Consider the following 245,624-nt stretch of genomic DNA (forward strand, 5'->3'; position numbering starts at 1 on the left):
TTGTTGTTTGGTTACATGTGTTCTAGTAAGCAGCATCGTTGTTGTTTGGTTACATGTGTTCTCGTAAGCAGCATTGTTGTTGTTTGGTTACATGTGTTCTCGTAAGCAGCATTGTTGTTGTTTGGTTACATGTGTTCTAGTAAGCAGCATTGTTGTTGTTTGGTTACATGTGTTCTAGTAAGCAGCATTGTTGTTGTTTGGTTACATGTGTTCTAGTAAGGCAGCATTGTTGTTGTTTGGTTACATGTGTTCTAGTAAGCAGCATTGTTGTTGTTTGGTTACATGTGTTCTAGTAAGCAGCATTGTTGTTGTTTGGTTACATGTGTTCTCGTAAGCAGCATTGTTGTTGTTTGGTTACATGTGTTCTAGTAAGCAGCATTGTTGTTGTTTGGTTACATGTGTTCTAGTAAGCAGCATTGTTGTTGTTTGGTTAAATGTGTTCTAGTAAGCAGCATCGTTGTTGTTTGGTTACATGTGTTCTAGTAAGCAGCATCGTTGTTGTTTGGTTACATGTGTTCTAGTAAGCAGCATTGTTGTTGTTTGGTTACATGTGTTCTAGTAAGCAGCATCGTTGTTGTTTGGTTACATGTGTTCTAGTAAGCAGCATTGTTGTTGTTTGGTTACATGTGTTCTAGTAAGCAGCATTGTTGTTGTTTGGTTACATGTGTTCTAGTAAGCAGCATTGTTGTTGTTTGGTTACATGTGTTCTAGTAAGCAGCATTGTTGTTGTTTGGTTACATGTGTTCTAGTAAGCAGCATGTTGTTGTTTGGTTACATGTGTTCTAGTAAGCAGCATTGTTGTTGTTTGGTTACATGTGTTCTAGTAAAGCAGCATCGTTGTTGTTTGATTACATGTGTTCTCGTAAGCAGCATCGTTGTTGTTTGGTTACATGTGTTCTAGTAAGCAGCATTGTTGTTGTTTGGTTACATGTGTTCTAGTAAGCAGCATTGTTGTTGTTTGGTTACATGTGTTCTCGTAAGCAGCATCGTTGTTGTTTGGTTACATGTGTTCTAGTAAGCAGCATCGTTGTTGTTTGGTTACATGTGTTCTCGTATGCAAGCATCGTTGTTGTTTGGTTACATGTGTTCTAGTATGCAGCATCGTTGTTGTTTGGTTACATGTGTTCTAGTAAGGCAGCATTGTTGTTGTTTGGTTACATGTGTTCTCGTAAGCAGCATCGTTGTTGTTTGGTTACATGTGTTCTAGTAAGCAGCATTGTTGTTGTTTGGTTACATGTGTTCTAGTAAGCAGCATCGTTGTTGTTTGGTTACATGTGTTCTCGTAAGCAGCATTGTTGTTGTTTGGTTACATGTGTTCTAGTAGGCAGCATTGTTGTTGTTTGGTTACATGTGTTCTAGTAAGCAGCATTGTTGTTGTTTGGTTACATGTGTTCTCGTAAGCAGCATCGTTGTTGTTTGGTTACATGTGTTCTAGTAAGCAGCATCGTTGTTGTTTGGTTACATGTGTTTCTAGTAAGCAGCATCGTTGTTGTTTGGTTACATGTGTTCTCGTATGCAGCATCGTTGTTGTTTGGTTACATGTGTTGTCTAATAGGCAGCATTGTTGTTGTTTGGTTACATGTGTTCTAGTAAGCAGCATCGTTGTTGTTTGGTTACATGTGTTCTCGTATGCAGCATCGTTGTTGTTTGGTTACATGTGTTCTCGTAAGCAGCATCGTTGTTGTTTGGTTACATGTGTTCTAGTAAGCAGCATCGTTGTTGTTTGGTTACATGTGTTCTAGTAGGCAGCATTGTTGTTGTTTGGTTACATGTGTTCTCGTAAGCAGCATCGTTGTTGTTTGGTTACATGTGTTCTCGTAAGCAGCATCGTTGTTGTTTGGTTACATGTGTTCTAGTAAGCAGCATTGTTGTTGTTTGGTTACATGTGTTCTAGTAAAGCAGCATTGTTGTTGTTTGGTTACATGTGTTCTCGTAAGCAGCATCGTTGTTGTTTGGTTACATGTGTTCTAGTATGCAGCATCGTTTGTTGTTTGGTTACATGTGTTCTCGTATGCAGCATCGTTGTTGTTTGGTTACATGTGTTCTAGTAGTAGCAGCATTGTTGTTGTTTGGTTACATGTGTTCTCGTAAGCAGCATCGTTGTTGTTTGGTTACATGTGTTCTAGTAAGCAGCATTGTTGTTGTTTGGTTACATGTGTTCTCGTAAGCATCGTTGTTGTTTGGTTACATGTGTTGTAAGCAGCATTATTGTTGTTTGGTTACATGTGTTCTAGTGTTTTGTTTGGTTACATGTGTTCTAGTAAGCAGCATTGTTGTTGTTTGGTTACATGTGTTCTAGTAAGCAGCATCGTTGTTGTTTGGTTACATGTGTTCTAGTAAGCAGCATTGTTGTTGTTTGGTTACATGTGTTCTAGTAAGCAGCATCGTTGTTGTTTGGTTACATGTGTTCTAGTAGGCAGCATTGTTGTTGTTTGGTTACATGTGTTCTAGTAAGCAGCATTGTTGTTGTTTGGTTACATGTGTTCTAGTAAGCATTGTTGTTGTTTGGTTACATATGTGTTCTCGTAAGCAGCATCGTTGTTGTTTGGTTACATGTGTTCTAGTAAGCAGCATTGTTGTTGTTTGGTTACATGTGTTCTAGTAAGCAGCATTGTTGTTGTTTGGTTACATGTGTTCTCGTAAGCAGCATCGTTGTTGTTTGGTTACATGTGTTCTAGTAAGCAGCATCGTTGTTGTTTGGTTACATGTGTTCTAGTAAGCAGCATTGTTGTTGTTTGGTTACATGTGTTCTAGTAGGCAGCATTGTTGTTGTTTGGTTAATGTGTTCTCGTAAGCAGCATTGTTGTTGTTTGGTTACATGTGTTCTAGTAAGCAGCATTGTTGTTGTTTGGTTACATGTTCTAGTAAGCAGCATGTTCAGCATAGTAAGCAGCATTGTTGTTGTTTGGTTACATGTGTTCTAGTAAGCAGCATTGTTGTTGTTTGGTTACATGTGTTCTAGTAAGCAGCATTGTTGTTGTTTGGTTACATGTGTTCTAGTAAGCAGCATTGTTGTTGTTTGGTTACATGTGTTCTAGTAAGCAGCATTGTTGTTGTTTGGTTACATGTGTTCTCGTAGGCAGCATTGTTGTTGTTTGGTTACATGTGTTCTAGTAAGCAGCATTGTTGTTGTTTGGTTACATGTGTTCTAGTAGGCAGCATTGTTGTTGTTTGGTTACATGTGTTCTAGTAAGCAGCATTGTTGTTGTTTGGTTACATGTGTTCTAGTAGGCAGCATTGTTGTTGTTTGGTTACATGTGTTCTCGTAAGCAGCATTGTTGTTGTTTGGTTACATGTGTTCTAGTAAGCAGCATTGTTGTTGTTTGGTTACATGTGTTCTAGTAAGCAGCATTGTTGTTGTTTGGTTACATGTGTTCTAGTAAGCAGCATTGTTGTTGTTTGGTTACATGTGTTCTAGTAAGCAGCATTGTTGTTGTTTGGTTACATGTGTTCTAGTAAGGCAGCATTGTTGTTGTTTGGTTACATGTGTTCTAGTAAGCAGCATTGTTGTTGTTTGGTTACATGTGTTCTCGTAAGCAGCATTGTTGTTGTTTGGTTACATGTGTTCTAGTAAGCAGCATTGTTGTTGTTTGGTTACATGTGTTCTAGTAAGCAGCATTGTTGTTGTTTGGTTACATGTGTTCTTGTAAGCAGCATTGTTGTTGTTTGGTTACATGTGTTCTAGTAGGCAGCATTGTTGTTGTTTGGTTACATGTGTTCTAGTAAGCAGCATTGTTGTTGTTTGGTTACATGTGTTCTAGTAAGCAGCATTGTTGTTGTTTGGTTACATGTGTTCTAGTAAGCAGCATCGTTGTTGTTTGGTTACATGTGTTCTAGTAAGCAGCATCGTTGTTGTTTGGTTACATGTGTTCTCGTAAGCAGCATCGTTGTTGTTTGGTTACATGTGTTCTAATAGGCAGCATTGTTGTTGTTTGGTTACATGTGTTCTAGTAAGCAGCATCGTTGTTGTTTGGTTACATGTGTTCTAGTAAGCAGCATCGTTGTTGTTTGGTTACATGTGTTCTAGTAAGCAGCATCGTTGTTGTTTGGTTACATGTGTTCTAGTAAGCAGCATTGTTGTTGTTTGGTTACATGTGTTCTAGTAAGCAGCATTGTTGTTGTTTGGTTACATGTGTTCTAGTAAGCAGCATCGTTGTTGTTTGGTTACATGTGTTCTAGTAAGCAGCATTGTTGTTGTTTGGTTACATGTGTTCTAGTAAGCAGCATTGTTGTTGTTTGGTTACATGTGTTCTAGTAAGCAGCATCGTTGTTGTTTGGTTACATGTGTTCTAGTAAGCAGCATCGTTGTTGTTTGGTTACATGTGTTCTAGTAAGCAGCATTGTTGTTGTTTGGTTACATGTGTTCTAGTAGGCCGTAAGCAGCATCGTTGTTGTTTGGTTACATGTGTTCTAGTAAGCAGCATCGTTGTTGTTTGGTTACATGTGTTCTCGTAAGCAGCATCGTTGTTGTTTGGTTACATGTGTTCTAGTAAGCAGCATTGTTGTTGTTTGGTTACATGTGTTCTAGTAAGCAGCATCGTTGTTGTTTGGTTACATGTGTTCTAGTAAGCAGCATTGTTGTTGTTTGGTTACATGTGTTCTAGTAAGCAGCATCGTTGTTGTTTGGTTACATGTGTTCTAGTAAGCAGCATCGTTGTTGTTTGGTTACATGTGTTCTAGTAGGCAGCATTGTTGTTGTTTGATTACATGTGTTCCCGTAAGCAGCATCGTTGTTGTTTGGTTACATGTGTTCTAGTAAGCAGCATTGTTGTTGTTTGGTTACATGTGTTCTAGTAAGCAGCATTGTTGTTGTTTGGTTACATGTGTTCTAGTAAGCAGCATTGTTGTTGTTTGGTTACATGTGTTCTCGTAAGCAGCATCGTTGTTGTTTGGTTACATGTGTTCTAGTAAGCAGCATCGTTGTTGTTTGGTTACATGTGTTCTAGTATGCAGCATCGTTGTTGTTTGGTTACATGTGTTCTAGTAAGCAGCATCGTTGTTGTTTGGTTACATGTGTTCTAGTAAGCAGCATTGTTGTTGTTTGGTTACATGTGTTCTCGTAAGCAGCATCGTTGTTGTTTGGTTACATGTGTTCTAGTAGGCAGCATTGTTGTTGTTTGGTTACATGTGTTCTAGTAAGCAGCATCGTTGTTGTTTGGTTACATGTGTTCTCGTAAGCAGCATTGTTGTTGTTTGGTTACATGTGTTCTAGTAGGCAGCATTGTTGTTGTTTGGTTACATGTGTTCTAGTAAGCAGCATTGTTGTTGTTTGGTTACATGTGTTCTCGTAAGCAGCATCGTTGTTGTTTGGTTACATGTGTTCTAGTAAGCAGCATTGTTGTTGTTTGGTTACATGTGTTCTAGTAAGCAGCATCGTTGTTGTTTGGTTACATGTGTTCTCGTAAGCAGCATCGTTGTTGTTTGGTTACATGTGTTGTCTAATAGGCAGCATTGTTGTTGTTTGGTTACATGTGTTCTAGTAAGCAGCATCGTTGTTGTTTGGTTACATGTGTTCTAGTATACAGCATCGTTGTTGTTTGGTTACATGTGTTCTCGTAAGCAGCATCGTTGTTGTTTGGTTACATGTGTTCTAGTAAGCAGCATCGTTGTTGTTTGGTTACATGTGTTCTAGTAGGCAGCATTGTTGTTGTTTGGTTACATGTGTTCTCGTAAGCAGCATCGTTGTTGTTTGGTTACATGTGTTCTCGTAAGCAGCATCGTTGTTGTTTGGTTACATGTGTTCTAGTAAGCAGCATTGTTGTTGTTTGGTTACATGTGTTCTAGTAAAGCAGCATTGTTGTTGTTTGGTTACATGTGTTCTCGTAAGCAGCATCGTTGTTGTTTGGTTACATGTGTTCTAGTATGCAGCATCGTTGTTGTTTGGTTACATGTGTTCTCGTATGCAGCATCGTTGTTGTTTGGTTACATGTGTTCTAGTAGGCAGCATTGTTGTTGTTTGGTTACATGTGTTCTCGTAAGCAGCATCGTTGTTGTTTGGTTACATGTGTTCTAGTAGGCAGCATTGTTGTTGTTTGGTTACATGTGTTCTAGTAAGCAGCATCGTTGTTGTTTGGTTACATGTGTTCTAGTAAGCAGCATCGTTGTTGTTTGGTTACATGTGTTCTCGTAAGCAGCATTGTTGTTGTTTGGTTACAAGTGTTCTAGAAGGCAGCATTGTTGTTGTTGGGTTACATGTGTTCTAGTAAGCAGCATCGTTGTTGTTTGGTTACATGTGTTCTAGTAAGCAGCATTGTTGTTGTTTGGTTACATGTGTTCTCGTAAGCAGCATCGTTGTTGTTTGGTTACATGTGTTCTAGTAAGCAGCATCGTTGTTGTTTGGTTACATGTGTTCTAGTAGGCAGCATTGTTGTTGTTTGGTTACATGTGTTCTCGTAAGCAGCATCGTTGTTGTTTGGTTACATGTGTTCTAGTAAGCAGCATTGTTGTTGTTTGGTTACATGTGTTCTAGTAAGCAGCATTGTTGTTGTTTGGTTACATGTGTTCTCGTAAGCAGCATCGTTGTTGTTTGGTTACATGTGTTCTAGTAAGCAGCATCGTTGTTGTTTGGTTACATGTGTTCTCGTATGCAGCATCGTTGTTGTTTGGTTACATGTGTTCTCGTATGCAGCATCGTTGTTGTTTGGTTACATGTGTTCTAGTAGGCAGCATTGTTGTTGTTTGGTTACATGTGTTCTCGTAAGCAGCATCGTTGTTGTTTGGTTACATGTGTTCTAGTAGGCAGCATTGTTGTTGTTTGGTTACATGTGTTCTAGTAAGCAGCATCGTTGTTGTTTGGTTACATGTGTTCTCGTAAGCAGCATTGTTGTTGTTTGGTTACAAGTGTTCTAGTAGGCAGCATTGTTGTTGTTTGGTTACATGTGTTCTAGTAAGCAGCATTGTTGTTGTTTGGTTACATGTGTTCTCGTAAGCAGCATCGTTGTTGTTTGGTTACATGTGTTCTAGTAAGCAGCATTGTTGTTGTTTGGTTACATGTGTTCTAGTAAGCAGCATCGTTGTTGTTTGGTTACATGTGTTCTAGTAAGCAGCATTGTTGTTGTTTGGTTACATGTGTTCTAGTAAGCAGCATCGTTGTTGTTTGGTTACATGTGTTCTAGTAAGCAGCATCGTTGTTGTTTGGTTACATGTGTTGTCTAATAGGCAGCATTGTTGTTGTTTGGTTACATGTGTTCTAGTAAGCAGCATCGTTGTTGTTTGGTTACATGTGTTCTCGTAAGCAGCATCGTTGTTGTTTGGTTACATGTGTTCTCGTAAGCAGCATCGTTGTTGTTTGGTTACATGTGTTCTAGTAAGCAGCATCGTTGTTGTTTGGTTACATGTGTTCTAGTAGGCAGCATTGTTGTTGTTTGGTTACATGTGTTCTCGTAAGCAGCATCGTTGTTGTTTGGTTACATGTGTTCTAGTAAGCAGCATCGTTGTTGTTTGGTTACATGTGTTCTAGTAAGCAGCATTGTTGTTGTTTGGTTACATGTGTTCTAGTAAGCAGCATTGTTGTTGTTTGGTTACATGTGTTCTCGTAAGCAGCATCGTTGTTGTTTGGTTACATGTGTTCTAGTAAGCAGCATCGTTGTTGTTTGGTTACATGTGTTCTCGTAAGCAGCATCGTTGTTGTTTGGTTACATGTGTTCTAGTAGGCAGCATTGTTGTTGTTTGGTTACATGTGTTCTCGTAAGCAGCATCGTTGTTGTTTGGTTACATGTGTTCTAGTAAGCAGCATTGTTGTTGTTTGGTTACATGTGTTCTAGTAAGCAGCATCGTTGTTGTTTGGTTACATGTGTTCTAGTAAGCAGCATTGTTGTTGTTTGGTTACATGTGTTCTAGTAAGCAGCATTGTTGTTGTTTGGTTACATGTGTTCTAGTAAGCAGCATTGTTGTTGTTTGGTTACATGTGTTCTAGTAGGCAGCATTGTTGTTGTTTGGTTACATGTGTTCTCGTAAGCAGCATCGTTGTTGTTTGGTTACATGTGTTCTAGTAAGCAGCATTGTTGTTGTTTGGTTACATGTGTTCTAGTAAGCAGCATTGTTGTTGTTTGGTTACATGTGTTCTAGTAAGCAGCATCGTTGTTGTTTGGTTACATGTGTTCTAGTAAGCAGCATTGTTGTTGTTTGGTTACATGTGTTCTAGTAAGCAGCATCGTTGTTGTTTGGTTACATGTGTTCTAGTAAGCAGCATTGTTGTTGTTTGGTTACATGTGTTCTAGTAAGCAGCATCGTTGTTGTTTGGTTACATGTGTTCTAGTAAGCAGCATTGTTGTTGTTTGGTTACATGTGTTCTAGTAAGCAGCATTGTTGTTGTTTGGTTACATGTGTTCTAGTAAGCAGCATTGTTGTTGTTTGGTTACATGTGTTCTAGTAAGCAGCATCGTTGTTGTTTGGTTACATGTGTTCTAGTAAGCAGCATCGTTGTTGTTTGGTTACATGTGTTCTAGTAAGCAGCATTGTTGTTGTTTGGTTACATGTGTTCTAGTAAGCAGCATTGTTGTTGTTTGGTTACATGTGTTCTAGTAGGCAGCATTGTTGTTGTTTGGTTACATGTGTTCTAGTAAGCAGCATTGTTGTTGTTTGGTTACATGTGTTCTAGTAAGCAGCATTGTTGTTGTTTGGTTACATGTGTTCTAGTAAGCAGCATTGTTGTTGTTTGGTTACATGTGTTCTCGTAAGCAGCATCGTTGTTGTTTGGTTACATGTGTTCTAGTAAGCAGCATTGTTGTTGTTTGGTTACATGTGTTCTCGTAAGCAGCATCGTTGTTGTTTGGTTACATGTGTTCTAGTAAGCAGCATCGTTGTTGTTTGGTTACATGTGTTCTAGTAAGCAGCATTGTTGTTGTTTGGTTACATGTGTTCTAGTAAGCAGCATTGTTGTTGTTTGGTTACATGTGTTCTAGTAGGCAGCATTGTTGTTGTTTGGTTACATGTGTTACCGTAGGCAGCATTGTTGTTGTTTGGTTACATGTGTTCTAGTAAGCAGCATTGTTGTTGTTTGGTTACATGTGTTCTAGTAGGCAGCATTGTTGTTGTTTGGTTACATGTGTTCTAGTAAGCAGCATTGTTGTTGTTTGGTTACATGTGTTCTAGTAGGCAGCATTGTTGTTGTTTGGTTACATGTGTTCTAGTAAGCAGCATTGTTGTTGTTTGGTTACAAGTGTTCTGGTAGGCAGCATTGTTGTTGTTTGGTTACATGTGTTCTCGTAAGCAGCATTGTTGTTGTTTGGTTACATGTGTTCTAGTAGGCAGCATTGTTGTTGTTTGGTTACATGTGTTCTAGTAGGCAGCATTGTTGTTGTTTGGTTACATGTGTTCTAGTAAGCAGCATCGTTGTTGTTTGGTTACATGTGTTCTCGTATGCAGCATCGTTGTTGTTTGGTTACATGTGTTGTCTAATAGGCAGCATTGTTGTTGTTTGGTTACATGTGTTCTAGTAAGCAGCATCGTTGTTGTTTGGTTACATGTGTTCTAGTAAGCAGCATCGTTGTTGTTTGGTTACATGTGTTCTAGTAAGCAGCATCGTTGTTGTTTGGTTACATGTGTTCTAGTAAGCAGCATCGTTGTTGTTTGGTTACATGTGTTCTAGTAAGCAGCATTGTTGTTGTTTGGTTACATGTGTTCTAGTAAGCAGCATCGTTGTTGTTTGGTTACATGTGTTCTAGTAAGCAGCATTGTTGTTGTTTGGTTACATGTGTTCTAGTAAGCAGCATTGTTGTTGTTTGGTTACATGTGTTCTCGTAAGCAGCATCGTTGTTGTTTGGTTACATGTGTTCTAGTAAGCAGCATCGTTGTTGTTTGGTTACATGTGTTCTAGTAGGCAGCATTGTTGTTGTTTGGTTACATGTGTTCTCGTAAGCAGCATCGTTGTTGTTTGGTTACATGTGTTCTAGTAAGCAGCATTGTTGTTGTTTGGTTACATGTGTTCTAGTAAGCAGCATCGTTGTTGTTTGGTTACATGTGTTCTAGTAAGCAGCATCGTTGTTGTTTGGTTACATGTGTTCTCGTAAGCAGCATTGTTGTTGTTTGGTTACATGTGTTCTAGTAAGCAGCATTGTTGTTGTTTGGTTACATGTGTTCTAGTAAGCAGCATCGTTGTTGTTTGGTTACATGTGTTCTAGTAAGCAGCATTGTTGTTGTTTGGTTACATGTGTTCTCGTAAGCAGCATCGTTGTTGTTTGGTTACATGTGTTCTAGTAAGCAGCATCGTTGTTGTTTGGTTACATGTGTTCTAGTAGGCAGCATTGTTGTTGTTTGGTTACATGTGTTCTAGTAAGCAGCATTGTTGTTGTTTGGTTACATGTGTTCTAGTAAGCAGCATTGTTGTTGTTTGGTTACATGTGTTCTAGTAAGCAGCATTGTTGTTGTTTGGTTACATGTGTTCTCGTAAGCAGCATCGTTGTTGTTTGGTTACATGTGTTCTAGTAAGCAGCATCGTTGTTGTTTGGTTACATGTGTTCTCTATGTAAGCAGCATCGTTGTTGTTTGGTTACATGTGTTCTCGTATGCAGCATCGTTGTTGTTTGGTTACATGTGTTCTAGTAGGCAGCATTGTTGTTGTTTGGTTACATGTGTTCTCGTAAGCAGCATCGTTGTTGTTTGGTTACATGTGTTCTAGTAGGCAGCATTGTTGTTGTTTGGTTACATGTGTTCTAGTAAGCAGCATCGTTGTTGTTTGGTTACATGTGTTCTCGTAAGCAGCATTGTTGTTGTTTGGTTACAAGTGTTCTAGTAGGCAGCATTGTTGTTGTTTGGTTACATGTGTTCTAGTAAGCAGCATTGTTGTTGTTTGGTTACATGTGTTCTCGTAAGCAGCATCGTTGTTGTTTGGTTACATGTGTTCTAGTAAGCAGCATTGTTGTTGTTTGGTTACATGTGTTCTAGTAAGCAGCATCGTTGTTGTTTGGTTACATGTGTTCTCGTATGCAGCATCGTTGTTGTTTGGTTACATGTGTTGTCTAATAGGCAGCATTGTTGTTGTTTGGTTACATGTGTTCTAGTAAGCAGCATCGTTGTTGTTTGGTTACATGTGTTCTCGTATGCAGCATCGTTGTTGTTTGGTTACATGTGTTCTCGTAAGCAGCATCGTTGTTGTTTGGTTACATGTGTTCTAGTAAGCAGCATCGTTGTTGTTTGGTTACATGTGTTCTAGTAAGCAGCATTGTTGTTGTTTGGTTACATGTGTTCTCGTAAGCAGCATCGTTGTTGTTTGGTTACATGTGTTCTCGTAAGCAGCATCGTTGTTGTTTGGTTACATGTGTTCTAGTAAGCAGCATTGTTGTTGTTTGGTTACATGTGTTCTAGTAAGCAGCATTGTTGTTGTTTGGTTACATGTGTTCTCGTAAGCAGCATCGTTGTTGTTTGGTTACATGTGTTCTAGTATGCAGCATCGTTGTTGTTTGGTTACATGTGTTCTCGTATGCAGCATCGTTGTTGTTTGGTTACATGTGTTCTAGTAGGCAGCATTGTTGTTGTTTGGTTACATGTGTTCTCGTAAGCAGCATCGTTGTTGTTTGGTTACATGTGTTCTAGTAGGCAGCATTGTTGTTGTTTGGTTACATGTGTTCTAGTAAGCAGCATCGTTGTTGTTTGGTTACATGTGTTCTAGTAAGCAGCATCGTTGTTGTTTGGTTACATGTGTTCTCGTAAGCAGCATTGTTGTTGTTTGGTTACAAGTGTTCTAGAAGGCAGCATTGTTGTTGTTTGGTTACAAGTGTTCTAGTAAGCAGCATCGTTGTTGTTTGGTTACATGTGTTCTAGTAAGCAGCATTGTTGTTGTTTGGTTACATGTGTTCTCGTAAGCAGCATCGTTGTTGTTTGGTTACATGTGTTCTAGTAAGCAGCATCGTTGTTGTTTGGTTACATGTGTTCTAGTAGGCAGCATTGTTGTTGTTTGGTTACATGTGTTCTCGTAAGCAGCATCGTTGTTGTTTGGTTACATGTGTTCTAGTAAGCAGCATTGTTGTTGTTTGGTTACATGTGTTCTAGTAAGCAGCATTGTTGTTGTTTGGTTACATGTGTTCTCGTAAGCAGCATCGTTGTTGTTTGGTTACATGTGTTCTAGTAAGCAGCATCGTTGTTGTTTGGTTACATGTGTTCTCGTAAGCAGCATCGTTGTTGTTTGGTTACATGTGTTCTCGTAAGCAGCATCGTTGTTGTTTGGTTACATGTGTTCTAGTAGGCAGCATTGTTGTTGTTTGGTTACATGTGTTCTCGTAAGCAGCATCGTTGTTGTTTGGTTACATGTGTTCTAGTAGGCAGCATTGTTGTTGTTTGGTTACATGTGTTCTAGTAAGCAGCATCGTTGTTGTTTGGTTACATGTGTTCTCGTAAGCAGCATTGTTGTTGTTTGGTTACAAGTGTTCTAGTAGGCAGCATTGTTGTTGTTTGGTTACATGTGTTCTAGTAAGCAGCATTGTTGTTGTTTGGTTACATGTGTTCTCGTAAGCAGCATCGTTGTTGTTTGGTTACATGTGTTCTAGTAAGCAGCATTGTTGTTGTTTGGTTACATGTGTTCTAGTAAGCAGCATCGTTGTTGTTTGGTTACATGTGTTCTAGTAGGCAGCATTGTTGTTGTTTGGTTACATGTGTTCTAGTAAGCAGCATCGTTGTTGTTTGGTTACATGTGTTCTAGTAAGCAGCATTGTTGTTGTTTGGTTACATGTGTTCTAGTAAGCAGCATCGTTGTTGTTTGGTTACATGTGTTCTAGTAAGCAGCATTGTTGTTGTTTGGTTACATGTGTTCTAGTAAGCAGCATTGTTGTTGTTTGGTTACATGTGTTCTAGTAGGCAGCATTGTTGTTGTTTGGTTACATGTGTTCTAGTAAGCAGCATTGTTGTTGTTTGGTTACATGTGTTCTCGTAAGCAGCATCGTTGTTGTTTGGTTACATGTGTTCTCGTAAGCAGCATCGTTGTTGTTTGGTTACATGTGTTCTAGTAAGCAGCATTGTTGTTGTTTGGTTACATGTGTTCTAGTAAGCAGCATCGTTGTTGTTTGGTTACATGTGTTCTAGTAAGCAGCATTGTTGTTGTTTGGTTACATGTGTTCTAGTAAGCAGCATTGTTGTTGTTTGGTTACATGTGTTCTAGTAGGCAGCATTGTTGTTGTTTGGTTACATGTGTTCTCGTAAGCAGCATCGTTGTTGTTTGGTTACATGTGTTCTAGTAGGCAGCATTGTTGTTGTTTGGTTACATGTGTTCTAGTAAGCAGCATTGTTGTTGTTTGGTTACATGTGTTCTCGTAAGCAGCATCGTTGTTGTTTGGTTACATGTGTTCTAGTAAGCAGCATTGTTGTTGTTTGGTTACATGTGTTCTAGTAAGCAGCATCGTTGTTGTTTGGTTACATGTGTTCTAGTAGGCAGCATTGTTGTTGTTTGGTTACATGTGTTCTAGTAAGCAGCATCGTTGTTGTTTGGTTACATGTGTTCTAGTAAGCAGCATTGTTGTTGTTTGGTTACATGTGTTCTAGTAAGCAGCATTGTTGTTGTTTGGTTACATGTGTTCTAGTAAGCAGCATTGTTGTTGTTTGGTTACATGTGTTCTAGTAAGCAGCATTGTTGTTGTTTGGTTACATGTGTTCTAGTAAGCAGCATCGTTGTTGTTTGGTTACATGTGTTCTAGTAAGCAGCATCGTTGTTGTTTGGTTACATGTGTTCTAGTAAGCAGCATTGTTGTTGTTTGGTTACATGTGTTCTAGTAAGCAGCATTGTTGTTGTTTGGTTACATGTGTTCTAGTAGGCAGCATTGTTGTTGTTTGGTTACATGTGTTCTAGTAAGCAGCATTGTTGTTGTTTGGTTACATGTGTTCTAGTAAGCAGCATTGTTGTTGTTTGGTTACATGTGTTCTAGTAAGCAGCATTGTTGTTGTTTGGTTACATGTGTTCTCGTAAGCAGCATCGTTGTTGTTTGGTTACATGTGTTCTAGTAAGCAGCATTGTTGTTGTTTGGTTACATGTGTTCTCGTAAGCAGCATCGTTGTTGTTTGGTTACATGTGTTCTAGTAAGCAGCATTGTTGTTGTTTGGTTACATGTGTTCTAGTAGGCAGCATTGTTGTTGTTTGGTTACATGTGTTCTAGTAAGCAGCATTGTTGTTGTTTGGTTACATGTGTTCTAGTAAGGCAGCATTGTTGTTGTTTGGTTACATGTGTTCTAGTAAGCAGCATTGTTGTTGTTTGGTTACATGTGTTCTAGTAGGCAGCATTGTTGTTGTTTGGTTACATGTGTTCTCGTAAGCAGCATCGTTGTTGTTTGGTTACATGTGTTCTAGTAAGCAGCATTGTTGTTGTTTGGTTACATGTGTTCTAGTAAGCAGCATCGTTGTTGTTTGGTTACATGTGTTCTAGTAAGCAGCATTGTTGTTGTTTGGTTACATGTGTTCTAGTAAGCAGCATTGTTGTTGTTTGGTTACATGTGTTCTAGTAGGCAGCATTGTTGTTGTTTGGTTACATGTGTTCTAGTAAGCAGCATTGTTGTTGTTTGGTTACATGTGTTCTCGTAAGCAGCATCGTTGTTGTTTGGTTACATGTGTTCTAGTAAGCAGCATTGTTGTTGTTTGGTTACATGTGTTCTAGTAAGCAGCATTGTTGTTGTTTGGTTACATGTGTTCTCGTAAGCAGCATCGTTGTTGTTTGGTTACATGTGTTCTAGTAAGCAGCATTGTTGTTGTTTGGTTACATGTGTTCTAGTAAGCAGCATCGTTGTTGTTTGGTTACATGTGTTCTAGTAGGCAGCATTGTTGTTGTTTGGTTACATGTGTTCTAGTAAGCAGCATCGTTGTTGTTTGGTTACATGTGTTCTAGTAAGCAGCATTGTTGTTGTTTGGTTACATGTGTTCTAGTAAGCAGCATTGTTGTTGTTTGGTTACATGTGTTCTAGTAAGCAGCATTGTTGTTGTTTGGTTACATGTGTTCTAGTAAGCAGCATCGTTGTTGTTTGGTTACATGTGTTCTAGTAGGCAGCATTGTTGTTGTTTGGTTACATGTGTTCTAGTAAGCAGCATTGTTGTTGTTTGGTTACATGTGTTCTAGTAAGCAGCATTGTTGTTGTTTGGTTACATGTGTTCTAGTAAGCAGCATTGTTGTTGTTTGGTTACATGTGTTCTCGTAAGCAGCATCGTTGTTGTTTGGTTACATGTGTTCTCGTAAGCAGCATCGTTGTTGTTTGGTTACATGTGTTCTAGTAAGCAGCATTGTTGTTGTTTGGTTACATGTGTTCTAGTAAGCAGCATCGTTGTTGTTTGGTTACATGTGTTCTAGTAAGCAGCATTGTTGTTGTTTGGTTACATGTGTTCTAGTAAGCAGCATTGTTGTTGTTTGGTTACATGTGTTCTAGTAGGCAGCATTGTTGTTGTTTGGTTACATGTGTTCTCGTAAGCAGCATCGTTGTTGTTTGGTTACATGTGTTCTAGTAAGCAGCATTGTTGTTGTTTGGTTACATGTGTTCTAGTAAGCAGCATTGTTGTTGTTTGGTTACATGTGTTCTCGTAAGCAGCATCGTTGTTGTTTGGTTACATGTGTTCTAGTAAGCAGCATTGTTGTTGTTTGGTTACATGTGTTCTAGTAAGCAGCATCGTTGTTGTTTGGTTACATGTGTTCTAGTAAGCAGCATTGTTGTTGTTTGGTTACATGTGTTCTAGTAAGCAGCATCGTTGTTGTTTGGTTACATGTGTTCTAGTAAGCAGCATTGTTGTTGTTTGGTTACATGTGTTCTAGTAAGCAGCATTGTTGTTGTTTGGTTACATGTGTTCTAGTAAGCAGCATTGTTGTTGTTTGGTTACATGTGTTCTAGTAAGCAGCATTGTTGTTGTTTGGTTACATGTGTTCTAGTAAGCAGCATCGTTGTTGTTTGGTTACATGTGTTCTAGTAAGCAGCATCGTTGTTGTTTGGTTACATGTGTTCTAGTAAGCAGCATTGTTGTTGTTTGGTTACATGTGTTCTAGTAAGCAGCATTGTTGTTGTTTGGTTACATGTGTTCTAGTAAGCAGCATTGTTGTTGTTTGGTTACATGTGTTCTAGTAAGCAGCATTGTTGTTGTTTGGTTACATGTGTTCTAGTAAGCAGCATTGTTGTTTGTTTGGTTACATGTGTTCTAGTAAGCAGCATTGTTGTTGTTTGGTTACATGTGTTCTCGTAAGCAGCATCGTTGTTGTTTGGTTACATGTGTTCTAGTAAGCAGCATTGTTGTTGTTTGGTTACATGTGTTCTCGTAAGCAGCATCGTTGTTGTTTGGTTACATGTGTTCTAGTAAGCAGCATTGTTGTTGTTTGGTTACATGTGTTCTAGTAAGCAGCATTGTTGTTGTTTGGTTACATGTGTTCTAGTAAGCAGCATTGTTGTTGTTTGGTTACATTTGTTCTAGTAGGCAGCATTGTTGTTGTTTGGTTACATGTGTTCTAGTAAGCAGCATTGTTGTTGTTTGGTTACATGTGTTCTAGTAGGCAGCATTGTTGTTGTTTGGTTACATGTGTTCTCGTAAGCAGCATCGTTGTTGTTTGGTTACATGTGTTCTAGTAAGCAGCATTGTTGTTGTTTGGTTACATGTGTTCTAGTAAGCAGCATCGTTGTTGTTTGGTTACATGTGTTCTAGTAAGCAGCATTGTTGTTGTTTGGTTACATGTGTTCTAGTAAGCAGCATTGTTGTTGTTTGGTTACATGTGTTCTAGTAGGCAGCATTGTTGTTGTTTGGTTACATGTGTTCTAGTAAGGCAGCATTGTTGTTGTTTGGTTACATGTGTTCTCGTAAGCAGCATCGTTGTTGTTTGGTTACATGTGTTCTAGTAGGCAGCATTGTTGTTGTTTGGTTACATGTGTTCTAGTAAGCAGCATTGTTGTTGTTTGGTTACATGTGTTCTCGTAAGCAGCATCGTTGTTGTTTGGTTACATGTGTTCTAGTAAGCAGCATTGTTGTTGTTTGGTTACATGTGTTCTAGTAAGCAGCATCGTTGTTGTTTGGTTACATGTGTTCTAGTAGGCAGCATTGTTGTTGTTTGGTTACATGTGTTCTAGTAAGCAGCATCGTTGTTGTTTGGTTACATGTGTTCTAGTAAGCAGCATTGTTGTTGTTTGGTTACATGTGTTCTAGTAAGCAGCATTGTTGTTGTTTGGTTACATGTGTTCTAGTAAGCAGCATTGTTGTTGTTTGGTTACATGTGTTCTAGTAAGCAGCATCGTTGTTGTTTGGTTACATGTGTTCTAGTAAGCAGCATCGTTGTTGTTTGGTTACATGTGTTCTAGTAAGCAGCATTGTTGTTGTTTGGTTACATGTGTTCTAGTAAGCAGCATTGTTGTTGTTTGGTTACATGTGTTCTAGTAGGCAGCATTGTTTTTGTTTGGTTACATGTGTTCTAGTAAGCAGCATTGTTGTTGTTTGGTTAAATGTGTTCTAGTAAGCAGCATTGTTTTTGTTTGGTTACATGTGTTCTAGTAAGCAGCATTGTTGTTGTTTGGTTACATGTGTTCTCGTAAGCAGCATCGTTGTTGTTTGGTTACATGTGTTCTAGTAAGCAGCATTGTTGTTGTTTGGTTACATGTGTTCTAGTAAGCAGCATCGTTGTTGTTTGGTTACATGTGTTCTGGTAAGCAGCATCGTTGTTGTTTGTTTACATGTGTTCTAGTAAGCAGCATTGTTGTTGTTTGGTTACATGTGTTCTAGTAAGCAGCATTGTTGTTGTTTGGTTACAAGTGTTCTTGTAGGCAGCATTGTTGTTGTTTGGTTACAAGTGTTCCGTAGGCAGCATTGTTGTTGTTTGGTTACATGTGTTCTAGTAAGCAGCATTGTTGTTGTTTGGTTACAAGTGTTACCGTAGGCAGCATTGTTGTTGTTTGGTTACATGTGTTCTAGTAAGCAGCATTGTTGTTGTTTGGTTACATGTGTTCTTGTAGGCAGCATTGTTGTTGTTTGGTTACATGTGTTCTAGTAAGCAGCATTGTTGTTGTTTGGTTACATGTGTTCTAGTAGGCAGCATTGTTGTTGTTTGGTTACGTGTGTTCTCGTAAGCAGCATTGTTGTTGTTTGGTTACATGTGTTCTAGTAGGCAGCATTGTTGTTGTTTGGTTACATGTGTTCTAGTAGGCAGCATTGTTGTTGTTTGGTTACATGTGTTCTAGTAAGCAGCATCGTTGTTGTTTGGTTACATGTGTTCTCGTATGCAGCATCGTTGTTGTTTGGTTACATGTGTTGTCTAATAGGCAGCATTGTTGTTGTTTGGTTACATGTGTTCTAGTAAGCAGCATCGTTGTTGTTTGGTTACATGTGTTCTCGTATGCAGCATCGTTGTTGTTTGGTTACATGTGTTCTCGTAAGCAGCATCGTTGTTGTTTGGTTACATGTGTTCTAGTAAGCAGCATCGTTGTTGTTTGGTTACATGTGTTCTAGTAGGCAGCATTGTTGTTGTTTGGTTACATGTGTTCTCGTAAGCAGCATCGTTGTTGTTTGGTTACATGTGTTCTAGTAAGCAGCATTGTTGTTGTTTGGTTACATGTGTTCTAGTAAGCAGCATTGTTGTTGTTTGGTTACATGTGTTCTAGTAAGCAGCATTGTTGTTGTTTGGTTACATGTGTTCTAGTAAGCAGCATCGTTGTTGTTTGGTTACATGTGTTCTAGTAGGCAGCATTGTTGTTGTTTGGTTACATGTGTTCTAGTAAGCAGCATTGTTGTTGTTTGGTTACATGTGTTCTAGTAAGCAGCATTGTTGTTGTTTGGTTACATGTGTTCTAGTAAGCAGCATTGTTGTTGTTTGGTTACATGTGTTCTCGTAAGCAGCATCGTTGTTGTTTGGTTACATGTGTTCTAGTAAGCAGCATCGTTGTTGTTTGGTTACATGTGTTCTAGTAAGCAGCATTGTTGTTGTTTGGTTACATGTGTTCTAGTAAGCAGCATCGTTGTTGTTTGGTTACATGTGTTCTAGTAAGCAGCATTGTTGTTGTTTGGTTACATGTGTTCTAGTAGGCAGCATTGTTGTTGTTTGGTTACATGTGTTCTAGTAAGCAGCATTGTTGTTGTTTGGTTACATGTGTTCTCGTAAGCAGCATCGTTGTTGTTTGGTTACATGTGTTCTAGTAGGCAGCATTGTTGTTGTTTGGTTACATGTGTTCTAGTAAGCAGCATTGTTGTTGTTTGGTTACATGTGTTCTCGTAAGCAGCATCGTTGTTGTTTGGTTACATGTGTTCTAGTAAGCAGCATTGTTGTTGTTTGGTTACATGTGTTCTAGTAAGCAGCATCGTTGTTGTTTGGTTACATGTGTTCTAGTAGGCAGCATTGTTGTTGTTTGGTTACATGTGTTCTAGTAAGCAGCATCGTTGTTGTTTGGTTACATGTGTTCTAGTAAGCAGCATTGTTGTTGTTTGGTTACATGTGTTCTAGTAAGCAGCATTGTTGTTGTTTGGTTACATGTGTTCTAGTAAGCAGCATTGTTGTTGTTTGGTTACATGTGTTCTAGTAAGCAGCATTGTTGTTGTTTGGTTAAATGTGTTCTAGTAAGCAGCATCGTTGTTGTTTGGTTACATGTGTTCTAGTAAGCAGCATCGTTGTTGTTTGGTTACATGTGTTCTAGTAAGCAGCATTGTTGTTGTTTGGTTACATGTGTTCTAGTAAGCAGCATTGTTGTTGTTTGGTTACATGTGTTCTAGTAGGCAGCATTGTTGTTGTTTGGTTACATGTGTTCTAGTAAGCAGCATTGTTGTTGTTTGGTTAAATGTGTTCTAGTAAGCAGCATTGTTGTTGTTTGGTTACATGTGTTCTAGTAAGCAGCATTGTTGTTGTTTGGTTACATGTGTTCTCGTAAGCAGCATCGTTGTTGTTTGGTTACATGTGTTCTAGTAAGCAGCATTGTTGTTGTTTGGTTACATGTGTTCTCGTAAGCAGCATCGTTGTTGTTTGGTTACATGTGTTCTGGTAAGCAGCATTGTTGTTGTTTGTTTACATGTGTTCTAGTAGGCAGCATTGTTGTTGTTTGGTTACATGTGTTCTAGTAAGCAGCATTGTTGTTGTTTGGTTACATGTGTTCTAGTAGGCAGCATTGTTGTTGTTTGGTTACATGTGTTCTAGTAAGCAGCATTGTTGTTGTTTGGTTACATGTGTTCTAGTAAGCAGCATTGTTGTTGTTTGGTTACATGTGTTCTCGAAAGCAGCATCGTTGTTGTTTGGTTACATGTGTTCTAGTAAGCAGCATTGTTGTTGTTTGGTTACATGTGTTCTAGTAAGCAGCATCGTTATTGTTTGGTTACATGTGTTCTAGTAAGCAGCATTGTTGTTGTTTGGTTACATGTGTTCTAGTAAGCAGCATTGTTGTTGTTTGGTTACATGTGTTCTAGTAGGCAGCATTGTTGTTGTTTGGTTACATGTGTTCTAGTAGGCAGCATTGTTGTTGTTTGGTTACATGTGTTCTCGTAAGCAGCATCGTTGTTGTTTGGTTACATGTGTTCTAGTAGGCAGCATTGTTGTTGTTTGGTTACATGTGTTCTAGTAAGCAGCATTGTTGTTGTTTGGTTACATGTGTTCTCGTAAGCAGCATCGTTGTTGTTTGGTTACATGTGTTCTAGTAAGCAGCATTGTTGTTGTTTGGTTACATGTGTTCTAGTAAGCAGCATCGTTGTTGTTTGGTTACATGTGTTCTAGTAGGCAGCATTGTTGTTGTTTGGTTACATGTGTTCTAGTAAGCAGCATCGTTGTTGTTTGGTTACATGTGTTCTAGTAAGCAGCATTGTTGTTGTTTGGTTACATGTGTTCTAGTAAGCAGCATTGTTGTTGTTTGGTTACATGTGTTCTAGTAAGCAGCATTGTTGTTGTTTGGTTACATGTGTTCTAGTAAGCAGCATCGTTGTTGTTTGGTTACATGTGTTCTAGTAAGCAGCATCGTTGTTGTTTGGTTACATGTGTTCTAGTAAGCAGCATTGTTGTTGTTTGGTTAAATGTGTTCTAGTAAGCAGCATTGTTGTTGTTTGGTTACATGTGTTCTAGTAAGCAGCATTGTTTTTGTTTGGTTACATGTGTTCTAGTAAGCAGCATTGTTGTTGTTTGGTTACATGTGTTCTAGTAAGCAGCATTGTTGTTGTTTGGTTACATGTGTTCTAGTAAGCAGCATTGTTGTTGTTTGGTTACATGTGTTCTCGTAAGCAGCATCGTTGTTGTTTGGTTACATGTGTTCTAGTAAGCAGCATTGTTGTTGTTTGGTTACATGTGTTCTCGTAAGCAGCATCGTTGTTGTTTGGTTACATGTGTTCTGGTAAGCAGCATCGTTGTTGTTTGGTTACATGTGTTCTAGTAAGCAGCATTGTTGTTGTTTGGTTACATGTGTTCTAGTAAGCAGCATTGTTGTTGTTTGGTTACAAGTGTTCTTGTAGGCAGCATTGTTGTTGTTTGGTTACAAGTGTTACCGTAGGCAGCATTGTTGTTGTTTGGTTACATGTGTTCTAGTAAGCAGCATTGTTGTTGTTTGGTTACAAGTGTTACCGTAGGCAGCATTGTTGTTGTTTGGTTACATGTGTTCTAGTAAGCAGCATTGTTGTTGTTTGGTTACAAGTGTTCTTGTAGGCAGCATTGTTGTTGTTTGGTTACATGTGTTCTAGTAAGCAGCATTGTTGTTGTTTGGTTACAAGTGTTCTGGTAGGCAGCATTGTTGTTGTTTGGTTACGTGTGTTCTCGTAAGCAGCATTGTTGTTGTTTGGTTACGTGTGTTCTAGTAGGCAGCATTGTTGTTGTTTGGTTACATGTGTTCTAGTAGGCAGCATTGTTGTTGTTTGGTTACATGTGTTCTAGTAAGCAGCATCGTTGTTGTTTGGTTACATGTGTTCTCGTATGCAGCATCGTTGTTGTTTGGTTACATGTGTTGTCTAATAGGCAGCATTGTTGTTGTTTGGTTACATGTGTTCTAGTAAGCAGCATCGTTGTTGTTTGGTTACATGTGTTCTCGTATGCAGCATCGTTGTTGTTTGGTTACATGTGTTCTAGTAAGCAGCATCGTTGTTGTTTGGTTACATGTGTTCTAGTAAGCAGCATCGTTGTTGTTTGGTTACATGTGTTCTAGTAGGCAGCATTGTTGTTGTTTGGTTACATGTGTTCTCGTAAGCAGCATCGTTGTTGTTTGGTTACATGTGTTCTAGTAAGCAGCATTGTTGTTGTTTGGTTACATGTGTTCTAGTAAGCAGCATTGTTGTTGTTTGGTTACATGTGTTCTCGTAAGCAGCATCGTTGTTGTTTGGTTACATGTGTTCTAGTATGCAGCATCGTTGTTGTTTGGTTACATGTGTTCTAGTAGGCAGCATTGTTGTTGTTTGGTTACATGTGTTCTCGTAAGCAGCATCGTTGTTGTTTGGTTACATGTGTTCTAGTAAGCAGCATTGTTGTTGTTTGGTTACATGTGTTCTAGTAAGCAGCATCGTTGTTGTTTGGTTACATGTGTTCTAGTAAGCAGCATCGTTGTTGTTTGGTTACATGTGTTCTCGTAAGCAGCATTGTTGTTGTTTGGTTACATGTGTTCTAGAAGGCAGCATTGTTGTTGTTTGGTTACATGTGTTCTAGTAAGCAGCATCGTTGTTGTTTGGTTACATGTGTTCTAGTAAGCAGCATTGTTGTTGTTTGGTTACATGTGTTCTAGTAAGCAGCATCGTTGTTGTTTGGTTACATGTGTTCTAGTAAGCAGCATCGTTGTTGTTTGGTTACATGTGTTCTAGTAGGCAGCATTGTTGTTGTTTGATTACATGTGTTCCCGTAAGCAGCATCGTTGTTGTTTGGTTACATGTGTTCTAGTAAGCAGCATTGTTGTTGTTTGGTTACATGTGTTCTAGTAAGCAGCATTGTTGTTGTTTGGTTACATGTGTTCTAGTAAGCAGCATCGTTGTTGTTTGGTTACATGTGTTCTAGTAAGCAGCATCGTTGTTGTTTGGTTACATGTGTTCTCGTATGCAGCATCGTTGTTGTTTGGTTACATGTGTTCTCGTATGCAGCATCGTTGTTGTTTGGTTACATGTGTTCTAGTAGGCAGCATTGTTGTTGTTTGGTTACATGTGTTCTCGTAAGCAGCATCGTTGTTGTTTGGTTACATGTGTTCTAGTAGGCAGCATTGTTGTTGTTTGGTTACATGTGTTCTAGTAAGCAGCATCGTTGTTGTTTGGTTACATGTGTTCTCGTAAGCAGCATTGTTGTTGTTTGGTTACAAGTGTTCTAGTAGGCAGCATTGTTGTTGTTTGGTTACATGTGTTCTAGTAAGCAGCATTGTTGTTGTTTGGTTACATGTGTTCTCGTAAGCAGCATCGTTGTTGTTTGGTTACATGTGTTCTAGTAAGCAGCATTGTTGTTGTTTGGTTACATGTGTTCTAGTAAGCAGCATCGTTGTTGTTTGGTTACATGTGTTCTCGTATGCAGCATCGTTGTTGTTTGGTTACATGTGTTGTCTAATAGGCAGCATTGTTGTTGTTTGGTTACATGTGTTCTAGTAAGCAGCATCGTTGTTGTTTGGTTACATGTGTTCTCGTATGCAGCATCGTTGTTGTTTGGTTACATGTGTTCTCGTAAGCAGCATCGTTGTTGTTTGGTTACATGTGTTCTAGTAAGCAGCATCGTTGTTGTTTGGTTACATGTGTTCTAGTAAGGCAGCATTGTTGTTGTTTGGTTACATGTGTTCTCGTAAGCAGCATCGTTGTTGTTTGGTTACATGTGTTCTCGTAAGCAGCATCGTTGTTGTTTGGTTACATGTGTTCTAGTAAGCAGCATTGTTGTTGTTTGGTTACATGTGTTCTAGTAAGCAGCATTGTTGTTGTTTGGTTACATGTGTTCTCGTAAGCAGCATCGTTGTTGTTTGGTTACATGTGTTCTAGTATGCAGCATCGTTGTTGTTTGGTTACATGTGTTCTCGTATGCAGCATCGTTGTTGTTTGGTTACATGTGTTCTAGTAGGCAGCATTGTTGTTGTTTGGTTACATGTGTTCTCGTAAGCAGCATCGTTGTTGTTTGGTTACATGTGTTCTAGTAGGCAGCATTGTTGTTGTTTGGTTACATGTGTTCTAGTAAGCAGCATCGTTGTTGTTTGGTTACATGTGTTCTAGTAAGCAGCATCGTTGTTGTTTGGTTACATGTGTTCTCGTATGCAGCATTGTTGTTGTTTGGTTACATGTGTTCTAGAAGGCAGCATTGTTGTTGTTGGGTTACAAGTGTTCTAGTAAGCAGCATCGTTGTTGTTTGGTTACATGTGTTCTAGTAAGCAGCATTGTTGTTGTTTGGTTACATGTGTTCTCGTAAGCAGCATCGTTGTTGTTTGGTTACATGTGTTCTAGTAAGCAGCATCGTTGTTGTTTGGTTACATGTGTTCTAGTAGGCAGCATTGTTGTTGTTTGGTTACATGTGTTCTCGTAAGCAGCATCGTTGTTGTTTGGTTACATGTGTTCTAGTAAGCAGCATTGTTGTTGTTTGGTTACATGTGTTCTAGTAAGCAGCATTGTTGTTGTTTGGTTACATGTGTTCTCGTAAGCAGCATCGTTGTTGTTTGGTTACATGTGTTCTCGTATGCAGCATCGTTGTTGTTTGGTTACATGTGTTCTCGTATGCAGCATCGTTGTTGTTTGGTTACATGTGTTCTAGTAGGCAGCATTGTTGTTGTTTGGTTACATGTGTTCTCGTAAGCAGCATCGTTGTTGTTTGGTTACATGTGTTCTAGTAGGCAGCATTGTTGTTGTTTGGTTACATGTGTTCTAGTAAGCAGCATCGTTGTTGTTTGGTTACATGTGTTCTCGTAAGCAGCATTGTTGTTGTTTGGTTACATGTGTTCTAGTAGGCAGCATTGTTGTTGTTTGGTTACATGTGTTCTAGTAAGCAGCATTGTTGTTGTTTGGTTACATGTGTTCTCGTAAGCAGCATCATTGTTGTTTGGTTACATGTGTTCTAGTAAGCAGCATTGTTGTTGTTTGGTTACATGTGTTCTAGTAAGCAGCATCGTTGTTGTTTGGTTACATGTGTTCTAGTAAGGCAGCATTGTTGTTGTTTGGTTACATGTGTTCTAGTAAGCAGCATCGTTGTTGTTTGGTTACATGTGTTCTAGTAAGCAGCATTGTTGTTGTTTGGTTACATGTGTTCTAGTAAGCAGCATTGTTGTTGTTTGGTTACATGTGTTCTAGTAAGCAGCATTGTTGTTGTTTGGTTACATGTGTTCTAGTAAGCAGCATCGTTGTTGTTTGGTTACATGTGTTCTAGTAGGCAGCATTGTTGTTGTTTGGTTACATGTGTTCTAGTAAGCAGCATTGTTGTTGTTTGGTTACATGTGTTCTAGTAAGCAGCATTGTTGTTGTTTGGTTACATGTGTTCTAGTAAGCAGCATTGTTGTTGTTTGGTTACATGTGTTCTCGTAAGCAGCATCGTTGTTGTTTGGTTACATGTGTTCTCGTAAGCAGCATCGTTGTTGTTTGGTTACATGTGTTCTAGTAAGCAGCATCGTTGTTGTTTGGTTACATGTGTTCTAGTAAGCAGCATTGTTGTTGTTTGGTTACATGTGTTCTAGTAAGCAGCATTGTTGTTGTTTGGTTACATGTGTTCTAGTAGGCAGCATTGTTGTTGTTTGGTTACATGTGTTCTCGTAAGCAGCATCGTTGTTGTTTGGTTACATGTGTTCTAGTAGGCAGCATTGTTGTTGTTTGGTTACATGTGTTCTAGTAAGCAGCATTGTTGTTGTTTGGTTACATGTGTTCTCGTAAGCAGCATCGTTGTTGTTTGGTTACATGTGTTCTAGTAAGCAGCATTGTTGTTGTTTGGTTACATGTGTTCTAGTAAGCAGCATCGTTGTTGTTTGGTTGCATGTGTTCTAGTAGGCAGCATTGTTGTTGTTTGGTTACATGTGTTCTAGTAAGCAGCATCGTTGTTGTTTGGTTACATGTGTTCTAGTAAGCAGCATTGTTGTTGTTTGGTTAAATGTGTTCTAGTAAGCAGCATCGTTGTTGTTTGGTTACATGTGTTCTAGTAAGCAGCATCGTTGTTGTTTGGTTACATGTGTTCTAGTAAGCAGCATTGTTGTTGTTTGGTTAAATGTGTTCTAGTAAGCAGCATTGTTGTTGTTTGGTTACATGTGTTCTAGTAGGCAGCATTGTTTTTGTTTGGTTACATGTGTTCTAGTAAGCAGCATTGTTGTTGTTTGGTTAAATGTGTTCTAGTAAGCAGCATTGTTTTTGTTTGGTTACATGTGTTCTAGTAAGCAGCATTGTTGTTGTTTGGTTACATGTGTTCTCGTAAGCAGCATCGTTGTTGTTTGGTTACATGTGTTCTAGTAAGCAGCATTGTTGTTGTTTGGTTACATGTGTTCTCGTAAGCAGCATCGTTGTTGTTTGGTTACATGTGTTCTGGTAAGCAGCATTGTTGTTGTTTGTTTACATGTGTTCTAGTAGGCAGCATTGTTGTTGTTTGGTTACATGTGTTCTAGTAAGCAGCATTGTTGTTGTTTGGTTTCATGTGTTCTAGTAAGCAGCATTGTTGTTGTTTGGTTACATGTGTTCTAGTAAGCAGCATCGTTGTTGTTTGGTTACATGTGTTCTCGTAAGCAGCATTGTTGTTGTTTGGTTACATGTGTTCTAGTAGGCAGCATTGTTGTTGTTTGGTTACATGTGTTCTAGTAGGCAGCATTGTTGTTGTTTGGTTACATGTGTACGTATAATTATTGTTGTCGGGTTATATATGTCCCAGCAGCTATTTATGAAAACATGTTATATATTAGAGCGAGTGTGACGCCAGAACATTTGATTTGCCCAATTCTCTTATAAAACATTACTGATTCGTACAACACTATTTAAATCTGCTATGACACATTAAAAAATGTTTCTATGGTTTTATACACGAATACCAACATTGTTACCGAAACACAGGCTTGGGCATATCTAACTCAACGACAGTAAAACCTTTTGAAGTTTATTATAAACTTTATCAAATAAAGAAAACTACTCTGCAGGAAGTTCAGTGTCTGCAGTGTGCGTTGATCCATCAGGCCGACTTCTTGTCACCGGTCACGAGGACTCCACGTGCATGTTGTATGACATAACGGGCTGCAAGATAATTCAGTGCTTCCAGCCTCATAATGCTGAACTTCGAACTATTCGCTTCTCTCCCAAGGCTCGCTATCTGCTAACTGGATCTTACGATCATAAAGTAATTTTATCAGACTTACAGGGTAAGATTTATCTGACGTTTCCTTACGATCAAAGAGTAATTTTATCAGACTTACAGGGTAAGATTTATCTGACGTTTCCTTACGATCAAAGAGTAATTTTATCAGACTTACAGGGTAAGATTTATCTAACGTTTCCTTACTGGATCTTATGATAACAAAGTAATTTTATCAGACTTACAGGTAAGATTTATCTAGCGTTTCCTTACTGGATCTTATGATCATAAAGTAATTTTATCAGACTTACAGGTAAGATTTATCTAACGTTTCCTTACTGGATCTTATGATAATAAAGTAATTTTATCAGACTTACAGGGTAAGATTTATCTGACGTTTCCTTACGATCAAAGAGTAATTTTATCAGACTTACAGGGTAAGATTTATCTGACGTTTCCTTACGATCAAAGAGTAATTTTATCAGACTTACAGGGTAAGATTTATCTAACGTTTCCTTACTGGATCTTATGATAACAAAGTAATTTTATCAGACTTACAGGTAAGATTTATCTAGCGTTTCCTTACTGGATCTTATGATCATAAAGTAATTTTATCAGACTTACAGGTAAGATTTATCTAACGTTTCCTTACTGGATCTTATGATAATAAAGTAATTTTATCAGACTTACAGGTAAGATTTATCTGACGTTTCCTTACGATCAAAGAGTAATTTTATCAGACTTACAGGGTAAGATTTATCTGACGTTTCCTTACGATCAAAGAGTAATTTTATCAGACTTACAGGGTAAGATTTATCTGACGTTTCCTTACGATCAAAGAGTAATTTTATCAGACTTACAGGGTAAGATTTATCTAACGTTTCCTTACTGGATCTTATGATAACAAAGTAATTTTATCGGACTTACAGGTAAGATTTATCTAGCGTTTCCTTACTGGATCTTATGATCATAAAGTAATTTTATCAGACTTACAGGTAAGATTTTATTCACTACGTGTTTATTAAACTTACGATCAAATTGTGAGTGGTGTTTTTAGATTGATTAAGTCATCTAATTACAAATAAAACTAGTCAGGTGTACAGATTACTGTGTTCCAGATCGGAACGTAACTGTTAGGTTGCTAACCCCTGTCCGGTTCGTTAGGATGAAGTTAGTTTGACAACAGATCCCAGAGATCCAAGTTCTATTACTGACATAAAGTAAGATAATAAATTCCAGTATGATTCGAAACAACGTCAACAGCCGATGTTCCCAGATATCAAATGTTGTTCAGACTGAAGCCATTCAAGAATCAGAAACCGTGAAACTCGCGTGCTCTTTTGTTCTTTAACGTGTAGTTCAAACCAGCTGGGTTTATTATGTTAAATATACATGCACCGTTTGACGTTCAACCTGGGGACTGACAGAAACAACAGCTGTAATAATACTGACAGAAATAACAGCTTTAGTAATACCGACAGAAATAACAGCTTTAGTAATACCGACAGAAATAACAGCTGTAGTAACACTGATAAAAATAACAGCTGTAGTAATACCGACAGAAATAACAGCTTTAGTAATACCGACAGAAATAACAGCTGTAGTAACACTGATAAAAATAACAGCTGTAGTAATACCGACAGAAATAGCAGCTGTAGTAACACCGACAGAAATAACAGCTGTAGTAATACTGACAGAAATAACAGCTTTAGTAATACCGACAGAAATAACAGCTGTAGTAACACTGATAAAAATAACAGCTGTAGTAATACCGACAGAAATAACAGCTGTAGTAATACCGACAAAAATAACAGCTGTAGTAACACTCATAGAAATAAATTTAGTAACACTGACAGAAATAATCGCTTTAGTAATACCGACAGAAATAACAGCTGTAGTAATACCGACGGAAATAACAGCTGTAGTAATAGCGACAGAAATAACAGCTGTAGTAATACCGACAGAAATAACAGCTGTAGTAATGCCGTCAGAAATAACAGCTTTAATAGTAACTATACTGATACTATATTGATATATGTACATGTCTGTTAGCTGGCACTGTAATGGTAACTGTACTGATACTGTAATGGTAACCGTATTGATATATGTACACGTCTGTTAGCTGGTACTGTAATGGTAACTGTACTAATACTGTAATGGTAACCATATTGATATATGTACACGTCTGTTAGCTGGCACTGTAATGGTAACCATATTGATATATGTACACGTCTGTTAGCTGGTACTGTAATGGTAACTGTACTAATACTGTAATGGTAACCATATTGATATATGTACACGTCTGTTAGCTGGTACTGTAATGGTAACTATACTAATACTGTAATGGTAACCATATTGATATATGTACACGTCTGTTAGCTGGCACTGTAATGGTAACCATATTGATATATGTACACGTCTGTTAGCTGGTACTGTAATGGTAACTGTACTAATACTGTAATGGTAACCGTATTGATATATGTACATGTCTGTTCATTATTGTCTCTTCTTTTATGATTTTTATTTTTCCTCGAAATCCGTTCTTAAGAGAAAGTTTAATATATCAGTTCTTCTCTGATCACCAGGTGACCTTTCCCAGCCAATCCCAGGGATCGTGGTAGCAGAACACAAAGACAAGGTAATCCAAGCACGGTGGCATCCAACAGACTTTTCAATCCTGACCACCAGTGCGGACAAGAACGTCATCTTATGGGGATTTCCTACAAACTGATCATTTCAGATGTTAAGGTTTATGGGAATTATAATGATATATATCTTTTTTATTGGTTTGTTATGTAGTTTAATAATTAAAATACGAATATTTTTCTTACAAATGTAAATGACAAATAAACAACCCAGATGACAGATTACATCAACTTAACCTTAACTTAAGGCCCCGGCATGGCCAGGTGGTTAAGAAACTCGTAATCTGGAGGTCGTAGGTTCGAACCCCCGTCGCACCAAACACTCTCGCCCTTTCAGCCGTGGGGCGTTATAATGTGACTGTCAATCCTACTATTTGTTGGTAAAAGTGTAGCCCAAGAGTTGGCGGTAGGTGATAATGACTAGCTGCCTTCCCTGCTAAATTAGGGACAGTTAGCCCTCGTGTAGCTTTGCGCGAAATTCAAAACCAAACCATTTAAAGTGACGTTGTGTGTAACTCACGGTCACCGATGTCTCACAAGTCTAAAGTTTCTGTAGATAAAATGAAAATATTCTGTAAATAATAGTTTCTAACTCGGGGAAATATAAGAAAAAAAACCAACTAAAACATTGTTTATAATGACTGTGTGTATGTTTAATTACCAGACTGTTTTTTTGATGGAGAGTTTCTCTAACGGCAGCAGAAAGAACTATATTATATCACAGTTTGATAGATAATGGATCCAAGTACAGAATGTTACTAGCTAATACTGTATACTTCGCCGAGTGTACAGGGAGAGAATTCTTAACTCGTACCACTTTGTACAAGTATCTGTGTCACCCCTTGAGTTAAACATTGACATATGTTAACATCGCCTTAGTAAAAGGAGTATCACCTCTTTTCGACCTTTCGACATCCACTTGTTGACAAGAATTTCATAATTGCAGAACCCCTGCACAAAAATACAGAATAATTATATCTGACTGCGAACTTATTCTGAACTAGCTGCGGAATGGTTAAATACGATAGGTTGTTCCGGGGGGGGGGGGGGTTAGGTCCTCCTGCCTTACTACAGTTCAAACAATGATATAAATATTTTTAGTGGATCAAACTACACTAACAGAAATAGACATGTATATAGCTAGACTGCGCATGTTCCCTTACTCTCAATTAATAGTTGTTTCTACTTGTTTTCTGTAGGATATGATGTGTGTTTTTTTCACACATAGGATATTACTTCTTTTATGGTAACCATCATCGTTAACTGCCTGAGTAAACAGACTTCACCTGTTAAGATCTTGTATCAGTATCCTGGGATTGCAGTGATGATATGTGAAAAGGACCGCGTATCGTTAAGCATGTGTATTCAAAAATGATTGTATGTTTTGAATTTCGTGAAAAGCGACACCGAGGGCTTCCTCCGTCTCTAGTTTTTGAGTGACAGATGGAAGACAGTTACTCAACAACACCTACCGCCAACTCTTGAACAACTTTTTATTGTCAAATAAAACCATTGACTGTCAAATTATCGTTCCCCCACAGTTAAGAGGGTGAGCTTGTTCGGACACGGGATCCAAACCGTCGGCCCTTAGATTGTAGTTCGAGTGTCTTAACCATCAGGCCGTGCCAGGGCTCTAAGTAAAAAATAATATTAATAAACAGCAAAAATCTATCGAATAAACAACTGAGAGTATAACAAAAAAACCTCCTGAGCTGTTTAACTAAAACCTGTACGAAGATCTACTACGTACACGTGTATATACAAGTGGACTTCCACATATCAGTGTGTATGTGTGTACATAGATAGGACGATCCATACGTTGTTTCAGATAAATCATTAGACCTTTAATCAACGAAACGCATGAACGAGGTAAGATTTACCTCTAAGAGAAATCTCTGTGTACAATAATCGCATCAGTTCCTTCTATCGCTCAGAGTCAGCCATGTGTCAACTTAATTCTACGTCTCACATCGAAAACAGCTTGTTTAGCCAAAACTAGCTCTCAGACTCAGGCCTGTAAGTGACAAGTTGGATATAATCTATTTGCCGCCATTTTTGCAATCCAATCGCAGTACCGACTATGTTTTCCAAACCAAACTGATCTAAGCAGATGGTCCAGAAATGATGCTTTAGAACTGGGCTCACATGACGTTTCAGCTTTAGAAATGAACTTATGTGATGGTTTATCTATAGAAGTGAATTTATATTTTATCTATAACTGTATTTATGTCACGTTTCATTTATAAAACTGAATTTATATGAAGTGTAGAACTAGCTTCAACTTTGAGAACTGGGTGTACCAGTTTGTTCGGACTTGCTTGTTATTTCACGTTACAGGTTTGTTTATTCTGTGTTTTGTTACTTCACGCTATAGGTTGGTTTAGTGCATGTTTTGAAAGTTCAGGTATAAACGTAGCGATGTTAAACATATGTATGAACATGTTACACAAACATTCAGCCTGGTAGTCAAAGAACTTGACTCGCAGTCTGTGGATCGCGGGTTTGAATCCTCTTATCGACTATGCTAAGCCTTTCAACCATTATAAAATGATGAACAACCCAACTTTCATACGTCAGTTTAAAGTGAAGAAATGCTATCGTAGGGGGTCCATGGGTACGCTAGTAGTAAAACCATCTACTACAACAGTTCCTTTTAACATCACGTGTTGTTGTGTAGAATAACAGTTGATGTAACAAGTTGTAAACAGTTGACTGGTTTTAAAAGTCTCATCCTTGAAACTGGAAACTTGAACACCAGCTTGTGACAACTGCCAAACACTCGAGATATTGATTAGGTTTTCAGTTAACTTGAGTTTAACAAAGAACCGCAGTAACAAGCCTGACGAACCTGTTTACAATTTACATTTCAGGAATCCGATTTTTTTTTTTTTTTATAATACAAAACTTCTACACATTAGAGGTTTGATGGTTTCTCATATCGATTTTATTTATTGTTTTAAAATACAGAATATATTTTTATTATAAAACTGGTCTTTTACAACTTTCATTTTTAACCTTGTGACCTTTAACCTTGTGATATGTGCTGTTTGACCTGAATGAAGCTTTAATATGAGTCAAAGCATCATCACACTCTAAAAGCAGGCAGGAGCTCTCCAGTAGACCCAAATCTCCAGTAAACCCAGAACTCTAATATTTCTACTCCATCGCTGTCCAGTAAACCCAGAACTCTAATATTTCAACTCCGTCGCTGTCCGGTAAACCCAGAACTCTAATATTTCAACTCCGTCGCTGCCCGGTAAACCCAGAACTCTAATATTTCAACTCCGTCGCTGTCCAGTAAACCCAGAACTCTAATATTTCTACTCCGTCGCTGTCCGGTAAACCCAGAACTCTAATATTTCAACTCCGTCGCTGTCCAGTAAACCCAGAACTCTAATATTTCAACTCCGTCGCTGTCCGGTAAACCCAGAACTCTAATATTTCAACTCCGTCGCTGCCCGGTAAACCCAGAACTCTAATATTTCAACTCCGTCGCTGTCCAGTAAACCCAGAACTCTAATATTTCTACTCCGTCGCTGTCCGGTAAACCCAGAACTCTAATATTTCAACTCCGTCGCTGTCCAGTAAACCCAGAACTCTAATATTTCTACCCGTCGCTGCCCAGTAACACAGAGCTCTAATATTTCAACTCCGTCGCTGCCCGGTAAACCCAGAACTCTAATATTTCAACTCCGTCGCTGTCCAGTAAACCCAGAACTCTAATATTTCTACTCCGTCGCTGCCCAGTAAACCCAGAACTCCAATATTTCAACTACGTCGCTGTCCGGTAAACCCAGAACTCTAATATTTCAACTCCGTCGCTGTCCAGTAAACCCAGAACTCTAATATTTCTACTCCGTCGTTGCCCAGTAAATCCAGACTCTAATATTTCTACTCCGTCGCTGTCCGGTAAACCCAGAACTCTAATATTTCTACTCCGTCGCTGTCCGGTAAACCCAGAACTCTAATATTTCAACTCCGTCGCTGTCCAGTAAACCCAGAACTCTAATATTTCAACTCCGTCGCTGCCCGGTAAACCCAGAACTCTAATATTTCAACTCCGTCGCTGTCCAGTAAACCCAGAACTCTAATATTTCTACTCCGTCGCTGTCCGGTAAACCCAGAACTCTAATATTTCAACTCCGTCGCTGTCCAGTAAACCCAGAACTCTAATATTTCTACTCCGTCGCTGCCCAGTAACACAGAGCTCTAATATTTCAACTCCGTCGCTGCCCGGTAAACCCAGAACTCTAATATTTCAACTCCGTCGCTGTCCAGTAAACCCAGAACTCTAATATTTCTACTCCGTCGCTGCCCAGTAAACCCAGAACTCCAATATTTCAACTACGTCGCTGTCCGGTAAACCCAGAACTCTAATATTTCAACTCCGTCGCTGTCCAGTAAACCCAGAACTCTAATATTTCTACTCCGTCGTTGCCCAGTAAATCCAGACTCTAATATTTCTACTCCGTCGCTGTCCGGTAAACCCAGAACTCTAATATTTCTACTCCGTCGCTGTCCGGTAAACCCAGAACTCTAATATTTCAACTCCGTCGCTGTCCAGTAAACCCAGAACTCTAATATTTCAACTCCGTCGCTGTCCAGTAAATCCAGACTCTAATATTTCTACTCCGTCGCTGCCCAGTAAACCCAGAACTCTAATATTTCAACTCCGTCGCTGCCCAGTAAACCCAGAACTCTAATATTTCAACTCCGTCGCTGTCCGGTAAACCCAGAACTCTAATATTTCTACTCCGTCGCTGTCCGGTAAACCCAAAACTCTAATATTTCTACTCCGTCGCTGTCCGGTAAACCCAGAACTCTAATATTTCAACTCCGTCGCTGCCCAGTAAACCCAGAACTCTAATATTTCTACTCCGTCGCTGCCCAGTAAATCCAGACTCTAATATTTCTACTCCGTCGCTGTCCGGTAAACCCAGAACACTAATATTTCAACTCCGTCGCTGTCCGGTAAACCCAGACTCTAATATTTCTACTCCGTCGCTGTCCAGTAAACCCAGAACTCTAATATTTCTACTCCGTCGCTGTCCGGCAAACCCAGAACTCTAATATTTCTACTCCGTCGCTGTCCGGTAAACCCAGAACTCTAATATTTCAACTCCGTCGCTGCCCAGTAAACCCAAAACTCTAATATTTCTACTCCGTCGCTGTCCGGTAAACCCAGAACTCTAATATTTCAACTCCGTCGCTGCCCAGTAAACCCAGAACTCTAATATTTCTACTCCGTCGCTGCCCAGTAAATCCAGACTCTAATATTTCTACTCCGTCGCTGTCCGGTAAACCCAGAACACTAATATTTCAACTCCGTCGCTGTCCGGTAAACCCAGACTCTAATATTTCTACTCCGTCGCTGTCCAGTAAACCCAGAACTCTAATATTTCTACTCCGTCGCTGTCCGGCAAACCCAGAACTCTAATATTTCTACTCCGTCGCTGTCCGGTAAACCCAGAACTCTAATATTTCAACTCCGTCGCTGCCCAGTAAACCCAGAACTCTAATATTTCTACTCCGTCGCTGTCCAGTAAACCCAGAACTCTAATATTTCTACTCCGTCGCTGTCCGGTAAACCCAGAACTCTAATATTTCTACTCCGTCGCTGTCCGGTAAACCCAGAACTCTAATATTTCAACTCCGTCGCTGCCCAGTAAACCCAGAACTCATCGCCAACTCTTGGGCTACTCTTTTACCAACGAATAGTGCGATTGACCGTCACATTATAACGCCCCCACGGCTGAAATGGAGAGCATTTTTGGTGCGACCGGGATTCGAACCCGCGACCCTCAGATTACGAGTCGAGTACATTAATCACCTGGCCATGCCGGGCCGGAAAGAGACAGCGACAGAGTTGAAATATTAGAGTTCTGGATTTACTGGACAGCGACGGAGTTGAAATATTAGAGTTCTGGGTTTACTGGACAGCGACGGATGGTGATGACTAGCTGCCTTCCCTCTAGTCTTATACTGCTAAATTAGAGACGGCTAGTGCAGATAGCCCTCGAGTAGCTTTGCGCGAAATTCAAAACCAAACAAAACAGAAATTGTCTCTGTCCAGTAAACTCAAAACTCTTAATTTTTATACGCTGTGTAAAATATTGTTGAGACAAATTTCTGCTAGCTTTTATTAAAGTACATTTCTAATCACTAGTTATTATCTAAGTTCACGATGTCCAGAATCAAGTCTAAAGAAATCTGAACAAAAGTTGTTTTTTTTTGTTCTAATTTCCAGACACCCTGTATAGTTGTTTTTTTATATAACACGTCACACGAACGGATGGTGTATCACTGAGTGGCTAACAGGTTATGCTAGTAGACTTATCTTGAAATGTTTTGCTTGTTCCATGCGAGTTTTTAAAAAGTTAGAAAAAAATGACTTCGACAATTCTACATTTAAAAAAATGACCATTGCACTGCCATGTTTGCTTTTTGTTGTACAACGGTCTAAGTAAGCACTTCATTGTTTGTTTCTAATTAAGCACAGAGCTACACATTGAGTTACTGGTGTTCTGCTCACCACGGGTATAAACGCGGTTTCTAACGCGTTTTAAGTCCGCAGAAAATGCCACTGGGCGGTGACGACTTGACGCAGACATGCCACTGGGCGGTGACCACTTAACGCAGACATGCCACTGGGCGGTGACGACTTGACGCAGACATACCACTGGGCGGTGACTACTTAACGCAGACATGTCACTGGGCAGTGACCACTTTATGTCTTTACGTTATTGTTTTTTTAAAGTTGTTGGTCAAATTGGGGGTGAATGTATTTTTATTATGACCTTGACCTTTAGTTATAACAACATTAAACTTTGATATATGGCGGTGAAATTTAACCTCGCGGTTAATACTGCCATACGTCTCCCATCGTGTTCACAATAATACAGTGCTAACGATGTTACAGGTGCGAGATCTTAATGGATCAGTACTTGACCAGTCTGTAAGTTCGTCAGTATAGCTTCTCTACTGTTTGGTATAAATTGACCAGTCTGTAAGTCCGTCAGTATAGACTCTCTACTGTTTGGTAAAAATTGACCAGTCTCTAAGTCCGTCAGTATAGACTCTCTACTGTTTGGTATAAATTGACCAGTCTGTAAGTCCGTCAGTATAGACTCTTTACTGTTTGGTATAAACTGACCAGTCTGTAAATCCCTCAGTATCTACTGTTTGGTATAAATTCAGTTTCTTGTTATCATTGTTATTCTTACTGCTTTGTTTTGTTACTTTGTTATCGCGTCTGGTATAAACTCTCGATTACTTTGTTGTTGTTGTTCGGTATTAATTATCTGTTACTTTGTTGTTGTTGTTCGGTATTAATTATCTGTTTCATTGTTGTTGTTCGGTATTAATTATCTGTTTCATTGTTGTTGTTCGGTATTAATTATCTGTTTCATTGTTGTTGTTCGGTATTAATTATCTGTTTCATTGTTGTTGTTCGGTATTGATTATCTGTTTCTTTGTTGTTGTTGTTCGGTATTAATTATCTGTTTCATTGTTGTTGTTTGGTATTGATTATCTGTTTCATTGTTGTTGTTCGGTATTAATTATCTGTTTCATTGTTGTTGTTTGGTATTGATTATCTGTTTCATTGTTGTTGTTCGGTATTAATTATCTGTTTCATTGTTGTTGTTCGGTATTAATTATCTGTTTCATTGTTGTTGTTCGGTATTAATTATCTGTTTCATTGTTGTTGTTCGGTATTAATTATCTGTTTCATTGTTGTTGTTTGGTATTGATTATCTGTTTCATTGTTGTTGTTGTTCGGTATTAATTATCTGTTTCATTGTTGTTGTTTGGTATTGATTATCTGTTTCATTGTTGTTGTTCGGTATTAATTATCTGTTTCATTGTTGTTGTTCGGTATTAATTATCTGTTTCATTGTTGTTGTTCGGTATTAATTATCTGTTTCATTGTTGTTGTTTGGTATTGATTATCTGTTTCTTTGTTGTTGTTGTTCGGTATTAATTATCTGTTTCATTGTTGTTGTTTGGTATTGATTATCTGTTTCATTGTTGTTGTTCGGTATTAATTATCTGTTTCATTGTTGTTGTTCGGTATTAATTATCTGTTACTTTGTTGTTGTTGTTCGGTATTAATTATCTGTTTCATTGTTGTTGTTTGGTATTAATTATCTGTTACTTTGTTGTTGTTGTTCGGTATTAATTATCTGTTTCATTGTTGTTGTTTGGTATTGATTATCTGTTTCATTGTTGTTGTTCGGTATTAATTATCTGTTTCATTGTTGTTGTTCGGTATTAATTATCTGTTTCATTGTTGTTGTTCGGTATTAATTATCTGTTTCATTGTTGTTGTTCGGTATTAATTATCTGTTTCATTGTTGTTGTTTGGTATTGATTATCTGTTTCATTGTTGTTGTTCGGTATTGATTATCTGTTTCATTGTTGTTGTTCGGTATTGATTATCTGTTTCATTGTTGTTGTTCGGTATTGATTATCTGTTTCATTGTTGTTGTTCGGTATTAATTATCTGTTACTTTGTTGTTGTTCGGTATTAATTATCTGTTTCATTGTTGTTGTTCGGTATTAATTATCTGTTTCATTGTTGTTGTTCGGTATTAATTATCTGTTTCATTGTTGTTGTTCGGTATTAATTATCTGTTTCTTTGTTGTTGTTCGGTATTGATTATCTGTTTCATTGTTGTTGTTCGGTATTGATTATCTGTTTCATTGTTGTTGTTCGGTATTGATTATCTGTTTCTTTGTTGTTGTTCGGTATTAATTATCTGTTTCATTGTTGTTGTTCGGTATTAATTATCTGTTACTTTGTTGTTGTTCGGTATTAATTATCTGTTTCATTGTTGTTGTTCGGTATTAATTATCTGTTTCATTGTTGTTGTTCGGTATTAATTATCTGTTACTTTGTTGTTGTTCGGTATTAATTATCTGTTTCATTGTTGTTGTTCGGTATTGATTATCTGTTTCATTGTTGTTGTTCGGTATTAATTATCTGTTTCATTGTTGTTGTTCGGTATTAATTATCTGTTTCATTGTTGTTGTCTGGTATTAATTATCTGTTTCTTTGTTGTTGTTTGGTATTAATTATCTGTTTCTTTGTTGTTGTTCGGTATTAATTATCTGTTTCTTTGTTGTTGTTCGGTATTAATTATCTGTTTCATTGTTGTTGTTCGGTATTAATTATCTGTTTCATTGTTGTTGTTCGGTATTAATTATCTGTTTCTTTGTTGTTGTTCGGTATTGATTATCTGTTTCATTGTTGTTGTTCGGTATTGATTATCTGTTTCTTTGTTGTTGTTCGGTATTGATTATCTGTTTCATTGTTGTTGTTCGGTATTGATTATCTGTTTCATTGTTGTTGTTCGGTATTAATTATCTGTTTCATTGTTGTTGTTCGGTATTGATTATCTGTTTCTTTGTTGTTGTTCGGTATTGATTATCTGTTTCTTTGTTGTTGTTCGGTATTAATTATCTGTTTCATTGTTGTTGTTCGGTATTAATTATCTGTTTCATTGTTGTTGTTCGGTATTAATTATCTGTTACTTTGTTGTTGTTCGGTATTAATTATCTGTTTCATTGTTGTTGTTCGGTATTAATTATCTGTTTCATTGTTGTTGTTCGGTATTAATTATCTGTTTCTTTGTTGTTGTTCGGTATTGATTATCTGTTTCATTGTTGTTGTTCGGTATTGATTATCTGTTTCTTTGTTGTTGTTGTTCGGTATTGATTATCTGTTTCTTTGTTGTTGTTCGGTATTAATTATCTGTTACTTTGTTGTTGTTCGGTATTAATTATCTGTTTCATTGTTGTTGTTCGGTATTAATTATCTGTTTCATTGTTGTTGTTCGGTATTAATTATCTGTTTCTTTGTTGTTGTTCGGTATTGATTATCTGTTTCATTGTTGTTGTTCGGTATTGATTATCTGTTTCTTTGTTGTTGTTGTTCGGTATTGATTATCTGTTTCTTTGTTGTTGTTCGGTATTAATTATCTGTTACTTTGTTGTTGTTCGGTATTAATTATCTGTTTCATTGTTGTTGTTCGGTATTAATTATCTGTTTCATTGTTGTTGTTTGGTATTAATTATCTGTTTCATTGTTGTTGTCTGGTATTAATTATCTGTTTCTTTGTTGTTTTTCTTTAATTTTATTTTCGCTATAATCCATCTGCTTTCTCTACCCATACCAGCCGCTTTTTACATATATAATTTTCCCTACAAGTGGGTTTTCTCGTCATCACGGATTATCTGCTTCTTTGTTCAAGGTTTGTCTGGTTAAAATCTCCATTTCTTTGTTGTTGCAGGGCTTATAGCTCTAAAAATTGGGTTTCGATTTCCGCAGAAGACAGAGCCCACGTATAAGAGTACAAGTTCAGGGTTTCCACCAGAACGTTGGGTTCGTCACGTTGGCAACCACTTCCTTCTAACTGGTCAGTAATATTCTGTTTCAACTGTGGAACAGTGTATGTCTATCTGTACTCCTTGTCTATTGTTACACAGTTACTTATCCGTTCTTGCCAAGGGTATGTCCGTACTACCTGTCTGTATTGAAACTTTACAGGGATATGTCCGTACTGTCTGTCCGTATTGAAACTTTACAGGGTATGTCCGTACTGTCTGTCCGTATTGAAACTATACTGAATATTTCTATACTATACGTCTGTATCAACACTTCACAGCGTATCACCGTAGAGACTAATGATGTGATGTTGAGATATTCCATTCTTACAGACTAATAATGTGAAGTTTGAGATTCCTGGTACATAATAGATCCTGTAACTTATTCAGATGAACTCCACCAATAGGTGTCGCCATCTTAGTTCCAGACAACAGGTTTAACATCGTATTTCTTCACTCTGAAATCGAGAACAGCCAAAACAAAACAAAAACTAGTTTTGGTTTCGTTTTCTGTTTATTAGTTGTGTGTATCACAACTTACAAATTATTAGTTGTGTGTATCACAACTTGCAATATTAGTTGTGTGTATCACAACTTACAAATTATTAGTTGTGTGTATCACAACTTACAAATTATTAGTTGTGTGTATCACAACTTACAATATTAGTTGTGTGTATCACAACTTACAAATTATTAGTTGTGTGTATCACAACTTACAAATTATTAGTTGTGTGTATCACAACTTCCAATATTAGTTGTGTGTATCACAACTTACAAATTATTAGTTGTGTGTATCACAACTTACAAATTATTAGTTGTGTGTATCACAACTTACAATATTAGTTGTGTGTATCACAACTTACAAATTATTAGTTGTGTGTATCACAACTTACAAATTATTAGTTGTGTGTATCACAACTTCCAATATTAGTTGTGTGTATCACAACTTACAAATTATTAGTTGTGTGTATCACAACTTCCAATATTAGTTGTGTGTATCACAACTTACAAATTATTAGTTGTGTGTATCACAACTTCCAATATTAGTTGTGTGTATCACAACTTACAATATTAGTTGTGTGTATCACAACTTACAAATTATTAGTTGTGTGTATCACAACTTACAAATTATTAGTTGTGTGTATCACAACTTACAAATTATTAGTTGTGTGTATCACAACTTCCAATATTAGTTGTGTGTATCACAACTTACAAATTATTAGTTGTGTGTATCACAACTTACAATATTAGTTGTGTGTATCACAACTTACAAATTATTAGTTGTGTGTATCACAACTTACAAATTATTAGTTGTGTGTATCACAACTTACAAATTATTAGTTGTGTGTATCACAACTTCCAATATTAGTTGTGTGTATCACAACTTACAAATTATTAGTTGTGTGTATCACAACTTACAATATTAGTTGTGTGTATCACAACTTACAAATTATTAGTTGTGTGTATCACAACTTACAATATTAGTTGTGTGTATCACAACTTACAATATTAGTTGTGTGTATCACAACTTACAAATTATTAGTTGTGTGTATCACAACTTACAAACACGAAAACTTCGGTTCCTCATTTGTAAGACGAACGAAATCATAATTAGATTTTTTATATAGTTTTCGACTCCTGGTGGGACAACATTAAATTTACAACGGTAAAATCTCTGGTTCGATTCTCCGAAGTGAGCACATCAGATATCCCAGTGCGACTTTACTCTAAAAACAAATACAAAGCCAACAAAAATAAAAGTTCAGTTTTTGAGCGTGGCCAATAATTATCGTGCCCGGACTGTGAATCTAAGAATTCAGAACTCGACTCCAACTGCTGCAAGAACACGTTTCACACTAGGAGTAGAGGTTGAAGTCAAAGACAAACATAGTCCAGTTTGCCATGTTGGGTGTGGATGCTGTTGATTAAAGCCCCATCCAGTCAAACTTTCAGAAAGTAAAAGTCTGGTATGAACAAACAGTTCTTGCATCTTTTTTGCGAAAATTGTGCGTGTTCGCGAATTAATCTGCGACGGTGCAAATACTTTATACGTTGCTTTGACTCGTTGTTCCGGCAGACTAGAAACTAAAGAAGGAACTGATAGCACAATTAACTTTCGCTGTATTTGGAAGTTGTTATTTCAACCATGACTCCGTAATACCCACACGAGTTGACCTCTTCAATACTTTGTTCCGGTCCCACCGAGTCAAAATCTACCGATAAGACATAAACCACGTGGACTATTTATCTAATTACAAGTATAATTTGATGTGCTATTATTGTTGTTCGAGCTAGACCTGAGAGGTGACGTTTTAAAGTGCAATATGGCCTTGGTTACTTGTATTTTAAATTAACAACCGTCACCAGCACGTTGTTCCTTAACTGGCTGGAGAATAGATGTTGTAGCACATTTAACTACAACATGTACGTTTCTTGTGTTCAAACGTACACTATAGTTTCGTAATTTAACCTTCTATTTTTACCAAAGTACGGAGAGTTTTTTTTTCTTTTACGGCAACGGGTCGCGAGCCATGAATTTCTATCTACTAAGCCTCGCCCGGCTGCTTCTTACATTGTGATATTTTGTTACGTGTTTAGCAGTTAACCGCATGTCGGATGTTAAAATGTATTTTTTTAGTGTTCGTTTCTGTAATTAAAATTAACTTCCTATCTAGGATTGATTTCAAAATAATGACCCGGCATGATCAGATGGTTAGGGCACACGACTCGCAATATGAAGGTCGCGGGCTAGAATTCCCGTCACACCAAGCATGCTCGCCCTTTCAGCCGTGAGGGCTTTATAATGTACTGTCAGTCCCACTATTCGTTGGTAAAAGAGTAGCTCAAGAGTTGGCGGTGGGTGGTGATGACTAGCTGCCTTCCCTCTTGTCTTACGCTGCTAAATTAGGGAAGGCTAGCGCAGATAGCCCTCGAGTAACTTAGCGCGAAATTCAAAAACAAACAAAAAGATTTCAAAATAGATAATTGTTAGAAATTCACAAAGATGTGTTTGCGTAACCAAGGGAAGTTCCTCGAAATAAACCTGAGCCATTCTGTGCATCAAATTTGTTATTTAAAAAAAACCCTATTAAAGTTTACAAACAGAAGCGCCCTCGTGTAGCTCTACGCGAAATTAAACCAAACCAATCAGTTCCTAGTGGGAATTATATGAAGGGATAAAGGACCTGAATGTATTAGGTTATGACACAAGTACTATTTAAACACGCTAGGGTAACTTATTCTTACCGTTGGGGTGTGTTTTTCTTATAGTCGGGCTATCTGCTGTGTCTGCGAAGGAGAATCGAACTCCTGGTTTTAGCGTTGGAAATCCGAAGACTTTCCGCTGTTCCAGCGGGGGACTCACCGCTAGGATTTCTGTTTCAGTAGTATAACAAAAAGGGTAATAGTTGTTTTCAAAGCTCCACTTGAAAATAAAAGTTCACCAGCTAATGGCTAGTTTTAATACATACCATCAGGTGTCGCCCAAATAAACTTACTGTGGCTTATCGTAAATAACACACAGGATCTGAATTCTTGTCATTACATGGTATTGACTGTTGAAGCAACAGAAACACTGCACAAACAAAAATAAAATCTACACCTTCACTGTTGAAGCAATACGAACATTGCACAAACAAAAATAAAATCTACACCTTCACTGTTGAAGTAATACAAACATTGCACAAACGAAAATAAAATACACCTTTACTGCTGAAGCAACACAAACAAAAATAAAATCTACACCTGAAGCAACACAACATTGCACAAATAAAAAATAAAATGCACCTTTACTGTTGAAGCAATATGAACATTGCACAAACAAAAATAAAGTTACACTTTCATAGCTATGAGGTTTTTTCTTTCTTTAATTAAATACACGAATTACATCAAAGATATGATGATATCTTTAGAGGGTGAAGGAAAAATGATTGTACATTAAGATGACGTCAGAGAAGTAATGCATTGTCTTAAATGAGACAAGATATAATCTTATGTTTAGGTTGATCTTTCTATCCTTTCATTCTTTCTTTTTAATCCGGGAAAACAAGAATAATGATACGTCACCGAACGGTGTTTACAAACCTTGTCTCCAATTAACGACAATTTCAAACGTATTAAAAAAACCTTTTAAAGGATGGTGATTATATACTTGAAGAGTCTTATAAAAATAATACGTTAATTAATAGCTTCAAGTGAAACAAAGTGTATTCATATTGTTTGACTGGCCTTCATTCATGTTCTGAAAGGAAGACGAGGTCATGCCATCTAGTGGTATTAAAAAAAAAACGATTGTTATTAACGACGACCTTAAACGTGTGCACACAACATTTCGTGTAAATGCTTGGGGACGACTTAGGTTCTTTAAAAACAGAATTTAGGATCACTTACAAGAAGTATAGAAAATAAAGGTTTTATACACTTAAACTATAAGTGAGATAACTGATCCATCTTAGCGCTTAAAGCTACAAGCTTAACAAATTTAGTCAAATATTGAATAGCTACCATAAACAGCTCGAGACTGAGGTCACCGATAAGCTTATGCATATAAACAGCTTCACTAATTCACGCACAATCTATTCGTGGTATGTACCATATCTGTTTCCTAATTCAACTACAGTCACGTGTATGTTCATTCACCAGTAGGTGGCGGTAAAGGCGTACGAAACAGGAAATAGCTCTATGATTGAAATATGTCAGACAAAAAGAAGGAAAAAAAACAGTAAACTGAGTAAGAGGAAGTGAATAGCAGATGAAAGAAACGTTAATTAAAAATAAAACAAGCTTTAACTCAATATAACACGCTATAGAGTATACAACAATGAAACTGAGTTATGTACTCAATATTACACCACGTACAGTATACAACAATGAAACTGAGTTGTGTACTCAATATTACACCATGTAGAGTATACAACAATGAAACTGAGCTATGTACTCAATATTACACCGTGTAGAGTATACAACAATGAAACTGAGTTATGTACTCACTATTACACCACGTACAGTATACAACAATGAAACTGAGCTGTGTACTCAATATTACACCGTATAGAGTATACAACAATAAAACTGAGTTGTGTACTCAATATTACACCATGTAAAGTATACAAGAATGAAACTGAGTTATGTACTCACTATTACACCGTGTAAAGTATACAAGAATGAAACTGAGTTATGTACTCACTATTACACAACGTACAGTATACAACAATGAAACTGAGCTGTGTACTCAATATTACACCGTGTAGAGTATACAACAATAAAACTGAGTTATGTACTCAATATTACACCGTGTAGAGTATACAATAATAAAACTGAGTTATGTACTCACTATTACACCATGTAGAGTACACAACAATGAAACTGAGTTATATACTCAATATTACACCACGTACAGTATACAACAATGAAACTGAGTTGTGTACTCAATATTACACCATGTAAAGTATACAAGAATGAAACTGAGTTATGTACTCAATATTACACCACGTACAGTATACAACAATGAAACTGAGTTGTGTACTCACTATTACACCACGTACTGTATACAACAATGAAACTGAGCTGTGTACTCAATATTACACCGTGTAGAGTATACAACAATAAAACTGAGTTATGTACTCAATATTACACCGTGTAGAGTATACAACAATAAAACTGAGTTATGTACTCACTATTACACCATGTAGAGTATACAACAATGAAACTGAGTTATATACTCAATATTACACCACGTACAGTATACAACAATGAAACTGAGTTGTGTACTCAATATTACACCATGTAAAGTATACAAGAATGAAACTGAGTTATGTACTCAATATTACACCACGTACAGTATACAACAATGAAACTGAGTTGTGTACTCACTATTACACCACGTACAGTATACAACAATGAAACTGAGCTGTGTACTCAATATTACACCGTGTAGAGTATACAACAATAAAACTGAGTTATGTACTCAATATTACACCGTGTAGAGTATACAACAATAAAACTGAGTTATGTACTCACTATTACACCATGTAGAGTACACAACAATGAAACTGAGTTATATACTCAATATTACACCACGTACAGTATACAACAATTAAACTGAGTTGTGTACTCAATATTACACCATATAAAGTATACAAGAATGAAACTGAGTTATGTACTCAATATTACACCACGTACAGTATACAACAATGAAACTGAGTTGTGTACTCAATATTACACCATGTAGAGTATACAACAATGAAACTGAGTTATGTACTCAATATTACACCGTGTAGAGTATACAACAATGAAACTGAGTTATGTACTCAATATTACACCATGTAGAGTATACAACAATGAAACTGAGTTATGTACTCAATATTACACCGTGTAGAATATACAACAATAAAATTCGGTTATGCACTCAAATAACGCCATGTACAGTATACAACAATGAAACTGAGCTACGTACTCAGTAATACGTCATATAGAATATATACAACAATGAAACTGAGTTATGTACTCACTATTACACCACGTACAGTATACAACAATGAAACTGAGTTGTGTACTCACTATAACACCACGTACAGTATACAACAATGAAACTGAGTTATGTACTCAATATTACACCACGTACAGTATACAACAATGAAACTGAGTTATGCACTCAATATAACGCCATGTACAGTATACAACAATGAAACTGAGCTACGTACTCAGTAATACGTCATATAGAATATATACAACAATGAAAATGTACTGTGTATTCCATATTCTATCATACAAGCCTCAACTCTCCAAACTGAAAACTTGCAAAGTCCAAACAGAACTGTGTTTATTAGATAATCGACTGAACCTGATTCAACTGCGAACTCATTTTAAACACTGTAGTAGCGAAAATCTTCCAATTGTTTTAAGTCACTGCATTATTTGACCCTGGTCTTTCTACAGTGGTTCAAAAGTTCTCCAAAGTGATTGTTTGTTTGTTTTCGGATTTCGCGCAAAGCTACTCGAGGGCTATCTGCGCTATCCGTCCCTAATTTAACAGTGTAAGACTAGAGGGAGGGCAGCTAGTCATCATCAACTCTTGGACTACTCTTTTACCAACGAATAGTGGGATTGACCGTCACATTATAACGGCCCCACGGCTGAAAGGGCGAGCATGGTTGGTGCGACCAGGATTTGAACCCGCAATCTTCAGTTTACGAGTCGAACGTCTTAACTCACCTGGCCAGGCCGGGCCTTCAAAGTGGACTTAATGTTCTAAGTTAAAATTGTCACCTTTTTCACAAAACGTAATATATTCAAGTCTCAAAATGTAACAGGAACACTTAAAGAAAGCTAGGCATCGGGGATTGTTCGCCATCAAGGGAATATACCTTCTAGAAAGATCTGGGGAGGACAAAAGGACTCTGAAAGCTAGGTGAGGAAGAGTGTAGCATATTGTTTTACTTAGTTCGCAATTATGACTCTAGATGGAGCTTACACGAATCATTGAACGAAAGATCGATTGGTATATATTTTTTCACCTTTCACGCAAACGAACACAGACGGCTATCTGAACATATAGGATGTGAGGAAAGCAAGAAGATAGAGAACAGCACCCACTATCTAACTCTAGGTAAGGGAAAGTTGGGGTCACCATTTAGGAAAATGTTTTTCGTGTTGTCATTAATTACTAAAGTTCACAGTGACCAGCAAAGAAAGACTTTTAACAGTTTGTTCAGTAATCTTAACAGCTATCATTTGATTAGATCTCACCGTCTACAAAACTATATTTATATATTGGGGATATACATCAAAGGTCTTTAAATTGTAAATGAGGTGGTATAGATGTACCATTCTCACTACTAAAGATTCAATGAACGTATTCCACCCGGCCTACTTCATGGTGGGCACAGATACGTAGCCAACGTATAGCTGTGGGCTTAACAACAGAAACAAAGTTGGGCCCAACATGGCCAAGCGTGTTAAGGAGTGCGACTCGTAATCTGAGGGTCTCGGGTTTGCGTCCCGGTCGCGCCAAACATGCTCGCCCTTTCAGCCGTGGGGACGTTATAATGTTACGGTCAATCCCACTATTCGTTGGTAAAAGAGTAGCCCAAGAGTTGGCGGTGGGTGGTGATGACTAGCTGCCTTCCCTCTTGTCTTACAGTGCTAAATTAGGGACGGCTAGCACAGATAACCCTCGAGTAGCTTTGTGCGAAATTTTAAAAAACAAACAAACAAACAGAAACAAAGTTTCTCAGTGATAAGTTAAAGGTTTATAACGCTAAAATACCAAATTTTGTATCTCAGGACAATTAACATTATTGTATTAACAATAGAAGTGTTAATACCCATACCAGCCGTTCTGAGATACATTTTTATTTCAAGTTGGGTTTCTCGTCATCAAGGGAAACCAGGTTTTGATACCTGTTCAGGGCACAGCACATATTAGTCTATCGTGTAGATTTGTACTTAACAAAATACAACCTTTATCAACGGTAAGTCTGAAGGTTTATAACGCTAAAAACGGGGTTTGGATACCCGTAGTAGGGACACAAACTTTGGGTGAAATCACTTACTAATTAAAATACATAAAGTACTCACTTGTCTTATTGATTATACGTCTGGTTACCATTTTTGCGCGAGACTTCTCTGTTTATAGAGTCATAGACTCAAAAGTAATTTGTTGTGTAAATTGTTTGGACTGTTTCTTGTTAAACGTAGAGTCATGCAGTTTAGATAAACATGTTTAAAAAATCCCTCCGATAATCCTATAGCTAACTCTAAACGATTTCTAATCTCGTCTAATTTAACTTTTCCATCTGTATATTTCGAGCTCACCACTTGACTGAAAGTAAAATCCGAGAGAATGTGTACACGTCAGGTCAACCTTTATACGAGTTCATTCAAAGTCACCCACACACGTACTTCCGGTGCACGAGAGTCACGTAATCGAGATGTCGCAGTTCTGTTTATTAAAGGATGACAAAAGTCATTCGATCCTACAAAATTATTTATTTCGACCAAGTGATACCGTCTCTCAGACGGTCAACAATAAATGTCTTTGTTGAATTTTAGCGCAAAGCTATTCAACGGCCGGCCACGATAGTCACCTCCAATTTGAAAGCGACAAACTAAAGGGAAGACAGTCAAGTCAATACCCAAGCCCCCCCTCGCCCCCAGCTTACTCTGAGGCTAGTCTATATAATCAGTGGCGGGATTCCAACCAACGACCCACAGATTGCAAGACGAGTGCCATAGAAACCCAACCATCAAGAACAGTATTTGTACTTACAGCATCAATATCCGTGATTCGATTTCTCCTGATGGACCTAACACAGATAGATCATTTTGTAGCTTTGTGATATATATACATACACACACATATACAACTATATAGCACTCGAAGATGGTGATTTAAAAATACGGAAACATGTAGTCATTTTAGGGATGGTCTCTATTTTTAATAAATTATTAATTGTGTAATCAAATTAATGTTTCACTTCTCTTTATTGTGTGTATTTATATACAGGGTGACCCCTAAGTCCATACCCATCCATATATCTTATGTATCCAGTGTCACCAGTATTCTTGTGCTCATGTACCCACGTACTTGTCACAATACGCTCTTCAAGTGTAACAGTGCTCACATCGGCCATATTTCTCTGACAAAAAAGAAACCAATTTATAATACATGCGTAATTGAATATAACATAATAACATATGGATGGGTAGGGACTTACGAGCCACCCTGTATTTAGTACAAGTGTCGTTTTCTAAATTATTTACAATTGATATTATTCACTGTTTATTTTCTAGAATTTTTTACCCTACAGTTAATAAAAAAACATCCATTAACAAGCTGCCATTTACCAAACCAACACTATTCTACAGCTAAGCCTGCATTCTATACCAGTTACTCTCTATGTCTTGAAAGGTGAACGGTATTTATATTTATGGTAAAGCTGTTAAGGTTATCTTCCACCATCCATTAGTTTGAACTATTGACCAAGAAAGACAGTCTGCATCGCCGTATCATCCGTTCTAAGAGACTGGCTGTCACTGTATAACGCACTCACAGCTTTGTTTTGTGGCATTGTATGGATTCGAACTGCACTCTTCGGATCCGAATTTCGAAGCTCTACCACAGGACCAGCACGCCCCATAAAAGTAAAGGTAACAACGCTGAAGATCAGACATCTTCATTTGCTAATTTAAATACTCAAATATATTGCCCATCTATTTTAAAGCACTAACATCGCTTAATATAGAGACGCATCGATATTTGCACGTGCAAAAGTAATGTTTATTATTAGTATTAACAGTCCCTATAGACGTTATTAACGCGTTATTCCAACTGGACTGTGTCCTTCCACACCTGAACCTAAGCGACCCCAACACACTTGATGAAACATCACCCAGCCAGTGATGTGGGCTGGAAGGCCCAAGCAGCTGACACACGCGTTCTCTGGACATCATGATTATGGATTATATTTGTATGAGGCGCTATAAAGGACATTATTTAAGTTAGTAAGGTCTCGAATGATGATGAATTGTATCAATGTATCCACGAAATCTTCAAATATTACTCCACTGGTTACATGTTGCCCGTTTTGCTCGTAATTGGTGGTGTGCATATTGAAGTACGTGGCGAAAGTACGCCCTTAAAAAAAATTAAATATTATTTTTGCACGCACATTAAACTTTGTGTTTCTTTGTGAAACAACTTGTATTATTTTATAAGAGTGTTTTCTTCTTTTTTTTGGAAATCCAGTGTCATTTTTAGATTTTCATCTGTCTCTTCCTCGGCGGCCAGGCTCAAAGGACTCAAAACACTAACATGGGACTAGCTAGCTTTAGGCGGGCTCTGTTTTATTATTTAGTAAAAAATGATGGCAAGTTCATGTAATTATAACGAATTTATCTATTTTTTTCTTTTACTGTATTGCTTGTAAGTATAATACTCAACACGCAACCTTTTCAATATAAACTAAACGAAAGCAAGCCTAATTCGCTCATATAATTCCATAGCTACAATCTGTCCACAAACTGATAGAATACACGCAAGTTAACATAGATTATTTATCCGACACTAAATTAGCTGATTATCAGTGGATTGAATCACTCATTGAGCACTCAGTTACTAACTGATTCACTTCACTCTTATTTATACTGCACTCGTCTCTTACTCACTTCGCGATCATGACATCTCTCGCCTTCCAGCAAAAACCCAAATTATACACTAAAAACGTATGACGCAGGGAAGACAGCACTCCCTCACTGTGGAGTTAACAACAAGTAAACAAACCATCTGTCCGTATGATGTATTAAAGTTATAAAGACAGAAAGAATGGGTTGTATGTAAAAGTTTGTTCAAACTGTTCCGAAAGGTAAGCATATTCAACCTGTGTAATAACTAGGACTTGGGGCTTTTGCACCCATCTGAAATGATCAGAAGTACTCGTTTCTTTCTCCACATTCCAGTGAGGGGGGAAACCTTACACTCGATAACATAAACAGAACACGACTTAAAGGAAATAATACGCTAACCAGATAACTCTGGACAGACTTATCCACCCACACTGTTACGGTGGGCAAATAATTCTGCAAGGCCTACAGGGCAGGGCAAATTTTATCTCATGGCTTGGTGACTGATCGGGTCGGTGTAGACCACTCACTTCCTGTGTGTTAGAAAATAAAATAAACATAATCCATGCTGTGAGCGAGTCACAAGAGACGGTTCCATCCTCCTCCATAATTAACTGTTATTAACATCTACTCGCTCAATCCGTTACAAACAGTACGGGAAACCAGGAACATTGGCGTTTTTATTTTACGCGAATAAACGTCTTTGGATTTTACGAATTTGCGTATGTAATAGTTAAGCTATTTTACACACACACACATATATATAGAGAGAGAGACCTTAACAATAAATAATCAAACCACTAAAGTGTTTCTTATTTATAAACGTAAGGTGCGTACAGATAAATAGTTCGACAGGATATATACACAATGTTTGTGTTCCTTGTCTTTTAACTTGTTTTACAAATAATTAAGTTTTAAGAGAAGAATCAACTGGTTATTCTGTTAACCACAACCTGTTCAGATATCAAGGAACCCACCACTTCGCTGGATGACAGCTCACAAAAAAAAAAAAAAAACTTTCGCAAGTCGCTGAATAATGAGGAAATCAAGACATACAAGTCAATAAATCTGTCAGTATTAAAATACAATATGAATACAGAGAGATACTGTGGAAGTCATGGTACTGAACACAAAATGATTAAAGATGTATCTGAATACAGAGAGATACTGTGGAAGTTATGGTACTGAACACAAAATGATTAAAGATGTATCTGAATACAGAGAGGTACTGTTGAAGTCATGGTACTGAACACAAACTGATCAAAGATGTATCTTAATACAGAGAGGTACTGTTGAAGTCATGGACAAACTGGTGAAAGATGTATCTGAATACAGAGAGATACTGTGGAAGTCATGGTACTTAAGACAAACTGGTGAAAGATGTACCTGAATACACAGAGATGCTGTGGAAGTCATGGTACTGAACACAAACTGGTCAAAGATGTATCTGAATACACAGATACTGTGGAAGTCATGGTACTGAACACAAACTGATCAAAGATGTATCTTAATACAGAGAGGTACTGTGGAAGTCATGGTATGATAATGTGCGTCCCCCTGAAATTTTGTTGTCCCACCTCTTGAGACAACGGCGCCAATTAATCTAATTTTAGACTTATTGCACATTTGGCCTCGTTATATGTCATCTTACTTTCCCTTTAGCACTGGATGTGGTAGATGTAGGGTATTGATATATTTTATTACTTCTTAGTTTTGACTCATAAGTTTTCGATATTATGTATCTGATGTCTGGTGTTTTATACGTTAGTTTTTTTATTATCTTTCCTTTCACGCTATCTGGGTCCCCCGGTGTTAGAACGATATGGTTATAGTTTTATAATGCTAAAAATCCTGGGGTGGATTCCTTGCTGTGAAGAAGAAAGACGACCCAATGTGGCTTTGTTCTACATATCGAATAGTGGGAGTGACTGTCACATTATAACGCCCCCACGGCTGAAAGGGCGAGCGTATTTGGCGCGACGGGGATGTGAACCCGCTACCCTCAGATTACGAGTTGCACGCCTTAACACGCTTGGCCATGCCGGTCCGATAAAAAGAGACATGGCGTCTTTTGTAAACCATATCTTAAGATGGCAAAAATAGATAGAGTATATGAACATGTCCACGTAGTGGCATACATCATTACATTTTATTAAACAAAACATTAAAATAAATAGGTTTTAAAAATTTTATTTGTAAAAGTTAACTTTTTTAAAGAACGAGGAACAAGGGGGCGTTAGTTTCCAAACAGATATAAAGTTGTTTGTTTCTCTCGCCTTTGTTGTATGTATGGAAATGGTGAAAATCAGTTAACTTACAGACAGTACCTAACATATCCGAACAAAAGTAAAGTCATTACTTTGTAGCTAATGAAAGAAAATCCGATGATGTAATTACTGTCCACTAGAGAACGCAGAATCTTTGATTATATTTACATTTAACTTGCAGTGCATTAAATCAACAAAAACAAAATATGCAAATAACACAACAAAGATTTCTTCAGAGTGATGCTGTCCACATCCACGTGTGACATATAAAACGGGTAGGTCTACAACAAAAACAAAATCCACAAGTAACATGACAATCCTTTCTTCACAAGTTTCTTGACCAGTGTAACACTACAAGCGTTCAAAATGTCCTGAACTGTTCACAACGCACGAGTGACATAAATGTCCTTGTACAAACAATAAGTGTTGCATAAACTACAACAGAATCTACATTCCTCTTGGAAAGGAGTTCACTGGCCAGTCCTTAATGCTGTCCTTCACAGTGGTTTTATGTCAACTTGTTTAAATTTGCAGTCTTAATAATTTTGTTTTACCCAAAATTTAATAAAATATTCCCGAGATAAAATGTCAAATAAGTCGCAAAGAAACAACATATATAACGGAGGTAGTCAGTTGGACGCCCTGTTCGATTCTACATGAACAGCCATGCATACAATTGTCCAGGTTTCATTTCATGTAAATAGTTGGATAACGAAGAACCTTCAGCTGATACACGAAAGTAAATAAAATAAAAACAGACTGAATCTTAACTGAAATTCTTAAATATAAAGTGAGTTAATTTCTTGAGCACAGAGAAAACCTGAAACGCAGAACGTGAAGGCCACGTAATTGAAGAAACGCGTTTACCGACATAGAATGCCGTTGTAGCAGATCGCCTCGAGTTTCTAACGTACATGATTACCAGAACTTGAGTAGCAGCTAGGTACCTACCTTATCGATTACACAGCTTCCGGTTCTGAACGTGTATTCCTTGTGCAAAAGTGAATGTTGTTCGAGGAAACCATTAAACAAGGTGGCAAAGAAACAAACTTGGCTCTAAATGTACTTAAAACGATGAGGCTAGCTTTACAGAACGTTATTTCAAAAGTACAGTTGTTGTTGTTTTCAGAAATACGATTTTAGTAAGACGGGTGAGAAATTATAAAAAAATAGTTCTGATAGATTAGTTAATTTATTATATAATGTTTGTACAAGCTACGTCCACTTTGCCCCTGATTGGAGCCCGCACAAACAATGTATCAACATTAACTCTAAACCTAAATGTAGGCCTAAACTCAAGCACAACGTTCATGCATAAACTGTAAAACCTATGCCTAACTTGACTAGTTTTGTTATGTGATCAAACGCGTAACTCACCATGTACCCGAATTACAGACCAGAAGCGATGGCTTTCACTCATTACTCAATCACTTCTGATTAAATACTTCACTCTGATATTCAATACTCTTTCACTATTCGTATTACTGACTGTCACTCTACGGACTGCACGCGTATAACTAATTCATCCATCTTGATCTTAGCCAAATTTGCTAGGCTCATGCGCCCTCTATCTAACATCTAAATTAAATCACTGAAATATAGTTAACAACATATATATATATATATATATATATATATATATATATGAGTTTTGTAAAGTCGCACGAACAGTCCAATGAAGTAACAGTAATTACTCAATCTGTCAGATCAGAGGATTGGGTTTGTGATGTATTTGTCTAGGCCTTAAGTTCTAGTAGCTACTTGTTTAATTGGTTAGCACACTGCATGTATCCTTGACATTTAAAGTACTTAAATTTATTTGAGATTCTTGGCCATGAACGAAAAGCACGGTCGATCTCTCTCCATCCCGTTGCTATGGAAACTCTTGATCACGAGCCAAAGCATGCAGAAAAGTTGTTTTCTCAGACGCTTCTCAGACACTGATGAAATTAAGTAAGAAACCGCAACGTAAGTATTGGAGAACCATTTACAACAATAAAGACAGAAATGTCTTGTTCCGAAAACTGTTATTTTTGTAAAAAACGTTTTACTTGTAACGGGGATATTAATGAACAAAGTAAAAGTTTACTGCCAGTTCTGGCTAATGAAAGTCATAATCTACACTCTGATGGCAAACTGTTTCAGTTAAAAGCCACGTGACCTGTACTGGTTAATCTGATGAAACCACAACATAATTCAGTTTCTCTCGAATGCGTGTTTTACTCGCAAACGGTCTGAATTGTTTATTTGTTTCTTAAATTTCGCGCAAAGCTACACGAGACCTATCTGCGCTAGCTGTCCCTAATTTAGCAGTGTAAGACTAGAGGGAAGGCAGCTAGTCATCACCACCCACCGCCAACTCTTGGGCTACTCTTTTTACCAACGAATAGTGGGATTGATCGTCACAATATAACGCCCCACGGCTTAAAGGGCGAGCATGTTTGGTGCCACGGGGATTCGAACCCGCGACCCTCAGATTACGAACGTCTTAACGTACCTGGCCATGCCGAGCCAACCCTAAAAAGGACTTGCTTCACTCAAGCTAGATCTCTCTCAGTCGTCAAGGGAGACAGCTTATTTATAACTGTTAATTACACTCGCTAACGTTTTGAACAAGCTTGTCGTAACTGAAAGCGTTTGTGAAAATATATTAAACACTCGACCATAAAAAAATCTAACCCTTCATCCTTATTTTCGATTAAATTATTTTACTGTTTTATTATTTTTATGTAATCTAGTGGTGAGATGAAAATCTATATTTTTGTATTTACATGTGATACAACGTATTTTTTCACACGTCTAAGGATGGCGTTGAAACGTACAGGGTTGATCAATTTTTAAATACAACCTTTAATTATGTATCTCAACAACGTTGATGTCTTGAGTATCTTTACACAAGTTTCTTGAATTTTAACCTAGGTGACGCTTCACATAAAGATTAATCCAACACCAAAAATGACCAGAACGGCTGGGTAATGGTGTGTCGTATTACGCCTACACTGCACAGCTAATCATGGTTTATAAATCCGTCGCTTGGACGATATTAGATTATAATGCATCTGGTTATTTTTTTATCACATCTTTATTGACCGTATTCATTACATGTTATACGCTGCTTTTGACGATATATTCTTTCTTTTTGTTTTTCTATTAGAACCCGTCAGGTCGATAGACGTTCGTTATAGATCGTCAAGAGATAGAGAGAGAAAAAAAATGAATATCGTCAAGAGAAACGGTACTCAGTTGACAGAAAAATATATTTTGGTTTTTATAAGAATGTAAATAGTCAGTTACCCGGCGTATCTTTGTTTTCACTCCACGTACGTGGTAGCTTGTTCCGACCGGAAGTGAAAATTGACTTATGATAGATTATGACGTGATTTAACAGACTGAAACATACACAGAAATGTCTTCTATTGTGATACTAATTAAAAGTACGAACCTGGAATAAACGGAGTTTTACTTTGAATGGGCTGCTCCTGCCCATATCTGAAGTGGGATGTTGTTTTTTTTAACTTCAATACTGAGACCTTCGACTGGAAGACCAGAGATAAAGAGGGAGCGTTAATATATCTAACAAAAAGAATAATGTGTCAGTGAATCACGAAGATTGCAATTTAAATACAGATCTTGGGTTGTCGACATCCGTACTTAATTCGTTAAATTATGCGAAACAGTAAAATAATAAAACGGAGAATTAGTTGCAGCATGTACGTTTTTTTTTTTTTTCATAGCAGAGCCACAGAGGGTTACCTGCTGTGTTCACTGAGAATAATCTATTGTTTGTTTGTTGTTAATTTCGCACAAAGCTACTCGAGGGCTATCTGCGCTAGCCGTCCCTAATTTAGCAATGTAAGACAAGAGGGAAGGCAGCTAGTCATCACCACCCACCGGCAATTCTTGAGCTACTCTTTTACCAACGAATAGTGGGATTGGTTGTAACTTGGCAACGTCCCCACGGCTGAAGGGACGAGCATTTTTGGTGTGACGGTGATTCGAACCCGCGACCCTAAGATTAGGAGTCAAGCGCTCTAACCAGCTAGCTAGACCGGGCTAAGAGAAGAATCGAACGCCCTGATTTTAGTGTTGTGAATCCGAACACCTTCTACTGTCCCATCAGGGGTCAGCACGTAACAAGTTGATTAACACGTATTGACAAGATATTTCTTAATTAAATTGTGAACGTAACTGTAAAGAGGTTGTGACGTGCGACCCATCCTTATCCAGAACGTGACCGTAAAGAGGTGGTGACGTGCGACCCATCCTTATCCAGAACGTGACCGTAAAGAGGTGGTGACGTGCGACCTTTAACCCATCCTTATTCAGAAGGTTACAGCCCATATCTTTACTATGTCTTCACTGCCTAAAATAATCTAAAAGGTGAAAGACATCTTTCATGTTGTTTTCCCCACAATGCCGATCTCACAAGTCAGTATCTTACATTCCAGTAAAATAGATTTCAAAGATACACGCACGTACATCCACAATTTGTTTTAATTAGTAAGTGTTTTATGTAGAGCTTCGTAAGACATGATAATTCACTGATAAACATCTTAACTGAAGAGGTTTAACTTCAGAACAGGTCCAACGTAAGATGAAGTGTCGAAGAGGTTTTAACTTCACAGCAGGTCCAACGTAAGATGAAGTGTCGAAGAGGTTTTAACTTCACAGCAGGTCCAACGTAAGATGAAGTGTCGAAGAGGTTTTAACTTCACAGCAGGTCCAACGTAAGATGAAGTGTCGAAGAGGTTTTAACTTCACAGCAGGTCCAACGTAAGATGAAGTGTCGAAGAGGTTTTAACTTCACAGCAGGTCCAACGTAAGATGAAGTGTCGAAGAGGTTTTAACTTCACAGCAGGTCCAACGTAAGATGAAGTGTCGAAGAGGTTTTAACTTCACAGCAGGTCCAACGTAAGATGAAGTGTCGAAGAGGTTTTAACTTCACAGCAGGTCCAACGTAAGATGAAGTGTCGAAGAGGTTTTAACTTCACAGCAGGTCCAACGTAAGATGAAGTGTCGAAGAGGTTTTAACTTCACAGCAGGTCCAACGTAAGATGAAGTGTCGAAGAGGTTTTAACTTCACAGCAGGTCCAACGTAAGATGAAGTGTCGAAGAGGTTTTAACTTCACAGCAGGTCCAACGTAAGATGAAGTGTCGAAGAGGTTTTAACTTCACAGCAGGTCCAACGTAAGATGAAGTGTCGAAGAGGTTTTAACTTCACAGCAGGTCCAACGTAAGATGAAGTGTCGAAGAGGTTTTAACTTCACAGCAGGTCCAACGTAAGATGAAGTGTCGAAGAGGTTTTAACTTCACAGCAGGTCCAACGTAAGATGAAGTGTCGAAGAGGTTTTAACTTCACAGCAGGTCCAACGTAAGATGAAGTGTCGAAGAGGTTTTAACTTCACAGCAGGTCCAACGTAAGATGAAGTGTCGAAGAGGTTTTAACTTCACAGCAGGTCCAACGTAAGATGAAGTGTCGAAGAGGTTTTAACTTCACAGCAGGTCCAACGTAAGATGAAGTGTCGAAGAGGTTTTAACTTCACAGCAGGTCCAACGTAAGATGAAGTGTCGAAGAGGTTTTAACTTCACAGCAGGTCCAACGTAAGATGAAGTGTCGAAGAGGTTTTAACTTCACAGCAGGTCCAACGTAAGATGAAGTGTCGAAGAGGTTTTAACTTCACAGCAGGTCCAACGTAAGATGAAGTGTCGAAGAGGTTTTAACTTCACAGCAGGTCCAACGTAAGATGAAGTGTCGAAGAGGTTTTAACTTCACAGCAGGTCCAACGTAAGATGAAGTGTCGAAGAGGTTTAACTACACAGCAGGTCCAACGTAAGATGAAGTGTCGAAGAGGTTTTAACTTCACAGCAGGTCCAACGTAAGATGAAGTGTCGAAGAGGTTTTAACTTCACAGCAGGTCCAACGTAAGATGAAGTGTCGAAGAGGTTTTAACTTCACAGCAGGTCCAACGTAAGATGAAGTGTCGAAGAGGTTTTAACTTCACAGCAGGTCCAACGTAAGATGAAGTGTCGAAGAGGTTTAACTTCACAGCAGGTCCAACATAAGATGAAGTGTCGAAGAGGTTTAACTTCACAGCAGGTCCAACGTAAGATATTTAACGTGGATATTAAGCCTAAGAGTATAAACTACAATGAATTTAGAATGTTCTTGTGCCGTTTTACAACTGTGAGTTAGCACTGTTTCGCAGTTCTGGTTTGATTCCGGAAGCTGAAACTTCTGGTTGTTGCCAGCCTTGGCTGTCTTCTTACAGTTGCAGTGATGAGCTGTGATAATAACTGCCCGTGGGAGGTGAACGACCCGCAATCCTCGTGGGAGGACAGATGCTATCCGAACAGTCACGTGAGCAGACAGATTTCTTGAGTCCATGTGACTGCCAAGCTATCTCAATAACTACGTGGGAAAACAGATATTACACGACATTTTAGTTGCAAGGTATCAGACATCAACATTCCTTTACTATTACGTTGACAAACAGCGATTTACAATCGCAATACAAGTTGTTTTATGTACACAACGTGCGTCTAAACAGCAATGTTCTTAGCATTGTAATTCCATAAGCTTAACGCTGTCCCACCAGAAGGCAAAAAAACAAAACAAAAGCATATATAATTCTGATACTGCTTCCTTATAAATTAGGAGGTTTAGGACCTGAAGATGACGGAAAAAAAAGGTTCTGTTGAAATGTATAGCATGTTTACTAGATAATATAATTTTTAACATGTTTATAAATCGCTATTTATCAGTTTATTACTGAACTAAACACAATGCGTGCCTTCGTACACGAGTAATCTTGTTTTCACCGTATGCTTCTAGTTCCGTTTTCTCCCTAAAGGTTATCTGGAGGACTTGTAAAGACCGTTTTTGTCCATTGTGAAACATAAGACCTCACGTGTCACACACAGAATTTTTCAAAGCTGCTATTTCGCTTTCAGGCCACGTGTGTAATAATTACTCTGCAAACTTGGAACTGTACACATCACGTAATGCTAGGCCTAATTATAAAACATAAAAGATATATAATTGGTTTCTATAGTATTTGCATAACATTTCCTCTACTTCTCAGAAAGCCTAACAATAGGTTTAACAGTCAATTAATTCAAACTTCAATAAAGTATTTACAAATACTTTAAAATTCAAATTAGTGCAGTAATTTGAAATTACGACAATAAATAGTCCTAACTTCGTTTTGTTTTTTTTTCAAAATTCAAAAATGTTAGCCTCGAAATAACAGAATTGAAAATATTATGGACTAGTGAAAGTTTTGCGACAATAGGCGCCCTCTCATCTCCTTATTTGAAGTTTCGAGTTTGGTGGACTGATTTCGCACACACAATCTACTTTCTCTGGCCGTCCCTAATTCTGAAATTATGGATTATAGGGAAGTCAATTCTTGTTGGATTTCAGTCATTATTATAATCCAACAAAAGCTTCTGTTTACGGGCATGTTTTTTTCCTTATGATAACTAGACGCGAACTTTGGAGTCAAGAGTTCTATAGACTGGCATGTTTACCACTGGGAGGCGCTCGACAACCGGAGTTACCAGTTCTTATTGCTCATTATACAATTTGGTGATTACGAAGCTACACGACCAGACTTAACAACAAAGTCATCAGTTTCACCAAAACCATCAACAACTTTTGTCAGTATCTGTCAGTAAACTCGTGGCCTTAACTTTGGAGATTGATCAGAGGTCTGGCATCATTGTCATGGTCAGTAAATCCGTGGTTAATAACTATACCTACACCCTCATCAGATCTGAAAGTCTCCGATGGTAGTAAATCCGTGGATGATTACTATACCTACACCCTCATCAGATCTGAAAGTCTCCGATGACAATAAATCCGTGGTTCATAACTATACCTACACCCTCATCAGATCTGAAAGTCTCCGATGGCAATAAATCTTGGCCGAAGTTACAAATGTTTGTAGTTTCAAATTCTACATTTATGATGTATAGTATAAATCTAGACCGATACACAATGTTTAAAATCTACCTATGCTGTAGTGGGTCCCCCTTTTAACACAAATGTTCCAATACTTAGCGTACACAACGGGAAATGTAAAAAAGGAACTCGTATTTTTCGTAGCTTGATGTCAACCAAATTGTGGATTTCACTTGTTTCTTCGTCTTTGTTTTTAAATTTATAATAAAAGTATAAACATCAAGAAGATATGCTGGAGAGGGGTAGACCCCACCTTCGTGTAAGCTACAAGTGTACGAAACTACGGTTAAAACCTAACGTTCCTATTCCAACATTAGAAAATAAATACACCAATAAAATAAAAAGTCCAGACTGTTAGGCCTAACATCTGGTATGGGCAAACAAAACTCAACCTCAACACAGATGAATCAGTCTGTGAGAAATGTAACTCCGTTGAAGTTCAATGCCCTATGTTCTTTGTCTGAGTAACATAGAACTGCGGGAAAGCGGTTCCATTTGGGTTAACCGCATCATTCCGAAACCGGTTAGGGATACGAATCTTAGTAGAAAAATACAGTTCTGCGCCATTTCCACGACTTTAATGTTCGTGAACGTATTCAGACGTTATGGGTGAGGCGCAAACAATGTTTTTCAAATTACTGAGACCAGTGTACGAGTCAGGTTGGTCTTTAAGCATTAATAGCAATAGATGATGTTTATTTCTCGTATTCAATTTTTCCGACAGGTTTACCTCCATTTTGACACCAGGTTAACAAATCCTTATAAATAAATTCCAGTAATATATAGTATTGAAGAAATTATATCAAACTGTAAAAATATTTGTTGAAAAAAATAAAATCAGTAAATTGTTGAAAAACCGGACACTGCAGAGCTCGAAAGGTGGTCAACATCAGTACAACAGAAAGCAACCTCCCATACGTTTCGACAACAGTCAAGTATCTTACCCAGTGATTACAAATGATGAACGTAGCTTCACGTGATTAAACAAGTGGTGTTCTGCTGTATGGTTGTACCAGTTTTTATAACAACGTGATTTTGTTGTACACAAAAAAAATGTATCATTTTTCGGTTGTAATTACGATTTTAGAATGATTCATCTTTTATATTGGAGGTGAAAAACGCTGTCACTGACCTCGCACTAGTTCAAGCACGACTGAAAACAAAGGCCGATGTTTATAGAAAGTGTTATACCGCCCTCTCCCCCGTCTGAAAGAAGATAACTTTGGTTAGATATAAAGAAACACCAAAAATACATTTTACAATCAACAGTTTAATGACAAATACTGCAGGCTACAAAGTAAGCCTATGTGGTACATTTATATAATAAGAATATATCAATGCAATCAGGGAACACGGAGTCGTTTTACAAAAACCACAGGACAAAATACCGGCGTAAAAAGACGTCTTAAAAGAACGAATTCGCTATAAAACGAAAACGTATGTTACACGTTGTATAAGAGATGCTAAAATACACGATTTCTCAACGTCCAGACAAAACCATCGATGGTTAAATCCGAAATTTAAAATGGAAGCTTTTGTGTGTGTGTGTGTGTGTGTGTGTGTGTGTGTGTGTTTACAACCTACAAGTAAAAAAAAGTATTAGCCACTTTTACAAGTATACATACAAATTGTACCCAGAAATTTCAATGTGCGAATATGTAATAAAGAGGATATATTGGAGTCCCTCTAGGTAAGATAAAACACGATGAGCACCTTGGTGCAACACAATAAGCTGAGCATTTTGTGAAACATTGAGCAAACACACGTTAAACAATCAACACAGCTGCCACTTAAAAAGGTGTCCTTACAAGCTACACGTGTAAGAGAAGCTACTTTAATTCATATTCAAACGGGAAGGGCAGGGATCGGACATGCATACAAACAGCAATTAATACTGACCCGACATTTTGGAATGAAAACGAAATCCAGATAATGCCTACATATCTTTCCACGTGAACAAGTGACCCAGCGTATAAAGGAGAGGGTGGGGGCCACAAGCAACATCAAAACAATTCGATATCAAAGTCACTCTAGAGTCGGTATTTGTGACCTCACTATGAGTACTTATTTAAGTCTGTCCTGATCACAAAAAACGACCAATAATTTCGAGTCTATTCTTTCTTCTCACTTTCGTCTTTGGTCTTCTCTTCGGAGATCTCACCCTTGTCATCTTTCAGTTTCTCGTCTTCTTTCCCTTCCAAATCCTTCTTTCCTTCCTTCTCTTCTGAAGCAACTTCTTTGTTTCCCTTTTCGTCTTCCTTCTTCGGGAGATGAGTGTTTAGATCCAAAGACTTCGACATCTCTTCCCAGTCTTGCCAATAACGGTCCTTCATCCTCTCTAGGAAATTGACCAAATTGGTACAGTTGGTGTCCATATATTCCTTTATGTCCCCAAAGCTTACGTAGTAAAACTGGCACAAGTGAGAGAAAGCCACGCAGTCCAGCTAATTGTAAATAAGTATTCCACCATTAAACTGACAGTTCAAGTAAAAGGCATGCGTTACGTAGCATTTCACAATTTAAAAAACAACAACAAAAACTATATATGCATTTCAAATGCATACATTTTTTAAAAAATAATCAACTTATAAAGATGGCAAATGATTCCACAAATATATATACATTTTTTATTATTATTAGTTTTTTTTTAAAGGAGTCAACTTACAAGATGAGGTTCATCTCCAAAGAAAAATAGTTTGTTCTGCAAGTATTCTGACAAAGCCTTCAAATCATCTTTACCAAACTGCAAAATTTCTTCGTTACTATGACGTCCCAGACCGTGTCCAATGGCCTTTTTGACGTTCTGCGTATATAAATTTAAAAATGATACTATTTCCCTGGAAACTTAATACAAAGAATTTGTGAAAGTCATTTAACTCGATCCAAAATTTTAGCATCTAGTTTCAATGAAGAACAGGACTTACACTTCTGAAACTCATCTTGAAAAAAAACTGAAGAATTCCTTTAGGAAGCTTAGAGTTTAGTGCTCGTTTCACATCCAGTTGGGCAACTTTTAAAAACTGGGCTGGGTGATTGTAGCGCCACCAACGCATCACCCTGAAAGTAAAAATAATATTAAAAAAAAGGTTTACAAATTAAAGTATTTATTTGATATCCATCTTTCAGAAGCAGTAATGAAATATAAAAAACAGACGACAATCCATCATGAAGACGGATATCACGTCATGGAATTATTTAAAGTTTTTAAAACAATCACACAAAAACAGTCGCTAAGCACGATCCATACAAGTAACATCTGCAATATTATACATATAACACTACAATACAATGTTACTCAGAGCCACTAAACACATTCCAACGATATATACATATAAAACACGATGATAACTTAGAGGACTAGGCCTAAGTGGTGACTCCTTCCCCAGTCATTACATGTAGAAACGATGCACAGAGAAGACAGCGGTTCTCAAGCTAGAGGGGTTTAGATCCTCACAATGACCTCTCCACTTATGTCACTCCCCAGGAGGTTCAAAGATTTACTGACACTCAGTCCAGAGGTTCGCCAGTTATAAATAGGCACACAAGTGTCAAGTAATGGTTTGGATATATGGAGGGTATTCAAAATTCTGTAAACGCCCATATAGGACACGTGCCAACTAACAGCCAATCGCGAGTGATCTTTAAACGAAAAACTAATTTATGTATGAGGATACACACACAAATTAAGTGTAACAAAACCAATTTAAGAGAGGGCTGAAACAAAAACTCACCCCATGTACGTCTTATTAATTCTACTGCAATATGAAATTCTTCTTTTAGGCTTAGCTTTAAATGTCGTCTGCCTAAAATGTTCACCCAAAATGGCAACGTAAAAATATATTATTAATAATCCATTTAATTTTTTTTATAACAAAATGTAATATTTTACAATTACTGTAAAACACATAAAACATTACCTCGAAGAAGTCAGAAAAATAATACAACCAAACAATGTGTTCCTAACGCCACTGTAGTTAACAGTGTCAAACCTTGGTGTCAGTGTTAAAATTAGTTTAATTACTAGTAGAAGTTGGGATCACGTCTCCCCCTCACACAACAAATGGAAGTTTCCCAAGAGTTGCTTACGCCCATCAGAAATATCGATTGTGTCTGTTGGCACGTACCAGACTGTTACGGATGATTTGTCTGTTAGCAATACGTAAATACTGAGAGTTCGTTTACAAAATTTCTGCCGTATCCTTAAACTTTAGACTACAGACGGGCCCATAAAAAGAGGGGGAGGTAACACTATACTTCTCCCTTACAAAATACCTTGAGTTCTTAAGTGAAGTAACATAAATAAAAATTAATTGGAAATATTAGCTGTACTGTATGCACATAAGGAACTCATTACCTTTGTACGAGGGTATTGGTTAGGCTTTAAAATACCACAGATACGTAGCGTTGTTCGAAATTCTCTCCCATTTATAGGGAGATATGAAGAGGGTTTGAATTTCGCACAAAGCTAGACGAGGGCTATCTGTGCTAACAGTCCCTAATTTAGCAGTATAAAACTAGATGGAAGGCAACTAGTTATCACCACCTACCGCCAACTCTTGGGCTACTCTTTTATCAACGAATAATAATAATGGGATTGATCGATTATTATAACGCCCTCATGGCTGAAAGGACGAGCATGTTTGGTGTGACGGGGGATTCGAACCCGCGACCCTCAGATTACGAGTCGAGTATGAGAGGGAGATAGGGAACGGTTGTATTAAGAATGTTAAATAATGATGAAAACTGGAACAAAAGTTCGGCTTCATCGCATCATGTTTTCTCGAGCACTATACACCTGTTGGATACAACATACCCAGAGTTCCATGTTAAGCACTTTGCGTTAAGCGTTGAAAACATCAAAATAACAATTATCAATAAACTTTCGTTTTCTTCTTCTTACAGGTCACGCAAACATTTCCAGTAAACTAGCGAACCCCAAACGAACTTATTTTGGTGCATGCTCGAATCCCGATACAACTCACGAGATCCGACGACCTTAAAAAGTATCTGATCTAACTATTTTAAGGCTTACCAAGATGTGTGGTTGTTGAGCATCGAATTGAAAGCATGACTAACGTTTTTCTGATCGACAGAGAGATCAACATCGAGATCTTTATCGAACTTCTTGCTCAGTTCACTAATAATGATGTCTGAATCTGCTATTTCAGTTCCATTCAGCTCCACAAACGGTAACTGGCCTTTCTTTGACTTGTACTTCAGTCGGTGATCCACATTCTGAGGAGAAAAGTACAGTAATTTGTAAATAGAGATGTTTATAACTTACACTATTGGAACAACTAAAACAGTCAATAAGTACATCAAATAGGAACATTCTAGCCTAGTTAATCTTTCTAGGCTTGTCTGTGCCACTCTGCTTTTAAGTTACCATCAAAATACCTGAAACTAAAACGAGAAGCATTTTAGTGAAATATAAAGTCTACAAATCGTGTGAATGGAACCACAGTAAACGTTTAACAACAGAGTGAAGGTTTGTTTGATTGACTGTTTGCTGCTAAGCACAGCGTTACACAATGCCCACCGTGATTATCAGAGACCCTGTTTCGAGCGTTATAAGCCTTCAGACTTGCGGTCGCAGGGGAAGTAAAGACGGTCTATTTGAGAAGGTCCTTACGAGAAAGGACGGAGTAGTTTAAATTTTACAATAAGATCTATCTTACGTCGAAACTTCGAAAACTCAAGGGCATCACACGGTGTTTAGACACAAAAAACCTGGTTAGCAAACAAGTGAAAAATAAAATACGCCAATACGGAATACTGTTAAATCCACGTTAATGTTATTATTTGTAGTTACGTACACAGCTACACTGTAGGCTGTGCTCTGCTCACCACGGGTATCGAAACCCGTCTTTTCTTAAGTTAGTGTCAGAATAATGTTTTGACACGTACGTAAGAAACTTTTTTTTAAAAACAAAGACGATGCTTCTCACGTGACTTACCTGAATGAAGTATAACAAGATGATTCACCACGTGCTGACTCCCTCTGTATGTGACGTGATCACTTCCATTTTCAGATTTTGCCTAAAATCGAGGACAGTTTCGAAAATGATTTCCTTCTCCGACATCGGGAAGGTCGCGAGTACGAATCTCCGTCACAAACATACTCGCCCCTTTCAGTAGTTATAATGTTATGATCAATCTCATCATTCGTTGGTAAAATAGTCGCCCAGGGCTGTCGGTGGGTGGCGATGACTAAACGTCTTCCCTCTAGCCTTACACTGCTAAATTAGGGACGAATGGCGCAGATAGCCCTCGTGTAGTTTTGTGCGAAATATAAAAAACAGAAAAACAAAAACGAGCCGCGAGAAAATGAGCGCCATCTAATGTTTTTTTAAATTATTATCAACGTTACCGAAACTAAAATAAAATACTTGCAAAACAACCCCACATATTAAACTCCGACAAACTTTCTGACTAATTTATAAACTAAAGCATCCCCACATAATCACTCAACCGATTTTTTTCCCTTCAAACCCCCCCCCTTACTACAACACTAAAAAAGTTGTCCTTTAAACCCAGAAGGTCGTGTTCCTCGCTCAAGGAACGCGACTGATTTTAGCTATAAATATATAACGTGTTTACATGGTTTAGCTCAATCGCCCTTCGTTACAGATAAAAAGTATTTATGGTCATGAAACAATACAACGATAGTTTACATTTTTGTGAAACTGTTTTTCAAATTTTTTTTTAGTACCGGTTGTTTCTGTCCACTGTCAAAAATCGTGTTTTTTATTGATACACCATTGTGCTGAACCCGAACGTGAGGGCGCTGTTAACATTTAAGTCGGAGTTTTTGCATACGTCTTTCTAGTCGTCTTTTTTAATTTGCTAACGCTAATCGCTTGAACGAGTTGCACGTGACATACTCCACGTCACTTTAGAACTACGTGGTTCGGCATCACATACGATAACGAATGCAGTCTCCGAGGTTTTATTCTTACCAAACACACGTGAACTTCTACGAGCAGTTCACTTTTAAAACTAATTTAAAAAAAAAAAATGACAAATTTATCTATTTTCAAGTCCCAGTTTCATCGCAAGCTTCTCCTGGAATTAAAATTAGCAAAGCACTATAAATTACACAATTAAATATACAATCTAACTAACCATTTGAGCTACAATGATTGGTGCAAGGTTTCTTTACAATAAAACTGAAAATAACTTGTGACGTGAAGGTCTAATGGTATCATAAATAGTTAAAGAAAAATAAAAATACAACAAATATTTGAGCCACAGCTCAAATTGAATCAAATAGATTTAAAGGCTCACCGAACCGTTACAAATCTTTGTATACGAGTACAATAAATAACGTAACGCGCGAGTACAACAGTATTTGTGGCGCCGACACAGACAGCTCACTTTAGCATGCTATAATATAAACAAGAGTACGGAAACTATAAAAAACAAACAGGCATCCATGTGAAACGCCACACACAACCAATTCCTCGATTTTCTCAAAGCAACCACGCGCTGTGTCCCCCCCCCCATCTCTGCAGCGTCTGTATTTACCCCCTCATTGTTAGTAGACTACAGGGTTAATGACAACTGGATCAAAACTTTCACACTCTCACAAGAGAGAATCTACATGCCCAATAAACATTCCAATCATAATCACATGGCTTGAGAATAACATCACCATAAGACACTTAACAGCTTATTTACGACACTCGTAGAAACAACAGTGCGATTAGGAAGGACCTAAAACCACTTCGCTTTCTATATTAAGCCTAAACTTGCAAGTACTAACTTCATAACCAAAAGATATTTAGAATATAATAATAATAACATTTGCAGCAAGGGGTGAGGACAGAAGTGTTTAAATCCTACGTATACGAATCTGTGGTTTCGATTGGTTGGTTGGTTGCTGTGAAAACACCAGATTTCATTACACTTTAACCATATTAACGTTTCTTCTCGCGAGATTTTGTAAGACCAAACGATTCGACGACGAAGATTCATCTTGTCTTGGCCGAAGTTCTTATAGTCCACCAAATAATAATACATTTCTTTCTATCATGGATTTAAGGCGTGGGATGACGGCTGGTCTGACTAATAGCAACCTATCTTGAAACCGATACCCTAGAGTCATCAAGTAAGTTTTCAGTCGGTAAAATAACCATGCCCCTACTAACCCAGTCTTCATTTTTATTGTAGTCTCCTTTAAGGCATAAGCAAGAGATCCTGTGATAAAATATCGATGTTCGCAGGTTTCTGATAAACAGATCTCCGAGACAAAAACAAAAAAAATTCCCAATTTTGTGAAACTGAAGCACGTGCGGGTTAGTCAGCCCTCGTCGCTACTTTAGTTCAAAGTACAAAGTTGACAAATATCCGGTCACCCACAAGATCAGTAACTAGCTTCTAGACCTCATTATCACATTAACGGAATTGCACGTGCCCAACTGTTGCATTCGGACGGTTCGAAACAAGGTTTCTAAAAGGTAAACACGAGGTACTGGATGAATGATACATTAACTTTTCGTCAAGTTTTAACAGCTAAATTAAAACAAGGTATGCTATATAAATATTTCACTTTACTGACAAAGTCATATTTAAATCGGTCTTAGCTGTATACTTCGATAATTAATTAGTCAATTTATTTAGATTTTGGGAATTTATACGAGTTAACACTTTAAAAAGATATCTTTCTTTCCTCACGTAACTTCATATCTCTCCCATCTAACCTTATGATGTAAACACCTGCTAGGTTTTAATTTTGTACTATGTTCGTACACACTAATATAGACACACGCTACGAAAGACCATCTATTCTGGTGTACAAAGTGGCAAGTTTCAATATTTTCATGTAGCTTTCTTAATCGTAAGAGGGCGTTATTACTGGCCGTTCTCACTTTAACTTTTAATTTTACTTGTAAAAAGTTTACATCGAGTCTAAGATTACAGACGAATCTTAGTTCCAATACTAACTATAAGAGGTGGAATTTTAAGTAGTTAAAACAATATTTAAAAAAATTAAATAAGCAATAACTGGTCAACTACACTAACCTCATATTTCACACCCGTCATTCGCAGCCAAGTTTCAACTTTCAGACAAAACGGAGACGGTGAAGGAACCACGGGACACCGCACAAACTGATACAAATAAACCGTGTCATTCTCGTAATCGGTTTTGTGAACAGAAGGCCTGGTTCTTGCTGGCTGTGTGGGGGCTTTATTCTCCGCTTTAGATTCCGTTGGAGTAGCACTATTTTTTGATGCCTCCGTATTTTCCGCGGCGGATTCGGCGTTTGTCATATCGTGAGCGATATATGGACTAAACTTTCTTCAAAATGGCGTGCGGGAATCTAAAACAACAGCGGTAATACGGATCTCAGGCGTTCTCACTACCCTATCTGCTTCTTGTCGATATTGTATCTGTCGGCGTGAGTTAGTAGGCGCGCATGTAGTTCTTTATTCTCATAGGCTGAAAGCGTCACGATACCTTTAGTGCGCATGTGTCAAAAATATGATGCTCCGAATGAAATGTCACCTACCGTGGATTTAAATGTAGACAGTGAGGACGGAATGCGCCTGTCACGGTACAGCTGAATATTTACACCATCTGACATGAGTCACATGTTTTGTGCTCGTAACATGAAATAATGTAATAATTTAAACAGCTTTTCTAAACACTAGTGCTCGTGAAAAAAGTAAAATAAATGTATCACTGACACACGAAGATTCAACTGAATACCGTATACCACATGTTGATAACGCCTTCCGATTATATATATGTAAAAACAGCGAGTGTTGGTAGAGAAAGCGTTATGTAGAAGAGCGAACAACGTTTCGAACTTCGATCATAGCGAACCTGACGATGACCGTAGAAGGTCGAAACGTTGTTCGCTCTTCTACACCGTGTTTTCTCTATCCATACCAGCCATTTTTACATATATATAATTTTCTCTACAAGTGGGTTTTCTTGTCATCACGAATTATAACGCCTTCAAATATTGCGAGGTGAAACGAATTGTTCAGAACTGAAGGGTTTTTGTTTTTATTATTATAAAGGCCTCTACTTAGTGGGACTGGGTTTCATTATTGGGTCTATGAAACAGGGATAATAAATATTTTCAACAAATTGATCAAAATATTTACTGCGCTAAACGTATTTGTTTGTAAATAAATACAAGGCTACACAATGGGCCATCTGTGCTCTGCCCATCACGGGTATCAAACCTGGTTTCTGGCATATTAAGTCCAAAGAAATACCGTTGTGTCAGTGATGACTAACGTGTTTGTACTCTGTTATCTAGTATACTTAAAGTTTGCACAGTGAGTTTGTTTTAAGGTTCTTTATAGATGCTATTACATTTTAATTATAAAAATATTCAATCTCCTATTAGAAATATGTTATTAGATTTGTTTTTTTAAAGATTGCACGTCTTTTTTCTTATCTTTAAAAACTAAACTTTATTCAGTCAGTGGTTTTTGTGCTCAGCTTAGAAAGTCTTTAAAAGTTTGACTTTTAAAGGATTTAACTATGGTGTACATGAACTCTGAAACATTGTCGTTCAAAGTTACTCAATACAGTGGGCATTTAGTACACAGTACCTTGTCATGCAGTTCACACACAAAGTTACTCAATACAGTGGGCATTTAGTACACAGTACCTTGTCATAAAGTTCACACATACAAAGTTACTCAATACAGGGGGCATTTAGTATACAGTACCTTGTCATGCAGTTCACATACAAAGTTACTCAATACAGGGGCATTTAGTATACAGTACCTTGTCATACAGTTCACACACAAAGTTACTCAATACAGGGGGCATTTAGTATACAGTACCTTGTCATACAGTTCACACACAAAGTTACTCAATATAGGGGCATTTAGTATACAGTACCTTGTCATACAGTTCACACACAAAGTTACTCAATACAGGGGGCATTTAGTATACAGTACCTTGTCATACAGTTCACATACAAAGTTACTCAATACAGGGGCATTTAGTATACAGTACCTTGTCATACAGTTCACACACAAAGTTACTCAATACAGGGGGCATTTAGTATACAGTACCTTGTCATACAGTTCACACACAAAGTTACTCAATATAGGGGCATTTAGTATACAGTACCTTGTCATACAGTTCACACACAAAGTTACTCAATACAGGGGGCATTTAGTACACAGTACCTTGTCATACAGTTCACACACAAAGTTACTCAATACAGGGGCATTTAGTATACAGTTCACACACAAAGTTACTCAATACAGGGGGCATTTAGTACACAGTACCTTGTCATACAGTTTACACACAAAGTTACTCAATACAGGGGCATTTAGTACACAGTACCTTGTCATACAGTTCACACACAAAGTTACTCAATACAGGGGGCATTTAGTACACAGTACCTTGTCATACAGTTCACACACAAAGTTACTCAATACAGGGGCATTTAGTACACAGTACCTTGTCATACAGTTCACACACAAAGTTACTCAATACAGGGGCATTTAGTACACAGTACCTTGTCATGCAGTTCACACACAAAGTTACTCAATACAGGGGGCATTTAGTACACAGTACCTTGTCATGCAGTTCACACACAAAGTTACTCAATACAGGGGGCATTTAGTACACAGTACCTTGTCATGCAGTTCACACACAAAGTTACTCAATACAGGGGGTATTTAGTACACAGTACCTTGTTATACAGTTCACACACAAAGTTACTCAATACAGGGGGCATTTAGTACACAGTACCTTGTCATACAGTTCACACACAGAGTTACTCAATACAGGGGGCATTTAGTATACAGTACCTTGTCATACAGTTCACACACAAAGTTACTCAATACAGGGGCATTTAGTACACAGTACCTTGTCATACAGTTCACACACAAAGTTACTCAATACAGGGGCATTTAGTATACAGTACCTTGTCATACAGTTCACACACAAAGTTACTCAATACAGGGGGCATTTAGTACACAGTACCTTGTCATACAGTTCACACACAAAGTTACTCAATACAGGGGACATTTAGTACACAGTACCTTGTCATACAGTTCACACACAAAGTTACTCAATACAAGGGACATTTAGTACACAGTACCTTGTCATAACGTTCACACACAAAGTTATTCAATACAGGGGCATTTAGTATACAGTACCTTGTCATACAGTTCACACACAAAGTTACTCAATACAGGGGCATTTAGTACACAGTACCTTGTCATGCAGTTCACACACAAAGTTACTCAATACAGGGGCATTTAGTACACAGTACCTTGTCATACAGTTCACACACATAGTTACTCAATACAGGGGGCATTTAGTATACAGTACCTTGTCATACAGTTCACACACAAAGTTACTCAATACAGGGGGCATTTAGTACACAGTACCTTGTCATACAGTTCACACACAAAGTTACTCAATACAGGGGCATTTAGTATACAGTACCTTGTCATACAGTTCACACACAAAGTTACTCAATACAGTGGGCATTTAGTACACAGTACCTTGTCATACAGTTCACACACAAAGTTACTCAATACAGTGGGCATTTAGTACACAGTACCTTGTCATACAGTTCACACACAAAGTTACTCAATACAGTGGGCATTTAGTACACAGTACCTTGTCATACAGTTCACACACAAAGTTACTCAATACAGGGGCATTTAGTAGACAGTACCTTGTCATACAGTTCACACACAAAGTTACTCAATACAGGGGGCATTTAGTACACAGTACCTTGTCATACAGTTCACACACAAAGTTACTCAATACAGGGGCATTTAGTACACAGTACCTTGTCATACAGTTCACACACAAAGTTACTCAATACAGGGGGCATTTAGTACACAGTACCTTGTCATACAGTTCACACACAAAGTTACTCAATACAGGGGCATTTAGTACACAGTACCTTGTCATACAGTTCACACACAAAGTTACTCAATACAGGGGGCATTTAGTATACAGTACCTTGTCATACAGTTCACACACAAAGTTACTCAATACAGGGGGCATTTAGTATACAGTACCTTGTCATAGTGTTCACACACAAAGTTACTCAATACAGGGGCATTCAGTACACAGTACCTTGTCATACAGTTCACACACAAAGTTACTCAATACAGGGGGCATTTAGTATACAGTACCTTGTCATACAGTTCACACACAGAGTTACTCAATACAGGGGGCATTCAATACATAGTACCTTGTCATACAGTTCACACACAAAGTTACTCAATACAGGGGGCATTTAGTATACAGTACCTTGTCATAGTGTTCACACACAAAGTTACTCAATACAGGGGCATTCAGTACACAGTACCTTGTCATACAGTTCACACACAAAGTTACTCAATACAGGGGGCATTTAGTATACAGTACCTTGTCATACAGTTCACACACAAAGTTATTCAATACAGGGGCATTTAGTACACAGTACCTTGTCATACAGTTCACACACAAAGTTACTCAATACAGGGGGCATTTAGTATACAGTACCTTGTCATACAGTTCACACACAAAGTTACTCAATACAGGGGGCATTCAATACATAGTACCTTGACTTACAATTCCTATGCATAGTTACTCAGTAACTGTAAGTGACTGTTTATATATTTACGTTATGTTGCCCCGGTTACAATTATTCTGGTGGAAACACTTGTAGATTTTTCACATCGTATCATCATTTACTTTTAAAATGTAATATAGATTGTATGATATTGGCAGGCGCTATGTGAAACATTATAAACGACCGAAAAAGACATTAGGCTTAGCTATATTATTAAAAGCAAAACGTTCTTTATTTCAAACGTTAGAAACTAAAATTCATCTTATTTTACCGTAACTCTAGTTTAACAGTGATTAATAGTCAAAACAACATACGTCAGCGTTCAAAATCTCTATAAAATGGCGTCAGAAAGCTCAGGGAAAAATATTTTCTGACTCAAAACGAACGTTTATTTTGGCTCAGAAAATATTTTTCCCTAAGCATTCTGACGCCATTTTAAAGAGATTTTGAACGCTGACGTATGTTGCTTTATTATTAATCACATGTTTATATGTATATATATAAACATGAACTTCTTAACGAGATAAGAAAACACAACATACATTCGACCATGATTTATTTTCTCGATTGATAATACGTCAAGAAAATTGAACAGGTTTTGATTGTCAATAATGCTTATTTATGTTTCTCATATTCTTGAAACGTGTTAGTTATCTGTTTTATCCGACTTTAACGCTGTTATGTTTTGACATAAAACGAGGGGGTCTGTAGTTTGTTTTAGTAAAAAATAAAATCATCCAGCCTTCCGTCAAATCCAGGAAAACGTTTTCAGTACATGAAACCCAGTTTTTATTTGAACAAACGTTAATTCATCAAAAAATGAACGTTGAAGTTTTAGAACCTCAGTTGGTTAAGTTAGTTTCGCTTACGAAATTGGACGATGGTATAGAGGGCGTTACTGTTAAGAGTTATGTGTTGTTTGTTTGTTTTTGAATTTCGCGCAAAGCTGCACCGTCCCTAATTTAGCAGCGTAAGACTAAAGGTTTGTTTGTTTGTTTGTTTTGGAATTTCGCACAAAGCTACTCGAGGGCTATCTGTGCTAGCCGTCCCTAATTTAGCAGTCTAAGACTAGAGGGAAGGCAGCTAGTCATCACCACCCTCCGCCAACTCTTTTACCAACGAATAGTGGAATTGACCGTCACATTATAACGCCCCCACGGCTGAAAGAGCGAGCAGGTTTGATGCGACTGGGATTCGAACCCGCAACCCTCAGATTACGAGTCGAACGCCTTAACCCACTTGGCCATGTATGTACATAATGTAAACATAAACAAAGTATAACGCCACCTCACGACAGTATGGAACTTTGTAAAAGTTCTTTAAATTATCAGTAAAAAAATAAATTAATAAAATAAACAGGTTTTGAATTTGTGTTAACTTTTTTTAGTCGTCCTTGTAATGAGTTTAACGTTTACTGAGAGCAGTTTCGAATTATTTTCTCTGTTCTTTTATCCTTCGTCACACTAATTATGGCTCAGTTAAGCGAGAATTTATTTTAAAGCAAAGATTAGTGTAGTGTCATGTTTGTTTATACATCAGTCTTGTCGGTTTTTCATTTCGATGGTTGACGCTATCCAGATTTCCAGCTGATCTAACACCCAGATTTTCATGGCCGATATTTTATTTTCTCTTTTATCAATTGTTAGGTTGGCATTCTTTGGAAGAACTTGTATAAATGTGAGGTGGGAAAACTTTCATAAATTTATGTCACGTGTTCAGTTTTTCACCATAAGAAATGCTGTTCACCATTAACACACACACACAAAACACCTCAAACACAGGCAAACTATTTGTTTGTTTGCTTTGAATTCCGCGCAAAGTTACTCGAGGGCTATCTGCGCTAGCCGTCCATAATTTAGCATTGTGAGACTAGAGGGAAGGCAGCTAGTCATCACCACCCACCGCCAACTTTTGGGCTACTCTTTTACCAACGAATAGTGGGATTGACCGTCACATTATAACGCCCCCACGGCTGAATGGGCGAGCATGTTTGGTTCGACCGGGATACGAACCCGCGACCCTCGGATTACGAGTCGAACGCCTTAACACACTTGGCCATGCCGGGCCCCATGCAGACTAAAACATTTCGTTATGACGTCACTAATGGAAAATGTCTGGAAATAATTTACAGATCAGTCCGCCTAGATCTGGAACCTGTTTTCCTTGAAGACTCGAAGTATGTTTCACATTTTTCAAGTCGCTACCGACAAGTGGATTACTTTCGCAAAGAAAGAAACGTGAAAGTGAAAGTCTGTGTACATTACAAAAGATTGGGACAAAAGTAACCCTGAATTCAATTCTCAGTAATCCTCCACAATTTGATGTTTGTTTCAGGAGTTTTTTATGCATTCTGGTTTAGACATTTTGACAATGAAGTTAACATGGATACAAAAACAACAACAACAACAACAAAACTTTTATTATTTAGATAACAATAAAAATCTTAATTTCAACCAACGTTTCGCCGTTGCATCATCGCCAGTACAAGAATTCGGGAAAGTCAAAATGGAGAAGTTCCTCGGTGGGTCAGTGGGAAGTTTACGACGATAATCCGTGGTTCGATCTCTCACAGTGAACACAGCAGACAGCCCAATGTGGCTTTGTTTTAAAAAACAAACGAACGAATGAGCAATGGCGAAACATTGGCTGAAATAGAAAGGTTTTATCATTATCTATTATTTTATGAAATCATAGTTCCCTGCATTGTTAGTATTTTTATTTACACATAACACTTCTGATAAAGAGTGTTATACATTGGTTGGAGCAAGAAATAATTATTGACTTTATTGTTGTTAGAATAACATCAAATTTAGGTCAGCTCACTGTGTTATTGTGTTCATTGTTGTTGCAAAAGATCGACACAGAAATTAATACATAACACAAACCAACGAGTAAAAGTATCGCGGTCGGTGCTGATTTAATTGGATGAACAAGCACCAGGTGACAACGGTACTTTTGTTTGTTTTGAATTTTGTGCAAAGCTACTCGAGTGCTATCTGCACTAGCCGTCCCTAATTTAGCAGTGTAAGTCTAGAGGGAAGGCAGCTAGTCATTATTACCCACCGTCAACTCTTGGGCTACTATTTTACCAACGAATAGTGGGATTAACGGTAGCATTATAACGTTCCCACAGCTGAAAGGGCGAGCGTGTTTGGTGCGACAGGGATTCGAACCCGCAGCCCTCGGATTACGAGTCGAACGCCTTAACCCACCTGACCATACTGGGCCCTTTTGTTAGTTATTACGCACGAAGATACACTATGGGCTGTCTGTATCGAAACCCGATCTTTACCGTTATAAGTCCACAGTTTTACTTTTGCTCTGCACCCATATCATGATAACGAAGCTCAGAAAACGCATCACTTTCAGGTAATGCGTGGCACGTTTGAAATACCAGAATTGCGTTTGTTTTACCAAGCATTAATGGGCTTAGCAGTTTTGTCTTTTTTTATTTTATTATATGTTTAATTGAAGATTAAAGGATTTTCTTGTTGTTATATAGGTTCATTAAATTTATCACGTCTCAACTGAACTAACACTGGACAAAATATTTTTCATGATAATATCGAACCCGTTGTTGTTTGTTTGTTTGTTTTTTTTTCCTCGGTCGTCGTCGCCTAAGACTAATCTCGTGTTCGTCTGCTGATGACAGTCAAACCAACTCTCGATTTTTCGTTTGAAAATCTGAACGATAAATGTGTTTACACATTTCTTATTATAAATTACCGAATCACATTTTTATCCAATAACTAACTGGAATAGGTCGTAAACTGTGGCATTGTCGTAACAACAACAACAAATTTATTGCATTTAATAAACTTTGTGCCAGATGAATAACTGACATCACTGTAGAACCAAAGCCTCGGACGAGTGCAGTGAATGATGTAACCAGAAACACAAGATTGGTTATGTGATTTTAATACCAAGAAATGTTGTTTCGTTTCATTACATTTGGACAGAATGAACAAATAAAGGAAACTGACACGATGAATAGTTATGAATTTGTTAATTGTACATAAAATCACTCAAGATCGAGGAACTTCTTAATCGAGAAGATAAAACATGAAGAAATCTTAAAGAAGTTTCAAGAAATTTCCTTTTATTGACGTATAGTTTTTTTTTTATTGGTTGATTGTTTAGAATTAAGTACAAAGCGACACAATGGGGGCTGTCTGTGCTCTGCCCACTAGAAGTATCGAAACCCGGTTACTATTGGTGTAAGTCAGCAGACCAACCACAACTACTGGGGGGGGGGGCTTGTGTATAGGAGTTATCATGATACTGACGAAGAGTTATGAATTTGTATTGTTTTGAATTTCGCGCAAAGCTACACGAGGGCTATCTGCGCTAGCCGTCCCTAATTTAGCAGTGTAAGACTAGAGGGAAGGTAGCTAGTCAGCACCACCTAACACCAACTCATGGGCTACTCTTTTAACAACAAAGATTAACGAAATTCTGTGAATTCTTATCAAGACAGCGGGTTTCAAGTATAATTTGTCAATATTCGTTTTCTCGTTGTAGGTAAGGTAAACCTCTAGAATTTTTTGGTTCATTTTAAGTCGAAAATCACAATTCTTTTCCCTGTTGTTATTCCTCCAGAATATTCTTTCTGGTTTCTTCATGCCGAAAGTGCAAACGGAGTTTTTAACCTTTTCTTCAATAAGACAACAGTAAATGAAAAAAAAAAAAGTTATTCATGCCAATAATTTACTAACAAAGTAGAATCGTGTGTGATCGAACATCGAACCCTCCGTATTAATTGCTGTATTTTTAGTGACACGATTCCGTGGATAACAAGCAATTTAAGGTTCATTCCTTTGCCGTATTTGGGATTTGGGAAACTCAAACGTGTGCAACTGTACTGGACCCATTCCGACCAACAAACGTCACACCCACGTCTGTAACTGTACTAGACCCCATTTCAGGTGGGGCCGGGATCGACATAAAAAGTGTTGTTTTTTTCTCAATAGAAACATTCGTATAGTAGTTCAGTTTTCAAAATTTAAAGGTTGGTGTTACTTAAACTCGGACAATAATCAGAAGAATGGAAAGCTAACGTTTGTCTAAAGTTACTTCACAAATGAATTGTAAAACTTGTTTATTGTTGGATATATAGAATATAGTATATGTGGTCAAAACGTTTCACTGGGTTAACCAGGCACAACAACATTTTGAAACTTTATAACCGTTGATATTACCAGCCGCAACGTCATGGTTCATAATGTGACTCCGAGTCTTTCGAATACAAACTTTCATCTTGTAGACCCGCCATCTCTTAACCGATTTGATGTATGAATACAGTTTTGGACTTAGGAGGTCAAACCCTTTAGTATGATGTATTTCATCACGCCCAAGGTCTAATAGATTAATTTACCTTAATCTTGCCTTAAAGAATTTCAATTTGAGGTTAGACTAGTAGAGATAGTGATGAATGATGAAATCGAATCGTATAGGCGCGTGCCCCACGCTTGGTACTGTTGGCGCACAAAAATATAGCCAATAGAAAAAATGAAAAAGTTCTCATAAATTAATTTACTCTAATTAATCTCTTAAAATAATTGCAAGTGTCGCAACTATTGAGGATCCCTCTTTTGTATTATATTCATCCAACAAGAAGTAAATTTTAAGTTTTACATAATATGGTACTTTCTGTAATGATTTAAAGTGAATTTTAAGTTTCTTTGTTATTGCTGTATTTTATTAAGCATAAAGTTAAAAAAAAAAGGTACGTTTGTGATATGCCCACCAAAGGTATTCAAACTCGATTTCTAGCACTATAAGTCCGCAGATACACCGCTGTGTCGGTAAGGGGCGTCTCTTTGTTACCGAAATTCTAGTAACAAGAGATTTTACTTGAACGTTGGGGCCTTTCAAATCACCTGGTGTTCATAACAGCAAAATTAAGGTTAAAATAGGCATAATTAATATTTAAAATACGAAGTTGCTAAACTTAATTAACTACTGACATTTTTTCATTGTTTGAATTTCGCGAAGAGATACACGAGGGCTATCTTCGCTACCCGGCCCTAATTTAGCAGTGGAAGACTGGAGGGAAAGAAGCTTGTCACATCACCCGCTGCCAACTCTTGGGCTACCCTTTTACCAACGAATAGTTGAATTGACCGTGACCTTATTACGCCATCACGATTGAAAGAGCAGGCGTGTTTAGTATGATGAGGTTTCGAACCCGCGACCCTCGGGATTACGAGCCGAATGTCACCTAGCCAATAAAATGAAAAATAAAGGCGTAATTTAAATATTAAATATCAAATCTGCTAATGGTTTTTTTTTAAATAACATGTAAAAGTAAGCAAGTTTGTGGCCCGGCATGGCCAAGTGTGTTAAGGCGTTCGACTCGTAATCCGAGGGTCGCGGGTTCGAATCCCGGTCGAACCAAACATGCTCGCCCATTCAGCCGTGGGGGCGTTATAATGTGACGTTCAATCCCACTATTCGTTGGTAAAAGAGTAGCCCAAGAGTTGGCGGTGGGTGGTGATGACTAGCTGCCTTCCCTCTAGTCTTACACTGCTAAATTAGGGACGGCTAGCGCAGATAGCCCTCGCTAATTATGTCGGTGCTGTAACTAGTTAAACCCATATTTTATTTGTTATCCTTCAAGGTTTGGTCAGATAATACAAAGCTACACACTGGTCTATTTGCAGTGAGTTCGTCCAAAAGAGTTTATTATCGGATTTTAGCTTCTTAAGTCTATAAACTCATCGCTGACCCACCAGGGGACAAGATTTATAACTGACAATATTGCTATAGCGAGAGTGTCTACCTGATTAAGCATTTCACCGTAGTGTTTAAAAGTAAGAACAATATATTACTGACATATACTTTATATCTGATCTCTTTAGGTGGACTGCTTTGATCAGAAGCCAATATTAATCAAATATAAAGCATGGTTTTCGCTTCTAGGATGTGTGAAAAATCTTCAATATGATACCGACGTTTAATATTTTAATCTACTTGGTTTGCTTAATGAGTTTTATAGATAGTTACATACCCGATCTTATTCAAAATTAGTCGGGTAGAGAAACAATACATTTTAGGTAAATCTCTTTTTCCGCAAAGCTAACCTTAAATAATTTTGAATAAAAATTACTATTATAATAACTAATTATCTAATCTATGTTTTTTGAATGAATTTTTTTCACATGATTCTTTGAGAGCTTGAAACTTGATATGAAATATTTTTTTAAAACTGCATTAAATACCGAGCAACAAATCGTCTGGTTGTCAAGGCTGTTGCTACAAGTGCTACCGTCGCAAAAGAAAACAATCTGTTTCGCTTAGGCCTAAATACAAATAACTTACTCAAACCTCTACAACAGAAGTGAAAAGATTTAGTTTACTTACAGATGACGAGGTTCAGAATTTTGAAGATTTTTTTTTTTTCTTTCTCAACATAATGAAAACACTTCGATTCATTTCGAAACGATATAGGAGTTCCTGTCAGTGTTCTAGACAAATTTTATGCTGGAGTTAAACAGGTGCGTACGTTATACATTTTAATGTATGAGTTTATGATGATTGGGCAATTATATTTTGAAAGTTACACAATTTATAAATCTTACTGCTTTCCTATTTACTATTAAAATAATGTCTAAATCTTCAATGAAGTGTTACACTTTTGAGATTTACATACATGCCCGGGGATATCAGTATTCTGTGTGACAGCTAATTAATCAGATTTTAGTAAAAGTGAAAATTGAAGAAGTGGATGCAAGAGTAAAACAGTTATTGACTGAAAATTTCGAACAACAAATAATCTGGTGCTCTCAGAATTAGTTAATTTTTCAGTGTAACAAAGTTAACCATAAGTAAATTAGAGACACATAAATAACACTAACAGAAGCGTTACTCCATACGGAAGGCCTACTATATGTTTTTATCATTTAATTAACTTGTTTGTTTAACGCATTTCTCATCCTGAGGTAAGTTTAGTAACACTAACAGAAGCGCTATCGTATGTTGAAAGCCTACTATATGTTGTTAATCATTTAATTAACTTGTTTGTTTTAATTGTAACGCATTTCACTTCCTGTATGTAAGTGTGACAACCATAAGACTTAAACAGAAAACGTGTTTGTGCTGGTCCACACATATGGTTGGTAATATTATTTCAGTTATACGTCCATATAAACGCCATTTTCAGTGGTATAAACAAGGCCTTTGGCACTTGTCACAGAAAATAATATACTGACCTGTGATTAAAGAATTTTTATAAGAAATTTCGCATAAAAAACCAACAAACACACATGTAAGTACTTTACATATAATTATTAACAGACATCTTTAAACCGATGTTTTCTTTTATGTGTGTTTCACAAGGCATAGTTTTGGGAGTTATGAAGAACTGTGTTTATTTTTAAAAGTTAATTCTTTTCTACAAGTATGAACAAAAAATTATAAACTGCTCTTGGCCATGATGTGTATACCAGACAAAAGCAACTCACACCATACTGATGAGATATACGATTTTTAATACGTGATAAATGGCCATTTTCTATGGCATTACGTTCAACTACATTTGTTTATATTCGAAGGACAATTTAAAGCTAAACATGCTGTAATATATATAAGTCAACTTAAAAGTTAAATAATAGCACAGACTTATTTACACTTACTAAGTTTGATGTATGGAGTCTATATATATATATATTTACACACATTTTACTAAGTTTCAAACTATTTCCTAAGGCTATACTATTTCATTGTAAACATCTATTTTATTCAAGTTTTGGGGGGAGAAGGTAAAAAAACAGACTTTACCAGTCCTCACTAGGCCACATAAATAATAAACTTTCTAACTGATTTGATGCTAAAGAATGAATAGGGTCTCAATTTTTGTCACAAACATGTTGAAGTGTAATAAACTGAATACATCAATGTTGACTTTCACTTCATACCACTGATCAACATTGTTACTCCAAGGACAGTGGGTAATAGAGTATGAACAGACTTAAGCCATTAAAATCATTCTTCAAGAAGGAGTTAGTTTAGAAGAAGAGAGGTCAACTAATCATGAATAACAAGTTAATAAGTAGACAGAGATCTGGTATGAAGAACTGAACTGTTAAAATCAATAAAGCATTAAGGAACAGATCATTACGACCACTAGAACTAAGTTAAGTCAACTTGAGGTTATTTTATGAAAATGTAAGGTATAATAAAAATATGAGGTTATGGTAAGTTTGGTACAGCATATGGATAATACATGTTTACAGGCCTTGTGCTACTGGACAATATTTTCAGCAACTTGTAGAAACCTCTCCATTGAACTTAAATATCAAGTTAAGATAATAATGTAAGACCTCATTAAATCACATTTTGATAAAACTACAAAATAAACAATTATTTAACTGTTGTAATAATTTGATTTTTAAATACAACTTAGCCAAGGAAAAGGTGTCAGTATAAGATTAGGTAAAGATTAGTCCAATCTTTTATTATTATTAGAGCTACTCACTGTTAAATTTTTTCTTAGCTTTATTTGTTTTATTACATATTTTTTTAATGGTACCAAGAGCTATAAATTCCAGTCAGTTTTAGTGGAATGTGAGCCATTTTACATGGACATCACAAGACAAATATATTTTTGTTCCGAAGCTGATGTATTCCAAGGCACAATATAGATTATGAATAGTTAACAGCAGTTTGTGACTTCTGATTCAACCGACCCTATCACAGAGAAGACATATCTCATAACGTTACTTCTAGCCAGCTTAAAACAAAACTTAACCCTCATGACAAAACACTTAAAGTCAACTTTTATGACATCAATTTGGATATCGTGGTAATAACACAAGATACCATAATGATCGACTCGATAAAAACTTTCTGTACTGCATAAAAGAAAACTACATCAACTTGTAAATGCATTTGACACAACTATGAAACCACTTCCTTTGTTTTAGTTCTGATCTATTAATGAACAAAAGCTGGAGGCTATTTGATATCAAGTCAGTAGCAAAGAGAGCTGCTCAAAAAAAAGGTAAACATATTGAATACACATTTGACTGCAAACAAAACAGTTGTAAATCCAATTTTATTTTTGAAACCGGCAGTGTTTCATCACTGTATGTTCGTCTTGAATACCCTATGTAACTCATCTCAATGTTCAAGAGAATAGCATCTAACTCAGTGGCATAACTTTGATTTCAAGGGAGAGGGCAGCTTCTCTAACTGGGATACAGGGCAAATTTAGTTCAGAGGGCAACTTGTTCACTAGTCATCTTGTTGACTGCACTGCCATCTTACATGCCACATTTAAAGGTTGCTCTCTGAAGTCAAAGGTATCTACGTACTGTACTCGAAGACATTAGGGTCACCATAAACATTAAGAAGACATGAAAGTTCATGTTTAATGATTAAATGGTACACCATAAAAATTAAGCAAAACACACAGATTCTACCATTTGATCTAAAATAATAATAAAAAAATTCAAAGTGGTGAAGGACATGCATATTTACACACTTGACTTTTAACAAAAGACGTCTTAATGAAAATTATTCTAAAAAAAACAACAAATAAATAATGTTTTTAAACTGTAAGAGACAACACACTTCTGTTGCATGTAAACTATAACCTAACCTATATTAAAGCCAGTGTTTGTCTCCTTAGGTCATGCTTGATTTCTCATAATAGTAGGAGTAACAAAAGTATGTCAGAATGCATTTATCAAGATAGAATAGTTTGATTACTGACTGCACATTACAATGTCATTGACAGGGGGTGTCATGAAACCTTATAAGTGTAGTGAGTGTTTGTACAATAAGCCTAACGACAGTGTGAGATCACCTAGCCTAGAACCAAGTGCATAAAATTTATTAGGAAAGTGAACATACAGTTTGATATTAAACTTAAATCCCTTCTTAATTACGCTATTTTCTGTTATATCACCAGCATTTTAAATAAAATACAAATATATTCAATCAAATAAGACTCCTAAGTTAAGAAATCAACAAATATTTTAGCAGTTTTGTTGTATACACATTTCATTTTATATTATCAGTACACAGAAAGACTAACAACATAATGTAAAAAGACGTTGTTGGAACATAATATTATTAAAACATACTAGTGTTTCTGCATATCATAAGCTGTTAATCTAACTGATTGTTACTCATAAGTATTCTATGAACATGGTCCAAATTCATTTACAAATCATCTTAGTTCGATTGGTTCACAAAGGAATTCACCAACTATCTCAACTGTACTTTTCTGCTTCTTTGTTAGTCAAGCTTGATCATGAAAAATTTATTTATTCCACAGGTATGAAATGCGAGGATACGGTACACTATGGGGTGGGGATGGTAGCATTTGCCTTGCCATTTTTGATGGACTATATGCTAGTTACCATATTAAAGAAGGTTGTTTTTGTCCTGCCCATCCTAAATATTAAGGGTGTAAACTGATTAATATATTACATTCTTGGTTCATATCACCAGCAAAAGGCACTTGTAACCATGAACATTTGTACTGAAGTTATGTGAAAACTGTATGTTACTTACATTTTCCTTCTCCACAAAGATATGTTAAATACTAAGTTAGAAGAAGTTGTACACCTAACTTACACAAGAAGACTGTTTTGACCACTAGTTTCCATTTTTCTGGCAGACACACATAATATCTAACATTATTTCATACAGTAAATGACTAGTAGTTCAACAGGATATTTTACACTGTCACAACCAGAACAAATCAAAGTTAACCCTACAAGTCTCATTGAGAGAAAGGGCACCAGAGAAATTTGTATTTTATAAGCACTTTCTAACATGTTTCCTAATTTTATCCCTGAAGTATTTTGATAGCTCTGATAAAATAAATAACCTTTACGCTTAATTAAATACCGATGTAACATTGCTCTATTTTAACCAGTATTTTACACGTGTAATCACTATTACTTTCCAAATTTCAAGTTTAAAATCATAGTTATGTCCCTTTCATAACATTTCAACAGAAAAACGACTGTTGAACTAAATCACCGAGAAACTTGGATAAAAGTAAGAAAGTCAAAATATGATTATTTTTGAAACAATATACAGAGTATTCCAGCTTATGTAATACACATGAATTAAACCTTACATAAAGTACACATCTCTGGCGTTAAGATCTACTTTATACTGTCAATAACCCTTTGGGCACTAATTACAGCCTAGTGCATCACTCCATTTGTGTATAACATATGTTGTTATATATTCACTCTGCTGTTTATTACACAGAATTTTCTGTAGGAAAAAACTATGGCAACAGAAGATCTGAGACACAACTGTTTCTCCAACATTTATAATTCTATGAGAAACAAAATGCTTCTTTGAGTTCCTTCAATGAGCGTGTTAGACTGACATCCAACAGTTACAAGAGCAACATGTCCAACTGTCTTTAACAGAAAACTCAGTAGAAAATCTGTCACACTCCCATTAACAAGAGCTACTTCTAAAACTCAACTTTGTATTTTCCGTTAACAGATCTTCACAAGAATGAGGACTCCAGATGTTCTGCTTCTGTAGATGTTCCAAGGCAGATGTCAGTTCTAGATTGGCAGCATCTAGAAGCTGAATCCTACGTTCTTGGGCATCTATTACTTTCTGTCTGTTAGCAATGATTCCTTGCATTTCTTGGTATTCCTGACGCAGTTCTTCCTCCACCTTCATTAATCTGTGGAAATAACTCGACTATTAATCATTTGACTGCAATTCCTTTTTTCTTTCCTTGCTAATGCCTGCCCTCTATGTGTTTCTTAAAGATCTAATTTAGATTAGGTTTTAATGCAAAATATATTGTTATTTTTCCCTCCATACAAAATTTGACACAATAAACATATCAAAAGCGTGACAAAATTTCTTTTATGTAGTATCCAAATTAAGATACTTATGATATTATAAACCATGAAGATTTAAACTTATATGTGCCACACAAAAAATAGTAGAACTCATGGCTGCACGAGGACTGTTCCTTAGTTAGCTGGTCTGTAAGCCATGCAAGACTCGCTACTTAAAATAAAGTGCGAATGAAACAACTAAATACATAAACTAATTTTTGCCTTTGACCTGGAACAAATATTACCATAAAAACTGAGTTTTTCTGTTTCGTTATTTCAAACTATGCTGAAACGTACTTAATGTTTCTGACAGAAACTACAACCTGTAAAAAAGTTTTACTTTGGTAGCCACTGGTTTATGAGTGGTTTAAGAATGACAAATAATAGTGAATTACAAAATGAGTTAATACATGAAATAGATGTTTAGGAATAACAATATATGTGAAGAAAGTCATGAATAGCTATAACTGTGATTTTAAACTGTATCAGAGGTTTATTATGCCTACAAGTTTCTAAAGATGGAGTTATAAAATTATGTTATTTCGTGAAGTCATAAAATTTCAAAAGGACAAATTGGAGCTTATTAGCCAATCAAGGATGTCCCTTCCAGCTCCCAGCTATAACCATTCTTTACTATTCATTTATATCCACCCAGTCTATTCTTGAACTCAGTTAAATTTTCTGTCTCTACAACCAATGAATGCAGTTCATTCCAGAAGCCAACCACCCTGTTTGAAAACTAATACAATCTAAACTGTAAGACAACTCCTATGTTGCCAAAACTTAAAGTTGTTCTATATTTTCCACTGCTGAACACAGAAACTTTAAGATTCATTCTAACTATTTCTTGCTACTTGTGTCCTGTATAAAGATACACTGTCATTCTCTTCCTAATGTGGGAACCAAGGTGGGCTCTTTAAAAGAATTGTAGGGGATACACCCCACATTTTGTGGGCATGCATACTGTATTACTTAGGAAGCAAGCAGTCTTTAATAGTAAGAATTGTTTTAGGGTAGGTGAGGGGCACATTTTGGGGTTGCTTTAGCCACAACAAGTCACCCCATACCACTGCACCTGTTTATATAAATAATAAAACTAATCTTTATGAACATTTAACTCTTTGTAATATATATATATATATATATATATATAAGTGAATAAAATGTAAATATTCCTACCTAGTGATAATACTTTGAAACCTTTCATCTTTATGTCTCTGTTGATTGATCTGTTGCATTTTCACTTCACTCAGTCTTGTCTGTCTAGATATCGGGTTTCTGTTAGCACGGGTATCTGGTTTTGAAAGTTTGTTTTCTGCCTCTGTTAGCTTTCTTTGTAGATCTGTCATCAGTTCCTTTAGTGATTCTACTTCAACATGATACTGTTACAGGGAAAAGTACAGGAATTCATATCCACAGGACAGACTTGATGCATTGTTGTACATAAGCCAACAAGACAAGTGGTATTTCAAAGTAGTCAATTCAAATTTCCAAAGTTCGCAAGGTCAGGAACCCAAAACTAGATGTTATTAATTTCTAGGTACGAACATGCAGATATTAAACGTCTTGATTGAACAGGCTGAGTGGAATTTGTGTATCTCGTTGCATTTTAAAATAATTTTTCAAGTGCTTGAAGTCTCATGCACGGGTAAAATTAATGACCAGGTGCCAAAACATTCAGAATAAATTGTGAAGGTGCATTTATCATCAAAGGTTTAACTTATCAACTCATAAGCATGTCATATACATAATCACAGTGTAGCAAGTGTCACTGGAGTACAGCCATTAGAGTGAGATCTGAATACGTTGAATCTATTCTTCATACTAACACTAGATAGGTTATTATTACAATAACTTCAAATTAAAAAAAGAGAGTTTTATATACTAATGGACAATTAACACATTCCAGAGTATACAGAACATACAGTTTTTCTGCAAAACCGACACATAAAAGTCTTTAATTTTCAGTTGTCAAACTGAAACAGTGAGGCAACTGACATGTACATTCCTGGTGATGGCACAGGTTATCGTGATTGGTCAAAAAGGTGTGTATTTATTGGAAAAGAAACATGCAGATGGGTATTACTGTAGAAATAAGATTATGGTAGTCAGAAAAGATAATAGTCATAACACCACTGAAGAAACCTCACAAACTTGGGCTGAGATGGTCACAAAGACATTGGCACAAGCCATGCAGACACTTGGATATTACTGATACAGACTTAGATATAATAACTCAGACCTTGTAAACATTGCTGTATATGTGAATATCTAAACATTATTAAACACGAGCCTTAGTAATTATTATACATACCACTGAACTAGTGAATACAAAATCAGTTACGGAATTTTAGCTTTTAAGAAATTATAACAACAAACTCGGACAAGACAGGTAAAAAACGCAAACACTAAAATATTTTCAATATTAATTCCTCACAAAAGAATAAAACAACAGTACTTATTACAAACCAATTAAAATATATGGATATTTTCCTCAAAAGAGCAACACACTCTAGATGTATTATATACTTTAATTATAACGATGTTTAAAGAAAATATAACTTCTCTCTTCCTGGCAAAGGTTTTCATTTTACTGGGTCTACAGAACAAACACATACTGTTAAACACTGTTTATTACATAACAGTGTGGAATAACCAAAGATAATTATATGAGTTACTGGTAGCTAACTGTATTCATTTTTATATTTTCCCAACACTTAACACTGAAACTGAAATAGAGATTTGTTGTAGATTAATTAAATTTCCAGTCATTACTATAACAGTAAATATTTACAATAATACACCAGATTCTTAATAAAGTAAAGTAATACAGTTGTAATTAATTTCTTTATAATGAAATAATTGGAAGAAAAACTCGTGTAGTAAAAAGTTTAAATCTGAAGTGTTACATTTGAATATTTTTATGACTCATCAAACAAAGATATGGAAAAGAGGTTGGGAAAACCCTCGTAACATGAAATTAAAACATGCAACAGATGTGACTATAGATACAATGTCCTATAGCAAACAATAAACAGAAAACAAGCAAACAGAACAACACACGTTCCCACATTTATAACAACACTTACCTCTTCTAGTGTTCTGTATCTTTTAGTTTCAAAAGAACTTGAATTGTGAAGTGGATTACACACTTGTACACCTTCTCTATGGAAGTCAGTTATATCTTATTAGGATTTCATTTTAAACTATCAAATAGCAGATTTAGAGTCTTTTAAAAATAAGAGGTTCTAATTGTATAACAAAATCAGTTATTGTTTCATTACAAACATAGTTTATTTTATGTGATTGATTTTATTAATATTACAAGTTTCAAAACTAAGCACTTTTTCAGGTTTTCTATTTAAAAATAGAAAGAAACTTGCATGTGTTTCAGAGATTGTTTATTTTGTATTATTTTAATTGAAATTAACATTAACTCAGTTAGTGTCTTATAATAATTATTTACCAACAAGAGAATGTAACAATAATTTTTTTAAATATATCAATGCTTTTAATATTTTATTTATCGAATAACTGATTTAACTCACGTCCAATAAAAGGAGAGTTATGAGAGACATTTAACCAATGAAATATAAAGTTAATCTTTGAATATATTCAAATCTTTGTTTGGATATTTGTGCAAAGCTACTTACACAAGGGCTATATGCACTAACCACCTCTAATTTTGAACTGTTAAACTAAAGGGAAGACAATTATTCCTCCACCAACTCATTGGACACTCTTCTTTTACCTAACAATGAGATTTGACCATTACCCTGATAATGCTTGCAAGGGCCCAAAGCCCAGCAAATGTTTCATGCAATAGAAAATGAACTGTAAACCTTTGGATTCACAGACTGGGAAAGTTTAATTCATTCACTACATGTATTTTTATTGTTTAATATCTAAGTCAATAAACTATAAAAGTAATATACGAACATTTTCAAATATTTGCTTGGATGTTTGTACTGTATAAGGACTATGTGTACTAATTTTGATCTGGCAAAACTAGATGGCATGCAGCTGACCAAAAGTACACACCATCAACACTTGAGTTATTGTAATGAAACAGTGGAATTTGACCATAACTCTTATAATACACCCATGGCTCAGCACATGGTAACCACAAACCCTCACTTTCATTCCAACACACGAGTCACTAGGCTGCATGACCCAATTTATTAAATATATCTAACATATAAGTCACTAGTCTGCATGACCCAATTTATTAAATATATCTAACACATAAGTCACTAGGCTGCATGACCCAATTTATTAAATATATCTAACACACAAGTTACTAGGCTGCATGACCCAATTTATTAAATATATCTAACACATAAGTCACTAGGCTGCATGACCCAATTTATTAAATATATCTAACACATAAGTCACTAGTCTGCATGACCCAATTTATTAAATATATCTAACACATAAGTCACTAGGCTGCATGACCCAATTTATTAAATATATCTAACACATAAGTCACTAGGCTGCATGACCCAATTTATTAAATATATCTAACACACAAGTTACTAGGCTGCATGACCCAATTTATTAAATACATCTAACACATAAGTCACTTTACTACTTACCATTTTAGTACACGTGTTCGTTACTACTTACTGTTTTGGTAAACGTGTACGTTACTACTCATTGTTTTGGTAAACGTGAACGTTACTACTTACTGTTTTGGTAAACGTGTACGTTACTACTCACTGTTTTGGTACATGTGTACGTTACTACTCACTGTTTTGGTACATGTGTATGTTACTACTTACTGTTTTGGTACATGTGTATGTTACTACTTACTGTTTTGGTACATGTGTACGTTACTACTCACTGTTTTGGTACATGTGTATGTTACTACTCACTGTTTTGGTACATGTGTACGTTACTACTCACTGTTTTGGTACATGTGTATGTTACTACTTACTGTTTTGGTACATGTAATGCTACTTACTCACTGTTTTGGTACATGTGTATGTTACTACTCACTGTTTTGGTACATGTGCATTAAGCATACTACTCACTGTTTTGGTACATGTGTATGTTACTACTTACTGTTTTTGGTACGTGTAATGCGTTACTACTCACTGTTTTGGTACATGTGTAATGCGTTACTACTCACTGTTTTGGTACATGTGTATGTTACTACTCACTGTTTTGGTACATGTGTATGTTACTACTCACTGTTTTGGTGCATGCGTACGTTACTACTTACTGTTTTGGTAAACATGTACGTTACTACTCACTGTTTTGGTAAACATGTGTATGTTACTACTCATTGTTTTGGTAAACATGTACGTTACTACTCACTGTTTTGGTAAACATGTACGTTACTACTCACTGTTTTGGTAAACATGTACGTTACTACTCACTGTTTTGGTAAACATGTAATGCTACTACTCATTGTTTTGGTAAACATGTACGTTACTACTCACTGTTTTGGTAAACATGTACGTTACTACTCACTGTTTTGGTACATGTGTACATTACTACTCACTGTTTTGGTAAACATGTACGTTACTACTTACTGTTTTGGTAAACATGTACCTTACTACTCACTGTTTTGGTAAACATGTACGTTACTACTCACTGTTTTGGTAAACATGTACATTACTACTCATTGTTTTGGTAAACATGTACGTTACTACTCATTGTTTTGGTAAACATGTACGTTACTACTCACTGTTTTGGTACATGTGTACATTACTACTCACTGTTTTGGTAAACATGTACGTTACTACTCACTGTTTTGGTACATGTGTACATTACTACTCACTGTTTTGGTAAACATGTACGTTACTACTTACTGTTTTGGTAAACATGTACGCTACTACTCACTGTTTTGGTAAACATGTAATGCTTACTACTCACTGTTTTGGTAAACGGTAATGCGTTACTACTCACTGTTTTGGTAAACGTGTACGTTACTACTCACTGTTTTGGTACACGTGTACGTTACTACTCACTGTTTTGGTAAACATGTACGTTACTACTCACTGTTTTGGTAAACATGTACGTTACTACTCACTGTTTTGGTAAACATGTACGTTACTACTTACTGTTTTGGTAAACATGTACGTTACTACTTACTGTTTTGGTAAACATGTACGTTACTACTCACTGTTTTGGTAAACATGTTCGTTACTACTCACTGTTTTGGTAAACATGAACGTTACTACTTACTGTTTTGGTACATGTGTACGTTACTACTCACTGTTTTGGTAAACATGTTCGTTACTACTCACTGTTTTGGTAAACATGAACGTTACTACTTACTGTTTTGGTACATGTGTACGTTACTACTCACTGTTTTGGTAAACATGAACGTTACTACTTACTGTTTTGGTACATGTGTACGTTACTACTCACTGTTTTGGTAAACATGTTCGTTACTACTCACTGTTTTGGTAAACATGAACGTTACTACTTACTGTTTTGGTACATGTGTACGTTACTACTCACTGTTTTGGTAAACATGTACGTTACTACTTACTGTTTTGGTACATGTGTACGTTACTACTCACTGTTTTGGTAAACATGTACGTTACTACTCACTGTTTTGGTAAACATGAACGTTACTACTTACTGTTTTGGTAAACATGTACGTTACTACTCACTGTTTTGGTAAACATGTAATGCTACTACTCACTGTTTTGGTAAACATGAACGTTACTACTTACTGTTTTGGTAAACATGTACGTTACTACTCACTGTTTTGGTAAACATGTAATGTTACTACTCACTGTTTTGGTAAACATGTACGTTACTACTCACTGTTTTGGTAAACATGTACGTTACTACTCACTGTTTTGGTAAACATGTAATGCTTACTACTTACTGTTTTGGTAAACATGTACGTTACTACTTACTGTTTTGGTAAACATGTACGTTACTACTCACTGTTTTGGTAAACATGTACGTTACTACTTACTGTTTTGGTAAACATGTACGTTACTACTTACTGTTTTGGTAAACATGTACGTTACTACTCACTGTTTTGGTAAACATGTACGTTACTACTCACTGTTTTGGTAAACATGTACGTTACTACTCACTGTTTTGGTAAACATGTACGTTACTACTCACTGTTTTGGTAAACATGTTCGTTACTACTCACTGTTTTGGTAAACATGAACGTTACTACTTACTGTTTTGGTACATGTGTACGTTACTACTCACTGTTTTGGTAAACATGTACGTTACTACTCACTGTTTTGGACTCCGTGAAAGTTGGTCTGCTGATCCTCGTCTTTCAAGCCTGTGAATTTTCCATAGCTGAGGATAACTATGAAAATACGATAACTGAGGAAGTCTTGATGGGGACCCTGATAGAAATGACTGTATTTGTGATGTGGCTGTATCATTTTCAGACGATGGCGATGAAGGACAAACATTTCTGTCACATAGTTTCATGTTGCTGGTTTCTGTTTCAGTGTGGAGAAAAAAAAGTCAATTTTAAGTTATATTGTTTCTCACATACTGATTGATAAGTTGTATTGTTTGTCAGATGTTGAATGATAAGTTGTGTTGTTTGTCAGATGTTGAATGATAAGTTGTGTTGTTTGTCAGATGTTGAATGATAAGTTGTGTTGTTTGTCAGATGTTGAATGATAAGTTGTGTTGTTTGTCAGATGTTGAATGATAAGTTGTGTTGTTTGTCAGATATTGAATGATAAGTTGTGTTGTTTGTCAGATGTTGAATGATAAGTTGTATTGTTTGTCAGATGTTGAATGATAAGTTGTGTTGTTTGTCAGATGTTGAATGATAAGTTGTGTTGTTTGTCAGATGTTGAATGATAAGTTGTGTTGTTTGTCAGATGTTGAATGATAAGTTGTGTTGTTTGTCAGATGTTGAATGATAAGTTGTATTGTTTGTCAGATGTTGAATGATAAGTTGTATTGTTTGTCAGATGTTGAATGATAAGTTGTATTGTTTGTCAGATATTGAATAATAAGTTGTATTGTTTGTCAGATGTTGAATGATAAGTTGTATTGTTTGTCAGATATTGAATAATAAGTTGTATTGTTTGTCAGATGTTGAATGATAAGTTGTATTGTTTGTCAGATGTTAAATGATAAGTTGTGTTGTTTGTCACATACTGATTGATAAGTTGTGTTGTTTGTCAGATGTTGATTGATAAGTTGTGTTATTTGTCAGATATTGAATGATAAGTTGTATTGTTTGTCAGATGTTGAATGATAAGTTGTATTGTTTGTCAGATGTTAAATGATAAGTTGTGTTGTTTGTCAGATGTTGAATGATAAGTTGTATTGTTTGTCAGATGTTAAATGATAAGTTGTGTTGTTTGTCAGATGTTAAATGATAAGTTGTGTTGTTTGTCAGATATTGAATGATAAGTTGTGTTGTTTGTCACATATTGATTGATAAGTTGTGTTGTTTGTCAGATATTGAATGATAAGTTGTATTGTTTGTCAGATATTGAATGATAAGTTGTGTTGTTTGTCAGATGTTGAATGATAAGTTGTGTTGTTTGTCAGATATTGAATGATAAGTTGTGTTGTTTGTCACATACTGATTGATAAGTTGTGTTGTTTGTCAGATATTGAATGATAAGTTGTATTGTTTGTCAGATATTGAATGATAAGTTGTGTTGTTTGTCAGATGTTAAATGATAAGTTGTGTTGTTTGTCAGATGTTGAATGATAAGTTGTATTGTTTGTCAGATGTTGAATGATAAGTTGTATTGTTTGTCAGATGTTGAATAATAAGTTGTATTGTTTGTCAGATGTTGAATGATAAGTTGTGTTGTTTGTCAGATATTTAATGATAAGTTGTATTGTTTGTCAGATATTGAATGATAAGTTGTGTTGTTTGTCAGATGTTGAATGATAAGTTGTATTGTTTGTCAGATATTGAATAATAAGTTGTATTGTTTGTCAGATGTTGAATAATAAGTTGTATTGTTTGTCAGATGTTGAATGATAAGTTGTATTGTTTGTCAGATGTTGAATAATAAGTTGTATTGTTTGTCAGATGTTGAATGATAAGTTGTGTTGTTTGTCAGATATTTAATGATAAGTTGTATTGTTTGTCAGATATTGAATGATAAGTTGTGTTGTTTGTCAGATATTGAATGATAAGTTGTGTTGTTTGTCAGATGTTGAATGATAAGTTGTGTTGTTTGTCAGATGTTGAATGATAAGTTGTATTGTTTGTCAGATATTGAATAATAAGTTGTATTGTTTGTCAGATGTTGAATGATAAGTTGTATTGTTTGTCAGATGTTGAATGATAAGTTGTATTGTTTGTCAGATATTGAATGATAAGTTGTATTGTTTGTCAGATATTGAATGATAAGTGGTATTGTTTGTCAGATATTGAATGATAAGTTGTGTTGTTTGTCAGATATTGAATAATAAGTTGTATTGTTTGTCAGATGTTGAATAATAAGTTGTATTGTTTGTCAGATGTTGAATGATAAGTTGTGTTGTTTGTCAGATATTTAATGATAAGTTGTATTGTTTGTCAGATATTGAATGATAAGTTGTGTTGTTTGTCAGATGTTGAATGATAAGTTGTATTGTTTGTCAGATATTGAATAATAAGTTGTATTGTTTGTCAGATATTGAATAATAAGTTGTATTGTTTGTCAGATGTTGAATGATAAGTTGTATTGTTTGTCAGATGTTGAATGATAAGTTGTATTGTTTGTCAGATGTTGAATAATAAGTTGTATTGTTTGTCAGATGTTGAATGATAAGTTGTGTTGTTTGTCAGATATTTAATGATAAGTTGTATTGTTTGTCAGATGTTGAATGATAAGTTGTGTTGTTTGTCAGATGTTGAATGATAAGTTGTATTGTTTGTCAGATGTTGAATGATAAGTTGTATTGTTTGTCAGATGTTGAATAATAAGTGGTATTGTTTGTCAGATGTTGAATGATAAGTTGTGTTGTTTGTCAGATATTGAATGATAAGTTGTATTGTTTGTCAGATGTTGAATGATAAGTTGTATTGTTTGTCAGATATTGAATAATAAGTGGTATTGTTTGTCAGATGTTGAATGATAAGTTGTATTGTTTGTCAGATGTTGAATAATAAGTTGTATTGTTTGTCAGATGTTGAATGATAAGTTGTATTGTTTGTCAGATGTTGAATGATAAGTTGTGTTGTTTGTCAGATATTGAATAATAAGTGGTATTGTTTGTCAGATGTTGAATGATAAGCTGTATTGTTTGTCAGATGTTGAATAATAAGTTGTATTGTTTGTCAGATGTTGAATGATAAGTTGTATTGTTTGTCAGATGTTGAATGATAAGTTGTATTGTTTGTCAGATATTGAATAATAAGTCGTATTGTTTGTCAGATGTTGAATGATAAGTTGTATTGTTTGTCAGATATTGAATAATAAGTGGTATTGTTTGTCAGATGTTGAATAATAAGTTGTATTGTTTGTCAGATGTTGAATAATAAGTTGTATTGTTTGTCAGATGTTGAATGATAAGTTGTATTGTTTGTCAGATGTTAAATGATAAGTTGTGTTGTTTGTCAGATGTTAAATGATAAGTTGTGTTGTTTGTCAGATATTGAATGATAAGTTGTGTTGTTTGTCACATATTGATTGATAAGTTGTGTTGTTTGTCAGATATTGAATGATAAGTTGTATTGTTTGTCAGATATTGAATGATAAGTTGTATTGTTTGTCAGATGTTGAATGATAAGTTGTGTTGTTTGTCAGATGTTGAATGATAAGTTGTGTTGTTTGTCAGATATTGAATGATAAGTTGTGTTGTTTGTCACATACTGATTGATAAGTTGTGTTGTTTGTCAGATGTTGAATGATAAGTTGTATTGTTTGTCAGATGTTGAATGATAAGTTGTATTGTTTGTCAGATGTTGAATGATAAGTTGTATTGTTTGTCAGATATTGAATGATAAGTTGTGTTGTTTGTCAGATATTGAATGATAAGTTGTGTTGTTTGTCAGATGTTGAATGATAAGTTGTGTTATTTGTCAGATATTGAATAATAAGTTGTGTTGTTTGTCACATACTGATTGATAAGTTGTGTTGTTTGTCAGATGTTGAATGATAAGTTGTATTGTTTGTCAGATATTGAATGATAAGTTGTGTTGTTTGTCAGATATTGAATGATAAGTGGTATTGTTTGTCAGATGTTGAATAATAAGTTGTATTGTTTGTCAGATGTTGAATGATAAGTTGTATTGTTTGTCAGATGTTAAATGATAAGTTGTGTTGTTTGTCAGATGTTAAATGATAAGTTGTGTTGTTTGTCAGATATTGAATGATAAGTTGTGTTGTTTGTCACATATTGATTGATAAGTTGTGTTGTTTGTCAGATATTGAATGATAAGTTGTATTGTTTGTCAGATATTGAATGATAAGTTGTATTGTTTGTCAGATGTTGAATAATAAGTTGTATTGTTTGTCAGATGTTGAATGATAAGTTGTATTGTTTGTCAGATGTTAAATGATAAGTTGTGTTGTTTGTCAGATGTTAAATGATAAGTTGTGTTGTTTGTCAGATATTGAATGATAAGTTGTGTTGTTTGTCACATATTGATTGATAAGTTGTGTTGTTTGTCAGATATTGAATGATAAGTTGTATTGTTTGTCAGATATTGAATGATAAGTTGTATTGTTTGTCAGATGTTGAATGATAAGTTGTGTTGTTTGTCAGATGTTGAATGATAAGTTGTGTTGTTTGTCAGATATTGAATGATAAGTTGTGTTGTTTGTCACATACTGATTGATAAGTTGTGTTGTTTGTCAGATGTTGAATGATAAGTTGTATTGTTTGTCAGATATTGAATGATAAGTTGTGTTGTTTGTCACATACTGATTGATAAGTTGTGTTGTTTGTCAGATATTGAATGATAAGTTGTGTTATTTGTCAGATATTGAATGATAAGTGGTATTGTTTGTCAGATGTTGAATAATAAGTTGTATTGTTTGTCAGATGTTGAATAATAAGTTGTATTGTTTGTCAGATGTTGAATGATAAGTTGTATTGTTTGTCAGATGTTAAATGATAAGTTGTGTTGTTTGTCAGATGTTAAATGATAAGTTGTGTTGTTTGTCAGATATTGAATGATAAGTTGTGTTGTTTGTCACATATTGATTGATAAGTTGTGTTGTTTGTCAGATATTGAATGATAAGTTGTATTGTTTGTCAGATATTGAATGATAAGTTGTATTGTTTGTCAGATGTTGAATGATAAGTTGTGTTGTTTGTCAGATGTTGAATGATAAGTTGTGTTGTTTGTCAGATATTGAATGATAAGTTGTGTTGTTTGTCACATACTGATTGATAAGTTGTGTTGTTTGTCAGATGTTGAATGATAAGTTGTATTGTTTGTCAGATGTTGAATGATAAGTTGTATTGTTTGTCAGATGTTGAATGATAAGTTGTATTGTTTGTCAGATATTGAATAATAAGTGGTATTGTTTGTCAGATGTTGAATAATAAGTTGTATTGTTTGTCAGATATTGAATGATAAGTTGTGTTGTTTGTCACATACTGATTGATAAGTTGTGTTGTTTGTCAGATGTTGAATGATAAGTTGTATTGTTTGTCAGATATTGAATGATAAGTTGTGTTGTTTGTCACATACTGATTGATAAGTTGTGTTGTTTGTCAGATATTGAATGATAAGTTGTGTTATTTGTCAGATATTGAATGATAAGTGGTATTGTTTGTCAGATGTTGAATAATAAGTTGTATTGTTTGTCAGATGTTGAATAATAAGTTGTATTGTTTGTCAGATGTTGAATGATAAGTTGTATTGTTTGTCAGATGTTAAATGATAAGTTGTGTTGTTTGTCAGATGTTAAATGATAAGTTGTGTTGTTTGTCAGATATTGAATGATAAGTTGTGTTGTTTGTCAGATATTGAATGATAAGTTGTGTTGTTTGTCACATATTGATTGATAAGTTGTGTTGTTTGTCAGATATTGAATGATAAGTTGTATTGTTTGTCAGATATTGAATGATAAGTTGTATTGTTTGTCAGATGTTGAATGATAAGTTGTGTTGTTTGTCAGATGTTGAATGATAAGTTGTGTTGTTTGTCAGATATTGAATGATAAGTTGTGTTGTTTGTCACATACTGATTGATAAGTTGTGTTGTTTGTCAGATGTTGAATGATAAGTTGTATTGTTTGTCAGATGTTGAATGATAAGTTGTATTGTTTGTCAGATGTTGAATGATAAGTTGTATTGTTTGTCAGATATTGAATAATAAGTGGTATTGTTTGTCAGATGTTGAATAATAAGTTGTATTGTTTGTCAGATGTTGAATAATAAGTTGTATTGTTTGTCAGATGTTGAATGATAAGTTGTATTGTTTGTCAGATGTTAAATGATAAGTTGTGTTGTTTGTCAGATGTTAAATGATAAGTTGTGTTGTTTGTCAGATATTGAATGATAAGTTGTATTGTTTGTCACATATTGAATGATAAGTTGTATTGTTTGTCAGATGTAGAATGATAAGTTGTATTGTTTGTCAGATGTTGAATGATAAGTTGTATTGTTTGTCAGATGTTGAATGATAAGTTGTATTGTTTGTCAGATGTTAAATGATAAGTTGTGTTGTTTGTCAGATATTGAATGATAAGTTGTATTGTTTGTCAGATGTTAAATGATAAGTTGTGTTGTTTGTCAGATATTGAATGATAAGTTGTATTGTTTGTCAGATGTAGAATGATAAGTTGTGTTATTTGTCAGATATTGAATGACAAGTTGTGTTGTTTGTCAGATGTTGAATGATAAGTTGCATTGTTTGTCAGATATTGAATGACTTTTTGATCTAAAGTTATTCAGATTGCTTCAATTACATTTAATAATACGATATATTAAACTAATACTGTAGTGATCTAACATCAAAGATAAAAGTAACTAAACAATTGGATACTCTTACCATATGGCTTGTAATATAACACAGCAATGTTTAACTACTGAATAACTTCATCACTTCTTCAGACCAAAGAAAATTTACATTAAAAAAACAAACATATTGGAAACATGAATCATTAAAACCATTGGTTAAAGAAATTAACTTAAATTTAAAAAAGTATTTTGATTCACTTTCATAACATGATAAGTTGTAATCAGTTTCTTGTTATTGTGATACTCGACTGTACATCATTTGCACTCTGCCATCCTCTGAGAATCGAACCCCAGATTTCTGTGTTTCACATCTATAAACTTCTATCTGTATTTCCAATAGATACATTCCACACAAACATTACCTTTCTAATTCCAGTGCATATTTTCTTACTTGCCTTGTAAAACAATGACGATTCACAAGTGTAAATGCATAGAGGGAGTTAGTGTGCATGGTTGTGTTCCACCTTTCTCCTGGTGGAGGGCTTTTATGACATTATTTTAAGAGAAAAGAAGCAGAATGGTTGCATTAAATGTTTTTAAGAGAATAATGATAACGTTTGGAGGTTACTTAGTGTTTGTATAAAATGATTCTCTACAAGTATAAGCTTTACAGGAAATATTGGAACAACATTCTGAGTTGCATACAAAGTTCACCATTTTGAAATGTTATACCACATCTGCTGTCAAGAGAGTTACCATTAGACTTCCTTTCTTCTTTGGGACCCTCAGAATATTCACTGTCACTAATGCTTCCACAGGAAATGTTAAGGCTATACATGGGATTCTTGAAGGCTAGGGGAGGTCGAAAACTATAATGATTATTAGAAGAGAAGGTCATGTGTTCATGTGAGAGTCCAGGAGATGGAATGGATTTGCTGTTCCTTACTGACCGGTACCTTGATGATCCCATATCTGTAACCTAGTAAGAAAGGATTAGTAATTCAGTAAAGTTTGTTTGAACTTATGTTTCTCACTACAAAAAAAAACAACAATATCCTAGTTAATGAAGTATGCTGACTCCATGTTTAAGGTACTAAAACATGTTATTTGGTGTGGTTTATAATGTCCAAAGTTAAGTAAAGCTCTTGTTATCAAAATTATTACACAATAATTAATTTTAAGCTGTTTTACTATCTTAAGTTTACTTGAATTAACACTTTCCTTATATGAACATTTATTTCCACAACATACACTCACCATTTCACACAGTTTCAGCTATGACACTAGTCTTGAGGCAACTGCAACTACCATCTAATGTCACATGATTTTTGACGTGAATAGTGACAAAATTCACATAAATCACGTGAAATTAGATGGGAGTTACCTCAAGGCTTGTGGTGTGTAAACTTCTCTGGAAGACATAATGATGAATATAGCTAATTTGTGGGATGAGGTAACTTATCATCTTTGGATTTTTTACTTTTATTATTTTATTGCATGGGTTTAAAAGTTTTCTAGGTCTTTCTTTAAGCCATCATATTAAAATAAGCTCTTCACTTAAAACAGTGACAACTACCAAAGAAATCTAAATTTTTGTCCTGAAAATATAAGCCAATCATTGGATAGGTATGTAGTGTGAAAAATTCACAAGCAATGATCACAGATGCAACAGAATTTTCTTTTTGAATACTGATACAATGGAATAGAAAACTTACCTTACAGAGAGAATTTTGGCTGTGAGATTTCATGCGATCATCATTTTCATCTGTAACCTCATCGTAATCATGAGTAAAACTATTACGCAAGTTTCTTGTCAGAACTGAAAACCCTTGCTGGGTTTTTTGGGGATTTTTCACATCAATTGGCTGATGGTTTCCCTTAAAAAGAGTTCCTTCAGAGTCAATAATATGAGGTACTTTTTGGTCCACCATTTTAGTTGCTGGTCTTCTATCTGGATAATTTGTCTCACTGTATGAGGTACTGTGGATTGAGGTAGAAGTGGAATGCTTATCACATGTGAATCCTCTCTTCTCTAATGCTTCAAATCGTACATAGTCATCAAATGAGTTCATATCTTCAGCTGGGTCTTTACTACGTCTACGTTTATGATAACTGGGAAAGGTATAATAAAAATTTAAAATAAAATAATAAAAAAGACTTGAATTTTTTTTCAATTGTTAACACTAACCACAATGCAATTGCATTTTGGATTTTGGAGACCAAACAAGAAAACTAGAAAAACTTAAAAATGAACAGACTAACAACCTATTTTATAAAATTTTATCTCTTTACTACACTTAGAAAGAAGAAATACAACTGTACAATTAATTCATAGTCAAATAACTCTTTTTGAGTAAGATATCAATCAAAATTATAGACCAAGGAAAGAGAAATAACTGAGTCTAACTACAACAGTAAAATAGATGAGAGGTGAGATACTTACTTGGCTGTTCTAGTATATAGTATATTAGACTGATTCAAAGACCGAGTTGGGGAAGATGCAACCTGTTGAGGGACTTGACTTTGGAGGTCAAGATCAACATTCTTCTGCAGGTCATCTTCCTTGATGTTTCTACTTGATTCTAACAAATTTATGGTCGATTTTCGTTGTGATTGTTCAGGATTTCCAGGTAGAGAGGATGTAGGACCAATTAAACAGTGAATGTTATGTACTTTGTCACCAAAATTTGGAGAGCTCATTTGACGGAGCACTGATGATTGTGACAATGAAGAAGAGATGTCATTTAGAATCTGCTGAAGTTCTTCAAGATCTTCTAGATGTTCCTAATAAATAACTGCTTGATCAACATTGTTTTATATTCCATTTCTTATGAATTAATTTTCACTTTGAAACAAACAAATAAAACAAAGGTCATACAGTTCACAAAAAATAAAAATAGTTTTAGAGTGACATCAGTTGTAATAACACACTACAATCACTCATGGTTGTGGTTTAAGTTGTGATAACACATTACAATTACTCATGGTTGTGATGTAAGTTGTGATAACACATTACAATTACTCATGGTTGTGGTTTAAGTTGTGATAACACATTACAATCACTCATGGTTGTGATGTCAGTTGTGATAACACATTACAATTACTCATGGCTGTGACATCAGTTGTAATAACACACTACAATCACTCATGGTTGTAGTTTAAGTTGTGATAACACATTACAATTACTCATGGTTGTGATGTAAGTTGTGATAACAGATTACAATCACTCATGGTTGTGATGTCAGTTGGGATAACACATTACAATTACTCATGGTTGTGACGTCAGTTATGATAACACATTACAATCACTCATGGCTGTGACATCAGTTGTAATAACACACTACAATCACTCATGGTTGTGATGTCAGTTGTGATAACACATTACAATTACTCATGGTTGTGATGTCAGTTGTGATAACACATTACAATTACTCATGGTTGTGATGTAAGTTGTGATAACACATTACAATTACTCATGGTTGTGATGTAAGTTGTGATAACAGATTACAATCACTCATGGTTGTGACGTCAGTTGGGATAACACATTACAATCACTCATGGTTGTGATGTCAGTTGTGATAACACATTACAATCACTCATGGTTGTGACGTCAGTTGGGATAACAATCAGCAATGTAATTTACTTTTCTGTTTTGTTAAGAATAATCTCCGAATTAGCATTACTAAATAATACTGCAAACCATCGACTCTTTAAAAACTTCCAAAACGTAGTTGTTATTAATGGTTTATTATAAGGAAATGTTTTGACTATCTGTAGATATATTCTTGCTTTCACTAATGATATCTGACTATTATCTTATGTTAACAATCCTTTAATTAACATGCTATGAAAGGCATTACAAATATCATTAACATGGTACAAATAAAAATGGTTTATCCTGCGATATTTTAAGTGTCTGATAAATAGTATAAATATTAAAAGTGATAATCAACTGAGTGTGTGTGTGTGTTTTCTTATAGCAAAGCCACATCAGGCTGATTTCACCATAATCAACTGAGCTTTCTCATCAAATAACATTGTTACAACAATCACGAGCCACATTAAAAGAGGTCTTACTGTTTTATTCATGTCTGGAATGCAGTCTACTAGCAAAGAATGTAAAATGGACAACTCTTTTCCAAGGTCAATCTGTCCTTCAAAATTAATGCTGTCCCCTCCACCTGGAGTCTAAATAGAAATATAAAAATTTAAGAAAGTGTTTGTAATATTATGTCTTTCATTAACAATGATGTTTTAACTAGGTCTAGAGACATATCTGTAAACATTAGGATCTGCTACTGCTTGCTTTGATTCTTATCAAAATTTACTTTCCCATTAGAATAACACTTATCGAGAACAATGTTTACTTTGGGTGTCTAGAAACAGATAGTGAGTAAAATGGAAGACAGACAATAACAACAGCACATTTCTTATCAGTTTAAATTGGATAAGAAATGTTGTTTCACAGTGTTTAGGCAAAGGAAATCATTAGCAAATAATACATAAATAATAAAAATATAATAAAAATTAAAATAATTATGAATACAACTTCTGAGTGAAAGTAGTGTAATTAATACATGAATCACACTATATCTGCTAAACCCAAGGCTGCTTGGTTACAACAGGTGTAGTGGTGACTACCACACTATTAACGTTAGCAAACCACCTGACAAGACCTATTACTGAGTGAAGTGAACCAAGTTGGTACAAGTAACTTTTTATAAATTTTATTTATACTACAAAAAATCAGAAGCAAAGTAACAGTTATTTTACACTATTTATTAATTTTAACACCACATATTATTAATTATTTTCTTGAAGACATATATCAACAATTACTTAAAATGTTTAAGTTTATAACATATACTTACAAAGATAAAAAACATACGTTGTGAAAGGGTATGTAATAGATATAATTCAACAACTGTTCATCATCTTTAACACCATAGATCGTTAAAAACTGTGTATTACTATCTTTAACACTGCAGATCATTAAAAAGTGTATTATTATCTTTAACACTGCAGATCGTTAAAAACTGTGTATTACTATCTTTAACACTGCAGATCATTAAAAGTGTATTATTATCTTTAACACTGCAGATCGTTAAAACTGTGTATTACTATCTTTAACACTGCAGATCATTAAAAGTGTATTATTATCTTTAACACTGCAGATCGTTAAAAACTGTGTATTACTATCTTTAACACTGCAGATCATTAAAAGTGTATTATTATCTTTAACACTGCAGATCGTTAAAACTGTGTATTACTATCTTTAACACTGCAGATCATTAAAAAGTGTATTATTATCTTTAACACTGCAGATCATTAAAAACTGTGTATTATTATCTTTAACACTGCAGATCATTAAAAACTGTGTATTATTATCTTTAACACTGCAGATCATTAAAAACTGTGTATTACTATCTTTAACACTGCAGATCGTTAAAAACTGTGTATTACTATCTTTAACACTGCAGATCATTAAAACCTGTACATTAATATATTTAATACTGTAGATCATTAAAAACTAAATTATTAGTATGCAGAAGAAAGTTAAACAAAATAATTCCTTATATCTTCAAATCTAATTAATGGTCTTTGAACTTGCAACATTTGAAAAATTATATTTTTAATTTATATTAAAAAGCAGTATTTCCTTTCAGTAACAATGAAAATGTTGCTCATAAAATGTAATGTTCAGTTTTACTTGTACGTTATCTAATTAGATTAAATAACTGGAAATCATTAAACTTGCATTGAATAATTTAGGTATTTATCAGAATGTTGAACAGGTTTCGTGAATGAATAGAGCTTTGACAAGGAAGGAAATATTGTTCTTCTACTGTAAGGTAGTAAATGTTAGGTATTCTTTCATCTTTAAATAGTGATTTAGTGTTTCCATTGTAAAACATGATATGAAAATATTTTGTTTCCTGTGAAATTGTTTTCCTTACAGAAATCTGCAGCAGGAAGTTCTTCATGATGTCCTGCTGCTTGTCAACAAACTGGTTTAAGAATTCCATGAAATCTTCCTTCTCACCAAACCTTGAAAAAGTAAAATAAACCAGAATGACTTTAACATGTTACTTAAAAACTGTCTTTCGGTTAGGTGACTGTAATCGTGTACTCTAATTAAAACTAGTGAATAAAAAGATCAAAGTATTACTAAACAAGAACCGTCATATGTATATCAAAGTTCCATACAAATCATGGGTTTAGAAATACAAGCAACATACTAATATGCCTTCATATATATCTATAAATGTGATGCTTCTCACCTTGTGAAATTTGCCAGTGTTTGTATAGTTTTGGCAATAAGAGTGAGGTTTCTTCTTGCTCTGTCTTCTGGATACTCTAGTTAAAGAGATAAATTCTTTAATTTCTCACTCATCACAAAACATATCTAATTTTGTATTACATACTACAATCATTATGTGCAATCAAGCTGCATACAAAATAAATAGCTAAAGAAGGGTAGACATAGGCTAATATGTAATTAATGAGTATTATAGAACTGATTAGTTTCTTGTCTTTAACTTAATATAATCTTAAGTATATATTTAAAAGTTTGTTACTAAATTTATAATCTGCAATGATGAGAAAACCCACTTGTAGATAAAAATGTATATGTGGAAATGGCTGGTGTGGGTCGAGAAAATTGTATGTAGAGGAGCACACAACATTTTGACCTTCCTTGGTCATCGTCAGGTTCGCTCCACTACTAGTGCTTTCTCTACCCATACCAGCCGTTTTATTATATATTTCTCATATATTCCTTCCTCACCCAGCTTGCTGAAAAACATTTATCTAGCAGTTGTTGAGTTTCAAACTGAAATACTATTGTGGATATCCTTTGAAGCGTCAGTGTGTGTATGTTTTCTTATAGCGAAGCCACATCGGGCTATCTGCTGAGTCCACTGAGCGTTGTAGATTCGTAGACTTATTGCTGTACTAGTGGGAGACTTGAAGAACAAGTGTTTGAATAATATTTATTGCATATAAAATAAATCTTAAAACCACAAGAGCAGTAATCTCTAACTGTTAAAATGGGACAACAACAAATTTCTCAATAAAAACACTTACCCTGTGTCAGGTTAAAAAGGCTCGGAGAAAGAATTGCTGGACAAAGGAAACGCAGGAAGATGGAAGCACTGATCAACTTATCACAGATGTGTTCTTTATCTATTGCTTGTAACTGTCCCCTGTACTCACTGAAGACTTCTTGAAATTCACTACATAAAATGGGAGATCTTAGGCACGTTGAAATTAACCGTTCCAAATATTAATATACAACCAAAATATCTTCTTTGTTTAGTCTATTGATAGATAGATATATAAAAAAACCACAGCCTTCTTGTTTTTTTATATTTGTTGTTGTTGTTGTAAAAGTATGGATAAGCTAACCAGGCAGGGGAGCAGCTAGGCATACAGTTGTACAACCATGCATAAGATTGAAAATTTAAGAATCACATTTTCTGTGATGGAAAACTTAATACGATTATTTCCTCTAAACAAAATTAGGAGAAAATCCTAGTGATCGAAATATAACTTTCTATGATACTTTACATGCGGTATGGTTAATTTTATAGATTATGTGTGTGCAAAAGAAGACAAGGGAATACACCATTTCATGTTTAAATTTCCAAACTGCCCAAGGGAAGACTCCCCGGACTCCCACACTAGGAGAAACGAGCTCCTTCCCATACTGTAACTGAGAATTACACCATTTACGTAACTGTAAGGAGTTGCAATATCTCTAATGTTTAGGAGCCTGTAATAAATACAAGCCAGAATAGTAGCTTGACCTAGTGACGAACATCATGCTCCAGTTTTATTTGGTGCAGATTATGCATTTTAGACATAAACAAAGTACACATACTGTGTTTTTGGAACAGTTTAAGTTTACAATGTATTTTAAGGTGAAGCACTCACGCAATCTTTCTGGTGCAACCTAGAATTACATTAATACTCACAAAAATGTTCCATGCCAGCCTTCTCAGCTGTACCCAAGCAATCACGTGCATAATTGTGCATGCTGATAGTCAAACATCAGTAACCTAAAAGTCTGTAGAATTATACGACTGGATTTATTTTATGGTATCTGAGCATTTAATGGGAATTCAAATATTGTACTAAACCTTTCAGTGATGTTTAATCATATTGCAAATTAATAATATGTTTATATAAACACACACACACACACACAACAAAAACCTTTTTCCAATGAAAAGTTCACTAACAATCTCAAACACCAGGTCATTTGGGCCACTGTGACATGGTGCCTGGGATTTAGAAATTCTAGATGTTAACAACCACACAAACTAGTGTATAAAAGATGCCCTCAGTAACTAAGTGGCAAGATTTAGGTTTTATAATACTAAAATTCAGGGTTCCCTCTCTAGGACCAACACAGTGTAAGTTTCCCTTAAGACATGACAAATAGATATAACATGGAATTCAAATTTGTCCAATTAAATCAACAATTTCTTTTCATATTTCTGTCAACTGCTTCCAACTACAATAGAATATTACTCGGTTTATACAATTAGTATTATTAGGTATCTGAGAATTCCTCAGACACATTAACATGTGACCATCTTATCTAACAACACTTACAAAGGCAGATTCTGAGCAGATCTTGTGATTTTTTCCCATGCTTCCTCCACAAACCTCAGTAAGTTTTGTTGTTGTTGTTGTAGAAGTTGTTTGTTGGGAACTTTGCTGGGGTCTACCTAACCAACAAGAATGAAACATACATCCATGTTTACGTCTTTGAAACAATCAATACTAAGTTTCCAGGTGTTTCAATATGAATCATTAAAATGTGCAATAGATTTAGTGTTTGATGTGTGTCTGGTTCAACTGAACACGTGTGCATGTTTGTGTATGTATCTGGTTCAACTGGTGGTATGTGTGTGTTTGTGTATGTTTCTGTGTTATTGATTATGTATGTGTATTTGTGTGTGTAACTCTTTCACTGATCATGTGTGTGTCTGTGTTTCTGGTTCAAATAGTGATTTGTATACATTCCAAGTTCAACTGATCATGTATGTGTGCCTGGTTCAGGTGGTGACGATGTATGAATATCTGGTTCAACTGGTGATATATGTGTCTCTTATTCAACTAATCATACAAGTGTGCCTCGTTCAGGTAGTGATGATGAATGTATATCTGGTTCCTATCTAATAATGTGTGTTCTTCAGTAGCATCCTATATAGGCTACTTTCTCTGGTAGGCCTAACTTCACAAACAAAGTTTCAACAGAAATTCTGAGACAAACTGTATGAACAATCTACTTGCAAAATGTTCTTGTTATGACATAATCACTGTCTAACCTACTAACTGAAACGAAAATGATAAGTTAAATCACTCAGTCTGGAATTTTTATATTATGTTAAATTTATCCATACTACAGGAATCTTCTGTAAAAAACTTTATATATAGCAAAAAACACACGCAGGATGAAATCTGACAACAAACATACAAGATTCATAAGAAAAGTTTTAATTTCAGTTGTTTTTGGAAAAAGAACCTCACAGTTAAATTTGATTTATAAAAACCCCTGTAAAAGAGATGTAAAGAATGTACAAAGATTTATACAGAAGATAAGTACAAGTTATCTAAAGAAGGAGCTTTGGTCTTAACAATCTGTACATGTTTTCAAGAAAAAGACATCAACTTATTTATGACTCTTTTAGTTGCCTTGTACTAACCTGATATATTTTACACACAGTTCTTAACCAAACAATAGATCAAAGTGAAGTCTTACCTCACACTCATCTTGAGATGCTAAAACTTTCTCTACAAATTCCTTCAACGTATCTTGCAAATACTGAAACACCATATGATGTTTTTTCACAAGGTTTATAACACATGAGGGTCATTACAAGTAATATGTTTATATTGAAACTGATTTGTTAAACACAGAAATAAATCACTATTCAGAACACAAAATGGTGTTGTAAGGTGTTCTATCATTAGACAGCTGCTTTGAAATTGTTCAGTAAAAATAATGCAAATACCAGTTCAACTGACAATAATAAACTAATTTATTTCTTCGATAGCACTCCATACAGCCTACATTCACTGGTAGAGTTACAATTATGAACAAAGTTTCAATAGAAATTCTGAGACCAGTAGTACATCTAACTGAAACTAGTGATACACCTAACTCAAAATAAGCTTTTACCAACAACTTGTGAACGTTTCTTGTTAATCAGTTGATAACAAACACGCTGACTGACTAACTTATAACATGTTCACTGACAAACAAACTCACACTAACTCCTAACTTACTAATGGAAACTGAATTGATAAGTTAAGTCATTCAGTCTAGCATTTGTACATGGTGATAATTTTCTTCATACTATAGCAAGCTTCAATATTCAACATGTGCCTGAACTTTCAAGTATCTAAACTTGCAAAAAGACTCCCTCTGGTGAAAAAAATAACTAATACATTGAAAATATAGCATACAACAATAGTAAGTTTGTCCCAGTTTCAGGAGCATCACATGAATAGGTCTTAAGAAAGGAACTGAATTTTCCTATGAAAATAGTTTTCACCATTGCATAAACTCGTTTTATGTTTCAAAATTATTACTATTTTTCAATTATTCATTAATAATTGCAATGGTATATCTTAAATGATTTTAATGTACCTTGATAACTTATTTCGAGAGAACACGTTATCAGATCCTGCGTTTTTCATCAAGTTTAAAGCACAGATACTGATCAAAAGACAAATTCAGTATCTTGATCGATCGATTGATTTTTTTGTTTTTTTACACAAACAAATATATATATAAAACTCATAAAACTAACTACATCAAACAAATGTTTATGTATTATTTTTTGCCATTCATTTTTCAACATTAAGAAGTCCTATGCAATACAAGAATAACTGACATTGAACAAGTTTATCTCACCTTATCTCCAAGTAGTTTCATATATGCTTCTGAAGCTTTTGTTGCAAAAGAGTTCCCACGAAGGTCAGGTGTTGGTCATCTTAACAAAAGAATAAAGAGTAACTCACTGTAAAACTTGAATGTATATATGTTTATGTATATAATCAAAAACATACACTGGGTCAAATCTAGCACTGAAAAGACAAATGTAGGAGACTCATAAGAAAAGCTTTAATTTGTATTACTTTGGAGGAAGAAAAATTTTAACCTTAGGGATGCTAATAATTATAGTAAAAGATATTAAACTTTCCAGTTCATTAGACTCAACCTCATCTATTCAACTATGAAATAAATTTTCTCTAACAAGCGCACTATGCATTCCTAAACAAAAAAACAATGAACATTACAATTTGAAACTTTGTTTCAGCACAAAGCTACACAATAAGTCACACCTGCCCTGTCCACAATAGGCAACTGAAACTCAGATATTAGCACCGTAAGTCTATAAACTTACTACAGGCACAATGGAGAACACAATTCAAAACAGGATAACAATCAACTAATTGGATAAAGCTTCAGTGAACCGGATAAAAATTTGTTTGTACTTTATAGAGAAAAACTGCCAGAAAATATAGGATTCTGACACAGTAAGTAAAAAGTACAAGCTCTCTCTTGCAGTTTGTGAAACTTTGCAAAATACAAACAAACAAGGTTTTGTAAAAACACTAAATAGACGAATGAATATACATCATAAAGTTATTTAGTTTGCTTTCTTTCCAGAGCTCTTGACAAGTTTCACAATAACTTAGTTTATTTCAAAATAAATGCATAAGGGATTCAAAATTTAAAAGATCCACCTACCAATTTTCTTAACGTCATCTATTACAATAGTTGAAAGAAATTCTTTTGCACTGTTTTCCTTCTGCATGATACGAACTAACGTTACTGCGATGTTTTCCTAAGGAATTTTAATAAGATTTTTAAGAATCAAGATATCTCTTGTTTTCATTAAATCCATTAATCCATGCACAGAGAAACAAAAACATAACACTTACATAATTTAAAAGAGAGTTTGAAATAAATATTTATATTCACCACAGCACAGATCGAGTACCCAATCAAACTATTAACTAATTAGATATAAACTTTAACACTTAGCTGGAAGGCTGCTAACTCAACATGTCACAAACTGTGTATCTTACCACAGTACAAGCTAGTTGAGTGTAAACTGAAATTTGTAGTATTTGAGATGCAGCAACTTGATTGGTTAATTTATCTTATGAGCTCAAGTTACACTTATTGCTACTTTCAATGTCTTCAGAAAATATCTAATGCCACTGGACTATTTGCTTTCTTTAAGTTTTATAACTGAAGAATTTTTTTGGCATTTTATCAACTGGCAGAGCCTAAGAGATCCATAAACAGTCTATTTCTATGAGCCAAATAAGTGTCAAGGAAACTTCTGGCACCCAAGATTCAATAGTTTAGTTAAAGTATTTGTCTAGCACGCAGTGCCACATTTGAAATTTCAAATTGTAACTTCTTTGGAAGGGCTTTTGTAGCAGTTTTATAATAATAATATGTAAACTACCCATTTTTAACAACAACAAGTAAATAAAAAACATTGTATTACCTTGACAACTACATGAAGAGGGTCTAGCATCTGAATCAAAGACTTGTTTTTGGCACTCAGAAACTAAAAGGGAATTTATAAACTCAGTATTGTAACTTTTACAGACATTAAGGTTCTAGATGAATCAAAGATAGTATGAATTTTTAATAAATTAGAACAATTTTTAACAGAACACTTAAAGTAAATTATAGATAAAAGTACACTTGACCATCTAATGAATAGAATAATATAAAACATAATTAATTAACTTTGGTAGACCACATAAAACATAATTAATCAACCTTAGTAGAACATATAAAACATAATTAATTAACCTCAGTAGACCAGTTGTGATGCTTGAAAGTTTTAAACACTGCCTTATGATTTAAACAATTTTAAACGGACAGTGATAAACATGCACTACGGATAGAGCTGGCTGGAAGATATTTGACCATATCTATATAAAATTCTGTAATTTGCTAGAATTGGTTGAGATTTTTGTTTTTGAATATTCAATATACATGATCAAAACAACTTCATATTGCATTGTAATGAAAATTTGATTATTACGTATTTATTGGGTTTGTAACTAAATCAATTATCAAAAACGTGACCTCTGTTGTTGGAAGAAAACTACAGTTCAGAATAACCTGTCTAACATGTTCTATATAATAATACAGTAAAAGTTATAACTCAAACTAACCTGTCTAGTAGGTATGTTCTATATAATAATACAGTAAATACTACAACCCAGACTAACCTGTCTGAAAACTTTATACTGGTTAAGTGGTACTACAACCCAGACTAACCTGTCTGAAAACTTTATACTGGTTAAGTGGTACTACAACCCAGACTAACCTGTCTGAAAGCTTTATACTGGTTAAGTGGTACTACAACCCAGACTAACCTGTCTGAAAGCTTTATACTGGTTAAGTGGTACTACAACCCAGACTAACCTGTCTGAAAGCTTTATACTGGTTAAGTGGTACTACAACCCAGACTAACCTGTCTGAAAGCTTTATACTGGTTAAGTGGTACTACAACCCAGACTAACCTGTCTGAAAGCTTTATACTGGTTAAGTGGTACTACAACCCAGACTAACCTGTCTGAAAACTTTATACTGGTTAAGTGGTACTACAACCCAGACTAACCTGTCTGAAAACTTTATACTGGTTAAGTGGTACTACAACCCAGACTAACCTGTCTGAAAACTTTATACTGGTTAAGTGGTACTACAACCCAGACTAACCTGTCTGAAAACTTTATACTGGTTAAGTGGTACTACAACCCAGACTAACCTGTCTGAAAGCTTTATACCGTTAAGTGGTACTACAACCCAGACTAACCTGTCTGAAAACTTTATACTGGTTAAGTGGTACTACAACCCAGACTAACCTGTCTGAAAGCTTTATACTGGTTAAGTGGTACTACAACCCAGACTAACCTGTCTGAAAGCTTTATACTGGTTAAGTGGTACTACAACCCAGACTAACCTGTCTGAAAGCTTTATACTGGTTAAGTGGTACTACAACCCAGACTAACCTGTCTGAAAGCTTTATACTGGTTAAGTGGTACTACAACCCAGACTAACCTGTCTGAAAGCTTTATACTGGTTAAGTGGTACTACAACCCAGACTAACCTGTCTGAAAACTTTATACTGGTTAAGTGGTACTACAACCCAGACTAACCTGTCTGAAAGCTTTATACCGGTTAAGTGGTACTACAACCCAGACTAACCTGTCTGAAAACTTTATACTGGTTAAGTGGTACTACAACCCAGACTAACCTGTCTGAAAGCTTTATACTGGTTAAGTGGTACTACAACCCAGACTAACCTGTCTGAAAGCTTTATACTGGTTAAGTGGTACTACAACCCAGACTAACCTGTCTGAAAGCTTTATACTGGTTAAGTGGTACTACAACCCAGACTAACCTGTCTGAAAGCTTTATACCGGTTAAGTGGTACTACAACCCAGACTAACCTGTCTGAAAGCTTTATACTGGTTAAGTGGTAATACAACCCAGACTAACCTGTCTGAAAGCTTTATACCGGTTAAGTGGTAATACAACCCAGACTAACCTGTCTGAAAGCTTTATACCGGTTAAGTGGTAGAATGTCAACACTCTGATAACAAGCTTTAATTCGAACGGAAGGAACATTTTTAACACCCGAGTTTTTCTCAAGCTTCACTTTGTACCTGAATAAAAAAAAATACATATGATATACAGCAATTCCACTGACTTAAGTTCAAGTAAAATACTTTTGCAGTTTTAAAATACAAGCATAAATAATCCAGTATTTAGAATTTATTTTCAAATAGATGTACAACATGTAAATGTTTCACAAGAGAACATAATTCTGTTAAATGTACCTAATCTACACAGAAACCTATTATAAATATGTTTTCAAAATTAATAAAACACTTGCACACTCTAACTGACAGAAGTTTCAATGTTATAATGACACCTACCTGTTTTCTGTCATTCGTTTTCCACTCACAAGATTTACAGGAATATCTATAGATCCTAACAGGAGACAAAAGTATGTCATGTAATGTTAACACCTACAGAGTGTGTAACACGATACTGTAACAATAACATGTGTGACGTTTGGACATTTCTTTAAAAAACTTTAAAATTAATGTCACCACAAGAAGTGGTAGTTGTAGCTATACAATCACACAGTACATGGAGAGCTTAATGTGACAGTTACAGATGTAGCTATACAATCATACAGTACATGGAGAGCTTAATGTGACAGTTACAGATGTAGCTATACAATCACACAGTACATGGAGAGCTTAATGTGACAGTTACAGATGTAGCTATACAATCACACAGTACATGGAGAGCTTAATGTGACAGTTACAGATGTAGCTATACAATCACACAGTACATGGAGAGCCTAATGTGACAGTTACAGATGTAGCTATCCAATCATACAGTACATGGAGAGCTTAATGTGACAGTTACAGATGTAGCTATCCAATCACACAGTACATGGAGAGTTTAATGTGACAGTTATAGATGTAGCTATACAATCATACAGTACATGGAGAGCTTAATGTGACAGTTACAGATGTAGCTATACAATCACACAGTACATGGAGAGTTTAATGTGACAGTTACAGATGTAGCTATCCAATCATACAGTACATGGAGAGCTTAATGTGACAGTTACAGATGTAGCTATACAATCACACAGTACATGGAGAGTTTAATGTGACAGTTACAGATGTAGCTATCCAATCATACAGTACATGGAGAGCTTAATGTGACAGTTACAGATGTAGCTATACAATCATACAGTAGATGGAGAGCTTAATGTGACAGTTACAGATGTAGCTATACAATCACACAGTACATGGAGAGTTTAATGTGACAGTTATAGATGTAGCTATACAATCATACAGTACATGGAGAGCTTAATGTGACAGTTACAGATGTAGCTATACAATCACACAGTACATGGAGAGCTTAATGTGACAGTTACAGATGTAGCTATCCAATCATACAGTACATGGAGAGCTTAATGTGACAGTTACAGATGTAGCTATCCAATCATACAGTACATGGAGAGCTTAATGTGACAGTTACAGATGTAGCTATCCAATCATACAGTACATGGAGAGCTTAATGTAACAGTTACAGATGTAGCTATCCAATCATACAGTACATGGAGAGCTTAATGTAACAGTTACAGATGTAGCTATACAATCATACAGTACATGGAGAGCTTAATGTGACAGTTACAGATGTAGCTATACAATCACACAGTACATGGAGAGCTTAATGTGACAGTTACAGATGTAGCTATACAATCACACAGTACATGGAGAGCTTAATGTAACAGTTACAGATGTAGCTATACAATCACACAGTACATGGAGAGCTTAATGTGACAGTTACAGATGTAGCTATACAATCATACAGTACATGGAGAGCTTAATGTGACAGTTACAGATGTAGCTATACAATCATACAGTACATGGAGAGCTTAATGTAACAGTTACAGATGTAGCTGTACAATCATACAGTACATGGAGAGCTTAATGTAACAGTTACAGATGTAGCTGTACAATCATACAGTACATGGAGAGCTTAATGTGACAGTTACAGATGTAGCTATACAATCATACAGTACATGGAGAGCTTAATGTGACAGTTACAGATGTAGCTATCCAATCATACAGTACATGGAGAGCTTAATGTGACACTTACAGATGTAGCTATCCAATCATACAGTACATGGAGAGCTTAATGTGACAGTTACAGATGTAGCTATACAATCATACAGTACATGGAGAGCTTAATGTGACAGTTACAGATGTAGCTATCACACAACATATGTTGCTTTCTACACACGCCTGATCAAATGTGTACTAACCTCATTTCTCTTCCCCCTCTACCTATTTTGTGAACCTCAGCTTCCACACATACACCTACTTTCACATGTCATAAGTCAACTTTCACACACAGACCTTTGTCTATATATCATAACTTCCCCACACATATCAACTTCTGCATATCATAATTCCACACAGACACAACTACTTTCATATATCATACCTCAACACACATATACCTATTTCCATTTGTAAAATTCAGTTTCCTCACATAATGCATACTAGCAGTTTATTCCTTTTCCGTTTTGTCTCTGACTCCCGATACAAATTTATAGAGATGGTTTCAATTTCTGGGACTTTGCTAAAAACAAAATATTTACTCACTGTTACAAAAGCTATAAGATTTTAACTGTACACTAAATTATCACTAAAACAGAACCGTTCTGTAAATAGTGATTCAATATTTAACAAACAAACAATTTTGTATGTTGCCTCAGGGTTAGTAGCAATGAGGTAATTAGGCCCAAGCTTTATTAAAACAAAAATAAACAATTCCCCACATAAAATTAATAATGAACCATATGACACAGCACTGCCTGGCCATCAGCTAATCAGCACAGACATACTTTATTAAAATACTGGAAAAAAACCCTCAAAACTACCAAACTTATCTGTTCCTATAAAACAACAAGTGGTTGAAATCTTTTCTGTCAATATTAGGTACTAATGACACAATCAGAAGCAAGTTTGGTCTAAAGTTATAAATGATGGATTATAACTTTATTGTAGTTAAACTCTCAGAAAAATAATGTTAAAGATAACTGATGCATAAATTTATGTATTTTGTTCAAAGGTTAATAATGTAGTATGTTTCAAAGTCTCATTATCTGTTAAGATAACAGATAATAACTGAAGCCTGGTAGCATGAATTATAACCCTTTGTCAGTGTTATAACCAAGGTATGGATTTACTAGCTTACTTTTGTCAGTGTTGTCACCGAGGTATGGATTTACTAGCTTACTTTTGTCAGTGTTATCACCAAGGTATGGATTTACTAACTTACTTTGTAAGTGTTATCACCAAGGTATGGATTTACTAACTTACTTTGTAAGTGTTATCACCAAGGTATGGATTTACTAGCTTACTTTTGTCACTGTTATCACCGAGATATGGATTTACTAGCTTACTTTTGTCAGTGTTATCACCAAGGTATGGATTTACTAGCTTACTTTTGTCAGTGTTGTCACCGAGGTATGGATTTACTAGCTTACTTTTGTCAGTGTTGTCACCGAGGTATGGATTTACTAGCTTACCTTTTGTCAGTGTTGTCACCAAGGTATTGATATGTAGAAATACTACCTTTTGTCAGTGTTGTCAGCAAGGTATTGTTATGTAGAAATACTACCTTTTGTCAGTGTTATCACCAAGGTATTGTTATGTAGAAATACTACCTTTTGTCAGTGTTATCACCAAGGTATTGTTATGTAGAAATACTACCTTTTGTCAGTGTTGTCACCAAAGTATTGTTATGTTGAAATACTACCTTTTGTCAGTGTTGTCACCAAGGTATTGTTATGTAGAAATACTACCTTTTGTCAGTGTTGTCACCAAGGTATTGTTATGTAGAAATACTACCTTTTGTCAGTGTTGTCACCAAGGTATTGTTATGTAGAAATACTACCTTTTGTCAGTGTTGTCGTAAAGGTATTGTTATGTAGAAATACTACCTTTTGTCAGTGTTGTCACCAAGGTATTGTTATGTAGAAATACTACCTTTTGTCAGTGTTGTCACCAAGGTATTGTTATGTAGAAATACTACCTTTTGTCAGTGTTGTCAGCAAGGTATTGTTATGTAGAAATACTACCTTTTGTCAGTGTTGTCAGCAAGGTATTGTTATGTAGAAATACTACCTTTTGTCAGTGTTATCACCAAGGTATTGTTATGTAGAAATACTACCTTTTGTCAGTGTTGTCACCAAGGTATTGTTATGTTGAAATACTACCTTTTGTCAGTGTTGTCACCAAGGTATTGTTATGTAGAAATACTACCTTTTGTCAGTGTTATCACCAAGATATTGTTATGTAGAAATACTACCTTTTGTTAGTGTTGTCACCAAGGTATTGTTATGTAGAAATACTACCTTTTGTCAGTGTTATCACCAAGATATTATGTAGAAATACTACCTTTTGTCAGTGTTGTCAGCAAGGTATTGTTATGTAGAAATACTACCTTTTGTCAGTGTTGTCAGCAAGGTATTGTTATGTAGAAATACTACCTTTTGTCAGTGTTGTCACCAAGGTATTGTTATGTAGAAATACTACCTTTGTCAGTGTTATCACCAAGATATTGTTATGTAGAAATACTACCTTTTGTTAGTGTTGTCACCAAGGTATTGTTATGTAGAAATACTACCTTTTGTCAGTGTTATCACCAAGATATTGTTATGTAGAAATACTACCTTTTGTCAGTGTTGTCAGCAAGGTATTGTTATGTAGAAATACTACCTTTTGTCAGTGTTGTCAGCAAGGTATTGTTATGTAGAAATACTACCTTTTGTCAGTGTTATCACCAAGATATTGTTATGTAGAAATACTACCTTTTGTCAGTGTTGTCACCAAGGTATTGTTATGTAGAAATACTACCTTTTGTCAGTGTTGTCACCAAGGTATTGTTATGTAGAAATATTACCTTTTGTCAGTGTTGTCACCAAGGTATTGTTATGTAGAAATACTACCTTTGTCAGTGTTGTCACCAAGGTATTGTTATGTAGAAATACTACCTTTGTCAGTGTTGTCACCAAGGTACTGTTATGTAGAAATACTACCTTTTGTTAGTGTTGTCACCAAGGTATTGTTATGTGGAAATACTACCTTTTGTCAGTGTTGTCACCAAGGTATTGTTATGTAGAAATACTACCTTTTGTCAGTGTTATCACCAAGGTATTGTCATGTAGAAATACTACCTTTTGTCAGTGTTGTCAGCAAGGTATTGTTATGTAGAAATACTACCTTTTGTCAGTGTTGTCACCAAGGTATTGTTATGTAGAAATACTACCTTTTGTCAGTGTTATCACCAAGATATTGTTATGTAGAAATACTACCTTTTGTCAGTGTTGTCACCAAGGTATTGTTATGTAGAAATACTACCCTTTGTCAGTGTTGTCACCAAGGTATTGTTATGTAGAAATACTACCTTTTGTCAGTGTTGTCACCAAGGTATTGTTATGTAGAAATACTACCTTTTGTTAGTGTTGTCACCAAGGTATTGTTATGTAGAAATACTACCTTTTGTCAGTGTTGTCACCAAGGTATTGTTATGTAGAAATACTACCTTTTGTCAGTGTTGTCACCAAGGTATTGTTATGTAGAAATACTACCTTTTGTCAGTGTTGTCACCAAGGTATTGTTATGTAGAAATACTACCTTTTGTAAGTGTTGTCACCAAGGTATTGTTATGTAGAAATACTACCTTTTGTCAGTGTTGTCACCAAGGTATTGTTATGTAGAAATACTACCTTTTGTCAGTGTTGTCAGCAAAGTATTTAGAAAACAAAATAATTTTCATTATGAATGTGAAAACGTATTGTTAAATGTTTTTATCTAACCTGTTTGAGACAACCAATAGTCATACAAAACATAACAAGTAACCTGAACTCAAAGTGTTCACCCCAGAAACACGTGTCAACCATCGGCTTTGATGAGGATCTGTCATAGATGGCTTCATCCAAACACACCTCACAGAAATACCTGAAATACATAAAACAACATAACACAATCTGTTTGTTTTCAGATAGAGTAAAATATTGTTGGTTTGCTGCACTCAGTATAATATAAGAATTTGACCGGGAATATTTATTGATATAAGACATTACAAACTGTTTAGCTGTACCAAATTAACTTAATGTTAGTACTTGTACAAGGACATTAAATACCTTCATCAGAGAAAAGTTAGCTTGTGCAAAAACGGTATGAGGCCAACCAGAAATAGAACTAGCTAGATTCTCCATCAAGAGAAATGTACCTTAGTTCACTCTCCATGAACTGTCGATAAACGATTCGGTTCCAGACCATATAAAAGACTCTGCATTGTTTGTAAGTTTGTAAAATTATTGTTTGTAAACCAGTATTTGTAATAACTTATAATAAATTGTATTGTTGTTTGTATATTAAAATATACTTGTGTTAAGAAAGATAGTTGCATGTATCAACCTTGTTGGCAAATATCGTAAATTTGATAAAAACGGACATTCAGTTATCTTCTAAATTAAAATTAAAATTTCTGGCTACTTGAAATCATAATAAGTAATACAAATAAAATAAAAACAGACAAACAAATGGAAAACTTAAAATGCTTGTTGACGTTGTTGGCATTGTGTTTACAAGTATTAATAACACTAGAAATAATAAACTTAATAAAATTTATTGTTGTTAACACAACTTTTAATACCTCTCCAAACTGTCTTCTTTTTATGCGTCTTCTCTTTACAATAAAATGTACCACTTATTACTTATAGCTATAAGGTAGTTAATAGAAGTAATTCTTAATGTGGAAACTCTATCTTAAGACAGGAATATAATACAATGGTAGTACCTCTGGGTTTTGCTACTTGTTTTCTAAGTTTTGAGAATACAATACAATCAAATAATGAGGATACAAAAACTTAGTTATGTAACTACATTCTATCGTTTTGTTTAAAACACCAAAGAAAGAGATTATTCTGAAAAAAAAACATGTATAACTCTTAATGTTTTTAAAATATAGGTTTTATTTACATAGAAAAATTAATGATGGCCCATACTGCCACGTAAGTTGTTTAAAAACTTACGACACTCAGATTTTTTTACATAAAACATTAATTATCATCAGGAAGATAACGAAAAAATCTTTAACCTGAATCAATAACTTTAACAGTTCACCTTTTCTTTACAGGAAGTCCCTTTGCTTCCATGATCCATATTATCAGTGAATTTTCAGTTCTTCGCTGGTTATGACTTTGTCTGTGTATAGTTTCCTTTAACCTGTGAGAAAAAATAAAAGTGAAATGGTTCAGTCAATATCGGGTCTAAAGAAATGAAAGGAAACTGACAAAAGTGAGAGGGTAAGACAATCTTTATCATCTAAATTACTGATATAGTTCTGATTAAACCAATCCATAATCAACACTATATTCGAATATCTGCCAGATCATGTGATTCCTTATTTGTTATAACATAAAATATATTAATTTCTCTGATTTCAGCTCTTAAACTTCAACATAAAATATAATTTATCTGATAACTGCCAAAATAATAGAAAATGTATTAATTTTTGATGTACGGTTTACTAAAATCTTTCTATTTGGTTATATTTGGGTTTTGTAAACAATGACACATTCACATATTAGAACACATGAATATATTTCATACAGTAAACACAAGATTTCGGTAATGAAACGTTACCTTTGGACCCAACTGTTCCGTTCTTCTTCTGAGGTACAAGAATAGTGTCGAGTTTCCCCTTGGTTGTAGGTCAGCTTAAAGCAGTGCTCTTTGCCACAGTAATTTCCATTATGTGAATTTACCTCAATATCACATTGGGAAAAATCTATACTAGAGATTGCACTAGGACTAGGCAGTAATAAAGATTCATGAGACCTTGAAGTTCGAAGTTGTGAGGAAGATATACTGAAAATCAGATAGAAACAACTATCAAATAATACAGAAATTAAACATAAATACACAAGCATCAACACATTTGGAAATAAGAACACTTTCTGCTCCAATATAACAATTCAAAATCACTAGATTAGTCTAATATTGTGAATTATTTGTTGTGTAAGTAATTGTTCTTCTAATTGTTAGTCTAACATTGTGAATTATTTGTTGTGTAAATAACTGTTCTTCTAATTGTTAGTCTAACATTGTGAATTATTTGTTGTGTAAGTAACTGTTCTTCTAATTGTTAGTCTAACATTGTGAATTATTTGTTGTGTAAGTAACTGTTCTTCTAATTGTTAGTCTAACATTGTGAATTATTTGTTGTGTAAGTAACTGTTCTTCTAATTGTTAGTATAACATTGTGAATTATTTGTTGTGTAAGTAACTGTTCTTCTAATTGTTAGTCTAACATTGTGAATTATTTGTTGTGTAAGTAACTGTTCTTCTAATTGTTAGTCTAACATTGTGAATTATTTGTTGTGTAAGTAACTGTTCTTCTAATTGTTAGTCTAACATTGTGAATTATTTGTTGTGTAAGTAACTGTTCTCTAATTGTTAGTATAACATTGTGAATTATTTGTTGTGTAAGTAACTGTTCTTCTAATTGTTAGTATAACATTGTGAATTATTTGTTGTGTAAGTAACTGTTCTTCTAATTGTTAGTATAACATTGTGAATTATTTGTTGTGTAAGTAACTGTTCTTCTAATTGTTAGTATAACATTGTGAATTATTTGTTGTGTAAGTAACTGTTCTTCTAATTGTTAGTCTAACATTGTGAATTATTTGTTGTGTAAGTAACTGTTCTTCTAATTGTTAGTCTAACATTGTGAATTATTTGTTGTGTAAGTAACTGTTCTTCTAATTGTTAGTCTAACATTGTGAATTATTTGTTGTGTAAGTAACTGTTCTTCTAATTGTTAGTCTAACATTGTGAATTATTTGTTGTGTAAGTAACTGTTCTTCTAATTGTTAGTCTAACATTGTAAATTATTTGTTGTGTAAGTAACTGTTCTTCTAATTGTTAGTCTAACATTGTGAATTATTTGTTGTGTAAGTAACTGTTCTTCTAATTGTTAGTCTAACATTGTGAATTATTTGTTGTGTAAGTAACTGTTCTTCTAATTGTTAGTATAACATTGTGAATTATTTGTTGTGTAAGTAATTGTTCTTCTAATTGTTAGTATAACATTATGAATTATTTGTTATGTAAGTAATTGTTCTTCTAATTGTTAGTATAACATTGTGAATTATTTGTTGTGTAAGTAACTGTTCTTCTAATTGTTAGTCTAACATTGTGAATTATTTGTTGTGTAAGTAACTGTTCTTCTAATTGTTAGTATAACATTGTGAACTATTTGTTGTGTAAGTAACTGTTCTTCTAATTGTTAGTATAACATTGTGAACTATTTGTTGTGTAAGTAACTGTTCTTCTAATTGTTAGTATAACATTGTGAACTATTTGTTGTGTAAGTAACTGTTCTTCTAACTGTTAGTCTAACATTGTGAACTATTTGTTGTGTAAGTAACTGTTCTTCTAATACAGTCTGGTTCAAAAGATTGTGCAACATGTAACATTATCATCTGTATAACAGTAAATTTATCATATTTTTATTGACAAGAGAAGCAAAAATTCAAAACAATGAGTACTTTATGTAATCATGCCAAAATATAAGTTAACTTTATTACTACTGTTTATTACGTTCTGTAGATGGAAAAATTAACATTTAATGTTTAGCCTAGAAAAATTGAAAATTGGAGAATTACATATTTTAATTAATACACAATATTTCTGAACAACAAATGTTATTTATTTCAGAAAAGTAAATCTTTGTAAACCTATGTTTAAGAAGTAGAAAACAACAAACAAACATTGGAGATAGTCTTTAATATTTTATAAATTGTGAGGGTAATAAGAGATCTATTAGTTCATCTAGGCAGTTCTATCCATTCAAGAGTAAAACTCAAAAGCCTTCTGTTATTGTAGAACGTCCTATTGTTCTTTTACCTAAATTCACTCTAAAGGCAACCCATTGGAATCCACCCTTTAAGAAAAACAAAACTTTCAGTTGAAAATTACTGTTATCTTACCCAAATTAAACCTTTTACAAATTTGGAGATGTATTTAACTTATTAGCAATGCAAAGATGGCTTAAGAAGCTCTGAAACCAGCACATTTTGGACACATAAAAGCAAAACATAAAATAATATTAATAGTCCCAAAGTAAAAAGGTTTTTAAGAAAACTGAAAACTATTTTGACCAAACATTTTGCAAGACTAATTTTTTTAATCCTTATGTAACTAATTACAGAAGAATACTTAGAATGATGTTTATTTTTATATTACATATTGTACATTTAGAATGTGTACTGATATGTAACATTATATCCACTGAAGCTTTTGGAAACAATACTATTTCTAAACGAGTTTTTCTGTTAGTTAATCATGTATATATATTTTATAGTCAATAACGTAAAAACACAATAACGAAAAAGTGTATAATATTTAACAATAAAAACACTTCAAGTTGTTTCGTTAAGTTTTGATTTACACGTAATTACTTTTACTGCCTGTAGATGGCACTACTGCGATTACCTGATGCATAAACATTTCATTTCAAAGTTAGTGACTTGGATGCGACTTTCTTTAAATTCTGTAATGTTTAACTGAACTTTCTTTGAAGTAAGACAGTTTTATTATTCACAATCAGTCTATAGACGAAAACTAGCTACAGAGACGAGATTTGGAAGAAAACAAATTACGGCAACCATTGAAATTTTAGAAATATTTATCTTTACAGTAGTAGTGTTAAAATTGTGACGTAATCACATCAGTGCTAGAGAAACTAATCAATTTTCCCCAACACACGTGTACATATTGAAATGTATAAATAACAGACTGCTCTGTGACCACCGCCGTGTTTATGGTTTTCCCGATAACATTACGAAAAAGTTATTCAACTTAACAAAAGTCCATTGACTACTGACCACTTGGAAACAAGATACATGTTATGTTATACTAATATCTCTGTGAGTTTAGTAGCGAACGAGGGTTGGTGATGAAACAAAATACTTTAAGTTACCTGTACATTGGGAACAAGCAGACGAAAGAATAAGATTAAAAAATGAAAGAGACGTCTTTGATTTTTATATACTTGCCTGTCTCTATCGACCGTGCCCAGCTTCCGTTCTAGTTTGGTAACGCTTTTGGTCCTTTTCAGAGGGTTTTTTGGAGTACGTTTCGAAAAGAAACTCTGAAATATAAAACTACCAAACTTATCACCTTATAATTGTTCACTAGCGTAGACGACCGTATCAGTTTTATTTATTTATTTAAAACAATATCCATTAAATCGGCTTATTCAAGTAATGTAGTAAACTTATTTTATCTGTAAAAGTAAAGTATGTATACATGTAAAACGTATAAATCAAAGGCTAACCTTAATTTTAGAAATTCAACTACAAGTTACGTAAGGTAACACAGCTTGGATAAATAACAAACTGCATATAACACGCGACGCGACACAAACAACGAGTCGGGGTTTTTTATTTAGCCATAAATTTTAATCGTCTGGTTGCCATGGTTACATTTTCTTATTCAATTTTTTTTTCAGTGAAGATTCTCTTTAACCACAATAATTGATGTTAAATATGTATTTCTAAATTTAAAAATTTTAAACACAAGAAACAAGTTATTTTCAGGCCCAACTGTATTTCCCATAACGACATAGCATAGTTTTAATACGTATTTTACTTTTCACGTGATCTGTATCTTCTGTGACACCTCCGCTAAACGGTCAGGCCAGAGATCCTTAACGTTCAAGTGCATCCATCTCTAATTTAGCCACCTTTGCCTAAACGAGTACTCTCAATAGAAAGACTGTCACAATTATTACGCAGCTTATAAAAAACACATAGCGGTTCGAACACCTTGAACATTCCGCGATCCGGGTGGCCTTCTGCGGCTCAGAAGCAAACTTGATGGTATCCAACAATAAATGTATAGGTTCTATTCTTGTAATGGTCACAGAAGAGACTATTTTATAGCATTGCATTCAACACATAGTAATCAATTGTCACAGACAACTTAAACACATAGTAACCACTTGTCGCAGACAACTTCAACACATGGTAACCACTTGTCACAGACAACTTCAACACATAGTGGTCACTTGTCACAGATAACTTCAACACATGGTAACCACTTGTCACAGACAACTTCAACACATAGCAATTACTTGTCACAGACAACTTCAATACATGGTAACCACTTGTCACAGACAACTTCAACACACAGTAGTCACTTGTCACAGACAACTTCAACACATAGTGGTCATTTGTCACAGACATCTTTAACACACAGTAGTAACTTGTCACAGACAACTTCAACACACAGTAGTCACTTGTCACAGACAACTTCAATACATCGTAACTACTTGTCACAGACAACTTCAACACATAGTAACCATTTGTCACAGACAACTTCAACACACAGTAGTCACTTGTCACAGACAACTTCAACACGTAGTAGTCACTTGTCACAGATAACTACAACACATAGTAACCATTTGTCACAGACAACTTCAACACACAGTAGTCACTTGTCACAGACAACTTCAATACATCGTAACCACTTGTCACAGACAACTTCAACACACAGTAGTCACTTGTCACAGACAAGTTCAACACATAGTAGTCACTTGTCACATACAACTTCAATACATGGTAACCACTTGTCACATACAACTTCAACACACAGTAGTCACTTGTCACAGACAACTTCAATACATGGTAACCACTTTTCACAGACAACTTCAACACATAGTCACTTGTCACAGACAACTTCAATACATCGTAACCACTTGTCACAGACAACTTCAACACACATAGTCACTTGTCACAGACAAGTTCAACACATAGTAGTCACTTGTCACAGACAACTTCAACACACAGTAGTCACTTGTCACAGACAACTTCAATACATGGTAACCACTTTTCACAGACAACTTCAACACATAGTCACTTGTCACAGACAACTTCAATACATCGTAACCACTTGTCACAGACAACTTCAACACACATAGTCACTTGTCACAGACAAGTTCAACACATAGTAGTCACTTGTCACAGACAACTTCAACACACAGTAGTCACTTGTCACAGACAACTTCAACACATAGTGGTCATTTGTCACAGACAACTTCAACACAGTAGTCACTTGTGACAGACAACTTCAACACACAGTAGTCACTTGTCACAGACATCTTTAACACACAGTAGTAACTTGTCACAGACAACTTCAACACACAGTAGTCACTTGTCACAGATAATTTCAACACATGGTAACCACTTGTCACAGACAACTTCAACACATAGTGGTCATTTGTCACAGACAACTTCAACACATAGTAATTACTTGTCACAGACAACTTCAATACATGGTAACCACTTGTCACAGACAACTTCAACACACAGTAGTCACTTGTCACAGACAACTTCAACACATAGTAGTCACTTGTGACAGACAACTTCAACACACAGTAGTCACTTGTCACAGACATCTTTAACACACAGTAGTAACTTGTCACAGACAATTTCAACACACAGTAGTCACTTGTCACAGACAACTTCAACACATGGTAACCACTTGTCACAGACAACTTCAACACACAGTATTCACTTGTCACAAACAACCTCAACACATGGTAACCACTTGTCACAGACAACTTCAACACACAGTAGTCACTTGTCACAGACAAGTTCAACACACAGTAGTCACTTGTCACAGACAACTTCAACACATAGTGGTCATTTGTCACAGACAACTTCAACACATAGTCACTTGTGACAGACAACTTCAACACACAGTAGTCACTTGTCACAGACAACTTCAACACACAGTAGTCACTTGTGACAGACAACTTCAACACATAGTAGTCACTTGTGACAGACATCTTCAACACATAGTAGTCACTTGTCACAGACAACTTCAATACATGGTAACCATTTGTCACAGACAACTTCAACACATAGTGCTCACTTGTCACAGATAACTTTAACACATAGTAACCATTTGTCACAGACAACTTCAACACATGGTAACCACTTGTCACAGACAACTTCAACACATAGTGGTTATTTGTCACAGACAACTTCAACACATAGTAACCATTTGTCACAGACAACTTCAACACATAGTGCTCACTTGTCACAGATAACTTCAACACATAGTAACCATTTCTCACAGACAACTTCAACACATAGTAACCATTTGTCACAGACAACTTCAACACATAATGCTCACTTGTCACAGATAACTTCAACACATAGTAACCATTTGTCACAGACAACTTCAACACATGGTGGTCATTTGTCACAGACAACTTCAATACATGGTAACCACTTGTCACAGACAACTGCTACACATAGTAGTCACTTGTCACAGACAACTGCAACACATAGTGGTCACTTGTCACAGACAACTTCAACACACAGTAGTCACTTGTCACAGACAACTGCTACACATAGTAGTCACTTGTCACAGACAACTGCAACACATAGTGGTCACTTGTCACAGACAACTTCAACACACAGTAGTCACTTGTCACAGACAACTTCAACACACAGTAGTCACTTGTCACAGACAACTTTAACACACAGTAGTCACTTGTCACAGACAACTTCAACACATAGTAGTCATTTGTCACAGACAACTGCAACACATAGTGGTCACTTGTCACAGACAACTTCAACACACAGTAGTCACTTGTCACAGACAACTTCAACACATAGTCACTTGTCACAGACAACTTCAACACACAGTAGTCACTTGTCACAGACAACTTCAACACATAGTAGTCACTTGTGACAGACAACTTCAACACACAGTAGTCACTTGTCACAGACATCCTTAACACACAGTAGTAACTTGTCACAGACAATTTCAACACACAGTAGTCACTTGTCACAGACAACTTCAACACATGGTAACCACTTGTCACAGACAACTTCAACACACAGTATTCACTTGTCACAAACAACCTCAACACATGGTAACCACTTGTCACAGACAACTTCAACACACAGTAGTCACTTGTCACAGACAAGTTCAACACACAGTAGTCACTTGTCACAGACAACTTCAACACATAGTGGTCATTTGTCACAGACAACTTCAATACATGGTAACCACTTGTCACAGACAACTTCAATACATGGTAACCATTTGTCACAGACAACTTCAACACATAGTGCTCACTTGTCACAGATAACTTTAACACATAGTAACCATTTGTCACAGACAACTTCAACACATGGTAACCACTTGTCACAGACAACTTCAACACATAGTGGTCATTTGTCACAGACAACTTCAACACATAGTAACCATTTGTCACAGACAACTTCAACACATAGTGCTCACTTGTCACAGATAACTTCAACACATAGTAACCATTTGTCACAGACAACTTCAACACATGGTAACCACTTGTCACAGACAACTTCAACACATAGTGGTCATTTGTCACAGACAACTTCAACACATAGTAACCATTTGTCACAGATAACTTCAACACATAGTAACCATTTGTCACGGACAACTTCAACACATGGTGGTCATTTGTCACAGACAACTGCAACACATAGTGGTCACTTGTCACAGACAACTTCAACACACAGTAGTCACTTGTCACAGACAACTGCTACACATAGTAGTCACTTGTCACAGACAACTGCAACACATAGTGGTCACTTGTCACAGACAACTTCAACACACAGTAGTCACTTGTCACAGACAACTTCAACACACAGTAGTCACTTGTCACAGACAACTGCAACACATAGTGGTCACTTGTCACAGACAACTTCAACACACAGTAGTCACTTGTCACAGACAACTTTAACACACAGTAGTCACTTGTCACAGACAACTTCAACACATAGTAGTCATTTGTCACAGACAACTGCAACACATAGTGGTCACTTGTCACAGACAACTTCAACACATAGTCACTTGTCACAGACAATTTCAACACACAGTAGTCACTTGTCACAGACAACTTCAACATATGGTAACCACTTGTCACAGACAACTTCAACACACAGTATTCACTTGTCACAAACAACCTCAACACATGGTAACCACTTGTCACAGACAACTTCAACACACAGTAGTCACTTGTCACAGACAAGTTCAACACACAGTAGTCACTTGTCACAGACAACTTCAACACATAGTGGTCATTTGTCACAGACAACTTCAATACATGGTAACCACTTGTCACATACAACTTCAACACATAGTCACTTGTGACAGACAACTTCAACACACAGTAGTCACTTGTGACAGACAACTTCAACATATGGTAACCACTTGTCACAGACAACTTCAACACACAGTATTCACTTGTCACAAACAACCTCAACACATGGTAACCACTTGTCACAGACAACTTCAACACACAGTAGTCACTTGTCACAGACAAGTTCAACACACAGTAGTCACTTGTCACAGACAACTTCAACACATAGTGGTCATTTGTCACAGACAACTTCAATACATGGTAACCACTTGTCACATACAACTTCAACACATAGTCACTTGTGACAGACAACTTCAACACACAGTAGTCACTTGTCACAGACAACTTCAACACACAGTAGTCACTTGTGACAGACAACTTCAACACATAGTAGTCACTTGTGACAGACATCTTCAACACATAGTAGTCACTTGTCACAGACAACTTCAATACATGGTAACCATTTGTCACAGACAACTTCAACACATAGTGCTCACTTGTCACAGATAACTTTAACACATAGTAACCATTTGTCACAGACAACTTCAACACATGGTAACCACTTGTCACAGACAACTTCAACACATAGTGGTCATTTGTCACAGACAAATTCAACACATAGTAACCATTTGTCACAGACAACTTCAACACATAGTGCTCACTTGTCACAGATAACTTCAACACATAGTAACCATTTGTCACAGACAACTTCAACACATAGTGCTCACTTGTCACAGATAACTTCAACACATAGTAACCATTTGTCACAGACAACTTCAACACATGGTGGTCATTTGTCACAGACAACTTCAATACATGGTAACCACTTGTCACAGACAACTTCAACACACAGTAGTCACTTGTCACAGACAACTTCAACACACAGTAGTCACTTGTCACAGACAACTGCAACACATAGTAGTCACTTGTCACAGACAACTTCAACACACAGTAGTCACTTGTCACAGACAACTGCAACACATAGTGGTCACTTGTCACAGACAACTTCAACACATAGTCACTTGTCACAGACAACTTCAACACACAGTAGTCACTTGTCATAGACAACTTCAACACATAGTCACTTGTCACAGACAACTTCAACACACAGTAGTCACTTGTCACAGACAACTTCAACACATAGTAGTCACTTGTCACAGACAACTTCAACACGTTGTAGTCACTTGTCACAGACAACTTCAACACGTAGTAGTCTCTTGTCACAGATAACTTCGACACCTAGTAACCATTTGTCACAGACAACTTCAACACATAGTGCTCACTTGTGACAGACAACTTCAACACACAGTAGTCACTTGTCACAGACAACTTCAACACATAGTGGTCATTTGTCACAGACAACTTCAACACACAGTAGTCACTTGTCACAGACAACTTCAACACATAGTAGTCACTTGTGACAGACAACTTCAACACACAGTAGTCACTTGTCACAGACATCTTTAACACACAGTAGTAACTTGTCACAGACAACTTCAACACACAGTAGTCACTTGTCACAGACAACTTCAACACATGGTAACCACTTGTCAAAGACAACTTCACACAGTAGTCACTTGTGACAGACAACTTCAACACACAGTAGTCACTTGTGACAGACAACTTCAACACACAGCAGTCACTTGTCACAGACATCTTTAACACACAGTAGTAACTTGTCACAGACAACTTCAATACATCGTAACCACTTGTCACAGACAACCCTAACACACAGTATTCACTTGTCACAGACAACTTCAACACATGGTAACCACTTGTCACAGACAAGTTCAACACACAGTAGTCACTTGTCACAGACAACTTCAACACATAGTGGTCATTTGTCACAGACAACTTCAATACATGGTAACCACTTGTGACAGACAACTTCAACACACAGTAGTCACTTGTCACAGACAACTTCAACACACAGTAGTCACTTGTGACAGACAACTTCAAAACATAGTAGTCACTTGTGACAGACATCTTCAACACATAGTAGTCACTTGTCACAGACAACTTCAACACACAGTAGTCACTTGTCACAGACAACTTCAATACATGGTAACCATTTGTCACAGACAACTTCAACACATAGTGCTCACTTGTCACAGATAACTTTAACACATAGTAACCATTTGTCACAGACAACTTCAACACATGGTAACCACTTGTCACAGACAACTTCAACACATAGTGGTCATTTGTCACAGACAACTTCAACACATAGTAACCATTTGTCACAGACAACTTCAACACATAGTGCTCACTTGTAACAGATAACTTCAACACATAGTAACCATTTGTCACAGACAACTTCAACACATAGTAACCATTTGTCACAGACAACTTTAACACATAATGCTCACTTGTCACAGATAACTTCAACACATAGTAACCATTTGTCACAGACAACTTCAACACATGGTGGTCATTTGTCACAGACAACTTCAATACATGGTAACCACTTGTCACAGACAACTTCAACACACAGTAGTCACTTGTCACAGACAACTGCTACACATAGTAGTCACTTGTCACAGACAACTGCAACACATAGTGGTCACTTGTCACAGACAACTTCAACACACAGTAGTCACTTGTCACAGACAACTTCAACACACAGTAGTCACTTGTCACAGACAACTTCAACACATAGTGGTCACTTGTCACAGACAACTTCAACACACAGTAGTCACTTGTCACAGACAACTTCAACACACAGTAGTCACTTGTCACAAACAACTGCAACACATAGTGGTCACTTGTCACAGACAACTTCAACACATAGTGGTCACTTGTCACAGACAACTTCAACACACAGTAGTCACTTGTCATAGACAACTTCAACACATAGTCACTTGTCACAGACAACTTCAACACACAGTAGTCACTTGTCACAGACAACTTCAACACATAGTAGTCACTTGTCACAGACAACTTCAACACGTAGTAGTCTCTTGTCACAGATAACTTCGACACCTAGTAACCATTTGTCACAGACAACTTCAACACATAGTGCTCACTTGTGACAGACAACTTCAACACACAGTAGTCACTTGTCACAGACAACTTCAACACATAGTGGTCATTTGTCACAGACAACTTCAATACATCGTAACCACTTGTCACAGACAACTTCAACACACAGTAGTCACTTGTCACAGACAACTTCAACACATAGTAGTCACTTGTGACAGACAACTTCAACACACAGTAGTCACTTGTCACAGACATCTTTAACACACAGTAGTAACTTGTCACAGACAACTTCAACACACAGTAGTCACTTGTCACAGACAACTTCAACACATGGTAACCACTTGTCACAGACAACTTCACACAGTAGTCACTTGTGACAGACACCTTCAACACACAGTAGTCACTTGTGACAGACAACTTCAACACACAGCAGTCACTTGTCACAGACATCTTTAACACACAGTAGTAACTTGTCACAGACAACTTCAACACACAGTAGTCACTTGTCACAGACAACTTCAATACATCGTAACCACTTGTCACAGACAACTTCAACACACAGTATTCACTTGTCACAGACAACTTCAACACATGGTAACCACTTGTCACAGACAAGTTCAACACACAGTAGTCACTTGTCACAGACAAGTTCAACACACAGTAGTCACTTGTCACAGACAACTTCAACACATAGTGGTCATTTGTCACAGACAACTTCAATACATGGTAACCACTTGTGACAGACAACTTCAACACATAATCACTTGTGACAGACAACTTCAACACACAGTAGTCACTTGTCACAGACAAGTTCAACACACAGTAGTCACTTGTGACAGACAACTTCAACACATAGTAGTCACTTGTGACAGACATCTTCAACACATAGTAGTCACTTGTCACAGACAACTTCAACACACAGTAGTCACTTGTCACAGACAACTTCAATACATGGTAACCATTTGTCACAGACAACTTCAACACATAGTGCTCACTTGTCACAGATAACTTTAACACATAGTAACCATTTGTCACAGACAACTTCAACACATGGTAACCACTTGTCACAGACAACTTCAACACATAGTGGTCATTTGTCACAGACAACTTCAACACATAGTAACCATTTGTCACAGACAACTTCAACACATAGTGCTCACTTGTCACAGACAACTTCAACACATAGTAGTCACTTGTCACAGACAACTTCAACACATAGTCACTTGTCACAGACAACTTCAACACGTAGTAGCTACTAATTTACTACATCTATTTTATTCTGACAATACGAATTACATGTTTAAATCAACTTATCCTAGCACAAGAATCAAAGTAAGAACTTTATCAAGAAGATAAAACCTTACAAGTTAAGATTAGGTGAACAGGTGTTCAATGTTCATAAGTCTGGTAAACAAGTCTAATTCATTCTTCATTATTAATTATAATATCGTGATTAGATTTACTGTGGAAGTGGTGTTTTTAAGCGAGTAAAATTGCCACGTATCAACACATAGAAACGGGCTAGGTTTATACACTGCAGTTTTAACTGTTTAACACAACAAAAATATCTGCACCGTAAGGCTTACCACGGTTTTAAATTCATTTCTAATTATCTCCAGCTCTATATTTCTCTCTGAATCTCATCTGATTACCGCTATTATATGAATAAAAGCTATTCGTTACGTTTACCAAACAGCTCACACGTATATGTCTAACAGTACAATGAAGTATTGTCTACTCTTAACATTGTAGTGAAAAGATTGTTATAAACAAATCGCAGAACACACGATTCCTTATATAAACGGTCCGGCATGGCCAGGTGATTAATGTACTCGACTCGTAATCTGAGGGCCGCGGGTTCGAATCCCCGTCGCACCAAACATGTTCGCCCTCTCAGCCGGGGGGCAGTTATAAATTGACGGTCAATCCACTATTCGTTGGTGAAAGAGTAGCCCAAGAGTTGACGGTGGGTGGTGATGACTAGCTGCCTTCTCTCTAGTCTTACACTGTTAAATTGGGGACGGATAGCGCCAATAACCCTCGAGTAACTTTGCGCGAAATTAAAAACAAACAAGACAAACAAACCTTATTTGAATACGTCACACACAACGTTTATCTTAGACCTGACATAAACCTCAGTAGGACAGTCAAACGTAGCTTACATGCCAATTACGTGTTATTCTCACTTGTTTCAAAAGTCGTATCTACTTGTCGTAGTGAGTTTCAATAACCATAGTACTTACTGAAGCTATACCATCGTGATTCCAGTATACTGGCTTATTCTAACCGTGTTTCCTGTACACTGGCTTATTCTAACCGTGTTTCCTGTACACTGGCTTATTCTAACCGTGTTTCCTGTACACTGGCTTATTCTAACCGTGTTTCCTGTACACTGGCTTATTCCAAGCGTGTTTCCTGTACACTGGCTTATTCTAACCGTGTTTCCTGTACACTGGCTTATTCTAACCGTGTTTCCTGTACACTGGCTTATTCTAACCGTGTTTCCTGTACACTGGCTTATTCTAACCGTGTTTCCTGTACACTGGCTTATTCCAAGCGTGTTTCCTGTACACTGGCTTATTCCAAGCGTGTTTCCTGTACACTGGCTTATTATAACCGTATTTCCTGTACACTGGCTTATTCCAAGCGTGTTTCCTGTACACTGGCTTATTCCAAGCGTGTTTCCTGTACACTGGCTTATTCCAAGCGTGTTTCCTGTACACTGGCTTATTCTAACCGTGTTTCCTGTACACTGGCTTATTCTAACCGTGTTTCCAGTACACTGGCTTATTCTAACCGTGTTTCCTGTACACTGGCTTATTCTAACCGTGTTTCCTGTACACTGGCTTATTCTAACCGTGTTTCCTGTACACTGGCTTATTCTAACCGTGTTTCCTGTACACTGGCTTATTATAACCGTGTTTCCTGTACACTGGCTTATTCTAACCGTGTTTCCAGTACACTGGCTTATTCTAACCGTGTTTCCTGTACACTGGCTTATTCTAACTGTGTTTCCTGTACACTGGCTTATTCTAACCGTGTTTCCTGTACACTGGCTTATTCTAACCGTGTTTCCAGTACACTGGCTTATTCTAACCGTGTTTCCTGTACACTGGCTTATTATAACCGTGTTTCCTGTACACTGGCTTATTCTAACCGTGTTTCCTGTACACTGACTTATTCTAACCGTGTTTCCAGTACACTGGCTTATTCTAACCGTGTTTCCTGTACACTGGCTTATTATAACCGTGTTTCCTGTACACTGGCTTATTCCAAGCGTGTTTCCTGTACACTGGCTTATTCCAAGCGTGTTTCCTGTACACTGGCTTATTCCAAGCGTGTTTCCTGTACACTGGCTTATTCTAACCGTGTTTCCAGTACACTGGCTTATTCTAACCGTGTTTCTGTACACTGGCTTATTCTAACCGTGTTTCCTGTACACTGGCTTATTCTAACCGTGTTTCCTGTACACTGGCTTATTCTAACCGTGTTTCCTGTACACTGGCTTATTCCAAGCGTGTTTCCTGTACACTGGCTTATTATAACCGTGTTTCCTGTACACTGGCTTATTCCAAGCGTGTTTCCTGTACACTGGCTTATTCTAACCGTGTTTCCTGTACACTGGCTTATTCTAACCGTGTTTCCTGTACACTGGCTTATTCCAAGCGTGTTTCCTGTACACTGGCTTATTCCAAGCGTGTTTCCTGTACACTGGCTTATTATAACCGTGTTTCCTGTACACTGGCTTATTCTAACCGTGTTTCCTGTACACTGGCTTATTCCAAGCGTGTTTCCTGTACACTGGCTTATTCCAAGCGTGTTTCCTGTACACTGGCTTATTCTAACCGTGTTTCCAGTACACTGGCTTATTCTAACCGTGTTTCCTGTACACTGGCTTATTATAACCGTGTTTCCAGTACACTGGCTTATTCTAACCGTGTTTCCTGTACACTGGCTTATTATAACCGTGTTTCCTGTACACTGGCTTATTCTAACCGTGTTTCCTGTACACTGGCTTATTATAACCGTGTTTCCTGTACACTGGCTTATTCTAACCGTGTTTCCTGTACACTGACTTATTCTAACCGTGTTTCCAGTACACTGGCTTATTCTAACCGTGTTTCCTGTACACTGGCTTATTCTAACCGTGTTTCCTGTACACTGGCTTATTCTAACTGTGTTTCCTGTACACTGGCTTATTCTAACTGTGTTTCCAGTACACTGGCTTATTCTAACCGTGTTTCCTGTACACTGGCTTATTCTAACCGTGTTTCCTGTACACTGGCTTATTATAACCGTGTTTCCTGTACACTGGCTTATTCTAACCGTGTTTCCTGTACACTGGCTTATTCTAACCGTGTTTCCTGTAACTGTGTGTTTCCTGTACACTGGCTTATTCTAACCGTGTTTCCTGTACACTGGCTTATTCTAACCGTGTTTCCTGTACACTGGCTTATTCTAACCGTGTTTCCTGTACACTGACTTATTCTAACCGTGTTTCCAGTACACTGGCTTATTCTAACCGTGTTTCCAGTACACTGGCTTATTCCAAGCGTGTTTCCTGTACACTGGCTTATTCCAAGCGTGTTTCCTGTACACTGGCTTATTCTAACCGTGTTTCCTGTACACTGGCTTATTCCAAGCGTGTTTCCTGTACACTGGCTTATTCCAAGCGTGTTTCCTGTACACTGGCTTATTCTAACCGTGTTTCCTGTACACTGGCTTATTCTAACCGTGTTTCCTGTACACTGGCTTATTCTAACCGTGTTTCCAGTACACTGGCTTATTCTAACCGTGTTTCCTGTACACTGGCTTATTCTAACCGTGTTTCCTGTACACTGGCTTATTATAACCGTGTTTCCTGTACACTGACTTATTCTAACCGTGTTTCCTGTACACTGGCTTATTCTAACCGTGTTTCCAGTACACTGGCTTATTCTAACCGTGTTTCCTGTACACTGGCTTATTCTAACCGTGTTTCCTGTACACTGGCTTATTCTAACCGTGTTTCCTGTACACTGGCTTATTCTAACCGTGTTTCCTGTACACTGGCTTATTCTAACCGTGTTTCCTGTACACTGACTTATTCTAACCGTGTTTCCAGTACACTGGCTTATTCTAACCGTGTTTCCTGTACACTGGCTTATTCTAACCGTGTTTCCTGTACACTGGCTTATTCTAACCGTGTTTCCTGTACACTGGCTTATTATAACCGTGTTTCCTGTACACTGGCTTATTCTAACCGTGTTTCCTGTACACTGGCTTATTCTAACCGTGTTTCCTGTACACTGGCTTATTCTAACCGTGTTTCCAGTACACTGGCTTATTCTAACCGTGTTTCCTGTACACTGACTTATTCTAACCGTGTTTCCTGTACACTGGCTTATTCTAACCGTGTTTCCAGTACACTGACTTATTCTAACCGTGTTTCCTGTACACTGGCTTATTCTAACCGTGTTTCCTGTACACTGGCTTATTCCAAGCGTGTTTCCTGTACACTGGCTTATTATAACCGTGTTTCCAGTACACTGGCTTATTCTAACCGTGTTTCCTGTACACTGACTTATTCTAACCGTGTTTCCTGTACACTGGCTTATTCTAACCGTGTTTCCTGTACACTGACTTATTCTAACCGTGTTTCCTGTACACTGGCTTATTCTAACCGTGTTTCCTGTACACTGGCTTATTCCAAGCGTGTTTCCTGTACACTGGCTTATTATAACCGTGTTTCCAGTACACTGGCTTATTCTAACCGTGTTTCCTGTACACTGACTTATTCTAACCGTGTTTCCTGTACACTGGCTTATTCTAACCGTGTTTCCAGTACACTGGCTAATTCTAACCGTGTTTCCTGTACACTGACTTATTCTAACCGTGTTTCCTGTACACTGGCTTATTCTAACCGTGTTTCCTGTACACTGGCTTATTCTAACCGTGTTTCCTGTACACTGGCTTATTCTAACCGTGTTTCCTGTACACTGGCTTATTCTAACCGTGTTTCCTGTACACTGGCTTATTCTAACCGTGTTTCCAGAACAATGGCTTATTCTAACCGTGTTTCCTGTATACTGGCTTATTCCAACCGTGTTTCCTGTACACTGGCTTATTATAACCGTGTTTCCAGTACACTGGCTTATTCTAACCGTGTTTCCTGTACACTGGCTTATTCTAACCGTGTTTCCTGTACACTGGCTTATTCTAACCGTGTTTCCTGTACACTGGCTTATTCTAACCGTGTTTCCTGTACACTGGCTTATTATAACCGTGTTTCCTGTACACTGGCTTATTCCAAGCGTGTTTCCTGTACACTGGCTTATTCTAACCGTGTTTCCTGTACACTGGCTTATTCTAACCGTGTTTCCTGTACACTGGCTTATTCCAAGCGTGTTTCCTGTACACTGGCTTATTCCAAGCGTGTTTCCTGTACACTGGCTTATTATAACCGTGTTTCCTGTACACTGGCTTATTCTAACCGTGTTTCCTGTACACTGGCTTATTCTAACCGTGTTTCCTGTACACTGGCTTATTCCAAGCGTGTTTCCTGTACACTGGCTTATTCCAAGCGTGTTTCCTGTACACTGGCTTATTCCAAGCGTGTTTCCTGTACACTGGCTTATTCTAACCGTGTTTCCAGTACACTGGCTTATTCTAACCGTGTTTCCTGTACACTGGCTTATTATAACCGTGTTTCCTGTACACTGGCTTATTCTAACCGTGTTTCCTGTACACTGACTTATTCTAACCGTGTTTCCAGTACACTGGCTTATTCTAACCGTGTTTCCTGTACACTGGCTTATTCTAACCGTGTTTCCTGTACACTGGCTTATTCTAACCGTGTTTCCTGTACACTGGCTTATTCCAAGCGTGTTTCCTGTACACTGGCTTATTCTAACCGTGTTTCCTGTACACTGGCTTATTCCAAGCGTGTTTCCTGTACACTGGCTTATTCCAAGCGTGTTTCCTGTACACTGGCTTATTCTAACCGTGTTTCCTGTACACTGGCTTATTCTAACCGTGTTTCCAGTACACTGGCTTATTCTAACCGTGTTTCCTGTACACTGGCTTATTCTAACCGTGTTTCCTGTACACTGGCTTATTATAACCGTGTTTCCTGTACACTGGCTTATTCTAACCGTGTTTCCTGTACACTGGCTTATTATAACCGTGTTTCCTGTACACTGGCTTATTCTAACCGTGTTTCCTGTACACTGGCTTATTCTAACCGTGTTTCCTGTACACTGGCTTATTCTAACCGTGTTTCCTGTACACTGGCTTATTCTAACCGTGTTTCCTGTACACTGGCTTATTCTAACCGTGTTTCCTGTACACTGGCTTATTCTAACCGTGTTTCCTGTACACTGACTTATTCTAACCGTGTTTCCAGTACACTGGCTTATTCTAACCGTGTTTCCAGTACACTGGCTTATTCCAAGCGTGTTTCCTGTACACTGGCTTATTCCAAGCGTGTTTCCTGTACACTGGCTTATTCTAACCGTGTTTCCTGTACACTGGCTTATTCCAAGCGTGTTTCCTGTACACTGGCTTATTCCAAGCGTGTTTCCTGTACACTGGCTTATTCTAACCGTGTTTCCTGTACACTGGCTTATTCTAACCGTGTTTCCTGTACACTGGCTTATTCTAACCGTGTTTCCAGTACACTGGCTTATTCTAACCGTGTTTCCTGTACACTGGCTTATTCTAACCGTGTTTCCTGTACACTGGCTTATTATAACCGTGTTTCCTGTACACTGGCTTATTCTAACCGTGTTTCCTGTACACTGACTTATTCTAACCGTGTTTCCTGTACACTGGCTTATTCTAACCGTGTTTCCAGTACACTGGCTTATTCTAACCGTGTTTCCTGTACACTGGCTTATTCTAACCGTGTTTCCTGTACACTGGCTTATTCTAACCGTGTTTCCTGTACACTGGCTTATTATAACCGTGTTTCCTGTACACTGGCTTATTCTAACCGTGTTTCCTGTACACTGACTTATTCTAACCGTGTTTCCAGTACACTGGCTTATTCTAACCGTGTTTCCTGTACACTGGCTTATTCTAACCGTGTTTCCTGTACACTGGCTTATTCTAACCGTGTTTCCTGTACACTGGCTTATTCTAACCGTGTTTCCTGTACACTGGCTTATTCTAACCGTGTTTCCTGTACACTGGCTTATTCTAACCGTGTTTCCAGTACACTGGCTTATTCTAACCATGTTTCCTGTACACTGACTTATTCTAACCGTGTTTCCTGTACACTGGCTTATTCTAACCGTGTTTCCAGTACACTGACTTATTCTAACCGTGTTTCCTGTACACTGGCTTATTCTAACCGTGTTTCCTGTACACTGGCTTATTCCAAGCGTGTTTCCTGTACACTGGCTTATTATAACCGTGTTTCCAGTACACTGGCTTATTCTAACCGTGTTTCCTGTACACTGACTTATTCTAACCGTGTTTCCTGTACACTGGCTTATTCTAACCGTGTTTCCTGTACACTGACTTATTCTAACCGTGTTTCCTGTACACTGGCTTATTTAACCGTGTTTCCTGTACACTGGCTTATTCCAAGCGTGTTTCCTGTACACTGGCTTATTATAACCGTGTTTCCAGTACACTGGCTTATTCTAACCGTGTTTCCTGTACACTGACTTATTCTAACCGTGTTTCCTGTACACTGGCTTATTCTAACCGTGTTTCCAGTACACTGGCTAATTCTAACCGTGTTTCCTGTACACTGACTTATTCTAACCGTGTTTCCTGTACACTGGCTTATTCTAACCGTGTTTCCTGTACACTGGCTTATTTTAACCGTGTTTCCTGTACACTGGCTTATTCTAACTGTGTTTCCTGTACACTGGCTTATTCTAACCGTGTTTCCTGTACACTGGCTTATTCTAACCGTGTTTCCAGAACAATGGCTTATTCTAACCGTGTTTCCTGTATACTGGCTTATTCCAACTGTGTTTCCTGTACACTGGCTTATTATAACCGTGTTTCCAGTACACTGGCTTATTCTAACCGTGTTTCCTGTACACTGGCTTATTCTAACCGTGTTTCCTGTACACTGGCTTATTATAACCGTGTTTCCTGTACACTGGCTTATTCTAACCGTGTTTCCTGTATACTGGCTTATTCCAACCGTGTTTCCTGTACACTGGCTTATTCTAACCGTGTTTCCTGTACACTGACTTATTCTAACCGTGTTTCCTGTACACTGGCTTATTATAACCGTGTTTCCTGTACACTGGCTTATTATAACCGTGTTTCCTGTACACTGGCTTATTATAACCGTGTTTCCTGTACACTGGCTTATTCTAACCGTGTTTCCTGTACACTGGCTTATTATAACCGTGTTTCCTGTACACTGGCTTATTCTAACCGTGTTTCCTGTACACTGGCTTATTATAACCGTGTTTCCTGTACACTGGCTTATTCTAACCGTGTTTCCTGTACACTGGCTTATTCCAACCGTGTTTCCTGTACACTGGCTTATTCTAACCGTGTTTCCTGTACACTGACTTATTCTAACCGTGTTTCCTGTACACTGGCTTATTATAATCGTGTTTCCTGTACACTGGCTTATTATAACCGTGTTTCCTGTACACTGGCTTATTCTAACCGTGTTTCCTGTACACTGGCTTATTATAACCGTGTTTCCAGTACACTGGCTTATTCTAACCGTGTTTCCTGTACACTGGCTTATTCTAACCGTGTTTCCTGTACACTGGCTTATTATAACCGTGTTTCCTGTACACTGGCTTATTCTAACCGTGTTTCCTGTACACTGGCTTATTCTAACCGTGTTTCCTGTACACTGGCTTATTCTAATCGTGTTTCCTGTACACTGGCTTATTCCAAGCGTGTTTCCTGTACACTGGCTTATTATAACCGTGTTTCCTGTACACTGGCTTATTCTAACCGTGTTTCCTGTACACTGGCTTATTCTAACCGTGTTTCCTGTACACTGGCTTATTATAACCGTGTTTCCTGTACACTGGCTTATTCTAACCGTGTTTCCTGTACACTGGCTTATTCTAACCGTGTTTCCTGTACACCGGCTTATTCTAACCGTGTTTCCAATACACTGGCTTATTATAACCGTGTTTCCTGTACACTGACTTATTCTAACCGTGTTTCCTGTACACTGGCTTATTCTAACCGTGTTTCCTGTACACTGGCTATTTATAACCGTGTTTCCAGTACACTGGCTTATTCTAACCGTGTTTCCTGTACACTGGCTTATTCTAACCGTGTTTCCTGTACACTGGCTTATTCTAACCGTGTTTCCTGTACACTGGCTTATTCTAACCGTGTTTTCTGTACACTGGCTTATTATAACCGTGTTTCCTGTACACTGACTTATTCTAACCGTGTTTCCTGTACACTGGCTTATTCTAACCGTGTTTCCAGTACACTGACTTATTCTAACCGTGTTTCCTGTACACTGGCTTATTCTAACCGTGTTTCCAGTACACTGGCTTATTCTAACCGTGTTTCCTGTACACTGGCTTATTCTAACCGTGTTTCCTGTACACTGGCTTATTCTAACCGTGTTTCCTGTACACTGGCTTATTCCAAGCGTGTTTCCTGTACACTGGCTTATTATAACCGTGTTTCCACTACACTGGCTTATTCTAACCGTGTTTCCTGTACACTGACTTATTCTAACCGTGTTTCCTGTACACTGGCTTATTCTAACCGTGTTTCCTGTACACTGACTTATTCTAACCGTGTTTCCTGTACACTGGCTTATTCTAACCGTGTTTCCTGTACACTGGCTTATTCCAAGCGTGTTTCCTGTACACTGGCTTATTATAACCGTGTTTCCAGTACACTGGCTTATTCTAACCGTGTTTCCTGTACACTGACTTATTCTAACCGTGTTTCCTGTACACTGGCTTATTCTAACCGTGTTTCCAGTACACTGGCTTATTCTAACCGTGTTTCCTGTACACTGACTTATTCTAACCGTGTTTCCTGTACACTGGCTTATTCTAACCGTGTTTCCTGTACACTGGCTTATTCTAACCGTGTTTCCTGTACACTGGCTTATTCTAACCGTGTTTCCTGTACACTGGCTTATTCTAACCGTGTTTCCTGTACACTGGCTTATTCTAACCGTGTTTCCAGAACAATGGCTTATTCTAACCGTGTTTCCTGTATACTGGCTTATTCCAACCGTGTTTCCTGTACACTGGCTTATTATAACCGTGTTTCCAGTACACTGGCTTATTCTAACCGTGTTTCCTGTACACTGGCTTATTCTAACCGTGTTTCCTGTACACTGGCTTATTCTAACCGTGTTTCCTGTACACTGGCTTATTCTAACCGTGTTTCCTGTATACTGGCTTATTCCAACCGTGTTTCCTGTACACTGGCTTATTCTAACCGTGTTTCCTGTACACTGACTTATTCTAACCGTGTTTCCTGTACACTGGCTTATTATAACCGTGTTTCCTGTACACTGGCTTATTATAACCGTGTTTCCTGTACACTGGCTTATTATAACCGTGTTTCCTGTACACTGGCTTATTATAACCGTGTTTCCTGTACACTGGCTTATTCTAACCGTGTTTCCTGTACACTGGCTTATTCTAACCGTGTTTCCTGTACACTGGCTTATTATAACCGTGTTTCCTGTACACTGGCTTATTCTAACCGTGTTTCCTGTATACTGGCTTATTCCAACCGTGTTTCCTGTACACTGGCTTATTCTAACCGTGTTTCCTGTACACTGACTTATTCTAACCGTGTTTCCTGTACACTGGCTTATTATAACCGTGTTTCCTGTACACTGGCTTATTATAACCGTGTTTCCTGTACACTGGCTTATTCTAACCGTGTTTCCTGTACACTGGCTTATTCTAACCGTGTTTCCTGTACACTGGCTTATTCTAACCGTGTTTCCTGTACACTGGCTTATTCCAAGCGTGTTTCCTGTACACTGGCTTATTATAACCGTGTTTCCTGTACACTGGCTTATTCTAACCGTGTTTCCTGTACACTGGCTTATTCTAACCGTGTTTCCAGAAGAATGGCTTATTCCAAGCGTGTTTCCTGTACACTGGCTTATTCTAACCGTGTTTCCTGTACACTGGCTTATTCTAACCGTGTTTCCTGTACACCGGCTTATTCTAACCGTGTTTCCAATACACTGGCTTATTATAACCGTGTTTCCTGTACACTGACTTATTCTAACCGTGTTTCCTGTACACTGGCTTATTCTAACCGTGTTTCCTGTACACTGGCTTATTATAACCGTGTTTCCAGTACACTGGCTTATTCTAACCGTGTTTCCTGTACACTGGCTTATTCTAACCGTGTTTCCTGTACACTGGCTTATTCTAACCGTGTTTCCTGTACACTGGCTTATTCTAACCGTGTTTCCTGTACACTGGCTTATTCTAACCGTGTTTCCTGTACACTGGCTTATTATAAACGTGTTTCCTGTACACTGGCTTATTCTAACCGTGTTTCCAGTACACTGGCTTATTCTAACCGTGTTTCCTGTACACTGGCTTATTCTAACCGTGTTTCCTGTATACTGGCTTATTCTAACCGTGTTTCCTGTACACTGGCTTATTATAACCGTGTTTCCTGTATACTGGCTTATTCTAACCGTGTTTCCTGTACACTGGCTTATTATAACCGTGTTTCCAGTACACTGGCTTATTCTAACCGTGTTTCCTGTACACTGACTTATTCTAACCGTGTTTCCTGTACACTGGCTTATTCTAACCGTGTTTCCAGAACAATGGCTTATTCTAACCGTGTTTCCAGAACATTGGCTTATTATAACCGTGTTTCCTGTACACTGGCTTATTCTAACCGTGTTTCCAGAACAATGGCTTATTCTAACCGTGTTTCCTGTATACTGGCTTATTCTAACCGTGTTTCCTGTACACTGGCTTATTATAACCGTGTTTCCAGTACACGGACTTATTCTAACCGTGTTTCCTGTACACTGGCTTATTCTAACCGTGTTTCCTGTACACTGGCTTATTCTAACCGTGTTTCCTGTACACTGGCTTATTATAACCGTGTTTCCTGTACACTGACTTATTCTAACCGTGTTTCCTGTACACTGGCTTATTCTAACCGTGTTTCCTGTACACTGGCTTATTATAACCGTGTTTCCTGTACACTGACTTATTCTAACCGTGTTTCCTGTACACTGGCTTATTCTAACCGTGTTTCCTGTACACTGGCTTATTCTAACCGTGTTTCCAGAACAATGGCTTATTCTAACCGTGTTTCCTGTATACTGGCTTATTCCAACCGTGTTTCCTGTACACTGGCTTATTCTAACCGTGTTTCCTGTACACTGGCTTATTCTAACCGTGTTTCCAGAAGAATGGCTTATTCCAAGCGTGTTTCCTGTACACTGGCTTATTCTAACCGTGTTTCCTGTACACTGGCTTATTCTAACCGTGTTTCCAGAAGAATGGCTTATTCCAAGCGTGTTTCCTGTACACTGGCTTATTATAACCGTGTTTCCTGTACACTGGCTTATTCTAACCGTGTTTCCTGTACACTGGCTTATTCTAACCGTGTTTCCAGAACAATGGCTTATTCTAACCGTGTTTCCAGAACAATGGCTTATTCCAAGCGTGTTTCCTGTACACTGGCTTATTATAACCGTGTTTCCTGTACACTGGCTTATTCTAACCGTGTTTCCTGTACACTGGCTTATTCTAACCGTGTTTCCAGAAGAATGGCTTATTCCAAGCGTGTTTCCTGTACACTGGCTTATTATAACCGTGTTTCCTGTACACTGGCTTATTATAACCGTGTTTCCTGTACACTGGCTTATTCTAACCGTGTTTCCTGTACACTGGCTTATTCTAACCGTGTTTCCTGTACACTGGCTTATTCTAACCGTGTTTCCTGTACACTGACTTATTCTAACCGTGTTTCCTGTACACTGGCTTATTCTAACCGTGTTTCCTGTACACTGGCTTATTATAACCGTGTTTCCTGTACACTGGCTTATTCTAACCGTGTTTCCAGTACACTGGCTTATTCTAACCGTGTTTCCTGTACACTGGCTTATTCTAACCGTGTTTCCTGTACACTGACTTATTCTAACCGTGTTTCCAGAACAATGGCTTATTCTAACCGTGTTTCCAGAACACTGGCTTATTCTAACCGTGTTTCCTGTACACTGGCTTATCCTAACCGTGTTTCCTGTACACTGACTTATTCTAACCCTAAGCTAAAACTAAGCTAGAATTAAGCAATAGTTCTTCAGGACGGACGGGAAAATCGGAAGTAGAGAATAAATCTTTAAATATTTGATAATACAGTTCGCCAAGTTTTATAAAACTAATAATCTATACTTATAAAATATGAAAAGAATGTTTGTTTGTTTTTTAATTTGGCGCAAAACTACTCGAGGGCTATCTGCGCTAGCCGTCCCCAATTTAGCAGTGTAAGACTAGAGGGAAGGCAGCTAGTCATAACCACCCACCGCCAACTCTTGGACTACTCTTTTACCAACGAATAGTGGGATTGACCGTCACTTTATAACGCCTCCACGGCTGAAAGGTCGAGCATGTTTGGCGCGACGGGGATGCGAACCCGCAACCCTTGGATTATGAGTCGCACACCTTAACCCACCTGGCCATGCCGGGCCATAAAAAAGAAACTGTTCTTATAGTTTGAAGCGTAGATTTTTTAAACCTGTATTACATCTTTAAAGTCGAACCTGCTTTAAACCGATGAATGTAGACTTTGTTTGTGGAAACGTAAAAAGGAGAGTTCGAGTCTAACATGGCCTGGTGTTCAGGGAACTCAACTCGCAATCTGAGGGTGGCAGGTTTGAATCCCAGGGCTAATTTAAACACATCAGGGTGGCCGGCCACACAACCACATGGGGTTAAGGTTGACTGAATGAGCGGGAGATTTGAAAGCTAACTGTCACGTGAGAATATTGTAATTGGATGTGTATAAATCAGGTTAACATGAACAAATTAACAAATCGCTGTGAAGGACACACGACACATGTCCAAATAAAATCAGCAACACCTTTAAATCAACTACTTGTTTTAACAGGAATATATTTAATAAACACAATGTATTCAAAGATGCATTATTAGAAGTGCTTCAGATTAAAGCTAAGAAACTAATCTGTCACTTTTAGTTCGTCCTTTAACAGTGGAAATACTATATAGTGTAATAGTGTTGGTTGGAATGTTCACTGACAGATAAAAGTACTATGATATTATTAAACAGACAATCCTTAACACAAGCACAAAATCATTGCTGGGAACACGACAAACAACCTTCCCCACAGATATTTTGTCAACATTTCACACAAACGTTAAAATCGAACCCTGTTGCTTCCTTACCAAGTGATTTACCACAGTAATAAATACGTAACTTGATCGACACAATCATTACTTGGTAACTCAATAATAACAGGCGAACTGCTGAACCGATTGTTACCAAGCCTGACAGGCACACACCACCAAGGAACCCCCCGTCCCCCTAGGAAAGTAGCATAGGGAGCTTATATTCGGGTTTGATTCTCCTATATCACCCTCAAAGGCCCCTGTGTCTTCCCCGTGGGTTGCAATGAATACGTGTTATCACAATGGTATACACGTACACCCAACAATATTGCTAAGGTTACGAATTTGATCAGGGCGAGTATTCTAGTACAAGACACTAGTTGTAATTCTGATTTGAACAGAGCCGTAGTCCACGCCTTTCTACCGGTAATTTCCTAGAAAGAGGGCCGAAGGTGGCCTGCAGGAGTCACTGTTTTAGTCACTCGCATCACACACCTTTGTTTGTTTTCTTTCTCAGTCCGTCAGTCAGTAGACACTAATATGACATCACATAAGAAATGCTTAACGTTGCAATGTGTACTGTCGTGAAGTCAGTAAAACGTGCGCATGCCATGAATCACGAGAATAATTAAGCACTCTGTAGACTACAATACAGTATGATAAAATATTTGCTCCTCTTAATTGTGGTTTTTATTTACTCTTGAAACAGAACACTTAAGGACCTTACAGTAGGGCCCGGCATGGCCAGGTGGTTAAGGCACTCGACTCGTAATCTGAGGGTCGCAGGTTCAAATCACCGTCACGTCAAACATGCTCGCTCTTTCAGTCGTGGGGGTGTTATAATGTGACGGTCAATCCCACTACTCATTGGTAAAAGAGTGGGTGGTGATGACTTGCTGCCTTCCCTCTTGTCTTACACTGCTAAATTAGGGACGGTTAGCGCAGATAGCCCTCATGTAGCTTTGCGCGAAATTCAAAACAAATAAAACACAGGACCTTACAGTAAAACATGTACTACAATATTTATTTTACCTGTCTAAATTGTTGTGTAACAGATCAACAAGTCATGAGGTAAACAATTTAAACAACAAAGTTTAAAATATAACAGATGAACTATTATTGTCTTTTGTAAATTTTTTGGGCTAATTCAGAATATACTTGAAAAGTAGCTACTCCAACACTTGAAAACTACATAACAAAATTTGGTGTTTGATTCATGTCGAACTTACGGTTAACCGTCTGGAACTGGGACTTGGCATCTCCACACCTCTTACTCCAAGAATAGGAGACGTTGGAGCGCTGCCCCGGTGATCGGAGTTTGACTTGTCGTACGAAGAATCTGTTCATAAAGTTAAAATACAAAATAAGAAACCTGCAACACACGTGTTACTCTGCATTTAATTATCTGAGAATACATTAGGCAGATATGCGAACAATTCATTGTATTATAAATGTATTTAAATAGATGCACAAGTCCAAGGAAAACCACATCATAACTGATTACTGTGTGTTGATCACGAAAAGTGGTCGTTTTTTAAGGAATAGAATATTTTTTTTATTTTAATACAATGAGCAGATTATTCGATGAAACCCGACAAAAATCCAGAGTTACATGACAAACAACAGGACCTAATTGATAACATATCAAACTATAGGACCTAACAACAGAAATATTTCAAATAATAAGAACTAATTAGTAACAGTAGTTCAAATAGTAGGATTTGACTGACAACAATATATCAAACAAAAGGACCTAACTGACAACAATATCATAAAGAACAATCAGAACCAAATTGATAACAATGTATCAAACAATATACCAGCAGTGTGATCTAATCCTTATATACCAGCAGTGTGATCTAATCCTTATATACTAGTAACGTGATCTAATCCTGATATACTAGCAGTGTGATCTAATCCTTATATACCAGCAGTGTGATCTAATCTTTATATATCAGCAGTGTGATCTAATCCTTATATTCTAGCAGTGTGATCTAATCCTTATATACCAGCAGTGTGATCTAATCTTTATATATCAGCAGTGTGATCTAATCCTTATATACTAGTAACGTGATCTAACCCTTATATAATAGTAACGTGATCTAATCCTGATATACTAGCAGTGTGATCTAATCCTTATATACCAGCAGTGTGATCTAATCTTTATATATCAGCAGTGTGATCTAATCCTTATATTCTAGCAGTGTGACCTAATCCTTATATACCAGCAGTGTGATCTAATCTTTATATATCAGCAGTGTGATCTAATCCTTATATACTAGTAACGTGATCTAATCCTTATATACTAGCAGTGTGATCTAATCCTTATATACCAGCAGTGTGATCTAATCCTTATATACTAGTAACATGATCTAATCCTTATATACTAGCAGTGTGACCTAATCCTTATATACCAGCAGTGTGATCTAATCCTTATATACTAGCAGTGTAATCTAATCCTTATATACCAGCAGTGTGATCTAATCCTTATATACCAGCAGTGTGATCTAATCCTTATATACTAGCAGTGTGATCTAATCCTTATATACCAGCAGTGTGATCTAATCCTTATATACCAGCAGTGTGATCTAATCCTTATATACTAGTAACGTGATCTAATCCTTATATACTAGCAGTGTGATCTAATCCTTATATACTAGTAACGTGATCTAATCCTTATATACTAGTAACGTGATCTAATCCTTATATACTAGCAGTGTGATCTAATCCTTATATACCAGCAGTGTGATCTAATCCTTATATACCAGCAGTGTGATCTAATCCTTATATACCAGCAGTGTGATCTAATCCTTATATACTAGTAACGTGATCTAATCCTTATATACCAGCAGTGTGATATAATCCTTATATACTAGTAACGTGATCTAATCCTTATATACTAGTAACGAGATCTAATCCTTATATACCAGCAGTGTGATCTAATCCTTATATACCAGCAGTGTGATCTAATCCTTATATACCAGCAGTGTGATCTAATCGCCCCGCTATACCAGCAGTGTGATCTAATCCTTATATACTAGCAGTGTGATCTAATCTTTATATACCAGCAGTGTGATCTAATCCTTATATACCAGCAGTGTGATCTAATGCTTATATACCAGCAGTGTGATCTAATCCTTATACACTAGTAACGTGATCTAATCCTTATATACCAGCAGTGTGATCTAATCCTTATATACCAGCAGTGTGATCTAATCCTTATATACTAGCAGTGTGATCTAATCCTTATATACCAGCAGTGTGATCTAATCCTTATATACCAGCAGTGTGATCTAATCCTTATATACTAGCAGTGTGATCTAATCCTTATATACTAGCAGTGTGATCTAATCCTTATATACTAGTAACGTGATCTAATCCTTATATACTAGCAGTGTGATCTAATCCTTATATACCAGTAGTGTGATCTAATCCTTATATACCAGTAGTGTGATCTAATCGCCCCTATACCAGCAGTGTGATCTAATCCTTATATACTAGCAGTGTGGTCCAATCGCCTATACTAGCAGTGTGATCTAATCGCTTATATACCAGCAGTGTGATCTAATCCCCATATACCAGCAGTGTGATCTAATCCTTATATACCAGCAGTGTGATCTAATCCTTACATACCAGCAGTGTGATCTAATCCTTACATACCAGCAGTGCATCTAATCCTTATATACCAGCAGTGTGATCTAATCCTTACATATACTAGTAACGTGATCTAATCCTTATATACTAGCAGTGTGATCTAATCCTTATATACCAGTAGTGTGATCTAATCCTTATATACTAGCAGTGTGGTCTAATCCTTATATACCAGCAGTGTGATCTAATCCTTATATACTAGTAACGTGATCTAATCCTTATATACCAGCAGTGTGATCTAATCCTTATATACTAGCAGTGTGATCTAATCCTTATATACTAGTAACGTGATCTAATCCTTATATACCAGCAGTGTGATCTAATCCTTATATACCAGCAGTGTGATCTAATCCTTATATACCAGCAGTGTGATCTAATCCTTATATACTAGTAACGTGATCTAATCCTTATATACTAGTAACGTGATCTAATCCTTATATACCAGCAGTGTGATCTAATCCTTATATACTAGTAACGTGATCTAATCCTTATATACAAGCAGTGTGATCTAATCCTTATATACCAGCAGTGTGATCTAATCCTTATATACCAGCAGTGTGATCTAATCCCTATATACTAGTAACGTGATCTAATCCTTATATACCAGCAGTGTGATCTAATCGCTTATATACCAGCAGTGTGATCTAATCGCCCTATACCAGCAGTGTGATCTAATCCTTATATACCAGCAGTGTGATCTAATCCTCATATACTAGCAGTGTGATCTAATCCTTATATACTAGCAGTGTGATCTAATCCTTATATATCAGCAGTGTGATCTAATCCTTATATACCAGCAGTGTGATCTAATCCTTATATACTAGCAGTGTGATCTAATCCTTATATACCAGCAGTGTGATCTAATCCTTATATACAAGCAGTGTGATCTAATCCTTATATACAAGCAGTGTGATCTAATCCTTATATACCAGCAGTGTGATCTAATCCTTATATACCAGCAGTGTGATCTAATCCTTATATACCAGCAGTGTGATCTAATCCTTACATTTCTGTATAATGATACAATGATCTAACACCTACAAACAGCTACTGTATAAATATTTCAAATTCAATCAGCTAAGTACACTACCGAAGGATAAAAAAAGAAACCAGAACCACGACTGGCAAGTTTCCACAACTTAGCACCCGTTCTTTTGTCTCGGTTCTTTCCTTTAATATAAAACAACTTACGTTGCCGGCTGTTAACTGGTCTCTCACTAGTCAGTTAAACATGAAGGCAGAGATAGAACATAATTAATACTTTCTGTAATAAATATCCCACTGTACATAATAACAAAGTTACTTTTTAATAATTACAGGAACAACAACACATTGTTGTAACCCCCTAGGAATCAGTTCGTATGTGACTAGATTGTGTCAGTTTCACATTTAACTAGACATCGAAGGAAACATTTATCCAGTATAAGGTCATTCACCCGGAACAACACAGTAACGGAAGGTCATTAGATGTTTCTACTGTTTATTAAGCTATTTGTACCGATTTTACTCTGTATGTTTGTAGTGTGAGATTGCGTGACCTCTGGCTTGTTACAAAATACTTCCGTGAGGTAAATAATTGGAAAACGTTTAAAATACGATATTGTCTGTTCATACATATCTGTTACACTACTGCAGGGTCTGTTTACACACACATCTGTTACACAACTACAGGGTGTGTTTACACATCTGTTACACTACTACAGGGTGTGTTTACACATCTGTTACACTACTACAGGGTCTGTTTACACATCTGTTACATTACTACAGGGACTGTTTACACACACATCTGTTACACAACTACAGGGTGTGTTTACACATCTGTTACACTACTACAGGGTGTGTTTACACCTCTGTTACACTACTACAGGGTCTGTTTACACACACATCTGTTACACAACTACAGGGTGTGTTTACACATCTGTTACACAACTACAGGGTGTGTTTACACCTCTGTTACACTACTACAGGGTCTGTTTACACACACATCTGTTACACAACTACAGGGTGTGTTTACACATCTGTTACACAACTACAGGGTGTGTTTACACATCTGTTACACTACTACAGGGTGTGTTTACACCTCTGTTACACTACTACAGGGTCTGTTTACACACACATCTGTTACACAACTACAGGGTGTGTTTACACATCTGTTACACAACTACAGGGTGTGTTTACACATCTGTTACACAACTACAGGGTGTGTTTACACATCTGTTACACTACTACAGGGTGTGTTTACACACATCTGTTACACTACTACAGGGTCTGTTTACACATCTGTAACACTACTACAGGGTCTGTTTACACATCTGTTACACTACTACAGGGTCTGTTTACACATATCTGTCACACTACTACAGGGACTGTTTACACACACATCTGTTACACAACTACAGGGTGTGTTTACACATCTGTTACACTACTACAGGGTCTGTTTACACACACATCTGTTACACTACTACAGGGTCTGTTTACACATCTGTTACACTACTGCAGGGTCTGTTTACACATATCTGTCACACTACTACAGGGACTGTTTACACACACATCTGTTACACAACTACAGGGTGTGTTTACACATCTGTTACACTACTACAGGGTATGTTTACACATCTGTTACACTACTACAGGGTGTGTTTACACATCTGTTACATTACTACAGGGTCTGTTTACACACACATCTGTTACACTACTACAGGGTGTGTTTACACATCTGTTACACTACTACAGGGTGTGTTTACACACACATCTGTTACACAACTACAGGGTGTGTTTACACATCTGTTACACTACTACAGGGTGTGTTTACACACATCTGTTACACTACTACAGGGTGTGTTTACACATCTGTTACACTACTACAGGGTCTGTTTACACATCTGTTACACTACTACAGGGTGTGTTTTCACACACATCTGTTACACAACTACAGGGTGTGTTTACACATCTGTTACACTACTACAGGGTGTGTTTACACACACATCTGTTACACTACTACAGGGTGTGTTTACACACACATCTGTTACACTACTACAGGGTGTGTTTAGACATCTGTTACACTACTACAGGGTCTGTTTACACACACATCTGTTACACTACTACAGGGTCTGTTTACACACACATCTGTTACACTACTGCAGGGTCTGTTTACACACATCTGTTACACTACTACAGGGTGTGTTTACACACATCTGTTACACTACTACAGGGTCTGTTTACACACATCTGTTACACTACTACAGGGTCTGTTTACACACACATCTGTTACACTACTACAGGGTCTGTTTACACACACATCTGTTACACTACTGCAGGGTCTGTTTACACACACATCTGTTACACTACTGCAGGGTGTGTTTACACATCTGTTACACTACTACAGGGTATGTTTACACATCTGTTACACTACTACAGGGTGTGTTTACACATATCTGTTACACTACTACAGGGTCTGTTTACACATATCTGTTACACTACTGCAGGGTCTGTTTACACATATCTGTTACACTACTACAGGGTCTGTTTACACATATCTGTTACACTACTACAGGGTGTGTTTACACACATCTGTTACACTACTACAGGATGTGTTTACACATCTGTTACACTACTACAGGGTGTGTTTACACATCTGTTACACTACTACAGGGTGTGTTTACACACATCTGTTACACTACTACAGGGTCTGTTTACACACACATCTGTTACACTACTGCAGGGTCTGTTTACACACACATCTGTTACACTACTGCAGGGTCTGTTTACACACACATCTGTTACACTACTACAGGATCTGTTTACACACACATCTGTTACACTACTGCAGGGTGTGTTTACACACACATCTGTTACACTACTGCAGGGTCTGTTTACACACACATCTGTTACACTACTACAGGGTCTGTTTACACACACATCTGTTACACTACTGCAGGGTCTGTTTACACATCTGTTACACTACTACAGGGTGTGTTTACACACATCTGTTACACTACTACAGGGTCTGTTTACACACATCTGTTACACTACTACAGGGTCTGTTTACACACACATCTGTTACACTACTACAGGGTCTGTTTACACACACATCTGTTACACTACTGCAGGGTCTGTTTACACACACATCTGTTACACTACTGCAGGGTGTGTTTACACACACATCTGTTACACTACTGCAGGGTCTGTTTACACACACATCTGTTACACTACTACAGGGTCTGTTTACACACACATCTGTTACACTACTGCAGGGTCTGTTTACACACATCTGTTACACTACTACAGGGTGTGTTTACACACATCTGTTACACTACTACAGGGTCTGTTTACACACATCTGTTACACTACTACAGGGTCTGTTTACACACACATCTGTTACACTACTACAGGGTCTGTTTACACACACATCTGTTACACTACTGCAGGGTCTGTTTACACATATCTGTTACACTACTACAGGGTGTGTTTACACACACATCTGTTACACAACTACAGGGTGTGTTTACACACACATCTGTTACACTACTACAGGGTGTGTTTACACACACATCTGTTACACTACTACAGGGTGTGTTTACACACACATCTGTTACACAACTACAGGGTCTGTTTACACATCTGTTACACTACTACAGGGTGTGTTTACACACACATCTGTTACACTACTACAGGGTCTGTTTACACATATCTGTTACACTACTAAAGGGTTTGTTTACACACACATCTGTTACACTACTACAGGGTGTGTTTACACATCTGTTACACTACTACAGGGTGTGTTTACACACACATCTGTTACACTACTGCAGGGTCTGTTTACACACACATCTGTTACACTACTACAGGGTCTGTTTACACACACATCTGTCACACTACTACAGGATCTGTTTACACACACATCTGTCACACTACTGCAGGGTGTGTTTACACACACATCTGTTACACTACTGCAGGGTCTGTTTACACACACATCTGTTACACTACTGCAGGGTCTGTTTACACACACATCTGTTACACTACTGCAGGATCTGTTTACACATATCTGTTACACTACTAAAGGGTTTGTTTACACACACATCTGTTACACTACTACAGGGTGTGTTTACACATCTGTTACACTACTGCAGGGTCTGTTTACACATATCTGTTACACTACTACAGGGTCTGTTTACACACATATGTTACACTACTACAGGATCTGTTTACACATATCTGTTACACAACTACAGGGTCTGTTTACAAACATCTGTTACACTACTACAGGGTCTGTTTACACACATCTTTTACACATCTGTTATGATCTGAGTGTGTGAATATTTTGTGTCGGAAAGAACTGTTACACGTCCTTTCAAAACATCAATTTCCGGTAGCATCACAGTACTTGAGAAACACTACACTAATATCAAAATGTATTCCTCAAACATGTCACTCCATAGCGACTTTATGGAGGCCATAGTTAATAGGCACTTTGCCGGCTTGTATATTGAAAATCATGATACTAAACACTCAATTCTTAAAGTTAATTTCATAAATATTAATAGTTTTGTTGTTTAACGTGTGTATGTATATATTTATTGTCCCTCATTAGAAAATTATTTCGTTTTGGTAGCCGATTACATGGAGGTAGGCCTAACATAAATCTCTAATGCTGGCCGAACTTAGTTATGTATTATTAGGATTATGGCCAGGATATCCAATGGAAGGTTCATTGCATTTTAATTATTAGTTATTGTTTTACTTCTTGTGAACTGTTTTATAGGATTACTTACAGACAGTAAATCGTATATGATATTTGGTACGTTATATCTTAATATTCTTTAAGTTCTAACCTGTGCCTCAATCAAAAATTAATTATAATAGGAAAATGAATGAAAAACATTATAAACTACAATCATTTGGTGTGTAACACTCGCATGAAAAACATTATAAACTACAATCATTTGGTGTGTAACACTCGCACGAAAGACATTATAAACTACAATCTTTTGGTGTGTAACACTCGCACGAAAAACATTATAAACTACAATGATTTGGTGTGTAACACTCGCATGAAAAACATTATAAACTACAATCATTTGGTGTGTAACACTCGCACGAAAGACATTATAAACTACAATCATTTGGTGTGTAACACTCGCACGAAAGACATTATAAACTACAATCATTTGGTTGTAACACTCGCATGAAAGACATTATAAACTACAATCATTTGGTGTGTAACATTCGCATGAAAAACATTATAAACTACAATCATTTGGTGTGTAACATTCGCATGAAAGACATTATAAACTACAATCATTTGGTGTGTAACACTCGCATGAAAGACATTATAAACTACAATGATTTGGTGTGTAACATTCGCATGAAAGACATTATAAACTACAATCATTTGGTGTGTAACATTCGCATGAAAAACATTATAAACTACAATCATTTGGTGTGTAACATTCGCATGAAAAACATTATAAACTACATTGATTTGGTGTGTAACACTCGCATGAAAAACATTATAAACTACAATCATTTGGTGTGTAACACTCGCATGAAAGACATTATAAACTACAATGATTTGGTGTGTAACATTTGCATGAAAGACATTATAAACTACAATCATTTGGTGTGTAACATTCGCATGAAAAACATTATAAACTACAATCATTTGGTGTGTAACACTCGCACGAAAAACATTATAAACTACAATGATTTGGTGTGTAACACTCGCACGAAAAACATTATAAACTACAATGATTTGGTGTGTAACACTTGCATGAAAAACATTATAAACTCCAATGATATGGTGTGTAACACTCGCATGAAAGACATTATAAACTACAATCATTTGGTGTGTAACATTCGCATGAAAAACATTATAAACTACAATCATTTGGTGTGTAACATTCGCATGAAAGACATTATAAACTACAATCATTTGGTGTGTAACACTCGCATGAAAGACATTATAAACTACAATGATTTGGTGTGTAACACTCGCACGAAAGACATTATAAACTACAATCATTTGGTTGTAACACTCGCATGAAAGACATTATAAACTACAATCATTTGGTGTGTAACATTCGCATGAAAAACATTATAAACTACAATCATTTGGTGTGTAACATTCGCATGAAAGACATTATAAACTACAATCATTTGGTGTGTAACACTCGCATGAAAGACATTATAAACTACAATGATTTGGTGTGTAACATTCGCATGAAAGACATTATAAACTACAATCATTTGGTGTGTAACACTTGCATGAAAAACATTATAAACTACAATCATTTGGTGTGTAACATTCGCATGAAAAACATTATAAACTACAATCATTTGGTGTGTAACACTCGCATGAAAAACATTATAAACTGCAATGATTTGGTGTGTAACATTCGCATGAAAAACATTATAAACTCCAATGATATGGTGTGTAACACTCGCATGAAAGACATTATAAACTACAATCATTTGGTGTGTAACATTCGCATGAAAAACATTATAAACTACAATCATTTGGTGTGTAACATTCGCATGAAAGACATTATAAACTACAATCATTTGGTGTGTAACACTCGCATGAAAGACATTATAAACTACAATGATTTGGTGTGTAACACTCGCACGAAAGACATTATAAACTACAATCATTTGGTTGTAACACTCGCATGAAAGACATTATAAACTACAATCATTTGGTGTGTAACATTCGCATGAAAAACATTATAAACTACAATCATTTGGTGTGTAACATTCGCATGAAAGACATTATAAACTACAATCATTTGGTGTGTAACACTCGCATGAAAGACATTATAAACTACAATGATTTGGTGTGTAACATTCGCATGAAAGACATTATAAACTACAATCATTTGGTGTGTAACATTCGCATGAAAAACATTATAAACTACAATCATTTGGTGTGTAACATTCGCATGAAAAACATTATAAACTACATTGATTTGGTGTGTAACACTCGCATGAAAAACATTATAAACTACAATCATTTGGTGTGTAACACTCGCATGAAAGACATTATAAACTACAATGATTTGGTGTGTAACATTTGCATGAAAGACATTACAAACTACAATCATTTGGTGTGTAACATTCGCATGAAAAACATTATAAACTACAATCATTTGGTGTGTAACACTCGCACGAAAAACATTATAAACTACAATGATTTGGTGTGTAACACTCGCACGAAAAACATTATAAACTACAATGATTTGGTGTGTAACACTTGCATGAAAAACATTATAAACTACAATCATTTGGTGTGTAACATTCGCATGAAAAACATTATAAACTACAATCATTTGGTGTGTAACACTCGCATGAAAAACATTATAAACTGCAATGATTTGGTGTGTAACATTCGCATGAAAAACATTATAAACTCCAATGATATGGTGTGTAACACTCGCATGAAAGACATTATAAACTACAATCATTTGGTGTGTAACATTCGCATGAAAAACATTATAAACTACAATCATTTGGTGTGTAACATTCGCATGAAAGACATTATAAACTACAATCATTTGGTGTGTAACACTCGCATGAAAGACATTATAAACTACAATGATTTGGTGTGTAACATTCGCATGAAAGACATTATAAACTACAATCATTTGGTGTGTAACATTCGCATGAAAAACATTATAAACTACAATCATTTGGTGTGTAACATTCGCATGAAAAACATTATAAACTACAATGATTTGGTGTGTAACACTCGCATGAAAAACATTATAAACTACAATCATTTGGTGTGTAACACTCGCATGAAAGACATTATAAACTACAATGATTTGGTGTGTAACATTCGCATGAAAGACATTATAAACTACAATCATTTGGTGTGTAACATTCGCATGAAAAACATTATAAACTACAATCATTTGGTGTGTAACACTCGCACGAAAAACATTATAAACTACAATGATTTGGTGTGTAACACTCGCACGAGAAACATTATAAACTACAATGATTTGGTGTGTAACACTTGCATGAAAAACATTATAAACTACAATCATTTGGTGTGTAACATTCGCATGAAAAACATTATAAACTACAATCATTTGGTGTGTAACATTCGCATGAAAAACATTATAAACAACAATGATTTGGTGTGTAACACTCGCATGAAAAACATTATAAACTACAATCATTTGGTGTGTAACACTCGCATGAAAGACATTATAAACTACAATGATTTGGTGTGTAACATTCGCATGAAAGACATTATAAACTACAATCATTTGGTGTGTAACATTCGCATGAAAAACATTATAAACTACAATCATTTGGTGTGTAACACTCGCACGAAAAACATTATAAACTACAATGATTTGGTGTGTAACATTCGCATGAAAAACATTATAAACTACAATCATTTGGTGTGTAACACTTGCATGAAAAACATTATAAACTACAATGATTTGGTGTGTAACATTCGCATGAAAAACATTATAAACTACAATGATATGGTGTGTAACATTCGCATGAAAAACATTATAAACTACAATCATTTGGTGTGTAACACTCGCATGAAAAACATTATAAACTGCAATGATTTGGTGTGTAACATTCGCATGAAAAACATTATAAACTACAATGATATGGTGTGTAACACTCGCATGAAAAACATTATAACCTACAATCATTTGGTGTGTAACACTCGCACGAAAAACATTATAAACTACAATGATTTGGTGTGTAACACTTGCATGAAAAACATTATAAACTACAATCATTTGGTGTGTAACACTCGCACGAAAAACATTATAAACTACAATGATTTGGTGTGTAACACTCGCACGAAAAACATAAACTACAATGATTTGGTGTGTAACACTTGCATGAAAAACATTATAAACTACAATCATTTGGTGTGTAACATTCGCGTGAAAAACATTATAAACTACAATCATTTGGTGTGTAACACTCGCATGAAAAACATTATAAACTGCAATGATTTGGTGTGTAACATTCGCATGAAAAACATTATAAACTACAATGATATGGTGTGTAACACTCGCATGAAAAACATTATAAACTACAATCATTTGGTGTGTAACACTCGCACGAAAAACATTATAAACTACAGTGATTTGGTGTGTAACACTTGCATGAAAAACATTATAAACTACAATCATTTGGTGTGTAACACTCGCACGAAAAACATTATAAACTACAATGATTTGGTGTGTAACACTCGCACGAAAAACATTATAAACTACAATGATTTGGTGTGTAACACTCGCATGAAAAACATTATAAACTACAATGATTTGGTGTGTAACATTCGCATGAAAAACATTATAAACTACAATGATATGGTGTGTAACACTCGCATGAAAAACATTATAAACTACAATCATTTGGTGTGTAACACTCGCACGAAAAACATTATAAACTACAGTGATTTGGTGTGTAACACTTGCATGAAAAACATTATAAACTACAATCATTTGGTGTGTAACACTCGCACGAAAAACATTATAAACTACAATGATTTGGTGTGTAACACTCGCACGAAAAACATTATAAACTACAATGATTTGGTGTGTAACACTCGCATGAAAAACATTATAAACTACAATCATTTGGTGTGTAACACTCACAGTGATCTACGGACTAAATGCCTGCAGTTTACTATGCTAAAATTAGGGGTTCGATTTCTCCCGGTGGACACAGCAGATAACCCGATGTGGCTTTGTCATAAGAAAATACTTGCAGAAACAAACAATGATTTTAATATCGCTGGTCAGATAGTTCCATACGAACAAACACTGGTCAGACAGCCTATTTAGAACTGTGCTGAAAATTAAACGTAATAGTTTGTACCCTGCTGGCACGGTTGTAAGATTAAGTTCTTAACACGCTAAAACTCGGAGTTGGAATCCCCGCGACCAACGTCTCATTGTGTATATAGCTTGGCAATTAAGAAGAAAAATCTCGCAGTAGTTTTAACTTCAATCGATATTCCTCAATTTTGTAATTTCTGGACCAAACCTTAAAACACGAGATGGATTTAAGGTTTGTTCCCCACGTGTCCTTATGAACATTTTCAATACAGTTCACTAATGAAGGAATTAACATCGGATTTTACATTAAGGTTTAATAACGACTTTGATTACGAGACATTTTTCTATTTAAGAGTTTTAATTACAACTATGAAATTAAACGAGGCCATCCTGAAGTTCGGTGTGATAATTACTAGTGCATTACCACAACGACGTCAAGAGAACGGTATTGTTACATATTCTCACAACTAGCGAACTGCTGGTGTCTGAAAGTAATTCTATCGACAAATATACGACACGAACTCTGCCATTATTACTGTACTATGCAGGAAACGAAATAACTCCATAACTATTTTCTATCCTCCTGTGTTTTTTTATTACAGTATTTTACATACGTAAAATAATTCCTGAGTAACATTTGTCTTTGCTCTGGTTTTTTTTTTTGGCTTGTTTTTTAATATACAAAAGTAATAATAGCATACAGGTTAGCTGCCCCCTAGTGGCGTAGCGGTAGGTATGCAGACTTGTAACGCCAAAACCGGGTTTCGATACAGATTGGCCTTTGTGTAGCTTTGCGCTGTTTACAAGCACTATTCAGGTAATAACAATCTACCAATATTAAACGTCGATTTCTTCTTTCAGTGGAAAAGATAAAAAGCTAAAAATTATTAAACATTCAAATTTTCTTCAAAAACAAACTTTTCACGTGCCAAGGTTATTGTAATTTATCTTCTTTAAGTTTTGATAACGCTGCTTGTGCTTAACTTGAATTTAGTTTTGGTTTGGTGTGAATTTTGCGCACAGCTATACGAAGGCTATCTGCGCGACTCTAATTTAGCAGTGCAAGACTAGAGGGAAGGCAGCTAGTCATCACCACCCACCGCCAATCCTTGGGCTACTCTTTGACCAACGAAGAGTGAGATCGATCGTCACGAATAACGCCCCAACGGCTGAAAGGGCGAGTATGTTTGGTGTGACGGGGATTTCAACCCTGAATCCTCAGATTATATTTTGTTAACCTGAGAATGACATAAAAAGGTCGAAACACTGTTTTCTACTTTATTAGTAAAAGTGTCAATACCCATAACATCCGTCCTGAGACACATGATTTCAACTATCTACTTTCCTATCGGCAAAACGGTTGTAGTGTTTGAGTGCAGGTAGTGAAATCTTTCGAATTTAATTACGATGGTGAAGTAAAGACATGTACTCTTCTAAATGTTTGAGTGAAAAACGTAAGCCATTAAAACCTGGAAGTTCATGCACTCTTGAATATAATATTAACAAGTAAGCTTTACAGAGCTTTCACCTGACCTATGACCCTTTATCTTTATTCCACGTAGACATGTCACGTTATGTCGTGTTTACATTTACAAAACATACATCTCACGTTATCTAGTGTTTACATTATAAAACATACATCTTACGTTATCTAGTGTTTACATTATAAAACATACATCTCACGTTATCTTGTGTTTACATTATAAAACATACATCTTACGTTATCTAGTGTTTACATTATAAAACATACATCTCACGTTATCTAGTGTTTACATTATAAAACATACATCTTACGTTATCTCGTGTTTACATTTACAAAACATACATCTCACGTTATCTCGTGTTTATATTTACAAAACATACATCTTACGTTATCTCGTGTTTACATTTACAAAACATACATCTCACGTTATCTTGTGTTTACATTTACATACACCTTACGTTATCTCGTGTTTATATTTACAAAACATACATCTCACGTTATGTCGTGTTTACATTTACAAAACATACATCTTACGTTATCTCGTGTTTACATTATAAAACATACATCTCACGTTATCTCGTGTTTACATTTACATACATCTCACGTTATCTCGTGTTTACATTTACATACACCTCACGTTATCTTGTGTTTACATTATAAAACATACATCTCACGTTATCTAGTGTTTACATTTACAAAACATACATCTCACGTTATCTAGTGTTTACATTTACAAAACATACATCTCACGTTATCTAGTGTTTACATTTACAAAACATACATCTCACGTTATCTAGTGTTTACATTTACAAAACATACATCTCACGTTATCTAGTGTTTACATTATAAAACATACATCTCACGTTATGTCGTGTTTACATTTACAAAACATACATCTTACGTTATCTAGTGTTTACATTATAAAACATACATCTCACGTTATCTAGTGTTTACATTATAAAACATACATCTCACGTTATCTAGTGTTTACATTTACAAAACATACATCTCACGTTATCTAGTGTTTACATTATAAAACATACATCTCACGTTATCTAGTGTTTACATTATAAAACATACATCTCACGTTATCTAGTGTTTACATTTACAAAACATACATCTCACGTTATCTAGTGTTTACATTTACAAAACATACATCTCACGTTATCTAGTGTTTACATTTACAAAACATACATCTCACGTTATCTAGTGTTTACATTTACAAAACATACATCTCACGTTATCTAGTGTTTACATTATAAAACATACATCTCACGTTATCTAGTGTTTACATTATAAAACATACATCTCACGTTATGTCGTGTTTACATTATAAAACATACATCTCACGTTTTCTCGTGTTTACATTATAAAACATACATCTCACGTTATCTAGTGTTTACATTTACAAAACATACATCTCACGTTATCTAGTGTTTACATTATAAAACATACATCTTACGTTATCTCGTTTTTACACTTATAGAACATACATCTCACGTTATCTAGTGTTTACATTTACAAAACATACATCTCACGTTATCTAGTGTTTACATTTACAAAACATACATCTTACGTTATCTCGTTTTTACACTTATAAAACATACATCTCACGTTATCTCGTGTTTACATTTACATACATCTTACGTTATCTCGTGTTTACATTTACATACATCTTACGTTATCTCGTGTTTACATTTACATACACCTCACGTTATCTTGTGTTTACATTATAAAACATACATCTCACGTTATCTCGTGTTTACATTATAAAACATACATCTCACGTTATGTCGTGTTTACATTATAAAACATACATCTCACGTTATCTAGTGTTTACATTATAAAACATACATCTCACGTTATCTCGTGTTTACATTATAAAACATACATCTCACGTTATCTAGTGTTTACATTATAAAACATACATCTTACGTTATCTAGTGTTTACATTATAAAACATACATCTTACGTTATCTCGTGTTTACACTTATAGAACATAGATCTCACGTTATCTCGTGTTTACATTTACAAAACATACATCTTACGTTATCTCGTGTTTACATTTACATACACCTCACGTTATCTAATGTTTACATTATAAAACATACATCTCACGTTATCTCGTGTTTACATTATAAAACATACATCTCACGTTATCTCGTGTTTACATTATAAAACATACATCTCACGTTATCTAGTGTTTACATTATAAAACATACATCTCACGTTATCTCGTGCTTACATTATAAAACATACATCTCACGTTATCTCGTGTTTACATTATAAAACATACATCTCACGTTATCTAGTGTTTACATTATAAAACATACATCTCACGTTATCTCGTGTTTACATTATAAAACATACATCTTACGTTATCTCGTGTTTACACTTATAGAACATACATCTCACGTTATCTCGTGTTTACATTTACATACATCTTACGTTATCTCGTGTTTACATTTACATACACCTTACGTTATCTCGTGTTTACATTTACATACACCTCACGTTATCTAATGTTTACATTATAAAACATACATCTCACGTTATCTCGTGTTTACACTTATAAAACATACATCTCACGTTATCTCGTGTTTACATTATAAAACATACATCTCACGTTATGTCGTGTTTACATTATAAAACATACATCTCACGTTATCTAGTGTTTACATTATAAAACATACATCTCACGTTATCTCGTGTTTACATTATAAAACATACATCTTACGTTATCTCGTGTTTACAATTGCAAAACATCTAAACAGGAAGAAAACAATAAAAAAGACAAATCAAATAGTTTCGCCAAGTTTACTTTCCGTCACAACCTAAAGCGTACAAGTCAGTAGTACAGAATTACATCCGAAAACAACACAGTTTAAATGAAGCAGTCATAAAACAGATTAGATACCATTAGTAACAGACAGGATTACTGATCCCTTAACGTCAGTTCATACACTTGTTCCACATAAACCTTACACATTATATGACACAGTAATGTTTTCCACGTCTATTTATTTATGTGTGTGTTTTGTCTTATTGCAAAGCCACATTGGGCTATCTGCTGAGTCCACCGAGGGGAATCGAACCCTCTAAGTTTAATGTTGTAAATCCATTAACGTACCGCTGTACCAGTGGGGGATATATTTATTTCACAAAGATAATATTATGTGTTTATCCCATGTAAACCTATTCCATAATCTCGTTGTTTTTTTTTTCTACATGGATCTGTCATACTTTCACGTGGATTTAAGGTTCTTACCCAGGAGTCTGGTAAAAGTCAATTAGGACGTTTTTGTGAGATTAATAACGTAAATCAACAAATCCTGGAGTATGACCACGTGATTAGACTTACTGGGTCGAACTTCTAGCTTACAATTAAAGACCAAGAAATGTTTACAAAACAATTCCACACTTATAAAGATTATCACAAAGAAACAATAACACTTTAAGCAACATGTCCTCAGGATTATCAAAAAGAAATACAGTTAACACTTTGAGCAACACATCCTAAAGATTATCACAAAGAAACGTTAACACTTTAAGCAGTACATTCTATCGATTATCACAAAGAAATACAGTTAACACTTTAAGTGGCACATCGTGTAGAAGAGTGGTTCCCAACCAGGGGTGCGAGATAACATTTGTTTTGGGCACCTTCACCTTTATTCTTAAATAAATAATTACTGTGAGGGGTGCGAGAACATATTAAATTTTTTTTAGGGGTGCGGGGCATAAAAAAGGTTGGGAACCACTGGTGCAGAATATAACAAAGAAATACAGTTAACACCTTAAGCAGCAAGGTCACTACTTTCGAAGTATCGGTATAGAATGTAACAATGTAGTTTTAGGAGCTCGAAACCCGGATGTAGAGAGGACAATATAATAATATGTTAACTATATAATATCTACTATTACCAGTGATTAATAACCCAGTGGCGCATGCGTATAGATTTCCCAAATAAATTATCTTTGAAATAAGTCCGTTTTGATGTTACGTAATATCAGATACGAGTATATATTGGGTTGAGGAATAATTCGTGAGCGTTTTTTCAAGTTAAACAAATATATTTATAAATGAAACGCTTTCGCAAAATATTTCATGTCATTTGGTAGATAATTTTTTGCTCTAATAGATGGTGTGTTTGATTTTCATATGTCTTTAATTTTTGCTTTCATTTTCAGCTCATTAAATGGAATGTCAAGTGGACAAAATCGAGCATTTTCGACACCATCTGCTTTTCGCATTTAATTTCTTGCAATTTCGTTTAAAACAATGCATACTATATACCTAGGTATTACATGAAATAAAGTATCATAATAAATGTTTTGGGTGTAATGTGTTCATGCATTGAAGTATTGTATAGTCTTGCATGTAATGCTTGAATGAATTATTTAAAAACGCTCACGAATTATTCCTCAACCTAATACATTCGTTCACCACATTGTCGGTCAGAATTTCTAACCAGTCGTTCACCAACGCCTGAAGTTTTAGTATTTTATCTCTCCAATCATTGTTTGGTGTTAAGGCGCAAAGATACGTGATGGGTTATCTGTGTTGACCAGATACATGATGGGTTATCTGTGTTGACCAGATACGTGATGGGTCATCTGTGTTGATCAGATACGTGATGGGTTATCTGTGTTGACCAGATACGTGATGGGTTATCTGTGTTGACCAGATACGTGATGGGTTATCTGTGTTGACCAGATACGTGATGGGTTATCTGACTTCACTCGGTTGACTTCACTCGGTTTTTAGCATCATAAGCCTTTAGCCTTAATCCACTGGAGAGCATTTAAACATTGGATTGCCGATGAGGATTCAAATCCGGGCTGCTTTTTAAGTGCAATTTTTGTTGTAAGTTATTTGTGGGTCCGCGGCTTCGCTTAGAAAACCCACGTAAAGCAAAAAATAAAGCAAACACTCAATACCTTCATTGATTTCACTAACTAGTATCGCTGGTATCGTTTACAAAGAAAGATAGCGACTCAATCGCTCTGATTGTTGTAACTCACTAATACAATATGATACGAGGTGAAGATCCATTGTGGTGAACTGTTAAACAGGCGTTAATTTGAGAAAAGCAGTTAAAAAGTTGGTATAAACAAGTCGGTAGTTCGGGGGTTAAACAGGCGTTGATCTAAGAGAGTGTGTGTTTTCTTATAACAAAACCACATCAACCTATCTGCTGAGCCCACCGAGGGGAATTGATCCCCTGATTTTAGAGTTGTAAATCCGTAGACTTACCGCTGTACTAGCAGGGGGGACATGTTAATTTAAGAAAAGCAGTTAAAAAGTTGGTATAAACAAGTCGGTAGTTCGGGGGTTAAACAGGCGTTAATTTAAGAAAGATATAGAGCGTCAGTAATTTTGAGAGTTAAACGTTAATATAAGAAAAGCAAATTCACAGAGTCGGCGGTTTGAGTATTAAACAAACGTTATTTTAAGAAACACAACTGAAAAAATTCAGTAGTCTGAGAGTTAAACAGGCGTTAAGCAAGAACTCTATCATACAAAGACAACAAGAACTCTATCATACAAAGACAACAATGACTTTATCATACAAAGACAACAATGACTTTATAATACAAAGACTACAAGGACTCTATCATTCAAAGACAACAATGACTTTATCATACAAAGACTACAAGGACTCTATCATACACAGACAACAAGGACTTTATCATAGAAAGACTACAAGGACTTTATCATACAAAGACTACAAGGACTCTATCATACACAGACAACAAGGACTTTATCATACAAAGACAACAATGACTTTATCATACAAAGACAACAATGACTTTATAATACAAAGACTACAAGGACTCTATCATTCAAAGACAACAATGACTTTATCATACAAAGACTACAAGGACTCTATCATACACAGACAACAAGGACTTTATCATAGAAAGACTACAAGGACTTTATCATACAAAGACTACAAGGACTCTATCATACAAAAACTACAAGGACTTTATCATACAAAGACAACAAGGACTTTATCATACAAAGACAACAATGACTTTATCATACAAAGACTACAAGGACTCTATCATACAAAAACTTCAAGGACTTTATCATACAAAGACAACAAGAACTCTATCATACAAAGACAACAAGAACTCTATCATACAAAGACAACAATGACTTTATCATACAAAGACAACAATGACTTTATAATACAAAGACTACAAGGACTCTATCATTCAAAGACAACAATGACTTTATCATACAAAGACTACAAGGACTCTATCATACACAGACAACAAGGACTTTATCATAGAAAGACTACAAGGACTTTATCATACAAAGACTACAAGGACTCTATCATACACAGACAACAAGGACTTTATCATACAAAAACTTCAAGGACTTTATCATACAAAGACTACAAGGACTCTATCATACAAAAACTACAAGGACTTTATCATACAAAGACAACAAGGACTTTATCATACAAAGACAACAATGACTTTATCATACAAAGACTACAAGGACTCTATCATACAAAAACTTCAAGGACTTTATCATACAAAGACTACAAGGACTCTATCATACACAGACTACAAGGACTCTATCATACACAGACAACAAGGACTTTATCATACAAAAACTTCAAGGACTTTATCATACAAAGACTACAAGGACTCTATCATACAAAAACTACAAGGACTTTATCATACAAAGACAACAAGGACTTTATCATACAAAGACAACAATGACTTTATCATACAAAGACTACAAGGACTCTATCATACAAAAACTTCAAGGACTTTATCATACAAAGACTACAAGGACTTTATCATACAGAGACAACAAGGACTTTATCATACAAAGACAACAAGGACTTTATCATACAAAGACTACAAGGACTTTATCATACAGAGACAACAAGGACTTTATCATACAAAGACAACAAGGACTTTATCATACAAAGACTACAAGGACTTTATCATACAGAGACAACAAGGACTTTATCATACAAAGACAACAATGACTTTATCATACAAAGACAACAAGGACTTTATCACACAAAGACTACAAGGACGGACTATCATACAAAAACTTCAAGGACTTTATCATACAAAGACTACAAGGACTTTATCATACAAAGACAACAAGAACTCTATCATACAGAGACAACAAGGACTTTATCATACAAAGACAACAATGACTTTATCATACAAAGACTACAAGGACTCTATCATACAAAAACTTCAAGGACTTTATCATACAAAGACTACAAGGACTTTATCATACAGAGACAACAAGGACTTTATCATACAAAGACAACAAGAACTTTATCATACAAAGACTACAAGGACTTTATCATACAGAGACAACAAGGACTTTATCATACAAAGACAACAAGGACTTTATCATACAAAGACTACAAGGACTTTATCATACAGAGACAACAAGGACTTTATCATACAAAGACAACAATGACTTTATCATACAAAGACAACAAGGACTTTATCACACAAAGACTACAAGGACGGACTATCATACAAAAACTACAAGGACTTTATCATACAAAGACAACAAGGACTTTATCATACAAAGACTACAAGGACTTTATCATACAGAGACAACAAGGACTTTATCATACAAAGACAACAAGGACTCTATCATACAAAGACTACAAGGACTTTATCATACAGAGACAACAAGGACTTTATCATATAAAGACAACAAGGACTCTATCATACAAAGACAACAAGGACTTTATCATACAAAGACTACAAGGACTTTATCATACAGAGATAACAAGGACTTTATCATACAAAGACAACAAGGACTTTATCATACAAAGACTACAAGGACTCTATCATACAAAAACTACAAGGACTTTATCATACAAAGACAACAAGGACTTTATCATACAAAGACAACAATGACTTTATCATACAAAGACTACAAGGACTCTATCATACAAAAACTTCAAGGACTTTATCATACAAAGACTACAAGGACTTTATCATACAGAGACAACAAGGACTTTATCATACAAAGACAACAAGGACTTTATCATACAAAGACTACAAGGACTTTATCATACAGAGACAACAAGGACTTTATCATACAAAGACAACAATGACTTTATCATACAAAGACAACAAGGACTTTATCACACAAAGACTACAAGGACTCTATCATACACAGACAACAAGGACTTTATCATAGAAAGACTACAAGGACTTTATCATACAAAGACTACAAGGACTCTATCATACAAAAACTACAAGGACTTTATCATACAAAGACAACAAGGACTTTATCATACAAAGACTACAAGGACTTTATCATACAGAGACAACAAGGACTTTATCATACAAAGACAACAAGGACTCTATCATACAAAGACTACAAGGACTTTATCATACAAAGACTACAAGGACTTTATCATACAAAGACAACAAGGACTTTATCATACAAAGACAACAAGGACTTTATCATACAAAGACAACAAGGACTCTATCATACAAAGACTACAAGTACTTTATCATACAAAGACTACAAGGACTTTATCATACAAAGACAACAAGGACTTTATCATACAGAGACAACAAGGACTTTATCATACAAACGTTTTTATTCATGACAATGAAACGATTTTTACCCTTAATATCGCGTAATCGTGACCACTGCCAAATGTATTTTACGACCTTGCATCATACTCTCCAGTCCTGAGTTCGCCAGCTGCCATACTCTCCAGTCCTAAGTTCGCCAGCTGCCATGCTCAGAAGACCGGAAGCATTATTCCACACCTGCCTAAACCTCTGGTTGACCCTGAATAACATTCAATACAACTAGTTCTGGCAAACTTCCCCCCTGTCCTCCTATTTCAAAGAGAAAACTGCTAGCAGCTGGTAGATGGGTCGAAAGAGCGGGGCTGTGTCTAAGTCTACTTATGTTAATAATTAGAACTTACACGTAAACGTTACATCAGAATTTTAGAGATTTAAAGATACGTTCAAATAAGAAACGTCAACAGCAACCATAGGAAGTATCTTCAGATGATATACCGAAATGTCATCAAATATACCAGAAATATCTCCAGATGATATACCGTAATGTCATCAAATATACCAGAAATATCTCCAGATGGTATACCGAAATGTCATCAAATATACCAGAAATATCTTCAGATGATATACCGAAATGTCATCAAATATACCAGAAATATCTTCAGATGATATACCGTAATGTCATCAAATATACCAGAAATATCTTCAGATGATATACCGAAATGTCATCAAATATACCAGAAATATCTTCAGATGATATAACGAAATGTCATCAAATATACCACAAGTATCTTCAGATGATACACCGAAATGTCATCAAATATACCAGAAGTATCTTCAGATGATACACCGAAATGTCATCAAATATACCAGAAATATCTTCAGATGATACACCGTAATGTCATCAAATATACCAGAAATATCTTCAGATGATATACCGTAATGTCATCAAATATACCAGAAATATCTTCAGATGATATACCGAAATGTCATCAAATACACCAGAAATATCTTCAGATGATATACCGTAATGTCATCAAATATACCAGAAATATCTTCAGATGATATACCGTAATGTCATCAAATATACCAGAAATATCTCCAGATGATATACCGAAATGTCATCAAAATACCAGAAATATCTTCAGATGATTTACCGAAATGTCATCAAATATACCAGAAATATCTTCAGATGATATACCGTAATGCCATCATATATACCAGAAATATCTCCAGATGATATACCGAAATGTCATAAAAAATACAAAAATATCTTCAGCGGAAAACGTTTAATGAATTAGTTATAATTTGTATCCAACAATAACAACTTGGAGCCACTTATGTTTCTGTTAACGTTTAATGAATTAGTTATAATCTATATCCAACAACAACAACTTGGAGCCACTTATGTTTCTGTTAACGTTTAATGAATTAGTTATAATCTATATCCAATAATAACAACTTGGAGCCACTTATGTTTCTGTTAACGTTTAATGAATTAGTTATAATCTATATCCAACAATAACAACTTAGAGCCACTTATGTTTCTGTTAACGTTTAATGAATTAGTTATAATCTATATCCAACAATAACAACTTAGAGCCACTTATGTTTCTGTTAACGTTTAATGAATTAGTTATAATCTATATCCAACAATAACAACTTAGAGCCACTTATGTTTCTGTTAACGTTTAATGAATTAGTTATAATCTATATCCAACAATAACAACTTAGAGCCACTTATGTTTCTGTTAACGTTTAATGAATTAGTTATAATCTATATCCAACAGTAACAACTTGGAGCCACTTATGTTTCTGTTAACGTTTAATGAATTAGTTATAATTTATATCCAACAGTAACAACTTGGAGCCACTTATGTTTCTGTTAACGTTTAATGAATTAGTTATAATCTATATCCAACAATAACAACTTGGAGCCACTTATGTTTCTGTTAACGTTTAATGAATTAGTTATAATCTATATCCAATAATAACAACTTGGAGCCACTTATGTTTCTGTTAACGTTTAATGAATTAGTTATAATCTATATCCAACAATAACAACTTAGAGCCACTTATGTTTCTGTTAACGTTTAATGAATTAGTTATAATCTATATCCAACAGTAACAACTTAGAGCCACTTATGTTTCTGTTAACGTTTAATGAATTAGTTATAATCTATATCCAACAATAACAACTTAGAGCCACTTATGTTTCTGTTAACGTTTAATGAATTAGTTATAATCTATATCCAACAGTAACAACTTAGAGCCACTTATGTTTCTGTTAACGTTTAATGAATTAGTTATAATCTATATCCAACAATAACAACTTGGAGCCACTTATGTTTCTGTTAACGTTTAATGAATTAGTTATAATCTATATCCAACAATAACAACTTAGAGCCACTTATGTTTCTGTTAACGTTTAATGAATTAGTTATAATCTATATCCAACAATAACAACTTGGAGCCACTTATGTTTCTGTTAACGTTTAATGAATTAGTTATAATCTATATCCAACAATAACAACTTAGAGCCACTTATGTTTCTGTTAACGTTTAATGAATTAGTTATAATCTATATCCAACAATAACAACTTGGAGCCACTTATGTTTCTGTTAACGTTTAATGAATTAGTTATAATCTATATCCAATAATAACAACTTGGAGCCACTTATGTTTCTGTTAACGTTTAATGAATTAGTTATAATCTATATCCAACAATAACAACTTAGAGCCACTTATGTTTCTGTTAACGTTTAATGAATTAGTTATAATCTATATCCAACAGTAACAACTTAGAGCCACTTATGTTTCTGTTAACGTTTAATGAATTAGTTATAATCTATATCCAACAATAACAACTTGGAGCCACTTATGTTTCTGTTAACGTTTAATGAATTAGTTATAATCTATATCCAACAATAACAACTTAGAGCCACTTATGTTTCTGTTAACGTTTAATGAATTAGTTATAATCTATATCCAACAATAACAACTTGGAGCCACTTATGTTTCTGTTAACGTTTAATGAATTAGTTATAATCTATATCCAATAACAATAAAGGTATTTGAAAAATGATTTTAGTTGTAGCACAAACGGATATAGTAGCTACCTGTTTATCCACCGATAAACATGTGTTGAACACATTCAAGGCACTGTTTTACCAAATTCAATAAGTTTAGCTCAACCACTACAGCACACAATGTTTCATTTACATACCTGTACGCCATCCCAAGCCTCGGTTAGGACTGTTTTTCCATAAAGTAGAAGTCAGTCCCATTGTATCGCAACAGATGACCACTGAGCTATCCGCTTGACCAATATTATTACAATCTGACTAAGGCAGATTAACGAACGCTGAATACATATATCACCATCTAACAAACCTCTACTCTGACCACTGAGCACGTAGATTCTGAAAACCAGAATGTGTGCAGCACCGTAAGCCTACATTTGAAAAGTCTTACGGAGTTAAAATGTGTGGATAATTTCGTGTTTAAAATAGTCAGTTGCAACCTAAAGTTACAGCATCAGTTACCAAAGCATACCTCGCTTGGATTCTTCGACGGAACAAACGTTTATTTATCTTAAAAAAAGTTACGGCCTTCGAATGACAGTTTTCGCAATAAGCTAGCGTTTTATCACTTCTTGCTACCGCTGGAGGGCGTTCTACTTCCCGTCCACCTGCCTCGTCCATTGTACACGTTCTCACTTGAACAATACGACGATTGAAACGGACCATCTGCCATGCGCGTGGCACAAACAAGGGAGGATAAGGGAAGGGGGAGTATTGTTGTGCCGCCCTATTACTGTCCGTCCACCAATCCAGGGACCACTCACTAACTATCTTATTTTTCAACTTAATTTTCTATGAATGTCTCTGTTCAGTAGAAATGAGTTACACAACGAAACCAAAACCTTGTTTAACACCTCGTCTGTATGTTCCTGCTTTATCTAACCGCTGTTTATTACAACCGTTTATCATTCTTCTGCATCCTTTATGTTTTGTACATCTGTTTATACGTTTACATGCATGTTGTTTATTGGTGAGAGTTACAAATCATTATTGTCACTAGAAGTTGTGACTCCCTTTTCGGTTTCGTTTAGCGACTTTTATAACGTTTTTCGGGACCAACAAAATCCTTATACAAAACTTATTACCTCAGTACTCACTTCATGGAGTTTCGGCGCGCACGTGCCAACCCCAAAACTACCATCTGCGCTTCCTTCAATCGTACAAACGTTTTCATCCCGGTTGTTTTGTTGGCGCACGAAAAATAAAGCTAATAAAAAAGGGGGAAAAAAAGTTCTCATAGCTTAGCTTACTCCAATCTCCTAAAATAATTGCATGTGCCGTAGCTATTGAGGATTCTCCTTTTTTATTCTATTCATCCAACAATAAGTAAATTTTAAGTTTTACATAACATGGTACTTTCTGCAATGATTTAAAATGAATTTTAATTCACGTTTCTTGGTTTTTGTTTATTAAGCACAAAGCTACATAAATCTGCCCACCACGGGTATCGAACTTCGGTTTCTAGCACTATAAGTCCGCAGATATATCGCTGTGTCATTAGGGGGCGTTTCTTCGTTACCTAAATTCTAGTAACAGAAATTTTACTTGAGTTTTGGAGCCTGTTAAATTCTATCATCACCTGGTGTTTAAAACAGCAAAATTAGGATTAAAATAGCCATAATTAATATTTAGAATCAGAAGCTGTTAAATTTAATCAACTAAACTGACATTTGTTTATCGTTTGTTTCACTTTTTTTTAATAGAAACAAACGTTAGGCTTAATAGGAATATGTTTCTTTGCTAGGCTTAACAAAAACATAATTCAAAAGAGTTTGTTTGTTTGTTGAATTTCGCGAAAAGCTACACGGGGGCTATCTGCGCTACCCGTCCCTAATTTAGCAGTGTTAGACTAGTCACTAGAGGGAAAGCAGCTAGTCATCACCACCCACTGCCAACTCTTGGAGCACTCTTTTACCAACGAATAATGGGATTGACTCTCACCTTATAACGCTCGAACAGCTGAAAGGTCGAGCATGTTTGATGTAACAGGGATTCAAACCCGCGACCCTCGGATTACGAGTCGAGTGCCTTAACCACTTGGTCATGTCGGGCCTTGTTTGAATTTCGCGCGAAGCTATACAAGCGCTATCTGCGCTAGTCGTCTCTAATTTAGCAGTTTCAGACTAGAGGGAAGGCAGCTAGTCATCACTACCCACCGCCAACTCTTGGCTACTCCTTTACCAACGAATAATGGGATTGACTGTCGCATTATAACGCTCAAATGGATAAAAGGGCGAACATGTTTGGTGTGACGGGGATTCGAGCCCGTGACCCTCAGAATACAAGTCGAGCGCCCTAACCACGTGCCATGCCGGGCCCCCTTGTTTGAGAATGAATAAAATAACTTTATCAACTGTAAATTAAAGTCTGTGTTTAACTGTGATAAAGATAATACCCCGTGAAAAAGTAAAATTTCTAAACATGTGTCCCCCAATGTGACAGCGGTAAGTCTTTGGATTTACAACGTTAAAATTAGGGGTTCGATTCCCCTCGATGGACACAACAGGTAACCCGATATGGCTTTGCTACACGAAAACACATATTCTAAACATGTAAGAGATGGCACTGGGAGATAGAACCTTACCGCCCCTAGAGTTAAATAAATCTTTGTAAAAGTAAATACATAAACACGAGGATACGAACCAGTAAAAAAAAAACGGTATTTTCAGGTAACAAAATTCTATCATAATTTCACACGACAGGAGAAATCTGTTAATGTCTAGTGTTTATTATTATTATTTGTACTCATTCCCCAGTTTGTAAACGATAGGTTTATGGCATAACAAACACTAAAATACGAGGTTCGATCCCCTGAGGTGAATTCAACAGATAGCCCAATGTGGCTATACTTTATAAAATACATAATCTCTCAGTTCTGGTTTGCAGGTTAGGTTTAGAAGCTAGTCACTGTTACTTTGCTAAAATTTACTTTGTTAGTCACACTTAAGGCGGAAGCAGCGATTTGTTTTGTTTTTGTTTTCTAAATTCTGCGCAAAGCTACACCAGGGCTATCTGCGCTAGCCGTCCCTAATTTAGCAGTGTAAGACTAGAGGGAAGGCAACTACTCATCACCACCCACCGCCAATTCTTGGGCTACTATTTTATCAACGAATAGTGGGATTTACCGTTACATTATAACGCCCCACGGCTGAAAGGGCGAGCATGTATGGCGTAACGGAGATTCGAACCCACGACCCTCGGATTACGAGTTGAGTGCCTTAGCCACCTGGCCATGGCGGGCCCGGCAGAAGCGAACATCTGTTATATATTTGTATATTTAACAGCAATAAGTGGGGTTAAAAAATCGAAAAATGAAAAATAATTTGGGTGTAGAAAACAAAGGGTTCAAATCGAGGGCTTTCTGTATTGTTGTTTCTTATTAAGCACAAAGGGCTATCTATCTATGCCAGATGTTCCAAACGTTGGAGTGATAGAACAAAACAGTGGAAAGATGGTGGACCAATATCTTAGGTTAATCCTGCATAACTGATTCAGTGGAACTTCTTGTTGTTACACAAAATGTTATCTTTACTCTGCCCAGTGTATGTTCGCAGACATATGGCTGTGACACTGGGGGGCAGTGGAATTTGACCGTCATTGTAAATATGTACCCACGCGCCCCCTTTGTTAGGTATGCAATTCTTTTCTATTTTTTTTTTTTTTTTTGCCCAGCACTAACCAAGAAATCTCAAATTCCATGTTTGACTTGCTAACCAAAGAAACTAACTCGAGGACTGTTTCTCTCTCTCGCACACGCTTGTAGGTTTGGCCTGGTAATAGGAACACTCGATTCGCAACTTGTAGATCGAGTGTTCGAATCCCATCACCAAACATGCCCACTCTTTCAGCTGTCGAGGTGTTATAATGTTTCCGCCGATCCCACTATTTGTTGGTAATATAGTAGCCAAAGAGTTTGCGGTGGGTGATGTTAAGTAGGTGGTGGCATCCCTCTAAGTCTATCACTTTTGAATTAACGATAGCTGGCGAAGATAGCACTAGAAATTGGATTTCGATATCCATGGTAGGCAGAGCGTAGATACTCCACGATGTAGCTCCGTGCTTAAACACAAACAAACTTCGAGCAGCTTCCACACAAATTCAAAATACTCATGTGTACAGGGGAATCGACACCTGAGAGGTAAAAAAACTCGATTGTTCTTCTCGTGGTATGTCATAATAAAAAAAAAGTTTCAAATGTCCGTCCAGTCTTAACTTCGTCATAAATCATAATTATAAATAAAACAGTTCCATTAGAGAGATTCAGCTGTTATTATCGAGGAAAAAAAAGACATTCTAAAACTATGTACTCAGTTTCAGTTGTTGTTGACCGCCATTAGAACTTTGCTGTTCTAACAGGAGGACCATTCTAAAACTATGTACTCAATTTCAGTTGTTGTTGACTGCCATTAGAACTTTGCTGTTCTAACAGGAGAACCATTCTAAAACTATGTAATTAGTTTCAGTTGTTGTTGACCGCCATTACAACAAGGAGAACCATTCTAAAACTATGTACTCAGTTTCAGTTGTTGTTGACCGCCATTAGAACTTTGCTGTTCTAACAGGAGAACCATTCTAAAACTATGTACTCAATTTCAGTTGTTGTTGAATGCCATTAGAACTTTGCTGTTCTAACAGGAGAACCATTCTAAAACTATGTACTCAATTTCAGTTGTTGTTGACCGCCATGAGAACTTTGCTGTTCTAACCGAAGAACCATTCAAAAGCTATGTAATTAGTTTTTGTTACGTTGATTTATCATAATTTTCACCAGATTTTTACGTCACGACTTTTAAACATACGTAATCTAAAGCTTCAAGTAACATGGCGTGTTCTATTTTGATGCTTTTGTGTTTTGTTTGTTTGTTTTTAAGTTTGCTTTATCTGAGTTGTGTAGTGGACGCCGATGGGACTTTTAACAAGTTAATTACGACCTCAAAATCACAGAATGATTTTGATGCTTTCCTCCACGCCTCTTTAATACCCCGCACCTAGATTAGGTGGAACCAGTTTGTGAACTAGGTATAGTTGCGTACCTTTCACAAACGGTGCCAGTGTGGGAAGACCGAAAAATGTAGTTATCTGTCTAGAATTACTTCTGATACGGGCCCGGCATGGCCGAGCGTGTTAAGGCGTGCGATTCGTAATCTGAAGGTTGCGGGTTCGCATTCCAGTCGCGCCAAACATGCTCGCACTTTCAGCCGTGGGGACGTTATAATGTAACGGTCAATCCCACTATTCGTTGGTAAAAGAGTAGCCCAAGAGTTAGCGGTGGGTGGTGATGACTAGCTGCCTTCCCTCTAGTCTTACACTGCTAAATTAGGGACAGCTAGCACAGACAACCCTCGAGTAGCTTTGTGCGAAATTCCAAAACAAACAAACAAACAAGACTCTTTAGTTACGTAAATTTACAAAATTTTAAAAAATACGTACTCAAACATTTCAATTATTTTTTCATAACAACATCAGATTCACAGACGTTTCGGTATCCATAGAGCAAGGGTTAACTAGCTTCCATCGACACGTAAGAAAACAAAGAGGCCTTTAATTAAAACAAACTTGTGTGTGTAATAAACTCCCTTTGTCAGAATGAACCGTTTATGTAAACAGACGCGACAAGCAAGACTTCACCACGCTGGTACCAGCAGACAAGCAAATAATAAGTTTTTTTTTTTTTCTAAAGGCTTAACTGAATTCACAACAGTAGCGGGTAAATGTTTAGGTTTTGCTTGAAATGTGGTACAAATTGGTTAAAGCGATCCGTTTACACCATGAGATTAACTGTTATTTCATATCAAAATATACCACACCTAAGTAATTAAAACGTGTGGTTAACTTCACATTTACGTTAAGCCTTTTCAATGTTGCTGAGGCACACAACAGACGTCAAGAGGGATGCAACGGGAGACGGGTGGTGGACTATGGCCATGTTACATTTGGTTCAATACTGCGTGCACGAAAAAAACACACACCACAATACTGTATATTGTAACCATACAATACATAGTGTAATGGATTTAATATTATTTTAACATATTATTTAGAAATGCGTGTAACTTATACTGTTAAATGTATATTGAGCAAATCCCGCGTATTCTCTAAATTTATAGAAAATTCTCGAGCATAAGAATCAACAATGTACGATATATATAAAAATACTAGTAACTGTTGCCAAATGAACTTTCTAGAACCTCGCCTTAAAGTTTATAAATCGACGCGCCCAGAGAGTAGAATATTATTGGTCAGCTACAGTTAGTATACTATGAACATTGGAAGCTATAATTGTGTGTTTGTTTGTTTTTTAATTTCGCGCAAAGCTACTCGAGGATTATCTGCGCTAGCCGTCCCCAATTTAGCAGTGGTCAATTTTTGGTCAATTTATAAAATTGTTCTCTGTAATTGGATTCAGATAAAATTCAGCGTCACATTGAACCAGTAAATATACAATTTTCTCTCACTGAATAAAAGATTTTCTGGGCTAGCATTCTCTTATACACCCCATATACTGCCTACAACCTTCACTGCTCTTTACCGCAAGCGTAAATTGTACTTTTTAAAAAGTCTGACTTAAACACATTTCTAAACCACGATGTTGAAATAAAGTGATTGGATAATAAATAATCAGCACTTTTAAAACTAGTAGGCCTAAAGAATGTTATTACTTTTAACCTGAAAACTTTTTACAGAACGTTTTTCTTCAGTCACAATCACTGAGACTTATCACATACAAAGGGAACTATTTTGAGGCTGCCCCCCACCCAAATAAAGTTAGAGGCCTTCATTACGTAAATATTGATAATTATGTATTACGAATAATTGAATGCACTTTAGTTTACAACTGTACCCATTTTTAACTGGTACAAAAATATATATGTTTGACTAAAGTGAGTCGAAATTAGCGTTATCTTTGTCAAGCTGGTGTTTGCTTCACAATGCAACTTATATATTACAACAGCGCCCTATTTGTAAATTACTTTTGTGCCTTTTTTCTTTGAAAAGTTTGCCTGATTGGTCACTTAATATTATACACTGATACTGAGAAACGAAATAACCAACTCATTTTAATTAAAATGTTATAACTTGTAAATAAATAACACATCTTATTCAACTGATAATCTTACTGTAATGAACGAAGAGTATATGTCAGTTTCTATGTATGTTTCCAAAACTCCTTTGCTGTCTACTGAATGGCACCACAAATAAAAATCCGTAAAAAAATTCACACTTTGGGTTTGGTTTGTTTCTGAATTTCGCCGAAAGCTACACGAGGGCTATCTGCGCTAGCCGTCCCTAATTTAAAAAATGTAAGACCAGAGGGAAGGCAGCTAGTCATCACCACCCACCGCCAACTCTTGGGCTACTTTTTTAGTAACGAATAATGGAATTGACCGTCACGTTATAACACCCCTACGGCTGAAAAGCGAGGATGTTTGGTGCGAGCGGGATTCGAACGCGCGACCCTCGGATTACGAGTTGAACGCTTTATCACTCGTGGCCATGCCGGGCTGCTGAACTTGTCATAAACATTTATTAATAGTCCCCCCGCTATTACAGCGGTAAGTCTACGGATCTACAACGCTAAAATCAGATTCCCCTCGGTGGGCTCAGCAGATAGCCCCAGGTGGCTTTGCTATAAGAAACACACATAGAAAAACTAGATATTTATTCAGGAACGTTTATAAATTTAAAATATTACGAACTTAGGACGTTAGTATTTCTACCAGGACATTAAATATTGCCGGCGTGAAAAACCTCCCGCGTGAAAAATAGAGCAAGTTAGCATTCCCGAAAAGTGAAGTGTATCTGTGTGTCATTATCAAATCAATTCGCTCTCCGTGAGCCGTCGACAAAGCATTCAGCTCCAAACTTAATACAGAACTTAATATTGTTTGTAAAACTTTTGTGCATAAATCATTATTTATCATTACCGTTATTATAAATTGTTTGTATATTAACATATATTCGTGTTAAGAAAGGAAACTGTATGTATCAATCTTGTTGGTAAATATGATAAATCTGATGCATATCAACATTCGATTAACTTCTAAATTAATATTAAAATTTCGGGCTAGTTGAAATTGTAACACGTAACGTATGTAAAATAATAAATCGGAGAGATAAATTACAATACGTAACAATAGAAACGTAATTGTTTTATGATCTACAAACATCAACATTCCTATTTTGTTTTACTAATATGGTATCTCCCTGTCCTTGGCGCGTGACCAGTAATAAATTCGCGTAGGTGTCGGATAATTCAAACTGGACCAATAATACTGTGCGTTGTAGTAAATTACAGTTCCGTACCACGATAGATGTTTGCGTATCGTCAGTACCTCTGTTGTTATTTTTTCCTGCCAATTTTATATATTGTTTAAGAAGGGGCCCAACCGATATTATTAAAAAATAATAATGATATTGTTATTTTGAGAATTTTGAAATAACTGTTTAAAAGATTAGAAAGCTTTAATTAAGAACAACAATGATATAAATATCTGTAACGATTACATGTTCTGATTAGTAAATATAACAAATATGTTTGTTTGTTTATAGAATTTCGCGCAAAGTTACACGAGAGCTATCTGCGCTAGCCGTTCCTAATTTAGCAGTGTAAGACAAGAAGGAAGGCAGCTAGTTATCACCACCCACCGTCAACTCTTGGGCTACTCTTTTACTAACGAATAGTGTGATTGATCGTAATATTATAACGCCCCCACGGCTGAAAAAAGCGAGCATGTTTGGTGTGTCAGGGATTCGAATCTGCGTCCCTCTGGTTCTTAGTCGAGTACATCAAACCGCCTGGAAATGCCTCCTGTTTGAAAGATGAATGAGACGGAAGCTTTTATCTCCCGTTACCAGAACCTACGATACACATCAATTTAAGTTAAACACACTCGAGAAATCAACCAGTTTAAATTAAATATAAAAAATATATTGTTAAAGGGCCCATCTTACGTCAATATAGTAAATAAACAGATGACTTATATAACAATTTATAGCTATATTGTGTTTTCATCACTTGTATCATTGTTATATTAATTGAAGTATCGCATATTATGGAAAATAAAGATAAGTACACGTATATTATTATTATTATTATTACTAACTGATTAAAACAAGTTGCTAGTTCAGCTACTTCTATTTTATGTTAATTACCATGTATTGTATTACACACGCGCTTGTTACTATGGCTTCTGTTATAATTCATCACGTCACTGTATACAGTTACACACGACAACAACAGAAGAAAGATGATAGAGCGGTGACTAATTTCTATAGTTTTTTCATACTGAAAAAATATACATATTTAAAAGTGTAAAAAATGAAACCTTTACTTTGAGTATTTCACAATATCAAGTTTGAAATCACCTTTGTTTTCTCCTAAACGTACAACAAATAATTGTTTCAACGATCGTAAGAATTTCACATGAATTGTTAAGCCTTTTGTTACAGCCCGGATAAAATACTTATAAAAACCGTTTACATTTACGCCGCCTACACAGCTTTCAGAACTAATAGTTTTTTACACGTGAAATATAGTGTTCAATATGAATTTATTTCTTAAGCAAAGATGAAAGGATAGAAATTCCTGACTATACTATATATAGTATCAGTGTTTTGACATATAAAGGTTCTGAGGACTATAATATTATTTTGATGACAGATAGGCTTAGCGAGAAAATACAAGAAACAGTTACTTTAGTGCCGGTGTGGGACAAACATGGAGATGCTGTTCAATTAATAAGAGGCAAAACATGGGAAGACTTTTATTAAGATGAACTTCTGTGTTAAGGAACATAGTAAAACACGGGAACATGATAAATGGAAACACTTTTCTGACAAATAACGGAATAAATATGGAGACACTTCGTTTTGCTAAACAATACTGGATTGGGATAAACATAGTTACAATAATTTCTCGACATTTTTGTTCCATAGTCGTGACCCAAGGAAGTGTTCTCGACTCGAATACTTTCAAAACAATAACGATAGTACCTCACGATCAGGGCCCGACACGGCCAGATGGGTTACGGCGTTCGACTCGTGATCTGAGGGTCGCGGGTTCGAATCCCGGTCGCACCAAACATGCTCGCCCTTTCAGTCGTGGGGGCGTTATGATGTTTCGGTCAGTCCCACTATTCTTTGGTAAAAGAGTAGCTCAAGAGTTGGCGGTGGGTGGTGATGACTAGCTACCTTCCCTCTAGTCTTATACTGCTAAGTTAGGGACGGCTAGCGCAGACAGCCTTCATGTAGTTTTGCGCGAAATTAAAAAAACAAAGAAACCTCACGATCAAACCGAAACTTTACTTAAATTTAGAAGAACTGTTAGTAATGCTGCCTATAAATGTATATACATATATATGTTATTATTAGCGACAGAAAGTTATATCGTTCCATAGGACCAAAGCAGTCGGATTTACAAGATGAATTTGGATATGAAACCACACAAGTATCGAGTTTTTGATAAAACTTGAGAACACTGCGTTTATTTCCAACAGCAACTGAGCATATACACAGAAAACAGGCATTTCTAGTTATTCTTAACTAGCAGCGATCGTAAACATTATAAGATTTTATTAACATAACGATGACCTAATTAGGGTTAAAGAAAAATGAGTAAAAAACGTTACGAGCTTTATAAACACGCAGTGCAGACATGAAACCTATACACAAATCTTGCAAGGTTAGCTCCAGTAGTGTTGAGTGACGTCACTAATAAGTGATACAACTGACCCACGTGACATTTTGTTTCCAATTTCGCTGTGACATGCAGACCAAAGGGAGGACAGCTAATAAACGCCACCTACTACCAACTCTTGAGCTAATCTTTCACCAATGTATAGTGGGATTGATCGTGGATTTATAGCGCCTCCACTGCTGAAACGGTGAACATGTTTAGTGCGACGGGGATTCGAACCCGCGACCCTCAGATTACGAATCGAGTGCCTTAATCACCAGGCCCCATTTCGTTTCAACGATAATTACGATAATAAATAGTAAGAAAATAGTAAGGAAAGGAAAAGCGTTACAAAAAGTTTTTGTTTTGTATTCTAATTTTCTGAAAAAACAATAACTTTACGTTCGAAACTTATACACTACACAAATTAGCAAGAAATAAGCTAAATAAACTAGTGTCAACCAGTCACAAAAAATTCTAATATATACTTATGTCAGAGACATACTGGTTGGGTTACAGAGAGAGGCCCCAGTGAACATCCTATTATTCTAATATATACTTATGTCAGAGACATACTGGTTGGGTTACAGAGAGAGGCCCCAGTGAACATCCTATTATTCTAATATATACTTATGTCAGAGATATACTGGTTGGGTTACAGAGAGAGGCCCCAGTGAACATCCTATTATTCTAATATATACTTATGTCAGAGATATACTGGTTGGGTTACAGAGAGAGGCCCCAGTGAACATCCTATTATTCTAATATATACTTATGTCAGAGACATACTGGTTGGGTTACAGAGAGAGGCCCCAGTGAACATCCTATTATTCTAATATATACATATGTCAGAGACATACTGGTTGGGTTACAGAGAGAGGCCCCAGTGAACATCCTATTATTCTAATATATACTTATGTCAGAGACATACTGGTTGGGTTACAGAGAGAGGCCCCAGTGAACATCCTATTATTCTAATATATACTTATGTCAGAGACATACTGGTTGGGTTACAGAGAGAGGCCCCAGTGAACATCCTATTATTCTAATATATACTTATGTCAGAGATATACTGGTTGGGTTACAGAGAGAGGCCCCAGTGAACATCCTATTATTCTAATATATACTTATGTCAGAGATATACTGGTTGGGTTACAGAGAGAGGCCCCAGTGAACATCCTATTATTCTAATATATACTTATGTCAGAGATATACTGGTTGGGTTACAGAGAGAGGCCCCAGTGAACATCCTATTATTCTAATATATACTTATGTCAGAGATATACTGGTTGGGTTACAGAGAGAGGCCCCAGTGAACATCCTATTATTCTAATATATACTTATGTCAGAGATATACTGGTTGGGTTACAGAGAGAGGCCCCAGTGAACATCCTATTATTCTAATATATACTTATGTCAGAGATATACTGGTTGGGTTACAGAGAGAGGCCCCAGTGAACATCCTATTATTCTAATATATACTTATGTCAGAGACATACTGGTTGGGTTACAGAGAGAGGTGAACATCCTATTATTCTAATATATACTTAGTGAGACATCCTGGTTGGGTTATTATTCTAATATATACTTATGTCAGAGACATACTGGTTGGGTTACAGAGAGAGGCCCCAGTGAACATCCTATTATTCTAATATATACTTATGTCAGAGATATACTGGTTGGGTTACAGAGAGAGGCCCCAGTGAACATCCTATTATTCTAATATATACTTATGTCAGAGACATACTGGTTGGGTTACAGAGAGAGGCCCCAGTGAACATCCTATTATTCTAATATATACTTATGTCAGAGATATACTGGTTGGGTTACAGAGAGAGGCCCCAGTGAACATCCTATTATTCTAATATATACTTATGTCAGAGACATACTGGTTGGGTTACAGAGAGAGGCCCCAGTGAACATCCTATTATTCTAATATATACTTATGTCAGAGATATACTGGTTGGGTTACAGAGAGAGGCCCCAGTGAACATCCTATTATTCTAATATATACTTATGTCAGAGATATACTGGTTGGGTTACAGAGAGGGCCCCAGTGAACATCCTATTATTCTAATATATACTTATGTCAGAGATATACTGGTTGGGTTACAGAGAGAGGCCCCAGTGAACATCCTATTATTCTAATATATACATATGTCAGAGACATACTGGTTGGGTTACAGAGAGAGGCCCCAGTGAACATCCAATTATTCTAATATATACTTATGTCAGAGATATACTGGTTGGGTTACAGAGAGAGGCCCCAGTGAACATCCTATTATTCTAATATATACTTATGTCAGAGATATACTGGTTGGGTTACAGAGAGAGGCCCCAGTGAACATCCTATTATTCTAATATATACTTATGTCAGAGACATACTGGTTGGGTTACAGAGAGAGGCCCCAGTGAACATCCTATTATTCTAATATATACATATGTCAGAGACATACTGGTTGGGTTACAGAGAGAGGCCCCAGTGAACATCCTATTATTCTAATATATACATATGTCAGAGACATACTGGTTGGGTTACAGAGAGAGGCCCCAGTGAACATCCTATTATTCTAATATATACTTATGTCAGAGATATACTGGTTGGGTTACAGAGAGAGGCCCCAGTGAACATCCTATTATTCTAATATATACTTATGTCAGAGATATACTGGTTGGGTTACAGAGAGAGCCCCAGTGAACATCCTATTATTCTAATATATACTTATGTCAGAGACATACTGGTTGGGTTACAGAGAGAGGCCCCAGTGAACATCCTATTATTCTAATATATACTTATGTCAGAGATATACTGGTTGGGTTACAGAGAGAGGCCCCAGTGAACATCCTATTATTCTAATATATACTTATGTCAGAGATATACTGGTTGGGTTACAGAGAGAGGCCCCAGTGAACATCCTATTATTCTAATATATACTTATGTCAGAGATATACTGGTTGGGTTACAGAGAGGCCCCAGTGAACATCCTATTATTCTAATATATACTTATGTCAGAGATATACTGGTTGGGTTACAGAGAGAGGCCCCAGTGAACATCCTATTATTCTAATATATACTTATGTCAGAGATATACTGGTTGGGTTACAGAGAGAGGCCCCAGTGAACATCCTATTATTCTAATATATACTTATGTCAGAGATATACTGGTTGGGTTACAGAGAGAGGCCCCAGTGAACATCCTATTATTCTAATATATACTTATGTCAGAGATATACTGGTTGGGTTACAGAGAGGCCCCAGTGAACATCCTATTATTCTAATATATACTTATGTCAGAGATATACTAATTGGGTTACAGAGAGAGGCCCCAGTGAACATCCTATTATTCTAATATATACTTATGTCAGAGACATACTGGTTGGGTTACAGAGAGAGGCCCCAGTGAACATCCTATTATTCTAATATATACTTATGTCAGAGATATACTGGTTGGGTTACAGAGAGAGGCCCCAGTGAACATCCTATTATTCTAATATATACTTATGTCAGAGACATACTGGTTGGGTTACAGAGAGAGGCCCCAGTGAACATCCTATTATTCTAATATATACTTATGTCAGAGATATACTGGTTGGGTTACAGAGAGAGGCCCCAGTGAACATCCTATTATTCTAATATATACATATGTCAGAGACATACTGGTTGGGTTACAGAGAGAGGCCCCAGTGAACATCCTATTATTCTAATATATACTTATGTCAGAGATATACTGGTTGGGTTACAGAGAGAGGCCCCAGTGAACATCCTATTATTCTAATATATACTTATGTCAGAGACATACTGGTTGGGTTACAGAGAGAGGCCCCAGTGAACATCCTATTATTCTAATATATACTTATGTCAGAGATATACTGGTTGGGTTACAGAGAGAGGCCCCAGTGAACATCCTATTATTCTAATATATACATATGTCAGAGACATACTGGTTGGGTTACAGAGAGAGGCCCCAGTGAACATCCTATTATTCTAATATATACTTATGTCAGAGATATACTGGTTGGGTTACAGAGAGAGGCCCCAGTGAACATCCTATTATTCTAATATATACTTATGTCACAGACATACTGGTTGGGTTACAGAGAGAGGCCCCAGTGAACATCCTATTAGTTGGTAAAAGAGTAGTCCAAGAGTTGGCGATTGGTGGTGATGATTAGCTACCTTCCCTCTAGTCTTACGCTGTTAAATTAGAGACGGTTAGCGCAGATAGCCCTCGGGTAGCTTTGCGCGAAATTCCAAAAACAAACAAACGACGTTTACGTTATATTAGTAGAAACGCCACCGTACGGACGGCTATTTGTGCTAGTAATTAATAAATATTAAATATTTTTATATATAAAAAGCGGTGTCGTTTTTAAGAGCTCTAGTTTCCCAGTATTATATTTAAAAATTAAATCAGTAAAGATATAATCAAACCCTCACGTTCAGTCCTAGTGAAAGTCGTGTTCTTGTTGTGAGGAGACAAATGTTTCTGTTATAAAGAAATTGTTGTTACACAAACCACAGTTATTTTGATAATTATCTGAATCTTGAATATACCCAAAGTGTGAATTTGTTTATGAAATTTGTTTGTGGTATTATTCAGTAGATGGCGCAGGAGTTTTGGTAACATACAGAGACATTGACATACACGCTACCCTTCAGGTTATCGAAGATGACCTTCAGGATGACCTTTTGTACTTCATGTGGGTTTCTCATCACTGTTCTAAAAGTCTCCACTATAATACAAAGAAAGGAGGATGGGAAAAGATGGACACTTCTTAACCCTAAAATTACCAGTAAGTTCACATGTTCTTAACCCTAAAAGTACCAGTAAGTTCACATGTTCTTAACCCCAGAATTACCAGTAGGTTCACATGTTCTTAGCCCTAAAAGTACCAGTAAGTTCACATGTTCTTAACCCCAGAATTACTAGTAGGTTCACATGTTCTTAACCCTAGAATTACCAGTAGGCTTACATGTTCACACTGGGTGCTTTCCAGTGGCACAACGGTATGTCTGAGGACTTTCAACGCTAAAAACCGGGTTTCGATATCCGTGGACGGCAGAGCACAGATAGCCCTTTGCGTAGCTTTGCACTTAACTACAAACAACAATCACGTCGGGTTTTTTAAACACAATTTCCAAAGTATTTATACTTGTGGATCACTTTTCCAGTTACCAGACCCCCGATAATAACTCACGGGTCAAAAAGATAAAAGCAACCTAGAGTACCAACAATATTATATTTCATTTCACTAATTAGTGCTCGGTTCCCCTGAGAATTTCACAAAGAAAATCAATGCTTTCACGTTTTTTTACGTCGACTTCTCTGCTCTCAATGTTCTAATAATTCAGACAACTGCTTCTGAACATTTTCCAGTATCATTCGCAACACCTCACTCACTCCACTTAGAAAAGAAGTAAGTCGCGGATTCGAACCCCCGTCACACCAAAAGTGGTCGCCCTTTCAGCCGTGGGGGCGCTATAATGTGACGGCCAATCCCACTATTCGTTGGTAGAAGAGTAGCCCAAGAGTTGGCGGTGGGTAGTGATGACTAGCCTTCCCTCTAGTCTTACACTGCTAAATTAGGGACGCCTAGCGCAGATAGCCCTCGAGTAGCTTTTGCGCAAAATTCAAAACAAACAAACAAACAGCACGTACTAAATAAAAATGAACAAATCTTTGTTGTGACTTGAATATACATTAAACTAGAATGAATACAACATCAAATAAATGTACTTGTTAAACTACGACTAGAATAAATAATAGTAATTAATGTGTTCGTGAAGTTGTTGTATAATTACCAGTTAATAATCACTCACCCTGGTTCTGGTCTCATTAACTCCTGGGTGAACTATTCACCCAGTTGAGAGAACCACTGTTTTATAGTAACTTACTGCACGTGATAGAGTATGTGGACCTCACAGGCTCACTGATATAAACACAAATACGTAATTTGAGAGTTAATAGAAACACAACTTTCGTTTAGATCAGACGTCAGTCACAACATAAAAAATAAAACAATAATGTGGTTAAAAGGTTGTTTGTTTGCTTTCTCAGACAAGGAACTCATGTTTCAAGATTACAGACGAGGGTGAGTGTACTTTACGAAAAGTGTAAACAATTCCATATAACCCAAACTTTCACCATAAAGTAAGCCACGAGTAATAACTCCCAAAAACAGTTTAACTGTAAATATTCATAAGGTAATAACTCACAAAATCCTAATTAGCAGTGTGAATGTTTATAAGGTAATAAGTCACGAACACGTTTTTACCTTTTTATGAGGTAATAACTCATAAAACAGTATTTAAAACTGCGAATATTCACATGTTAATAACTCAAAAAAATTCTGATTAACAGTGTGAAGGTTCATCAGTCAATAATTATTTATCAGCTGAAGTTTAACGCAGACACTAAAGTTATAGGATTAAATATGAATCAGATGTTTCATTACCTGACAGAACTCGACACAAAGTGAGATTTGGAGAATACGACACCTGGATGGTGTGTCTCTTGGTGGATTTTTCCTCAGGTGCTTCATTAAAAAGAAAGAGAGAAAAAATTTTACCTTCATATGTACCTACATACTTCATGAAATAACAGTTTGCTATATACCTACATACTTCATCAAATAACAGTTTGTTATATACCTACATACTTCATCAAATAACAGTTTGCTATATACCTACATACTTCATCAAATAACAGTTTGTTATATACCTACATACTTCATCAAATAACAGTTTGCTATATACCTACACACTTCATGAAATAACAGTTTGCTATATACCTACATCCTTCATCAAATAACAGTTTGCTATATACCTACATACTTCATCAAATAACAGTTTGCTATATACCTACATACTTCATCAAATAACAGTTTGCTATATATACCTACATACTTCATCAAATAACAGTTTGCTATATATACCTACATACTTTATCAAATAACAGTTTGTTATATACCTACATACTTCATCAAATAACAGTTTGCTATATACCTACATACTTCATCAAATAACAGTTTGTTATATACCTACATACTTCATCAAATAACAGTTTGCTATATACCTACATACTTCATCAAATAACAGTTTGTTATATACCTACATACCTCATCAAATAACAGTTTGCTATATACCTACATACTTCATGAAATAACAGTTTGCTATATACCTACATACTTCATCAAATAACAGTTTGCTATATATACCTACATACTTCATCAAATAACAGTTTGCTATATATACCTACATACTTCATCAAATAACAGTTTGTTATATACCTACATACTTCATCAAATAACAGTTTGCTATATACCTACATACTTCATGAAATAACAGTTTGCTATATACCTACATACTTCATCAAATAACAGTTTGCTATATATACCTACATACTTCATCAAATAACAGTTTGCTATATATACCTACATACTTCATCAAATAACAGTTTGCTATATACCTACATACTTCATGAAATAACAGTTTGCTATATACCTACATACTTCATCAAATAACAGTTTGCTATATACCTACATACTTCATCAAATAACAGTTTGCTATATACCTACATACTTCATCAAATAACAGTTTGCTATATACCTACATACTTCATCAAATAACAGTTTGCTATATACCTACATACTTCATCAAATAACAGTTTGCTATATATACCTACATACTTCATCAAATAACAGTTTGCTATATACCTACATACTTCATGAAATAACAGTTTGCTATATACCTACATACTTCATCAAATAACAGTTTGCTATATACCTACATACTTCATGAAATAACAGTTTGCTATATACCTACATACTTCATCAAATAACAGTTTGCTATATACCTACATACTTCATGAAATAACAGTTTGCTATATACCTACATACTTCATCAAATAACAGTTTGCTATATATACCTACATACTTCATGAAATAACAGTTTGCTATATATACCTACATACTTCATCAAATAACAGTTTGCTATATATACCTACATACTTCATGAAATAACAGTTTGCTATATACCTACATACTTCATCAAATAACAGTTTGCTATATACCTACATACTTCATGAAATAACAGTTTGTTATATACCTACATACTTCATCAAATAACAGTTTCCTATATACCTACATACCTCATCAAATAACAGTTTGCTATATACCTACATACTTCATGAAATAACAGTTTGCTATATACCTACATACCTCATCAAATAACAGTTTGCTATATACCTACATACTTCATCAAATAACAGTTTGTTATATACCTACATACTTCATCAAATAACAGTTTGCTATATACCTACATACTTCATCAAATAACAGTTTGCTATATACCTACATACTTCATCAAATAACAGTTTGCTATATACCTACATACTTCATCAAATAACAGTTTGCTATATATACCTACATACTTCATCAAATAACAGTTTGCTATATATACCTACATACTTTATCAAATAACAGTTTGTTATATACCTACATACTTCATCAAATAACAGTTTGCTATATACCTACATACTTCATCAAATAACAGTTTGTTATATACCTACATACTTCATCAAATAACAGTTTGCTATATACCTACATACTTCATCAAATAACAGTTTGTTATATACCTACATACCTCATCAAATAACAGTTTGCTATATACCTACATACTTCATGAAATAACAGTTTGCTATATACCTACATACTTCATCAAATAACAGTTTGCTATATATACCTACATACCTCATCAAATAACAGTTTGCTATATATACCTACATACTTCATCAAATAACAGTTTGCTATATATACCTACATACTTCATCAAATAACAGTTTGCTATATACCTACATACCTCATCAAATAACAGTTTGCTATATATACCTACATACTTCATCAAATAACAGTTTGCTATATACCTACATACTTCATCAAATAACAGTTTGCTATATATACCTACATACTTCATCAAATAACAGTTTGCTATATACCTACATACTTCATCAAATAACAGTTTGCTATATACCTACATACTTCATCAAATAACAGTTTGCTATATACCTACATACTTCATGAAATAACAGTTTGCTATATACCTACATACTTCATCAAATAACAGTTTGCTATATACCTACATACTTCATCAAATAACAGTTTGCTATATACCTACATACTTCATCAAATAACAGTTTGCTATATACCTACATACTTCATCAAATAACAGTTTGCTATATACCTACATACTTCATGAAATAACAGTTTGCTATATATACCTACATACTTCATCAAATAACAGTTTGCTATATACCTACATACTTCATGAAATAACAGTTTGCTATATACCTACATACTTCATCAAATAACAGTTTGCTATATACCTACATACTTCATGAAATAACAGTTTGCTATATACCTACATACTTCATCAAATAACAGTTTGCTATATATACCTACATACTTCATGAAATAACAGTTTGCTATATATACCTACATACTTCATCAAATAACAGTTTGCTATATATACCTACATACTTCATCAAATAACAGTTTGCTATATACCTACATACTTCATCAAATAACAGTTTGCTATATACCTACATACTTCATCAAATAACAGTTTGTTATATACCTACATACTTCATCAAATAACAGTTTGCTATATACCTACATACCTCATCAAATAACAGTTTGCTATATACCTACATACTTCATGAAATAACAGTTTGCTATATACCTACATACCTCATCAAATAACAGTTTGCTATATACCTACATACTTCATCAAATAACAGTTTGTTATATACCTACATACTTCATCAAATAACAGTTTGCTATATACCTACATACTTCATCAAATAACAGTTTGCTATATACCTACATACTTCATCAAATAACAGTTTGCTATATACCTACATACTTCATCAAATAACAGTTTGCTATATACCTACATACTTCATCAAATAACAGTTTGCTATATACCTACATACTTCATCAAATAAGAGTTTGCTATATACCTACATACTTCATCAAATAACAGTTTGCTATATATACCTACATACTTCATCAAATAACAGTTTGCTATATACCTACATACCTCATCAAATAACAGTTTGCTATATATACCTACATACTTCATCAAATAACAGTTTGCTATATATACCTACATACTTCATCAAATAACAGTTTGCTATATACCTACATACCTCATCAAATAACAGTTTGCTATATATACCTACATACTTCATCAAATAACAGTTTGCTATATATACCTACATACTTCATCAAATAACAGTTTGCTATATACCTACATACCTCATCAAATAACAGTTTGCTATATATACCTACATACTTCATCAAATAACAGTTTGCTATATACCTACATACTTCATCAAATAACAGTTTGCTATATATACCTACATACTTCATCAAATAACAGTTTGCTATATACCTACATACTTCATGAAATAACAGTTTGCTATATACCTACATACTTCATCAAATAACAGTTTGCTATATACCTACATACTTCATGAAATAACAGTTTGCTATATACCTACATACTTCATCAAATAACAGTTTGCTATATACCTACATACTTCATGAAATAACAGTTTGTTATATACCTACATACTTCATCAAATAACAGTTTGCTATATACCTACATACTTCATCAAATAACAGTTTGCTATATATACCTACATACTTCATCAAATAACAGTTTGCTATATACCTACATACTTCATCAAATAACAGTTTGCTATATACCTACATACTTCATCAAATAACAGTTTGCTATATACCTACATACTTCATCAAATAACAGTTTGCTATATACCTACATCCTTCATCAAATAACAGTTTGCTATATATACCTACATACTTCATCAAATAACAGTTTGCTATATACCTACATACTTCATCAAATAACAGTTTGCTATATATACCTACATACTTCATCAAATAACAGTTTGCTATATACCTACATACTTCATCAAATAACAGTTTGCTATATACCTACATACTTCATCAAATAACAGTTTGCTATATACCTACATACTTCATGAAATAACAGTTTGTTATATACCTACATACTTCATCAAATAACAGTTTGCTATATACCTACATACCTCATCAAATAACAGTTTGCTATATACCTACATACTTCATGAAATAACAGTTTGTTATATACCTACATACTTCATCAAATAACAGTTTGCTATATACCTACATACCTCATCAAATAACAGTTTGCTATATACCTACATACTTCATCAAATAACAGTTTGCTATATACCTACATACTTCATGAAATAACAGTTTGCTATATACCTACATACTTCATCAAATAACAGTTTGCTATATACCTACATACTTCATGAAATAACAGTTTGCTATATACCTACATACTTCATCAAATAACAGTTTGCTATATATACCTACATACTTCATCAAATAACAGTTTGCTATATATACCTACATACTTCATCAAATAACAGTTTGCTATATACCTACATACTTCATGAAATAACAGTTTGCTATATACCTACATACTTCATCAAATAACAGTTTGCTATATACCTACATACTTCATGAAATAACAGTTTGCTATATACCTACATACTTCATCAAATAACAGTTTGCTATATACCTACATACTTCATGAAATAACAGTTTGTTATATACCTACATACTTCATCAAATAACAGTTTGCTATATACCTACATACCTCATCAAATAACAGTTTGCTATATACCTACATACTTCATGAAATAACAGTTTGCTATATACCTACATACCTCATCAAATAACAGTTTGCTATATACCTACATACTTCATCAAATAACAGTTTGTTATATACCTACATACTTCATCAAATAACAGTTTGCTATATACCTACATACTTCATCAAATAACAGTTTGTTATATACCTACATACTTCATCAAATAACAGTTTGCTATATACCTACATACTTCATCAAATAACAGTTTGCTATATACCTGCATACCTCATCAAATAACAGTTTGCTATATACCTATAGATGTTCCAAAACATTCAATGTTATCTTAAATTAATGTTAAACTGTAGTCATTGTCTTTTTTTCGGTTACAGGCCTTACAACGATATAAAAATTACTCTGTTAAAACGCTTAAGATGGGAGCCAGTCTGCGGACTTACAACAGTAGAAACTGAGCGTCAATACCCGTTATGGGCAGAGCACGGATAGCCCACTGTGTAGTTTTGTGCTTCAAACAAACAAACAATGCTAAGCTTTTTCAGTTTTTAAATATGTCACAATAGTGTCACTTTCATGGCGTCGTGGCTGTAACAGACGAATGCCGTATTTTGTACGCGAAAAGAAGTTGTATTTATATTTTTATACTCTCGTGTAAAGGTTTCGTGTACGGCGTACTTGTACTCTAAATAACGTGTCTGGATATTTCTAAAGCCATTCGAGGAAAGACTTGTGAATGTACAAGGAAATGATGAACAGGACAGAACTCAGAGATATTGACTTAACAAGCGTCAACAAAACAACGTGCGTAGTGGTCGTTTTCACGTACGAAAGCAACACGCAACACAACTCTCGCGAAACTGTTGAGACCGAACTACATATTTTAGGTTTACCTACTGAGAAATATTGATACCCACAGGATACGATATTAAGGACATTTATTTGGAAGTGTTTCTATAGTTTCTTCTGTTGTCATCGAACAACAAAGGTGTCGACAGTCTGAACATTCCCTCAGCTAGCTGACTTAGCGCCTCCTAGCGACAGGTATGAGTTTAAAAATACTTCTTGTTCTAAAAACGAAACGTTCGTTACACACACAGTGTTTCAGAAGCGTTACTTTTCATGTAATAGCAAGGACTTGCCAAGAAGAATGAACGTACCCAACTATGGAGACAAGTGAGAAGTTTTATAATATAGCACCACCTGGTGTATCAGTGTGAACGAAGTACAAACCCCGAATCACAGAGTATTCATAGTTAACTTACTCTTTCAAAGCTCTAATAACATTAAGTAAACACGTTTATAAAGTTCTAAGCCTAGAGTTATAAGATATTAACAGGCGACTAAAGATTAAGATAGTTTTATAAGGATAGTTTGTGAAACAGTATTCATTATTAGTATTCTGTGTGAATAGTGTGTGTGAAACAATATACATCACCGGAGAGATAGTTCTATATGAATAGAATGTGTGTGAAACAGTATTGATTATCAGAGAAATAATTCTATACGGATAGTGTGTGTGTGTGTGAAACAGAATATATTAAAGAGGTAGCTCTATACGGATAATGTGTGTGAAAAAGTGTATATTATCAGAAAGATATTTCTATATGGATAGTGTGTGTGTGAAATAATATACACTATCAAACAGATAGTTCTATATGGATAGTGTGTGTGTGAAATAATATACACTATCAAACAGATAGTTCTATATGGATAGTGTGTGTATGAAATAATATACACTATCAAACAGATAGTTCTATATGGATAGTGTGTGTATGAAATAATATACACTATCAAACAGATAGTTCTATATGGATAGAGTGTGTGTGAAATAATATAGACTATCAAACAGATAGTTCTATATGGATAGTGTGTGTGTGAAATAATATACACTATCAAACAGATAGTTCTATATGGATAGAGTGTGTGTGAAATAATATAGACTATCAAACAGATAGTTCTATATGGATAGAGTGTGTGTGAAATAATATAGACTATCAAACAGATAGTTCTATATGGATAGTGTGTGTGTGAAATAATATACACTATCAAACAGATAGTTCTATATGGATAGTGTTGTGTATGAAATAATATACACTATCAAACAGATAGTTCTATATGGATAGAGTGTGTGTGAAATAATATAGACTATCAAACAGATAGTTCTATATGGATAGTGTGTGTGTGAAATAATATAGACTATCAAACAGATAGTTCTATATGGATAGTGTGTGTATGAAATAATATACACTATCAAACAAATAGTTCTATATGGATAGTGTGTGTGTGAAATAATATAGACTATCAAACAGATAGTTCTATATGGATAGTGTGTGTGTGAAATAATATACACTATCAAACAGATAGTTCTATATGGATAGTGTGTGTGTGAAATAATATACACTATCAAACAGATAGTTCTATATGGATAGTGTGTGTGTGAAATAATATACACTATCAAACAGATAGTTCTATATGGATAGTGTGTGTATGAAATAATATACACTATCAAACAGATAGTTCTATATGGATAGAGTGTGTGTGAAATAATATAGACTATCAAACAGATAGTTCTATATGGATAGTGTGTGTGTGAAATAATATAGACTATCAAACAGATAGTTCTATATGGATAGTGTGTGTGTGAAATAATATACACTATCAAACAGATAGTTCTATATGGATAGTGTGTGTATGAAATAATATACACTATCAAACAAATAGTTCTATATGGATAGTGTGTGTGTGAAATAATATAGACTATCAAACAGATAGTTCTATATGGATAGTGTGTGTGTGAAATAATATACACTATCAAACAGATAGTTCTATATGGATAGTGTGTGTGTGAAATAATATACACTATCAAACAGATAGTTCTATATGGATAGTGTGTGTGTGAAATAATATACACTATCAAACAGATAGTTCTATATGGAGAGTGTGTGTGTGAAATAATATACACTATCAAACAGATAGTTCTATATGGATAGTGTGTGTGTGAAATAATATACACTATCAAACAGATAGTTCTATATGGAGAGTGTGTGTGTGAAATAATATACACTATCAAACAGATAGTTCTATATGGATAGTGTGTGTGTGAAATAATATAGACTATCAAACAGATAGTTCTATATGGATAGTGTGTGTGTGAAATAATATACACTATCAAATAGATAGTTCTATATGGATAGTGTGTGCGAAACTATTTATTATCAGAGAAATAGCTCTATATGGACAGCTTGTGTAAAACAGTATACATTATCAGTGAGATAATTCTATACGGATATTGTATGTGAAACAGTTACATTATCAGAGAGATAATTCTATACGGGTATTGTATGTGAAACAGTTACATTATCAGAGAGATAATTCTATACGGATATTGTTGTGAAACAGTTACATCATAAGAGAGATAATTCTATACGGATATTGTATGTGAATCAGTTACGTTATCAGAGAGATAATTCTATACGGATATTCTATGTGAAACAGTTACGTTATCAGAGAGATAAATCAATGCGGATATTGTGTGTGAAACAGTTACATCATCAGAGAATAATTCTATACGGATATTGTATGTGAAACAGTTACGTTATCAGAGAGATAATTCTATACGGGTATTGTATGTGAAACAGTTACGTTATCAGAGAGATAATTCTATACGGGTATTGTGTGTGAAACAGTTACATTATCAGAGAGATAATTCTATACGGGTATTGTACGTGAAACAGTTACATTATCAGAGAGATAATTCTATACGGATATTGTTGTGAAACAGTTACATCATAAGAGAGATAATTCAATACGGATATTGTATGTGAATCAGTTACGTTATCAAAGAGATAATTCTATACGGATATTCTATGTGAAACAGTTACGTTATCAGAGAGATAAATCAATGCGGATATTGTGTGTGAAACAGTTACATCATCAGAGAATAATTCTATACGGATATTGTATGTGAAACAGTTACGTTATCAGAGAGATAATTCTATACGGGTATTGTATGTGAAACAGTTACGTTATCAGAGAGATAATTTTATACGGATACTGTGTGTGAAACAGTTACGTTATCAGAGAGATAATTCTATACGGATATATGTATAAAGTGTGATTGTGTATTATAAAAGATATAAACCATAAATGTTTACAAAATATATTTTTTGAAAGGTGAGATTTGAGAGCAGTGTGTAAAACAATATGGATTATTAGAAAGATAGTTGTGAGTGTACAGTAAGTTCTGTCAGGAAGTTAGAGTAACGTGTATAATTGTTTATATTATGATGGAGATGGTTCTTTAAGTATAGGGTATAAGACTCTATATGTAGTGTGAGATAGTTCTAAGAGAACAATACAATATCTATTATTTCTGTTTTCTGGTATTCATACGCATCTGCTCAAGGACTACTTGCACTTATAAACTGGATCTGGCGGTTATTAAAATAACACCACACTTGACGTACTCTTGTTCTATCGAATAACTTGATTCGGCTTTCACCCTAGTACCGTGAGAGATAGTTCAACAGTGTAATGTGTAAAACAATAGAAGTTATCAGGGAGATAGTTCAACAGTGTAATGTGTAAAACAATAGAAGTTATCAGGGAGAGAGTTCAACAGTGTAATGTGTAAAACAATAGAAGTTATCAGGGAGAAAGCTATACAGTGTAATGTGTAAAACAATAGAAGATATCAGGGAGAGAGTTCAACAGTGTAATGTGTAAAACAATAGAAGTTATCAGGGAGAAAGCTATACAGTGTAATGTGTAAAACAATAGAAGATATCAGGGAGAGAGTTCAACAGTGTAATGTAAAACAATAGAAGTTATCAGGGGAGAGAGTTCAACAGTGTAATGTGTAAAACAGTAGAAGTTATCAGGGAGAGAGTTCAACAGTGTAATGTGTAAAACAGTAGAAGTTATCAGGGAGAGAGTTCAACAGTGTAATGTGTAAAACAATAGAAGTTATCAGGGAGAAAGCTATACAGTGTAATGTGTAAAACAATAGAAGTTATCAGGGAGATAGTTCAACAGTGTAATGTGTAAAACAGTAGAAGTTATCAGGGAGAGAGTTCAACAGTGTAATGTGTAAAACAGTAGAAGTTATCAGGGAGAGAGTTCAACAGTGTAATGTGTAAAACAATAGAAGTTATCAGGGAGATAGTTCAACAGTGTAATGTGTAAAACATTAGAAGTTATCAGGGAGAGAGTTCTACAGTGTAATGTGTAAAACAATAGAAGTTATCAGGGAGAGTTCAGCAGTGTAATGTGTAAAACAGTAGAAGTTATCAGGGAGAGAGTTCAACAGTGTAATGTGTAAAGCAATAGAAGTTATCAGGGAGAGAGTTCTACAGTGTAATGTGTAAAGCAATAGAAGTTATCAGGGAGATAGTTCAACAGTGTAATGTGTAAAACAATAGAAGTTATCAGGGAGATAGTTCAACAGTGTAATGTGTAAAACATTAGAAGTTATCAGGGAGAGAGTTCTACAGTGTAATGTGTAAAACAATAGAAGTTATCAGGGAGAGAGTTCAACAGTGTAATGTGTAAAACAGTAGAAGTTATCAGGGAGAGAGTTCAACAGTGTAATGTGTAAAGCAATAGAAGTTATCAGGGAGAGAGTTCTACAGTGTAATGTGTAAAGCAGTAGAAATTATCAGGGAGAAAGCTATACAGTGTAATGTGTAAAATAGTAGACGTTATGAGGGAGAGAGTTCTACAGTGTAATGTGTAAAACAATAGAAGTTATCAGGGAGAAAGCTATACAGTGTAATGTGTAAAACAGTAGACGTTATGAGGTAGAAAGTTCAACAGTGTAATGTGTAAAACAATAGAAGTTATCAGGGAGAAAGCTATACAGTGTAATGTGTAAAACAGTAGACGTTATGAGGGAGAGAGTTCTACAGTGTAATGTATAAAATAGTATATGTTATCAGAAAAACAGAATTATACATTTTTCGTATATTATGTATTATAAGAACTGATCTCTAATGTGTAATGTATTTACACAGTAGGTATTATCAAGGCTGATCTCTAAAGTGTAATGTGTTAAACAGTAGGTATTATCAAGGCTGATCTCTAAAGTGTAATGTGTTAAACAGTAGGTATTATCAAGGCTGATCTCTGATGTGTAATGTGTTAAACAGTAGGTATTATCAAGGCTGATCTCTAAAGTGTAATGTGTTAAACAGTAGGTATTATCAAGGCTGATCTCTGATGTGTAATGTGTTAAACAGTAGGTATTATCAAGACTGATCTCTAAAGTGTAATGTGTTAAAGAGTAGGTATTATCAAGGCTGATCTCTAAACTGTAATGTGTTAAACAGTAGGTATTATCAAGGCTGATCTCTAAAGTGTAATGTGTTAAACAGTAGGTATTATCAAGGCTGATCTCTGATGTGTAATGTGTTAAACAGTAGGTATTATCAAGACTGATCTCTAAAGTGTAATGTGTTAAACAGTAGGTATTATCAAGGCTGATCTCTAAAGTGTAATGTGTTAAACAGTAGGTATTATCAAGGCTGATCTCTGATGTAATGTGTTAAAGAGTAGGTATTATCAAGGCTGATCTCTAAACTGTAATGTGTTAAACAGTAGGTATTATCAAGACTGATCTCTAAAGTGTAATGTGTTAAACAGTAGGTATTATCAAGGCTGATCTCTAAAGTGTAATGTGTTAAACAGTAGGTATTATCAAGGCTGATCTCTAAGGTGTAATGTGTTAAAGAGTAGGTATTATCAAGGCTGATCTCTAAGGTGTAATGTGTTAAACAGTAGCTATTATCAAGGCTGATCTCTAAGGTGTAATGTGTTAAACATTAGGTATTATCAAGGCTGATCTCTAAAGTGTAATATGTTAAACAGTAGGTATTATCAAGGCTGATCTCTAAGGTGTAATGTGTTAAACAGTAGGTATTATCAGGCTGATCTCTAAAGTGTAATGTGTTAAACAGTAGGTATTATCAAGGCTGATCTCTAAGGTGTAATGTGTTAAACAGTAGGTATTATCAAGGCTGATCTCTAAGGTGTAATGTGTTAAACAGTAGGTATTATCAAGGCTGATCTCTAAGGTGTAATGTGTTAAACAGTAGCTATTATCAAGGCTGATCTCTAAGGTGTAATGTGTTAAACAGTAGGTATTATCAAGGCTGATCTCTAAGGTGTAATGTGTTAAACAGCATGTGTTATCAAGGCTGATCTCTAAGGTGTTATGTGTTAAACAGTAGGTATTATCAAGGCTGATCTCTAAGGTGTAATGTGTTAAACAGTAGGTATTATCAAGGCTGATCTCTAAGGTGTAATGTGTTAAACAGTAGGTATTATCAAGGCTGATCTCTAAGGTGTAATGTGTTAAACAGTATGTATTATCAAGGCTGATCTCTAAGGTGTAATGTGTTAAACAGTAGGTATTATCAAGGCTGATCTCTAAGGTGTAATGTGTTAAACAGCATGTGTTATCAAGGCTGATCTCTGAGGTGTAATGTGTTAAACAGAAGGTATTATCAAGGCTGATCTCTAAGGTGTAATGTGTTAAACAGTAGGTATTATCAAGGCTGATCTCTAAGGTGTAATGTGTTAAACAGTAGGTATTATCAAGGCTGATCTCTAAGGTGTAATGTGTTAAACAGTATGTATTATCAAGGCTGATCTCTAAGGTGTAATGTGTTAAACAGTAGGTATTATCAAGGCTGATCTCTAAGGTGTAATGTGTTAAACAGTATGTATTATCAAGGTTGATCTCTAAAGTGTAATGTGTTAAACAGTAGGTATTATCAAGGCTGATCTCTAAAGTGTAATGTGTTAAACAGTAGGTATTATCAAGGCTGATCTCTAAAGTGTAATGTGTTAAACAGTAGGTATTATGAAGGCTGATCTCTAAGGTGTAATGTGTTAAACAGTAGGTATTATCAAGGCTGATCTCTAAGGTGTAATGTGTTAAACAGTATTACGTTTTTAACTCGACTTTACTTCACACGAATGTTGGTTGAACCCTTTTACAGTTTCAGTGAATAATTGATATCAGCGCCTCTTTGGTAATGCAGTATAACTGCATTTCACTCTCCTAAGCTCAATGAAGTAACTTACGTTATCATAACGTTAGGGATACGTCAGAATACTCTGAATCAGGTCTTTAGTTTTGTGTTCTTGTTATGGAACGTTTGTAAGAGGAAATATTTCCTATAGCTTCTAGTTTCGAAAGTGGTGCAGAAGTACAGGTAATACATTAAACGAAGAGCCCTCTATCGGTAGCATACTTTACTAATCATCTTTCTTATTGAACAATACAGATCTGACAAAATAAAATTAGTGTAATTAGAATGTTCCCATTACCATTCAGAAGTGTTACTTTGTTACGGGTTCTTCCAGCTACTTCCCTAAGTTACCTCCTACCTATTGAGAACAAACATTTCGAGTTTCTAAGCTCCCTCTCACGACAAAAAAAAACAACTGTCTAACAACAGCAACAGTGGCGAAAGCACGCGAATTTGACTTTCCGTTTGTTTTTCACTTTCTTCAGGGGCCTGGCATGGCCTAGCGCGTAAGGCGTGCGACTCATAATCCGAGGGTCGCGGGTTCGCGCCCGCTAAACATGCTCGCCCTCCCAGCCGTGGGGGCGTTATAATGTGACGGTCAATCCCACTATTCGTTGGTAAAAGAGTAGCCCAAGAGTTGGCGGTGGGTGGTGATGACTAGCTGCCTTCCCTCTAGTCTTACACTGCTAAATTAGGGACGGCTAGCACAGATAGCCCTCGAGTAGCTTTGTGCGAAATTCCAAAACAAAACAACAAATAAACTGACTTGAATATTTAAAATACTTTTTGAAGTAAAATAAACTACAACCGAAGGATGAACAGAGAAAAAAAAAATACTGTCATGTCTTCGTTTTTCGTATAATTATTAAATTATAGATGAGGAAAGAGAACCAGTGAGATGCTTAATTATCTAAACATTAAAATAACTTAATAATTATGTAATCTACCCTAAATTTATTGAGGTTTTATTTTTAAATGAAGGTATTACTCACATATTTTTACAAAATACTCTTAAACACATGTTTATGTACAAAGTCTTATGAAACATAGTTTAAGATTTTTTTTCTGTAATTTAATTATAATTTCATATCACTATTATTACTTTCCATTAAAATATTAATTTATCTGGTTCTTCATACGATTGTCATTCTCTTCTTTATATATGTCAACTAGAACTTACAGTCGTCATGTCTTTTGCGACGAACGATTGTGGACCAAACAGTGCGATGTGACATAGTTATAACCTTTGGAACTTTAACAACCAACGTTCAACTTCGCCGATTTAGCACTAAAAAAACACAGTATCCTTTCTCTCAGATCTGTGTATCCAAATAGAACTTGAACATAATACAGGGTTTGAACTCGTGGGAAAGAAATCAACCAATTTGTGTTTTAAGATTATTTACAACGACACGTAACACAGACATAGACTAGACTCCCGCGGACTTAAAGCACGCGTTTCGTGAGGGACACGCGCGTATCTACTTCCTGATTGCAACCGTTTCCTCCCAGGCCTGGCCGGAAGTTTCGACGTCCTCGGCCTCCCATTGGGAGAAATGGTGACGTAAAACACCGTGCTGAGCGTTCGTGTTAAGCAAAACAGAGGAGCGCAGGGCTGCTTCGTGTTAATATTTTTTTGTCTCGAACGCTAAAAGGCCACAACACTAAACGTATTTCAGTGAAATTGTAATCCTGTGAAAATACACACAGTGATACACAGGACATTAATTAAAGACAAGACATATTTTTACATTTTATGACATTAACAAAGACATGTAACTGGACAAGGGGCAGTAAATAAAGGTTTATTTCACACGAAACAAAACGATTACTGCCTTAAGCTATAATTATAAAAAAAACAACCAAAAAACTAAGTGTATCATTTTAACCTTCTCGAAATACGCGATTTAAGTTACTAACTACGGATACGCTGTTTACTAGGATTACCGTGTAAAACTAAAAAACTAAGGGCGTTTATTTTTAAATTACGTTCGTGTACGTGCACCATCAGTGCAAGTCTCGAACTGAATCTCTTATGTATGAATCCCAGAACCGTTTTCTCTTCTGTTATCTCAAGGAAAGGATTTCTTACTGAATGTTGACCGAGACTCTTCCAAAGCCGCCGAACAAGCTCGTGATTGGACAATACAGATTATATAAAAAATTAACTTATGCAAGCCAATGTTCCCACATCCAATCAATACTACATTTTAAAACTCTAAGCCTAACCTCGTATGCCTACAGTATATCCAACTCTTAATTTTGAGCTACTGGCCATAGGGAAGGTAACCAGCAACAAGTACGCTCCGCCTCACGGAATTTTATCGGCTACTTACACCGAATAATATGATCGAGTGTATCAGTTACAGTTACAACATTTAGCACTAGATGTCGCAAAAGAGCAGGTCTTCACTCGCAGATGGCGCTGATTGTCCTTATTTGGCCTGGTGATTAGGAAGCTAGACTCGCAATCTGGGGGTCGTACGTTCGAATCCCTGTCACACCGAACATGCTTGCCCTTTCCACCGGGGGGGTGGGTATTATAACGTCACGGTCAACCACATTATTTGTTGATAAATGAATAGTCCAAAATTAGCGGAGTGTAGTGGCCTTCCCTTTAGCTCATCACAACTAAATTAGTGACGGCTAGTACAGGTAGCCCTGTTGCAGCTTTGGGTGAAATTCAAAACAAACAAAACTGTCATTATTTTAAGATTTTTTTAACTGTGTGAAAGCTCTTGTTTTGGCCCGGCATGGCCAAGCGTGTTAAGGCGTGCGACTCGTAATCTGAGGATCGCGGGTTCGCATCCCCTTCGGGCCAAACATGCTCGCCCTTTCAGCCGTGGGGGCGTTATAATGTGACGGTCAATCCCACTATTCGTTGGTAAAAGAGTAGCCCAAGAGTTGGCGGTGGGCGGTAATGACTAGCTGCCTTCCCTCTAGTCTTACACTACTAAATTAGGGACGGCTAGCACAGATAGCCCTCGTGTAGCTTTGTGCGAAATTCAAAACAAACAATCAAGCTCTTGTTTTGACTTTTAATAATAACTTAGTTCATTTGTTGTAGTGTTTTTATCGTATATTACATAATATACTGACAAATAATCGATGAACTGAAAACTTTATAATTCACTGTAACATTTTTATCTCGCAAAGTTATTTTGTTTATTTCGTGCAGTCCAATACAATACGATCAGATCATAATAAGACAGGAAGACAAAATTCATTCATTCCACAAGAGGGGGCCCGGCATGGCCAAGCGCGTAAGGCGCGCGACTCGTAATCCGAGGGTCGCGGGTTCGTGCCCGCGTCGCGCTAAACATGCTCGCCCTCCCAGCCGTGGGGGCGTTATAATGTGACGGTCAATCCCACTTTTCGTTGGTAAAAGAGTAGCCCAAGAGTTGGCGGTGGGTGGTGATGACTAGCTGCCTTCCCTCTAGTCTTACACTGCTAAATTAGGGACGGCTAGCACAGATAGCCCTCGAGTAGCTTTGTGCGAAATTCCAAAACAAACAAACAATCCACAAAAGGGAACTGGTAGTTAAAAAATTTTCTCCAGTAAATACAAAATAAAATATTCTATGGTGCATTCTCAAACACTCCGAGGAAATTTTTTTTTAAGAAATACAATTTGCATTTAAAGTAGACTCCTCTGGGTGGAAATACCCATCAATAATTAATGTAAAGTCACGAACAAAATATACCATTTAATCACCGCATGGTTGCTTTGCGTTCAGTGAATTCAAATCACGTTAATACATTACTTTGTTTCATCTTAAGAACAAAGCTACACAATGAGCGCTATCTATATCATGCTCACTAAGGGTTCCAAAACCCAGTTTTTAAACATAAATCAATATAAATTTGAATCGCAAGAAAAATATATTAGTATAATTTTAAAATTATATTACACAAGCGGAGACCATCACCTTACGAGTGGCTGTTTGTGCGAATAACTACCAAACGTAGTATTAAACAGTAATGTTTTCGTATGTTTAAAGTTGTACAGTTTTATAAAAAGGACAGTTTTTAAGAACTCTAGTTTCTCAGAACTACGTTTAAAAATTAAATCGATAAAGATGTAATCAAACGCTCACGTTCAGTCCTAGTGAAAGTCGTGATTTTGTCGTGACGAAACAAATGTTATTTAAAGCTGTGTTATTCGTGATGACGAGAACCCCACTTGAAGTAATAATGCTACGGTTATTAAAACTTTTATTTAATAAAGGAGAGAACAAGGTTACGACCTTCTTAGGTCACCCTCACTTAACTTGAAGATGACCTAAAAGGTCGAAACTTTGTTCTCTACTTTATCACGAATTTTAACACCCATACCAGCTGTCATGAATCCCAGTAAAACCAAACGTGCTCGCCCTTTCAGCCGTGGAGAGGGGGGGGTTATAATGTTACAGTCAATCCCACTATTCGTTGGTAAAAGAGTAGCGGCGGTGAGTGGTGATGACTATTTGCCTTTCCTCTTGTTTTACAATACTAAATTAGGAACGGCTAGTGCAGATAGCCCTCGTGTAGCTTTGCGCGAAATTCAAAAACAAACAAACAAACCAGCCGTCTTGAGATACAAAATTATGTTCTGTCATAAAGAAATGGTTGTTACACAAGCCAAAATTATTTTTCTAATTGTCTGAATCGTGAATACTCAAAGTGTGGGCCCGGCATGACAAGGTGGATAAGGCACTCGACTCGTAATTTGAGGGTCGGGGTCGAATCCCATCATACCAACCATGCTCGCTCTTTCAGTTCCAGGGGCGTTACAATGTGACTGTAAATCACACTATTCGTTGGTAAAAGAGTAGCCCAAGAGTTGGCGGTGGGTGGTGATGACTAGCTGCCTTCCCTCTAGTCTTACACTGTTAAATTAGGGACGGCTAGCGCAGATAGCCCTCGTGTAGCTTTCGGCGAAATATAGAAACAAACCAAACCCAAAGTGTGAATTTTTTCACGGATTTTATTTGTCGTGCCATTCAGTAGACAGCAGAGGAGTTTTGGTAACATACATAGAAACTGACATATACTCTTCGTTCATTACAGTAAGATTATCAGTTGAATAAGATGTGTTATTTATTTGCAAGTTATAACATTTTAATTAAAATGAGTTGGTTATTTTGTTTCTCAGTATCAGTGTATAATATTAAGTGACTAATCAGGCAAACTTTTCAAATAAAAAAGGCACAAAAGTAATTTACAAATAGGGCGCTGTTGTAATATATAAGTTGCATCGTTAAGCAAACGCCAGCTTGACAAAGATAACGCTAATTGCGACTCACTTTAGTCAAATATATATATTTTTGTACCAGTTAAAAATGGGTACAGTTGTAAACTAAAGTGCATTCAATTATTCGTAATACATAATTATCAATATTTACGTAATGAAGGCCTCTAACTTTATTTGGGTGGGGGGCAGCCTCAAAATAGTTCCCTTTGTATGTGATAAGTCTCAGTGATTGTGACTGAAGAAAAACATTCTGTAAAAAGTTTTCAGGTTAAAAGTAATAACATTCTTTAGGCCTACTAGTTTTAGAAGTGCTGATTATTTATTATCCAATCACTTTATTTCAACATCGTGGTTTAGAAATGTGTTTAAGTCAGACTTTTTCAAAAGTACAATTTACGCTTGCGGTAAAGAGCAGTGAAGGTTGTAGGCAGTATATGGGTGTATAAGAGAATGCTAGCCCAGAAAATCTTTTATTCAGTGAGAGAAAATTGTATATTTACTGGTTCAATGTGACGCTGAATTTTATCTGAATCTAATTATAGAGAACTATTTTATAAATTGACCAAAAAGATTCTGGTATTAATGCGCAAAATAATGAAAACAAGCCATTTTATAACAGCCAATAGTAGTAATTACTAATTGGACTATCTTTCAATAAGGTAAATACACCTACAAATGAAAAGAGAGCCTTATTTTTTAAAGGGTATTTTTGAAATTTCACTGTTTCAAAAGCACGGGTGACATGGGCATGGTGGATAGCAAAAACATACAGAGAGGCCTAAAAATAAGAATTGGTGAACTCTTTACAGTAAACAATTATGCTGATTGATGAAACAAGTTCAAAGAAATAACAAAAAAGCTGTGAAAATACAATAGCATGTTTAAACTTAGTTAAAGAAAGGCATATAAACAAAGAAAAAGTGAGCGAACACAGCTTTATCGCAACCCAATAATATTCGATAGGCTTAATATCTAAATCATTAGGAACAATAGGCCTAATAACAAAACCGTTAGAAGCATGCTAGCTGACGTAAGTGAAGTGTTATTCATGTACCACATATTTTTTCGTGGATAAAATGTTAAACATCTGTCACTTTGATATTTAATAGATATCACAAACATGCTGAGTTAACGTTTTCTTCCCGAAAAAACAACAACCTTTCTCTTACGTCTTTAGGCGTCATTTTGTAAATCATGTAAAATGTTTTATGTTTTTCTCGCTACCGTTCTCTAGCGCGACATCTTGTATTCTGTCAACGCGGTGCTGAATCTATAGGCCTAAAACAACTGGTTTCTTTATGGAGAGAAAGGATGAAGGAGTTACTTTTGTCATATAACGGTCAACTAGCATGTCAGGAAAAGTAAATCATGGGTCCAGTAAATCGAGTAACGAGTTAGTTTTATTTTATCATATATGAAATTGTCAACAAAAGAAGCGTTTCTGAACCTACTTTTGGGTATTTTATTACGTCCATGAAATAACTACAAGGAGATAATTTAATGTATATTGTGTGTTCTCTCCGATTTTACATCGTTTTAAAGGTATCACTCTCCTTAATGCTAGTACAGATTGTAGTAATATATAGTCAATGATTAGTAAAAAATCTGGTCAAATTTTGTTGAACCTGCTCACTTGATAATTCCACAAATCATACATACCTTCAGTTCTTTTTTCTTTCACGCATACAAAAAAAAATCACTTTTATTTACAAAGTCAGAAGACCACACCACGTATTAACATGATGAATCCTTATTAGTCTTAGTATTTAGGACTATAGAGTGGCCTTTCTCAACAAAGCACCGCGAAGTTAATAACGTGCACCCTAGCGCCCTGTTAGATTAAACTGTTTTTCGAGAGCGGCAACAAATTCATACCCGAATAAACTCTTCGGAAAAGGACCACTTCCAGATGTTGATATTTTGTTAGCCCACTACGATTTTACCTAGAATTACTATGCCACATCCTGAAATTTGAAGGCACTTGAATTTTTGAGTATGAGAGGAGAGTCATGGAACCCCACTTCGAGACTTTTGCTTGGATTTGCCTATGGGTAATATTCCGTTACCGTTAAACCTATGTTATGACGAATCAATGAATTTGATAAGTAGAGATAAAGTGGCTATTTTTCAGTACTCTGAGGCTTATATTATTTATTAATGGATTACTTTCCCTAACCAAAATGTATAATTACAGTGAAAAGAAAAAAAAACAAACAAATTGACGTAGATATCTAATATATTCTTCGATTCGCTAAGTTCACAGTTCATCAGTACTGCTTGGAAAAGCGAAATAAGTGAACAAGGTAAGCCTAATATATAATATAAAATACTTTACCTGTTTGGATAACACTTGACACAGACAAAATTATATCGAATCACTAAATTTAGGTTTTCTTCTACTTACGTTAGACCTACATTATGATAAATCATTGTATTTGTTGAGTAAGAATGACAGGGCTTTAATGCAATATCTGTAAGCCGACTTTGGGATAAGTCGATTACTTTGGCAAGTAGAGATAAGAAGGCTGACTAATTCGATGTGTCCTAGCCTACATAAAGCCTATGTACTATATAAATGTATATGTATTTTAAGCTATAGTATTTTTCGGTTGTTCGATATTTTCACTTAATTCTAAATGGTTATATGCACTAAATAAATTTAAGTGTTATTATTTGCATATATAAATATTTAATATATCAATAAAGCACGACGCAGCTGATGTGCCGTCACGAATACAAAACATTTAAGTTACATATATCAATCTATAACTACGCGTTGGTCACACTGGTTTATAGTTATGATATGTAAATATTATAGTTTGAGTTTTTCGAGCGTATTCACTTTTTTTTTCGTTTTCAATTCTTTTTAGATTTCTGTACTTGGTTAAATATTTTATATTATCAAGACGTGACCAGCCTTGACTTACACTTATCTTACTGTGATACACAACAAAGAGAGGGTCAGTTGAAGGACAGATGTATTTTATTTCCTGACGGCCTACCGCTAGTACAACGGTAAGTCTATGGATTTGCGTTCGATTTCCCTCGGTGGGCTCATTAGATAGCCCAATATGGCTTTGCTATAAGAAAAATAAAAACGTATTTGCCGACGTTTCTAGGTCAAGTTATAAAGCTGTTTTGAAACAATATGGCTAACATACCTGTTGCGTGAGGTAAGAAATCTAGAGGACTCTAGTCTTCCTTTGCTTTGCCCCTCCTTATAATGTTAAAAGTCAGATTTCGATCCCCGCGTTGGTACAGCGCAAATAGTATAGCGTAGCTTGCGCGTAAAAGAAAAAAAAATGTTTCCATGAGATTGTGTGTGTGTAGGCTGACATGTTGAGAGGTTATGATGGGTTTTAAGACTGAATATAGGACTAAACAAAGTTGATTCTTGGTCAAATTGGCCTTGGTGATTGTCTAGGGTAGACTTCTGCACCTGACTTCGTATTGCTTTACAAAGGGAAACTGCCCACTTCAACGATATCACATAAACAAATATTCGGAACAACTTGTAATTGTGGTATTGGTAGTTAAAGTTTTACTTGGTAACACCATGGGGTTTATAATGGTTATGATCAGGTAAGTAGGTATTGCTTTTGATAAAACCAGATTATAGCAGAGAGGTGTCTCTCTCGAGTGTAAAAATATGTGTAATGGAAGGGATACTAAAATTTAGGCTTAGGATCTTCACTATATAAAGATTCTCTAATCATTCTTGAGTGTAGTTTTATTCTATGATACATCAAAATAAATGAGAATCACTAGAAATACTGAGAACAAGTAGCAAACTGGAAATGGTATGATCAACAAAATATGAAATATTTACACGCCAGAGGAGTCTAATCCAGAGTGGGTTGTACTGGATTTGCAGTTTTAGTGGACTGTATCTGCCTAGAGCGTAGAAATGGATAATGTGCTGAATCCTTAATCAGGTTGTTTGTAAAAAAGACAAAAACAAAAAAACTCAACACACAACCACCTTTTCATTCCAGACGGATACATTCCATAAAAACTTTAAATCCAAAACAATCCATAAAACTTTAAATCCAGAACAATCCATAAAAACTTTAAATCCAAAACAATCCGTAAAACTTTAAAATCCAGAAAAATATGTACTACAGTCCATAAAAAAACTTAAGATCTAGTACAATCCATAAAAAACTTAAGATCTAGTACAATCCATAAAAAAACTTAAGATCTAGTACAATCCATAAAAAACTTAAGATCTAGTACAATCCATAAAAACTTAAGATCTTGTACAATCCATAAAACTTAAGATCTAGTACAATCCATAAAAACTTAAGATCTTGTACAATCCATAAAAAACTTAAGATCTAGTACAATCCATAAAAACTTAAGATCTAGTATAATCCATAAAAACTTAAGATCTAGTACAATCAATAAAAAACTTAAGATCTAGTACAATCCATAAAAACTTGAGATCTAGTACAATCCATAAAACTCTTCTAAAATTTGTGTAAACCTGTTGGACTGGAACTAAAATTTCACTGATTGCAACTGTCTTGGGTTTAGGTATGGAAGACATTTTGATATCTTAACTGGAGCCATCACTAACTTGATGTAGTCCACACACATACATGGTGTATGTTCTCTGTTCGCCTTTGTATTCATATTGTCGACTTTTTTTAGTGTTAAACAGCTTTATAGTATATAGAAATCTGTATGATACGTAAACACAAAAATACATACATACTTGTATCTGATTCACCATTAAACCGAATACAATTAAAGTTTTAATGCGAGATGATAAAGAATTTTCAGTGTAAATCCGCAATATACATAAATGCCCACCCTGACATTTCAAATAAAAACCTGATCACCCCACCCAAGCTAATCTTTAGGGGTTTTTTTCAGCACTAATTGTGGGGAAGTAATTTGTTGAAAATGCACGGATTTATTAAAAATCAAGTTCGGGAAGACTCAACTTTTCAACAACTGGTAATCGTGTTTCTTGCGTCGAAGCTCATAAAAATAAAACTGTATTTTAGCAAAATTCAATATGTCACTGAACTTTAGTCACGTGACTGTGACACACCAGCACAAAGAGAAATTACTTTGTTGCCATACGCTGCACAATTAGACTCAAGCCAGTGACGTCACGCAAATGATGACTCACCCTTAAAGTGTGGGTAAAAAAAATCTCTGAAGGTAAGTATTTCGTTACCAATAGCAACACACGTAAAAACATTGTGACAGTTAACGGTTTGTACCTTGCTACAAAACAGGCACAGACTTATTTATAGATAAAAGTTAAGAGAAATTGTCCTAATAAAAACACGAAAGGAAGAGTGAAAATCATTAGATTTTTAAGACGAAATACAGTAAACTAAACATATTTGATAAACATGTTCAAATGTTTAGATCAAATTAGTGCAACTTATCAGACTTAAGGCTGATGAGAACACTGCAAAAAAATTTATATATTAATTTTTCAGTCAAACCATGTTGTTAGGTTAAAAAAAAAGTAAATTATTATGTTAACCCGATCAGTGCTTTGGCCCAACGACTTTTATTATTAGCTTCCCAGGAGCTCACTAGTAAGTTTTTGTTGTTGTTTTTTATTGTTGTCAAGCCCAAAACGGTTCAGTTGGCTATGTGTGCTTTTCCCACCACGGGTATCGGAACACTATCTTTTAACATGATAAGCCTGAGACTTACCATAAGACTTCACAGATAAGCTTGTTTGTTTGTTGTTAACCACAAAACTACTCTGTGCTGTGCTCACCGATGACATTGAAACCATTGTTTCAGCCTCATAAGCAATCAGACTTTCAAATGAGCTCCCCAATGGCTCAGTGGTAAATCTGTAGGCTTGTAACGAATATAAACAGGTTTCGATACCCTCGTAAACGAGTACTTAACAAATAGTTATTAAGCTTTGTGTTTAACAATAAACAACAACCATTAGAACAACAGCAGTCAATACCTGGGGGGAGGTCAGTGTTGCTATCGATGATCGATTTGTAAAGTTTTATTAAAAAAAGTATAAAATTGGAAAATCTGCTTAAATTAACTTGTCAAGTTTCGCGCCTCAAAAGATTTAACAGAATTCTGAGCATAACATTTAAAGTACAACAATAAAAATAATTATGTTCGATTGTAAAAAAATTATCTCCCTGAACGCTTATGTGGTGATATTTAGCAGAGCTAGTGTGGACTTTCTGAGAAAAACTAAGATTAATATAAGATTGTTTATTTTAAGCGCAAAATTTCACAATGGACTATTTGCGTTATGCTTGATGCAGGGGGTTATAACCCCTGACCTTAAAGTTATAAACTCTCGACCTCTCCACGAGGCCCAGCATGGCAAGGTGGTTAGGGCGATCGACTCGTAACCTTAAGGTGGCAGGCTCAAATCCCCCTCACATCAAACATGCTCGTTATTTCAGCCGTGGGGGCGTTACAATCCTTCGGTCAATCCCACCATTCCCTGGTAAAAGAGTAGTCCAAGAGTTGGCGGCGGATGGTGATGACTAGCTGCCTTCCTTCTGGTTTTACATTGCTGAATTAGGGTCGACGGTTAGTGCAGATAGCCTTCGTGCAGATTTGCGCGAAATTCAAACCAAACGTATCTCTTTACTAAGCCGTCTCACAAAATGCTCGTATAAAAGTAAACTCGTTTCTTCTGTATACTGTATCAGATGTCACCGTCTTTTCAGTATTCTTCTAGATGAATCAAACACGTCAAGAGGTTTAATTTTAGTAATAAGTGTAAGTAACAATTTAAAAGGCAGGAAGTGGATGTAAAAAGAACAATAATGACCCGAAATACCGACGTAACGAACGAGAAAGAAATCTCTCCATAAACGCACACGTGTTTTCCAACATGGTGGATGCAATGTTCTCTTACTCTATCCTTGTTTGTCTAAAGGAATGTCATCGTTTTATTTAGCCAGATTTCCTTGTCACCAGGACACGTTACACCTACTGGTAGGTTATGTCTTCAGTGTTCCTAAGAACATCTGGTTATGCATCGAGCTAACTCTGAACCAGAAGGGATGGCTTCATCTCTTAAAACGTTTTACGAATTCCTATGTTTAATGTATCTAAATTATGACGTCTGGTCCAATTAAACCAAAAGGGATTAAACGTAACACAAACAAAATTTGAAGGAAAAAATGCACAGTCTTTTTTTCCTCGCTTCAAATAATTAAAAACAACTGTGTGAAATAAAAATGTAGCACGTGACCACGAGTTTCTTCACATCCAATCACGACAAAGAAGAGGTACACGTGATATTTCTTTCAAAATGTTAAAAACTACTGTAACAAAAGTTGAAGTACATTTATTTTTTTACAAACAACTTTAACGACATATGCTACACACATCTTGTTACAGACATTCTATTCAAAGTTATCGTCTTCGAGGTGATAAGAAATTATCTCTGAAGTTACTTAGATACACATCGTGGGTTTCCTAAATGAAATGTTCAAACTGTTGCAAACTTCTCGAAACTCTGCAGGTATAACATCAATTTTTTTTATTTTTTACTTTAGCGATGACGACGAAGTTTGGGACGAATTCTTTTCTTTTGTTTCGGACATTTCTTCAACCGTAACTTTATAACTTACATTTTGACAAATAACCGTCAGTAATATTGTTAATACTAGCTGCGCCGACAGAACAGTTGTTGTGGTCTCATTCTCTCTGCTTCAATTTTCCTTATTATATCATTTACACGCACGGAATTTAAGCTACTTATTTTGCAGGTATTACGCGTTAAATCGATAAGTGTTGGTCTATTTGTAAAAACAAAAAACTACGCAGTCAGACGAACAAACTCACTTGAACGTAACTTTAATTAATAAAATCAGATATACAGTAAACACTAACGAATAGTAATGGTATTTGTAATAATGCACAGAGTCTAGAACAGTTATGAACGTTCAGCGTACGACACGGTTTTACAAGCTGAAACAAAGCAAATCACAAGAACGAAAACTAAAACTTGTAGTAAAAAAAAGAAACTTAGTTAAAAGGTGTTTATAGCAGCCTATGAAATGAATTGAAGCAATATTATTACAAAGTAAACTAAATGTAGAGTTGTAATGAAGGCAAACGTAGCTGATAATGCAGAAACGTCTGAATACGTGTTCACAAAGTGATACGCATTTTGTTCAAAACAAAATACATATGCATATTCTAGTCCTAAATAAGTTGAGAACGTCCACAGCAATTGTAGATAATATAATGTCCATTTTTTAGGACACGCGTATATTAATTGTTGTTCGTGTAAAATGCTTTGTAATTAAAAAAAACTAAAGTTGAAATCGAAGCCATTTGTCACGTGGTGACAATGACATTGTACCACTGCCTAGCATTCTCATTGTTTTAAAGTTTTGACCAAACAGGTAAGGTGTTTCTGAATTTAAAAGCCAATAAGCATCCGGACTTCTTGGACAAAGGCCTTTCTAACTATATGATGTTTGTAATATATTTTCCGGTCTTGTCCTTCACACATCTTATTGTTCTCAAACTTCCTGTTCGTAATTTCATACCTGGAGACGAAAACAATTTTCGTCCTAACTAAGGTATTTATTTTAATCACCGTATTTAATTTTATATCACCAGTTGTTGTTCTAAGAATTCTGGGTGATTTTATAATGCACACATCTCTCCAGACTACACGGACACTGACAATATAAAACAACATAACTGACGCCATTTCCGGCGGATAATCACTGATCTGTGCAAAACCATACATTATAATTACCAAGGGCTCAGAATTAGTGTCGAGGCTAGCGTTAGGGGTGGGGAAGAACAGAGGGAAGACCCCACAGTTAATTTTGTCTCAGACAAAATTGGATGTTTCATAGGCTTCCATTTTTTTGTTAATTTTGCAAAAGTGATTATCACAGATTTGTTTTATTTAAAATGTTCCTCGAAGCTAATGAGTATTTAATATTCACATGAACTCTGGTTGGATGAGACTGAAAACGAAAACTAGAAAGGTTTTGATGCAATAACAGCATTAAGATTTACCGATTCTATGACAGCTTAGATATAATCGAACGCATTTAGTGGAAACTCTAACTGAAAATGATACACCACAAAGTGGATTACAATCACCTTCGGCTAGTAATCCGAGGGTCGCGGGTTCAAATCTCCATTGCACCAAACATGCTCGCCCTTTCAGCCGTGGAGGCATTATAATATGACGGTTAATCCCATTATTCGTTGGTAAAAAGTAGCCCAAGAATTGGCTGTGGGTGGTGATGACTAGCTGCCTTCCATCTAGTTTTACACTGCTAAATTAGGGACGGCTAGCACAGATAGCCCTCGAGTAGCATTGTGCGAAATTCAAAACCAGACCAAACCAATCACGTTCAACAATTTACGTCGTGAGGTAAATATTTCAATAAAGGTCAACAAAACCTGAAACAACAAAACCTCACAAACAGAAGCTGAGGAGATATATCTCTCAACAAAACCTCAAACAGAAGCTGAGAGATATAACAAAACCTCAAACAGAAGCTGAGGAGATATATCCCTCAACAAAACCTCAAACAGAAGAGGAGATATATCCCCTCAACAAAACCTCAAACAGAGATGAGGAGATATATCCCTCCATTGAAAACGTATTTAACTTATATTCTATTGACGGGCTAGAATATACAAATATTAATAATTTGATAAAGCTTTGCTATCATCCAGAAAACAGCGTCATCTAGTGTTAAGAAATAGCTCTAATATTAAAGATTACGCTGGTATAGTATTTTCTTGAGTTTTCACTGTTATAGAATGGCTGACAGATTTTGCTGAAGTTGGTACCCACATGGGTTTTCAGTAACATGGAACAAAGCTCTGTTCATTTGAAAGGCTCTGGTTTTGTCTTTCTTACTTGAGGTTTTTAGTAGTATAGAACAAAATTGTGTAACTTTATAGGTTGTAGTTTTGTTTTTCCTTACCTGGATTTTCAGTAGTTCGGACCTTGAAAGGTTTCGTTGGTATGGTACTTACCTAAGTTTTCAACAATGTGCTTGCCACACAGTAGTTTAGTCAGAGATCGAGGAAGTGACATACTATTGGTTCATGTGGTTCGAAATAGTTAATAAACTGTTTCGAATTACATCATTTTTAGCGCCTTTACATCAATTTCCAGTCTTTTTAAAACTAGTTATCTAATAGCCTCATGAAGCGAAACTAAACAGAACTATAACAAACACATTCAACTAGGGAGGCGTTGTGGGGGTCGTAATTTAGGGACATTAAAGCCTTTACTGTTCCAACAAAGCTTTGGTCCTTGTTGTTTGTATATACCACGAGCGGTGAAGTAACTTAGCGTGAAACGTCACGTCCGGTTGTAACCCAAGCGTCTTGTTACGGTAGGTCGACTCTTAACTCACTTATAGCTTCATGTGATGCACCAACTTTAAAGACTTGACACGTGGGATAACAGTACGTTACACCTCAAACTTTCATATGCTTCACTACACGTACCAGTAAAAACGCGATCTCCCCATGACAGGAAGTTTCACAGCTTGTCATGAAGCCGATTCTCTACTGGTATTACGTTGTGCGTAACATCCAGCCAGACTCCGCCTTCAGAACTGTGGTGAACAGTACATATCAATCAGAAGACGAATCACATTGAGTACCACAAATCATTTTGTTTTTTTCGTGCAGTTTTATTACTCCCAGATAGAAGGGAACTGCTGTCAATGAAGACAGCCTGCTCGATGTGCAGTCAATACTGTAGTCAGAGTTTTAGTGAAGGTAATGGACAACGTGCTTTTCACACACAAAGGCACATTTTCAGTCGAACGTTTAATAGATGTTACGTATTATGATTTATTCAAGACAATCCCCTAATTTATTGTATTACGTGTTACGATTGGAAATAACTCGAAAATGAGTGAAGTTTTAATTTTAATTATGAAGTTTCCTTTATTAATACAAACATATTTTAATAACAAAGAATAATACGATTTATAATAATGGTTATAACAAATATTAATTTATTTACAAAAGTTTTACAAGCAATATCGAGTCTTCTATCTGGTCAGGAACTAAATATTTTATGGACGGTTCACAGTGAGCGAATTAATTTTGAGCTGATAAAGGTACAATTTACTTAATGAGAAGCTAGCAAGCTCTTCGCCGATCACTCGTACGTTTTTCACCGCTGAAATTATATAATGTTTTCATGAAACGTTCGACGTTAATTCGCTGAAATTAAAAGATTTATAATGTTCGAAATCTATAAACTTTCCTGGTCAAATATCTGAAGTTCTCGATTAATAAGCGTTACTCGTTATACAATAAGTTTATAGTATACTAACTGTAGCAAACCGACTTTCAGCACGTTGTGTTGGTTAATATTATAAACTTGAGAAGAGATGATTATAGATATTTTAGCTAAGGTACCAATACTGCTATTTACATACATATATACACTGTAGATTCTTACACTCTAGAGGCTTCCACAATTTCAGTGAATAGGCGAGAATTTTGCAATACACGTTCAACAGTATAAGTTACGTGCATTTGTAAGTATACATATTTAATTCCAACAGACAAAATATAACAAATAAATATGTAATAATAAATCCTTCACATGGCTTATTACAAAGCCTGATATAGAGTTATATAATAACCATAAAAATGCCCTTTCTCCTATAAATAAAACGAGGAAAGGTTTTCAGGTAATAAGTAAAGATGATATTTGTGATGATATCAAGGCAGACAGAAGTTGAATGAAAATGAGGAAAGACAAGTAGATATCACCACATCATACGCCGCTAAGTGACACTTACTAATCCTAGCACTCTATTTCAGTATAACGTCTTTATCCCATCTCGTGCTCCTCGGTGACACATGCAGGTAGAACTCTCTATAAGGTACATAAAATAAGACTAAATAATGTATAAAAGTTTTATCAAATTAAAGACGTAGATACTGATGAACACAGTTTATCCCTCTTTATTCCACTAGTTGATTCTGATAAACACAATTTATCCTCTTTATTCTACTAGTTGATACTGATGAACAAAGTTTATCCCTCTTTATTCCACTAGTTGATACTGGTAAACACAGTTTATCCTTCTTTATTCCACTAGTTGATACTGATAAACACAGTTTATCCACTTTATTCCACTAGTTGATACTGGTAAACACAGTTATCCTCTTTATTCCACTAGTTGATACTGATAAACACAGTTTATCCCTCTTTATTCCACTAGTTGATACTGATAAACACAGTTTATTTCACTTTATTCCACTAGTTGATACTGGTAACACAGTTTCACTCTTTATTCCACTAGTTGATACTGCAAAAAACACAGTTATCTCTCTTTATTCCACTATTTGATACTGATAAACACAGTACTTATCCCTCTTTATTCCACTAGTTGATACTGATAAACACAGTTTATCCCTCTTTATTCCACTAGTTGATACTGATAAACACAGTTTATCCCTTTTATTCCACTAGTTGATACTGGTAAATACAGTTTATCCCTCTTTATTCCACTAGTTGATACTGATAAACACAGTTTATCCCTCTTTATTCCACTAGTTGATACTGGTAAAACACAGTTTATCCCTTTTATTCCACTAGTTGATACTGGTAACACAGTTTATCCCTCTTTATTCCACTAGTTGATACTGATAAACACAGTTTAGCTCACCTCTAGTTGATACTGATAAACATAGTTGATCCCTCTTTATTCCAATGGTTGATACATACTGATAAACACAGTTTATCCCCTTTATTCCACTAGTTGATACTGGTAAACACAGTTTATCCCCTTTATTCCACTAGTTGATACTGGTAAACACAGTTTATCCCTCTTATTCCACTAGTTGATACTGGTAAACACAGTTTATCCCTCTTTATTCCACTAGTTGATACTGATAAACACAGTTTATCCCTCTTTATTCCACTAGTTGATACTGATAATACAGTAACTTTATTCCACTAGTTGATACATACAGTTTATCCCTTATTGTCTAGTTGATACTGGACAAACAGTTTATCCTCCTTTATTCCACTAGTTGATACTGATGTAATACAGTTTATCCTCTTTTTATTCCACAGTTGATACTGGTAAACACAGTTTATCCCTCTTTATTCCACTAGTTGATACTGATAAAACACAGTTTATCCTCTCTTATTCCACTAGTTGATACTGGTAAACACAGTTTATCCCCTTTATTCTAAACACTTAGTTGATACTGGGTAAAACACAATTTATCCCTCTTTATTCCACTAGTTGATACTGATAAACACAGTTTATCCCTCTTTATTCCACTAGTTGATACTGATAAACAGTCTTCCCCTTTATTCCACTGGTTGATACTGATAAACACAGTTTATCCTCTTTATTCCACTAGTTGATACTGGTAAACACAGTTTATCCCCTTTATTCCACTAGTTGATACTGGTAAACACAGTTTATCCCTCTTTATTCCACTAGTTGATACTGGTAAACACAGTTTATCCTCTTTATTCCACTAGTTGATACTGATAAACACAGTTTATCCTCTTTATTCCACTAGTTGATACTGGTAAACACATAATTTATCCCTCTTTATTCCACTAGTTGATACTGATAATACAGTTTATCCCTCTTTATTCCACTGATGCTGGTAATACAGTTTATCCTCTTTATTCCACTAGTTGATACTGATAAACACAATTTATCCCTCTTTATTCCACTAGTTGATACTGGTAATACAGTTTATCCCTCTTTATTCCACTAGTTGATACTGGTAATACAGTTTATTCCTCTTTATTCCACTAGTTGATACTGGTAATACAGTTTATCCCTCTTTATTCCACTAGTTGATACTGATAAACACAGTTACATCCCTCTTTATTCCACTAGTTGATACTGGTAAACACAGTTTATCCCTCTTTATTCCACTAGTTGATACTGGTAAACACAGTTTATCCCCTTTATTCCACTAGTTGATACTGATAAACACAGTTTATCCCCTTTATTCCCCTAGTTGATACTGATAAACACAGTTTATCCCTCTTTATTCCACTAGTTGATACTGATAAACACAGTTTATCCCCCTTTATTCCACTAGTTGATACTGATAAACACAGTTTATCCCTCTTTATTCCACTAGTTGATACTGATAAACACAGTTTATCCCCTTTATTCCACTAGTTGATACTGGTAAACACAGTTTATCCCTCTTTATTCCACTAGTTGATACTGGTAAACACAGTTTATCCTTTATTCCACTAGTTGATACTGGTAAACACAGTTTATCCCTCTTTATTCCACTAGTTGATACTGGTAATACAGTTTATCCCTCTTTATTCCACTAGTTGATACTGGTAAACACAGTTTATCCTCTTTATTCCACTAGTTGATACTGGTAATACAATTTATCCTCTTTTATTCCACTAGTTGATACTGGTAATACAGTTTATCCCCTTTATTCCACTAGTTGATACTGGTAAACACAGTTTATCCTCTTTATCTCACTAGTTGATACTGGTAAACACAGTTTATCCCTCTTTATTCCACTAGTTGATACTGGTAAACACAGTTTATCCTCTTTATTCCACTAGTTGATACTGATAAACACAGTTTATCCTCTTTATTCCACTAGTTGATACTGATAAACACAGTTTATCCCCTTTATTCCACTAGTTGATACTGATAAAACACAGTTTATCCCTCTTTATTCCACTAGTTGATACTGGTAAACCAGTTCTATCCCCTTTATTCCACTAGTTGATACTGATAAACACAGTTTATCCCTCTTTATTCCACTAGTTGATACTGGTAATACAGTTTATCCCTCTTTATTCCAGTAGTTGATACTGATAAACACAGTTTATCCCCTTTTATTCCACTAGTTGATACTGATAAACACAGTTTATCCCTCTTTTATTCCACTAGTTGATACTGATAAACACAGTTTATCCATCTCTTTATTCCACTAGTTGATACTGATAAACACAGTTTATCCCTCTTTATTCCACTAGTTGATACTGATAAACACAGTTTATCCCTCTTTATTCCACTAGTTGATACTGATAAACACAGTTTATCCCCTTTATTCCACTAGTTGATACTGATAAACACACTTTATCCCTCTTTATTCCACTAGTTGATACTGATAAACACAGTTTATCCCTCTTTATTCCACTAGTTGATACTGATAAACACAGTTTATCCCCCTTTATTCCACTAGTTGATACTGATAAACACAGTTTATCCCTCTTTATTCCACTAGTTGATACTGATAAACACAGTTTATCCCTCTTTATTCCACTAGTTGATACTGGTAAACACAGTTTATCCCTCTTTATTCCACTAGTTGATACTGATAAACACAGTTTATCCCCCTTTATTCCACTAGTTGATACTGGTAAACACAGTTTATCCTCTTTATTCCACTAGTTGATACTGGTAAACACAGTTTATCCTCTTATTCCACTAGTTGATACTGGTAAACACAGTTTATCCCTCTTATTCCACTAGTTGATACTGATAAACACAGTTTATCCCTCTTTATTCCACTAGTTGATACTGATAAACACAGTTTATCCCTCTTTATTCCACTAGTTGATACTGATAAACACAGTTTATCCCTCTTTATTCCACTAGTTGATACTGATAAACACAGTTTATCCTCTTTATTCCACTAGTTGATACTGGTAAACACATTTCACTTTATTCTACTAGTTTATCCCTCTTTATTCCACTAGTTGATACTGGTAAACACAGTTTATCCCCTTTATTCCACTAGTTGATACTGATAAACACAGTTTATCCCTCTTTATTCCACTAGTTGATACTGATAAACACAGTTTATCCCTCTTTATTCCACTAGTTGATACTGGTAAACACAGTTTATCCCCCTTTATTCCACTAGTTGATACTGGTAAACACAGTTTATCCCTCTTTATTCCACTAGTTGATACTGATAAACACAGTTTATCCCCTTTATTCCACTAGTTGATACTGATAAACACAGTTTATCCCTCTTTATTCCACTAGTTGATACTGATAAACACAGTTTATCCTCTTTATTCCACTAGTTGATACTGATAAACACAGTTTATCCTCTTTATTCCACTAGTTGATACTGATAAACACAATTTATCCTCTTTATTCCACTAGGTTGATACTGGTAAACACAGTTTATCCCCTTTATTCCACTAGTTGATACTGGTAAACACAGTTTATCCCTCTTTATTCCACTAGTTGATACTGATAAACACAATTTATCCTCTTTATTCCACTAGTTGATACTGATAAACACAGTTTATCCCTCTTTATTCCACTAGTTGATACTGATAAACACAGTTTATCCCTCTTTATTCCACTAGTTGATACTGGTAAACACAGTTTATTCCTCTTTTATTCCACTAGTTGATACTTGGATAAACACAGTTTATCCCTCTTTATTCCACTAGTTGATACTGATAAACACAGTTTATCTCCTTTATTCCACTAGTTGATACTGATAAACACAGTCTATCCCCTTTATTCCACTAGTTGATACTGGAAAACACACTTTATCCCTCTTTATTCCACTAGTTGATACTGATAAACACAGTTTATCCCTCTTTATTCCACTAGTTGATACTGATAAACACAGTTTATCCTCTTTATTCCACTAGTTGATACTGGTAATACAGTTTATCCTCTTTATTCCACTAGTTGATACTGGTAATACAGTTTATCCTCTTTATTCTACTAGTTGATACTGGTAATACAGTTTATCCTTTTTATTCCACTAGTTGATACTGATAAACACAGTTTATCCCTCTTATTTCCACTAGTTGATACTGATAAACACACAGTTTATCCCTCTTTATTCCACTAGTTGATACTGATAAACACAGTCTATCCCCTCTTATTCCACTAGTTGATACTGGTAAACACAGTCTATCCTCTTTATTCCACTAGTTGATACTGATAAAACACAGTTTATCCCTCTTTATTCCACTAGTTGATACTGGATAAACACAGTCTATCCCCTTTTATTCCACTAGTTGATACTGATAAACACAGTTTATCCCTCTTTATTCCACTAGTTGATACTGATAAACACAGTTCATCCCTCTTTATTCCACTAGTTGATACTGGTAAACACAGTTTATCCTCTTTATTCCACTAGTTGATACTGGTAACACAGTTTATCCCTCTTTATTCCACTGGTTGATACTGATAAACACAATTCCTATTCCTCTCTTGATCCATCATTCACTAGTTGATACTGGTAAACACAGTTTATCCCTCTTTATTCCAACTAGTTGATACTGGTAAACACAGTTTATCCCTCTTTATTCCACTAGTTGATACTGATAAACACAGTTTATCCTCTCTTTATTCCACTAGTTGATACTGATAAAACACAGTTTATCCCTCTTTATTCCATCACCTGTTGATACTGGTAAAACACAATTTATCCCCTCTTTATTCCACTAGTTGATACTGTAAAATACAGTTTATCCCTCTTTTATTCCACTACTAGTTGATACTGGTAAACACAGTTTATCCCTCTTTATTCCACTAGTTGATACTGATAAACACAGTTTATTCTCTTGCTTCCACTAGTTGATACTCGATAAACACAGTTTATCCCTCTTTATTCCACTAGTTGATATACTGATAAACACAGTTTATCCTTCTCCATTCCACTAGTTGATACTGATAAACACAGTTTATCCCTCTTTATTCCACTAGTTGATACTGATAAAACACAGTTTATCCCTCTTTATTCCACTAGTTGATACTGGTAAACACAGTTTATCCCCCCTTTTATTCATCACTAGTTGATACTGATAAACACAATTTATCCCTCTTTATTCTAACTAGTTGATACTGGTAAACACAGTTTATCCCTCTTTTATTCCACTAGTTGATACTGATAAACACAGTTTATCCCCTCTTTATTCCACTAGTTGATACTGTTAAACACAGTTTATCCCCTTTTATTCCACTAGTTGATACTGGTATACAGTTTATCCTCTTTATTCCACTAGTTGATACTGGTAATACAGTTTATCCACTTTAGTCCACTAGATGATACTGATAAACACAGTTTATTCCTCTTTATTCCACTAGTTGATACTGATAAACACAGTTTATCCCTCTTTATTCCACTAGTTGATACTGGTAAACACAGTTTATCCTCTTTATTCCACTAGTTGATACTGATAAAACACAGCTTATCCCTCTTTTATTCCACTAGTTGATACTGGTAAACACACAGTTTATCCCTCTTTATTCCACTAGTTGATACTGGTAAACACAGTTTATCCCTCTTTATTCACTAGTTGATACTGGTAATACAGTTGATACTCTTTACTCCACTAGTTGATACTGGTAACACAGCTTATCCCCCTTTATTCCACTAGTTGATACTGATAAACCATATTTTATCCCTCTTTATTCCACTAGTTATATACTTTGATGATGCATTATAGTTTATACATTAATCTTATTCAATTAGTTGATACTGATTTATTTTCATAAACATCCTTTGTCTTACTAGTTGATACTGATAAAACAGTTATATCCCTCTTTATTCCACTAGTTGATACTGGATAAACACAGTTTATCTCTTTTTTTATTCCAATTAAGTTGATACCTTATGCTACAGTTTATCCCTCTCTTTTTATTCCACTCTAGTTGATACCGATAAACACAGTTTATCCCTCTTTATTCCACTAGTTGAAGCTGGTAATACCGGTTATCCCGCTTTATTCCACTAGTTGATCCTGGTACTACAGTTTATCCCTCTTTATTCCACTAGTTGATACTGTAAACACAGTTTATCCCTCTTTATTCCACTAGTTGATACTGGTAAACACAGTTTATCCCTCTTTATTCCACTAGTTGATACTGGTAAAACTACAGTTTATCCCTCTTTATTCCTAGTTAGTTGATACTGATAAATACAGTTTATCCCTCTTTATTCCACTAGTTGATATTTTGTGAAAAAACACAGTTTATCCCTCTTTATTCCACTAGTTGGATGCCTCCTCGATAAACACAGCCATTCTCTCTCTTTATTCCCTCCTCCAGTTGATACTGATAAAACACAGTTTATCCCCTCTTTATTCCACTAGTTGATACTGATAACACAGTTTATCCCTCTTTATTCCACTAGTTGATACTGATAAACACAGTTTTATCCTCTTTATTCCACTAGTTGCTATACTGATAAACATAGTTTTTCTTATCCTCTTTTATTCCACTAGTTGATACTGATAAACACAGTTATCCCTCTTATTCCACTAGTTGATACTGGTAAACAGTTTATCCCTCTTATTCCACTAGTTGATACTGATAAACACAGTTTATCCCTCTTTATTCCCACTAGTTGATACTGTAAAACACAGTCTATCCCCTTTATTCCACTAGTTGATACTGGTAAAACACAATTTTATCCCTCTTTTATTCCACTAGTTGATACTGATAAACACAGTCTATCCCCTTTATTCCACTAGTTGATACTGACAAACACATGCTTATCCTCTTTATTCCACTATTAGTTGATACTGAGCAAACACAGTTTATCCCTCTTTATTCCACTAGTTGATACTGATAAACACAGTTTATCCCTCTTTATTCCACTAGTTGATACGGATAAACACAGTTTATCCCCTTGATTCACTAGTTGATACTGATAAACACAGCTTATTCCTCTCTATTCCACTAGTTGATACTGATAAACACAGTTTATCCCTCTTTATTCCACTAGTTGATACTGATAAACACAGTTTATCCCTCTTTATTCCACTAGTTGATACTGTAAAACACCACTTATCCCTCTTTATTCCACTAGTTGATACTGATAAACACAGTTTATCCTCTTTTATTCCACTAGTTGATACTGGTAAACACAGTTTATCCTCTTTATTCCACTAGTTGATACTCTGTAAACACAGTTTATCCCCTTTATTCCACTAGTTGATACTGATAAACACAGTTTATCCCTCTTTATTCCACTAGTTGATACTGATAAACACAGTTTATCCCTCTTTATTCCCACTAGTTGATACTGATAAACACAGTTTATCCCCTTTATTCTACTAGTTGATACTGATAAACACAATTTATCCCTCTTTATTCCACTAGTTGATACTGATAAACACAGTTTATCCCTCTTTATTCCACTAGTTGATACTTGATAAACACAGTTTATCCCTCTTTATTCCACTGGTTGATACTGGTAAACACAGTTTATCCCTCTTTATTCCACTAGTTGATACTGGTAATACAGTTCATTTCACTTTATTCTACTAGTTGATACTGATAAACACAGTTTATCCCTCTTTATTCCACTTAGTTGATACTGATAAACACAGTCTATCCCCCCTTATTCTACTAGTTGATACTGATAAACACAGTTTATCCCTCTTTATTCCACTAGTTGATACTGATAAACACAATTTATCCCTCTTTATTCCACTAGTTGATACTGGATAAACACAGCTTATCCCTCTTTATTCCACTAGTTGATACTGATAAACACAGTTTATCCCTCTTTATTCCACTAGTTGATACTGATAAACACAGTCTATCCCCTTTATTCCACTAGTTGATACTGCAAAACACAGTTTATCCTCTTTATTCCACTAGTTGATACTGATAAACACAGTTTATCTCCTCTTTATTCTACTAGTTGATACTGATAAAACACAGTTTATCCCTCTTTATTCCACTAGTTGATACTGATAAACACAATTTATCCCTCTTTTATTCCACTAGTTGATGCTGGATAAACACAGTTTATCCCCTTTATTACTAGTTGATACTGATAAACACAGTTTATCCTCTTTTATTCCACTAGTTGATACTGATAAACACAGTTTATCCCTCTTTATTCCACTAGTTGATACTGATAAACACAGTTTATTCCTCTTTATTCTACTAGTTGATACTCGATAAACACAGTTTATCCCTCTCTTTATTCCACTAGTTGATACTGATAAACACAGTTTATCCTCTCTTTATTCCATTAGTTGATACTGATAAAACACAATTTATCCCCTTTTTTATTCCACTAGTTGATACGGATAAACACAGTTTATCCCTCTTATTCCACTAGTTGATACTGATAAACACAGTTTATCTCCTCTTTATTCCACTAGTTGATACTGATAAACACAGTTTATCCTCTTTATTCTACTAGTTGATACTGATAAACATAGTTTATCCCTCTTTATTCCACTAGTTGATACTGGTAAAACACAGTTTATCCCTCTTTATTCTACTAGTTGATACTGATAAACACAGTTTATCCCTCTTTATTCCACTAGTTGATTTGGATGATTGTGTTCAAACATAAATGTATTTCATGAATGCCAAATACTATAAATACTCTTTATAGAGATTTGTTCATAGATAGTGGTGAATTCTTTATAAACGAATGATATATAGTATGACATTTTTTTGTCAAGTGATGGTTTAATGTCAATAGTTGTTTGATTAGATGCATAGTGCCTCTGAAAAAAATATAACAGTATTCTAGTAACATGCTGTATGTGTTTGTAGTTTGAAGAAATATTTTTTGCTAATTTTTTGGATAAAAATGACATAAAACTAAGTAGTTGTTATTCATTTTGATTTTATAAAATGTCGAAGATTTATGTAAAACGTTTTAATAAGAATCCATTCAAAATTCAGGACAGAGATTCAAGTAATAATTGTATGGTGCAAACTAAGACAATAGTTTATCACTTTTAATAAAATTATGTGATACAAACTGAGACAACAGTTATCACTTTTAATAATTTATGTGACACAAACTGAGACAACAGTTATCACTTTTAATAAAATATATGTGATACAAATGATGACGACAACAGTTATCACTTTTAATAAAATTATGTGATACAAACTGAGACAACAGTTATCACTTTTAATAAAATTATGTGACACAAACTGAGACAACAGTTATCACTTTTTTAATAAACTTATGTGATACAAACTGAGACAACAGTTATCACTTTTAATAAAATTATGTGATACAAACAAAGACAACAGTTATCACTTTTAATAAAATTATGTGACACAAACTAAGACAATAATTACTGCCTTTGATAAAATTATGTGATACAAACTGAAACAACAGTTATCACTTTTAATAAAATTATGTTGATACAAACTAAGACAATAATTACTACTTTTGATAAAATTATGTGACACAAACTAAGACAATAATTACTACTTTTGATAGAATTTGATATGACACAAACTAAGACAATAATTACTACTTTTGAAACTATTATGATAAAAGTACAATATGTGACACAAACTAAGACAATAATTACTACTTTTGATAGAATTATATGACACAAACTAAGACAATAATTACTACTTTTGACTATAAAGTATGTGACACAAACTAAGACAATAATTACTACTTTTAAGAATATGATAAAAGTATGTGTGACACAAACTAAGACAATAATTATCAGGTTTAATAAGCATTCTTAAGTGCAGTACTCAACACATTTAGTAAATACATCAGTTGTTTTCTCATTTTTAAATAAAGTTATTCAAGGAATCGTCGACCACTACATTTGTTTATTATACTGTATGTATTAGTGTGAACATAACTAAATGGAGGAACACCCAGTGGGGTATGTACCTCCATCGTACACCGTTGATCATATTCAGCCCCAAAAAATATACGAAAATACATCAGTGTATTTGTCGTTATCAAAAAATACACGGACCATGAGGGCTTATAGTTTCATCAAAATTCGATCAGTTTTGAATAAGTTATAGAGCAAATGTAATGTGAAAAATCGGTCCTCATGTTAACAGGTAGAGATATGTTGGACTTTCGTGACCCTGCTGTGACCTTGACTTCCCCAAAACCAGTCAATTCTAAGGTGAGTCCTAGTCCAAATATGTACCAACTTTCGTTCAAATTCATTCATCTATTTTTTGCGAAGTCTTGCCAACAATCACACAGAGGTGAAAACATAACCTCCGTTCACCTTCTATTCTAAGTTAACCAGTAATTGTAACCAGGGAATATTCTCTATTAGCATGGTTAAATATTACTGTTGTTCGAAAGTAACTCTGATGCCCAATTATGGTTTTATGTGTTAGAATGGTTCACTAAAGCCTGTTTGACCTACGAAACCAACATAAGATTAACAGAGAAAATTTAACTTTAATGATGAAAGAAAGTGCTGTTTCTAATGTTGTTTTAATGTATTTCACACAATTCATAGGAAATCAAGTTTAAAAACTGAAGATAAATGGGTTAATTTTCACTAATGAAACATTCACTTACATAAAATTTAAGAACAACTAACATATTATAGACTGGTTTTAAAACCATTTCAGTACCTCAGCAATAAGTGTAAGGGCTTGTAACGCTAAATTTGGGTTTCGATACCTGCATTTTCAGAGTATAGATAATCTATTTGCTCTTAACAACAAATAAAAAAATTAAAATCTACTCATCTTATAGAGCACTGTCTATCTTACAGGCCCGGCATGGCCAGGTGGTTAAGGCACTTCACTTCCTAATCTGAGGGTCGTAGGTTCGAATCCCATCGCACCAATCATGCCCACCCTTTCCGGCGTGAGGGTATTACAATGTGACGGTCAATCCCACTATTCCTTGGTAAAGAGTAATCCAAGAGTTGGCGGTGAGTGGTGATGACTAGCTGCCTTCCCTCTGTCTCACACTGCTAAATTAGGACTGCTATCGCAGATAGTTCCCGAGTAACATACTTGCTAAGTGGTAGTTAAATCGAAGGATTGTTTTAGTATAAAGTCGTGGTACGGAGGTTAGAGACCTTCTGGTACACAGCCCAATGGTTAGTGTTGTCGGTCTTTGGAGCTGAGGTTCCATAGTTCACGTCCCGTTACTCTAACAAATATCGTGCCTCGACCTTTGAGGTTGTGCATGCGTTGTAAGAGTAACTGTCAAATCCTACTGTTCGGTCTTACAAGATACTCGTTCCATCAGGTCTATCACTTCAAAAGTAGGGACGGTTAGCGCTGATCGCCCTCGTGTTATTTAGCGCAAAATTCAAGAAACAAATATATTCATGATCGGGTGACGTCATAAGTAGCTTTTGGTTATGCTGTTCATGTTTAAAACCACGTAACCAATCTGACGAGAAAGTAATTATTATGTATTTTACCAGGGGACTCATTGGTACTGAACAAATAGATACTAAAAATAAGGGTTTGGTTTTGGTTTGAATTTCGCCAAAAGTTCACAAAAGGCCATCTGCGCTTGTCATGCCTAATTTAGCAGTAAAGACTGAAAGGAAGGCAGCTGGTCATCACCACCCACCTCTGAATCTCTTGGAATACTCTTTTACCAAATAATGATGGGATTGATCGTAACATTGTGACGCTCCTACGGCTGAAAAACAATGAGTTGAATGATTTCAACCTAGTTTTGTTTATTCAACTAACATGGTTGGATTTAAAACGATGTTCCTTTATCCTATTGTAGGAGTTTATTTTAACTTGGACTAAGACTGCAGTACCTGGAAAGATGCGAACCTAAAACATCCAATCCATCTTCACTCTTTCTTAAGTCAAGCTTACATCAGAAAATTTATTGAAAGATGAAACGAATACTTAAACGTATATACGATGAAACCAGCGAAGCTCAGGAGAGTTCTAAGATTAGCACATCAACATCCACGAAAATTCAGTTTGAATAACACTGTAATAACAGACGAACTGTAATCTTAATGTTTATGTTTGTTTTACACACAAGGACTGTCTGTCCTTATTTTGAACTGATAGACTAAAGGAACAGTGATTAGTCACCAGCACCTACTGTCCATCCTTGGACTATTAATCGAATTGGGATCTTACCATTACTCTTATACAGCTTGAAGTACGATTTTTTGGTAATGGGACGCGATCCACGAATTCTTGGATTACATAAACCTTCACGCAAACCGCGAAGCGTCCGGTTCCATAAAATCCACAAATGGAGAATTCGTCCTCCTTATGAGATTTGACATGTGAGAGATGTGCCCCAATTCGTCATATCACGAACTCAGTGACGTATTTAGGTAGGGGCTGGAGAGGGCTCAGCTACAGGGCAGATGGTGTTATTAGGGGCCCAATGATAATTTTATTATATGTAAAATTACTTCGGATATAAGGCTTATAAAGGTATTAGCCCCTGGGCCCACACACCTTAAATCCGCCACTGAGATGAGCTGATATTGGATTATGCTTTTCTTACACGACAAGGAAATGGATTCCTTCTTGATAAATGTTATGCCATCACTTACACAAACATGCAACATGAAATGTTTGAAACTTTGTTTTACTGCTCCAGCTCGGTTTATTACAGAGAAACAAGCAACTGTAAATCGATCTATCCGTACACGTATTTTCAAGACAGTTTTAATTCGAGACCCGGTAGGGTCAGCTGGTTAGAGCGATCGACTCGTGACCTTAAGGTGGCGGGCTCAATCCCCGTCACATACTCGCCCTTTCAGCCTTGGGGCGTTATATTGTGACGGTCAATCCCACTATTATTTGATAAAAGAGTTGGCGGTGAGTGGTGATGACTAGTTGCCTACCCTCTAGTCTTACACTGCAAAATTAGGGACGGCTAACGCAGATAGCCCTCGTGTACCTTAGCGCGAAATTCGAAACAAACCAATCATTTCAATAACAATTATAACCAAAAGGTTTAAATTCAATACTTCATATTTACAGTGTGAATATTTGATTGGCATACTTCGTGAACATTCATAAAGTAGGTCAACTTTACAATCTTTTGTTTATTTCTGAATTTCGCACAAAGCTACACGAGGGCTATCTACGCTAGCGTCCCTAATTCTTCAGTATAAGACTAGAGGAAAAGCAGGTCATCATTACCCACCAACTCTGGAACTACCAACGAATAGTGGGATTGATCAGATTATAACACCTCTACGGCTGAAAGAACGGGCATGTTTGGTGTGATTCGAGCACCCCTAACCATGCTGGGCCTGTTTTCATGCCCCAACCACGCTGGGCCTGTTTTCATGCCCTAACCACGCTGGGCCTGTTTTCATTCCCTAACCATGCTGGGCCTGTTTTCATAACTGGACAAAAACTGGGGATACTGAAAAGTTTGAAATTTTTTGGAAGACTTCATGTAGACAAATCTGGTGAATAAAATTTTACAGAGCCCTCTAGTGGCACAACGGTATGTCTGCGGACTGACGCAGCTATAAACAGGGTTTTGATACCCGTGGTGGGCAGAGCACAGATAGCCCATTGTGTAGTTTTGTGCATAATTATTAAACAAGTTTTACAAAACTGTTCTAGATGTACATAATGTTTTAAGATTCGTATTTAGACAATCATTCGCTAAATTTACTGATTTCTATAGAAAGGCCCCGGCATGGCCAGATGGGCTAAGGCGTGACTCGTAATCTCTGGGGTCCCGGGTTCAATCCCTGTCACACCAAACATGCTCGCCCTTTCAACCGTGGGGGCGTTATAATGTTCGGTCAATCCCACTATTTGTTGGTAAAAGTGTAGCCCAAGAGTTAGCGGTGGGTGGTGATGACTAGTTGCCTTCCCTCTAGCCTTACACTGCTAAATTAGGGACGGCTAGCGCAGATAGCCATCGTGTAGCTATACGTAAAATTTCCAAACAAGCAAACAAATTTAACGTGGTTAGAATGTTATTATCATATACGTATTGAACGATGTTAATATATTAGGCCTACTATGCTTTTAAAACTGCATATACTGCAAGTCTTCGGTGGGTACGGTGAACTTAACGTGGTTAGAATATTAAAGTATAACCTATCTAAGCTGGAAACATGTACAAGTCGGAAAAATTTTGCAGTATTATCTTAAGGTTTCTCTCATAGAAGGCCCTCTATATGACGAAACCTGCGTAACGTGGACGGAAAACTATCTTTCACCAACCTCATCTGTTAACATGTAGGATCAGAACCTGAGTAAGGGGGAAAAATTTTTTGGTTAAATATTAATTTCTTGTTTAATTAATAATTTGTTTAAATATTAATAATTTCTTGTTTAATTAAAAATTTGTTTGAATATTAATAAATTCTTGTTTAATAAATAATTTGTTTAAATATTAATAAATTCTTGTTTAATTAATAATTTGTTTAAATATTAATAAATTCTTGTTTAATTAATAATTTGTTTAAATATTAATAAATTCTTGTTTAATTAATAATTTGTTTAAATATTAATAAATTCTCGGACATTTTGTTACAGTAAGTATTGGTTAAATATCTATTCTTTTTTTGCCGTCATTATTTTTTTTTACAGTTAAACTAAATTCATGATTTCCAGAAATATATTTGTCTTTTAAGTGAAAAAATTTTACTCTTTTAAATAATTCTCACGAAAAAATAAATTCCTATCTTCTTCATTCATTTTAAAATTTAGGAAAATTTAACATGGGTAAAAGTGAAAATCCGCGCTGTTTTAAAATTTAAAAGAATGAACTTCTGTGGAATAGAAAGCAAATAATAAAGTGTGGATGACAAGTCTTATATTAAAGGAATTTTTAACAAATTAAACAAAAGAATGGAACAAGAAAATATGAATATTCTACTTTTAATAGATAATACAACTTGTCACCCATGTACAACATCAGTTCTACAGCCACTAAATAATGGAATTATACAGTGTATAAAATTGAAGTACAGAAAACTGATGCTTCAGTATATTATTACAAACATGGACGACTGTAAGAGAACATCTGAAATGACCATGAAAACTGTTGATACTATTGCATTTTAAGTCATTTAATCAAATGTGTAATAAAGTGCTTTCGAACTGTGGATTTTTTTATTGATAATGGCGGAGATTGTGGAGAAGTTGTTTGTTATGACGATTCTAGTGGAATCCAAACTGATGGAGAAGATTGATTCAGATGATTCTGTGAACGTTCACAAGAATGTTTTTACATAAACTGGTGAAACTGATTTAAAATCTATAATAGAATCACAAGATGGTAACGGTGTGCAAGATTCAGAAGATGAACAAAATGTAAAAGATAGTGAGAAATAGAAATTCTACTTTATCACAAGTGTTAAGTTGTATTAAGATTATCAAATTGTATACAAAAATGAAGGGGGGAAAATGAACTTCATGAAGAGTTCGTAGAATTGGTGTTCTCTTTTAACCACATGAGAAAGTCCATTGAAACAACGAGACAGTTGAAACTGGACACTTTCTTCAAATAAATTTAAGATTTTGTGTACTTATGTATATTTTGAATGTCTATTTTTGTTCTTATTCTAATAAATATAACATAAACAGTATAATAACTCTATTCACAGACGTCTTACTTCCCTTGAATTAAGCAAGTATAACGTTCCGTTTAAAAAATTATATATAATTAATGAAATGCATGTTTAATAGGTCTAAACCAGAAAACCTGCTTAAGCCGGAAATTTTATCTGGTCCCATGCGTTTCCGCCTTAGACAGGTTTTACTGTATTATCATACATTTATTAAACGACGTTAATATATTAAGCCTACATGTATTTTTAACACTGCATATACTATGGCGTGGTGAAATAAGTCGTCGTCAGAGGGCACGGTTAACTTAATGTAGTTGGAATATTATTGTCATATACTTATTCTAATACTAGAAAATTCCAAGTCACTGTATAACACATACAGTGTTATAAAATACAATAGGCCTGGTACTAATGTATGACAATTATAATTGAATTTTCTTCAGCTTTACCAGTTTGTAAAATGTGTTCATACCATAACCACTGTAGTCTGGTTCTTTTCTTCCGTTTTACTTCGACTACAAATCTACAGTTTTGTTGTATCTTTAAAATAAACACTCTAGTTGCACCAAAGCTCTTGAACAGGTTGTGTAACATGGTCAGGCGCGCGAAACAAACTCAGAAATTTGAGTCGTTCTGTTTTATATGGGCATGATTCATGTGAGTGAGTCTGCCGTGAAACGTGAGAGTATATGGCAAGCACATTTGACCGATTGAACTGATACAAACTTGTGAAAAGAATTTTTTTATTATTCCATAACGTGCGAAATTTTGGGCTGTGGGTATATTATAAGGGCAACCAGTCCGACAAGAATATTCAGGTTGGTGGTAGGTGGTGTTGATTAGGTGCCTTCTTATTATTCTGTTACTTCAAAACAACGGACAGATATAGCACAAGATAGCTCTCGTGCGGCTTTTCATAATATTCAACAAACAAACAAATGTCTTAAATTAATACAAGTCCGTTTTACTGTGTGGCAGTTGGTTTAAATTACATGTAGACAGGTGTGTTTATGTAGCTGTTTAATACAGCTGCGGCTAATGAATAAAATGTTTTGTATGTGAGAAAACAGCGCCATCTGTTGGTTATTCTTTCAAATATTGCTAATGTTATCAAAGATGTGTTTTTGTTACTGTTGTTTCATTCTATCTCGACAAATTCGTGGCTGCGGAGGATAGAACTATTTTCAATTTGATTTGTTGTGACTTTAGCACGTTACCTTTATCTATCGCCAGAGAACTGAGTCGCTTATTTTAGTGATGTAAGTAAGTAAACTTACCGCTAACCCAAGGCGGATGAAGACAGAATAGAACAGTGTTAGCAACACACCTACATGTTCTAAAAACACTCTAATAAGCCGAAAACCATATATATTTTGACATGGAACTATTCAAGGTATGAAGCCTTTCAAGATAGAACAGGTAATTTTAGAAACAAATTTAAAAAATTAGAGCCTCGTGAAACAGTTTTAATTATATAATTATTTTTTTAGTTTGTTTGTGCGTTTTCTTAATAAAGCCACATCGGACTATCTGCTGAGCCCACCGAGGGAATCGAACCGCTGATTTTAGCGTTGTAAATCCGTAGATATACCGCTGTACTAGCAGGAGGCAATTATTTTTTAAGTACAGATCTTTGCATGAGATAATCTGACCTGCTTATCTGTGCACCCTAGTGGCACAGCGGTATATCAGCGGACTTCAACAAACTCTTATGTGCTAACGCTATTACTCTGTTTATTAATGAAACTTATAATTAAAACTAAATACGTAATAAAACAATATCCGTAATTTCGTTCTAAAATTCTATATCCAAAATATTCCTTGATCTGTAATACTATGATTTATCTTTAACGATATTACAATTGTAATCTTGTTGATACTTACCTTATAAACATCATGTTGTTGTTGTTGTTTTGAATTAAGCACAAAGCTAAACAACGGGCTATCTGTGCTCTGCCCACCACGGGTATCGAACGTTTGTTGTCCGCAGACATTCCGCTGAGCTACTGGGAGGGGGGGTTAAACATCATGCCCAAAATTTGGAAACATTTTGAAAAAATCATACAGGGAAATGTTAAACATAGAAACACACGGTTTTGCACGTGCAAAAATAATTTGAGTTTTGTTGTTTTTTTTTACAGTCCATATATATGTTGTATCCACAACAGAACTTTTTACTGTCACCATTACACTCTATGAAACATTACCCAGTCGTACTTGAGTTTCTTTGTCTGATCGCATAATATTTATTCAAATAATCCAAGATTTATCGATCTAACATATAATGCCTGCAAGAAAGCATAGCTTGAATTGTAAAATGATAGAATAAGGAAAACTGAAGCTATGAAAAGTAATACAAACGTTTTGTGGATTCAGGATAGTATTAACATGTTTATATAACAAACATGGCTTTCCAATTGCACAAGTGTAGCTGAGAGGATTCTACCATTATTAAAACTTCGTAAATCGGGTGTTTTAATATTTTACTTTTTTGTTACTTACGATAGGTCTCGTTCCTCAGTTGGTTAGCGGTAAGTTTACGGACTGACAACTAACATTTGGGGTTCGATTCCCGGCAATAAACGAGCACGGACAAGAGTAGCCTTCTTTTAGAACAATGAAGATGACGTCATGTGCACCACTCTTTCTGACTGTGTAAGTATGTAGGCACGACTAAAGTCGCTTTTCGATAACTGTGATGGGCAGGAGGACACAGATAGGCAGTTGGTTGCTTAGAGGTTTTTGGAATTTCGCACAAAGCTACTCAAGGGCTATCTGTGCTAGCCGTCCCTAATTTAGCAGTGTAAGACTAGAGGGAAGGCAGCTAGTCATCACCACCCACCGCCAACTCTTGGGCTACTCTTTTACCAACGATGGTGGGATTGACCGTAACATTATAACGCCTCCACGGCTGGGAGGGGAGCATGTTTTGGCGCGACTCGGGCGCGAACCCGCGACCCTCAGATTACAGAGCGCACGCCTTAACGCTAAGCCATGCCAGGCCCTACTTAGAGAAGTGAAAACTGGTGTCGTAAGGGTTTGATCCATGAATCTGAGTATCGGGGCCAACTATGCATCTACACCTGGTTTTGCGTTCCGTTACAATACGTCTGCAAACTCACAAGCAACAACCCGTTTCCACTTTAATGGTTACAAAGGAGGTATTAGACTTGTAATTCGCATTTATATTATATAGAGTTATGTAAAGATATTGGATAGTTTGTCTATTGACCAGTTCAACAACTTTTGAGGCCAGGATGACCAGGTGGATAAGGCACTCGACTCGTAATCCGAGGGTCGCGGGTTCGAATACC

General features: G+C 35.8%; 4 protein-coding genes and 1 long non-coding RNA gene across 7 annotated transcripts in view; 2 read left to right on the top strand and 3 right to left on the bottom strand.

The window, feature by feature from the left end:
- The window catches only part of LOC143227961 (WD repeat-containing protein 47-like), a 57,243-nt gene extending 25,264 nt beyond the window's left edge, over positions 1-31,979 (top strand). The window contains exons 3-4 of the mRNA XM_076459311.1: positions 26,923-27,141; positions 29,660-31,979. Coding sequence (XP_076315426.1) covers positions 26,923-27,141; positions 29,660-29,805 — 365 coding nt within the window. The 3' untranslated portion in view covers positions 29,806-31,979. The remainder of the gene's footprint in view (positions 1-26,922; positions 27,142-29,659) is intronic.
- A 30,731-nt stretch (positions 31,980-62,710) lies between these two features.
- LOC143228754 (failed axon connections-like) lies at positions 62,711-70,945 on the bottom strand. The gene is made up of 5 exons (XM_076460072.1): positions 70,481-70,945; positions 66,489-66,691; positions 64,381-64,513; positions 64,122-64,259; positions 62,711-63,900 (listed from the first exon to the last, which is right to left on the bottom strand). The coding sequence occupies exons 1-5, from the start codon at positions 70,727-70,729 to the stop codon at positions 63,568-63,570; spliced, it is 1,056 nt and encodes a 351-aa protein (XP_076316187.1). The 5' UTR covers positions 70,730-70,945; the 3' UTR covers positions 62,711-63,567.
- Positions 70,946-82,245: 11,300 nt separating this feature from the next.
- Positions 82,246-107,836, top strand: LOC143228755 (uncharacterized). The gene is made up of 2 exons (XR_013015447.1): positions 82,246-82,511; positions 107,623-107,836. It is a non-coding gene; the product is annotated as an uncharacterized LOC143228755 (long non-coding RNA).
- LOC143228753 (disabled homolog 2-interacting protein-like) lies at positions 87,424-116,712 on the bottom strand. Of its 3 annotated transcripts, XM_076460069.1 has the most exons (18): positions 116,658-116,712; positions 116,267-116,384; positions 114,206-114,268; positions 113,434-113,530; positions 112,594-112,672; positions 111,436-111,498; positions 110,283-110,398; positions 108,750-108,898; positions 107,945-108,020; positions 107,621-107,711; positions 105,741-105,851; positions 104,107-104,447; positions 103,379-103,775; positions 102,420-102,642; positions 95,065-95,278; positions 90,935-91,010; positions 89,025-89,227; positions 87,424-87,682 (listed from the first exon to the last, which is right to left on the bottom strand). In XM_076460069.1, the coding sequence occupies exons 5-18, from the start codon at positions 112,612-112,614 to the stop codon at positions 87,445-87,447; spliced, it is 2,319 nt and encodes a 772-aa protein (XP_076316184.1). In that variant the 5' UTR covers positions 112,615-112,672; positions 113,434-113,530; positions 114,206-114,268; positions 116,267-116,384; positions 116,658-116,712; the 3' UTR covers positions 87,424-87,444. The 3 variants fall into 3 exon arrangements, with proteins under 3 accessions (XP_076316184.1, XP_076316186.1, XP_076316185.1); XM_076460071.1 differs by lacking the exons at positions 87,424-87,682; positions 89,025-89,227 and adding an exon at positions 89,285-90,444; XM_076460070.1 differs by lacking the exons at positions 87,424-87,682; positions 89,025-89,227 and adding an exon at positions 89,286-90,116.
- LOC143227962 (ras GTPase-activating protein raskol-like) lies at positions 112,910-224,252 on the bottom strand. The gene is made up of 12 exons (XM_076459313.1): positions 224,058-224,252; positions 195,523-195,603; positions 152,039-152,148; positions 127,388-127,482; positions 123,972-124,196; positions 123,450-123,551; positions 122,181-122,279; positions 118,804-118,893; positions 116,267-116,384; positions 114,206-114,268; positions 113,434-113,530; positions 112,910-112,953 (listed from the first exon to the last, which is right to left on the bottom strand). Exons 1-12 carry the CDS (start codon positions 224,116-224,118, stop codon positions 112,910-112,912), a joined length of 1,185 nt encoding a protein of 394 aa, XP_076315428.1. The 5' UTR covers positions 224,119-224,252.
- Positions 224,253-245,624: the final 21,372 nt, after the last annotated feature.

This window comes from Tachypleus tridentatus, chromosome 10 (genome assembly GCF_004210375.1).
Source record: "Tachypleus tridentatus isolate NWPU-2018 chromosome 10, ASM421037v1, whole genome shotgun sequence".
Classification (NCBI taxonomy): Eukaryota; Metazoa; Arthropoda; class Merostomata; order Xiphosura; family Limulidae; genus Tachypleus; species Tachypleus tridentatus.

Coding starts and splice junctions, on each gene's coding strand:
- LOC143228754 (XM_076460072.1), bottom strand. CDS start 70,729: ATGACAAACGCCGAATCCGCCGCGGAAAATACGGAGGCATCAAAAAAT. Junction 64,514..66,488: donor CTCAACAACCACACATCTTG/GTAAGCCTTAAA, acceptor TTTTACTTTCAG/GGTGATGCGTTGGTGGCGCT. Junction 64,260..64,380: donor TCAAGATGAGTTTCAGAAGT/GTAAGTCCTGTT, acceptor TTATATACGCAG/AACGTCAAAAAGGCCATTGG.
- LOC143228753 (XM_076460069.1), bottom strand. CDS start 112,614: ATGAAACTACTTGGAGATAAG. Junction 95,279..102,419: donor AGAAGAAAGGAAGTCTAATG/GTAACTCTCTTG, acceptor ACACTGAAACAG/AAACCAGCAACATGAAACTA. Junction 87,683..89,024: donor TTTCAAAGTATTATCACTAG/GTAGGAATATTT, acceptor TTATTTCCACAG/ATTAATGAAGGTGGAGGAAG.
- LOC143227962 (XM_076459313.1), bottom strand. CDS start 224,118: ATGTCACTTCCTCGATCTCTGACTAAACTACTGTGTGGCAAGCACATT. Junction 127,483..152,038: donor CCAGTTCCAGACGGTTAACC/GTAAGTTCGACA, acceptor TTTATATTTCAG/AGTTTCTTTTCGAAACGTAC. Junction 122,280..123,449: donor GGACTTCCTGTAAAGAAAAG/GTGAACTGTTAA, acceptor TATGTATTTCAG/GTATTTCTGTGAGGTGTGTT.